The sequence below is a fragment of the Peromyscus maniculatus genome, chromosome 13 (assembly GCF_049852395.1).
Source record: "Peromyscus maniculatus bairdii isolate BWxNUB_F1_BW_parent chromosome 13, HU_Pman_BW_mat_3.1, whole genome shotgun sequence".
NCBI lineage: Eukaryota > Metazoa > Chordata > Mammalia > Rodentia > Cricetidae > Peromyscus > Peromyscus maniculatus.
The window spans coordinates 35,269,722-35,551,537 of NC_134864.1; the positions used below are offsets into that span (position 1 = coordinate 35,269,722).

The following is a 281,816-nucleotide window of genomic DNA, read 5'->3' on the forward strand; positions in this document are numbered from 1 at the left end:
CGTGTGGCAGGAATTCAGGAGCCCAGCAGGAGTTAGTTCTCTTTGCTTTCCTCTCTCTGGAAGGGGTCCCTCTCCTGCAGAAGGTTCAAAACAGCATCCTGGGAAGGAGTTCCCTTGACTCGTGGGTCTAAGAGCCATCCAGACAAAGACCAACCTTTCCAGGGTCGTTGCCTCTCTTTGAGTATAGGGCAAAGCCTGTCTATTCTCTCCAAATTAATCTGTGCTAAAAACTCTGCTCAGAACTCTGAGACTTGGAGATTCTTAATGGCAGCGATTAAAAACTCTCCTAATTGGTTATCCAATCCCAAGTGTTCGGCTCTGAAACAATATACATAAGAGTAACACTCTTCCAGGCCAGCCTGGTCTACAGAGCGAGATCCAGGACAGGTGCCAAAACTACATAGAGAAACCCTATCTCGAAAAACCAAAAAAAAAAAAAAAAAAAAAAAAAGGAACATTAAACAGACAGAGCATGTTGCATTTAGTTATTTAGGCATACATAAACAGTAACAACTAAAGGAAAAGAGGCGATTATTTCCAAAGAAAGCAAAGAGGAGGGGCACACACGGGGGAAGTTAAAGGGAGGAAAGGATATAATTATGGTGCGGAGAATCCCACAGAGCTACATCTGGTTTGACTCCATAGTGCTAATCCATCTTTTGTTTCCCGGTTATCGCTGTTTCTCTTGTTACCCTCTAGGTGAATCTTGCTGAGAGTTTCTAAGGGCACAAAGCCTATGCAGTCTTGGTTGAGGAACAATCTGGAAAACTGTGATATTCCTTAACTGAGAACCTGCATTTGGCATTGTCCCCTTGGGGAAGCTTAGATGAGAGGTGTGGGAGACGAAGATTAACTTGCTAAAAGGTGTAAATTGGAGAACAATGGAAGGACCCTATAGCTGGGAAAGGCTAATTAAAGATTCATCCTTGAGGTGCCTCTGTACTTCTTTCCATGGACGCATGTGAACTTACACCCACACCCAATACACAACAAATTATATTTTAATTTAAACAACACAAATAATCCAGGAGGAAAAAAAAACTGGAGGGAAAAAAAAACACGAGTTTTAAGACCATAATGTCTTAGAAAACTTTAAGTAGAGAGGGCTATGTATGTTCTTGGATTGCAACTTTGGTAAAAGCAAAAAATGCCTGTTTGTGTTTGTGTGAGTGTGAAAAATTTCCATCTATTTCTAGCTCTGAACTGCTCCCTCTCTGAGGTGTAGGGTCAGGCAAGCTTTCCACACTTTTCTCAGGTGTACCACCTCTGGCGGTCCGACGAACGTTTGTCCAGTGCAGGAAGTTCACATCTCGGTTGCAGGACAAGGAAAGCAGAAGCCCGGGAAGAAGCCAAGGCTGCAGGTGCGGCCGGTGCTGAAGGTGCGCGCGCAGGTGCAAGGACCGCCCTGGGCGGGGCTAGCGGTGATGAGGGGCGGGGCGAGCTGCGGGGTTCCTGCCAGTGCGGGGAAAACAAAGAGGGAGGGAAAGGTGAGTGTGAGGGACTGAGAAAGGGAAGAAGGAGGAGCTGGAACGGGAGGCCTGTGCAGAGGCAGAGGAGGAGTGATGCAGGCGGAGGAAGCCGGAGGAAGGTGTGCGGGAGGGGCGGAGGGGAGGAGCGGCCGGGCGCGGGGAGGAGTCTGCAAACTTTCAGTTCAAGGGCATTGTGGGAAGTAGCCATGGTCTGAGGCTGGTGCCTCACCTGTCAGCCTGCCCGGCTGCTGCTGCTACGCTCTCCTCTGGCTGCCGCATCCCTGGCGATCGCCGCTGTCGCGACCCTGGGCGGCTGCGGCCACCATGGTGAGTATGGCTGAGCATCTTGGTGGAGCTGGCCGGGGCGGTGCGCGCTCCGGGTGACACCTGAGGCTCCAGGGCCGGACATGCGGCAGGGAGGGGTGCGCGCCGAGCCTGGCCCCGGGTACCTCCGAGTCACACGCGCTGGCGGTCCGGCTACTCCGGACAGTGCAGGTCTCCCCCGCCTGCGAGTCCCACGGACACCAGGCACCGCGGCTTCATTCATTTCAATCTCCTTCGCTGATCGCTGGGTGCAAGCCAGGCACTGACTGGGGATGTCGCAGGGGACTAGGTGCTTACACTCTTGAGAGGATGCGGAGGGAAGGAGACTGTGATGGAATGGTGAAATAAAGATAACTTTCTAAGGTGAGGAGAAGCCTCAAGCAACCTGGCTGAAAGAAAACTTTTGAATCGGTGGTCCTTTTTGAGGAGGTGACATTTGAGCTATCTGAGGTCCTAGAAGGGTGCTGCAGTTGGAGGGATTAGCAAAGGTGAAGAAGAGAAATGAAACCCTGTTTTTGGCTGGAGAGGTGGGCGGGGTCCCATGTAGTATGGTCTATTTCATACGCTAGAGTTTTGGTTTTTGTTTCGCTCGAGTTTTGACAAGAAAGCCGACTTTATCCATTCAACGCTTTATGAACCTTTCGGCTGATGGCGTAGAGCGGACTGGTGTGTGTGTGTGTGTGTGTGTGTGTGTGTGTGTGTGTGTGTGTGTGTGTGTGTGTGTGTGTGTGTGTGTGTGTGTGTGTGTGAAGATGAAAGCCGGGAGACCTGCTACACTCAGAAGTGGATGTTCAGTTCTGTCTGGGTGGAAGCAATACCTGAGATTCCTTTCGCGCTGGCTTGTTTTCTGCTGGGACAGTTACTGGAAGAGCAGCTTGTACCACTTCCTCAACTGCGCACACTTCCCAAATTCTCAGAGAAGTGACCTCCTGCAGACGCGCCCTGGACTCACTGCAGAGAGCAGCACTGGGTGAATTTATAAAGGAGACCGAGGAGGACAGCAGTCCAGTGCTTAAACACCCGGACAGGGAGCCCAGGGGATGTCAGTGTGGTTCTCTGCCTGCCCGTTTTATTTGTTGAGGGTTCCTGGTAAAGACAGTATAGTGCAAAAAGGCAGCTCTAAATAATGGAGCAGTTCTCTTGGCTTGCTCAAGTTTCCCAAGGAACAAGGTGACAGAGTGCCCGGGCAGCCAGCTCATCTGCTTAATGGAGGTGGAATGCCCCCCCCCCCCCCCCGAGTTTCTATGGAGCCTAAAGCTGCTGACTTCTGTAGGCAGGAGCAGGGTCTGAGGGAAGGACCCCGTGTTCCAGGCAGCACCTGGTGGGAGTTTGTTTTTCTTGTCCACTGTCGAATGACCTTCAGAAGTCTGGGACGGATCCTCCAGCTTCTCTCCAGTCCCCATCTCCGTGCCCCTCCAAGCTCCCCAACATCCCCCACCCCTTGCACGCTTGCTAGTGGCAAATACTGTCGCCAGCTCTTTTGGTAAGCCAGCTCCTCCCCTCCATGACTCAGGTCACCCTTGCAACTTCCAAACCAGGTGGTCACACGGTGTCCTTTACCTGCCACTGTATGACCTCTCTGTGTCTGAGTTTCCTCATTTGTTTGGTGGGATAGTAACTGCTCCTAAGTGATGCGGCAGGCGTTCCTTTGTGGCCTGGATACCCAGAGGGGTTCCCAAGGCTTTCTTAGAGGTCTGCAAGATCGAACCCATTTTCGTAAGGATGCGAAGATGTTGTTGTACCCTTTTAATTCGCATTATTTCAAGACTGTGGTGAAACTGAGTCCAAGTGATCTGTTCAAGACTGTGGTGAAACTGAGTCCAAGTGATCTGAAATATTAATAACACAACAAATCAATTGCAGTAGTTGACAGGGGAGTCCAGCTGTCTTTTATTGGGCCAGCTTAGAGAATTTGCCAGACTCTTATATGATGCTCCTCCTTTCATGAATTTTCTTTCCTCTTCCTTCACCCCTCTCTTTATTCTTTTTAATGGAATGAGTAAATATCTGAAGTTACTTTTTCTGTTTTCTTTGTTTTTTGAATACAGTAACTATCGATGGGTATAACCCATGGAAACAAAAAGGTCTTTGGTGTTCTCGTTGCCATGGAGATGCCCCAGGACCATGAACAAGTGCACACACACAAGTGCTTTGAGAAACCCCACCCTTGTATGTTCTCAGCAGCACTTCACCTCCTGCTCTGCTGTCAGGAGAAGATATGTGACTGTTCTATTGCTCACCAGCCCCAGTGCTCAGCCAGCCAGTGACGACAGCCAGCGAAAGTCAGTGACTCCTTCCTCATTCCTAGATCCTATCTCTTGCTGCCTCCTTTAGAAGATTCTTTCCAAAAGTGGTCCATTCCACTCTAGGCTTCATGTCATGTGTGCAGGGGGGCTGGGTTTCATCTTGATCAAGCCAACTGAATCAACTGTACCTTAATTTTGCCTTTGTGTTAGAAATGCCTACTTTGGAAAACAATGCTAAGCCTATTGTGCTTAGGAATACCCCAACCCCTCTATGTTTTTAAGATATTATCAATAGGAATTTACTATCAAATGCTTGATGATGGAGGAGGATTTTTGGTTATTGTCTTATTTTTCCTTATAATAGCATGGGGACAGCTAGAGAGACAGTTGAGGCTTTAAGGACATGTTTAGTAGAAAATGCAGGGTTGGATTTACCTCAGTGGTAGAGCGCTTGCTAGGCAAGCCCTGGGTTTGGTCCTCAGCTCTGAAAAAAAAAAAATGCAAGTGGGCCTTGATTATGAAGTCCTTCTAGAAAGTTGCTCTTATTGAAGAAACCCAGAAGGAGGTCCCTTTGGAAATGTGAATAATTCTGTTGTAAACTCAGTTCTTGTAATGTTTGGTAAAGTATGGAGTGAGATAGATTGATATTAACCCAGTCAGAGGGTTTTTGTGTTTGTAATTTCTTTTCAACTTTTTTAGACAAGGTTTCACTATTTAATCTTGAGTAGCTTGAAACTGGGTATGTTGACCACAGGGCTGGCCTCATATTTGCAGTGATCCTCCTGCCTCTGCCTTCTGAGTTCTGGGATTCTAGGTGTGTGCCACAATGCCCAACTTGTGTTTGTGATTTTAAATATGAGAAGAACTTGCTGACTGGATTGTGAAGCCATTTCTCTCTCAGATAGGTATTCCTTTGAAGCAGCATAAGTGGACCCACCTCCCAAATCCAATTATTTAAAAACTTGCCCCTGGGGTCTGGAGAGATGGCTCAGAGGTTAAGAGCACTGGCTGCTCTTCCAGAGGTCCTGAGTTCAATTCCCAGCAACCACATGGTGGCTCACAACCATCTAGAATGAGATCTAGTGCCCTCTTCTGGCCGGCAGGGGTACATGCAGACAGAACACTGTGTACATGATAAATAAAATAAATCTTAAAAACAAAACAAAACAAAACAAACAAACCAAAAAAACAAAAACAAAAAACAAAAAACAAACTTGCCCCTGTTGGGGCAGGGCATGAAGACGGAGGAAGCAATCTCAAGTCTCCAGATCCCACCACACTCCCTCTCCTTGGTATAGCAACGTTACTGTTTGAGACTTAGATAAATTGAAATAAGCCTGGAGATATTTTGGCAGTTTTAAATTCCAGCTCAAGGGGAATGGAATCCATCAGAGTAATGAGTATTTTCATCCCTGAGGCTTGGTCTGGGCTGTTGGCCAGCTGTTAGTGTGGGATGGGGGCTTGGGAGGAGTTTGTGTGTGGGGTGACTTTTGGGATCCAGTTGTCCCAAGTGCTCACTTACGACAAGCTCTTCCCATATGTCTCCCAACACTAACTACCACTTAGGCTAGTATTGACCCCTGCGGATGATGAGGACTACTTCTTAGCTCCTGGCACTTTTTTCCCGTTTGTGCTAAATATTGCCATCTACTTGCAGATTTTTTGTGGGGTTTTACCAGCAGAACTGGCCAGAAGCAGTTGGTGCAGTGTGTATTTGTCAGCTTGGGTGGTCAGTGCCTGTTCTTTGGGGGCTCTATGAATTGTGCCATTATGAGCTAGAGTATAGTGGCAAAAACTACCTCCCTTTTACACACACACACACACACACTGAAATTCCTTTAAGAGTCCCTAGACACTCATACTTCTTGAGGTCCCCATGAATCACTTCTTCAGTTTTATCTTCTTGTCGCCATAACCAGAACTTCTTCCAGAGATCAGAGCTCTTCTCGGTTGCTTTCTACGTTGATCTGCTCCTTGTCTCTCTCATAGAGTTTTCCTTTCCTTTCTGTATATCTTATCCTCCCCTGATGCTTCTTTCTAGTGGAGTTCCCAGTTTGTGAAACATCCTAGCCATTACCCGGAAAACTCTCTTTAAGCAAAAGCTTTAAGATCCTGTGACTTAAAAGAATGGACATTGTGGATGACAGAAGGGCCCCTGAATCACGCTAGCGATCTCCCCAACTATCTGGAGAGATGTCTACACCTTCTAGTAGCTTGGTCAGGTAGGAATTCTAACAGTGTGTGGGAAATTCTGCCGATGGTTCCTGCTGGGAATGGAATGCCTTAGGAAGCTGGCCTGCAAAACATTGCCCCTAAAGTCCCCCAGTGTGGAAGCTTCCTGGACAGGTAGAGCTGGCTCTCCAAATTGCTCTCTCTAAATAGTTGCTAAGAACTGCCTGGGGGAAAAGGATGGTCACTCATTAGTCATTTGGTGTGATCAGGCATGGGCTTCAAGTACTTTCAGGCAAGAAGAAGGGCATAAGGAGGTCTATATGTTAATGACTTTGCTGGGTCTTCTCACACACGGTTTCTGCAGTGAAAATGACTGCCTTGTGTCCAAGTTCAGTAGACTCTTAAAGGCTGTGGGAGACTTCCAAACTGAGTGTATAAAAGAGGAACTAAGCCTGATTTGCAAACTGAGGTGCCTGCTTCCTTTGTGTGCTAGCCTTATAGAGCAGTGGTTCTCAACCTTCCTAATGCTGTGACCCTTTAATACAGTTCCTCATGTTGTGGTGACCCTCAACCATACAATTATTTTTGTTGCTACTTCGTAACTGTAATTTTGCCACTGTTATGAATGGCGATATAAACATCTGATATGCAGGCTATCTGATATGTGACCCCTATGAAAAGGTCATTCAACTCCTAAAGGGTCACGACCCAGAGTTAAGAACCACCATTATAGGAGGTGAACGCCAAGAGAAAACCATGAGTCATCTTTGGCACATTGCTTAGATTTGGAAGAAAGTATTTATATAAAAACACATGCCTGAATGAAAATGAGGCTATAACCACTCCTAGGTGTGGTCAGGAGGTTTTTGTTGTAGATGTGAGGGAGGATTCAGCCAGATCATCTGGAAGGGTCCAAAGCAGGGAGAGAAAGAAGTACACTAGATATGGTCAGCAGACTGAACCAGGCCATTTGAGGAGAGAGACTAGGAGAGAGCGGGGAGAGTTAGGAAGAGGAGCCAAGAGAACAAGGACCAAGAGAGGAGAAGAGTCGAGACAAGAACCAAAGGAGCACATGGCTGAAATAGCTGTGTTTATAGGAATCTGAGGGAAGGGGAAGGAAACTCAGAGGCTGGAGAGATTTAGGGGAGAGGGAGGGGGTCAGAAGTGCTGAGAGGAGTCAGGACTCTGTAACTTGCAATGCTGGGGGAGTCTGGCAGCCAACATCCACTTTGATATTTTAATAGGCACCCCAGTTAGTCATTTATCCTGAGTGTCTTTGGGACCTAACAATACATATTTAGGTTCAAGATACAAAATCCACACATACTTATAAAGTACCAAAACAAAGATTGTTTGTGGCTAGCTACTTCAGGCTAGACCTCCAGGTCTCACGAGGCTATTGGCTTTTCTGATTGTTTTTTAGATAGGAATATATGAGAGACTGTGTGGTAAGGCACTGTTCTAGGGTACCACACTTTTTTGGAAAGGCTGGCTGGTAATATTTCAGGTTTTGCAGACCCTGAAGTCTCTATTATTCAACTATTCTTTTTCGAATTAAGGCAGCCAATAAATGTATACAATAATAAGCTCGGGGTGGGTGCGGATTTTGCCTATAGGTTGTAGTTTCTTGACCTGTATTCATCTTGTAATCTATGTGTGCACATGTGTATGTATGCCTGCATGCATGTCCCTCTGTGTAGGTGTGGAGGTTAGAGATTGACACCAGCTATCTTCCTGCTTACCTTTCAGTCTTTTTTTTTTTGAGACAGTCTCTCACTGGAGCTTGCCATTTTGGCTAGACTGGCTGGCCATGAGCTCCTGGGAGCACTGGGGTTACAGGCCCATGCTATGGTACTTAGCATTTACATGGATGCTGGGGATCTGAACTCAGGTCCTCATGCTTGTATATACTTTACCTACCAAGCCATCATCACACCAGCCCCTTGATGCATTCTAAAACAACCTTTGCTAATCCACTCACTTGTATATTGGATAAATACATCGGGTATCAGCTCTATGACAGAGCAGGCTAGCTACTTAATGTATGGTACCCAGCACCAGACCCAAAACACAAGATTTCTTCTTCAAAACATTTTGAGAATTTGAAGACAGTGATAGGAGAGAATTAACCCATGTGCCATGTCCTTCTGAACGAAGGCCCCTGTGCAGTGACCCCATGTTCACAGAAGTCATCTGGATCAAGGCTTCAGAGACTGACTTGAAAAGACTAGAAACACCCTAGCCTCACGGAGCTCATACTCTTGGTGTGATGGTGTAAGTTCCGCTAAGATTTGGCTCAGTCATGCAGAAGAGCAGTCTATTATTGTGTGCCAGGCAATGACAGCATCCTCTAGCTGATCTTGATGTTGCATACAAGGGATGTTCTGATGTTTCTGAGGCATGTGGTGTGTGTGGAGACCCTGCTGTGGTACTTGAAAGGGAATAGCAATGGCTTTGCTGACCTAAAGGAGTGGGGCCATTCCTCCACCTGGCTTAGCTACCTCTGGACTTTTTCTTGAGCTAGTTCTGACTGCAACATGGTATCAGAAGCCAATTCGACTTCCTGGCATTTGATTTCGGACTGGTAAATCTCTGAGGAAGGACTGGCATGTCCCATCCTCTGGTGAACCCTGGGTGTGGGATGCCAGGGTTTTACCAGCCTTGCTGTGTTTGTTCTGCTGCCTGTAAATGACATAATTTGTTGGCTTGGGTACTCTTACATGTGTAAAATAAAGAGACTGTAGGGTGTGATTGTGCCCATCTCTCATCCCAGCACTCAGGAGGCAGAGTCAGATGGACCTCTGTGCATTCTAGGCCAGCCAGAGCTACATAGTAAGACCTCATCTCTTAAAAATAGAATAAAATATAAAAAAGAGACAAATACAACTGTATTGAAACTGAGCAGTTCTAGAAGGATATACAAGATGGTGCTTGTCTCTGACAATTGGCTCTAGGTGTCTGATGGTAAAAAAACAAAAGCAAAGCAAAACAAAAACCTTTATTTTTCAGTTTTTCGAGCCTATCTCTAAACATTTTCTCATATTTTTATCATCTTGATAATTTTTTAGGCTAGCACACGGTGTAGTAAGTTTCAGCATAGCATATGACATGTATGTCATTAGACCATGTTCTTATTCATTCTCTTCCCAGACTCTGCAGCTGGCTGGCTTCCTTCAGTTGGCCCCACTGCCTTCTCACTGTGTGGATTCTATTACCCTCTCTGTTCCTTCCTTCCTTTATGATTTCTTCTTCCACTCCTATGATCCCCTTTTAGTTTTGTGACCTACAAGCGTCTATATCTAAATACATACATAATGTTAAATCTAGGTTTTGAATGAGAGACAACATGGCAGTACTTATCTTTCTGAGTTTGACTTATTTTGTTTAATATAATAATGATTTTCAGATCCATTTTAGAATATTTATTTTTAAAATTATGCATTCTTTTATACACTTCCATTTTTGTTATATGCAAGTAATACATTTTAAATTATATAGGAATGAATTGAAAGTAATGTTATATTTTCAGAAAAACACTGTAATGTTTTTTTTCCCTTTCCTGGATCTGGGCATGTCTCGAGTTGAGATGTAAGCAGAAGAGGCCCCATAAAATACATATGCACACTTGTATGTATACATATGTGCATATGTACACGTGCATATACATGTATGTGGACACATACTTTCTATCCATTTGTTGATCTGTTTTGGTCTCTTGGCCAGATTTGCAGGACTTTTGCCTTCTATCTTTCTGTATAAGAAGAGAGAGAGAGATCAGAGGAGGAGAGTGAAAAAAACAATCTTATACCTCATTCCCTCTTACTGACTCTGAAGAGACTTGGTAACGACACATATGACATTTCTCATCTGCTCTTAGGAATGACAGAGATGTTTGTCACACCTTCTGGTATTGGCTTCTGTGTTCAGAAGACACCAAACATACCTACAAGATTAAGATAGTGTGGTATGTATGCTCATAAACACAGCGCTAGGGAGGATGAGGCAGGAGGATTGCCAGCTAGAGGCCAGCCTGACCTGAGCTACACAGAGAGACTGCACCTTGAAAGCAAGACAAAACAAAGATTAAATCATTCCATGAAGAAGTGAAAAAGAAGCTGTTGGGCTGGGAAGATGGCGTGGCAGGCAACGGAGTTATCCACGCGAGTTTGAAGACCTATGTTCTCATCCGCAGAATGCACGTGAGAAGCCAGTTCAGGGTGGGAGAGCTGTGCCTGTCGTCCACCAGCTGCAACACTCGGGAGAGCAGGCCCTGCACCTCTCCTGGGTAGCACAGTAGAGCCAATCCTGTTGACAGAGGTGTGGGTGAGCATGGGAGAGCTGTCCTCGTTACTCATCTGTCGTGATGCCCTGCCTTTGCCTCTCCCTGCCCCCAGGCCATGCCTGAGGCAGGTGGGAGAGCTGGCCCTGAGGCCATCAGAGCAGGAGAGCTGTTCCTGCTCTTCATCAGCTGCAGCACTGGGGAGCGGCCCCTACAACACATCTGGGCAGCACAGTAGAACAGGCCCTGAAGGTGTAGGTGTGGGAGAGCCAACCCTGAGGACATGAAAGCAGGAGAATTGGCCCTGCCCCTTACTCATCCCTACATGGAGTAAACTAGCCAGGACAATGCAGGAGAGCTCACCCTGGTGGTGAGGTCCAGGGAGAGCAATCCTGCAACTACCCAGGCCCAGAACCAGGCTTATGTGTTGGCCCACCCCGACATCCACCCCATCTGTGATCTGCTGGAGCATGTGAAGGGACCAGTCCTGCAGGCCCAAAGCTGCAGGATCTTCACAACACAGGGCAACAGCAGGACACCCAAGAGGAGTCCCAGTGAGGGCCCAGCATCGATAGTGTAGCAGAAACCAGAGGCCCTGAAACAGACCAAGGACTCTTTGCAATGAACACTTGCAAGTAAAGATGTATGGACAAAAGGATTTATTTATTGTCACACTACAGCTTCCATGACGAGACTGAATTTTCCCCCTGTCTCTTTTCTTTTTTTTTTCTCTTAAATTTTATTTTATTTTATTTTGGAGGAGAGGCTGCAAGGGCAGAGGGTGGATATGAAAGTATGGGATGGAGATGCATGATGTGAAAGAAACAAGGAATAAATTAAAAGAAAGTTAAAAAAAAATAGCCAGTGCATAACCAATGTAGTCTGTAGTCCCAGTGCTCTTATAAGAGATGTGAGAAGTGGAGACAGGAGAATCCCCAGAAGCTCACAGGCCAACTGGCCTGATGTACAACAGGAAAACAGCAAAGAGACCTCAGCATCCTCTGATCTTCACACATGCTCCATGGCACACAGGCTCACAACCATATACAAGCACACATGCATGCACACATACACACACACACACACATGTGCACACACGCACACGCACACGCATACACACACACAGATGAGGTCACAGATTCGAATTGTCACTGAATTGCCTTTCTTCAGGTTTCATGTCTGCTCCTTAGCCTCCCCACCTGTTCTCCCTTGCTCTTTCCCTCCACAATCCACACAGCAAATTTTATGTTACAGGTGAAGCTATGAAAGGGGAATGAAATGATTATGTTTCTAAAGAGTGTCACAATCCCGTCTGATGATAAAGCATGCTGTCGGAAAAGCTGCTTCTGTGTGTACATACTTGCCTGTGTGTTTCCTCTGGAAGTGACACTTTGGGCATCTTTCCTGGCCCTTCATGACACTCCTACCCGCTCACTTCTAAAGGAAGGTGTGGACATCATGTGGTAGAGAGAGAGGACAGGCAGGCAGCCCTGTCCCTGTGTGTGATCCCAGGTCTCACATTCCTTGTTCACTCTGCTCAAGGTTACCTGAGCATTGGGTGAGATTATCCAATTCAGTTAGTACAGTGCCTGGCACCAGGAACACATTCCAAAACTGTCAGATAGGGCTATCATGAAGAGAAATAGGGCAACATTTTAGAATGGCTTATAAAGAACTTAGTTGAATTAATAAAATAAATGAAATATCATAGGCTGCACAAATGGAGTGGTGTTGAAAGGTGTTATAAGAATATCATAGCTTAAAAGTGATTCAAAACTGTAGATAGAACTTATTCCTTCCTTCCTCTTTCTTTTCTCTTTCTTTTCTTCTCTTTCTTTCTTTCTTTCTTTCTTTCTTTCTTTCTTTCTTTCTTTCTTTCTTTCTTTCTTTCTTTCTTTCTTTCTCTTGCATCCTTCTGTCCCTCTGTTCCCTCCTTTCTTCTTTCCTTCTCTCTCTGCCTCCCTTCCCATGCTGGGGATTGAATCTAGGGTTTTTGTACCTGGCAGGCAAGTGCTTTGCCCCTGAGCTCTGTCCCCAGCCCTCATTTTACTTTGTATTTTGAGACACATCTCACAAAGTTGCCCAGACAGGCATTGAATGTTTGATCTAATCGCTTCTGCCTCCTGAGTTATTGGGATTACAGGCCCAGGTCACTTGTCCTGGCTCAGTTTCTTTACTATGCAGTCACATCCTCAGTTCCAAGGGCAGTGTGTGTAAACCCTGGCTTTCGAAACCCATTTGATCCCATGGTTTCAGTACTTTAAGAATGCAGCCAGGCATGGTGGCTCATACCTCTAATCCAAGCATTTGAGAGACCAAAGCTGGAGGATTGCCATGCATTCCAGGCCAGCCTGGGTTAAAAGGCCAGTGTGGAATATGGAGGGAGACCCTGTTTCTAAAACCAAAACAAAACATACAATGTTGTCCACACTGAAAAGCCTTTGTAAAAGATAAGGTGAACAGGTGTGGTCTGGGATGTCACTAATGAGGTTACAGCTTGAGTTTTGAGTGGAAGGATGGATACGCCACTGCCTACCTCATTATTATGTATTTTGTTTGCAACTGAAGAATCTTTGTCAAGGCATACATTTTTTCATGAGTGCCATGTAGGCTGAAGTAGGAATACAATTATTTGTTTTTCTTTCTTTGTACCCTGGCCATGCTGCATGAGTGCTCTCCTGAGCCACTTCCTAGCCCTGGGGATCAAAGCTCTTAATAAACATTTAAGTGGACATTACTCTAGAGCGGTGAGTTTAGCCTATTAAGTATGGTCTTTTGAACAAAGTTGAAAAAATTTCATATTAAGAATGATTAAATAAGAAATTAAGGAGAAAAATCAAACTGGGGGCTGGAGAGATGACTCCGCTCTTGCTGAGAGCCTGAGTTCAGTTCCAGGTACCCGTGTTGGATAGCTCACAGCCACCTGTAACTCTAGTTCTGTGGGGGAAATTTCATACCTCTAGCCTCTGCAAGAAAACATTCACATGCACATACTCCCCCTGGCCCCCCTACCACCTCTGCTAACACACATACAATTAAAAAGTGTATCTTTAAAAAAAGGAAAGAGCAAATAAGCATTTCTAAGAAATAGGAAAAGGGTCTCAAATTATTCATTTTTTTTTTTTCCAATTTAAGTTAGCTTGAAAATTGCCCAGAACTTCTGATTTGTATTTCTTTCTCTTTTCTTGAATGATTTGAAGCAGGACAGAATACAAAGAAGTCTGGCTTTTCACCAAGCTCCAGAGAACAATCTAATCAGGGCATAGGGGAAAAAAAATTAAACGAAAGATGTTGATATACTCAGAGTTGCTCATTTTATTCAAGAGGCATGATAAGTGGAGAATAACTGTGTTTATCACATGTCAGGGAATTTTCCACTGTCCATCTTCTGTTCTCAACTGCTTTTGTTGCTAGGATGAGCCCACAAGTTTAAGATTGTCTCTAGATTACCAGAAGCTCATCGTGGTGTTCAGGAGAAATGACTCACGTGTGTTGCTAGGCTAGACTAGTACAGAGGTGGGAAATTAACTAAAATGTTGGTTTAATCATTACCAACATTCAGGGAGGACATGGGAAATTCAGGCTTTGGGTTGACCCTTGCAGGGAGAGTTGATCCTACCTTCACTTTTTCAGAAAAGAATGCTTGTGAGTGTCTGCTCTGTGAGTGAGTAGGAACATAAAGCGAATGGAATATAAGGAAGAGGAATGCTTATTAAGGAAATGTAAATCCAGATGAACCTATATGTAGTTGGACATTGCCAGGTGGTGGTGGCGCACGCCTTTAATGCCAGCTCTTGGGAGGCAGAGCCAGGCGGATCTTCGTGAGTTCGAGGCCAGCCTGGACTACAGAGTGAGTTCCAGGAAAGGCGCAAAGCTACACAGAGAAACTCTGTCTCAAAAAACCAAAAAAAAAAAAAAAAAAAAAAAAAAAAAAAAAAAGAAGAAGAAGTCAGACATGTGCCATGAGCTTGCCGAATCCCAGCTCTTAAAGAGCAGGTGGGAGGTGGAGACAGACAAAGAATCTGATAAGCCAGCTAGTGTGTCATGGCCAGCAGGATAACCACAAGAAAACCTTACTTCACACAAACAAAGTGAGGACCAGTTCCCAAGGTTGTTGTCTGACCTTTACATACATGCTATAGCATGCATACTCACCATCACATAAACAAACATACACACACATATACCTAGTACATGTATATAGTGTGTGTCTCTTACATTGCAAAACTGCTATCAATAAAAATAAACGGAGTCTTCTTTTCCTATGCGGAGGAAAAGCATCCATGAATGGAGCAGCTTGGGTACCATCCTAAACTGTGGGTATCTTTAAATAATATAAAATAAAGGTATGGTTGAAAGATAAATGGCGCTGGTGGTGGCACTGGTTACCGGCAAAAAGGTCATGGTCATGACAGAACCCAATATTAATATTTAGAGCTTTAATAGAAGGAAGAGGGGTGGGGAAGGACCAGGCCTGGGAAAGAGCACGTGCAGAGGGGGGAGAGAGAAAGCAGAGAGAGGATGGGGTCTGCACCTGGCTTTTTAAGGGCTCCCAGTACGGAGCTATACCACACACGTGCTGATTTCATGACCATGCCCAAGTAATCACCAGCGCACACTGATAATGTAAGACGCAAGACCTTTTGCTTAACTCCTGAACTGGGCATGTGCGGTAGTGCAGCTGGAGTGAAGGCAGAATTCTAACAGTGGTCGAGGTCTAACAGTTGTTACAGGTTTGGACTGGCGAGGAATGCATTTCAGACATAAAGGGGCACAGCTGAGCTGGACAGTAAACTGGATTCTAACAAGACATGTCTTGGGGCCTGCAAGGAAGTTGGTATGGCTACACACAGAGCTGTGTTTGGTAAACACTGCTTTCTTTCCCCGAAAACAAAGCAACACACCCAAATCCCTAGAAGTTCAGAGCCTAAGAAAAAGTGCAGCCAGAACCTAGCAGTGGTGGCAAACACCTTTATCCCAGCACTTGGAGGCAGAGACAAGTGGATCTCTGTGAGTTTGAGGCCAGCCTGGTCCAAAGCTACAGAGAAACCCTGTCTCAAACAAACAAACAAACAAACAAACTACCAACCCCCCAAACCAACCAAACAAGCAAACAAACAAACAAACAAAAAAGGAAAAAGAAAAAGTACAGCTATTTGGTTGCTGACTAAGAGTAAAATTTCAGAAGATCTGGCTGCTATGTATTTTTAAATCTGAGAGTCCTCATTTTGTAGGTATGGGATATAAGCAATGTAATAATCCTGATGGTCCGCACCTACAGTTCCACTGTTTTTAATGGTTGAAATTATATAGGGAATTATATATGGATGCATAGCTATTACTGATGGGAGGCTCCAAAGGTGTGGTGTTTGCCTTCTGTTTTACTAGGTACATTGGACAACCACACCTGTAACTCAGACAAACTGGAATTTATCTTTGCCTACAGCCACTCTGAAAGAAAATTCAGGCAATAAATACTTACTGTGTGCCTTTATGTCAGTCCAGGCCTATTAAATTCCAAACCATTAAACCTATTAAGCATAATAATAAAATAAAGTGAGATGTTTTGAAGCATCATGGGCTCAATATGAAAACTTCAATTCTGGTGCCTTGTATAAATATTTGGAAAAGACATTTATGGCATATCAGTTGCCAAGATGTCTCTTAGGTCTGGGATAAAAACCTTTTTAAACCTTGAAATGATGGGGTAGCCTGATGTATTTGTAAATCGATATCACAAGTGCATTTTAAATCACAAGAGAAAGCAAATTACGGCACAATTAGATTAGCAAACATCACACAAGTAAAACTTAACAGTTGCAATCTCTTCTGCCATAAGTTAGTTCCAGGGTCAAAACTTTGGTCTATTAGAGACCATACGAAATCAGCCAAAGTTACATTGAGGCTTAAAAGTCCCCCAAGGTTTAAATTTCATTTTTTTCTGAGCTTAGTTAATTAATTAATTTACTCTGTATGTGTGTAAATATGTCCTCTGGCTTGGCAGAAAGTGTCTTTACCCAGTCAACCATTTTTCCAACTTCTGAGTTATTTTTATAACTTGTGAAAATGCTTGTATATTATTAATAAGAATTGAGAGACCAGAATAGACTAACTCTGCAGTAACCATTGTACTTGTAGCAAATGTATGTAATATGAGTGCTTCTATAACCCACTTAATAACTTAAGAGTTATGCTCTGTTCTGGAGTCCTGGATATAGAATAAAAAAGTTGAGGACTTTCGAGCAAAAGAGACCCAATCAGGGGAGGGAGAACTCAAAATTCTTTTCTGTTAACTGGGGAAAACTGATATATTTTTTAGCACTCTTGCATGATTGATAATTAAATGCCAGCTTTACTGCCAACTGCTAAAATTAATTTCTTGGGTGCCAACGATTTTATGGTTTATTCTGCAAGTGTGCATTGCTAAAATTAGGTTAGATTGCTGAATTTGAAAGTGGTTATTTAGAGTGTTTGGCAAGGGAGAGAAGTGAGAAAATACTTTCTATGGGATGGTGGAAGGAATGATCATTTCCAGTAAAAGGGTCTTGATAACATCTGTGGCTTTCTCCCAGAAAATACTTCATGAAATTCAAGGTTTTAACAGGTCTGATTAAAACACATACTGTGTATGATAAGGCCAAAACAAGACCCTGGAAAGAGTCAAACCATGGAGTCTCGGTGAGACCTGCTGCACTGTCAAATAATTGGTCCTGGGATGGTTTTAATGAAATTAAAATAGTATGAAAATACTTCTTCATGATGAAAGTTTGTACAAATGACCATTAGCTAATGTCATCTTCAAGGAACCATTAGTTCTCAAGGTTTTGTAAGATAAAACTTTGAAAATCCACAGGAGATGAGGTGGTGTACCGACCCCAGTCATACCAGTACTCAGGAAGCTGAGGCAGGGGATCACTAATTCTAAGACAACCTTGGTTATATAGTAAAACTTTAAGTCAATGAAAAAAAAAAAAAAGAAAGAAACCCTACTATCAAGGTCACTTTTCTACAGCAATGGTTATAATTATCCAAAATTTTACATGTGTTTTCAAGAAGTCTACAAACACCCCATTTCTTCTAGAGTGGTCTTAATTGTTGGGCATATTTTACCTAAAAGTTCAATCTTGGCTCAATGTAGCTGGAGAATTTCTCTCCGGGTCCCGCTGAGCCCCGGCAGTCCGGCACCCCACTTATAAAATAAACACACAGACGCTTATGTTATTTAAACTGTTTGGCAGTGGCAGGCTTCTTGCTAACTGTTCTTATATCTTAAATTAACCCATTTCTATAAATCTACACCTTGCCACGTGGCTCGTGGCTTACCGGCATGTTCACATGCTGCTTGTCATGGCGGCGGCTGGCAGTGTCTCCTTCTGCCTTCCTGTTCTCTCCATTCTCCTCTCTGTTAGTCCCGCCTACACTTCCTGCCTGGCCACTGGCCAATCAGTGTTTTATTTATTGACCAATCAGAGCAACACATTTGACATACAGACCATCCCACAGCAGCTCAATTACTAGCCCTCTATCCCCCCCCCTCCCCCGCCCAAAAAAAGAAAGCCTCTTAAATGACAGTCCATTTTTGCCCTCAATAATTAGCCTAGGCATGTGGATCTACTAATATAACACACTTCTTGGTGGATATAAACTGTCATGTGGAACATGATGTTCCCATCAGTTGTTCCACATGTTTGAGTCTCTGTGGGAAAGATCAGAACATTTTGGGGAGAAAGTAGAGTCAGAGCAGCAATAATGGGAGGTGGTTTCTTTTTTTTTTTTTTTTAACTTTTTTTTAAATTCTCTCTCTCTCTCTTTAAAGATTTATTTATTATGTATACAACATTCTGCCTCCAAGTATGCCTGCAGGCCAGAAGAGGGTGCCAGATCTCATTACAGATGGTTGGGAGCCACCATGTGGGTGCTGGGAATTGAACTCAGGACCTCTGGAAGAGCAGTCAGTGCCCTTAACCTCTGAGCCATCTCTCCAGCCCAGGAGGTGGTTTCTAACTCACTGGTTGCATCTATCTCCATTCTAGGCGAACCTGTCAACAGCAGCTAAATCTCATGGTCAGTGAGGACACATGTGGTGGTTTGAGTAATAATACCCCCCCCCCTCCATAGGCTCATGTATTTGAATGCTTATTTACCAGGGAGTGCAACTATTTGAAAGGATTATAAGGATTAGCAGGCGTGGCCTTGTTGGAGGAAGTGTGTCACTGGGGGTGGGCTTTTAGGTTGCAAAAGCTCATGCCCAGGACCAGTGTCTCTCTCACTCTCTTGGCCTACTTACTGATTAGGATGTAGCTCTGAGCTACTTCTCCAGCACCATGCCTGCATGCTGCCCTGCTCCCTGCCACTATTCTTCCTGCCATGACGGGCTGCCATCATAATGGACCAAGCCCCTGAAACTGAAAGCAACCCCCCAGTTAAATGCTTTTTTGTATAAAAGTTGCTGTGGTCATGGTATCTCTTCACAGAAATAAAACCCTAAGACACACTGCGATCACACCATGGTCCCGTTGATTGGAACATGTCTTGTACAGAAGGTTAATTTCACTACCTCTCAGCTTTTTAAAAATTCAATTGTGAAATTATGTGAGATCGCCCATAGTCTTTCGTGAATAGTCTGTGGTGTGCTGGATCTGGGGTTCTGTATCTATATGACTGACCATCACTCCAGGGCTCGTGTGAGTGATCAGCAGCCCCTTTCACACCACACAGATGTGAAGATGACACTAGACTGATGGCAAGTATGAGTACTGGGATGGTGGAAAGCCCCCAGGTCACAGTTAGGTGTGTGGTGTTGGAATCTGCCACTTCCTAGCCTTCATCTCAGTCATGACATGGGACTGTACCCACAGCCACCTGTCCATGCCCGCCGACTGTTCCTTGCAGTATTGGTTGTAATGATTGTAATGGCTGAGGCGAACCAACGACTCTTCTCAAGGCAATGTTTTATGTTCATGGACTGGAACCTGGTTTTATACAAAAAAAAAAAAGAATCTCCAGGCTGTTGGTTTATTTTTGAGAAATGTGAAAAGTAGTTTTTGTTGGTTTTTCAAGTGCACAGGGTTAGATGGAGCACCCAACCACTCTCTGTCATAGAGGCTTGTCATCAAGTGTGTTACATTCCATTCCTTGCATTCTTCACTAAACCAGTGGGCCCAAAGGTGATAAGGTTCATTCTGGTAGCATTGTGCTGCATGGAATGCAGAGTAGCGTGTGGAGAAGAGTGGTTCATAGACTTGAGTTTTTGCCTGTGGAGTTGAAAGTAGATTTTATAGACAATCAGGACCCACCAACTTCAGGTTTCTGATAGGATTCACATGTTGGGTTAGTTTTACAGGTCTGTGCATGCATTCATTATAGGATAGTGCACAGTCCTCAAGAATCTATAGACAGTTCGTAAAGTTAGAAGACGAACTGTTAGCTTGGGAATTGGGTCACACTTGAGAGAACCATTACTTCAGTCTGCCTGGAATTAACTCAGTTCTTCTGCTTTTCTTGGACTGTTTCCAAAGTCAACCACTGATGGCTTCTGGAATTAGCACTTCCAGGCTCTTTGTCTCAAAGTGGATGTGTTCCCAGTCTGTCAGAGTCTGGACTAAAACACACGAAGCAAGAACTAATGGATGTGTCCTTAGCATTATAGCTAATAATAATAAAAGAATTGTCAGTGTTTATTTAAAAAATGATTAGGTTTTTTACCTTTACTGTCAGCCTGAACTCTCCTATACAGCCCCAGGATGGATACATATGTGTGTTGTGTGTGTGTGTGTGTGTGTGTGTGTGTGTGTGTGTGTGTGTGTGTTTGTGTTTGTGTTTGTGAGGGCAGCATCAGGCATCCTGCTTTATCATTCTCCATCTGATTCCCTAGCAACAGGGTCTCTCACAGAGCCTGTAGCAAGGCTGGCAGGCAGCAAGCCCCAGCAACCCTCCTCCTGTCTATGCCCCTGCCCAAGTCCTTCACTTATAGATGCACCTGCTGCAGTCAACCCTGGCTTTTTATGGGGATACTGGGGATTTGAACTCAGGTCCTCCTGCTTGCGCACTAAGCACTCTCGTCTATTGAGCCATCTCCCTACCCCCTGTGATAATCTTTTAATTTGATATAAAAGCCTCTTCTTGATTAAAGACGACTAAGAGTTACTAGCTTTGGGAGAGGAGAGTGTTTGGTAAATAGTGTGTGTCCCCATGAACAGTGAAAGTCTAAACTTAGACACGGAGCCCCGCGAGATGGTTTACATTCTAAACTTCCAGGTATGGTTGCTCTCCAAGCTCGGTGATGTGCAAGGAGTAAGAAGGCCACCCTGTAGATGTAACCGTCTTATTAAATGAGAAACACAGAGCCAATTGCAGAGTTAAAGGCCCAAGAGGTCAGAGCAATAGCTAAGAGCTAAAAATCCTTTCTTACCCTACTGCCACTGCTGTCCTTCCTCTCCACAAGAGGCCTACTTCCTGTCTGTCTGTCCTTTTATTGACTTTCTGTTCTGCCTTCTCATTGGTTGTAAACCCAACCACATGACCTCCTCGTCACTGCCCGTCTGTACAGACCTCCAGGTTTTCTATGGTTGGTATTGAGATTAAAGGTGTGTGTCTCCATGCTGGCTGTATTCTTGAACTCACAAGAGATCCACCTAACTCTGCCTACCAAGTGCTTGCCACCAACGCCCAGTTTCTGCTATGGCTTGCTATTAGCTCTGACCCCCAGGCAACTTTATTTATTAACATACAAATAAAATCACATTTCAGTACAAATAAAATATCACCATACCAACCTTTACATTTTGCTTCCCTATTAAACTAGGGGCACTGTGAACTAGACAGGGCAGGGCAGAAAGAAAAGTGGAAAGCAGCCACCACCTATGATTGACACGGAAAACAAAGCTCAGGGCACACACCCAGAGATGGCTGCCGTGCACTGGAGCCTCTTCCTAGCCGTTTTTCTCATGGTGCTGAGTGACCTTACTCCTCTGTAACAGCAATCACTAAGTGGTCTTATAATAATAATAAAAAAAAAACTCCGTACCATTCGTGTTACACTCCTCAAGGTCAGATAAGGTCAAGACCTCTCTGACTTGGAGAGGCCAGGCCACTTCCATTTATTGAAGCCTCTAGTATGTGGCAAAATGAAGTGTTCAAGGAAGGCTGTACGTATCATAGCCTTATGCTTGGCAAGTTGAGACATGAATCCTGCACAAAATGCTGTGTAGTTTCCTTTTGGTTTTGCAAAAAAAATTTAAATGGATTTATAGAAACTTATAGAACCACTGTGCATGCCAGGAACTTGGGCTGGTGGTTAGGCACACACCTTTAGAGATGTGCAGGTGTACAGAGTGTCTCTGGGGTTTCAGCATCATTGGGACTTCTTCAGGAGACCGCTGATAATGCGTCGGTTCTAAACTCTGGACCTTTGTGATATGAGGACTGCCTCTTCCTTTTCACTCTTTTTTTTTTTTTTCCCCTAAAGCACCTACTTCTTACTCTGTGGATTTGTGGGCTGCCTCATATGTGGGTGCTCCTAGTGTCTGTATTTTGGAAAATGGTTTACAGAGGATTTGCGGGGTTGTATCACACTAGATTGAGCTCTATCCCCTAAACACCTACAGTTGATGAAGTGGTCAGAATTGGGGAATCTCCTGCCCTTCTGCCTGGCTTCAGTTTGCCTGTTTGTAGTTGGATAATCCTGACTGGGTTATTTCCTCTCTCTCAGCTTCAGTTACTGTTGTAGGGCATCCACCAGAGAAGCATGCTGGGACCATAGAAAGTCGTTATTCCGGAGACTACTGGGTGTTCGGGATCCCAGGGTCGCACTTGGCCTTCCTCAGGGTGAGCTTTTCAGCACAAAAAACCATGTTCTGCGTCGACACACTTTGGTCAGCAAGAACAGTTAGCCAGAAGCGGAGCTGCAGAAGCCAAATTGCAAAGTTAGAACACTCAGAGACTTTCCCAGAACTATGGGCTTTGAGGGATTAGGTCTTGGTTTTCATTTTGGCCGGTGGTACTGTGTACGTGCTGAGTTTTGTGGTCCAAATGGTACTTCCATCATGAGGTCAGTTGTGCTAAGGTCTGGGGCCCTGTTACGGTTAATTCATTTTTGTTTCAGCACCGGTGAAAGGAACCATGTAAAAACCTCCTGCTTTAAAGGAGGCGTACGCATGTGCAGATAAAGGGGTTAGCATTTGGTGAGCTCATGCCATAGTCATGCTAGCCTGTCCTACCTGGTTTCTGAGGGATGTGTAGCACATGGCTGGTGATGGCTGACCTGAGAATCCTCCTTGTTACCCCATTCTTTCTGAAGTTATGTATAGAGAGCATGGCCTCATGTGAGGCGGTTGGAAGGGACTACGGAATTATCTCAGATTTCCTCCAGAGATGTCAGGCAGCTTGTGTGCCTTCATAGAAATGATCTTTGATAAACGCTGAACAGTTATGCTATGATGCCTCATTGTTGACCGAGGCTGTATGGTATTATTATATTGACTCAATTAAAATGGGCAGAAAATAAATGTGTCACTACTTAAAGGATGTCATGCTTAGAGCTATGCCATCATATACTCCAACTTTCCTCATCTTATGTCCAAGAGGCCGTAAGACATAAGCCCAAGTCTACATCCCAAATAACAATTGACACTAAGAATGTCCCCAAATCTATAGTTGCATTTAGATGGAATATTAAAGTCTCCCCCAATTCTATCCCCCGAAGAAAAGTAAAGGGCTTAAGTAGCTGTTTCTCCGAAAACTATATACAAAGGAATGGAACTCATAAAAGATGTTCAGCATCACCTATCATTATGGAAGTGCAGTTGAAGCCACATTCAGATGGTGTACCACAGGCATTAAGACGGACCATCACATCTAAGCAGAAAATTAGAAATATCAATGAGAGTATGAAGGACTTAGAACCCTGTGCACTATCGGCAAGCAGGTAAAATAGTGAAGCCACATGTGAAAAACAGTATAGAAGGTCCTCAGAAATTAAAATATAGAATTACCTGTGATGTAGTGTTCCATTTCTGGGTTCATGCCCTGAGGAATTCAAAGAAGGGCCTGTAGAAGCAGTTACACACCCATGTTCATAGCGACGTTATGTACAATAACCAAAAGGTAGACGAAACTCAGTCGTCCATTGACTACTGAATGGATAAGCAAAATGTGGAATGAACATAGCTATGAGGGAGCAGTATTAAACCTCCAAAAGAAGGGAATCCTGATAAATGTTTTAGTATAGCTGGACCTCGAGATTGCACTGACTGAAACAAACCAGTCACAAAGGACCAGCAGCATATAATTCTACCTTTATGAAATGCCTAGAGTAGTCAAATCGAGAAAGGATGATAGTTGCCCGGGACGAGGTGAATGAAGCCAGAGGACTTGAGTGTGATTGTTCAATATCTGAAATGAATGGCGATAATAGGACCATACATCTTTGCATCTAAGTGAACAGACAGATTGTGTTTGCGGTATACGAAAGGGAGAAATACTGACTTTTTCAGGTCAGAGTTTCAGGCCAGCCTGAGTTACATACTGAGGGCCATCTCAAAACAAAAACAAAATCAAAACAGACTGGGAGGAAACATTAAAGAAGCCACACAGCCCTCCAGCAGGCACTTCTGCCAACATGAAAAGAAACCAGACAGGTTCCAGCTGAGAAGGGGTCACTGCCTCCAAAAGCTCTGAGCCCCAGCACCTCCTGGGATGCAACAGTCAATGCAAAATGCATGCTGTGGGTAAGCACTGGTCACACCCCATGTTCTTCTTCTTTTTCGTCTAAACAGTGCGTTACTTTATATCATTTTAGCTGTATAAAACTAGATTCTGCCCTGTACTACTTTTTGCTGGGAGGCTTGTTCTCTGAGACAGGGTCTCCTAGAGCACAGGCTGACCTAGAATATGCTATGTGGAGGATGACCTTAAACTCCTGATCCTCCTGCCTCCACCCCCTGAGTGGTGGATTATGAATGTGCACGCCCACATTCAGCTTCTGGTCCTCCTGAGTGCTAGGAGTGCAGGTGTGTACCCCCAAATGATGATTCCCCTATAGTTTCCACACTGAGAGAAGATGCCATTTTATTTTCAGCACTTAGAATGTGTATAGATTCTTATGTATGTATGCATGCATGTGTACATATGATTAAGGTTTTTTATTTTTATTTATATGTATGTGTCTATATGAATGTATGCTATGTGTGTAGGGGTGTTCCAAAAGGCCAGAAGACGGTTTTGGGTGCCCTAGAGCCTGAGTTATATGTGACCATGAGCCACCAAGTGGGTGTTGAGAACAGGACTTGGGTTCTCTGGCAGAGCAGCAAATGTTCTTAATCACTGAGCCATCTCTCTAGCCCCTGTGCGAATATTAAGATGGTAAAATTCCTTTGTGGGGCCCCAGGAATATAAGATATTGATTGTGTTTATAACATTTAAAAAATATTCTAAGTAACATTTCCCATAGTTCTCCCCAGGCATATTTCAGGTGGTTTTTATTTTCCTCTTTATACATTTCTATAGCTTTTTAAATACACTGCTAACAAATGATGATACAAAGGACTTGGAACCCGTGTGCACTATGGGCAGACATGTAAAATGGTAAAGCCACTTATGGGAAACAGTAGAGAAGGTCCTCAGAAATTAAATATAGAATAACCTACGGTGTAGTATTTCATTTCTCAGTACATGCCCCCGAAGATTTTAGAGAAGGGTCTGGCAGAGGCAATTAAAAGCCAATATTCATAGCAGCATTACTTACAGTAGCCAAAGGACAACTCAGCTGTTCATTGACGGCCGAATGAACAAGTAAAATGTGGTATGCACATGGCTTTGAGGGCACATTATTAAGCCTTAAAAGGGAGGGTCATTTTGATACATTTGTAATCCCAGCACTCAAAAGGTACAGGCAGAGAAACCAGGAAACTGGTGTGGGAACACACAAATATAATCCACCACTCAGGAGGACCAGAAGCTGAATGTGGGCGTGCACATTCATAATCCACCACTCAGGAGGTGGAGGCAGGAGGATCAGGAGTTCAAGGTCATCCTCCACATAGCATATTCTAGGTCAGCCTGTGCTCTAGGAGACCCTGTCTCAGAGAACAAGCCTCCCAGCAAAAAGTAGTACAGGGCAGAATCTAGTTTTATACAGCTAAAATGATATAAAGTAACGTGCTGTTTAGATGAAAAAGAAGAGGAACATGGGGTGTGACCAGTGCTTACCCACAGCATGCACTTTGCATTGACTGCTGCATCCCAGGAGGTGCTGGGGCTCAGAGCTTTTGGAGGCAGTGACCCCTTCTCAGCTGGAACCTGTCTGGTTTCTTTTCATGTTGGCAGAAGTGCCTGCTGGAGGGCTGTGTGGCTTCTTTAATGTTTCCTCCCAGTCTGTTTTGATTTTGTTTTTGTTTTGAGATGGCTCTCAGTATGTAGCCCAGCCTGGCCCGAAACTTATTATGTATCCAAATCTAGTCTTTTAAATTCTGTCCCTGCCCCACAGAGTCATGGAGTTAATTTTTTCTTTACTATTATTTTATTCTTTGAGAATCTCACACATGTCTACAATGTATCCACTCTTCATTTCTCACCCAAGCAGGCCTTCCTCCTTCCAATTTCATGCACTCCCCCCCCCACCTCCCTCCTTCTTCCATTGTGTCCAATTAGTGCTGTGTATGGGGTGGGATCATCCAATGGAATACCCTGCTGGTGGCCACGCCACTGAATAAAAATGCTATCCCTTCTCCGGACAGGGTTTGATACTCTAGATAGGGCTAGTCTGGACTTCACTGTGCATCCCTGGCTGGCCCTGGCTTTGTGACACTCTTCTTCCCTTAGACTCCCAAATGCTGGGATTATAAATGTGAGCCATCATGCCATGCTCTAATTTTCATTTTTCTAGACTTTACAGTTTGGATGTTCTTTCTGGCTGGCTTTCTTTATTTCTCTGTAATTTGGTGAAATCTCTGCTTGGTAAGCATGCCAGCTCTTTTGAACGGCTTTTGATGCTTTGCTAGGCCAACTGGCATTAGGAATGGAGGCTGCTCATATGCTCAGAGTACTGCAGGCACCAAGTGTTCAAATTCAACCTCAGCGTCACGATAATTTGCAAAATTCTGAGGAAGATAAATAAATTATATATACTACACAGTTAAATAAAAGCAAAGCCAAACCCCTGCTCCCACAAACTTAAAATTTATCATTTGAAACCAAACAGTTGGAGACCTTTGAGGAGTGCCAGCTATTTTCAAAATTCATTTAAAAAAATACAAGATGTTAGGTTTTATTCTGAACCGCAATGAAACATTAGCATATATTGGTTAGCATCGTTTAGAATGATGCTGGACAAACGTAGATTTACTGACAGATTATTTATCCAGAAGAATAAAATTGGAAACTAAATGTTTTTGTATTACCATCAGCAGCACAGCATTGAATACTATGAACATAAGGGTAAAAATATTCATTTTCAGAAGTACTGAAGTCAGGTAGTGGTGGTGACTTTAATCCCAGCACTTGGGAGGCAGAGGCAGAGGCAGGTGGATCTCTGTGAGTTTGAGACCAGCCTGGTCTACAGAATGAGTTCTGGGACAGCCAGAGCTGTTACACAGAGAAAACAGAGGCAGGGGGATCTCTGTGAGTTCGAGACCAGCCTGGTCTACAGAGTGAGTTCTGGGACAGCCAGAGCTGTTACACAGAGAAAACAGAGGCAGGTGGATCTCTGTGAGTTTGAGACCAGCCTGGTCTACAGAGTGAGTTCTGGGACAGCCAGAGCTGTTACACAGAGAAAACTTGTCTCAACATCAAAAAAAGGAAGAAAAAAAAAAAAAGGTACTGAAAAGAGGCTCAGTAGTTAAGATGCTTGCCATTCAAGCAAGAGAAAGAAAATCTGGGTCCTTGTAAATGTGGAATAGGCTTATACGTGGAGACCCAACTCTACTTCGAGATTTAGATGGTGAAGACAACAGAGCCCCAACACAAAATGACTAGGGAGATACATCTTGTCATGTGAGCTTTGGGGTTGACTGGAAGGCGCTGCCTCAGTGAATATGTGGTAGCAGAGTGACCACAGTGGTCCTCAACGCCAACCTCAGGTCTCCGTGGGCAGGTGCATGCACACGCATGCACGTATGCACTTTCTGCCGTGATTTACTTATGAATTCTTTCTCACCGGTGCTATCAACCAATATGTAAATTTATATCGATGGAAGCATGCTAATTTAATCACTGGTCAGTAGACTATAGTAACAGTGATGCCGTCTTACCTTGGCTCCTTAATATAATTGCTTATATAGCTAGAGATATAGATTTATTTCAGTTTCATAGGCAAAAAAAAGTTTGGTTATTCAGAGAATATTCCTGGACTATATTCTAGGATGATGTATCTTTTTTGTCCAGCTTGTTATTTTTTGTTGTTGTTGTTGTTGCTTGTTTTTTTTCTATTTTTGATACAGTGTCTCATTAGGTAGTAGCAGTGGCTGTCCTGGAACTCTGATCATGCTTACTTAACCTTCCATTCATCTTTGACTAAATAGCCTCATCTTTTAGGTCTATGGTGAAAAATCATGGCTTCTGCTGTAGTCTAGACTGGCCTTGAACTGGCCAACCTCCTGCCTCGGCCTTCTTATTAGCTGAGGTTACAGACCATCACCCCAGCCTGATTTTCACCTGCTGTGACCTCCCTGCTTCTGCCCTTTTGGTGCCGGCACTACTGATGTGCACCGTAGGGCCTGGATCAGATGCTTTTTCTTTTCTTTTTTCTTGAGAACTATGAATGGTGGAATGGAATAGAAATTTCGGAAGAATTGGATGCAATGGTGCACACTTACTATTCTAGCTCCGTGGAGGTAGCGGCAACCTGACCAGTGCATGAGAGGGACTGTCTTCAAAAACCCCAAGTAACAAAGCAAAAACTCAGAACAAATGCTCCTTCTGGAAATAATGAATGAACTGCTGATGAATAATTTCACACGGCGGGTGAACGTGTCTGAGAGGAGATGAAGGGCAAGTTCTATATAAAATCAGCCTCTGCTGCATTTGAGATGTGTGTGGCTTTGAACACTGAAGCACTGTTATTTCTCTGGTGCAGTGCCACATCCCACCTAATAATAGAAATTGCAACTATAATCATTATTTTTTTAAAGATAAAATTCATTTTTAAAAAAATTATTCTTGAGACACGGCTTCTCTGTGTAGCCCTAACTGCCTGGAACTCACAGAGATCCACCTGCCTCTGCTTCCTGAGTGCTGGGATTAAAGGCGTGCACTACCACTGCTCAGCTACTGTTGATAATTTTTTGCAGTATACCATATTAGAAAACATGTTTATGGGTGGTGGTGCCAAATGCGCACATCAACCCACATGACAGCTCACAAAACCTGAAGAACTAAAGCACAATGTCCAGTCTGTAGGCAGCTCAACAGGTTGGAATACGCCTGGCAAATACTGCTGATTTTCCCATGCAGTAGAAGGAACTAATTGGGGCCCTTCATTTAAACGCTTTTATGTAGGTTTCTTGGAAAAGAGTGAGATATCCTTAATCTAATACAAATCACCCCACCCTCACCCCCGCCCCCGGGAGGCAGATTTGCTCCAGCAAGGTGATAAGGAGAAATGAGAAGGTCCACTCCTGCTCTTGAGGGGTGGTATATGGCAGTGAACAGCACCTCGCCCCTCCATCTAGTTACTTATTTTCCCTTCCCTTCTATGTGCCTCGGTTCTCACATTTATAAAACATGGGCTTCAGAGTGGAGGATTTCAGAGGTCTTGTCAGCTCTCTGTTCTAAATCTTTTCTGGAAGACAATCTTCACATCCCAAAAGATTTTGAGATATTACCTGATTGGAGCTCTGAGCCTGTCACCATGGCTGTTCCTACAGTCATGTCTTTGGCTTGTCTTTCACTCTCCTCGTTTTCCCATGAGCCCCCATGCTTGGGACTCTTGGTACTTACTCTTGCCTTTTCTCTGCCTCTCTTACTCATGGCCAACCAACCAAGTCCCATTGTTTTGCTACTTGATAAGTATTTTTAAAATTCATCCCCAGTAGTGGGTGGCTCCGCCAATGCAATAAGTCAATTCAAGCCGAATTAAAAGTCCAAATTTGATGAGCAAAGCATCCGCGGGTGGTCTCAGGGGAAGAGAAGAAACCATGTGGAAAGTCTATGGACTGGACCTTAAATACCCTGTAGGCGTGGTCTTGAGGAGCTCTGGGGGAGGAGCCACTGCTTGGCGGGATTTCTGAGGGCGGGGTTCGGAATATGAGGAGCCGGCCGAGTTCCCAGCCGAACATCTGGGACATCTCTGCGGGGTTTGGAATGGTTTGGAATGGTTTGGAATAGGGCCTGAGCTGGAGATTCCCAACGCTACTAATGTAGCTTAGAATCCCCAAAGTGCTTTGCCTGCTGCTGTCCTCACTGGCTGCTGCTCGGCTATTCTTCTGCTACTTTGTTGCCATTCTGATTCAGCCTAAGTCCAAACCCCTTACTGACAAGACCCTTTTCTGGCTGTCTTCTCTTCTGCCTGCCATGTGCTCTGTCCCGTTCTTTGCAGCTGCCGTGTACTCTCTTTCCCCGTCTCTCTTATACACGGTTAACATTGATCATTCTTACTTGGCTTTTACACCCAACTCCTTTCCACTTGGCTAAAAAATCTTTTCATCTCTCAAGTCCCAGGCTGAGAGTCATTTATTTCTTGTGTATCCCAGGCTGTGTTTGATATCACCCCTTTCTCACCTAAGCTGGCATTACAGGACTTCATTACCAGGCCTGGCTGTCATATACTCCCTCATCCGTTACCTCATTCTTCAGACATGGTCACCTTCTCTTCCAATAGCTCCTTGCACTGCTGCTTTGACTTAGCATGCTTGGATGTGATTCAGAGCCTAGAAATGTTCACCTTTTTCCATTAGAATGTTTGCTGGGAGAAGAATCTTGTCCATCCTGTTTTTCGTAGTATTCTTATCTCATGGTCTAGTAGCCAGTGTATAGCAGGCATTCAGTAAATACTTGCTGAATAAATACATGAAAGAAAGAAGGAAAGATAAAAACTGAAAGCATTTTTTTTTTTTTTTACAAGAAAGGACTTTTTTTTTTCTTTTCTTTGCTGCTATTTCCCAGCCCCAGTTCCACTAGTGTATTAGTCAGGGTTCTCTAGAGTCACAGAACTTATGGAATAAATTTCTCTCTCTCAACACACACACACACACACACACACACACACACACACACACACACACGAATTTTATTGGAATGGCTTACAGACTGCGGTCCAACAACAGCTAGTTTTAAATGGAAAGTCCATTCTAGTAACTGCTCAGTCCCACGAGGCTGCTCTGCTGGGATTCTGAAGAGGGAATGGATGTACTGACTAGGAGAGAGCAAGCAGGTGAAGAACAAACCTTTTCATCTTCCACTGTCCTGATCTAGACTTCCAGTAGAAGGTGTGGCCCAGATTAAAGGTAGACTTTCCCGACTCAAAGTCTGGATTAAAGGCGTGTTGTCTTCTTGCTTCAAGATCCAGATCACAAGTGTTCTCTCCATTTCTGGGTTATAGTTCATTCCAGATACAGTCAAGTTGACAACTAAGAATAGCCATCACCATAGGTGACAGGGACTTCCCTACTGATAAAGCCTGCTTTGGTATCTTAGAATCTCAAAGGAAATGATGACTTCTCAATAACTTTATAGGACTTTGGTAGGGAGGGTCATGTGACTTTTTTCAAGTTCAGCCTCCCCTTCTCGTTTGTATGAGAAGAAATAAGGACTATGTGAGATGACTTCACACCTTTTTCTGCTAGCAGAAAGTTGGATGTTCGGACTGGAGAGATAGATGGTTCAGTGGTTAAGAGCCCTGGTTGTTCTTCCAGAGGTCCTGAGTTCAGTTCTCAGCAACCACATGGTGGCTCACAACCATCTGTCATGGGGTCTCATGCCCTGTTCTGGCCCGCAGGCACACATGCAGATAAGAATACTCATATATAAAACACATAAATAAAAAATAATTTGGATGTTTAAGCAATTTTATGTAGTTTCTCCTCACATCTCGTCTCTTCTGAGTTGTATGCAGTGACTGTGACTTGGGACAACCCGGTGCTAATGCCAGTGTGTCTTCAGTTGAAGGTTTCTGCCCATCTGTATAAGCATGGGTCATTTGGTCTCCCCTGCTCGCTTCCATGATCAACCTAGAAATCTCTGGTATTGAACCGAGTAGATGGAGACTTGAGAGCTGTCTTCATGTTGTAAAGACGGTTCGTGTTGACTTTAAAGATGGACAAGGTCAGTGTCATTGGTGCCAGTACATGCATTTTTGCTTGTGCCCCGAACACTGTATATAGCTGTTTAGAAAATGGACTCTATGCCGGGCGTTGGTGGCGCACGCCTTTAATCCCAGCACTCGGGAGGCAGAGCCAGGCGGATCTCTGTGAGTTCGAGGCCAGCCTGGGCTACCAAGTGAGCTCCAGGAAAGGCGCAAAGCTACACAGAGAAACCCTGTCTCGAAAAACCAAAAAAAAAAAAAAAAAAAAAAAAAAAAAAAAAAAAAAAAAAAAAAAAAAAAAAAAAAAAAAAAAAAAAAAAAAAAAAAAGAAAATGGACTCTAGGGCTGGGGAGATGGCTCAGAGGTTAAGAGCACTGACTGCCCTCCCAGAGGTCCCGAGTTCAATTCCCACCAACCACATGGGGGCTCACAACCATCTGTAATGAGATCTGGTGCTCTCTTCTGGCCTGCAGTCATATATGCTGTATATATAATAAATAAATAAATCTAAAAAAAAAAAAAGAAAAGAAAAGAAAATGGACTCTAGGGGTAAAGGCCGGCTTTTGAGTTTTATAGCTAATTAACTTGAAATAACATTGACACACTCAGCTTGGTGCTTCCAGATTTCTTTTCAATCAGATTGGGTAATAATACCTATGTCTTTCCATTTTGAGTCATATTAAAGATGATGATACGTGCGAAATGCTTAACATATACCCCAGACATGTATTGTATTGTAGGACACTGGTGTTAACAAAAGACTGACTTGGCTATAATTGTTTGCATACCTAAGAAATGAAGAATAGTAATAGTTCTACCTTTTTTGAACAAGAAATACTGATCTAAGGTACTGAGTACAAGAGCCTTGGGCTCAAGTACACATCATTCTACCTGTGCTGCTTGTTGCTATACCAACTAGGGCATGCTCATGAGTTCTCTGGCCTTTAACTTCTTTACTTTCCTTCTTTGCTAATATGTATTCCTGTAAATTCCCTTTCTTGTCTTATAGCGTTGGTTAGGCCTTTTAGCTAACACAATAAATAGTGTGAAGTACCAGTGTCAGAGGCATTCTTGCCATGCTCCCATATCAAGAGCAAACTGCTAGTTTATGACCATAGTATAAATGTTAGCAGTGGTTTTCCTGTACAGGGTCTTGACCAGATTGAGACTATGACCTTCCATTCTCAATGTGCTGGCATTTATTGGTGTGGGTGCTGGACTTTGCCAATTGCTTTTGCTGTGTCTATTCATATAATAATGCTTTTTTTTGGTTGTTATTCCATGGCCTAGTTATGTGATAGATGAATTGATTTAAAAATATTAAGCCAAGCTTTCATTCTTGGAGTAAATCTTACTTATTCATGGGCTATAGAACTCAACTTGTATTAGATTTGGTTTGCTAATATTTTGTTGACGATCTTTACCCTTATATTCATGAAAGAACTTCTTAAGCTTTAAGATGCAATGGTTTGTATACAATCTAATAAACGTTCTTTGCATTTTATAAGTCTAGGAAATGAGTGGTTATTCCATTTAAAAATATGTCATTCTAGTAGATAATAAATATTTAATAAGTTGGATGGAATCTGTTGATTTTTATCCCAGGAATGTGGCTGATTTTCTTTTATGATGTTGACTTATAACAAACTAGAAAATGGTAATTTTTATTAGTTTATTATTTCTTTCTTTATTTTATTTCTTTCTTTACTTATTTTTAAAGATTTATTTATTATGTATACAATGTTTTGCCTGCATGTATGTCTACAGGCCAAAAGAGGGCACCAGATCTCATTAGATGGTTGTGAGCCACCATGTGGTTGCTGGGAATTGAACTCACGACCTCTGGAAGAGTATTCAGTGCTCTTAACCTCTGAGCCATCTCTCTAGCCCCTATTTATCTTTTTTTTTTTTTTGAGACAGGATTTCTTTGTATAGCCCTGGCTGTTGTGAAACTCCCTCTGTAGATAGGCTGGCCTCGAACTCAGAGATTTGCCTGCCTCTGCCTCCTGGGTGCTGAGATTAAAGTCATGCATCACCACTGCCCAGTGATTATTTTTAAAACAGAAAAAAAGAATGTTGTAAAATTCGAAGTGAGAGGCAGAGTTTGATTAGTCTGATTGAGTGCAGTAGCCAAGAAGCATGAGCTAGGCAAGGCCAGCAACAGAAACACTGAGTCATGGTCTTGCAGGCTGGAAGGCCAAGCTAAGGCACGGTCAAGGCTGGCTCCTTCTGGAAATGGAGAGGAGCTGAGGTGCCCTTCTCCCAGGCCCTCATGGTTTGCTGACGGCCTTTTGCATCACCCAAATCTCTGCCTTTATCTTCACATGACAGTGTGCACGTGTGTTTCTAGGTCCAAACTATTAGGTTTTCTGAGTCCACCAGTCACTCTAGATGGTCGTCCACACTCCTATCAGCATGCCTTCATTTTAAGTAATTTTTCTCAGCTTCAAGTCTGCCCCCATATAACGTAAAATTCTGAGGTTCTAGAGTTTAGAACTTTAACATATGAATTTTTGGGTGACACGAGCCCATCCACTTGCAGGCTTGTCTTGTCTTTTGATATAACTAACCCTCCCTCCCATCCTCCCTCCCTCCCTCCCTCCTTTCCTCCCTCCTTCCATTTCTTTGGTGGCTGAAGATTCTTACTTTACTAATGCTATAAATATAGCTTTACTGAAGTAAAGAATTTTTATTGTTTTTGAGACAGTCTCATGTCACTCACATTGACCTTGAATTCCTGCCTCCACCTCTGAAGTATTAGGATTACAGGTGTCCACTACTGTGCCTGGCTAAATCTGTCTGTCTATCTGTCTATCTATCTATCTATCTATCTATCTATCTATCTATCTATCTATCTATCTATCTATCTATCTATCTATCTATCTCTTTCTCTTTTTTTGTTATTTTGAAGTTTCTCATTTGAGAAAGTGCCTAACTTACTTTCTTTTGTCTTTTGTTCTCCCCTTTCATAAATGTTATCGTGCCGTATAGGTGGATGATTCACGCTGTTATGAGAAATTTTCCTTGCAGAGAGAACTTTAAAGTTTCACACAAATGACCATCAGGTGATTCTTAGTGGCCAGCCTTTTAATTGGCATGTTACTCATAGCTGACACACACCTAACACATAGTAATATTCACCTCTGTGTCATTCTGCTCCCGCCCACCATGCCCTTTATTCTGTTTGCAGTCTTTCTTCCTCCTCAAGCTGAATTTGCCCCCTTCACTGAGCATTTCTATGTCATAAGCAGATAGCTCTGCCACCAGATGGTGTGCAAGGACTGGGAGAGCTTTGACTACGTTAGTCAGTGTGGTCGCCTTTCTACATCTTATTTCACGACAAAGGATAGAGACGAGATTCTGGGATTCAGTATATGCATGTACGTTTTTTCCTCTTTTCATTGAACCAGAACCTAATATTGGAATCTTGAGAGGAAAATAATCTATGACGTTTGTTGAATACATATTAATTGGAGAGCCTGGTCCCAGAATTGATTTGACAATAATACCGAGATGTGGAAGCAGAATTCTAGGGCTAGCAGAATACTTCTTCAAATGAGTAACTTTAAAATCACAAAAGCAAGGTCTTTTGATTCCAACAAAGCTATTGTTAGGGGAGGGAGAACCTTCAGCCATCATTAACAAAATGTTTATCTGTATGTGTATATGTGTGCATATGTTAGTGTGGGTGTCCATGTGCTATGTATGTGATCATAGTGACAGACCATAAGATCAGGTGACAACCTCTGATGTCAGTTCTCACTTTCCTCCTTGTTTGACACTATGTAGGTCAGGCAAGTTGGTTGGTAAACTTCTGGAGGCTTCTCCTGTCTCTGCCTCCAGTCTCATTAGGGGCACTACAGCATCCAACATTATATGGGCTATAGGGTTTTGAACTCAGGACCTCATGTTGGCACAAGTGCTTTACCCTCTGAGCTGTCTTGCCAGCCCTCAGCCATCATTCTATTCAACATCTTAAAGTGAGACCCATAGGAAAAAGCAGCTCAGAGATCATGTTCACACACAAGAGTTTTATTTAGCATGATTGGTGTCTTTTCATTTTGATTATAATTAGTCACCAACATTTAAAACAATTCTATCATCGCCCAGGTGTCAGGCTTCTCAAAGACTTGGCAATAGTACTTGGCACACTTTTCTTGGTAACACACAGCTGCGGCTCCTGGAGCGGCTGCCTCTTTTCTCTGGGTCTTGTGATTTAGAGCTGACCATTTGTCTTTTTCTCCTCCTGTTTTATGGCATTGAACCTTTGCTTACATTTGATATGGCCTTTGCCCAGCCCGTGGAAGGTATTTGAGCATGTGACTTGCCCTCCTACTTCATAGATGATGATTAGAGGTTGGTGTTGGGGGCTGGCCTTCCCCTGAGTGCCTCTCCTGTCTCGCAGTTCCTTCTAACCCACTGTTGGTGGGAGAGAGTAAATGATTCACCACAAACAAGGGGTATAGTTCCAGGAAAGAATCAGCAGGGAAAGCTCTGAGCTATAATCCAGAAACAACTGCTCTTGATTGTAGACGAAAGACATGAGAAGCAGAGAGACACACCTAAAGCAAACCAAAGGGAATGGTAAACACCTTTAGGGAACTGGGAGAAAATGAATTAATACATAGTCAGAAGGCCTTTGATCAACAGGCTGAAGGAAGAAGGAACTCGGAATGATGGATCTGCAGGCTTGTACTGTCTCAAAGGTGACTCATACGATGAGGTGACTGAGGAACATGGCAGCAGTTCAGCTACATAGTCAGTGGTTTGTTCTCGGCCAAAGAATCAGCATTATAGCTTCCGGGATACCCAAGTCATGGGTGCTGGAGTTTTTCTCTCTCTCCCTTTCAGTATAAACAAGGGAAGTTTATTTTTCACAGTTCTGCAGGCTAGAGGGTCAAGAACAAAGTGAGACAGGGTGGGCATCTACTTGCCTTGCAGATGATGCCTTATTTCAGCTTGCCCTCCCATGGCCTTTCCGCTGTACACATGTATTATTGGAGTGGGGGATTTAAGCCTAGGATCTCTCTGGTGTCTCTTCTTAGAAAGATACCAGTCATGTCATATCACAACACTATTGGCTTCATTTAAGTCACGCTGCGGGTTAAGGCTTCAGTTATATATTTTGTAGGGATACATTCGATCAGAACATGAAAACCTGTTAAGGGAAACAATGGGGTAGTGATGTAGACATCCCAAGGAGGGAAGAAGAGAATACTCTTGTTCACCTCAGTGAACATAAATGAGAGGAACCAACTCCCAGGTGAGTTATCAGATATGGCAAGCATGTATTGAACTTGCTCTGTGTGTGACTCTGAACTAAGCCGCTGACATGTACGGTATCATCTCACCCTCTCAATGTCACTGATTGTATAGTCCAGGAGACCAAGGGCCAGAAAAGTTGGGGAATTTTCCACATTTATTTAAAGTGAACATGACAGAGTCAAGATAGGATGCAAACTCTCAAGCTACTAATTACCAAAGTCTCATTGAGTAACCCACCCACCTCCGTGTTTTGTCTGCTACCCCACCCTGGTCAAGGATGTGGCTATGCCTGTTGATAAATGCCTAATGTGGCCTGACCCCAACTTAAAACTGGCCTTTTGATAAGTGCCCACGCCAACTCTAGTTTAGCCTGTTGATAAATACAGAGTATATTTGGACCAAACCAGGAAATGCAGTTGAGTCATGCAATTTTGCTTAGATGGCATGTAACAAATCTACAAGAACTAAAATACCAAATTGTGGGGTACAGTGTGCGTATTTCAAAAGCTAAATGAGTGAGAAGCCTGGCGGATTGCCAAGAAACTTCTACTTTAAGGGTGAACTCTGTAAGATCAGAGAAACAGAACCAGCCACAGCTAACCTCACCTTACCAACTTCTCAGCCGATCCTGTTTCCTCAGACTGGAAGCCTTTGAGTCCTCATCCAAATGGATCTCAGCTGAACTGCTGCTAAAAGCCTAAAAGCTTAATCAGGCTCTAGTTCCTGGTTTTCACACCTTATACACCTTTCTGCTTTCTGCCATCACTTTCTGGGATTAAAGGCGTGAGTCACCATGTCTGGCTGTTTCCAGTGTGGCTTTGAACTCACAGAGATCCGGATGGATCTCTGCCTCCCAAGTGATAGGATTAAAGGTGTGTGTGTCACCATTTTCTGGTCTCTATGTCTGTCTAGTGGCTGTTCTGTCCTCTGACCCCAGATAAGTTTATTAGGATGCACAATATATTGGGGGACATAATATATCACCACAGCCCACTAAAACTTGGGCTTTTACAGGAGAGTAGTCTCAGTAAAGAAAAGAAAACCAAAAACAAACAGAAAAACCACTACCACCACCACTAATCAAATCAAACCAAACTAAACCAAACCATAGTGTTCTCCAGTCCTTAGAGAAAACCCAAAGTAATTTTATTTTTAAAAAGTTTTACATTTATCATCACCACCACCATCATCATCATCTTTAATATGTGTGTGTGTGTGTGCGCGAGAGAGAGGGAGGTGTGCTTGTGAGTGTGGGTATGTGTGTGCCACTTCATGTGTGTGGAGGTCGGATGATAACTTCTGTCCTTCCACCCTGGTGAGGAGGTGTCTCACCTTCTGCCATGATGTGCACTTCGGGATAAGTGACATGCTCCCAGTGATGGTCTTGCCTCTACTTCCCACCTCATCATAGGACACTTCCTCGGTTCTGGAGATGGACTTTACCTGTCCAACCACTGGGCTGTACCATAAGGTAATTTTTAATGGTGACTATGTATACAGGCCTATTCGCCATTTTCTCATACCTGACAGTTTCTTCAGAAATTGAGCCCATTTTGAACTAGGAGTGGCGTTAGACATCATTCAAGAAGAAATGTGCAAAATGATAAATTTGTGATTGGAAAAGATACTAAGAGGTGAGATTACTTCAAGGTGAGGCATGTGGGAGGGTCCATAGCGACTTACTAAAATATACTGGGCAGGCTCAGCATTAACAAACCTCATGTCAATCTCTTCTCCTTAAAATTGTATATGGCCGGAGGGGGAAGGGGAGCTGTGGGGCAGAGGGTGTGAGGTTTCAGTGTGGATGGGTAGGTTCTGAGATCAAAGCACGGCATGGTTACTATATTTAATAACAATGTATTGTATGCTTGAGAATGGCCAAGCAGGTAGATCTCAAATGCTAGACACACACACACACACACACACACACACACACACACACACACACACACGCGCGCGCACTATTTTGGGTGACATTTTATGATATAATAATATCACATTTCGCACTTTTTTTTTTTGTGATATATATTTTTTATTTTACAATACCATTCAGTTCTACATATCAGCCATGGGTTCCCCTATTCTCCCCCCTCCCACGCCCTCCCCTTACCCCCAGCCCACCCTCCATTCCCATCTCCTCCAGGACAAGTCCTCCCCCGAGGACTGTGATCGACTTGGTAGACTCAGTCCAGGGAGGTCCAGTCCCTTCCTCCCAGACTGAGCCAAGTGTCCCTGCATAAGTTCCTGGTTTCAAACAGCCAACTCATGGAATGAGCACAGGACTTGGTCCCACTGCCTAAATGCCTCCCAAACTGATCAAGCCAATCAACTGTCTCACCTATTCAGAGGGCCTGATCCAGCTGGGAGCCCCTCAGTCTTTGGTTCATAGTTCATGTGTTTCCATTCATTTGGCTATTTTTTTTCAATAATTGAGTAAAACTGAAATTTATTATATGCCACAGTCGTCCTACGGACCTCCATGCTATATATATATAGCCTCTATGGTTCTATGGGTTGTGGTCTGATTGTTCATTTTATATCTAGAATCCACCTATGAGTGAGTACATACCATAACTGTCTTTCTGGGTTTGGGTTACCTCACTCAGGATGATATTTTCTAGTTCCATCCATTTGCCTGCAAATTTCATGCTTTCATTGTTTTTCTCTGCTGAGTAGTACTCCATTGTGTATATGTACCACATTTTTTTCATCCATTCTTCCGTTGATGGGCATCTAGGTTGTTTCCAGGTTCTGGCTATTACAAATAGTGCTGCTATGAACATAGCTGAGCATGTATCTTTATGGTATGTATCAGCATTCTTTGGGTATATGCCCAAGAGTGGGATGGCTGGGTCTTGAGGTAGTTCGATTCCTAATTTTCTGAGAAACCGCCATACTGATTTCCATAGTGGTTGTACAAGTTTACATTCCCACCAACAGTGGAGGAGTGTTCCCTTTGCTCCACATCCTCTCCAACATTGGTTGTCATTGGTGTTTTTGATCTTAGCCATTCTAACAGGTGTAAGGTGGTATCTCAGAGTCGTTTTGATTTGCATTTCTCTGATGATTAAGGATGTTGAGCATTTCTTTAAATGTCTTTCAGCCATTTGTAGTTCTTGTTTTGTGAATTTTCTGTTTAGCTCTTTAGCCCATTTTTTAATTGGACTGTTCAGTGCTTTGATGTCTAGTTTCTTGAGTTCTTTATATATTGTGGAGATCAATCCTCTGTCAGATGTGGGGTTGGTGAAGATCTTTTCCCAATCTGTTGGCTGTCTTTTTGTCTTATTGACTGTGTCTTTTGCCCTGCAAAAGCTTCTCAGTTTTGAGAGGTCCCATTTATTAATGGTTGTGCTCAGGGTCTGTGCTGTCGGTGTTTTATTTAGGAAATGGTCTCCAGTGCCAATGCGTTCAAGAGTGCTTCCTATCTTCTTTTCTATTAAGTTTAGTGTAACTGGATTTATGTTTAGGTCTTTGATCCACTTGGACTTGAGTTTTGTGCATGGTGACAGATATGGATCTATTTGTAATCTTTTACATATTGACATCCAGTTATGCCAGCACCATTTGTTGAAGATACTTTCTTTGTTCCATTGTATAGTTTTGGCTCCTTTGTCAAAAACCAGGTGTTCATATGTGCATGGATTAATGTCAGGGTCTTCAATTCGGTTCCATTGGTCCGTATGTCGGTTTTTATACCAGTACCAAGCTGTTTTTATTACTATAGCTCTATAGTAGAGTTTGAGGTCCGGGATGGTGATGCCTCCAAGGGTTGCTTTATCGTATAGGATTCTTTTAGCTATCCTGGCTCTTTTGTTTTTCCATATAAAGTTGAGTATTTTTCTTTCCAAGTCTGTGAAGAATTGTGTTGGGATTTTGATGGGGATTGCATTGAATCTGTAGATTGCTTTTGGTAAGATTGCCATTTTTACTATGTTAATCCTACCTATCCATGAGCATGGGAGATCCTTCCATTTTCTGATATCTTCTTCAATTTCTTTCTTTAGAGATTTAAAGTTCTTATCAAAAAGGTCTTTCACTTGTTTAGTTAGTGTTATCCCAAGGTATTTTATATTATTTGTGGCTATTGTAAAGGGTGATGTTTCTCTGACTTCTTTCTCAGCCCTTTTATCATTTGTGTATAGGAGGGCTACTGATTTTTTTGAGTTGATCTTGTATCCTGCCACTTTACTGAAGGAGTTTATCAGCTGTAGAAGTTCCCTGGTAGAGTTTTTGGGGTCACTTATGTATACTATCATATCATCTGCAAATAGTGAAAGTTTGACTTCTTCCTTGCCAATTTGTATCCCTTTGATCTCCTTTTGTTGTCTTATTGCTCTAGCTAGAACTTCTAGTACTATATTGAATAAATATGGGGAGAGTGGACAGCCTTGTCTTGTTCCTGAATTTAGTGGTATCGCTTTGAGTTTCTCTCTGTTTAATTTGATGTTTGCTGTTGGCTTGCTATAAATTGCTTTTATTATGTTTAGAAATGTTCCTTGTATTCCTATTCTTTCTAAGACCTTTATCATGAAGGGGTGTTGGATTTTGTCAAAGGCTTTTTCAGCATCTAGGGAGATGATCATGTGGTTTTTTTCTTTCAGTTTGTTTATATGGTGTATTACATTGACTGATTTCCGTATGTTGAACCATCCTTGCATCCCTGGGATGAATCCTACTTGGTCGTGATGGATGATTGTTTTGATGTATTCTTGGATTCAGTTTGCCAATATTTTGTTGAGTATTTTTGCATCAATGTTCATGAGGGAGATTGGTCTGTAGTTCTCTTTCTTTGTTGCATCTTTGTGTGGTTTGGGTATCAGGGTAATTGTAGCCTCATAAAAAGAGTTTGGTAGTGTTCCTTCTGTTTCTATTGTGTGGAACACTTTGAAGAGGATTGGTATTAGTTCTTCTTTGAAAGTCAGGTAGAATTCTGCACTGAAACCATCTGGTCCTGGGCTTTTTTTAGTTGGGAGACTTTTGATGACTGTTTCTATTTCTTTAGGGGTTATTGGTCTATTTAAATGGTTTATCTGGTCTTGATTTAATTTTGGTATTTGGTATTTATCCAGAAAATTGTCCATTTCTTCCTGGTTTTCCATTTTTGTGGAGTACAGGTTTTTGAAGTATGATCTGATGATTCTCTGGATTTCCTCATTGTCTGTTGTTATGTCTCCCTTTTCATTTCTGATTTTGTGAATTTGGGTGTTCTCTCTTTGCCTTTTGGTTAATTTGGCTAGTGGTTTGTCTATCTTGTTGATTTTTTCAAAGAACCAACTCTTTGTTTCATTGATTTTTTGTATTGTTCTCTTGTTTTCTATTTCGTTGATTTCAGCCCTCAATTTGATTATTTCCTGGCGTCTATTTCTCCTGGGTGAGTTTGTTTCTTTTTGTTCTAGAGCTTTCAGTTGTGCTGTTAATTCATTGGTATGGGATTGCTCCATCTTCTTTATGTGTGCATTTAGAGCTATGAATTTTCCTCTTAGCACTGCTTTCATAGTGTCCCATAAGTTTGGGTATGTTGTACTTTCATTTTCATTGAATTCTAGGAACTCTTTAATTTCTGTCTTTATTTCTTCCTTGACCCATTGATGTTTCAGGTGGGTATTATTCAGTTTCCATGAGTTTGTGGGTTTTCTATAATTTTTGTTGTTATTGAGTTCTAACTTTAAGGCTTGGTGGTCTGATAAAATACAGGAGGTTATTCCAATTTTTTTGTATCTGTTGAGATTTGTTTTGTGTCCAAGCATGTGGTCAATTTTTGAGAAGGTTCCATGGGGTGCTGAGAAGAAGGTATATTCTTTTGTGTTAGGATGGAATATTCTGTATATATCTATTAGGTCCATTTGAGTCATAACATCTGTTAGGTCCTTTATTTCTTTGTTAAGTTTCAGTCTGGTAGATCTATCTTTTGGTGAGAGTGGTGTGTTAAAATCTCCCACTACTAATGTGTGGGGTTTGATGTGCGTTTTAAACTTTAGTAGTGTTTCTTTTATGAATGTGGGTGCTTTTGTATTTGGAGCATAAATGTTTAGAATCGAGACTTCATCTTGGTGGATTTTTCCTGTGATGAATATGTAATGTCCATCCTGGTCTCTTTTGATTGATTTTAGTTTGAAGTCTATTTTATTAGATATTAGGATAGCTACACCAGCTTGTTTCTTAGGTCCATTTGCTTGGAAAACCTTTTCCCAGCCCTTTACTCGGAGGTAGTGTCTGTCTTTGGAGTTAAGGTGTGTTTCTTGTATGCAGCATATGGATGGGTCCTGTTTTCTAATCCATTCTGTTAGTCTGTGTCTTTTTATAGGTGAGTTGAGACCATTGATATTGATGGATATTAATGACCAGTGATTGTTAATTCCTGTTATTTTTTTGGTTGTGTTGTGTTGTCCTTCTGTGGTGTATGTTGGTGTGGGATTATCTATTGCTTGATTTTTCATGGATGTGTTTAGCTTCTTTGGGTTGAATTTTCCCTTCTAGTGCTTTCTGTAGGGCTGGGTTTGTGGACAGGTATTGATTAAATCTGGTTTTATCCTGGAATATTTTGTTTACTCCGCCTATGGTGATTAAGAGTTTTGCTGGGTATAATAGTCTGGGTTGGCATCCATGGTCTCTTAGTGTCTGCATGAGGTTTGTCCATGATCTTCTAGCTTTCATAGTCTCTATTGAGTAGTCTGGTGTTATTCTGATGGGTTTGCCTTTATATGTTACTTGGTCCTTTTCCTTTGCAGCTCTTAATATTTTTTCTTTATTCTGTGTGTTTAGTGTTTTGATTATTATGTGGCGAGGGGACTTTTTTTCTGGATCCAGCCTATTCGGTGTTCTGTAAGCTTCTTGTATCTTCATAGGTATTTCTTTCTTTAGGTTAGGAAAGTTTTCTTCTATGATTTTGTTGAATATATTTTCTGTGCCTTTGAGTTGGTATTCTTCTCCTTCTTCTATCCCTATTATTCTTAGGTTTGGTCTTTTCATGGTGTCCCAAATTTCCTGGACGTTTTGTGTTAGGACTTTTTTGTCTTTATTGTTTTCTTTGACTGACGAATCTATTTTCTCTATCGTGTCTTCAGTGTCAGAGATTCTCTGTTCCATCTCTTGCAATCGGTTGGTTATGCTTGTTTCTGTAGTTCCTGTTCGTTTTGTCAGGATTTCTATTTCCAGCATTCCCTCAGCATGTGTTTTCTTTATTGTCTCAAATTCATTTTTCAGATCTTGGAATGTTTCTTTCATCTGTTTAATTGCTTTTTCTTGGCTTTCTTTGATTTCTTCCCATTTTTTGTTCGTTTTTTCTTCCATTTCTTTAAGGGAGTTTTTTATTTCCTCTTTAATGGAGTTTTTCATTTCCTCTTTAAGGGAAGTTTTTATTTCCTCTTTAAGGGAGTTTTTTATTTCCTCTTTAAGGAAAGTTTTTATTTCCTCTTTAAGGTAGTTTTTCAATTCCTCTTTAAGGAAAGTTTTTATTTCCTCATTGAGGGAATGTTTTATTTCTTCTTTAAGGGCCTCTATCATCTTCTTAATGTCATTTTTAGGGTTGATTTCTTCTGTTTCTTCTGTCATGGTATGTTTAGGTCTTGCAGGTGTAGAATCACTAGGTTCTGATGTTGCCATATAGGTCTTTATGTTGTTGCCTGTATTTTTGCACTGGCGCCTACTCATCTCTTCCTCTGTGAGGTGCAGGTGGTGTCTGTGTCTGAGAGTGCCTCTCTTGTTCTAATTTTTAGTCTTGGTTTAGTAGGGGTTCTTGGTTAAATTGGTGCTTTTGGGCTATTTCTTCAGGGGCAGCTGATTTCGATCGGTGAATTATATACTTATGATTCTGGTGATCTGGTTTGGTGTCTGGGTAGCGCCTTCTTCTGTGTTCTCAGGTCACTTTTTGTTCATTTGTCAACTCCTCAGCTGATCTTGTTTCTTCAGACTTTAAACTGTAGGCATCTGAATCCTCTCCCAGATGGGTTTCAGCTGAGCAGGGTAGTCTCACCAACACCTCCAAGTTGTTGGGTTTCACAGGATCAGCAGCTGGGCCCTGGGTTGTCCTCAGACGGAGTGTTCAGATTCGTTCTGGTTCTGACCCACGGAGATAGCTTCTTCCCCAGATGTTGGGGTTAGGGGCGTCCCTGTTCCAAGCTGTGTCTGCTTGTCTCCGTCCCTGGGCCTGTTTACCTCTGCGGTCCGCCGCCGGGTCCCTGTCAGCTGCCGCTGGGTCTGTCTGCCTCTGGGGCCGCCACTGGGCCTGAATGTCCCTGTCGGCCACTGCACGTCTACCTCAGCGGGCTGCCGCTGGGCCCGTCTTCCTCTACAGGCCGCCGCCACAGGCCTACCTGCGTCTGCTTGTCTTCGCCGCCGGGCCTGTCTACCTCTGTGGACCGCCGCTGGGCCTGAATGTCTCTGCCGGCTGCCGCCGGGCCTGAATATCTCTGTCGGCTGCCGCCGCTGGGCCCGTCTACCTCAGCGGGCTGCTGCTGGACCCGTCTACCTCCGCGGGCCGCCGCCGCAGGTCTACCTGCGTCTGCTTGTCTCTGCCGCCGGGCCTGTCTACCTCTGTGGGCCGCCGCTGGGACTGAATGTCTCTGCCGGCTGCCTCCGGGCCTGAATATCCCTGTAGGCTGTCGCCGCTGGGCCCGTCTACCTCAGCGGGCTGCTGCTGGGCCCGTCTACCACATTTCGCACTTTTTAAACATATGAATAACGTGCACGCATGCACACACTCATGAATTTTCTCACATACACACAAAACATTTTTTGTCATTTATACTTTAATAAACTTGGAGAAAGTTGTATTAGGAGCTTTAAAATTCAGGTGGAAAATCTCATAAGCCTTGTAAAATCGGGACACATATCAGATGTTTCCCCCATCTGGAAGCTAGTAAAGTAAGGGTTTCCTTACTGTACAGACTGTCTGAAGATAAGAACTGCAGCAGATAAGTGAAGGACTAGTTAGTTCATAATGGGTAGTCTGAGAAGTATCAATGGACGTAAGGATGTTCCTTCTAAACGTCAGTGTTTAACATCCGAAAGGGATGGTAACATTCTAGCAGGTATGTTAGCTATGACTTTTCAAATGGCTTTTTTAAAATGTATTTATTTTGTTTGTCTTAAGATTTTGATTATTTATTCTATGTAAATGGGTATATTGCCTGCATGTATGTCTGTGTACCATGTATATGCCATATTTCCAGCTCTACTTTTCATTTATTTATTTATTTTGATCCAAGATAGATACAGACTGGCACACAGACATTTCCAAAGTCTACTACAGGAAAATAACCGCCCCCCCCTTTTCTGTGTGAGTGAAGAGTTCATATTTTAATTGAAAATTTTATATAAATTTTGATCAGCGGTAAAATAATTTCTAGTGAAGGCGGTGCCTCCTCTCATTTCCCTGGATTTTTCTCCAAGAGGGGATGACTTTCGATAATTCGAGCATCCTACGGTGCTGCTTTTCTCCATGTTTCTAAACAGTATACGGAGCTGATCACGTTCCATTCATCAGTTTTACATTTTCTCCCGGCTTCCTGCCGTGTTAGAAGCACCTCTGAGCATTTCTTTCTCCTCTGGTCACTTCCACCCCACTCCAGCACACTCACACATACACAAGCATGTGCACAAGCTTTGTCTGTCTCTCCTACCTTTTCTTCCCTCCCCTCCTTTTCTCTTTTCCTCCCTCCCCCCTTTCTCCTATCCTCAAAATACCTTTGGGACCATGATTATGATTTCTGTCTTATATTATATTTCCCCTTCCTCTAGTGTTTACAATTTTCCCCTGCCTGCTTAGTTTGGAATCTATCAGTAGTTTTTCTCCATTGTATCACCAGGCAGGTCTTCTAGATGTCAACCAATCATTTTCCCAACTTTATTAATAAATAAAATGACTTTATAAATCCCCCCAACACACACATACAATGCTTCCGTATTCAGCGGCCAGTGTGTCACGTCACGCTGGCCTTTCTCTCAATACCTTTTGACTCTGGTTCTGTGTTTTAGAAAACACAGCTGACTGCATTTGCTCCTCCATTTCCCGAGGGCCATCCTCCAGGGCATTCTAAGACATATTACAGGCGGCTTCATTTTTGGCTTTTGGATATGTATATATTATAGGTTGAGCACATTCTCCCTCACTCTTCTCCACCATCTTCTCTCCCCTCCCCCTCCCCTTTGGCTTCCTTTGTCTCCCTAGACAGCTTTATTTCTTTTCGTTTTCATTTCTGCTTTGTATGTTAAGTCTTCATCTCCACGCAAATGTCAAAAAATGAGTCTTCAGCTCTCCGCTTGACTGACTGATAGTTGTGTGTGTGTGTGTGTGTGTGTGTGTGTGTGTGTGTGTGTGTGTGTTGAGGGGGCTGAGTGATGGGGGATGCAGACTTCTAGTCTTCCAGCTTCTAGAGTTTGAGGCTGACTCGGATTTCTGATCTTTTTCACGGAAACCTCTTGGTCTTCCTGGAATTGTGAGGCTACTCACTTGGTCTTCGGTACTCTGGAGTTTCATGCTTTTGTACTTTTAAAATCTGTTGCATGGCACACTGGGTTATCTTTGCAAATCTGAAATCTCATCTGTTTCGTTCTAGGGAAAGCTGCAAACAGTTTCTTGATGTTCTTATCTCCTCTGTTGAAGTGTAGAGATCTGTTCTTGCTCTCTTAGTACAGGAACTCTATCTTCTTGTAACTCTGAGCATGATGTGTGTACAATAATTTATTGTCTGTACTATTACTGTTCCCAGTGCCCAGCATCTCCCTTTTTGTCTGTTTGATCTTTCATGTCTCTTTTATAGGAATTGATTTATTTTTATTTCATGTGGATGAGTGTTTACCTGCATGTGCACCCTGTGTGTGTCTGTTCCAAGCAGAGGCCAGAAGGCAGTGCTGGACCTCCTGGAACTAGAGTTACAGATGGCTGTGAACTGCCTGCCATGTGGGCACTGGGAATTGAACCTGGGTCATCTGGAAGAACAGCAAGTGCTCTTAACCGCTGAACCGTCTCTCCAGTCACCTTCGGTCTCTTTCTTGTTAGAGGCTTCTAAACTGTCTAATGACCACGAAGTGGAGTGTTGAGATGGTCATAGGCAGTTCAGAGGCAGGGGAGTGGAATCAGTATCACAACTGAGTGAAGAGACAGGCTCTTTCATAATGCAAAGATATGAGTGGAGGCTGGGAATACTCGCCACCATTACAGGATGATCCATGGATTTGCTGGCTCTGGCTTCTATTTAAGTTTCAGGAGAGTTAAGATCCAAGAGCCTCAAGGGTTTGTGCACGCCTCCCGAGTGGTACTATGACCCCTTAGTATGCTACATAACAGTGTTTCATTTAACAATGGACAGTGGTGCCCCGAGACTTTAATACAGCTAGAATCCTGCTGTTGCCTCATGATGTCATAGCTATGACTCCATATCATGGTAGAGTACATGACAAGTTTGTGGTAAAGCTGGGCTAAGAGCTACTCCAAAGGCATGGCCTTCGTTAAATTTCTGTATCTTGAAATAACATAGTGGGAATGTATGGTGGTGGTGGTGGTGGTGGTGGTAGTGGTGCTGGTGGTGGTGGTGGTGGTGGTGGTGGTAGTGTGTGTGTGTGTATACTTACATATGTGCGTGTATGTGTGTTCTCATTTGGCTGTAGTTCCTGGGAATTCTGCTTGTAGTAAATGCCAACCCTCCTACAGGGAAGACTTTCAGCCATTCTCCCTGTATTCAGAACCTTGCCTTACATCTGGCCTTCCCCATTCTGCTAAATATGCCCCACAGGTCACATTTCTGTCTCCTTCCCATGTTTCAGAGATTGGTTGGAACCTCTGAGCTCCTATTATTTCCCTATCTGTCTCTTACTCTTCGGGGTTTAGCAGAGTTTTGAAACTTCCGCTCCTGTCATTTTAATGGCGTACTGGGAGGAAGAAACAATAAAACTTGGTGCTTAATTCAATGTTTACCCTGAAGTTCCTTTGAATTTCTTATCGCCATTATAAGCTCCCCAGGTGCGGGCTACAATGTCCATCTGTGTGTTTAGTATCACACATCACAGGCACTGGTAAATACTAGCCAAATGAATTAATGGTCCGTGCTGACAGGTCTTTCAGAAATACAATTGCTTTCGTTATTGATGTGATTATTTCCCTGGAGACTGTGTCTGGTTAATCTTAGAATGAGGGAAGAGTGCTGACTGCCAGATAGAGGGTCTAAGCGGACTCCAGTGACAAAAGGGTGGATTTTTCTCCAGCTTGCTTATTTATTTGGTTTGTCGGCATTAGGAAAAAGAGTGGAGCATCTTTTCTCATTCAGAGGAAGGCCCTTGTATTTCACAAGGGATCTTGGCTATTTGTCCTTCTTGGCCTTCTCAAAGTGTGGTGATTCAACCTGCTGTGTCCCACCCAGACAATTGCTTCCAATACTTGGAGAAAAAATTCTATATGTGACCTTCCCAGGATTCTACAGTCTCCAAGAGTTAAATATTAACAGTAAATGGGGGGAAAAAACGCTTTTCTGTTAACACTTCCTTAGTGATCAGCCTTATGTTTAAACATTTGTTTTGCTTTTGTTCTGCATGGACGAGCGCACTGATGGACTTGGTGTTCTTGTCTACCTTCCCCTTCCGGTTCGCCAGCACTTCGTCATTCTTTGGCTCCTTTTTAAAGTCACAGCAACAGCAAGAGGTTCATTTATGTCACCACCCAGCACAAGTACATGCCGCTGGGACAAAGTTTTAATACTTCTCCTTACTGTGAGTGATTGCCGCGACACACTGTTCTGTTCGGCTGTTTCTCTAAAACACGGCGATGGGAACCCATCATTCTGTTTGTTTTGCAGCCTCCTACATGCACTGTTGCCTGTTCCTGCAAACCCACTGCTTTTGTGAAGGTCACACAGATTTCCTCACTCCCCCTCTGCTTCATTTTGTTGCTGGAATTACGTAACATTGCCTTGAAATGCAAAGGAATGATGATCAGGATTCTCTCCTGCAAATAAAGCAATAATGATGGATTTCGTGGACACCACCCGCCCACTAGCTGGTGTCTTCATCTTTATGCATGTCCACTTTACACCTCAGCCTGGTGAGACAATATTCTGCTTTGAAACATACACTATTTTACAGCCTTTTTAGGTTCGTAGCACAGGTGAGCGTATTGTACAAAGGCATCCAGTAGACACAGCCTCCTTCGTTATCAACATCCCGTGCCAAATGGCACATCTGGTACAATGGAATAACCTGTAGTGATTCTTTACTGCCGCCTAAATTCACAGTTTATGTTCAAGTCCACTTTGGTGTTAAGTATTGTATCAGTTTGCACAAATATATAATGACATCTTTCTCCCATAATAATACCATGCCAAGCATTTTCACTGCCCTACCAATCATGTCTGCTTTTCCTGTCCTCCATGTGCTGGCAGCCACTCAGTACTTCTACAGGCTGCCCTACATAGGGTGCCATGCTGTGGGGCAGAGAGAACATCAGCATTCACTCAGTGTTAGGCTTTGAATAGAATGCTGGCTGGTTTTTATTATACATTTTATAATTATAGCATGATACATGTGAATTTTAGAAAACTCAGTGAAGTATGAAGAAAAAAATAACATTGTCTGTGAAATGAAATTCTGCTATTCCAAGACAACCATTATTAATGGTTAGTGTGTTTCCTTCATATAATTTCCTTGCAAGTGTAATTCATTTTGGGTATAGTATCACATATCTGACTTTATGTTTTTGTAGTTTACCATCAGAATTATTATTTTATTGGAACTGATTAATAAGTATCACCCAAGACCTTATCTATTTTTAGATAGTAAGTCATTTTCCAGTTTTGAGTGTATTGGTAAAGTGAATATCTAATCCTGAACATTTATCACTTGCTTTTTGCTTTTTTGAGGCAGAGTCTCATTATGTAGCCCAGGCTAGCCTGAAGCTCTTGATCTTCCTGTATCTGCCTTTTTAGAGCTGGGATTACAGGCATACATCATACCCAATTTTATTTACTTTTATTTTAAGACACATTTTAAAGGTAGATCTTTTAAAAGGAGACTCTCTAGGTTCTTGACACTGCTGAGTCACTTTTATTGAAGGTCAGGGGTTTTTACAGATGACCACTATGTTTTTAAGGAAAAAGAAACTTATATTTACCCAGCATCTGCATGTCCAGAATTTCCAGAATATGTGGCATAGATAGGAAATGTAGAAACAATGAAGCACACTTTCTAGGAGGTAAGAAAAGGTTAAAAGTCAAGAATTAAGGGAGATGATGTATTCCTCAACAATGAAGGAAACACTGGATTAGGGGTGAGTGTAGGATGTGGGAAGAAGTGAGGAAGTCCTCAGATTGGCCTTTATCTTCTCTCCAGGTGTAGGGAGTCGGGATAGATACAGGGACTGTGAAGGATGATGGGATTGGTGATGAGTTGGAGTAACTGATACGGAAAGTAGAAGGGGGAGATGTTTGACAGTTTTTTTACGTTAAGAAGTAACTGGAAAGTTTCCAACTACTACTGGGGATTTATGAGTTGGCTTCTCAGACAGTCATGGTAGTACCAATCTGGGAAAGTCCTTTGTGCTTCTTCTCAAGGGTGTCTGGCACCAGTAAACAGAAGAAAGATAGGAATGGATGGGCTGATCTGGGCTGGGAATTTGCAGAATTGCTATAAAGATAGATCAGAGGAACATATCCTGAGCATCTCTTTTTGTGGTTCACATCCTGAAATAGGGATAGTCCTGAGAATGAGGTGCTCTGGGTGCAAAGGTACGGGGACAGGGGAAAGTCCTTGGTTGTATCTCATGCTGGAATCTGGCCATGGGTCCGTTTCATGATTGAAGTGAAGAGCTGGGAACTTTGCAAACATCGGGAACCAATGAGAAGCTATTAGAAGCCTTTTCTGTACATGTAAGAAAAGTAAGATGCCAACAGGGTTTAGAAGAATGGAACAGATGGATTGGCACTAGTTTGCTTCGTCTTTATCTCAAAGGCCTGGTGGCACCTTCTCCCTGGATGTCCTTCTTTAACAAGAAAACACCCCAAACGATCCAATTTGGGTTTTTCCAATGAGGTCAAGTTTTACATTAGTGGAAGGCTTGAGTCATCTGACAGTTCATCTTTGCATTTCAGAGACCATCTGTGCCCAAACTAGACCCCTCAAAATGGGGCCAATAAAGCGGCCCCTCCTGAGAAGAGGGTGACAGTTCTTGGTGGACCCATGGCACAGCCAGACTAAGCATTTGCTCAACACACTTTATTGGATTTTTTTGTTTTCTCTTGTTTTTCGAGACAGGGTTTCTCTGTGTAGCTTTGCGCCTTTCCTGTAACTCGCTCTGTAGCCCAGGTTGGCCTTGAACTCACAGAGATCCGCCTGCCTCTGCATCCCGAGTGCTGGGATTAAAGGCGTGCGCCGCCTCCGCCGCCGCCGCCGCCGCCGCCGCCGCCGCCGCCGCCGCCGCTGCCACCACCCGGCTATTGGATGTTATATAGAGCAGTGTTACTATCTCTCCTTTCTCTTTCCTCTCAGTGACATTATCCGTGGTGATGGTGGTGGGGTGTCAAGCATTGATTTTTGAAGTCACATGAAGTTTGTTTTGGGCATCAAGCCCAAGTAGACTCTACAAATACTGGGGAATAAAAATAACCCTTTCGTTGCCCCTCCCCTTTTTTTGGTACTCAAGATAATGCTAATACAATACAAGACTGTATTTGATTAACCTCTTGAAATAAATTAGTCAAATGTGCCCTGAATGACTGCACCAATAAATTAGATAAAATTAATTGTGGGAGGCAGTAAGCTTGTGAAATCACTGAAGTTCATGCTGATAGCTTGCCCAGCCTCTGAGGTTGAATCTGAGGGGGTAACTGATTCCTCAGCACCAATCACAGAACTGGCCAGGACTGAGTCTTCTCATCATGATTTAGGCATTGCAGCTATTGAATGTACGTGAGCCTATTCTGTTGTTTCATTTGAACAGGGAACATATTTTTGTATTTCACATGAGCTGTGTGTGTGTGTGTGTGTGTGTGTGTGTGTGTACACACGTTCTTCTTATCCTTTTATTTTAAATTCATTGCTGGGTTCTTTGTTCATTGTTCTAGATGATTGATCCATATGAGCATGGACGTCTCATTCTGAAATATTTTTGCAAAAAGGCAAAGGTGTAAGGGCAGCCACTCGTAGTTCCAGTCTCACAGAGAACTCAGAACTGATCTGGGATTGACATAACATTTAGTCTATAGAGACTTCCAAGGGACTCTCTAGAGGGAGAATTATGGGACCTGTAAATAGAGAAGGAGTGAACAGTCAATCCAGAGTACTTCCTCTGGGAGGCGATGGCTGAGAGAGGCTTGCAGCGCCGTCTTGACTATCTGAAGAGTTCGTTATTACTCTAAGGTTACTGAGGCAGTGAGTCTGTGTGCTCTGTAATAAAACCAGGAGAAACCAGAAGGTGTAGCAGAAGAGATTTAGGTCAGATGGGAAGAAAACGGTGTTTCTCATGGGACATGAACGCAAACACTCTCTGAATTTGTGGATATGATCTTTCTAGCAGAAATCTGGCCACTCTTGAGTCTTATCTGGTGACGATCCCAAACTGAGGCTTGTTTTTGAGATCCTGAGTTCTGTGCTGTTTCTTAATTTTTTTAAATTTGAAAGCCATTCAGTTTTTTTATTGTTAGAATGGTATTCTGGTTTGATCTCTGTCTCTGAGAAAACACTATGACCAAGACCACCTTGGAAGGAAAGAGTTTATTTCAGCTTACATTTCCAGGTCACAGTTCTTCATTGAGGGAAATCAGGGCAGGAAAACATGGCAGGTAGCGTAGAAGAATGCTGTTGACCAGTTCATTGGCTGGCTCTGCTCGATTTCTTAGACAGCCTAAGCCTTAGGGATGACGCTACCTACATCAGACTGAGGCCTTCACCATCAATCATCAATCCAGACAGTTTCTCACAGACATGGCTATAGGACAATTTGATTGTGGTGACTCTTCAGATGAGATTTCCTCTTCCAGTTGGCACTAGGTTGTGTCAAGTGGACAAATAAAAACTAACCAGGATGGAAGGCAAAGTTACCCATCCCAGTATGATTTCTAGGGAATGGTAATTGTTTTCCATTCCTGAATCCTTTAGACCTGTATTAACTAACAGGAAATAGTATTTAAGGCGATGCAGTGTTCTTTTCTTTTCCAGAGAATAACTCAGTTCTCCTTTTCTATCATGTGAGTCGTGGGGAAGGTTGGGGATAGTGGGAAGGTCAAAGTGCAGTGCTCTAAGAACATTCTGGGTTTAGAAAGATGTTCCTTCAAGCAGCTTATTGAGCAGGAGTTTTAAGTTGTTTTCTCACCCTGTGACATCTGCACTTCAGATTAGGAGCTCATTGTTACTTTTTAAAAAAATCTACATTTACTTTACTTAAAAAAATAAATAAATAAAAGGAAGGGTGATGGTGAAAGACTTGGCTCTGATGGCCACAGCCCAGGCTCTGTCCTTGGAATCCACTTAAAGGTAGAAAGACGGAATCAACTCCACTTGTCTGTCTTCCATAGCCACCCTCTCCCACAGTCACACACACACACACACACACACACACACACACACGGAGACACACACAGAGACAGAGATACAGAGACATCAAGACAGAGAGAATGAAGCACGTACACACTAATAACAAATAAAATTAACTACAGAAAGGCCCCCCAATTCTGTAAGTTAGAGGAGGTTCCAAGGGAAGGCCCTGGTGTCCCCAGCAACTCAGGTATTACCACTTACCGAGCTGTTAGTGTCTGTGCCATGGTATCAAGAGAGAAACTTCTTCGACAACAAGAACAGACTGTTTTTTTTTTTTGCTTTTGTCTTTATTTTAGACTGTAGTTTTCCTTGGCTTGCAGCCTGTATTGTTCCACTCACAATACAATGAACTGAAACAATGCATCTTATTTATAATTTGTTTTTAGATCTATTGATTTCGTTTCACATGTAGGTGTGTTTTGCCTGTGTGTGTGTGTATACACCACATGAATGAGTGTCTGGTGTATACACCACATGAATGAGTGTCTGGTGCCTTCAGAGTTCAGAAGAGGGCATTGGATCCCTGGGACCAGAGTTACAGATGCTCGAGAGCTGACATGTTGTTTCTGGGAACCGAACCTGGGTCCTTTGCAAGAGCAGCAAGTGCTCTTAATAACCGAGTCCTCTCTCCAGCTCCACATTTTCTGTTTTCTTTTCTTTTCTTTCTTTCTTTCTTTCTTTCTTTCTTTCTTTCTTTCTTTCTTTCTTTCTTTCTTTCTTTCTTTCTTTCTCTCTCTCTCTCTCTCTCTCTCTCTCTCTTTCTTTCTTTCTTTCTTTCTTTTTTTATTTTTGGTTTTTCGAGACAGGGTTTCTCTGTGTAGCTTTGTGCCTTTTTACTTGGTAGTCCAGGCTGGCCTTGAACTCACAGAGATCCGCCTGGCTCTGCCTCCCGAGTGCTGGGATTAAAGGCGTGCGCCACCACCGCCCGGCCTTTTTTCTTTTTTAATCAATAAAAAAACTCAACAAAATAAATCATAGACATAAATAAAGATAAGAATTTAAGTCTTCTAATATGATGGGATGAGAAAATGTAGACTTTATAAAGAGTGGGCCACCTAACTGTCTTTGTAAATAAACTCTATCCTATCTCTAAGGTATTGAACTTAAATTGTTGCCCCTCATTTAAAGTCCTTAAAAGTCACTAAAATATGAAATTTCATTTTGAATACACATAGTAAAGCCAATTTGTAAACAAAGTCAAGTTACTTACCGGTAGCGACAGTGACACCTTCCTGGTAACTTCCTTGGCTAACACACTCTGGAAACTGTTACCCATCTACCATACTGAGGAGGCTTGAGAGAGGTGATAGATGATGGGTGATAGGTGGTAGATAGGCGGTAAATAGGTAATAGATGATGGGTGATAGGTGGTAGATAGGTGATAGATAGACAGTACCAGGGGTCAGCCGAGGAGCCCGCACAGTGAGTGAAGCGTTCATACTTAGGTCTTGTCTTCTTTTTTACTAATTGTTTACTGCTCTTTCCCCTTGCTTTCTCTTTATTTTCTTTCGTTCTTTCAACATTTACAAAATCTTAAAATTAAAATATAATGACATCACCTCCTCCTTCCACTGTCCTCTCTCCATTCCTGTGTTTTTACAGTTATGAGATAGAGCATGGCAGGCTGTACCTCAACATCGTTCTGGTTTGTTTTGCTTGTTGTGGAGGAATTTGCTTCCAAGAGTACCACTACTTCCTTTAATATGTTTTGTGTCTTAATGTAGTTATAACCGTTCAAAGGAATTAAATTCTTTTAAACATGTTCTCCCAGAACAGAAGTAAGGTGTGTGTGTGTGTGTGTGTGTGTGTGTGTGTGTGTGTGTGTGTGTGTGTGTGTGATATTCCACGTTTGGCTCCTCTGGTGAGTAAATGTAATTTAGCAGATGGGATCATTCTCAGGCGGGTTCCAGCAGGCCCGGAACACTCTGATCTGTGCAGAGAGTGACTTGGCTGACCAAACCCTGGCCTTCTCTGGGTGTTTTTGTTCTAGATACATTTCATCTTGCTCTTTAGTCGACAAGGAAAATTGCGGCTGCAGAAATGGTACAACACACTCCCTGACAAGGAGCGGAAGAAGATCACCCGGGAGATCATCCAGACAGTTCTCTCTCGTGGGCACAGGACAAGCAGCTTCATTGACTGGAAGGAGCTGAAACTCGTTTATAAAAGGTGTGAGTAACTTCACGAGAATCGAACTGCTCATGCATTGTGGCTCTGACTCGTTTGTGTTCTGAATATGTTAGATTGCAATACCAATCTCAACACTTTCTGAAGTCTTTGATGAGGGGAGTCTAAATAGTTACAACATGAGAGAGCTCGTAAAGATACCCCCATTGATTAAAACAGCATCCACGTGTTAGGATGGATTCTAAGTACTTAAGCTGTACGCTGAATTCGCAGGCACATGCTCAGTAACATTTTGTCACATTCTCAGCATCATTTCAATGATGGTAGATACAATAGCAAATGAATGAGACAGATTATGTTTGTGTTTTCAGGAAGCCTATTTATTTATTAAGCAATCAACATATATTCAGTAACAAATGCTATGGGAAAGTGCAAGTGGATGTGACAGGGGAATGGGAACCATTTCCAATGGATTGCTCATATTCCAGTTGTCCATATTTGCAGATGGGTGAACTGAGGACACACAGTTTAAGTAATTACTTCCTAGTCACAGTAGTTGAATGGTAATCAGTAGATTCAGGACTCAAGTCCAGAATTTTCTTTCTTTAAAGCCTAAATTTCTTTTGATGCACCTGTTTGAAGTGGCAAGACCATACTAGCGAGGAATCCTAATTTATAAATGAAAAATCTGAGGCTTGAGAGGTAAAGGAAGCTTTTTAATGAAGATTCAGGCAATAGATTCAGGTAACAGGTTAGGACCTGAACATAGCCAGCCTGACCCCAGTTTTCTGACTACAGTTTCCAAAACGGAAAATTCACACTGGAAATGCACTCGAAGAGAGTATTTATAAAAACCAATGGAAAAAGAGAGGCAGCATGTACAGTCTGATATTTAATGGAGTCCGCTTCTGGGCAGTGCTTCGGCAAAGCAGCTTCTGTAGGTTCAGAGGGTGGCCTAGAGTGACCATGTGAAGCCAGATATAGAGCGTGTGCCCCTGAGAGCACTGTTGAGTGCTTGTATATTCAAGGAGACAATTTACAAACTGGATAAGGGCTCGAACAAACACCCTGATTACCATGAACCAACGGATTCCATCCCTCTGATTGTAGCTCTTCAAGGTAAAATTCTGTTGAGAGTCTCTCTGTGATTAACCGAAGTGATTTACCAAGGCATCATTTATATATATTCAGGTTTATATTTGAGGAGTGTACTGCATGCCATGAGCAATGATTTTTATCTTTGTATGGGGAGAATCTCTCAAGAGAGCAAAAGGTTGCACATCCATTGGGAAAACCTACTTAGGCTTGTTTATTGTCTCATTCAATTTTGCTTTTCCTTTATTTTTTTTTTCTTTTCAAGGTATGCTAGTTTATATTTTTGCTGTGCAATAGAAAATCAAGACAATGAGCTCTTGACACTAGAGATCGTACATCGGTATGTGGAGTTGCTGGACAAATACTTTGGAAATGTAAGTGTCTTCTGGCCCTTTAGAGTCTATCCATCTTGGTTCTTGCTTCTGCTCATCTCTTGTATTCCTTTTCTCTTTCTCAAGTTTAAACTATCCATCACATTGTGCCAAGGATGGTGCTGGCCCACCTTGGTTCAGAATTACAGCATTCCTCCCTACCTGTATGTCTTAGTAAATGAATCACTCAAAAGATGTGGATGTATCTTTGTCTTCAGATTGCAAACACATAGAAGACCTTGTTTCAGGGAGCTGAATTTAATTGTGAGAGGTCTCTGTCCCTTTTTCCTCATTGGCTTTGCTATTTCCTTTCTGTTTTGACCTTTTGTTCCTTCTTGGGCATTGTTTAAAGTTACAATATTATTAGTACCTGAGGAAAAACAACCACCACCAACAACCTAAACAGAAGTCCCCAGTCCTTTCACCTCACACTGCTATTCTACCATCTCATTTGCATTTATTTAAGTGACAGATGTGGTGATCTCTCACAGCTGCTCCCATCTCTGATCCCATTCACTCTGTGCCAGCTTGCTGCAGGGCCCCATCCTAGCCCTCCACGGATGTTGTACAGTTAATCAAGCCCTCTCTACACTGCTCCACACCATTGACCATTTCTCACATCTTGGCCTGCTTTGCCCTCTCTGCAGCACTGGATTCTTATTCATCCTTTAAGTTTCCTTCCTTTTTTGCCACGCCATTGCTTTCTCCTGGGTCTTGGGCTGTGTGTCTGGAGGCCCCTCCATGGTTTTTTCTTCTTCCCCTGAGCTCTCCCTCCTCTTCGGATCTCCTAAGTGCTGTGCCGCTCTCCCCACCTGCTTAAGTGTGCCTGTGGACTCTTTCTTCCAGGTGATTTCTCTTTTGCTTACCTTCTCCTGCTTTCTCTTCTTTGCTTACCTGGTGATGGTCTTCGCCGATCTTCCCGGGACCAAGTACTATGCCTGTCGTTGACAAACTATGCCTGCTCTTTCTGGTGGCTGGAATTTGCTATGTCTCAGAATCCTTCAGCGCAAAGAGACAGGGTTCCTTTGTCTTTCTTTGCCTGGGATGGAACCTACCCGACTCTTCAGTTTAAACTTAGAACTCATCTTCTTCGTTTCCCTCTCACTAGTATAGGGGATTTAACTTTCAGCTTCTTATTTGGCCATTTCTACCCTTAAACCTTATTTATTTATTTATTTATTTATTTATTTATTTATTTATTTATTTATTTATTTATTTATTTAGCTTTTCTGCTTGGCCTGTTGGTGAGCATCTTTTTTATAAAGCACAGACCTAGGTTGGGCATTACTCTCCATCCCTTTCCATCCATCTATCGTGAAGAGCGCCACACCGCCTAGGCTATACTTTAAGCTTTCAAACAGTGACAGCAGACCACGCCTCCACCCTCGCTGCGTCCTTTCCTCTGGGCACCTGTCACCACCAACATTCCGGGTTAAGCAATAGCTCAGAGCATCCCACATGGGGCGAAAGTTACCCGAGTGCAAGCCCAGCCCTTGCCTGAGGTCAAGACCTTTGACCTCCCCCACCCCCAGTGCTATAAATACCTCTGGGCCAGATTTTTAGCAAACGCTGTAGAGACACCCATAAAGTGCACTGTTGAAGGAAAGAAAATGATCAGATCTGGAAAAGGTTCCTCCAGCAATGTTCTCTGCTCATCCCCTGGTCAATGGAAGTTTGTCAAGTGATGCTGGGAGAATTTGCTGCCAGAAGAATTTTTTTTTTTTTTAGCATTTTTTTTTTCTGCAACTGAACAGGTGATAGTTTTCATCATTGGTTGAGTTGGGTCTTATCTACTCCCTTCCACCTTTCCTTCCTTCCTTCCTTCCTTCCTTCCTTCCTTCCTTCCTTCCTTCCTTCCTTCCTTCCTTCCTTCCTTCCTTCATTTTTTATTCCTTCCTTCCTTTTCTTCAACAGGCTTTACAATGACAAGTATTGGATAGGTTTCTAAATAAATTTTCTCCCCTTTTTTCTCTCTTCTTTCCCTTGTAAATGATTTTTATGAGAACTAACATGTTGCTTGGGAGATTTCAGTTATTGCCAATATTTAGGAATAATAAGAAAGTGACACCATGTTCTGTTTCTCCTCGTGCCTCATCAAGTTTATTTTTATTTTTTTCTAAGTAGTACGTATAAAGTAGCATGTTTTAAAACACAGGAATATTTAACTTCATGCTTTTTTTATTCTAATGAATTGTGACATTTTTGGTGCCTTCCTTTGAAATGAACAGCACATGTGGCCTTTTGTGAGGGCCGGGAGGAGTTTCTTGGAGTCAGCTTTCATACTTGCTTGCTCTTCCTCATTTCTGAACTCTGGTTTGACCTGTTCTGTTTCTGTGGATTAACCCAACTTTAATCATGTAATTTGAGGCAGAAATTTTGATCTCTCTGTGCTTAACTGAAATTTAACCAAATATTTCAGAGCACATCACTTCTTAAGAGAATTTGGATGATTTCCACCAAGATCTAGGTACAGGGAAAGAGGATCAGAATAACTCCTTGTGTCTCTGGCATTGGTTCTCCATCAAATTCTGGTACCTCTTTAGAAGCTCTATCTTCGTCATGAATCAAAATTTTAATTCACTAATATTTTCAATGAATCTTTCATTAAACTAAGAGCACTTCAGGGCTTCATGCCCAGTAGGTGTCCAATTCTCATTAATTAACAGTGATGACCAAAGGCTCCTAGGACTGATCCTCACTGACATCATCTCAGCAATGAGATATTGCTCTTTGGATTTGTTTTTCTCTCACGCTAATACCAAAGGTTTCTTTTAATTCTGTTCTTAGATTATGTAAGGGGAAACTTATAACTTGAAAATACCATATTTAAAGATAGATAAAAATCAGAATCTCTGGTTACTAATTTGAGTGATGTGTCTTATAGTAGTTTTCAATTCTAAGGAGATTATCAAGGACTGGGTAGCTAATCTTTCAATCTTCAGTAAGTAGCATTAACCCCAATTTACAGATGCTAAGAAGAAATGCTTTGGGGTCCCCCAGGAGATAAGGGATTTAGACACCTGCCATATTTTCACTCTGCATTGCAACATGAATTTTGATTAATGTATTCTGAGTGTGTGTGGATGCTACTGTCCTAGGAGGCTTTCGAACTTTGACCTTGGGAGTTTTTCTGTTGTAAGAGGAGCAGCATTCAGTGTCTTGATCCTGGTGTCTGCTCACATAGTAACCAGACCCAAGATTTCAGACCTGCCATCTCTCTCCATTTTATTGATGAGGATATGACACTAGAAAAGTTGATAAAAATATTTGCTTTGCTAAACTCATGGGCAACTGTGAGGGTCAAATACAATAAGTAGCAAAAATATATAAGCTATTGATTGTGACATATATTTTTTTCATGTAGTGCTACATAGTTCTTTTATCTGAAACATTTTTTTGTGTGTGTAACTTAAAACTTCTTGTATTTACTTTAAAGCAGAGTCCAAGGACAGAGGCTTCTAGATTCCACCCAAAAGGATTTAGTTGATGAAACACCAGAAACATTATCAGAGGAGGATGTACTTAGCTCTAAGAGGAGAGCTTTAAGCCACACTATAGTCACACACACAAAATTAGGACGTGGAAGAGAAAGTGAAATTGTCATATTTCTGTCGTGTGTAAGCTGTATGCCAGAATCTATATACATGGGCGGTGGGGGGCATCAAAGAAAGGTTTCGTGTTTAATAGCATGGACTGTGAAGGAAGATGCCACATAGATAACTCGATGGAACGGAGCGTCAAATGCATAGTCCTTCTCTGCTGGGACAGACCTTAAGGTGGAATTTATAAGTATGTAAGGAATAGCTGAAAGAGCTTGAATTGTGCCCCTGTCCTGCAGGTTGTCTTATGTTTAGATGGAGGTGGGTGGTAGAAGAGCACTCTGGAGCTGCCGTGTATGGAGCACTTGCTCACTCACGACATTTTCTGTGATTGTGTGTATCCTACGCGGTATACCTCCTTACCTTATACCCTGAAACTAGCTGCAGTAAATTGACTGCCCCAGGCCTGTTGAAGGAGCCCTCAGGTCTGGGGACAGGTGAGTGCTCAGAGCAGGCCATGGAATGTTCCTAGTGAATTTGTAGGAATGTTTCGAGGGTCTACTGGACAGGACTCGGTTGAGGCTTTTTCCTAACGAGGCTCCTGTGCATCTTGGATTCCTAGTCTGTACCAGCCTTGAATGCTGAGGTCTCTGCTGCCACTGCCATTGCGCCTGTCGCTCCTGACTTCTACCTCTCCTGACCTCTGGTAACTGATTCTTCTGGTCCTTTCTTTCTTGTGCATGGATGTCTAATTTACTGTAATTTCTCTCTGTTTATTTTTATTGTTCAAAATTATAAAAATGCATTTTTCATACCCTTTTAGACATACAGTCTTTTAGACAAATGGGTTGCAGTCTGCATATTCTTCTATAACTTTAGTATTCTCCTTACAAGGTCTTGAGAGATTTTCCCACATCTTTCCATGTAAAACTACCCTAATCTTTCCAAATTGTACATAGAATTCCTGTGCCATTGTAGAGAAATACATACATCATTGAAATAATTCCCTATGAGTAGACTTTGGATGGTTCCCAATTATTCTTATAAACCAGACCCTCATAATGATTGTTGCTTATATGTCTTATTGGGCATTTATTTTAGTATCATGGGGCTAAGCCCTTTATGGAACTGTTGAGACAGAAATTAAAAAAATTATTTATTGTTAGGTATTATATTATTATTAGTAGTAGTATTAGGTATGTGTATGTGCACGATGTGTGTGTGTGTGTGTGTGTGTGTACCAGTGCATGCAAGGTGCATTACACATGTAGAAGTCAGAAGACAATTTTGTGGAGTCCGTTTTGTCTTTGCATGGGCTCTGTGCATCCAGTCCAGGTTGTCGGTGTTGGGGGGTGTCCACCAGAGAAGATTGCCAATAGAAAGTGTTGGTTAACCAGCTGGTGACTACACTGGGTTTTCAGGATTCCATCGTAGCCTTTCTTGGGGTGAGCTTTTAAGCACACAAACCATGTCCTGGGTTGACACACGTCAACAAGAACAGTTAGCCAGAAGTGGAACTGCAGAAGCCAAGACTCAAGGTCAATACATCCAGGGACATTTCTAGAACTGGGGACTGTGACGACTTAGGTCTTCGTGGTACTGTCTATGTGCTAAGTTTTATGGCTGAATGGTGCTTCCATCATGGGGTAAGTTGTGCTAAGGCCGGGGGTCTAATAAGGTCCAAGGCCTGTTAAAGTCAGGCTTCTGTGATAAGTGCTTTTGCCAACTGACCTATCTTACGGGATGCGAGTGCCATCATTTTTACATTTAAAATTTGACCAGCCAACCAAAAATGGCATATAAGATTTATAAATTCCACTGACAGTGAGTGTATGTACTTATTCATACCATCACCAGCAATGGATACTTTCACTTAACTTCCTGGTAAATATGGATGCAGTTTACCTACCCTGACTCCTTGACATTATACTTACTACTAGACATCTATAACCAGCCCCTGTTTCTTGTTTTATCTATGAATTATTCATTATTTTGTTGTTGTTGGTTTACTCCTGGAACTCACTATGTAGACGAGGCTGGCCTCAAACTCATAGAGATCTGCCTGCCTCTGCCTCCCAGGTGCTGGCATTAAAGGTGTGTGCCACCATACCTGGCCTTATTATCTGTTTTTGTATTGTGTTTATCTTAGGTAGGGAATTTCAAGAATTCTTTCTGCATTGAGAATTTGTATGTTTTTGTCAGTAGGAGAATAAAAGAAAGAGGTTTGGAGGAGCAGTTCAGTTCTTGCTGGCATGTGCCAGGGTAAGGACATGAAAAAACATGGTGAGCTGGTAGCTTATGTAACTCTGGCAGGTGAAAAAGGCAGGCACAGGAAAACAGAGAGGTGCTGTTGAGATTGTGGTTGGAGTGGTGAAATCCTGTCACACTGGGGAATTAAAAATCTATTTTGAAACCTAGACCTCACACAAAGAAGAATGAGAATAGCATTTTAGCAAAAGTATGACTGTAGTCGGAATTGTTTCTCTGGTCCCACTAAGCCCCCACAGTCCCATGGCCCACTTATGAAATCACTCAGAAGCTTATATTAATTATAATTGCTTGGCCATTAACTCAGGCTTATTACTGACTAGCTCTTACACTTAAATTAGCTCTTAATTCTTATTTATGTTTAGCCGCATGGCTTGGTACCTTTTCTCAATTCTGCCTTGTCATCTTGCTTCCTCTGTGTCTGGCTGGTGACTCCTGACTCAGCCCTTCTTCTTCCCAGAATTCTTCTTGTCTGCTTACCCCACATATACTTTCTGCCTGGCTACTGGACAATCAGCATTTTATTTATCAACCAGTCAGAGCAACACATATTCACAGCATACAGAATGATATCCCACAGCACTTCCCCTTTTCTGTCTAATCAAAAAGGTTTTAACTTTAACATAGTAAGATTATATATAATAGAACAGTTATCAAGCAAGAATTACAGTTACAATATCTAGTCTATTTTTATTTGGCAAAATTAAAGAAAGTATTCTATCTATCCTATATTTGTGAGTCTAAAGTTTCCTATCTAATTTATCTGTTATCATAACCAAGGAAAATTATAACTATCTAGTCTTCAACTACATCAAAGACCTTAGAAGGATCTAATATTACCTAAGTAAACAGGAAGAGCATTGTATGCAGCTTCCAAAAATCTAGAATGACAGAGACAGCTGGCTACCTGGACAGTTACCCAAAGTTCTTCTGCAATGTTGGGGTACCCATCTTCAGCCTATAGGCCTAGAGTCTCTCAGTCACTTCTCTCTATGTCCTGTAGAATATATGGCAGTCTCCTCTGCAAAGCAGGAATCTGAAGGACCATCTCACCTTGCAAAATTCAGTGGTCACCTTCCTATGGGTCCTGCATATCCAGTTTATATAACATATTATCAGCAGTCCAGGCAAGAGCAGTTTCTTGCCCAAATGGCTATTTTTGCCAGGAAAAGATAAACTCCATATAGAGTGTCTTCAATGCCTATCTTCCTCTTTGAAGTAAATCAGTGCTGCCAGGAGCAGACATGTCTCACTATCCAGAAAGTCTAAGTTTTTAAAACATTTTAAATGCCATATTCTGTAGGTCTTTGTAGTGTTTGAATATTATCTATCTAACTGAAATATATCTATGTATAAAACTTAACTAACATGACTATAAGTTTGATTATCATAGATAACTAATTATTAATCTGTATTTCTCAACTATACACCACAATCTTAAATGAGTTGTATAAACAAAATACTTTAAAAAAGAGTAGAAATATACATACAGTATAACAAAATTAACTTTAAATTTGTATCAATAAACTAAAAGCTATAGCAGTTTAAAACAAGTTGCTCTTTAAAAGTAGTTTCACTAATCTACCCTTTCATCCTATCATATCTATATATGACTGACCATGGTCTTGAATGGGCAAAGAGATTACCTAAAAGATCATTGCTGTAAACCCAATGGGAGGAGTTACAGACTAGAGTAACTGTGAAGTGGAGGGATGGGAGACTGGTACTCTATTTAGATGATAGAGTCAATAGGATTGGCCACCAAGGCAACAATGGATCAGGACTGAGGGAAAAAGAGGTGTCTTAATTAGGATTACTATTACTGTGATGAAACACCATGACCAAAGAAACTTGGTGAGAAAAAGAGTTTATTCAGCTTATGCTTCCACATTACAGTTCATCATTAAAGGAAGTCAGGACAGGAACTCAAGCAGAGCAGGGACCTGGAGGCAGGAGCTGATGCAGAAGTCATGGAGGGGTGCTGCTTATTGGCTTGTTCCTTATGGCTTGCTCAGCTTGCTTTTTTATAGCACCCAGGAAGAGGAGCCCAGGATGCCACCACCCATAATGGGCTGCGTTCTTCCCAATCCATCACTAATTAAGAAAATGCAGCCGGGCGGTGGTGGCGCACGCCTTTAATCCCAGCACTCGGGAGGCAGAGGCAGGCGGATCTTTGTAAGTTCGAGGCCAGCCTGGTCTACAGAGCGAGATCCAGGAAAGGCGCAAAGCTACACAGAGAAACCCTGTCTCGAGAAAAAAAAAAACAAAAACAAAAAAAAAAAAAAAAAACAAAAAAAAAAAAACAAGCCGGGCGGTGGTGGCGCACGCCTTTAATCCCAGCACTCGGGAGGCAGAGGCAGGTGGATCTCTGTGAGTTCGAGGCCAGCCTGGTCTCCAAAGTGAGTTCCAGGAAAGGCGCAAAGCTACACAGAGAAACCCTGTCTCGAAAAACCCAAAAAAAAAAAAAAAAAAAAAAAGAAAAAAAAAGAAAATGCCCTATAGGCTTGCCTACAGCCCAATCTTATGGAGGCATTTTCTCATTTGAGGATCCTTTCTCTCTGATGACTGTGTCTAGTTAACATAAAACTAGTCAGTACAAGAAGAATGAGTTGGTGTGTGTGTGTGTGGTAAGTGAGCTCTCACATGAATTAGCTAAAATAATAAGAAAGAAGCTACTAAGCAAAATAGGGACTAAAGGAATAAAGAATATGTTTGAGATCATGCTTAAGAGCACTGACTGTTCTTCCAGAGGACCCAAGTTCAACTTCCATTATCCACATGGCAGCTAACAACTGTCTGTAACTCCAAGACCTGATACCCTCACACAGACATCCATGCAAGCAGAACACCAGTGCACATAAAATAAAAAATAAATAAATCATTTTTTAAAAAAAAGAATATATTTGAGATCAACTTGGGACATGGTGATATGGAACTAAGAATGCCCAGTAGACAGACATGTATAGTAAGCAGGTGATAATATTGGGCGGATGGGGATTGGTCTTTTTGCTGTACCATTTGCAGGCTAGAACAGCTATGCAGTGGAGGATGAGAAGGGTTGTATTTAGATGTCAGAATCAGTAGGGACTGGTAGCCACATCAAGAGGGCAGAACCAATGGGTGGAGGAGTGAGAAATTCTCACTCTGAGGGCTAGTGATGTCGTCTGGAAGACAGTGTATATTGCAAAGAGGAGGAGCTGTGCTGAAGAATGCTATTATTTAAGAAGATGGGTGGCCAGCATGAAAGCCACATGGGGTGGACACATGAATTGTTCTGCAAACTGATATGCCCCAAACCCTCCATAAATACTCCTTGAAATCATATGTATTCATTTATTTTGGTGGAGGACTGCATGTTTGCTGGGGCATGTATATAGAGGTCAGAGGACAGCTTGTAGGTTCTCTCTTTCCACCATGTAGGTCTTGGTGCTCGAACTTGAGTTCCGGGGCTTTTATCCCTTGAGCTTTCTTGCCAGATCTATCAGTACTTGCCCACCAAATACAAGTTAGTGGGCAGGAGTAAAACAAAGTCATCGAGAAGGTCTGAGAAGGAATCGTCGGAGTTAGATGAGGTCCACAGGCATCCAATGGCATCGCCAGGGTCAAGGGAGGAGAAATTTCCAAGAAACAGATTGACAAGGGTATCAGTGGCTACTTAGGTGAGCCTGAGAGAGGATGAGGAACTCTCAGCTAGATGGCTTAAAGAGAGCAACTTCTGTTTGGGCAGGGAGGGTCTGGATGCAAAAGTGAGCCTCGGAGTGAGCCTTGAGGAAGTCAGCAGAAGCAGCACACTGTGGTTGAGTTATCTAGACTTTGGGGATGGCTTTGCTACTGGTTTTACTTCTATACTAAGACCTGTCTGTCTCTCTGTTGATCTTTAACCCTGGTTAATGTGCTTTTCCATTAACTAGTGGCCTTATCAGCATCCTGTGGGAATCTGCTTAGCAGTACAGGTTTGGATTCAGAAGGTCCAGGCACCCAGTCTGTAGGAAGAGTTCTCAGAAAATTTAATGGGGGGAGTTTGATATACTCAAAAATTTGCAACTCACTGGCCAAACAGCCAAGATCTTTAAACCTGAGTGCAGGAGAATTGAGGTGCTGTCCTAATTAAAAAGAAACAGGGACCCAGCTTCCACTTGTGCATGTGAACACAGGAGCCCAGAAGCGTCACGCCCCCACTGAGTCTCGTATTTTCTGTTTCAACGTAAAACATTATATTAGTTACTTTCCGATGGCTGTGATGAAATACGATGACCAAAAGCAACTTATTGAGGAGAGTTTATTTGGCTTACAATTCCAGAGGAGGGGTCCATAATGGTAGGGAAGATGTGCTAGCAGGTGGTGGTGGGGGGGGGGGGGCATGGGACCAAGAAACTGAGAGGTCACATCTCAACTACACACAGGAAGCAGATATACAGAGTATGTGGACTGGAAGAGGGATGAGGCTTTAAACCCTCAAAACCTGTTCCCACTGACCTACTTCCTTTACCAAGGTTGGGCCCCCAAAAGATCCTTACCTCCCCAGGCACCATCAGCTAGTGACCAAGTGTTCAAATACTTGAGCCTATGAGGGACATTCCTCTTTCAAACCTCCATAAACCCTATTATCTAAGGGCATGCTCTGCTTTAATAGGATTTGGTTTTCCCTTACTAAAGGTCTAGGATTTTCTACTCCCATCTTTCTGTCCTTAAAATGCCATGTGGTGTTTTATGTTTGGCTGCCACTTGAATGGCAATGTTAGGAAAGCTGGAGATGGTGGCAGATGCTTTCCTGATTCTACTCCAAATTTATCAAGATGTTTATTTTTTTTTTCCTTACCAGGTCTGTGAGCTGGATATTATCTTTAATTTTGAAAAGGCGTATTTTATCCTTGATGAATTTATAATAGGTGGAGAAATTCAGGAAACATCCAAGAAAACAGCAGTCAAGGCCATTGAAGACTCTGATATGTTGCAGGAGGTCAGTATGGTCTTCTACGTCTGGGGGAGATGATGGTGATTCCAGCACTAATTATAATAGAGCTACCACTCTGAGTACTGCACCCACGCATTGTGCTGGTCATAGCTTCTACTTTAAGCAATTTACACGCATTAGCTTACTCAATTCTTTTAGCAGTTCTAACTAGGTGTTAGCCTGCTTTATAGTGAGTGAATGGAGACTCGCGAGGTGAAATGTCCTGCTCATTTTCATTGTTAATAAACATGAAATAGAGCTTTGGACCCTTGCGGTTTGGTCCTGAGTCTTTGCTTGTCCTGGGTGGCTGAGCTTTAGGGTTTGAAAATATCATACCCTCCTAGGGGTATCAAAAGCTTGGTGCTATTCTTTGCAACCGTAATCTTATGAGATGTATAAAAAGACTTTCATTAAAATATCTGCTCTGCCCTGGGAAGGAAGAACAGCAGTGCATAGTTATTTCATTTGCGAGGAATATTAGAGCTATGTTATCAAAGATGGCATTTTAATTGAAATTCCCTACCTCTCTTGGGAAGGCCTTAGGTCTGTGTGCTCTTGTTTGCATAAATAAACCGGAGCACTCGTGGCCGGAGTGCCAAGGTATAAATGGGTCCTGAAGCCTGTGCTTGGCACTGCTCCTGACCCTGTGATTGCTTCATATAATATCTTTTTAGAAGCATCCCAGATTTGAATCAGACCTACTAGGGGAACATAACCTGCATTAGCCCCTTCAAGGACCCTGAAAAAGAGCACTGCGTTCCACCAACCTTTGCCTTTCTAAAATCAGGCAGCTCTGACCAGTCCTAAACCAAGCGTGTTTCTGGGTGCTTAGATTCTGTCCCAGGTCTCCCAGAATGTCAGTGAGTCTTCCTTCCTTCCCTCTCTTTCCCCCTATCACCCCAACTCTCCTGTGTGTGTGTATTTGTCTGTTTTTTTAGACCGTCTTACTATATGTAACCCAGGCTGGCTTTAAACGCATGATTCTCCTGCCTCTACCTCCCAAGTACTGGGATGACAGGCGTATACCACACCTGGCCTCAGTGGGTCTTTCCATCTTCCTGTTTTCATAACAGCAGGTCAAGAGTCAAGAGGATTTCAAGAATTATAAAGTACCTTTTTAAAATTGGTACTAAAGCCATTCTTCCCGCTATTTGGAAATAAGAGACTGATTAAGTTAATAAGACATTAGGCATGATTTCCCAGCAACTATCTTGGCAGTACTTTGAGCTGATTACTTACTCCTGCCCATGGAGGGACTCCATCCTCAGGTGAGTGGACATGAAGAAAGACAGGGGTGGGTTTCCATAAGCAGCTCCATGTGCTGGTTAAGCCAATGCATTCATTGCTGGAGGTGTTATCCCCTCAAAGAAATGCATTAAACTTCTTTGAGTCTTACTTGACTTTTCCCAAATGTCACAAAAGGGGATCTTATGAGGTATTGAAGAAAACAGTGCTTGGAAATTCCATAAAAGAGAGTTTATTAAAATATGCTGGGGTGGAGAAGCAGGGAGTAGGAAGTGGGGGTCATTTCCAAGACTCTGCTCTTGGTCTTTAAGATGGAAGCTTCTGGAAGGAGAGGCAAACTTTTCACAGGGTCTTTGGCACTTCAGTAACTAAAGCTTTCTGAATGGAGGCCAAGACACACCGGTGTGATTTCGAAGTCCCTCCAGCTGTGGGAAATAGGCTTTTAAGAGCTTTCAGTGAATCTGTGTTCCTAGTTCCACTTAAATCTTGGAAGCAGGCATTTCAAGAAGTGAGCCCTTCCACAGTAAAGCACTAATTGGTTGGTTTGTGTCCCTGGTGACTGAGTGGACAGTGTCAGCTGGTACCATTAGGTGCCCTGGGTTAAACCCTGTACCCCAATGAGCAGGCAAGGTTGCGGCTGTCCTCAAATGGCACTTGTTGAATGAACAGAGCCTGCCAAATGAGAGTGTGTCGCTAGTGTCCTCATGGACTCTGGTACCCCTTCCAGTGAGTCAGTGAACATTTGGGAGAGCTTGTTGAGAAGATGACTTTGCATGTCTGGTGTGCTTCAGAAAGTACAGAATGTGTAGGGGAAAAAAATGTTCAAATTGCATAAAAGAGAAGGATTGACCCTTTATTTCCTGACCTTCAGCTCTAAATATATATTTGTAGTTACTAGAGGCCGAGGAAGGCCTTTATGACATTGTCTTCTTTTAAAATAACTAAAAATCATGAAATAGCTTTTACGACTTTCCCCTCAATGACACATAATAAAAGTTTCTTGGGACAGGGGAGAGAAACAAAAGTTATTTTTCACATATTTAATAAGAAGACCCATAGTCTCAAAGCTCTAGGTGCTCAGATCTTAATCTGAATGGATCCAGATTAGATGTTGATAATTCAGAAAGTCTAATTGGCTGGGGTTGACTTCTATGGGAAGGGAGTAACAGCAATGTGAGTGATGTCATAGTTAGAAGCACGGAGACTGAAGAGTAGAGGTTGTAATTCTCAAGATGACCAGATGGGGGCAGCCATTAGTGAATGGGCCTCACAGACAATAGCCTGTCAGGAAGGGAAGGTCTAGTGGAGTCAAGCCATAGGCCATGTCACACATACATGAGGGTACCTGAGCAACTGCTCGGTGCACCCCACCACTTTCAACCTTCAAAGCGTAAGCCAAAACCACAATGCAGTAGAAAGGGGCTGCCTGTGTATTAGATACAGAATGCATACTACCATGGTGTGAGAGTCTCCAGAAGGGTCCCAAGATACAACTCTAGCTCGACTCTTGTGAAGGCAAGGGAAGACAAGGATTTGAGACTGTGACCTATTTAAGTCAGTTCCAAGCCTTTTTAGTGGCAAGCGCATGAAAACAATCAATTTTTACATCGCTTTGTGCCCCTGGAGTGACAGCAGGACTTGACAGGGCAGGCAGGGCAGAGTTCAGCCTCTGAGTCATCTTTGGGCAGATAACCAGAGCCCAGTGCACCTTTGAGGCTGGGAGGCATCCACTTTATGCCCTTGATCGTCTCCTGCTTCTTAAAGGCTGCAGAAAGGGTTGGACAATGTGTCCATATAGTCAATTCATTTTAGTCAAACTTGCAAAAGTATAGGACATTTTAACGGCAAAGACTATATAGCCATAGTGCATATAAGAGTATCCAACAGATAGAATATGCTATTCTAGATTTTATTTTGTCATCTTTTTAATATTGATAATGTGCTGTCATCATCTCTTACTCTAAATAAATTTTAGACTTAATTTGTTTTGGATCTTCTTAAGTGGGGATAAACATCTACAGAACTCACATAGGCTGTGGGCCAATGTTGATACCCCAGTGAAGTTAAAAGATGAGGATGGAGGCCGGGCGGTGGTGGCGCACGCCTTTAATCCCAGCACTCGGGAGGCAGAGCCAGGCGGATCTCTGTGAGTTCGAGGCCAGCCTGGGCTACCAAGTGAGTTCCAGGAAAGGCGCAAAGCTACACAGAGAAACCCTGTCTCAAAAAACCAAAAAAAAAAAAAAAAAAAAGATGAGGATGGAATAGTCAAGAGGAGATTCAGGGCAGGGGTCTTGGGGTGTTAGTCTCTTTGGGCCAGTGCTCAGTTAGGAGGCTGACAAGCTTTAGAGGAAGTGTGGATGACTAAGCACAAATCACTTCAGCAGTGGCACCCTGCACTTCTAAAGAGACAGGTCAAGCAGTTAGAAACCATGATTTCTGACATGGGTACCCTCTAGACCGGTGGTCCTCAACCTTCCTAATGCTGTGACTCTTTAATACAGTTCCTCATGTGGTGGTGACCCCCAAACCATAAAATTATTCCACTGCTGCTTTATAACTTTAATTTTGCTATTGTTATGAATTGTAGTATAAATATCTGATATACAGGATATCTGATATGCGACCCCCAGGTTGAACTGCTCTAGACAGTCTTGTTGGCTACTAGCCTTGATCTCTTTGGCCCATACTTCCAGTCTTTCCTGGGATGTTGAATGGTGGCACACGAGTTGTGGTGCATAATTAAACATCAGTTGCTAAGCAAGTTGGTACTGACTCACAGTGACTTAAAGTATTGCCTAAGGATGTCTTGTTCCCCCCGCCCCCCATGAGCTCTCTTATTGATGTAACCTGGGTCATTGTTTTTCACAAATGTGTATCTGTTCAGTAGGAGGGGGTTTGCAATACCACTACAGAATTCTACCTGTCTTACCAAACACTTAAAAGAAAAGATGGAGACAGGAAACTAAAATTCTGGGGTTTAGTAGCAAACTTGGTAGCTGAAAGACCGTCTGGAGACTTTGGAGAAACGCTCTTCCAAAAGGCATGGCAGACATCTTTCAGAAATCCCTTCTGACTGGGCTGTAGGTTTAATGAAGAGATTCTGCACAGTATAGAAAATAGTGCATATGTTACACGTGTGTACTTGGCTTCTCTAGCACATGTGCCTGCGTGTGGTCCTCATAGCCATTTCTGACACGTGAGCTTTAAATCAACAGTGGCATCTCTACAGTTGTTGACTTAATATCTCTCTTTTCAAACATCCACTTCCTGATCAAAGCTTGGCCTTTTCTCAGTTGAAAGTGATGTATTTACAGCCATGTGGGCATGTGGATGAATGATATTCAAACTTGTAGTCACCTTCAGTAGAATGCAAAGACTTATGTCTGTATATGCTTTTGAATTTTTTTTTCAATATTACAAAAAAACCAAAAACCCCAACAGAACGAAAACCAAATCATAGTCTGTTAATGCATACAGTTTAAAGGGAAGATTGCTCTAAGTCATTGTTCTCTTTCAGACAATGGAAGAATACATGAACAAGCCCACATTTTAAGTGGACAGTCTACTTGAAGATTCTGAGTGCTTCGTGTTGCGAATCTACAAATAAGCAACTCTTTGCATCCAGTCTCCACACAGCTCTGGCACCATGCCAAAAATAACTTAAAGGGATTCTGTGTTAGCTAGCCAAACTTAAAAGTTGTTAGCATAATGTATTTATGGTTGCTGCATGTCTGTATTATACTGTCTGTGGGTACTCAGACAGTGGCTGTCGTTGCTTCAAATAATTGCTGCAGATTGAATAGTTGGCTTTCAGTGTTGAAAGTCCTCATGGTATTTTTAAGGCAATTTCAAATATTAGTTGCAATATAATAATTTTTGTTGCCATTTGATCTACCTGTAGACTGAAAACTGTTTTGTGATAACATACAATTTTGAATGTAAAGTATATTTTATATAACAAATGTCTTTCCTAAATGTTTTTAAAAGGTACATGAATTCAAATTTATGTTAATAGTTCATATTTCATACATGATGCAGACATTTTTTAAAACATGTTCAGTACTACCGTAGTTTCAGGTCAGGTACAATGTATCTGATTTTAATGTCTTGAATTCAACTTATTTTCTTCAGAATCGGGATAGAACTTCATAAGTGATTTTGATGTCTTAGAAGGTGCTAGATGGAGGTTTTTAACTTTACTTTCAATTGAATATAAGGGACATTTCAATAAGGTTATATTTTCTATAAACTATATATTTATTCAAGTGTCAGGAGATCTGGAGATAAAATGTCACAGCATCTCCTATTATTACCAAAGTACTAAGAAAGGAATAGCTGGAGCAATAATTGTGATCTCTACTACTATTTTACACCTCATGTTTTAATTAATCCTTGCGATTGAGAGACTTCTTTAGATATTTTTAATGTAAGCTGAATGTATTAGGTTTCCTTAGGACATGCATTTTCATTGTACCCTTTACGGGAGGTGAGTCTTTTCTCTTTCCTCCCTGCTTCCCAGGAAAATCTTTTCTGCTGACCATGATTCTTGTGACCATGTCACCTTCATGCTCCCCAAAGCAGAAGTTCTGTGTAGTCGGGTCCTGAGTGCACTTAGACATGAAGTAGGAACTCACTTGTAGTAGCATTTGTTCTCGGCGCCTGTGTCTGGAGTTCCGTGTGTGCATTTTCAGTGTCAGTGTCGAGGTCTGATGTCACTCATATCAGATTGCTTAGGACTCGTACGGTTTTCCTGAGACAGTCGTGCACTTGATATTCTATTCTGTGGGAGATCTCAAAAGGTGGACCCTTCGAGAATGTGATGGTTTGTCATCTTGGGTTTGTCTCATCAGGTGTATTTAAGGGATGGGGGCAAGACCAGAGCAGAAGAAAGTCAGACAAATGAACCCACTCCTCAATATAACCATTTATCTAAAGGCAATGATTCAGTTTGCAAATGAGCTAATAACTGGGCTTTTAATAGCTAATGTATCTTCAAATTAACAGTATGATTATGGTGGCTGGTTGATGTTTGTTTATTTTTTTAACAACTTTGTTTAAGCATTCTTCAGTTTTGTGCACTAATTTAAAAAAAATAGGATAAGAATCTTTGTTTTTCAAACATTTTGTAAAACTGAACTTTTTGTAATTTCAGAGGTTTTCTGTTTCCTTCTCATTGTTTTTGGATGAAGTATCTTTTGAGCCTCACTAAATGTACTGCTTATATTCTGGATAATAACATATTTGACACTGTCCAGCTTGTACAAGGATTCTTCCTGTCAATGTACACATAGAAAGTGATCATATTTATCTGCCATACTGGGGTAAATTCAAAGGATTTGAGGAACAGCTTACATGAGCTTTAGTGAAAAAAATCACTACATATATTTTCTTTATTATTATAAAATTCTAAGAGAAGTGTCAAGTAAAAGGAAAAATAATACTGAATTTGTATAAGACTTCCAAATAAAATGTTAAAAAAATGTTAATGATGAAATTGAGTATGCTTTCATGACTATATATGTAATATATATATATTTTAAATAACCTTTTAATTCTTGCAATTCTAGGTTTTGGTCATACACACACACACACACACACACACACACACACACACACACACACACATATATATTCATTTAGAATTTCTTTCTACACCAGATGGTGGTGGCATATGCCTTTAATCTCAGCATTTGGGAGGGAGAGGCATGTAGCTTAGAATTCAAGGTGAGCCTGGTCTACATAGTGAGTCACAGAACAGGCAGGCCTATACAGAGAAACCCTGTCTCAAAAAACAAACAAACAAAAAAATGAACACACACATAACAACACCACAAAAAAAAAGTTAAAAAAAAAAAGAAAAAAAGGATTTCTTGCTATTTAGTAATAAGTAGACACTCAGAAGGCTCAGGCTCCTGGGAGAAGAATATCTCTTTCTTTCCTCTTCCTGTAGTTTCAGCATTCCCTCACAGTGTGATAACAGGGTTTCTTTTCTGGCAGCTAAGGAAGCAATCAGTCTTTCAGTATTCCCATTAACAAATGTAAAAACTTTTTTTTTGTGATAAAGTAAGTGAATTTTCTCATCTGAATCTCTTAAGATAATAGGATGGCTTTCAGCAAATGCATTTTGCTTCGAAAACTGATAATTCTTCCAACATGTGTATTATTAGACCTATAAAGTATCACTTGATGGCCTGCATTGAATTTCACTTCTCAGAGGTTTCAGCAATAAACACGTTGATAAGTGCTAATGTATTTTTTCATACGGTCCCTGCCTTTTTTGATACAATACATTCAGATGTTCGGGCACACGGGAAAGCCAGCTAATGACAAGTTTCCAGCAAAGGTTGATGGAAGGCCATGACTTTGTTTCAACCCTTCTTATTGACTTGTTACAAAACAACCTGATAAAACTGCCCATAGACAATGTGCCCTGATACTGAACAGCAGCGATCTGTTTTGTTACAGGTAAAACCACAAACATCTAATAACATCTAGGGCTTTATTAAAGTCTCTTCTTTCTCCCCCTCCCCCATCCCTTCCCCTCTCCTCTCTCCCACTCTTCTTTCCTCCCTCCTCACATCTTTCCCCCTCCTTCCCCTCCCTCTCTTCCTTCCCTCCACTTAATGCCTTCTCCCCTCTCCTTCCTCCCCCCTTTCCTCCCTTTCTTCTTCCTTCCTCCCTGTCTTAGTTAGCATTTTATTGCTGTGATAAAACATGAGGACAAAAAGCACCTTGGGGAAGACAGGCTTTATTTCAGCTTATGATTGATTTATAGCCCATCATGAAGGGAAGTCAAGGCAGGAAACTGGAGGCAGGAACTGAAGCAGAGACCACGCAGGAATGCTGCTTACTGGCTTGCACCCTAATACTTCCTCATCTTGCTTGCTTATATCACCCAGAATCACCTGCCCAGGGTGGTACCCTCCTCGGTGGGCTAGGCCCTCCCACATAAATCACAGATCAAGAAAACACAGATTTATACACAGGCCAGTCTGATGGTGGCAATTTCTCAACTGATGTTGTCTTCAATATAGGCGACTTAAGTTTGTGTCAAGTTGACAAGACCAAAAAAAAAAAAAAAAAAACCTAACCAGCACACTTACTGTCATTTTTTTTCTGACATAGGACATTGTGTCACCCAAGCTAGCCTCTAGCTTGTGATCCTCCTGCCCCTGCCACCCAATTGCTGAGGTTAGAGCCATATGACACCACACCTCCCTTAGATTCACTTAGATTGGTATGTAATTCAAGCTCCAGATAGACTTTGGATAAGTTTTCCTTGAATGAATGCACCCACTTACTGAATCTTAGGGTCCTCTTGGGTATGGGTCATCAGTCCATGGCATGTGCACTTCCCATTATGACTTCAGTTCTAGGTGCTCGTTTACTGTTTGGCTTCCTAGTGTGTTTTGGAACTTGAACAGATAATGTTTAAACGTTCCTTTTGAGAGCATCTCTCTTGACTAAGAAAAGTCAATTAATTTGAGATACATTTATGACTCCATCATGTACTTCAATGGAGTGACACTGGGTATATCAAACACATGCCAGGGCAGGCCTCATGCTTTGGTCAAAATCAGACTCCATGGTTTTTAGTAGTCTCTCTCTCTCTCTCTCTCTCTCTCTCTCTGAGAGAAAGAACATGTAGTTGAGTGGGTAGGGAAGGGACAAAGATCTGGGAGGTGTTGGGACATGGAGAAGAATATGATAAATACACTATATGAAATTCTCAAATAAGTTCTTTAAAAAGAAAAAGTAAAGCAAAAGTTAGATCATTTGCATTCATTAAGAAAGAATCAAATAAACTGAGAAGTGAAGGTGTGATAAGTTTTCAATTAGTGCAGTTTCAATTTGAATGCTTAAAATATTAATTTTGGTTGAACAAAATGAACTTCCCATAAAGGTCTTAAACTATAAATATTAGTTTTAATTATACAGGATTAAATACATTTTGGGAGAATTTATCTTCTATAATGAATTGACTTAATGAAATTACATTTTCCCATTATTAGAAATGAGCATTTTGAGGAAAAAATGCTCAGCATTTTGTCTAGTCAAATTTTGAGTAATTATTATAAGATTAAAGGCTAAGGCTAAAATGATAGAGAAATGAATGAGCCAAAGTAACTTAATGAGAAAAATGGCTAAAATCAGCTACATGTTCTATTTGGAGCAGTAATCACACGTACTAATAATATCAACAAGGAAAACAATTTGAAATTATTAATTGAAAATTTACTAAAATTACAGAAGCATAGTTTGAAGAAAATGTAAATCTTAGAATGGACCTAAACACAATAATAAATAATGAAGTAAAAATCAGGTGAGTTGATGATGTCATGAGATGCTTCATGTGAGACAGTTTTATTCTAGCCTTCTCGATCTGTGTCCTGGCTGGCCTTTTGTCAGCTTAACACAAACTGGAATTATCTGGGAAGAGGAACCTCAACTGAGAAAATACCTCCATCAGATTGCCTGTAGGTAAAGTGTATGAGAGCATTTTCTGTCTTTTTTTAAAAAAAGATTTACTTATGTATCATGTACACAGGGTTCTGCCAGCATTCATGCCTACATATCAGAAGAGGGCACCCGATCTTGTTATAGATGGTTGTGAGCCACCACATGGTTGCTGGGAATTGAACTCAGGACCTCTGGAAGAGCAGCTAGTGTTCTTAACCTCTGAGCCACCTCTCCAGCTCTGAGAGCACTTTCTTGATTGCTAATTGATAGAGAAAGGCCCAGCCCACCGAGGGCAGAGCCACTCCTGGGCAGGTGGTTTTTGGTGCTTTGAGAACATGGGCTGAGCAAGCCATGAAGAGTGAGTCAGTGAGCAGCCTTCTTCCATGGCCTCTGCTTCAGCTCTTGCTTCAAAGTTCCTTCCTTGAACTTCTGCATAGATGCTGTTATGCTGCTCCCCGCCAAGCGGGTTTTGGTCACCGTGTTTTATTATAGCAATAGAAACTGGACAAAGACACGCTATTTCTGTAGTCTGGACTTAAAGTATTATGAGCAAGTACTGAGAGCCACTAGTAGCAAAAGACCCTGGGAGTATACAGCAGTGACAGCTAGAGTTCAGAAGGTCAACCTATCAGAACTAAGGGTTCTGTTAGAGGAAACCATCACTCAAGACATTATGGAATGGCTGCCTTTTGAATGAATTGGCTGTTTCTTGTTGTAAACTTCTTGTGCAATAACAGCTATGATTCTTCCCATTTACGGTGCATCTCCATGTTATTATGTGCATATGTAATCTCATGATTGCATCTCAATCTTGGGCACAATTTTCCCTATACATTTGAGCTAATTGGATAACTGTCCCCAGCTGCGTTTATTTTTTCATTAACATGTATCTGGCCAGGGCCATTCTCCAGAAAAAAAGTATTTCAGCAAAGATATCTTTTTCCAAGGACAAAACTGCACATAGATAAACATTAGCTCATCTCACCCACAGATAGAGAAAAGAACCACTAACAGTTAAATCCTCAACTCCTTACCTTCACCCCGGGTTCTTTACACAAGACCCTAATTTAAGAGATTTACTGCTCACTTTCTTGGGATGATGTTTTAGCCATTTGCTAGTTACTGAGTTAAGGCAGTTACTTCCCACTGATCTAAGGAGATTGCCTTCAAGGCCAGGCAGGTGATAGGTGCCAAGCTTCTTTCTTGTGCAAATTAAGTTTTAATTCCTCCTCAGCCAGGTGTTATTCCTAGATTCCCTAATAGATCTTAGCCTTTAGTTGACCCTGCCAGAGAACTCCCCTTTAGTCACCCCCCTTTTGGGTTGTAATTAGAAGCTGACATTTATTGCTTTATCACCTCTCTCTATGACCGTGAAAACTTCAAGCCTTGATCTGCTTTGCCAAAGAATTACTGCTTGTGTATATATACTGGTCCCCTCACAGCATGGCGAAGATGGATTTGAAAGAACAAAGATGAGGATGGAGATGGAAAGAATTAGATAGAGATGAGAGAAGAGCAGAAGGGACTGAGAGCAGGAGGGGCTGAGAGGAGCTAAGTGTGAGAACAGAAAAGAATTGGGTAGGTAGAATTGACTTAGAAGAATAAAGTGAATGGACTAAAGAACTCAGTGTGCTTAGATTCATTCCATATCCCTCAGATTAGTAACCTTAGCCACTTGTAGCATCTGTTCTGGACCCTGATAGAAATCTCAAGGCAGGCAATCGGGGGGAATTCAGTAAGCAAGAATATGTAAGTACTGAAGTTAAGAATTTTCATGAGGACACCATCCAAATACCACTAAGTATAATTTCAATTTTTATGAACTTTCAAACAACAGGAAATAGGGCATGAATTTTTATCTCTGCATACACACATGGTTCTTGGGACCGGTCTCTAAAAGGGAAGCGGTAAGTCATAGCACATAAGCTGGGATGTGTGATCAGTGAGACTGTGAAACCTGTTTGTGTTTAGCTAGAGCTTTACAATAGAGCTTGGGGACTTTGATGTTAGACCTGAGTGTTATAGACAGGACTCATGTACTTACTCATTGGAGAGGTGGATTATGGGAGGATGACAGACAGTATGACTGAGGTGAGCCAGACTGACTACTCGCTAGACACCAGGGGAAAGAAAATGAGAACACTCGTGCTCAGGCTTTGATGGGGTCATGGTGCTAATCATTTGTTTAATGAACCCTCCTTTAGATCAAAGGCATTACCATAAGAAGGTATTTGATGAGCCTCTTTTTTCAGTGTGTAATACAAGCTAATGGCTTTCAGGGCGTGATTTTCATTCTTTTAACTGATCCGAGTCAAGTATATTGAGCGCACTCTAAATGACTGACACCATTGCCGGAGTAGAGAAAAAGCTGCTCCTGGAATATGGACAAGAAGTGAACTGCCAAGTTTGTGTTTGTGAGTTTTGCGGGTAGAACTTCTCACCGTGTTGAGAAAGAAATATGGTTTTCCTGGCATTGGGTAACAGTCTGAAAAAGTAGAGCCCAATGACTACTCTGGACACTTAGCAATGGCATCCTTTTAACCTTGTTTCTAGCTAACTATGATTGAAAATGTCACATTTGGTTCTAAGCTGAGGAGGCGGTGCAGGATGCAAACAATGCCGCATGAAAAATGAAGCAGAAATGAATGTTCCTTTATGAGATCACTTCCTGGTGCTCTTGGGTGTTCTGTGAGAACTAATTTCCCAACCTCTTTTGCAGGTCAGGTTATTTATGGCATAATCATGATCAATGGACTGTGGGTCCAAGTAATGTTCTCATTGTAGGTCTGAGTCATATAATTGCTATGTGGTCCTTCATTCTCCATTTTCCCTGTTACATTTGAAGGAAAAGAATCCATGATTCAGAGAAAGCAGAGCCTTGTCAAAAGTTTAAAACTATGTTGTCAGAAAAGCCAACCAATTGACCTATCTCAAGCCATAGAAGGGGACTTCTACTGTCTGAAGCCACTGAATGCCAGCTGTTTGTTGTCACGCTGAGTCTGCCCTTAGCAATTCATGACCCAATGCTGGGCTGTTACCAGCAGAATCAAGACTAGGATGTAGTGTATTCTTAGGATGTAGACAACTGTAAGACCCTTTACAGTGAATCCACACAATTACTTATCTCATGATTGCAGAAACAAGCTACAGTTACGGTTGGAATATAAAATGTCCCTCACAGCCTTAGGTTTTCAACACCTGTTCCTCAACTGGTGGCACTGTTTCCGATACTGTGGATTCTTGAGGAGATGGGGCCAAGCTGGAGGATCCTACAGAATGGCCTTCGAAGCTTATTGCCTGGTTTTAAGTTCCGGTCCTGTTCTCTTGGCTTGGCAGATCATGCTTCTAAGGACCGTTTACAACATGCCCAACCACAGGGGCCCTTATAAGCTCTGCCGATCTTTTCCTGCCATGATGGACTGAAACCAGTGATAGGTTTGTTCCCCCCCACCCCATAAGCCTCTATGCCAACGGGGCAGTCCAAATCAAACCAAATCAGACCGAATTAGAAAAGCCCCAGTTTAATGGGTAAAGCATTCCTGGATGATTCTCTGCCCCTCCCTGCCTTAGAGAGGAGACAAGGATGAGATACTGGAAAACCACGTGTCTGTTTTCAAGGATGTAGCTTAAATAACTTATTTGAGTGGACTTGAGCCTCTCTGGAGGAGGAGTTGTGTTTGGCAGGTTTGAAGGGGTGGGCTTGGGGAAAGAGATGGAGGAGGGGAGTTGAGGTGGATCTTCCATCAGAGCATTCCAGACTCTTTGGGTATAAGGATGCCAGGGTGCCAGGGGTTGAGGTGGAGCTCCCCCTAAACAACCAGGAGTCCAATTCTTTCCTGTGTCAAGTTGTTCCTGTCAGGGATTTCAGCAGCAGCAATGCAGAAGCCAAGACAGCTCCTAAGATACAGGCATCAGCTCTATCAGCAAGAACCAGGGTGATGATGTCATTTGCATACTGCAGACGTTTTATTGAGATAAGAATTTGAGTCCCAGGGACACTCTGAGCCTGCATATAATTTTGTTCCTCATTATGTAAAGACTGTGTTGTTTCACATAAAAATTTGATATGATTAGATGTAATTTTTACAATGTTTGGAAAATTGCAAGGACTGGTGATACAGGGATTTCCAGAATGTGGAGTCGAGGGACCAACAGTGCTGTTTCCTGCATTCTCAGCGCCCTACCTGCCCACTTCAGTTTACATGCTGGCCTAGCTTGGGACCCCTATTGCTTGATCCTTCTTTTAGAGATTGCTGGTGAAGTCTCTTCCGGTGCCTTCTGAGAGCCTTCTTGTTCAGACTCCTTTTAAATACAACAAGTTAGACATCCTTCCCTCTTCTGCCTGGTGGGTGTATGTCATCGTTCTTGGCTTTTGCTTGTTCATTTTATTCCTCTTACCTGAAATATCACTTGGTCCATCTTCTAACCCTAGGTTTTTTTTAAGGAAACTGTTTTTTATTTATGCACTTGTGTGTGTGTCACCTTGTGTATGCCACAGCACTTGTGTGGAGATCAGAGGACAACTTGTGGAGTTGTTTCTCCCCTTCTACCATTTGCATTCCAGGGATTAAGTTTAGGTCACAGTGTTTAGCAGGAAGCACCCTTCTACACTGGAGCCATCTTGGCAGCCCCTTTATATCCAGATTCTTAAATATAACACCAACGTTGTCATGAATCTCCTTGAGCCCTTCTACTTGCCTCCTCCAAAAGTCCTTTCAACTCTATGTCTCCTTCAGTGTCTTTTGGGAGACACTTAAATATATATCTTATATATTAATGACATGAAAAAGTAAAGCATTCACAGTGATCAAGATGGGTGTGTGTGTGTGTGTGTGTGTGTGTAACAGAGAGGGGATGAGAAATAGAGAGACAGATATTTCTGACAAATGGTCTGTGAGTGTCAAGTAAGTTCTTTTCACTCATCAGCTTGAATATCTTTAAAGACACATGGCAGGTTCATGAAAATATCAAAGCAATGTCTTTATTCTCACAGCGTATTATCAGCATTGTTTACTTTTCGTCAAGAGGCTTTCTATTGGTCTCTTATCTTGAGACATAATTACATTTCCAAAGCATGATACAATCTTAAAACTTCAAGAGACTGGGTTTTACTCTATTGTTCAAGAATTTTTCTCTTCTGCTGATAGCATAAATACTCTACCATCCCTATCGGGCCCTGGGACAGTAAATATCAATGAGTACAGCGTGAAAGTCAAAGGTTGGTTGCTTCATGATGAAGTGATCAAAACTAAAACAGAACGCTGCTGTGGGATGTTCTGTATGTCCTGTGAGAGCCCGTTCTCGGGTTCCTCGTGGCTTTACCCAGCAGGTCCGCATAGAGGATGATTAGGACCACGGGCCTGAGTGCAGGTGTCTGAGATGGTCTGCACTTGGCTGTGCTGGGGGATGGTCTGTATGTCAAGTTGCTCTGATTGGTCAATAAATAAAACACTGACTGGCCAGTGACTAGGCGGGAAGTATAGGCGGGTGACAAAGATTTGTCCTGACTGTGGGCAAGGCAGGAAAACTCTAGCTACAGAACACAATGGTGATTCCTTAACAAGTTGTTTCTTATTATTTTATTATTTGTGTGTGTGTGTGTGTGTGTGTGTGTGTGTGTGTGTATGAAAGAAACAAGTTCATTGACATTAGAATCTAGGCGACCACATTTTCAGGTCAGCTTTAAATTCAATACTGTTTATGCAAAGCTATTCAGCCTGGTGGCAAATCCATGGTCAACTTTTGTTCTCAAGATGGATGAGCCCCTGGTGGCTTCTGGTTATATGTGGAAGAATAGACTCTTAAAAACATAAAATTCATGTCTACCCGGAGCAGAGTACTTTCTGTGTTTTTTAACTCTTCCTGTAGATAATGAGTTTAACACAACTGCTGTAGGGATAGCATTTTAAAAATGAGCCTCCCTTCCCTTGTATGATTTTTTTTTCTGATTCATGGAGTAGGCAGGGGTGGTGCACTAATTCCTCTTCCTCATCAACCTTCCTTTTGCCTTCTGCTACACTAATCCATTGACATTCTCTTTGCATACCCTGTGAGATCCATACAAATGCAAGTGGTAAGAAAATGAAGCTTGGGAAAGCACGCTTGTAAACAGAAAGAGGGAGATTCCTTTAAGGAAGCTTGAGTGTAGCTCGGAATGGCAGTTGCCATGGGAATGACTGATGGCTAGTTACTTTAGATGGAGCTAAGCCTTTGCTTTTAAAGGACAGGAAAGATATTATCTTTTTCTTCCTTTCCCCCTTTTCAAATTTATAGCAGTTGAGCAATTGAGGAAATATTGAAAGTAGTAAAAGAGATCAAGTTTCATATTGGCAAATGTAAAAATTCCCTGCTCGTTTGATTCTCCATTTCATCATCTTTTTTTTTTTTTTTTCTTCCAAGACAGGGTTTCTCTGTGTAGTTTTGGTGCCTGTCCTGGATCTCGCTCTGTAGATCAGGCTGGCCTCGAACTCACAGAGATCTGCCTGGCTCTGCTTCCCAAATGCTGGGATTAAAGGTGAGCCACCGCAGCCCAGCTTCAACATCTTTTTTGTTGATGGAAATGCAGCAAAATAAAAATTGAGAGTTAAAAATTGTAAAGGAGGTGTGAGTACTAAATCAGTCTTTGTTGGCTCTCAAAAACCTTTTTGTTTTGTTTTGATAATTTACTTTCAATGTCAAAGGCAAATTAACTATAAGCTATAGAAAATTAAGGTTAGTCTCATCACTGGTGTATTAAATACCCCCTCATAGGATGCTGTTGACAGTGGATGTTTAGAACCTCAGATCTGGTGTCCCTAGGGCTTTGTCCTCTGCTCTTTCTCTTTACTGATTCTGAGGTTCTTTCTTTTATTGACATAGTGTTTAGCTATGGCTTCCACAGCTTCAGTGTCTTCAGAGTCCCTTTAGTGAATTCCGGAGACTAAAGGTTGTTTTGGGCCCTCCTACACTCAACCCTATTCAGACACGGTTATTCAGTAACATGGTACATGAATGCAAATAACTAGGGAAACCAAGAGGGAAGGATTTGAGGGAGAGTCTAGGACAATGCTCTGAAGGGGAAACGCAAGAGCTTCACACTTTACCAGGATCATGTGGGAAGCTGGAATGGTATGACTGTGGTAAAGACATCAGCCAACAGTTGAGTTAGTGTATTTCAGGTTTTGTTTTCCTTTATTTTGACCCAAACGTTATCGCCATGTTTTCAATGGAAGGACATTTACATGAATGTTTGTTAGTATATCTGACTGACAGTTATACAGGCATATGTGAATATATATTTGTCATTGACAAAATTAAAATGGCAATTAGCTTAAAACTAAACATAATATTAACATAATATTAAAATATTAAAAACAAACATAAAACTAAACATTAGATGATGACAGTAAGCAACATATGTTGCTGAAGAAGAGCATACTGGTGTATGTGAAAACATTAAAATAATCATACATGCTGGCCCATGGATGCTGAGAATCTAACTCACATCCTCAAACTGGTCCAGGTGCCAAATTCTACCTGTGGACTGTTTTTACATGGCAACCTTCCAAGGCAAGAATCCTCAAGAGGAAGGAGAAGAATGGCGAACAGAAGTGGAGGAGGGAATTCCTATTCTCTGGCTCCTTGCACAGTGTACCTTCTGACTCATGATTTTACCTAAGAGGAAAAAGTCAGATGTGGAAGGTCCCCATGACATCATGATATAGAGTGCGCTTTCTAGCACATTAATAAAAAACTGAGAGTGAGCTAAATACCTAGGATACATAACTGATGGTGTGATGTTCGTCATGTAACAGGCTATTTCTCCACCAATAAGGTGAGGCCCAGTGAAGACAGTGGTCAAGTCCCCATAAGTCTCCATCTGTGTCTTACCCAGATTCTCAGGCACATTCCAACTCTTAAATGTCTGATGTGGAATGAACTACTCACTTCACTAATTCACTGACTCATTAATTCAAACTGGTACTCAAGAACATACAAGTTGTACATATTGGTAGTGTATCATGTTTGATATAAGCATATCTTATGTATTGCTTAAACTGGGCTTAACTACACTTGTATCTTAAAACATCCTATCAATTCTCTATAGTGAAAGCTTTAGAAAGCCTTTAACTTTTTGAAACACATGGTGCAGAATTTCTATTAAGAGCCACCATACTGTCTGTTACACTGCATGTTATAAAACATAATGATATTTTGCCTGGAACAAGATGACCTTTACTTAAAAGAGCCTGGCAATTCCTAAGGCCTGTGTGTAGCTAAAGTTTTCCTGGTTCAGCTCAGCACCCGTGGCCTTGCAGCTAGCCGCTTGGACCCAAGTAAACACACAGAGACTTATATTACTTATAAACTGTATGGCTGTGGCAGACTTCTTGCTATCTAGTCTTTATATCTTAAATTAACCCATTTCTGTTCATCTATATGTGGCCACATGTTCCGTGGCTTTACTTGTTGCCTTTACATGTTGCTTCCTGGATGACAGGATGGTGGCTCCTGACTCAGCCTTTTACTTCCCAGAATTCTCTTCTCTGCTTGTCCCACCTATCCTAGACTTCCTGCCTGGCTACTGGCCAATCAGCATTTTATTTATCAATCAATCAGAGCAACACATTCACAGCATCCCCAGCACCTGTGCTCTATCAGAGACATGACAGGGAAATCATAGTCCACAGTCCACCTGAAGGGCTGATCCATTCTATGGCACCCATTCCTCCTCTCTGAGGAAGAGGCTCTGTTTCTTGACCTGCAGGGTTCCTTCTTCCACATTCTACATAATGTGGTGTAGGTGGGGTTGATTCTTACTCCTATACTTGATTTGTAGGCCTTTTTGAAGCTATGCACTGTGAGGCATTTTTCCCTAGACATTACTGCATATCACTTGGTGATTTTTTTTTTGGGTGGGGGGGATTCGTTTCAGAGCATTGACCAAGAACGAAATCAGATATGCATTACATTTTATTGATAGGCATCAATAAAATTCAGTTTACATTGCCAACTCACTGCCTGTTGTAAGTCTTTCAAATGAAGAAGAATTTGAGAAGAATCTTTAAACCCAATAATTTCCCCAGGAGGGAACACAGCTAAGATAGAAGTTACAGCCATCTCCTCTGTGGCTCTGAACTCAGCAGTGGTTATCTGTCCCTTTTAAGATAACTCCTACAGTCCTTGGTGTGAAGGCAGTCTTTTTCATGATGTCTTCAGCCTAACTGTTGCTCATTTACCCATCCTCCAACACAGGATGTGCTTGGTTGCTTATGCATTTTTGCTTGTTTAAAATATTAATCTTATTTATCTGTCATCTCCACTCAAAGCCTTTGCTTGGTTGCTGAAGTGAAATGGCAGCCTGTTTCCCCATGGTTACTCTCTTGTTCACAGCCCTGTTTCATTTTCCTCATGACACTTACATCGTCTGAAATTATCCTATTGATTTGTTTGGCAGATTAAGCTATTTGACTACATCTGCACGCATTTATGTGTTCATTGTTTCCTCTTCCACATTTGTTTTTGAGGACAGAGATTCTGCATCTAGGACACTTCTTAAGAGCCTCTGGCCTTCAGTAGGCTCTCAAAGTGTCCTTGCATCATCATTCTCTTGAACTTTCCAGATAGAAGCAGATATGTCCTATGTTTTGTCTCTCCACATGGATCTTAAGTGGTTGTTGCTATCACTGGACATATTGTATACCGCTCTGTACAGCAAATAGTCTGAGAAAGCAAGGACTGGTCTTTCTGTATCCACAGCTCACACAGGCTGGCATGTCATAGAGGCTGTTTTTTGAATGCATGCATGAATAAATGAGTAAATCCATAGCTGTTCCCAACTAAAACTTACTATTCTGGCTGGATTTCCATCTACAATATTTTTGAATCCTTCCCTTAACTAGAAAGGGCAAGCATGAAAACCCTCCAGAAAGTATTTTTTTCTTCAAGTTCTAAAATTTGTGTTTATCAGACAAAATTTGTATTGATATAACCAATCCCCCTTCCTCCACTGTCTCCTCTTCTACTTTTTATTTTTGTCTCTTTCTTCTCCGTAGTCTTCTCTTTTAATAGAAAGATGAAACCTCTAGAAACCATATGGAGGGAAATATAGCACCTGACCATTGCAGTGCTGAACCCACCCATTCCCTTTTTATCTAGGGTACATAAAGTGGTACAGAAAATGGAGAAATTAAAACAGCTTCAAAGAGTTCATGATTAGAGAAGATGAGATCACATTCATGCCAGACACCTCACAGAGAGATAGGAGTTAATTAAAACCACAGCTGGATAGAGTTGATAGAAGTTAAAAGTCAAGTGGCAACTATGTTCAGATCAGAGTAGAAAGCAGGAAAGATGGAAAGACCACTCATTATCCATCCATCCATTCATCCATTTCTTTATTCATTCATATCTCCTTTAGTAGGTCCTCACTTGGTTGTGTAGGGACTGGGGATGGATTATACTGCCAGATAAGACCGTTCATCCATTTCTTTATTCATTCATGTCTCCTTTAGTAGGGCCTCACTTGCTTGTGTAGTGACTGGGGATGAATTATACTGCCAGATAAGACAATTCATCCATTTTTTTTATTCATTCATACCTCCTTTAGTAGGTCCTCACTTGGTTGTATTGGGACTGGGGATGGATTATACTGCCAGACAAAACTCAATGAGCATTTAACAGAGCAGCCATCTTCTAATGGGAGAGTTCAGACCAAAGTTAGCCCTCAAGAAATGACTCTAAGATCACTGCTCTATTCACTTCTTTCTGGCTAATGAGGCAGGGTCAGGAGAAGAAAGACACTAGATCATGGACAAGATGGAGCAGAGGAGGATTAAGCAGCCACTTGGTGCTACTACCATCTTCAAGGCTGAAATGCCAAAGCATAGACTCCAGATGAAGCATGGTCTTGTTTTGGAAAGATCTGGAGTTAATCTGGTACTGATACTGTTGCTCACCCACACGCCAAAATTCCTCTCTCAGACATACCTCAGTGAAACCGCACTATACAGCCATGTCAGGATTGGATGTCGTCTGAACTCCCATATGGGATACCCTCTCTATAGGAGACCTCACTCTATAACCTAATAATGGAGACCTGACAAATGTTTGTCTGGACTAAGATCCCACAGGCATGAAGAGAAAGAAATCAGAATTCTTCCAAAGCTTGCTGACCTCAGATCCCTGGTGAGCATCCAGGTATTTGGGAGTCTCCTTGTGGGAGCCCGTTCTGGGGTTCCTCGTGGCTTTACCCAGCAGGTCCGAATAGAGGATGATCAGGACCACGGGCCTGAGTGCAGGTGTCTGAGATGGCCTGCACTTGGCTGTGCTGGGGGAGGAGGTCTTTTGCTACACCCCTTGGTGTCTCTATAAAAACCCTGGACCAGAGACAGTCGGGGCCCGTTGGAATAGGTTCCAGGCCCTCTCGAGGCTATCCTTTATTTTCTATCTGTTTATCTCCGCAAGATTCTCCGCTATAAATCCTTCTATCTAATATTTCCTGCTGCTCGCACTCAAGAAAACTCTGGGAAGCTGTGGGGGTGGTGGGTAAACGCCCCACAGAATGGCGCCATGAACAGGGACTAAAGAAAAAAGAAAAAAAGGGACTAAAGAAAAAAAGGGACTAAAGAGAAAAGGGACTAAAGAAAAAAGAACAAAAAAGAGGGGACTAAAGACAAATGAACAGGGACTTAAGACAAAGTAATAGGGACTAAAGATAAAGGAAAATAATAGTTTTATTACGGAGTTTTTGGTGAAAGTGCTGAGTCAGCCCTGCCAGTGGAAAGGCATGCCGGTGTTATGGAATATATATATTTTTATATATATTTTTTGGTGAGGCAGGGGTTTTATCCTCGAGAGAAAAGGAAAGCGGACTGGAAGGATGTCCGATGCTGCAGCGAAATTCTCTTCTGTCAAAATTTTCTATCTTCTATCCCTTTCTCAAATTCTATCTGTGAAAAATAAGGTATAGGGTAGTAATATAGTTTAGGAAAAACTTAGAAGTGTAAGATTGTGTAGGAAAAAATAAGTAAGGCAACTAGACACAAAAACTCTCCAATTTTCTAACTTTGGGGGCTTTGGAAGCAAACTGGGGAAAAAAAATCTTTCTTTGGGCTTTTCGGGTAGTAAAAAAGCTCTTCTTTGAGCTTACAGGGAAGAAAAAGTTTCCTTTGGAAGCTTTTGACCTGGGGACAGCTGAAATGCCAAATCCAAGCGGCAGGAGAAAGTAATTTCTCCCTGAGGCAAAAATGGGGGTGTAAGAAGTCAAAGTTTAAAGTTGGGAAGTTTTGGGAAAAGTTGGTCTTTCTCCTGGGGGGGGAAAATCTTTCTCTTAAACGCTAAAGCTTTTCTTGGAAAATTTGGGGGAAAAAACTCTCTTAAAAAGCCTTAATCTATCTCTCTTAAGAAACTTAGAAACTAAAGCCTTTCAGAACTTTCTCCCTCAGAAGGACAAAAATTAGAATCACCTGAAGGTATTAGTATGAGGACCACCTGTGATTAGCTCTAAGGGAAAACAACAAACCTCTTAAGACAGCAAAACCTCTAAGTTCTTTCAAGCTTTAAAAATCATCCCTGCAATGCAGGAGGCAGGGACAAGTTTCTAAAAACCCCTTCTAAGCTCTGTCTCTTCAAGCTAGTAAAATACAGTGGGTCAGAGTACCCTGAGGGAAACGCTTGGGGAGAGTGTGGGTGACGAGCTACAGAGAGCCCAAAAAGGGCAGGAAACTTTACCTGAGAAAAGCAAAATAGTCAAGCTTCACAGTTACAGCTGAGCTGAGGCAGCAAAGGTTTTGAGTGAGCATTTCAGAATGAAAAGGTGCTCCTAATCGTCCTATGCAAAGATTCCCTGAAACTGTTAGCATTGTATCCTCGCTTCTGAGCAAAAACCCAGAGGCGACTGGCCAGCTTCTCTGAGTTGGAATGCATTTCAGGGATACTAGGGTTCCTGCAGTTGTAAACTTCCTGGAGCACAGAGCTGAGGCAGGAAGGTGCAGGACCCAGGGGAAGATTGCTAATGAACAAACCAAAGCTAAAGCCGGCACAGTTGCGTGCTTTCCTACAAGTCCCGGGTTGATAGGTCCACAACTGCAAAAAGAAATCTGAGAAAGCTTTCCTATCAGAGAAAGGACCTTTCTGGGAAAACAGTAAAGCTGAACTGTGTCTGAAGCAGTTGTGCTGCTGAGTCAGAACGCTGTCTGGGGAAAGAGCCCAGCCAGGGCAGAGCAGAACTATCCAGGAGTAAAGCTTTCTTTTCTGTCAGAGAAAGCATCTCTTTGAGAAAAGCTTTGTTTCAACTGACTCCCAATGAGATGAGGGAGTGTAGCCCTAAGGGGTGATGGCCTCTGGCATAAGCCTTGTCCTTGAGCACCCAGACAAGCAAACACAACCCACTGGGGGACTGGGCCAGGTGAAGGCCTGATGAGGCAAAGCACCTGTCCTAATGGGAGTTTAGAAATGGCAAAAACTTCCCTTGTTAGATTTTCAGTCTGTACGCAAACCACACAGACCCCGAAAACAGACAGAAAACCCCTACCTTCAGTAGCAGAGAAAGCCGCCACTGTAGTGTCGGAAACTGTTTCTGAGGTAGAGGGGATAAATTGAGACCAAACTGGATACTGTCTGGGAGAAAGACTCTGAAGAAACAGAGGGGACAGATTCCTCCCCAGAAAATGCATGACCTGACAAAGCTGCTAGAATTTGAGGCAGATTCGGGCGGAGAAAAAGAAGCCCCTACCTCCAAAGGCAGCTAGCAGAGGTACAGAGCAGCAGACAGATACCTGAAGCTCTGCATCTGGGGGGGAAGGAACAAGCAAAATGAGATAAATCAGTGGGAGAAAATCTCTGAAGGAGCTATGGAAAAGCTGTTGTAAATGATCTTGTTTTTCACTGACTGGCTAAAACAAACACAAGCCCCGAGGAAAGTTGCTATCAGAAATGCCAGCCTCAATGCGCGCTAACGAGGCAGGTGCGGTTCTGATTCGGGGCCAGTGTCTGATGAAGGAGAGACACCTGTTAGAGCCAGCTGAGGAGAGACGAGAAACCTCCCAATGTCCCATAGCTGAAAATGTAAAATGCTTGTTCAAATCTCCCGTTACAAAAGCAAAAAAACTTTGTTCAAACCTCCCGGGCAAGAATTTGTAAGCAAGTCTGGTAAAAGAGAACCAGCTGACTCTCAGACTCAAAAAGAACTATGGGAAATGATATAATGGACTGATATTATTATGGACTGATATAAGGGAAATGCATTCTGGGAAAGGTAGTTTTTCTGCTAAAGATGGCGACATTGCCCTGAAACACTTTTGTCAGCTCTAAAATTAAAATACAGCTTTTAAAAGAATAAGGGGAAAAGTCGTCTAAGGGTTTAAGTGTCAGTTCCAATGAAAAATTGAAAGGATACGGAACTAGGTGCTTCGTGGTTTGGGGCGCCGTTGGTAAAATGCCTTATTTACCCTAATAGCTGTGCAAAGTTTTTACGGTAGTTGGATGACAAAAAGCTACCTATAAGAGCAAACAAGTCACTTTAAAATCCTTAAAATATCACCTAATAGCTGTGCAGTATTGGCAAAGAGCTTTACAGAAGCTAAATACGGTAATTTCACCCTCAGCGTGAAGTGAAGTTTTTCAGTAGAGCAAACCAAAAGTACTGCTGTGATAGAAACGTTTGTATGAATTGAAGTACTTAGGGGAGCTATTAAGAATTTGGGTTAAGGGACAGCCTCTAGTTAAAAACCGTTTACCGCTGACAGTGCATCTCTGCTGGTTCAGAAAGGCCAAGAGAACTCTCAACTTTGGGGTGTGACTTTGTCCTGAGAATGTTACAATCCCCTAGCAACAAGTATCACAACTCTATAATGACAACACTCACTAAATCCCAGTGCTTTATAACAAAGCTGACTATAAACTGTAAACTTTAGAAATGATGTACGTACTTCCTGTCTAGTTAAGAGAATCTTTCTGATAGAGATGATGATAATAATTAAGAGTAAGAAGTAGAAAGACGAATATAAGATAGGTGAGTTTGTAAAAATTCTGTCTTGTTAGATCTGTTAAGAAATCTTTAGGTGTTTGCTAAGTTAGATATATGCTAATGGTAGCCTATATAAGTTTGTAAAATAGATCTATAGAGTTCCTTTAAGAATATAAGCTTGTAAGAAGTATCTAAGGTAGTCTTAAGACATGTAGTAATAAGCTTGTAAGATGCTAGTTGTAAATGTAAGTTTAAATATAAGTATATAAGAATTAATAGGAAATATATTTGCTAAAGTAGTTCTATAAAGTATAAATAAGTAGATGTTAATATGTTGTATGTGAGTTTATAAAAACGTGTAAATGTTGAATATGAGTCTAAATGCTTTGCAAGGCAAAAAATGTTATATGTGAGTTTGTGAAAAAGTGTAAATGTTAAGTGTGAGTCTATTAATGTATATGGTGAAAACACCTGAGACACAGGAGATAGTGTCCTAGTAGACTGCAAAGTAGGCAGTCTAAATGGTTTCAAAAGCTCCAGAAGCCGCTAAGAAGCTAAGAATGGCGGACGCCAAAACCAGCACAAGGCATCCGCAGCTGAGATCCGTGGAATATCAACGCAGCACAGAAAAACCTGAGCTAACAGCAAAAACGGTGCGGTTTAAAATATTACTATAACTAAAAAAGTCTGTCTGTGAGAACAAAAGTTGCAGAGACGCTTGTTTGAACAAAAATTATTAACTGCAAAAAGTTTTGGTTAAAGTCTCTTCATATTTGGAAGTAAAAGCCTGATACCAGAATTTATTTCTTATTTAAACTTTTTGAACTTAAAATGAGATAAAATTACAAAAACATTTTGGTTATGGATTTCTTCAAATTTGGAAGACTAGTACCAATATTTATCATTTGAATTTTGGTACTTAAATGAAATGAACAATAGAGATTTCATTGCAATCGGACAATTTTGAGCTTACTTATAGTAATGACCTAGGAACGGTTTTCTGGAATTGGGTTAAAAATGAAACTGTTTAAATGAAGAAATGTATTTCTACTTAGAATCAAGATGCAATTTTGTGTATGCGTATATGCTTTATTAACTGGTGATTTATGAGTTGTTTTGTGAAACTGTTTATGTAAAAATGAAATTACTTATGGAACTGGTTTTATGTTACAAATGGAACTGTTCAAACAGATAAGTTTGGGTTCCTCTAACTAGGTTTGAGACTTTGTTTAAAAAATTATAAAGAAAAGGAGAAGTTATGAGATTGAATTATGTTCGCAGAAACCTATTGATATTAATGCACCCTGGTTTTGTGGAGTTAAGAAAATATTTAAGTTTGATGTAAATACATCGAAGTTTTTCCTATGTTAACAAGAAAAATTCAAATGATTGAGTTAAGGTTGTAAGACGGAGAAAATTGTTAACTATATATAGCACCATATATGCTAATTCAAATGGTTCTGTTAAGAGTTTGCTTTGAGTTGTAAGATTGAGAGAATTGTGACTATGTATAGCAATATTTGTTAACCTTTTAATGGTAATGATGAAGCTAAGGGATTCTTGAAGTTTGTAGTCACCGAGTTTTGGTTTAGAAAGGGCTTGAGGCAGCTAAGACTGCTGTAGTCACCTTGGACCTAATTCAAAAGAGAAATGCCATCTTATATCATCCTCTACTCCCATACTGGGAGGTGTAACAGCTATGGAGATTGCTGTAAGCCATTAATAGTTATTTTTTTATATATTAAGAAGGGGGGACCTGTGGGAGCCCGTTCTGGGGTTCCTCGTGGCTTTACCCAGCAGGTCCGAATAGAGGATGATCAGGACCACGGGCCTGAGTGCAGGTGTCTGAGATGGCCTGCACTTGGCTGTGCTGGGGGAGGAGGTCTTTTGCTACACCCCTTGGTGTCTCTATAAAAACCCTGGACCAGAGACAGTCGGGGCCCGTTGGAATAGGTTCCAGGCCCTCTCGAGGCTATCCTTTATTTTCTATCTGTTTATCTCCACAAGATTCTCCGCTATAAATCCTTCTATCTAATATTTCCTGCTGCTCGCACTCAAGAAAACTCTGGGAAGCTGTGGGGGTGGTGGGTAAACGCCCCACATCTCCTGAAGTCAAATATAGTAGATGATTGGCTTGAGTGAAAGCCTTCAAAGTGAAAATGGTGTTAATTTCATGAGACTAGTTTTCATGTGTGATTTGGAAACTGAATTTGAGAGCAATTTCAAAGATTAGTTTTTCAGGTGAATAAATGAGAAAAATATTTTCTGACACCAAGAATATTTGGCATGTAGACATAAGCCAGATTAGTTATTATATAGGCTTATTGATTTTAAAGCACAAGTTTAATATAAGAAGGGAGGAAAAGAGGGAGGAGAGAGGGAAGAGAGGAGCTGCCCTGGTCAGCAGAGTGGACAGCAGACTTTTGTTGGATTGTAAAGATGTTTGGTAATTATTTGTTGATCATGGGCCTTGTTTCAGGAGGTGCTTTTCTTAACCTGCAAACATTCTGGCTTTGTACTTGGTGGGCTGATAGGAAGTCGCTGGACCCAGGAACTAATGACTTCTACCTGCTGGTGGCATTGTCAGCCTTATGAAAGGACTTCCGCTGCTTTTGTCAACAGACGTTGAACCCATCCTGTCACTGACTTACTATTGTATAAATGTCGTAGTCTTGGGGCTTGGCCTGGCCCTTATGACGTGACTGAAGGACTCTATGTGCTTGACATGCTGAGAAAGCATGGAGTATGGTAGCAGAAACATATACCAGCTCCAATAGGCAACAGGCCAAACTCACCTTCTGTTGTAGTCTCAGACAAAACATTTCCCAAGTGGAGAGCATGTCTTACATGCAATGCTTGACAGAGAGAAGCTCACGGGTTATAGCAGCAAAGGAAACAAATACCATCTGAAGATGGGGACAGCAACCCTTCCATGTCACTGTGGTCATCCAGTAGACTGCCAGCTGGAAGCCCTACAGTAGAGTCAGTACTTCCAGCAGAAACAGTCTTCAAGTTTATAGGAAGTGACCTGCACAGTTGTTAGAGCAACCTGAATATCAGCGGGGTTATCAAAACTATTAAGAAGCCAATAATGTAATTGACATTCAAATTCAGTAATTTTTAAGTAAAAGCAGGGCTTGGGGGCTTGTAAAAGTTCTTCTTCAGTAGCAATTCCCTTTTGTTTTTGCTTGTCATCTGTGTGGCCATCTTGAATCCTAGTATTTTTAGATTTCTTTAGTCATAAGAACCTTCTACTATGCAAACATCCTATCATTGTGGCCTCATCTGGCATTTCAAGACAAAGCTGTTGAGACTGTACAAGGATGGAGACAAGGGAGAACACATGTTATATCTTCAATGAACAAGACGTGAAGGACCCTAAACTTATTTGCCCTTTAGTACCTTATGTTGATCACTACCTATTTCAAAAGGACAGGAGAAGAGAGAAGAGAAAGAGAAAAAGGAAAGGGAAGGAAAGCAAAGCAAAGGAAGATAAGAAAATAAGCAGCCATTGTGCATACATGAGAACATTTATCACATTGACGAGAATTAAGAACACTAGCCTGGAAAGGGGTGGGAGCCAGGGCATTTCCAGAGTATCCACCAGCAAGATCACAGCTGAACTCACCCTACATGGACTGTTGGGCTGAAAGGTTGCAGCCTGTTCGGAGTTCTACAATCGTGGTTGCCGCTGCCCCAGAACTATGGCTGCCAGGTTGGCCAAGGCACTGTAGGATCTCATTTGAGGTCATCCCTAGGATCTTGTGTCATGAAGCTCTTGCTATTTGAAGGACTGGTGGGATCACATATCGTCCCTTGCCATTCCAAGGAGAAGGTAGTTGGAGGTTCCGCTCGGTGGATAGAGGTGCCAAGGTGAGACCCTGTACCCTGTACTCTGTGTAATTTGAAAGAAAAGGGATTGAACCTGGACCTGAAAACAAAGAAGAATCCAAAGAAACACCCACGGCTGCCCCAAAGGATAATTGTGGTGGTGGACTCCAAACCTTTCATTGTAAATATTCCTGAAAAGTGTGGTGAATGCCCCCTTTATCTGTGCACTGAGTTTAGGAAAACAAGCACAAAGATTGCAGACTATTTAATTTAAAAAGGCTTTAAGGAAGATCATGCAATAACCAAATATCTTAACTTTTATGTGTGCATATGGATATAAGCATGTGCACATGTGTATGTACATTCGGAAACTAGAGGACAAACTTGGGTGTCATCCTAAGATATACTGTCCCCCTCTTAAATGTCTTTCATTTGCCTGGTGCTCACCAATGATACTAGGCAGGCTGACCAGTGAAGCCTGGATCCTCCTGGTTCCATTGCTCCAGGGCTGAGATGATAAGAGTATGCCACCATATCTGGCATGATCCCGTGGGTGTGGGGGATGGAACTTGGGTCTTCATGCTGGCAAAGCAAGTACTATCCCCTCTCAGCTATCTCCCCAGCACCCATGTCTTCATTTTAAAGTAATACACACACACACACACACACACACACACACACACTCACACAACTAAACCAAACAACAAAAAACAAACAACAACAAAACCAGCCAGTGACTTTATGAATAGCTAGAAAATTACAAACTTGTAACTGGCACATACAACCTGATTCCCAGTTTAATGTTAGAATTAAACTTTGATTTCTCATTGTCATAAGAAAGCCCACAATGTGATCCCTGGCTTTGAATTTTCCTGTTTTAAAAAATGATTTTATTTTATGTACATTGATCTTTTGCCTGCACATATCTGTGTGAGGGTGTTGGACACCCTGGAACAGGAATTACAGACAGTTGTGAGCTGCCATGTGGGTGCTGGGAGTTGAACCTGTGTCTTCAGGAAGAGCAGTCAGTGCTCTTAACCATGGAGCCATCTCTCCAGCCTGGCTTTGAATTTTCTGTAGACCTTTGGATTTTGCCAATTTCTCAGTTTATATTTTATTTTTTTTTTATTTAATAAAACTGGGAAATAAGTCTCCTTTCTTCTATATTTTTTTAGGCAATTGAAATAAGGAAATCTTGTAAGAACTTGGTTCATGTGTGGCAATTAGAGAGTGCCCAATAAATGTCAGCCAAACTCATAAACTCATTTATTGGCCCTCAAGCGGTTGAGTCTGAGCTGATACATTGACAATACACTCTTTCTGAGACATACATGTGACAGAGGAGTCAATAGGTCCAGGAGAGCGGTGAGTAAGTTGATGATAAATGTGTTGGAGAGCTGGGCCAAAGAAACAGCTAAGTAAATGGCTGAATTCTTGGCTCCCAGTGTTTGTGAAAATGGACATGTGCACGGTCCTAGCCTAGCCAAGAATGTGCTTAGGATGGACGTTGAAACATGAGGAGGAGGACAGGAGAACACTGCTGTGGCATTCAGGAACTGCAAAGTCTCAACAGAGGGTCCTGTATAGGGCTGCTCTTGGGACATGAGGCTGAAATGGGAAAGTATGTTAGGATATAGCTTCCAGGTACTTAGGCTAAGCCAGTACAATCGTACGGAACACACCTGTCACCCTTGGCATCCTTGAACACCCCCTTAGGAGCATTTCTGCTTGGATTTACCTTCTCTTCTGCAAAGGGCCTGTTGCTGGAGGGCTTCTCTCCAGGTTCCCCAAGCCCCGCAGTCCCACAATCCATTTATAAAATAATCACTCAGACGCTTGTATCACTTATAAACTGTATGGCCGTGGCAGGCTTCTTGCTAACTGTTCTTTTATCTTAAATTAACCCATTTTTATAAATCTATACCTTGCCATGTGGCTGGTGGCTTACCGGCTTCTTTACATGCTCTTCTCCTGGCGGTCGCTGCAGTGTCTCTCCGTCAGCCTTCCACTTCCCAGAATTCTCCTCTCTCCTTGTCCCACCTACTTCCTGCCTGGCCACTTGCCAACCAGTGTTTTATTTATTGACCAATCAGAGCAATTTGACATACAGACCGTCCCACAGCAGGGCCTCTTCATGCTTGCTGCCCCAGAGATTCCCCTGTCTTGATGCAAAGCAACTTGTTTCTTATCTGGCAAATCCAGGCAAGCAACGCTGCTCTAGTCAGACCTTGCCTTTCTGTCTAGGCCCTTTCCACAGGCAAAAAAAACCAAAAACCAAAAAACAAAAACAAAAACAAAAAAAAAACAACAAAAAACCCCAACAACAACACAAAAAACCATGGGTATGGAGAGGTCCACAGATCTATAATCCCATGGTTCTGAGATTTTCTTGAGCCAACATTAAGCTTGCTTGTACCGCCTGCATTTAACCCCTGGCTGTATTTTCCCTCTTCTTCACTGTTTTTCTTGTTTAGGGCATCTAGTCCCTGAGTTCTAATCTTGCTTGCTTTCTCCTCATAGTTCCATGTCCCTCAAATACCTTCCTTAGGATTTGGCCTCTTGGATGTAGCCTCAGATTCCACTCTTCTGAACTCCACCCTGGAGACTGGATCTTGTCATACCCATTCACCTTCACGTCCCCCCAAGGAGGGCTAATGTGTTAATGGCTAATTCTGCTGATCATTTATACGGGGTCCTTCAGTTACAATGCTTTGAAACCCAACGATTTTGCAAGATATGAAGCATCAAGCCATTGCAGAAGGCATTTAAGGAAAGAAGAGTCCTGTGCCAAACAACCACAATAACAACCAAAAAAAAAATACCTGAGACGTATTTAAAAACTCAGCACCATACCTAATATCCTATTACTCCTTCTGGAAACCTCTATTGTGGAGACCTTTCTACTAAGTGTTGTCTACTGGTTCATCAGTTTTAATGAGCTACCCGAGGGCAGGAGTTTATTTTTATTTGTGTGTGTGTCTTTAGGAAGAATTTGATAATGAGAAGGCTAATGTTAAACCTTTTTGTCTCAATCCATGTCTCCAGGAGGCCTTCTTTGATCAGAGTCAGCACCGCCCAGTGGCTATACAGCCAGAGTGCCTCTTCACCAGCGACTGCTGCCTACAGCTCAGGGCTCACACCTGCCTAGGTTCATGTACTCCTCCTCGACTATACATTCCTTGAAATCAAGGGCTTTCTATTTTATCCCCACAGATTATAGTATAGATGTTAGTTCATGGTGACTAGACATTTTCTGAAGGTAAGAGTATTTATTCCGGAAACCTGGTCCATTCTGGAATGAATGACTTTTGCTACTACCAATGATGGAAAGACAGAGACAAATCCCCGAGTGGAGACTAAGATGCATGAATGCTCATTTGCTTTGTTTGTACAGGTTCTCTTTTATGAAAATCAAAATGTTTACATTTGGTAGCTAACTGTTCATAAAGGATTTCAAATTGTCCCGGGAGAGGGATTGATGCAGAGATGTGAGTGTGACTGATGTTGATGTGTGACTATGTGCCTTAGCAGCCTGCTCACAGTTGCTGTGTTGATGGTGTGAACATGAATCCAAAGGGCTAAATATAGTGTCAAGAGCCTCGGGCAGTTTATAGGAGCCAAGACCAGAAGTTTATCTCAGTCTTTCTATTAAGCTCTCAGGTCAGCCCATCCTGCTTATACTGGCTTCTTGGATCTCACTGTATCCAGAAGAACAGAAGCAAGGATTGTTTTATTAAAAACATCTTCTTTTGAAGTCACAAGGTGCCTCTATCCATGGCATCTGCGGCAGAGCATATCCCGAGGGGATTTTATTTGCACTTTTCTTCTTATTCCCTTTCTTCTTGTGTTCCTCCTTCTTCCTTCCTCTTTCTGCCTTTTTTCTTTTTTTAATAAGCTGCAGACTGACTCCCCAGTGAGGGAAGGTAAGAGCAGTAGGACCGTAATTTGATCACATGAGAATGTCATTGCCGTCTGGGTCAAACTGGAAGTCAGTCCCTGTTCCCGTAGGCAAAAATTCCAAGGAAGATGAGGGTGCCTGTGAGGGGTCTAAAGCTTTGTCTAGTTTCCACAAGAGACGGGGATCATGGTGTTATGACATAATCTGTGCTGTTGCTTTCTGGGTAGAAAGGTCTGAAATCACTGCAGGAATGAGTGACTAATGAGCTCATAAATTATTCATAACTGTCCACACTTGCCATTCTCCTGGTGCATGCCTGGGAATGAGTGTAATTAAAGGAATTGAAACTAGAACCCTACTCCCATGAGTAGCGTCTGGCGAGAGGAGGGGATGTCATTTACTGACGGGCTCAGTACAGTGTCTGGCCCACGACGCCACTCAGGAGATGCTAGTTGAGGCTGTGTTTTGCTGGTCAGCTATGATCACTATGGCTATGATTTATTAAACTCTTTCCATGCACTGGGCTCTATGGTAGCTGCTTTGTATCTCTTTAAAAATGTTTAGGGTTTATTTTTCTTCATGTGTATGTAGGAGTATATGAAGAACCCTGTGTGTTTGTATCCTTGGAGACCGAAAGAGGGCATTGGATCCACTGGAGCTGGAGTTAGAGAAAATTGTGAGCTGCCAGGTGTGGGTGCTGGGAACTGAACTCAGGTCCTCTGAAACAGTAGCAAGTGCTCTAAGCCACTGGGCCATCTTTCCAGCTTTGTGTTGTATTTCAAATGCATTGAATTTCCACAGTAATGTTGTTTCTTTCATTTTACATTTGAAGAAACTGACTTGGAAGGTTCAGAATGCATGGCCAGAAAGGGAGAAAGCCACGCTGGTCTCAGTAGAATCACCAATAGGTCACTTGGAGTTGGCTCTGGGAAATGTCTAAGAAGAAGAATTATTGAGGAACTATCAAGTGGGAAAGACATCTGTACAAAATGATTATTGGATAGAGTTGGAAATTGAAAAAGAAAAAACAAATAAAAAAGAACTTTCCTTAATTCCATTAATCCCACCATAATAAGGTTTGAGTTATAGTTTTAACAGTATCTCTAAGCTAATTCTAAAAATGCATATTGAGTTCCTTCTAAGAATGATAAGGCTGATTCTAGCGTACTGCATAGACACATGTATGAGTCTTTTAAGTTTTATTTTTTTTCTTCCCAAAAGAACCTCAAATGCTTAGAAGATTTGGATCATGGTGAAATTTGGTGTCCACATTTATCTTGCCCATTTGCCATTTAGAGAGGTAAAAATTCATGGTTGAGACTGCTTGTGAATTATCAGAAAAGTAATCAGATGGAGGCTCCTATAATAACGTCTATCCCGATGTGATATCTTTACTGAGGCAAACTTGTAGTTCTCAGCATTTAGCAGGAAGTAGTCGGCCTCACAAATGCAGGTTCTCTATTCTGATTGGCAAGCCTTGCCAGAGGCAGTTTGCTGTTTACCTGACAGGCCCAAGAGCATACCTTCAAGGTGTGGGCTCAGGGCTGTGTCAACTCTTCTACTTTCTGCCACAATGTAGTGGCAGAGCTCTTGATTATACTGTCATTCTGAAGAACAGCACATGAGCTCCCAGCTTTGATGACATTGTGCTGGATGAATGTGGCTGAGCAGGAAATGGCAAACACTTCCGATGTCTTCTATAAGCTAAGTGTGAGCCAGAGGTAGAGAGAATTTCAATTCCTGATTTCAGTTGCTATGCCAGCCAAGATCCTGTCATGAACATAGATGTCAGTCACACTAGCAGATGGAATTTCACAGAAAGGATGGCTAAGAGGAAGGAGACTGAGAAAAGTGAAGGGGCAATACAGGTGTGCCACAGAGGCAGTATTTGCAGGGAGCAAACAAAAGGAAGGAAGGAAGAAAGAAAGAAAGAAAGAAAGAAAGAAAGAAAGAAAGAAAGAAAGAAAGGGAGGAAGGGAGGGAGGAAGGAAGGAAGGAAGGAAGGAAGGAAGGAAGGAAGGAAGGAAGGCGGTTGGGATGGAGGCGGTTGGGATGGTTAGGCTTAAGAATATAGAATGGTGATCTTCTAGATGCTGGCCTGGGCCTCTGAGGATATTCATATTGTAGAATATTATTTTAAGATGTGTTACATTTGTTTATGCTGTGGAACATTTGTTTTAATGATGCAAAGATGTGTTGCATTCTTTTATGTTACATTTGTTTAACTCTGTGAAGCTATGTTGCTGTGCCTGTCTAAAACACCTGACTGATCTAATAAAGAGCTGAACAGCCAATAGCAAGACAGGAAAAAAGATAGGCGGGGTGTAGGGGACCTGCCCCCACCTTTCCCTGGGTACTATTAAGGAATGAGGGATAAGAGATTTAGATAGAAGGATAGAGGGGAGAGAAACAGATAGAAACACAGGATAGACTTGGGAGATCCTGGATCCTTATCCAGAACTTTATCCAACAGGGCTTTTTATAACAATGCCAAGGGGTGAGGCAAAAGACCTCCCCCTTGCTAGATAGAACCAAGTGTAGACCCTTCCAAACACCTGGTACCCAGGCCCGTGGTCCAATCATCCTCTTATGCAGCCCTGCTGGGTAAAGCAAGCTCAGATCTCACCAGGAAACCTCCATGGGCTCCCACAGCAGGGCTGGCAGACAGAGAGAATAAATAATAGAAATCTGGAAAGAACAGAAATCAAGGAGCAAGAACAAGGAGAGGAGGACTCCAGGGGCCAGTCACCTGACCACATAGCCAGCCATGGAGTCAGAGTGAAAGTAAGATACACAGAAGCAAGAAAAGGAAAAAGCTCAGAGGCAAAAGGTAGATGGAATAAAAACTGGTTAGAAATTAGCCAAGCTATGGCCGGACATTTATAAGAAAGAATAAATTTCCTTATGTATTTATGTGGGAATTGGGTGGTGCCCCCCCCCAAAAAAAAAGAGTAAAGAGTAAAAACAACCAACTATATATTCAGGACTTAGAGGAGAGTTGGTAGACCTCAAAAAGAGGAGACTGGGAGAAAACACAATGGGGTTAAGGGTGCTGGACAGATGCTAGGCCCAACAAAAGAAGGTTCATTCTAGGCTGGAGGGACATCAGTGAATTAACACTATTTTGAGAAATGCATTTGACTTGATTTATTTTAGGAATGGGATAGGGAAGTACATACAAGCAGTAGACTGGTAGAAACTCAGTTGCTGATTCCTGGAGTTGATAGGTCATGGCACTCAGGGTCCAATATGCACTGGAAAGTGGAAGGCAGCGTTTCAGCCAGGTAGAACATAGTTTAAACCTCAGTCTTCTCCCCAGTGGTTATTACCAGATCTCTCAAGTCAGAGAAAAACTATTACCAGAGTTGTTAGGGTCAGGGTGGAGCCCAGGAGCACCTGATCATGTTAACTCATTCCTTTGTCCTAGGAGAAAAGAGTGAAAAGCAAATGGATGAGATTTATTCAAAGTGGGCACATTGGGAAGAGAGAGAATGAGGTCAAGTGATGCTCCTCGTCCCTCTTTGGGATCCTGACATGAAGTTTAGGTGCAAATAGAAGCAAGAGTGATGTGCAAGTAAGCAGCCCCGGGTCAAGGTGTGGCCCTGCCCATTGCTGACCCACCATTGTTTCAGCTGTAGTGTCTTCGGCAAAGGGGTCTGATGAGTTGTTAGAATGGTGTGAAATCCCTTTAAGCTCTCCTGGCTGCACCAGGTTTCAACCTTTTCCTTCTCCCAGCATGAGATTTCTGGGGAAATCCCAATTACTTGGGGTCCATTGCTTCAGTAGCCAAAGGGAGGGCATGGGTCTCTAGAATATTTTCATTCCCTTCAGGACAGTTACACTGTGGTATTGAAAGACCCTAACCCTTCAGGTTTACACTCTCCCAAGCCCCAGGAGAATAAGGAACTAAAAAGAAAACTAGTTCCAAGGGCAACCTGACTCAGCCATTATTCAACCACCCCTGCCACAATGTAACAATGTAAAGAGATCTCTGTTAAGGGATGTGCTCAACTGTGACTGGGATAATTCCAAGTGTTCCAGGAAGGACCACTGTGACCTTTGTGTAAACTCCACTCCCGCCCTGATCCCCGCCCCCTTGAGGTTTCGGGGAAAAATGTGCATCCGGACGTGACTGTACCCACCCTGTGATCAGGCCATGATCTTATGAAATTAGCCTCTAGACATAAATCAATCGAAATGAAATTGTATGGGAATTGTAATCTTATGGCTTTTGTGGGTTTTTTCTTTAAAAGTATCCATGTGATTGCAATAGGCGCGATTCTTGCTCTCTGGAGCTGAGTTAGCCCGACCGTACAGCCGCAACAATAAACCTCTTGCTGTTGCATCAACTGGACCGGAGTCTGGGTTCTTGGGGCACCCACCTGAGAAGGTAGTAACCTGGGTCTGGGGCCTATCAGTATCACTCAAGTTTTTTAACCCTTTGTACCACAGTTTCCTTCTTATTGGGATTACCACCACCATCACATATTGAAGTGTATACAGTAAAAATTAAATTTTGCCCCAACATTAATCTGTGCTTCATTTGGCAATTTTCTATTCCCAAATAATAATTATTCATCACAGTAATCACGAACTGCTTCCTATTCCTGATGTGGAATAATTGTTGATGATTTTACTCCCACTTTTTGGTCCGGTAGCTGCCAGGAGCTTGAGTTTGTTTAGTGTAAACTCCAGAAACTGCCCTTCCAGCTGGGCAGTGGTGGCACCCAACATCTGAGAGGCAGAGGCCGGTGGATCTCTGTGAGTTCAAGGCCAGCCTGGGCTACAGAGTGAGTTCCAGGAAAGGCGGCAAAGCTACACAGTGAAACCCTGTCTTGAAAAACAATAACGACAACAACAAAAAGAACCAGATACCACCCTTCCACTGCTGTTGCTAAGTAAGTTCTCTACCATTGAGCAGTAGCCCTGACTCCTGTCTACTTTTCATTTTGATATAGAGTCTCACTTAGTTGCTCAGGTTGGCCTTGAACTCCTTAGCTCAAGAAAGCCTCTCAATCCTCTTTCCTCAGTCTTCTGAACAGATAGGATTACAGGCATTCACCACCAGGCCTGATCTGCTTCTTTCTCTCTCTCTCTCTCTCTCTCTCTCTCTCTCTCTCTCTCTCTCTCTCTCTCTCAGTGCACACTCAGATTTGAGAGATTCCAAGCTGAATAGTTAAGAGATTTGGAGGGAGAGCTATCAGGCAGATAATGGAGATCTTCTCCAAGATGAAAACAGGCAGTCTCCTTAAGAGGGAAAAGAAAAATGGACAAATAAACAAACAGGCAAAGACACCAAGGAATGCTCCTTAAAAACAGAAGATCAAGACAAGGGATTGAGAGGATAGATTTATATACCCCCTCTTCCCCGCCCCCTCCCCCCCAAAAAAAAGAAAGAGGAATTTATCATCATAGCATCATAGTCCCAGGTACTTTCTGAAGAACTGTAATTCTGATTCCTGTATTCAGAGTTGTATCCCTCTAGGGAAGGAAGGGTCCATTTCTCATTTCTAAAGCCCATCCGATAGATCTGCTTTACTCTACTCAGTATTTGTTGGGTATCTTCCCACCGACTCCTGTTCTAATTTGCTTTCCTTAGAAGAATTACATGCTAGGAAAGAAGTGCCCTTGGCTGCTGTGATGCTTCAGGGGTCAGGCCCTCTTCTCAGAACTAGGAAAACTGGGCTGTTTCCTGTTGGCCATTGGGCATGTGCCCTTGGATGGTAATGATACTTTGAGGTCTAATTTGGGCCAGGACTAACATTAAACTAATCATGCCTAATGAGGACACCAGTGGTAAGTATGTAGATATATGTTAAGAGCATCTAAAAGACATAAGCAGCTTATCTTACCCGTCTCAATATCTGAAATGATCCACGAAATTTATACAATTAGCAGGGACAATCATTGACATATGATGGTTCAATTTGTGCTTTTTTAAAAAAACTTGTTCCAAAGCAGGATACATTGAGCAGATGCTACATTTTTAAGTGTCTCTTCTATTAGGTTAGCAGCCTGTGGCACAGGAGACTCTGTTCCGATGTTGAACAGGGGGCACTGTGCCACAGCTCCCAGCTAGGTGATCAAGAGAGCCAGCAATCAGCACCCTGCAGAGTACAGCTGTTAGACATATTAATACACGTTCAACTCATGATCTTCTCAACCATGGGTTTCCTGAGATATAAACCCCCTCATAAACTGAGACACATCTGTGGTTCCAGAAACTACTGTAATGAAAGCCCAGCCATGCCAAGACACTCTTATGAGTCAACCTACCGAGCAGGGCATGAAGATGGGCTTCTGAATAACAGAAGATAAAGCAAAGATTAAAGGGCCAATAAAGTGTATTTCTCTCAAGAACCACAAAACAAATTATAAGTAGTTGTGCTAGCCAAGACTTTGTGTTCTTGTCACAAAATACCTGACGCCAGTTTCAAAGAGTAGAGTTTTATTTGACTCACAGTTTCAGCGCACGGTTGGTCATCTGGCTCCATCGTTTTGGCTGTGCTGAGGTAGAGGAGGATGTGAGTAGGCATGTGCTAATCTTGAGATTCATCGCTGGAGAAAATCCAATTCCGCCATTTTGAGCCATTTGAAGCACGCTTTATTAAAATATTAAATACCAACCAAGATGGACTTTGGTCAGGACCACTCCCTGGAACTTCCAGTTGAGTGGCCCAGAGACACCTGCTATAGAGCTATTTATGGACAAACACATACAGCCACTGTACTTTCCCAAGAGGCTTTGTTGTTATTTTCCAATAACTACAACTCCCAGCATTCCAGAAAGTTACCTGGTACTTGGGCATTTGGGATTTACAGGTTAACTTAGGGTATTACACATGGAGGAGAAAACTCATAGACCTTTGGCAGCTAGGAAGCCAGGGTAGGGAAAATAAGATGTACTTTCAAGGATCCACACTGACCTCTTTCCTCTAGGTAGGCATTATCTCCTGAAGTTTCTAGAAACTGGGACCAAACTTGGAATAATGAGACTGTGGAGGATATTTTAATTCAGAAGAGTTGTCATCAAATGTTTATATCACCTACCTATCATATGTCTGTCTGTCTATCTATCTATCTATCTATCTATCTATCTATCTTCATCATCATTATCTATCAATCATCTATCTATCTATATCTATCTATCTATCTATCTATCTATCTATCTATCTATCTATCTATCTATCTATCTATCTATCTATCCATCTATCTTTACTTATGAGTAAAAGAAGGAAAGCAAAAGATTAGAGACTGAAAAAGTTTATTGCTCTCAACATATATAATATATGTACATCTCTACACACATACACATACACACACACATGTGGGGGTTTATAATAAAGGGAACTTTTGGGATAGAAGATTCCATCTGGAGGTCAGTTCCCCTGGAGTCTCAAAGTGGTATATGCCAACAGGGGTTGGTGTTCTGATCCTCTTACCAAGCCTTCTGGGGCCTCAAGAGCCCACAGGTATGACTAGCCAACTCAGCTTTCCTGTCTGGACTTTCTCAGTCTTCCTGAGGCCTTTAGGTCATTAAGCTTCAGTTATGATTGAGGTGTGGAATAAATGTTGCTGTGCCCCAAATGTGTATGTTGAAACCCTGCCCCCTGAGTGTGATGGTATTTGGAGATGAGGACTTAAGGGATGGTTATGTCAGGTAGGTTATGAGCTTAGCTTCAATGGAATGAGATGCTCTGTGTCTTCAAAACCGACCAACCAACCAACCAACCAACCAACAAACAAAAAGAGGCCAGGTGTGGTGGCCTGTGCTATAATTCCAGCACTTGGGAGAAGGAGGCAATGGGCTCAAGAGGTTAAGGTCATTCTCTACTACATAGTTAGTTTGAGCCTAGCCTTGGCTACTAGAGACTCCTTCAAAAATCAGTAACAATGAAATGAATACAATAAGAGAGGAAAAGGGTTAAGAGACTAGAATGTTTGGTTGCTTCTCTTTCTCTCTCTAATGTGGAAGAAGGTAGCTATATGCCAACCAGAAAGAGGGCATTCACTGACACCTTGACACTGGATTTTCCCAGTCTCACAACTGCAGGATACAAGCAAGCATTATTGAGCCTACCCAGTGTATGATACTCATGGTACAACAGCTCAAAGAGACTATGACCTAAGTCATAAAACAACATGAGACACCCCAGGAAAGGAATGGAAAGCCTTCAACATTTTCCAGGGGAAAAGAATTCCTAACAAAGACATGATGTAACACTTGACAGGAAGAAAGACTTCTGTTTCTAGTTTTCCAGTTAACTCGACAGTGAAATCGAAGTTTCACAGCTGAAACTTTGAGTTGCAATCATCTTTGCCAGGCGGGGGAAGAGGAAGCAGTTCTGACCCACACAGGTCTCAGGAGGGCATTTGGGCCATTCTGCCGGCCTTCACCACTCTCTTCCTCCTCCTCCTCCTCAGAAAGGAAGGAGGCTTTGACGTCAGAAGCATGAGTCATCTCTCCTCCCTGCATCTCCAGCCTGGACTTGCAGGCTCTTGGTAACATTTTGTTAGTCATTCACACACACAAAAAAAGCATATTGCAGAAGCAGAAGGGAAATGCTCGGATGAGCAAGTGATTAAATTTCTATTTTCATGGCTGAGGACCTGCTGGCTTGCTCACAAAAGCAGCCTCATCCAGTATTAGGCACCCTAAGGGCACCCAGTAAATACTTACAGTCGGATGACAAAAGGATCTGCTGGGCTTTTGTAAATCTCGGGGCTGAAACTGAATTTTCCAAAATGATTATGTGGCCGGTAGAGACAGCTTTGTGCCTATTTACTCCTTCGTGCTGCCACGGAATGTCACCTCAGATCGATCTGATTTACATAAAGCGGTTAGTCACATCTCAGGGTCCCACTGTCAAGAACATTCTCAAAGGAAATACGTCAGGACCTTTATCTGCAGGGACTCATGTGAGAGTCAATGGAAGGAAAGTTGAACTATGATCTAAGAGTTATTATCCACGTTCCTTCAGGAGGACGTCAGCAAGTCAGTCAATCTCTGCAAAGAACTTGTTAGAAAAAAGAATAAAAATACCTCCCTACCTGTCAGCCATAGAGGCAAGCAAGCCAAGAGAAAGAGGAGTCCTAACTAGATTTTGATTCTTCCAGCAGAAGCAATCTCACTATGTTTTGTTACTACTGACTGACAGGGAATCTGAGATCTACCGCAGGCATGGACAGTTTATTAACCACCGAAGCCTGGTCCTATAGCCCAGTGTCTCATCTTTACTCTGTCTATCTTCCTGGCTCTGCAGCTCATCTACATGCAGATGACACTTATATTTACTGTCTTTAGCTCTGGGTACAACCTCACATAGACGAGCTTGTGCTTTATGTCTTTACTTGATGGTCTAATATAGTCAACCAAACCTCATCATCATCCCTGAAAAACAACAACAACAAAACAAAAACTAAAAAAATAAAAAAAGTCAAAACTCATTCCTCTTTTAGGAGGAATCACCACTGGCAGCTATACAAGCCCAAAAGTCTAGGAGTAACTCTGCATTCCTCCGTGCTTCTCATTTAATCAAATTCATCAGGAGGTTTTAAATTCTGGGTCTATTCCCTTTTCTAGGCCCACTGCAAACACCCTGCTCTAAACAAACCATGGCTGTTTCTCATGGAATCCAGCAGTGAGTCCAACCTGTCTTCTAACTTCAACTATGTGTGTTTCCAAACACAAATTCAGGTAAAATCCTGGAAATATGAATCAGATATTGCTTATAGAAGTTCCTTGCTGCCCAGTATCTCACTTTGATGTCATGCTCTTTACGAGTCCGGCCTATGCGATTTCACATTCCTGTTGTGATTGTTAGCTTCCTGTCATTTTAACATGCCCTGGAATCCACTGGGAAGAGTCTCAGTGAAGGATTGTCTACACTGGGTTGGTCTGTGGGCATGCTTGTGGGGGACTGTCCTAAGTTAATTGATGTGGAAAGACCCAGTCTACTCTGGGTGGCATCATTCCCTAAGCAAAGGTCCTGAACTGTGTTAAGAGTGAATTGAGCACAAGCAAGCAATGAAAATATATGCATTCATTTTCTGTGGCTGGTTGCTTCAGGCTCCTGCCACGGTGACTTTTTTGAAATGATAGACTATCACCTGGAATTGTGAGCTGAAATAAACCCTCTCTGCCCCAAATTGATTTTTTTTTAAATCAGGGAATTTTATCACAGCAATAGAAACAGAACTAGAACACTCATTCTTACTCAAGTTTCTCTCAGTTCCTCCACTATGCACACCTGTCTCATGCTACCCAATAACCCATCCAGCATGGCAGTTGCCGTTTTCTCTGCTGGAAGTCATTCCCCTTCCTCTTTTCTGTGGACTTGTCTTTTTTCCATCTTTAGACATCATCTCTAAGGTCGCTCCCCTGAGAAGCCATGTCTGGATACCCGCTAGAAAGCAGCAACCCTTCCGCCTCTCTCCCTTTCCTCATGTATCATACCACTATCTAATTCCTTTGTAAAATTAGCCACATGCTGAAATGATCCAGATTATGAATTTTCTTGTTTGTTACTTTTCTATCATCTCCCTGCCTTGCTCCAAGTAAGTTCTATGTGAGCAAGGGCTTTGTCTGTTTCCAAAGGAGTACCGAATCCTGAAGGCATAGGCTTAATTCAAAGCCCAACCCTGGAAATTTCTAGGTATGTGACCCTGGGGAGTTTTCTTAATCTCTCTGTTCTCTAAATGTTCACTGGTAAAATCATGGCAGTAAAAGTTCCTGCCAAAGTAAAAGTGGCTGTGAAAAGATCATTCTCCATGGGGCATCCCTAGCACAAAGACTGTCCTCAGGAAGCAGGGCTGGCTGTCATGCTGTTAACTGTTGACCCTGTTGAATAACTACTGTACCGGTTGTGTTTATTCAAGGATCACTTCCATTGTTTTAGAAGAGCTTTGGGAATGCACCTGGGAAGGGCCTCTCGCCTGGGGGCTGATGGAGCCAGGGTGACATCCTTGGAAATTGGCAGGGAAGACATGCAGCTGTGGAGAGAGATAGAGGACCATGGAATGGAAAGTTCTAACAACAGAAGCCATAGTTTATTTTGTATTTATTTTGTGCTATATACCCAGGCTCGTTTTTCTATTTTTTTTCTATCAAAATCACTGATTGATTTCATGGCAAGTTGTATCACAAAACACTCCTTATGGTCATTCCTTACACCAATCTTCCTTATACTACAGAGCTGCCTGAGGTCATCCCTAAAGTGGATGCTCTTTATCTTCCACTCATATGCCTTCTTGGTACCCATAGGTCCTCAGCTCTCCATGCAAATACCGTCCATTCCCTTGTCTGACTCTACAGAATATTTCAGATGTCCATGTCACTTGAGCCTAGCCTTTCCTTGATGCATCATTACATGATTATTTTATGAGTCTGCTTCCCCAGTCAGGTGGCAAGTTGGGTGGAACCAGGCTCTGCCTTGGTTTTCTCACTGTTGTATGGTGAGAGGCCACCAGAAAGCCTTCCCAGGGGGCAGCCAGCAAGAAACAAACGATTAAGTGGGTGTCAGTTCCTAAACAGAACAAAACTCCTAAACCAAACCTGACTGTCCTCCAGAAGTGGAGAAATGCAGAAGACATTTGATTTGAATCAAAAGCTTGTCCTTTTTTATACACGCTTTTTGCTTCCTTCCCATCTGAAATTAACTCAAGGTAATAACGCTAGATAAAATTTTTCTTTAGCTCTCAAAGAAAAGAGAAGTCAAATCAGGCATGGCATTGAGTGCAGTAGCACTAGTTTTCAAGAGGTTGAAGCAGGACTGTTATGAATTTGAGATCAGCTTGGACTACAGAGTGAGTCCTAGGGTGGCCTAAACTGAGTTAGAACTAGATTTTATTTTTTTTAAAGTTACATTTATATCAAAGAGAAATTGAAGTTTAAACTAGGAAATTGTTAAAGATAAAACCAAGATACTTAATTTTTTTTTATCATATTAAGAATATCTAGGGGGGAAAATGACTTTTATGTTTTGTAACTGAGCAGATGTAGGCCCATGGCTCCATGTGACCCCTGTAGAGACAACATCACTCAAAGGCAGACTTTATTCTCCTCAAAAATTTAAATTACAGTTCAAAGAATTTCTGCTGACACCATCAACCCTACAAAAGGAAAAAAAAAAGCCAGAGTAACTGGCATTATTTCTTAAGAGTCTGGCTCACCAACACAAAAATTCAAAACCATGAGAATTCAAAGTAAAAGGAACACTGAGAAGAAATATTTTCATGATCGCTTGATGACAAAGCTCATTCAGCACCTTCTCATTTTCATAAAAATAAACATGACTTCACTTCAGCATGATCCACACTCATGTTGACAGCTCTTGATTATTCATGGCCACTTTTCCCCCACCAGGGCTTATTAAGAAACTGGCTGGGAGCCTGATGCAATTCAGAGAGAAAGTAATCCTGCTCGGATGATAAAATCTTCAGATATGGCGAGAGAAAAATGAGTAGGAGGAGATATTGTTTTACCCACTGAACTGGTGGTCTCTGAGATGTGGGAATGCTTCCGGGGGGAGAGGTCAGAGCTTGGGATGGAAGCTATGGAAGTTCACAAGAGGAACCATGACAGCTTTGAAGTCTAAGACAAATCACAAGACATTTGCTAAGCGTACTATTTCAGGCATAATGTAATACCAAGTCTCTTGTCTGGAATTTGAGGATTTTTCCCTTGCTTTTGACAAATTAATATTTCAAGCAGGGATATGATTTTTTTCACAAGGGAATATGGAAGGTATATTGACCATTTGGGACTAGATGTCAGAGCCATAAACTGAAGTTACATTATTGATGAAGTTATGAGAAGGTCTCAGTATGAATTGGAGCATCAAAGAAAAACTTACCTAAAAAAATCTCTCTTCTGGATCAGCGTTCAACCTGAGAAATATGACTTATATGCAGGGAAGGAAGTGGAAGAGAATAATAATAATAATAAAAGTGAATATAAAGTGAGGATGTTCCAGACAGGAGAGGAATTGAATCACCTCGCCATCTTTTCTGTCTTATAAGTTCTCTTTGTCATTCTTTTTATTTAATTTAAATGTCAATTTGCACAGCAATTCAGGAGCTTGACTCATTCAACAGAAATTCATATCTGTTCTGAATCTACTTTGGTTAACTTTGCTAAAAGTTTTCCTAAAAGAAAATGTCCAATTTCTACCTGCTTTTTTAGAATAATATTCTGTAGAGGTCTATGGGGTAGTCTCGTTAAAAAAAATCATACACTTTAATGATTATTCCCCTCTTACCAATCCTTTATATTTGTTTTCTCTGCTTTTCCCCACTGATTAAATGAGGCAGTGGTTTTTATTATGTTGTTACTTGATAAAGTCCAACATCTTGTCTCAGTGCTTAAATCAAAATTCTTTTACTGTCTCCCTGATACACTTCTGCCTTTCTATTTGTTATTTCTCACCTTCTACTATATTTCAGCTTATTTTATTTTTGTTGTTTGGCTTTTGTAGTTGGGAGTTAAATCTTCTTCTGTTCTTATTCTTTCCTTTTTTTTTAAACTTTCGTTTTATTTATTCTTTGTGTCTTTCACATCATGCACCTTGATCCAATTCATTTCCTGTATCTGCCCTCTGCCCTTGCAGTGGCCCCGACACCAGATAAAATTTAAGAGAAAAAAGAAAAAAAAGTGGGGGGGGGGGCAAGGAGAATCTCATCATGGAAGCTGTAGTGTGACATGGTGAGTCACCCAGTAAGCCCTTTTGTCCACATATCTTTAGTTGCAAGCGTTAATTGCAGCGAGTCTTTGGTCTGGTTCGAGGCCTCTGGTCTCTGCTACACTATCATTGCTGGGCCCTCATTGGAACTCCTCTTGGATGTCCTGCTGTTGCCCTGTGTTGTGGAAATCCTGCAGCTTTGAGTCTTCAGGACCAGTCCCTTCACATGCTCCAGCAGATCACAGATGGGGTGGATGTTGGGGTGGGCCAACCCATAACCCTGGTTCTGGGCCTGGGTAATTGCAGGGTTGGTCATCCCACCAGCTCTTCCACCAGGGTGAGCTCTCCTGCATTGTCCTGGCGAGTTTACTCCGTGCAGTGATGAGCAAGGGGCTGGTTCAGGTCTCCCGCTTTCTGTCCTCAGGATCAGATCTCCTTCTTCTACACCTTCAGGGCCAGCTCTACTGTATTGCCCAGGGATGGCATAGGAACCACTCTCCTGAGTGCTGGGGGGGGGGGGGGAGAGGCATCTCTTTGCCCATGCTGCCACATGACAGATGAGTACCGGGGACAGCTCTTCATGCTCACAATATCAGGGATGACTCTATTGTGCTGTCCCTGTAAGGCGCTGGGTCTGCTCTCCCAAAAATGTTGCAGCTGGTAGTAGGTAGAGGTAGCTCTCCCATCTGTCCTTCTAACCCCAGGGTCAGTGCTCCCACCTGCCTCAGGCATTGAGAGGCAGCAGGGAGACAGGGGTCTTTCCTTTGTGTTAACAAACAATTTAAGACTATGAATTTCCCTCTGATAACAACTTTAAATATGTGCCAGAGACTAAAATGTGTTTTCATGCTCACTCACCCTTACAGATTCTGTTATTTCAGGTGCACATTTCCTTTTTTCTTAATAATTGTTTGTCCAATGTTATGGCCATGCCACACTCAGTGCACCTGATCTTGTCTGAACTTGGAAGCAATGCAGTGTCAGGCCTGGTTAGTGGTTGGGTGTGGGAAGTGCTTTTCCTTTTATATGGAATCAGCCCAGGAGTCAATTGACAGATGAACGAGGAAACAAAAGAAAACAAAAAACCCAAGGGAAAACAACCATGGTGCATGGTACAAAATTAAAATTTACAAAGAAGAATTGAATCATGTCATTTGCAGGAAAATGACTGGAGTTGGAGGTTATGTTAAGTGAAATTAGCTATACAAAGAGCAAAAAGTGTCATGGGAAAACTAAAAACTAAGGAGAACACCACCACCAAAACACAACAGGATGCCCTGAACACAGAGGATGCCTTCTAGGAAAATGGAAAATGATGGAGGTAGGGCAAGCTACAGATGGTATTTAGAGGAGTAGCTAGAGCCAAACATGACAAGTGCATATATGAAACCCATTATCTTATACAGTTAATATCACTGAGTAATAACAACAAATATTTAATTATGTTTCTTGATCTTAGCATTTTATACTTTTAGAGGTAGGGCATTTATTTAATATGTGCAATATGAGGTTTTGATGTAAGTATATTTAATATGATGTTTACAGCAATCAAACTATTAGCATATGTACCATTTGACATAGTTATCAATATTTACACTACATGGTGAGAAAAGCTGATATCCGCTCTAATAGATTTCAGTTCTAAAATATGTTACTCCTCTCATCATATTGTGTGCTGGCTAGTTTTATGTCAACTTGACACAAGCTAGAGTCATCTGAGAGGAGCGAGCCCCAACTGAGAAAATGCCTCCATAAGATTATGCTGTAGGCAAGCTTATAAGGCTTTTTCTTAATTAGTGATTGATGGGGGAAGGCCCAGCCCATTGTGCTTGGGGCCACCCCTGGGCTGATGGCCCTGGGTTTTATAAGAAAGCAAGCTAAACAAGCCATGAGGAGCAAGGCAGTAAGCAGCACTCCGCCATGCTCCCTGCATCAGCTCCTACCTCCATCCAGGTCCCTGCCCTGTTTGAGGTTCTGTTCTGACCTCCTTCAATGATAAACAGTTATCTGGAGCTGATAGCCAAATAAACTCTTTCTTCCCCTAAGTTCCTTTTGGTCATGGTGTTTCATCATAGCAATAATGACCTAAAACATGCTGTATGTTAGAGCTCAAGAGCTTATTCATAAAGGAGAGCTTTTATCCCTTGGCCAATGTGACTCCATTTATTTTGTACTGATTTTATATTTCCAGAAAAGCTATAGACACAGTACAGATAATCATCATATAGTTTTCAACTATTTTTGTCTACTGCTGATATCTTATGTTATCATGTTATATCAGTCAAAGGTAAGAAAAAATGTTGGTATATTAATTACTACGGGTTATTCTTCCTTTTTTATTTAGATTTCTTCAGCTGTCCCTATTCAAGTCCTTTTTCTGTACCAGAACCCAATCCAGGTCACCACATTGCATTTCATTGGCACATCTGTCCTCTGGTCTGCGACAGACAGTTATTGGTAAGTTTTTAAGATTTCAACAATCAGTAAAGAGCCTTATCCATAATTGGAGATTTGATTGGGTTGTCATTAGAGAGTGTTTGTTTTCTATTTTGTGTAACTTACTCTTTTTCCCCCTTTGGCCTAATATAGAATCACTGTTGCATGTGCTCTGTGAGCACCTGGGAAGGAAATGTGTTCCCTATTATTAGGGCATAACATTCATTAACAATGCATGAGTTCTGTCTTCTTGATTATGGCATTGGGTCTTCTATACTTTACTGTCTCCTTTTGAGAGTGACGTGTTAACATTGCATATTACAATATGGTTCCTGGCATTTCTCTCAGTGCATAGATGCTCATAACCATTTGATTTTCATTATGTATTGTTACTTTCAGCATTGAAAATCATCCTTCACTACATTTAATCACTCAAATTCCCTTTAGTCTGATATCAGATCACCAGATGTCATTTTATTACAATTTTCATTTTCTGTTTTACCTTCATTTTAAACTTTTCTGAATCATGTTCAATTTGGTAGTTCTTGTATACAGCAAAAAAACAAAAAACAAAAACAAAAAACAAAACAAAACAAAACAAAAACCCAGGTCTTTCTTTGAGAGATTGAGCTATTTTTTCCTTAAGAGGTAATAAACCTCATTTGTATTTATTGACACAGCTATCACATTTGGTTTAATACTTTAATATTATTTTATAGGCATTATGAGAGATATAATGTATATATTTCTTTATATGTTGTTTTCTTTGTTCTTAAAATATTTTTATTTTCATATTTTGGAACATGTGTATTTAATTTCTAGTTTCTTACTTAATTTTTTGCTATCTAGTTTTTGAGGTTTTTTGTTTTGTTTTGTTTTTTCAAGACAGGGTGTCTCTTGTGTTGTTTTGATACTTCATGCCATTTAAGAAAGTCTTGTTTTCTTTATTTTATTTAATTTTATTTATTTATTATGTATACAGTGTTCTGTCTGCATGTGTGCCTGCAGGCCAGAAGAGGGTACCAGACCTCACTGTGGATGGTTGTGAGCCACCATGTGGTTGCTGGAAATTGAACTCAGGACCTCTAGAAGAGCACCCAGTGATCTTAACCTCTGAGCCATCTCTCCAGCCCCGGAATCCTGTTTTCTTAAGTAGATTTCAGTGGTGGAGTAAGATGGACAATCCCATAATATCCTTCTTTAATGAGCTTTCTGCAATGGGAAGTCACAGAGTTTAATGGGATTAATTTGGTGGACATGTTTAAGTTTCTGCACCAGCTGGTGTGGAATACCACAGGCAGAAACTTGAATCCTGCAAGTTTTGTGCAGAAGTGTGACTTGGTCAGTGGTGGTTTTGGCTGAGAAGTAGCTCTCCAGGGTGCTGGTTACTGAGATGATAGATAGATGGGTTTAGCTGGATATTCTTGGACTCCCATGAGGAACAAAATTCTTGAGCTCTCTAGGATCTCCTAGGCCTGGCTGTGGGACCCACTTACAATATGTACTAAAAGTGCATTCTGACTTAGGAAATGTAGGCTTCCCTGGGACTTAGCAGAGCGGAAGAAGGTTAAGTTGAAAGGTCAAAGCTACAACTTCTTGTTGTGGATGCAGCCTTTTATCCTATAATTTTTCCCTTTTCCTTTCCCACCTTCACTTTCTATTTTATTTGGATTTAAGAACAATAGCTTTGCATTGGCGACACATTCTCTGGAGGAACCACGCACTAGCAGGCACTAGAGGGACCACGCTCAAATCACTAAAGACACAGCTTCAGACTCAGATGGACAACTGCTGTTGTCCTTTTTATACTCATGTGCTACTTGAGTTGGGAGGCTGAATCAATCTTCTCAAGAGTATCTACTGCATAGATGAGCACTGGGTGGAGTAATTTAAGTGTTCAATATGAGTTATTGTAGGTGGGCTTTTCCGTCTAGACCACTGATCCGCTCTGTCATGCCAGCTGCTCCCCAAATAACCATGCAGAGACTTAATATTAATTATAGATGCTTGACCAATCGCTTAAGCTTGTTTTTAGCTAACTCTTATAACTTAACCTATTTCTATTAATTTACGTGCTGCCCTGAGGCTTGTTTACCTCAAGTACATACTTCCCATCCTGCTGGCTCTGCATTTCATGGTGTCTCTTCAGACTCTGCCCTTCCTTTTCCCAGAGTCCTCTGTGTCCTCCTGTCCCACCCAAGCCTCCTGCTTAGCTAATGGCTTTTTAGCTTTTTATTAAACCAATCCAAGCGACACTTCTTCACAGCATAAAAAGTGATTATTCCACAGCAAGATGTCATTAAGACATAGATAACATCTTCTCTACCTCTCTTTCTCTTATCTAGGTTCCAGGCTTCTTGGCTTGGTAAACTAGTTTGATTGAAAGGAGGGGCAGAGGAGAGAGGAGGGGGTAGAGACTTTACAGGGAAAACAATAACAAGGGGTGTCTTTCTAAAACACAGGACTGGACTCAGATCACCTTCAGGTTTGGAAATCGAGACAAAGCAGATGGTAATGCTGTGGAATGGGTCGTAAGAAGAGCACCATGTTTGGAGACATGTGTGAAGAGGCTAATTGTACACTGGTAGACACTTAGGGCATCGATGGGACAGTCAGTACAGGTGTCAAGTCAGTGAACACAAGGGTCGGGAAAATAATCTTATTTATTGATAAAAATTATTAAAGAAATGACTATGGTATGATTTTGATTGTTTATTCTGGATACATATTCTCTTATTTTTTTTCCAAATAAAAGATTTACTTAATTTTACTTTATGTGTGTGAAGGTTTTGCTGGCATATATATCTGTGTACCATGTGTGTGCCTGGTGCCCATGGAGGCCAGAAGTGGACATGGAATTCCTTGTGACGGGAGTTAAGAGATGGTTGTGAGCTGCCATGTAGTGCTGGGAATAAAGCTCCAGTCCTCTGGAAAAGCAGACAGTGCTCGTCACCACTGAGCCATCTCTCTAGTACATGACTCTTACATTTTTTAAAAAAAATTTGAGATTATAATATACTTAAACATTTCTCCCATCCCTTTCCCCCTTCAAACCCTCCCAGGTACTCCTTCCTGCTCTCCTTCAAATCCATGGGCCTCTTTTTTTTTTTTTTTTTATTAATTGCTACTGTATGTGTACATCTTTTAGTAGCATATGATTTACTTATTTTTGATCACCAGTATTTGAGGCATTTTGAGCTAAATGTTTGAATTTATGCTTTTTTGCTTAGAGGATATTTTTGTTAAAATTTTGAAATCAATATTGTTGTTGGTAGGGGTTTTCCGAAGAATTTGACCCTGATCTGAACATGTGTTGAATTGTTTTTTACTTTAAACACTGGCAAAGTTATTAAAACTATACTTCCCTGGGATTTAGGATTTAGGATTTTGTGGTGCTGTGCTCCTATAATTGATAAGGAATTGAAAAGTTCCCTTTGAAAGAGCTTCACGGAGCTGGCCTGTGGTGGCACACACCCTTAATCTCAGCCTGGGGAGACAAAGGTAATCTGATCTCTGAGTTCGAGGTCAACTAGCCTGGTCTACAGAGTGAGTTCTAGGACAACCAGAACTGACCCAGACAGTTCTGTCTCGAAAAATCATAATAAATAAATAAAATTCTTTAAAAAAAATGCTGCATGGAGGGTACTTCTATTATCAACTCCAGATACATTTTTTTTCCAGGTCTGGAGAGAAAAAAAATCAAAAGAGAATGAATGACCAGCAAACACTGGTAGAAAATGTACATTTAACTTCAGAGAATAATAAAAATATTATAATGCAACTGTCAATTTCTGGCCAGGAAAAAAAAAATGGTGTCTGTTAAAGATTGAATCCTCACAACATTTGGGTGAAAAAAAAAATCAGTCTCTTCCAGTACTAGTGTCAGTTTGAGGCTTTAATTTGTCATGTGTACTTCTCAAAGTGAAGGAAAAAATGTTTTTTATACAGTTGTGTGGGTTTACCTGTTCTGATGTTCGTACTGTTTCCCTAATCTTTGTGTTCCCATGCCATCTCATTTTCCTTCACTCTCAGGGACTGTAGGTGGTGAAATCATTCAGTTCTATCTGACAATGTCTTTATTGACTTTTGATTTTTGAAGGGTGTTTTTGGTAGAGTTAAATAGTTTTGCGTTGACATAAAGAAAAAAAAAATCAATTTATTGCTTGGAAAGTATACTTTTCTCTCGGCCCTCTGCTGCTAGTGAGAATTCAATGGTCCTTTGATTTGGGGACTTTCTGCAACCATTTTGACCTTTTATTTTTTTATTTATTTATTTATTTTTTTTTTGAGACAATGTTTCTCTGTGTAGCTAGCCCTGGCTGTCCTGCAACTCACTCTGTAGACCAGGCTGGCCTTGCATTCAGAGATCTGCCTGCCTCTGCTTCCCAGGTGCTGTGATTAAAGGTGTGTGCCACCACCGCCTGGCAGTCTTTTTGCTTTTAAGGTTTAATCTTTAGGCTTGGTTTCCATAGGACTGACTGCGATGTGGTTGACTAAAGTTATTTCATCTACCACAGTTAGAAACAGTTCAGGCACCATTAATTCCGCTTCATACGTTCACCTTCTCTTTTCTGGGCTCCAATAAGCACTTAATATACCTTCTGATATTGTCCCACAGCTCTCAAAGCTGTAATTTTTATTTTTTCCAATTTTCTCTCTTATTTTCTTGCAATGAATAAGGTTCATTGGTCTCTCTCCCTCCCTCTTCCTCTCTCTCTCTCTCTCTCTCTCTCTCTCTCTCTCTCTCTCTCTATGTATGTGTGTGTGTGCATGTTCCTGTTTGTGCATATGTAGGCCAGAGGTCAATCTGGCATGTTGTTATTCAGGCGATGTTCACCTTTTTTGCTGTTGCTGTTTGACACTGAAATTCTCACTGACTAAGGATAACTGAGAAAATTCCTCCCAGAGCCCTAGGAAAGGCGCTACATATGGCGTGGGGTATCTGAAGGAAAGGAATCTATGTACACTACGCTCTTTTGTCCGTTAACTTTATTCCTCTATGACAAGATTCTATCTATGCAGCTTCAGCTCCATCCTCACATTCAGCTCCTCTCTGTGCCCAGTTTTCCTGTCCTCATAGTTTTAGGAAGCTCCTATGCTTTTGACTGCATCTATGTCCTCTGTTCCTTGGTCCTCCATCTATTCTTCCTGGCTCCTTATTCCTGGCCCTGATAAACTCTACAAGAGATATGCTTTACCCTCTACTGAATCAGTCTTCCTCTCTTCTCTCTAGTTACAAGGTTCTGTGTCTGCCTCTGGAATTCCACTCCAGTCCTTACTGCACCTGTTTATGCAAAAAGCCCTGTTGTCCTCAGTCAGTCTCTCTACCCTGCCCCAGTCCTGAGGGAAGGGGGTGATCTGAGCTTCATTTGCACAAGAAACAAAGCTATGCATCTACAGCCTGCTTGTCTCCTAGACTTGGGGGGCAGGCAGGCAGGCAGGGGGTGGAGGGGCAGTTAGTCACCTAGAAGTTCAGCAGGTCTGAAAAGCTGAACTGTTTGCCAAATGGTCTGGAAGTATTTGCGCATGCAAGAATTTCATAACAAAAGACAGCTGAAATATTAAGGCTGTATAACACCAAATATTTCATGATAAATGGCTTCCCATTTGATGGACCCTGGTTGGTCGAAGTATAGCTTTAATACACAGCTGAATCTCTATAATGTATTCTTGTGGCCCGCAAGAACTAACCTGTAGTTTACTGGGTTGGCTAAGCCAGCTGGCCAGTGAGTGAGTCTTCAGAATCCCCTATCTCTACTTCTGCCGTTCTGAGATTACAATCATGCCATCATGTCCAACTTTTATTATGCAGGTTCTGGGGAGCAAACTTGGGTCATGCCCGAGAGGCAAACACTTTGCCAAAGCAGTTGCCTCCCCATCCCTCTTGGACCAGTTTTCAACTTGGGTCACCTTCCTCTTTTATCTCTACTCTGATGCTAACTGTGTCTAGTAATGTTTAATTTTCAGATATAGAGGGCTGGGAATATAGCTGCATGCCTGAGCTTCTTGTTTTAATTTCTAGCACTGAAAAAAATGATACATATAAAACAAATATATATAAACTAATACAACTATATATTAATATATAAATGTGTATTGGTAGGGACCAAATGATTGACAGAAGCAACTTAAGAAGTAAGCGTTTATTTTGGTTTGCAGTTTGAGAGTGAGGTCCGTAACAGTGGGGAAAGTGTGACAGTGAGAAAGGTGCTCCCTGTAGAGGTAAGAACACAAGACTGATTGCCATATTGAGTCTGAGATGCATGCGGCTATTGTTTGCCTTCTTGTCTATATCTAGTCTGGGATTCTAGCCCATGGGTGCTTTTCTCAAGACACATCAGAGCATAAAGATCGTGAATATGAAATAGAATTCTGAGCCTCTATTTAATTTTCTACGTGTGATGGTTAATCTTGTCAACTTGATGAGCTCTAGAATTCCCTAGGAGAAAGATCTGGGGGGTTCTCCCTTCTTGATTACATCAGTTGAGATGGGAAGATCCTCTGTCACCATCCAGTATAGATAGTGTGGTTCCCTAGCTGGGATTCTAGCTCTATAAATGGAGAATGGAGATGGGAAGATGTCTGCATTTGTAGTTCTTGCAATGTCCTGCTGTAGGACTTCTCTACCATGATGAACTGGACCTTGAACTGTGAGCCAGAATCATTTTTCCCTGCCTTCAAGTTCCTGCTTGAATTCCCAAAGATTATTCTATCATAGCAACAGGAAAAGAAACCAAGATAATTCCTTCCAGAAGAATCTGTAAATTTTTGCCAATACCTAAAGAGATGACTGTTGGTAAAATGTGGCATGTAGTCAGAAGTTTTCCTGGGTCCCACTTGGCCTGTGGTCAGGACAAATCTCTCTCACCCGCTGGTCTCGCAGCTGCTCAGACCCAAATAAACACATTGAGGCTTACATTGTTTTAAACTATGGCCATGGCAGGCTTTTTCCTAGCTAGCTTTTATATCTTAAATTAACCCATTTCTATACATCTGTATTTTGCCACATGGCTTCTGGCTTATCGGTATCTTTACATCTTGCTTCTCCTGCTGGTGGCTACCAGCATCTTCTTTGCCTCTCTTTTCTCTTCCTGTCTATCTGTTTGGATTTCCTGCCTGCCTCTAAGCTGCCTTGCCATAGGCCAAACAGCTTTATTTATGACAATCAGAACAACATATATTCACAGCATACAGAAAGACATTTCCCCATCAGTGGCAAGTATGTATGAATGTGTGCAATGGTTGACCTGGTGTATTGAAGTACATGACCTTCTCATTTTTCTAGTTATGCATTTAACTCTGCACAGCATTGGCTTCTAGGAGAATACTTGTAGGACACGTACCAAAATATATTTGAAACAAGTTCAAGTATGACCTTTACTAACTGCATGACCTTGACCAATTTGCTTAAACTCCATATCTCAATTTTATCACTTAGATTCAGATTAAAAGTATCTAAGCATGGTATATTATTAGACTATGAGGAAGTGAGCATCTCTGTAAAATCTTACATTTTAGTAAGAAGAATTTTAAAATTTGGCCTAATTGTGTGGGTGAAATGGATGTCTGCAAAATGAATAAATAAAGACAGAGCCTTATCTCATATCACACATTTCAGATATATTAAACAACTCTATTAGCATGAAAATTATGAGAGAGAAGTTTTTTTGTACATCAGAATATTTTCTTAAAGGCCCAAATCTCGAAATGAGAAAAGGAAAATTACAAACTTGAGTATGTAATGTTTGAAAACTCTAGAGGAATAAAATGGACCACGAGCAAAATTGAAAGGCTGTGAGAATGCTTTTTCAACTGGAGAGGAAAAAAGCTGTGAAGTGCCAGAGACTATTATAAATCAGCAAAAAAGGGAAAAGAATCTGACACACACATAGACACAGACACACACATAGACACATACACACACATGCACACACACACACACACACACACATGCACGCACGCCCACACATGCACCAAAATGAAAATGAAGAAAGGATAGAGACTTTGTCCAACTGAATGTCCAACAATTATGACGAAAAGAAGTCGAGGCTAGAGAGGTGGCTCAGCACTTAAAAGCACTGGTTACTCTTTCAGGGGGCTTGGATTAGATTCCCAGCACTCATGTAGCTAGAGTTTTCTCCAGTCCTGCCTGGCCGGTGGTCAGGACAAATCTCTCTCACCCGCCAGTCCCGCAGCTGCTCAGACCCAAGCAAGTAAACATGCAGAGACTTATATTGCTTACAAACTGTATGGCTGTAGCAGGCTTCTTGTTATCTAGTCCTTATATCTTAAATTAACCCACATCTACTAGTCTATAAGTTGCCACGTGGCTCGCTTTTCATGGCGGTGGTACCTTACATCTTGCTTTTCATGGCGGCAGCTAGCAGCATCTCTCTGACTCTCAGCCTTCCTGTTCCCAGAATTCTCTTCTCTGCTTGTCCCGCCTATACTTCCTGCCTGGCTACTGGCCAATCAGTGTTTTATTTATTAACCAATCAGAGCAACACATTTAACATACAGAACATCCCACAGCACACTCACATGGTGTCTCATGAGTAACTCCAGCTCCATGAGATCTGACGCCTTCTTCTGGCCTTCTCGGGTATGGCACACACATGCTGCACAGACATCAAGCAAAACTCCCGTTATGAGACTAATGAAAACATAAGGGGATACATACCTGTAATCCCAATATTCTGGAGACTGGGGCAGGAGGATCACAAACTTGAAGCTAGCCTGGGCTACGTGATGAGATCATGACTAAGAAAAGCACAAACAAAACAAAAATGGTGGATATAGTGTTCTTACTTGTAATTCTAATACTCTGGAAGTGGAGGCAGGAAGACCAGGGGTTTAAGACCATCCTTAGACAATGAGCTCAAGGCTAGCCTGCAGTACTTAAGACTCTGCTCTAGTGAGCTTTGACTATCAGCTTTACACAGCTTAGAGTCATCTAAGACAGGAATTTCCTAACCAAACTGGTCTACAGGGGACTGTCTTGATTGCTCATTTATGTCAGAGGGTACAACCCACTGTGGGCTGTACATCCCTGGGCAGGTGGTCCTGAGCTGTGCATGGCCAGTCAAGGGAGCCAGATATGCATGAGACTGTGTTAGCCACCAGGCAGCATTCCCTCCATGTTTCCTTCTGTACTTCCTTGGCCGTGACTGAATTTCCTAGTTAGAAGATGCTGCATTCAAGTTACTGCTTGAGTTCATACCCATTGACTTCCATCCGTGATGATATGACCTGAAATCACAAGCCAAATAAATTCCTTCTCTCTTCAGTCACTTTTTTTAACTTTCATTGATTCCTTGTAGATTTCACATCATGCATTCCGATTCCACTTACCTCCCCATCCCCTCCCATCTGCCCTCTGCCCTTGCAACCTCCCTCCCTACCACATCAAAACCAAATTTAAAAGAAAAACCAAAAACCAAACAAAAAAGAAACAAAACAAACAACAACAATAATAATAACAATATAATCTTGTCATAGAAGCTGTAGTATGGCCCTTGAGTCACACAGTTTACCCTTTCGTCCTTTCATCTTTACTTGTAAGTATTCATAGCCATGAGTCATTTAGTCTGGCTCAAGGCCTCTGGTTTCTGCTATGCCACCCATAATGGGCTCTCTCTTGGGCTCCTCTTGGGTATTCCATTGTCCTGTGTCATGGAGATCCTGCTGTTTTGGATCTGTAGGTTCATTTCCTTCACATGCTCAGGCAGTTCATAGATTCAGTAGATGTTGGGGTGGGCCACCTCATAGTCCTGGTTCTGGGCCTGGGTCGCAGCCAGGTTGGTCAGTCCTCCAGCCTTCCCTCATCGTCACTACCTGGGTGAGCTCTCCAGCACTGCCTCGGGTAGCTCACCCAATGCAGCCTGCAGTAAGGAGCGGGGCCAGCTCTCCTGCTCTCAGGACCTCAGATCTGGGCTGCCCACACTCACACCACCAGGGCCAGCTCTACCGTTTTGCCCAGGCAAAGTTCAAAGCTCTCTCTCCCGATTGTTTTAGGAGGCATATGAGGAGAGTTGGCCTTGTACCCCACCTGGACAACATACTAGATCTGACCTTGTTGTTGGGGGAATAGGTGAGCCAGTCCTGAGGGTGTGAGGGCAGGAGAGCTGATCCCTCAGCTGCTTTTGTGTAGCGGTAACACACCGTTCACCATGTTCAAGTGAGGGGCTGTGGATCAAAAAACAGAGACAAGAGACAGTGGGTCATTTGTCTCAGCAGAATGCCAAATGCTGTTTATTGAAGGAAGGAGGAGGCCTTAAATACAGGCTTACAGCACAATGGGAGAACCCCGGAGGGCAGAAGTTCACTATGGATGTTCTACATCCTTCATCTAAGTTGTTAACACCCAATATGCAGGATACACAAACAAGGAACCTCCTGTAAGCATTTGGGAGGAAGGAAACCAGCAGGGAATCAGCATAGGGAGGACATCTGGTCAAGGTCAGCAAACAAGGCAACAGCTACCCAAAACGGGGGTGAGGAGGGGCCTACACTTTTGGTCACAGTGTTTTTCATCACAATAACAGAAAGCAAATGAGAAGAGACCTGGTTTCAAGAAGTCAAACAGAAATAAGCACTTGAATATAGGAAAGAGCATCCTTTTTATGGTGAAGGAGAATGAATAATATGGATTTTTTTTTCTTTTAAGGAAATTCAGCAGTTTCTGGTAAAATTTAAAACACACACACTCATAAGAAGTAAATTCACTTCTAGAAATACATATGTGTTTATAAATGGAGAAAAGAAAACCAGCAATCACTAATTCACTAGTTCACTGTAGCTTCCATACAGTGAACACTTCAGGCTAGATTCTTGTACTAAATACTTTGTATTATTATACCACTCAAACACTAGGGTGTTCTTCAAGAAGTTCTGAAAGGCAGGAAGAAGATAGTGTATATAACCCAAAGTATATACAGTGACATCAATTTCTACCATCAGTACATCCTGTTTTTATGATACTATCTGTTACATAAGAAAAAAAAGCCAGTATAAATAACACAAATCACCAACAACAAATGCATTAAAATCTGTTTGAAAGTGAACTGTGGATTGAATATAATAGCTCATACCTAAGGAAACACAGATTTAAATGTTAAATGACTTACTATTTCATAAGGATGAGAACAGGCAATATTTTGAGCAAACTGAGACATGTTATATCAATTGCTAAGTCATCTGGTGCGGATAACAGTTGCTATAGCAATCCAGAGAAGGAATCCCAGTACAATACACGCCAGCTTCTGTGTCAGGCAGCTTCTCTCCCTGGTTCCTGCTGCCCTGAATTTCTCCAATTTCTATATCTAATGTTGCCCATGTGTTTCAGTAATACAGCTTATGGCTTTACAATACATCTGCTCTACAGTTGAGGCATCCATTTCTTCTGGCTCAGGTTGAAGTCCTTAGTGTTCGTTTTAAATTATAACCAACACTGAAAGTAACTGCAGACTACAGACACTGGAGAGAAACACGGTGCTTTTGCCTGTAAGGTTTGCTGACCCTGTTTCTAGAAACACCTTTACCAATAAGAAGTCTCCTTTATAATCTAAACAGGGCACTTCAGCACACTGTTAAAAGCAGACTCCAACAAGCTAACACTTCTTAGGTGTGTGACATTGACAGTCGACTGCCACCATGTTTTCATCTCCTTCTCTCTAATATAAAGACAACAATACCTTCTCATGTACTTGCCATGAAGTCCAAAGGAGTGAATCTATACAAAGGATTTCGAGTAGTGACTGGCACAAATGAAAGCTGTATGCTAGAGCTGCTGAACAAGCTTTAGTTATGGGCTATTTCTGGGGGTTCCTTCCTCATCATGAAACTGTGTGTTTCCTCAGGGATGCTGGTTGTGGTTCATTCTGGACAACCCCAACAGATGATTGGGCAGATTAAATCCTCCGGCACTTCCTTATCAGCTTGACTCTTTGTTGCTGGCTTCAGGTACCAGTGTTCTCCTCACACTTGGTCAATGCAGCTGTGGTCTCATGCATTCAGCTGGACGAATGCAGAAGGTAAATGAAGTTAAACTGGGAGGAGCAAGAGAGACTCCACTAAGTTTTGATGGAAACAAGAAACAGACAACTAAGCACGTTTCTGAGACTATGTGAGCAGCTAGTAAGTGTAGCTTGATAATGATGAGCTTTGTTATAAATTAACTAATTAAACTTTTGTGTGTGTGATGGGATCTATCTGTGTAGCTTGAGATCAACTCAACTCCAAATTTGACATCCCCCTGGTTTATCTTCCCAAGAGCTGGAACTGCAGGCGTCTGCTACTAGGCCTAATTTTAAAAGGATACAATGAGGACTCAGAAATTGGGCATGCTTGCTTCACTTGGTTGCCATGGAGACAGATGAATAGAGCCACGAAAATCAAGATGATAATGAGAAGGCAAGTTTGATAGGAGCACAAGAGAGTTTCCTAATTGTCTCCATGGTTGATACCGTATGAATGTCCCCACAAGAACTCGTGTTGAAATTAAAACCTCATTGTGATTTATTAAAAAGATAAGGGCACAAGGACAGAGCCTTCATGGATGGGTTCATCCATTCATGGATTCATGGACAGGTAAGTTAGTTCACCATTTCAAAAGCGGCTCTGTGATAAGACTGAGTTTGACTCTATTCTTCACATGTGCCTACTTCACCTGAGGTGATGGCCTACTCTCTCCCTGGAGACCATGCAGAATATACCTGTCAATAAGAAGTTGGATACCAGATGTGGCCTCTCAGTCTTGGCCCTTCCCAGATGCCAACACTGTAAGAAAAAAACTCCTTTAATACATTGCCCTACCTCAGGCTTTCTGTTCTATCATCGATGCAGAAAATAAACAAGGAAAATGGACTCCCTTTGCCTTAAAAGAGATGTTTATTCATCACAACAGTGTTTAAAAGAATATGAAAGAACTGAATGTAAGAGAAATGAAGGCCATCTTCCCTCTAAATGACAATTTTGTATTTTATTGAGTAAAATTTGTAAATGTTTTCTAGACCTTGAGGTGGCACATTTTATGATGTTGCCTGTTACATAGTTACGGTGATGGCTGTTTTTAAATGGTTACTTTGGCTTCTTTTAAACATGAATTGATTTATATGTCCCTTAGAGAGAAAGCATAGATTATCTTTTTGGGTGTAGGTGTTTTCTATCATCTTCACAAGTGCCATGCTTAATACAGATGCTTCTCAGAAAAAAAAAACAAAACAACAACAAAAAAACCAAAAGACCATCAGGACTTCTGAAGTGAACTTCACTGTAAGACTGGGTTGGAAGTCATAGGCTTCAGAAATACATTTCATGTTGGAAAACAACCATCAGTTAACTTGAACATGTCTTCCCTAACTTTGCTTCTCAGTTTCTAACCAACGACACGTCAGGCTGGCTGGATGTGATGCCAAAGCTCAAACAGAGATGTACACCATCATCCGGTGACTCATTTCCTTCAGCTCCTGACTCATAATTCTTCTTTGTTTGCTCGGATCTACGCAAAAGGGCCCCAGAGAAACTTGAAGTGCCCTGGGTTCTTTTGTAAGGAGGCAAGCAAGCACCTCGTGACATTTCCATTGTCTTTCTGATATGGGTTGCTTTTGTGAGAGGCCACTGAATACCACCCACAGGGTTCAAGTCTTTTTCTTCCCACTTTCCATTCTTTCAAGCATACTCTCCTTCAAGGTCTTTCTGTCTCCAGAATGATGCAAATTAACTTTGTTTCTTGGAACCAATTGGAAGACCCTCTATGTGGGAAACTGGTAAAACTGAGTCAACTATCTCCTCCCTTTCAAGGTTCCCTTCCCCTTAACTACCTTCCAGCTAGCTCATCCACTTCCTAGATTCAGTTTGCAGTTCAAGAGTGACTTTTCTCTTTTCTCGCATCCTGATGTCCCTCTGCCAGCCAGATTAGGTGTTGAGGCAGGCTGATAGAACCATTCCTCAGGGAACATGACCACTGAAATGAAAACAAAGAGCAGATGTCTCAGAAGTAGCCAACTTGGACTCACTCTTGTGATCAGAATGTATAAAAGCCATTACCTTGATATATTTGAGCAATCTTTATTACCCCATCTCAACTCAACTTCATCTGTTTGAGAAAAAAACAAACAAACAAAACAAAACAAAACAAAAAAAACCCTTAGAGAAATCAGGTTGAAAGGCCAGGAAAAAATAAAAACTAGGAAAGAATTTTATGCAACTTGGGACCTTAAAAGAGGCCAGCTCTAGGTGCTGGGGAGAAGGCTCACTGAGTAAAGCCCGCTGCATAAGCTTGAGGATCTGAGTTTAGATCCTTAGCCCCTACATGAAAGTTGGTAAGGAAGTACACACTTGTCACCCCAATGGTGGCAGGTTGGTGTTGGTGGAGAGGATGTAGAGACAGGTGGATCCTGCTTGCTCAGTGGCCAGCCAATGTAGCCCAAATGTAAGCTAAAAAAAAAAAAACAAGTGTAGCTCAAAAACAAAAGGTATCTGAAGTTAACTTCTGATCTCCCACACATATGCACAGCTGAGACTCTACACAGATATGTTTAAGAAAGAAAAGGAAGCCAACTTTAAATTGAGATATTGTGGTGGTATTCTGTTCCCCAAAATATTGTGCACGCTAATAAACTGATCTGGGGTCAGAGAACAGGACAGCCACAATATTAACATAGAGGATAGGCAGTTGTAGCACACAGCTTTAATCCTAGCATTTCAGAGGCAGAAATCCATGTGTTCAAGGATACAGCTAAGCATGGTGACTCACGCCTTTAATCCCAGAAATCGAGCCTTTAATCCCAGGGAGTGATAGCAGAAAGCAGAAAGCAGAAAGATATATAAGGCGCGAGGACCAGAAACCAGAAGCATTTGGCTGGTTAAGTTTTTAGGCTTTGGAGCAGCAGTTCAGCTGAGATTCATTTGGATAAGGACTCAGAGGCTTCCAGTCTGAGGAAACAGAACCAGTTGAGGAATTGGCAAGGTGAGGTAGCTGTGGCTTGTTCTGCTTCTCTGATCTTCCAGCATTCACCCCAATAACTGGCCCCAGGTTTGGTTTTATTAATAAGAACTTTTAAGATTCCTGCCACAAGATATATTCTACAACAGTGATTGCACTAGTTTGTAATGAACAGTGTACCCTCCTGTAGCTGAAAGTTTTCCTGTGTCCCGGCCAGTCAGCCAGTGGTGAGGACAAATCTTTCCCACTCGAGTCCTCCAAGTAAACACACAGAGGCTTATATTAATTAAAACTGCTTGGCCATTAACTCAGGCTTACTACTGACTAGCTCTTACACTTAAACTCAGCCCATTTCTGTTAATCTATATGTTGCCACATTTTCCGTGGCTTTACCTGTGTGCCATTACATGCTGTTCCCTGGACGGCAGCCTGGCATCTCCTCATGTAGCCTTCCTCTTCCCAGAATTCTCCTTGTCTACTTATCCCGCTATACTTCCTGCCTGGCTACAGGCCAATCAGCATTTTACTAAACCAGTGTACAAAAGCATTATTCCACAGCACCCTCCTTAGCTAGAATGAATTGCAATTTTAAGAAGTAAGCCCAGAGAAAAGATAGAGCTTTAGGTTCAAGACAGTATCCATCTTAGTTTTTCCAAGAGTCTACACAAAATCAGTTTGAAGGCAAACTCCCATAGTTTCTCCTATAGAGGACTGACGGCTTTATTTTGTGAGCTCTTACAATCCCGGACTGACAATCAGAGGCACAGTAGGGGAAGATGAAGTTGCACAGTTGATATTGAGCATGTTCTGCTCACATAGTTGCTCTTGACAGCATTTTAATAAACAGTGATGTGTCAGTAGAAAGGCTGTGCTGAGAACATGCTAGAAAAAAAGATAAGACTACAAAACAAGGAAGACATTCATAGAGGTGAGAGACACATCCTACCAACACAGGAAATGGATCTCTACCTGGCCCCAAGCCTGTCTCAAGCGTTGCTCCCACAGAAACTTGTATTTAACTGTGTCTTAAATGATGATGTGGGTACAGAAGGTCATCTAATGCCAGTATCAGACAGTGGGGACACAGTGAAGGCAGTGAAAAAGTATGCTCTCTCTCTCTCTTTCTCTCTCTCTCTCTCTCTCTCTCTCTCTCTCTCTCTCTCTCTCTCTCTCTCTCTCTCTCTCTCAGAATTGCCCCCAGTAGATTCTCCATCAAAGAGAATGTCTTTTCTGGTCCAGGTATATGCTGTGTTATGACCTTGGCAGTGAATTCCTGTGTCTTGCTGTGACTATGTCCTTGCCTTTGTAAAATGAATGGTTTCCCCCCTTGTGATGACTCAAAGCAATCTTTCCTCTTCTCCTTAGTGATCTTAATCCTGGTGAGAACCTAGTTTGTTCTAAATCCCAGAGGTCAGATCACAGTGTTCTTTAAACTGAGTCATAAATGAAAGTTAAATGCATCACCTGGTCCTTAATGAACAAGTGGGTGTGAAATCTCTCTGTCATTCACATGACTCACAAGAAATAAATGAAAAGGGCTTGTGGAATAGCATCAATGTGATCAATTGTGCCTTCTCTTGGTAATTACAACACCCCAATCTTATTTGGGCTGGCGCGGTCAATGAAAGATCAGTTTCTATGGCAAACCATTTCAATTAAATGTATGAGCCAATAACTAGATCACATGAGCGTCATTCAGCTTCAGGAATTATGCTTTTCAGTTAGTAATATTTTTTGGAATATGTTACATTCTAAAAAGTACCTAGGGTCTTGAAGTACTGGTGGGGAGTTTTGACAGTTATGACTCCGATGTTAGCATTTGGGAACCTGAGAGAAGAAAATATTGGAAAATGTTAACAAGCCATGATATATCTCAGATAGATAGTGACAAAATGTTAGGTCTGTGGACTTATAATTAAAATCAACTGAGTCCTCTGAGATTTTGGGCAAATACATTCTTTCCTTTCGATACAATGCTGTTACCTCATGTTGCTATTCTCTAATAATTTCAGTTTGTACTTACAGACTAAGAATGGTTCCAAAAGGCAGTGGGATTTAACTTAACAATAAAAATCCAGAATAAGAAACGGACTAAGAATTTTATTTCTCTCCATGTAAGATTGTGAAGAAAAATTGTGTCAATGAGAGACACAGGATTTTTATGCACAGCCACAGTGCTTTTGCTTGTCATATTGTTCAGGAAATGTTTAATGGGTCTAAAATATTTCAGTTCCTTTAGGAACTGCTTGTTCTTTGTAGAAACTCAGTTTGCAGCCAGAAGCCATATGTGCATAAAATAGTGTGACTTCATACAGAAACACAGGACCACGAGGCCATTCCTGCTTTATGCCAAGGAAGCATTGGTGGGAAGTAGAAACCACTTCTGTTAAATGGAAATATGCTAGGAAAACTAAGGAAGGAACTCACAGTTCTTATTTAGCTGCAAATTCTTTTAAAATTAACTAGGAAAACTAAAAACTCACCAGAGAGAGGACTGGGGAATGACTTAGCCATTTGCTTGACTGGATTATAGAGAGTTGTTTCTAATTTTTTTTTTTTCTGATCTAGGGTTATGAACTGTGGGGGCTCACCAGACAGACATCTCTAAAGCTTTTAAAACATGCATTTGAGCCCTGCCCACCTCTATTGAATTTGTATTTCTGGAGCAGAGTATGGCATTTGCAACCTGTGAACTCCAGGAGCTATTCAGAAGGACAGGCTGGGTTAAGACTAGAAGCCCATAGCTGTGGTGATGGATGGAGGCTGAGCTCCATGACTCCTCTTTCCTGTCTTTCTTAGACTGTTGGGGGCTATGGTTTTAGTTATTGGGTTTCCTTGTGTGAAGGCGTGAGAATGGTTTGAAGGGGCTCATGATTTCCCCATTTCCTGTTCCCTGCTTCTCTCCTTATCTTGGAGACAACAGAGAGGGTGCATGTTCTCTGGAGAAAGGACAGAGCATCGTGGAGTGGCAAGGACTCAAGGGACCTCGATGGTGTGTCAGGATGACCTGGTGAGATCCTTCGTTTCAGGACGTTTAGGATGATATAGGAGTGGAGGAAGCAGAATCAAATATTCCAGATAGAAGATGAGGGCCCAAGTGTTGATGTGTTAGCTCTGTAGCGTGGTTCCTCTGAGGAATGCATGCGTTAGGGGAGGGGAGACATTTTATCGGTTGGGAATTCTAAAAGCCTCTGTGAGATTCTTAATGACTTCAGAGAGCTGGGCATCGCTCCACATCAGCTTTAGTGAGCTGGCCTTTTGTTATCATGCTTGCCCCTCGTGGTCACGAGATGGCAGCATACAGGACCAAAGCAGGGAGAAAAAAGGACAGGAGCCAGGGGCTCATGGAAGTCCTTTCTACAAAGAAGCTAAAGCCTTGTGGTTCTGCTTTTTGCTTGCCCCTGTGAATTACTGGACAAATTATATTAGATAGCCATCATTAATGGAAAGGAACCACCACTGTATACAGAGAGTTTCGTTTCCCACCAGAGCAGATGGTAGGAAAGGAGAAAAGGCAGCAGTTAGCTGTTGAGTAAGTGAACAGAGGCATGCAATGGCACATTACCTCTTCATGGGTCTTGCTCTTGAATGATCAAAAGCAATACTCAGAAAAATAAATCTGCCAACTATTGTTTTAGAAGTTCTCAGGCTCACAGTCTGACTTGATTTGGGGTAAAACTGGAGGCCTGTATTTTTAGGAATTCTCTCTGGTAGTTCTGATTCAGGAGATCTGTGGAACCCACCTTCAGAAAATGGTTTTGAGAAAGCTGAAAATTGGTTCAGTGGCTTTCAAACCAGCTGACTGTTAGAGGCCTTCAGAAATGTCAAAGCAATGCTTGCACATGGACCTTTTCCACAACCAAGTCAGTAAAACACCTAGGATTGGAGCATTAGCATCCTTTTGCATCCCTTGTGATAATTTTACCGTGGAGTAAGAGAGTTTTCCCAGGGACAGCTGCAGTGGTAGGAAGAAGGTACCAAATTCTCCACGTTGGCTCTTGGAAATCTTTAGAGGAATGGATTCAGTGGAGACAGAGTGAAACAGAAGAAACATTAGGTAAGATAAACACTGATTGATTTGCAAGAAATAATAGAAAAAGGCAATTATCTTAGTCAATGTTCTATTGCTATGAAGAGACACTATAACCATGGCAACTCTGATAAAGGAAAGCATTTAATTGGAGCTTGCTTGTAGTTCAGACATTTAGTTAATTGTCATCATGGCGAGAAGCATGGCGGCATGCAGGCAGACATGGTGCTGGAGAAGTAGCCTTAGAGTTCTACCTCAGGATCCGTGCTCAGGCAGCAGGCAGAGAGAGACACTGGGCCTAGCTTGAGCATTTGAAGCTCCAAAGTCCACCCCCAGTGACACACTTCCTCCAACAAGGCCACACTTCCTAATTCTGTCAAGTAGTACCACTCTCTAATAACCAAGCATTTAAATACATGAGCATCTGGGGGCTATTCCTAGTCAAACCACCACAGCAATACATCACAAAATAACTTACTCTTTCCTGGCTTTAACTACTGACTTTGAATTCAAGTCTTAGGCACAGATATCTAAATGCAGCTTTCAAGGTATTTTATCATTTGTTATATATATATTAGATTTATTTATTTATTTCTTAAGCATACAGTATTCTGTCTGCACATATTTCTGCAGGCCAGAAGAGGGCACCAGATCTCATTATAGATGGTTGTGAGGCACCATGTGGTTGCTGGGAATTGAACTCAGAACCTTTGCAAGAACAAGCAGTGCTCTTAACCTCTGAGCCATCTCTCCAGCCCTGTTATAATATATTTATGAGCACACCTGCATCAATACTTATGCATATATTATAATTAAACACGGAGTTTTTCAGGAATATTGAAATTTTATTAAATCAGTCATCATGTCTGGAATCTTCTATAATACATATTTCTAAAGCTAAACTTACCAGTTGATTCTTATATCTTAATGTAGCCCCAGTTCTGCTACACAGCAGTTGTGTGCTGGCTAGTTTAAAAAGTTAGTGTTGTTTCTCAATTAAGAAAACACATCAACCAGATTGACCCATGGGCAAGCCTGTGGGGGCATTTTCTTAATTAGTGATTGATGTGAGAGGACCGAACTTACTGTGGGGCCATCCTACCCCTGGGCTAGTGGTCTTGAATGCTTTATGAAAGCAGGCTGAGCCATGAGGAACAAGCCTGTAAGTAGCATTAAGCACTACTCCATGTTTTCTGCTGTAGTTCCTGTTCCCAGGTCATTCCTTGAGTTCCTGCCCCAGCTGCCTTTGATGATGATGATGATGATGATGATGATGATGATGGGCTGTGATATAGAAATATAAGCCAAATAAACTCTTTCCTCCCTTGCTCTTGGGTCATGGCATTTTATGACAGCAATAGAAACTCCAACTATAATAACAGGGTTCTGGGGACCTGAAAAGGCTTTTGTCATGAGTAACAGTTTAACACTTTAAATAACAACCATTTCAAATTCTTACAGTGAATCTAGTGCCACTGTGCTGATACAGCATTTATGTATGTGTAACTTTCTGTATGACACCAACCCAGCATCCTAAAATGAATGTCTTTGTGACTAATGTCTCTGTGTTTATGCTTCCAAAGAGCCAGGAAGGTCTTAGTTCAAGCAAAGTGTGCATTGTGCACACCAGTGACTCAGCTCCATGGGGTTGTACGGCACCAGGTACAGGCATGTTTTGGGTATTGCTAGTTGTACTTTCTTGTCAGGAAAATGATGACAAAGTGATGGCATGTAAAGAAACTAAAGGAAAGGATGGAAATCCTATCCCACAAACACTGATGAGACACCATCTGTGTACAAGAGCATGCTCATGCAGAAAGCACAAAGTTCAGAAAGAAAGAAAAATCAATCAACAAACAAAAAACAGTTCTACTTTCAGGGGAAAAAAACATGTGGTGAGTAAGTAAGAAACATGTTTTATAAGTCATGTGGTATTCAAAAGACACAACATTCAATGCAAACACACAGTGGGGAACTTATGTTATGTGGGGATGATTTTGAATAAAGCAGTGTTCTCAAATGTGAGGATAGAAGTATAGTATTACGGGGTCAATTGCACCCCCCCCAGTTCTTCAACTCACAATAAAGTACTAACCTCTGCGTCTTAGGATGTGAACATCATTGGGAGTAAGATACTTGATGATGTAATAGGTTAAGATAAAGTTAAACTGGGGTATGGGGGGCTCCTAATTTAATGTAAGCGGTACCCTATAAAAAGGGAAACTTTAGGGACATTGACAGGAAGCACTTTTTGTGAACAGCAGGACAGGGATTTTAGGTGTACTTTAAAGCCAAGGAATGAATGCCAAAGTTCCCAGCAAAGCCCTGGAATTTATTGAGTGACATTCGCACACTCTCTTGTCACAGCAGTGCTAGGGAGCCACATGCATGGGTATCATTTTGGCCACCAACAATTAGGAAAGAAGAAAGCTGTATGAGAGCAGCATGGATTTAAGTCATGGAGGGCAAAACATGTTCTGGCTGCAGGTACCAGGTTGCGGTGACCTGGGGGTAGGGGTGTGGGTAGAGAAGTTCAGCCAGAGAAGTATTTCATGGAAGATTCTGAAAACCCTTCAATACTATGTTAGGGGTTAGAGTACATCTTATTTTTTGAGTTAGGAAATATTGAGGAGCTAGGAAGAGCTTCCGCTGGAGGGTAAGATGTCTGACCCTACAGTCCCAACCTCCACAATGCCAGAGTTCAGTAGGCTAAGGCAAAAGGGTAGTAAGTTTGAGGGCAAAATGGGCCATGTAGTGAAATCGTGTCTCACTAAGCAATTGAAACCCAAGTTAGTTTTAGCTATACAAATCATTTTTGAAGGGAGTATCTGAGGAAATATTCCTGGAACCTGGTGTAAGAAAACGAACATACTTGCATCAGCCTATGGACGAGGGACCCAACGAACATACTTGCATTAGCCTATGGACGAGGGACCCTTGTTTTTTTCCCCAATTCTGTCAAACACCGCTGTCTCAAACCACAGCTTCAGCAAGGCTGCTGTACTGTTATGCAGAAGTACTATTTTTTTTTTCATTTTTCCTTTTACTGAAAACAGACTCTTTCTTATGCAATATACCCTGATTACAGTTTCCCCTCCCTTTACTCTTCCCAGCTCTTCTGCACCTCCCCTCCCCTCTGGATCCACTACCTTTCTGTCTCTCATTAGAAAAGAACAGGTTTCTAAGTGATGACAACCAAACATGACAAAATAAAACACAATGAGATGAAGCGAAAACTTTGCTATTGAAGTTGGGCAAGTGAACGCAACTGAAGGAAAGGAGTCCTAAGAGCAGGCACAAGAGTCAGAGACCCACTCGTTCTCACATTCAGGAAGTCCCACAAAACACTAAGCTGAAAGCTATGATATATATGCAGAGGACCTGGTGCAGGCCTGTGTAGGTTCTATGCATGCTGACACCGTCTTTGTGAGCTCATATGCACCTTGCTTAGTTGATTCAGCTGGACTTGTTCTCATGAATATTCTTTTTTTTTTCTTTTTGGTTTTTTTGAAATGAATGTTCTTAACAGGCACACTGGCCTTTGATTGCACCAGCAGTTAATCACACAGAATTTTCTGGCACCCAGCTTCTTGTATATGGTTGGTAGCTGAGCAGAAGAACTGACCATTACAGAAGTTTAAAAGGGGCATTATCATTTCAAGCACTGGGTGGAACATTTTTTGTTTTTGTATACCTCATTAGTTACTGGTTCCCTGGATGGATAAAACCAGAATAACAATACTGTAAGCTGGGTATGCCTTAGTCAGTCAAGAGGTTTGCCATGAGAAATTGGTTCATGTTATTAAGAAAACTATGCACTCTGTCATCTGAAATTGGGAAACCTAGGAAAACCAGCTCTGCAAAGTCTAGGCCAAACCCAAAGGTCAGAAGTCAGGCAACATTAATGGTGCTGAGGTTAAAATCCCCCTTTCTTTTGCTCTCCATTCTGTGTTCTTTCTGCCTTCTACTCTGCCTATGTAATTGGTGCTGGCCCACCATACTTAAGAAGCTTTGTTGTTGTTTTTTTAACCACACTTTTGCTTGTGTGTATGTGTTTCTCATTACTTATCTCTCCTGGCACATATTACAGCATCATATTTCCATGAGAACTCATCTGTGTCAGATATGACAAGACTCAAGCAAACTCCCCAAGCTGCAGGGAGGAGCTGTGGGAAATCACTGGTGTGGGAAGCAAGCATGGGCGAGCGGGACCTGCCTCTTATATAAAACGGCAGCACTGATGGATCTGAGATGAACAGACTGTTCTCCAGAGAGACTGGGGTCCCAGGGAAGCAGCAGGCTCCTGTACACAGTCAGCAAACTGCACACTGCTCTAGACAATATTGCTTTGAAATAGGCTGAGGAAGGCTTTCTTTTAGGGCCTCCCGAGATCTCATGCCCATGATCCCTAGTAACGAATTATGGTTGGAAAACACAAACAACAGGACATCTGGGTAAACGTGAAAGTTAACATCTGGCAAGAGGTGTGTTCCTTCCAGGAGCTCTTCCTGTTTACCTCTGCAAGTGGTATTTATAGCTGGAGGTGCTCTCTGTGCTTGGTATCCTTGCAGATGGCTAATTGCTGAGAGTGTGGCATTCATTGTGACCAAAGTTCACATGAAAGCTGTACTCAGTCATTCCCTGATTCATAAACAAAATCTATACCATCGACTGATACCTGTATCTGTCAGGAAAAGCAAGGGCACACTGCAGTTACAAGTATCCCCATAGTGTTAGTGGCTGTTACAACATCATTCTCTTTCTCTCTCTCTTTTTTTTTTAACATTTAATTTTTTTAAAAGTTTATTTAGTATATATACAGTGTTCTGCCTACATGTGTCCTTGCAGGTCAGAAGACGGCACCAGATTTCATTATGGGTGGTTGTGAGCCACCGTATGGTTGCTGGGAATTGAACTCAGGACCTCTGGAAGAGCAGTCAGTGCTCTTAACCACTAAGCCATCTCTCCAGCCCCATTGTGTCTCTTACTCTCACTTAGCACAAATGCAGTGAATTGATAGCTCCTGCTTTCTTTTGTAACGTCTGCTTTTGAGTATCAACAGTGTAGGAATATAAGACAAGTACTCTGCATATGGTATCTCCTTTAATATATATTGTACATATTATTTATGTTTTGCAGGTATGAAATTGAGATCACGTTCAGTAAGCAGTAGAACTATTTGTTTTCAGACCCAGATTTTCTGATACTAAACCTAGGCTCTGCTGCTCTCTTGAGGTCTCAGAATTTTATTATTATTATTATTATTATTATTATTATTATTATTATTTTATTATATTTTATGTGTATGGATGTTTTGCCTGCAAGTATGTCTGCTCACCAAGATAGTGGCCCGTGGAAGCCAAAAGATGACATCGGATCCCTTGCGACTGGAATTACAGATGGCTATAAGCTGCTGTGTGGGTGCTGGAACTTGAATTTTGGTCCCAGAAGAGCAGCTAGTATTCTTAACTGATCCATGTCTCCAGCCTCTTTTGGACTTTGTTTTGAAGTGTGTGTTCACTGAAGTTATCTCATTACTCTTTTCAGGGTAAAGGAACATAGAAATCTCATTATTTTACCAAGTAGACCATCAAACCAAGGCATGAAACAGTATGAGCTTTACCTGTTTGGCCATCACAACTAGAAACAAAATTTAAGGCCATCTTGACAGCACTCTCTAGGGTGAATGTCCTTGTGTAGCTCATGGAAATTCAGACTGCAGGGTTCCTTTGAGTGGGGCTAGGGTGATTCCCATTCTGCTGAGAAATAAGGACACCTTGGGGGACTAGCTAGCTGGGTCTTCAGCTCCTTTCCTGGGACTATTTTCGGTAGTCTATGCTGTCAGTTAGAAACCACTTGGAGGGCAAGGTTGACCCTCTAATGTTGTGAATGCCTCTGCCCAGAGAGAATGCCTGAACTTGAAGGTTGAATTTGAAAGGGTCATGGGACTTCTGATTAAAGTCCGTCTACTGTGTCAGCTGTGTGAGGATACAGTGTCACCGTCTATAGTGCATTCAAATCGACATTTCTGCAAAGGCAATTAGCTTAATTAGTGTAGTCATGAATAATGTTAACCTTCAAAATATCATTATAGAGTCTGAAATGCCAGCTTACTTCTGTCCCTTGATTTAATTTGTCATTTGGTATTGAGATGGAAGTGGGTAACTTTATAACTCAAACCACTGTTCAATTAGGTGGCACAGGGGACTGAAAATATGTCAAACTAATGGTGTGAAGACGAAAGTATCTGATGGATTATTTAAATGCTTCCCATTTTAATATGGCTGTTTCAGCACTGTGACAAGATTGCGGAAACTGAGCACAAAGGTTTTGATTTGGGGGCTGAAACACTCTTTGATGGTTGTAGGTTTGTTGGTCCAGAATGGGTTTATTGCCATTTTCTTAGTGTGTGTGCTGCCAAAATGAACACTCATTTTTATTTCTTCTCCAGGCAGTGTTTCCAAATTGGCTTTCCATCACTTTTTAAATGTAAGGATTGCCGGGATTGGATAGGCAGGCCTGTAATCCCAGCTGTCTAGGAGGCTGAGGAAGAAAGATAACAAGTTTAAGGTCTGTCCATATTACAGAGGAAGTTTGAAGCATCTCTGAGCACTTTGGTGAGATTCTATCTCAAATAAAAATTAAAAAGAAGACTGTATTTACAGCTCAGTACTGGAGGAGCACTTATATTCGTGTCTGAGGTTCTGGATTCAATCTCAACCACTGGAAACAACTATGTAACTTAAACAATGTTACAAGGTTCCTGATCCACCCTGGGATTCTAGCCAGCATTTTAATTCACTCCCTGAATCCATTTGTGTCTCTCAATGTAGCTGAAACTGGCCTGGAATTCATCCTGTAGCCTAGATTGACCTTGAACTGATAATCCCACTGTCTCAGATTCCTGAGTGTGTCAATTTCTCCCAAGATACCCTTTCTAATGGAAGTGACTTAGACTTTACCCACAGCCTACTACCTACCTCAAAGATAAGATGTCTTAGTTTTGGTTTCTATTGCTGTGCAGAAACACCATGACCACAACATCTCTTATAAGGCAAACATTTAATTGGGGTGGCTTGCTTACAGTTTCAAAAGTTCAGTCCATCATCATCAGGGAGCATGGTGGCATGCAGGCAGATGCTGTGCTGGCTACATCTTGACTTGCAGGGAGTTGGTGGTTGACTGAGACACTGGGCAGTATCCTGAGCATAGGATGCCTCTAAGCCTGCCTCCATAGTGACATACTTCCTCCAACGAGGCCATACCCACTCCAACAATAGTACCACTCCCTATGAGATTGTGGGGGACAATTACATTCGAACCACCACATAAAGGATCCCAAAGGGTTGCTGAAAACACCCTTTGAGGTCTTGGGATATTTTATACAGTTTGGATTAGCATCTCATTGGTCTACAACGAACTCCATCAAAGCAGAGGTTACAGTGTCTTAATTATGGATTTGGCATCTGTAAAACTCCAGCTTCGCTTTTCCGGTGTGGTAACCAATGCTGATCCAACATGTACCACTCAGTTCTTCCTCTAAACTGAAAAGAGTTAATGCACTTCTGTGTACAACAGACAGTTTAATGGAGGACAACTCTGGAAACTATCACCTGAAAGCTATGGACCTCACTGGGTGACATGAATAATGGAGTAGGCCTTCCAACAAGTGGATCTGCCCTGCCCATGACTGTAGCTTGCCCTTTTTATCCAAGGCTCGTTAGCAAATCTCTGGCGTCTGTCTTTCTGATAAGCTCCCATATTAGAGAGATGAAGCAAACGTAGTTCCTTATGGAGGAAATCAGAGGCAGTGCACACCTGTAATTTCTGACACCCTTGGAGGGAAACTGGAGAAGGCTCTGGAAACACTGGCTGAATATTTCAGAAGCATTGCCACTCACTTCCTGAGATGTAGTCTGTTTCCTAACTCCATGAACGCCGAGTCCCTGTAGATTTTGTAGACCTGCCAGATCATATATAGTATAGATATAGTTAATATAACACAGTAAAATGTATCAACATGTAACACATAAAATAATATAATTTATAATATGGCATCATTTTGTATTAGAAATATGTTTTAAGTCAGGCTTTTACTTGGAAGCCAGATATACATTTTATAGTAATCATCCTGTTTTTATTATAGTACATATTTTATATAACATTGATCTTATAATATAATACATGGCATATATAGAGAGTATGTAATAGCATATCATTTTATCATTGTTTCTGGTATTTCCATGGTAAATGCTCACAGCTGGAGACTGAGAATCTCTGCATGTTTCTGAAACAGTTTATACTTGACAATAATGTTTTTCTATTGTTATTCATGTCTATGTCCTGGTAGTACAGTCGTAGGATACAAGAAGATTATGCTTTTTTTGTTTTTGTTTTTGTCTTTTTGTTTTTCGAGACAGGGTTTCTCTGTGTAGCTTTTTCTGGAACTCACTCTGTAGCCCAGGCTGGCCTTGAACTCATAGAGCTCCACCTGCCCCTGCCTCCCGAGTGCTGGGATTAAAGGTGTGCCCCATCGCTGTCTGGCAGAAGATTATGTTTTACTACTTTTATTGAGACACACAATGATCATTTGTCATGAAGTCTTGGGAACAATTTCTTCTGGCCTCTAGGTCTTTGGTCCTATGGAGTCCCCTTTCATCTGGCATGACCCATATATGTTTGCATAGTTCAAGTCCTGCATGTACAATTAAGAAAGAATCCACCCTAATTCTACTAATATTTAGAACAATGATCAAGAAAGAGGAATGCCAGGCTAGGTGGTGGCATACAACTGAGACCCCAGAATTTTGAAGGCTGATGCAGAGGTTTATGATTTTGAGGTCACTCTGAACCACATAGTGAGACCATGCCTCAGAAAGTTACAAAACAAAGCAAAAGAGGAAAATGATATCTACTTGGAGTTTGGTGAGCACAGGAATTGTGTTGAGGACATACTTGCGTCCCTAATCCAGCTTTAGGGTAGGTGTCAGAGAAAGTGAGCCTTGGGGTATTTAAGAGACTTGCCCAAAGTCACTGGGCAAAAACCAGAACTTTATCCAGTCTGACTGCTTTTCCAGCTTTCTCTTTTACACTTCTGAACAAAAAGATATAGTTTATCTATATTTGTATAAAAACAGTAAATGAAATGATACAGGGAAAAACTCAACCTCTGACTTAGCATTTCATAACTACTCTTAATTTTTTTTATGTAGATCTTTTATGAATGCCCTTCACATACATACAAATACAGATGTGAAAAAATACAAGCAGTGATGTAATTATCAGAGCACACATATGATAGAAGTTATAAGACTATATTACATCATTTGTATTGATACATTTAAAATATGCATTTAATTTTAATAAAAGCATATAAAATAGGTATCAACTTCTGATCATAATTCAATATTCACCCTTTTTTTCTAATACTAGAGCTTATCTCTATATTTCAGCTTATCTCTCTATTACTCACAGTAATGGGTATATCTTTGTCCTAACTAAGGAGGCTAGAAATTCCAGTTTATGAGTAAAAAGACTCATTTCACCAGCTGCCAATTATTTAATATGTGTGCTCTCTCTCATACTTTTCAATCACAAAAGTTTCTTGAGGGACCCAAGAGATAGCTTAACAGTTAAAAGAACTGGCCACTTGCTCTTCTGGAGGACACAGGTTCCATTTCCAGCACCCATAAGGCAGCTCACAACCATCTGTAACTACAGTTCCAGAGGACCCAGTGCCATGAGCTGGCCTCTGAATGCAACACACACACACACACACACACACACACACACACACACACACTGCACAGACATACATGCAGAAAAAACACTCATATACATAAAATTAAAAAGTACTTTGAGAGACCATCTTATGCTTTTACCTTTGTTAATGTGCTCTACTGTCTCAGTATATACTCAAAGAACTAGAATTACAAACTCAGCATGTAAAACTCATTCTGCATACTGTTAAATAGACTTGCAAACAAAGGCAACTCCACTTGTGTAATTCCCAATGGTATTATGTAAGAGGGCTTTGTTTCTCCATCCCAGCTTACTGTATACTATTTTTTGTAATCTTAGCCTATTTAATAAGCAAAAAAGGGCACTTTACTTTTCACTTTTATTATGTGTTTATTATTGACTTATCTTCAGTTATGAACTTTATATTCATGTTTTGCCCATTGTCTTGTCAGTTTTTATATATATTAAAGACATTAGTACCTAATTGCACAGTTTGTTCCTCCATTTGCAAAACTATGCCTTACTTTTCAAATGTTGGCTTTTGCTTTTATGAAAACATGTTTCTCCATTTATAAACTTCAATATATTTTATTGTAGCTTTATTGAGATATAATTTGCATACCATTTCAGTGGATTTTTAGTGTATTCATGGAGTTGGACTACCATTGCCACCATTTAACTTCATAAGACTTTCATCATTCTAAAAGAAAAGTACTTCCCAACACCCATTTCCCATTTCTTCTCCCTGCTAGCCCCTGGGAATCATTGATCTATTCTCTACCTTCATAAATTTTTGTTTTTAGACACATCACATAGATGAAATCATAAACATTTGATCTTTTGTCTGCCTTTATTTTTGTCTCTTGGCTTTTTTGAGCTGGAGTCTTACTCTATAGCCCAAACCAGCCTTGAATTTATCATTGTCCTCTTCTCCAGTGATGAGTTTATGTGTGTGAGCTAGCACATCTCTCTGTCTTACTTCATTAATCATGCTTACCCAGTTATTTATGTTGCAAATAATTCTTCTAGATTGTCAAATGACATTTAAGTGTATAAATGTAGTATAGTTGTTTATGCATTTGGCAATTAATGGACATGTGAGTTGTTTGTACGTTGTATCTATTGTGAATAATGCTGCTGGAAGCATCTTATATAGGTTTTTGTTTGGGTATATGTTTTACTTCTCTTTAGGTATACATCTTGGAGAGGAATGACTGGGCCACATGGTAACTCTATATTTAATGTGTAGAATTAACATTGAGAATGGCCAGCCTATTTTCCAAGATGGTAGAACCAGTTTACACTCTACGAGTGTGGTGGTTGGAATGAGAATGGCTTTCATGCAATCATACATTTGAATGTTTAGTACCCAGTTTGGGAACAATTAGGAGGTGGGGTTTTGGAGGAAGTGTTTCACTGAGGGTAAGCTTTGAGCTTTTAAAAGCACAGACAATTGTCACTTGGCACTCTGTCTCTGTCTGTCTGTCTCTCTGACTCTATCTCTCTCTTCACTCTCTTTCTACCTGTAGGACAAATTGCTGAACGGTCTTATTAATAAAAACCCAGAACCAGATACTGGGGTGAAAGCCAAGAGATCAGGGAATAGGACAAGCCACAGCCAACTTCACCTCACCAACTCCTCAGCTTCCAAAGAGAGCTACTTCCTGTATACCCCACACCTATATGCCTATCTGTCCTTGCCATCTCACTTCCTCTCTCCACTCAGCTACATCACTTCCTCTTTCTGCCCAGCTCTGTCACTTCCTGTCTGTCTGTACAGACCTTCAGACCTTTATGGTTAACTAGTGTTGGAATTCAAGGCATGGGCCACCAGCCTGGCTCTTGTTCCCAGTGTGGCCTTGAACTCATAGATCTGGATGAATCTTTGCCTCCCAAATGCTAGGATTAAAGGTGTGTGCTATCATTGCCTGACTCCTATGTTTAATATAGTGGCTGGCTTTTTCCTCGGATCCTTAGGTAAGCTTTATTAGGGTGCACAATATATTGGGGGACACAATATCTTACCACATCTACCCCCACTCCTGACCCCCTCTGCTTCATGCTTGGGATATAAGGTTTCAGCTACTGCTCTATCACTATCCCTGCTGCCATGCTCCATCCCATAATGATCATGGGCTCACCCTTTGGAACCATAAGCCCTAGTAAACCTTTTCTTTTATTCGTTTCTTTCATCATGGTGTCTCTTCACAGCAATCAAAAAGTAACTAAGACATCCAGGATTGGTGGAGTTTCTAATTTCTCTGCATTCTTCCAACATAGTATCTGTCTTAAAAAAAAAAAACTAGCTATTCTAGTGGATGAGCAATGGTATTCACTGTGGTTTCGATTTGCATTTTCCTAATGACTAATGGTACTGAATATTTTTTTTATGAGCATTTTGAGCATCTGTGTATCTTTGGAGAAATCTATTTTCAAGTCTTTGCCCATTGAAGTATACAGTTTGTCCTTTCATTGTTTTTTTTTTTTTTTACATTCTGAACAGTGGACTTTTAAAAGATAAACAATTCAGTTTTTTCCTTGTCCTTTTTTGGTTGTCATTTTTACTTTCTTCTTGGTAGTCTTTGAAGCGAATGATAATTGAAATTAGATTTATCCTCATTCTCTTTTTTTCAGATATGCCTTTGGTGTCATCTGTACGAAAAACACGGTGTAACTGAAGTTTGCAAAGACTCACTGCTATTTTCTCCTAACAATTCAGCAGTTTTTGCTGTAACATTTAGGTCTCTGAACCATTTCAAGTTAACCTTCCAATATGCTATACGAGTACAAATTCATTATTTCATAAATAAAGATCCAGTTGTCCGAGCTTAATTTCTTATAAAGGCATTTATTTCCTTGCTGAACTGTATTGGCATGCTTGTCAAAATTAAATGAGCATAAATTGATTTCTAGAATCTGTATTCCATTAATCTTTGATATTTGGGGTCAGGGAAGGAGGTTTTGCTTTGTGCCCATCTTGCCCCAAACTCCCAACACTTACGCTTCCCTTGTGGTGCCCACCTAATCCACATCTGTGTCTGTTCTCACACCAGCTCTATACTGTTGTGGTGTTCACCTAATCCACGTCTGTGTCTGTTCTCACACCGGCTCTACGCTGTTGTGGTTGCCCACCTAATCTACATCTGTGTCTTTTCTCACACCAGCTCTGCACTGTCTTGGTCATGGTAATTTGTAGTAAGTTAAAGTCAAGGAAATGTGAATCCTCTGATTTTTTGTTCTTTTTCAAGATTATTTTAGCCTTCGTGTCTCCCTCAAATTTTCATATGCACTTTAGAGTTAGGTTGTTAATGTCTGTAAAAAGGCATTTGGAGTCTTTTCAGAAATTACACGGAATCCTTTGCTAATTTGAAGGAATAATAATACCAGGTAGGAGAGATGGTTTTAGGGTTAGGGTCACTTCCTGTTCTTCAGGAAGAAGGGAGTTTGGTTTCCAGCACCCATATCAGATGACTCACAGCCACGTGTAACTCCAGTTCCAAGGACTTTGATCCCTTTTTGTTCTCCACAGACATCTGCACACATGTGAACACACACACACATACACACACCATAAATAAAAAAGTAAATAATTGCTGGGTGGTGGTGGCACATGCCTTTAATCCCAGCACTCGGGAGGCAGAGCCAGGTGGGTCTCTGTGAGTTCAAGGCCAGCCTGGTCTACAGAGTGAGTTCCAGGAAAGGCACAATGCTACACAGAGAAATCCTGTCTTAAAAAGCCAAAAAAAAAAAAAAAAAAAAAAAAAAAAAAAAAGTAAACAACTAAATAATAAAAAAAAGGATGAGTACCATCTGAACAATATTATCTTCCAATTCATACGTGTCTTTCTTTTATTTAGTTTTTAAATATTTTTCAGTTTTTTCCTTTTAGTGATTTATTTTGATAAATTTATCCTTAAATAGTTATTTTAAAACATGGTTTCAGTACTTTTAGTTTTCCTTATCATCAAGTTGAAAAAGTATTTCTTTATCCTACAACTAAAATAAAATGTCTCCTGCATATTCTAACACTCTTAGTTGTTACTGTTTGTATTAATACTTTAATCTAGGTCAGGCTTATTTGGCTATGAGAAATGAGATAGGGAATTATTTTTCCATTTTATTCTTTTCAGAACACTGTCACGTGAGTTATGTTTTGCATACAAACATGTCATGTTAAGCTTTTTGTATGAACTGTCTTATTCAATCCACACCTGTATGCCCTCATACAGACCCACATAACAAGATCCTGTCACAGAACTAGGTAACACCAGCATAGTAGATAATATGTTTAGTACTTTTCATTATGTTTATTTGTGTGTGTGTGTGTGTGTGTGTGTGTGTGTGTGTGTGTGTGTGTGTACTGATGTGCAAATGCTATAGGCCACAGCACACATGTCAAGGTCAGAGGACAATCTGCCGGGGTTGGTTCTCTCCTTCCACCGCATGGATCTCCATGACTGAAGAACTCTGGTCATCAGGCTTGGCAGTAAGTAGCATTACCTGCTAAGCCATCTTGATGAACACAGCAATTCTTCTCAAATATGTGGCATTTGTACAGCTTACTGAGGATGCTGAAGAGTTTTTTACTTGTAGTTTGTACCTACCATAATTTGCCATATTAAATAGTAAAATAAAAAACATTTAATGCTCATTTGTCATTTTGTTTCTTCAAAAGAATGATAAGAAACCCATGATTTGTCACCATTATACTTTCAAATGAAATATAGACGAACTGGGGGCTGGAGAGATGACCCAGTAGTTCAGAGTGCTTGCTGCTCTTGTAAAAGATCAGAATTCAGTTCCCAGACCTAACATGGTGGCTCACAGCTGCCTGTAAGTCCACTTCCAGGGCATCTGAGATCCTCTCTGGTCTCCACCAGCACCGTTGGCACACCGTGCCCGTACACGTGTGCATGCAAACCATCATACGCATGAAATAAAAAGAAGTCTCAGAGAGTAGCCATATTTTCCCAGAGAGTGGCATTAATTTTCATTTTGGGGAGATGTGTATTTAATGACTTGCTTAATTTATGACTTCAGGAGGATTCTCATAGTTTATTCTACATTTAAATTGTGGTAATACATCACATCATATGATATATGGAAAATGTAGCACTCAAGAAGGAGCTAGTATAAAGGGAAGATCAAAGCCGGGCGGTGGTGGCGCACGCCTTTAATCCCAGCACTTGGGAGGCAGAGGCAGGCGGATCTCTGTGAGTTCGAGGCCAGCCTGGTCTCCAAAGCGAGTTCCAGGAAAGGCACAAAGCTACACAGAGAAACCCTGTCTCGGAAAAAAAAAAAAAAAAAAAAAAGGGAAGATCACATCTTAATGTGCTTATGAAAGTAGCTTTGGCAGGGGATGGTGCTTAGAGGCACTCAGAATGGTCCAGTGTTTGACATACCATCGTAGGCTTTCCTACAATACAGCCTCTAACAAAATTAGGCTGTCTCGGACCCCTGGCAACAGGATTGTTTACCTTTATACCAAGAAGGTTGGAAAAGCACCTAAATCCGCATGTGGTGTGTGCCCGAGGTTACAAGGGGTTCGTGCTGTGAGACCGAAAGTCCTTATGAGGTTGTCTAAGACCAAGAAGCATGTCAGCAGGGCCTATGGTGGGTCCATGTGTGCCAAGTGTGACAGGATGAAGCAGGCTTTCCTTATTGAGGAGCAGAAAATTGTTGTGAAGGTGTCGAAGGCACAAGCACAGAGTCAGAAAGTGAAATAAATATGCAGCTTTTTAAATAATAAAGGTCAAGGCTTGTTCTGTTAAAAAAAAAAAAAAAAGAAAGAAAGAAAGAAGCTTTGAGCCCCCAGTTGTCTGAACAGCTCTTGGGCTTTTCTGGTGAAATGTTGGTGTACAAGACATTTGCTGGGATGACATGACTGGTGTACAGGACGGTTGTTGGGATGACTAGTGGAGAAGCCAGATGTTTGGGTTTGAGTTTCACCTTATTTTACATTTTTGGCCCAAAGTATCCTTATTTGTAAAGTAGGAGATATGGAAGTGTGGATTAAAACCACAGGGATACCAAGATAGAGAAAACAGAGCCTTGGAAAATGTATGCACACAGTCTATAATAACCAACACTACTGTTATTATCATCTCCTTTCTATACTGAAAATGAGGCCCTACACTGAGAATTGAATTATATTTCTACATTTTAAGAACATTTTTAGTGTGTGTGTGTGTGTGTGTGTGTGTGTGTGTGTGTGTGTGTGTGATAGTCAGAAGTCATCTTGTGGGAATCTGTTCTCTCCTTCTGAAGTTCCCAGGGATTGAACACAGGTCCTCAGGCTTGGCAGCAGATGCTTTTTCCTGCTGATCCATCTCACAGGCTCTGCCACCCATTTTTAGCTACGAAATACTGGCACTTTCTTAGCCCTTGACAACTAGAATTCCCATTTGAAGGCAGAGAAGAACAGAAGTAGTTTCCAAAAGAGATGTAGTAAGGTGTTGAATGAGACACACATGTGGAATAGTATCATGTCTTCTAAAAGGCACAACTTTGGGTTTCTATTGGTATAATTATTACTACTATTTATACACAATTGTTCATATCTTATGTAACTTATGATTCTTAAGATTTGTGTCCCTCCAAAATCTGTAGTTGAAATGTAATTCCTGTGTAATAGCATTTGGAGGTGGGGGTGTTTGGAACGTGATTAAATTATGAAACTATGAAACTGAACTTTTGTGGATGGGATTAGCATCCTTATGAAAGGATCCCAAGAGAGCTCTTTTTCTCTCTCTACCATGTCAAGATATAAGATGTCAGCAGCCTGAAAACCTGAAGAGCATCCTCACTAGTGATGCTGGTACCCTGGTCTTAGAGTTCAGTCTCCACCACTGTGGGGAATAAATTTCATTTGTCTCAAAGCCATCCAGCACATAGCGCTTTGTTATAGCTACCCCAAATGATTAAAACACTTGCAATATTATCAATGGCCTCTGGGGACAAGCAGGTAAATCATGTCGTGGTCAAAATAGGCTGTTTGACTTAATTAGAAATCTGGCCAGCAGGTTGCTGTTTGCACTTCGAGTTTCTGAAATCAGTTGAGAGTTTCCTTTTATTAACATTCAGAGGCAGGAAGCTATGGATGTCAGTCAAACGCCAATCTCCTAATGTCAGTCACCTGGAGCTCTTCATGGACATTTGCCTTCATTCATTAGGAAATTCTAACCGCTGCCTCTTGACAATTAAACCTGAAGAGTCCTACTCTAACATAGTTAAATGGTTGGTTGGTCTTTTGAAATGACAATTTTAGATTAATTAGAAATTAAAGTAGCATGATATTTCACATGTAAAGCTGGGGGATTGTCCAAGCTTCCATTTCTGTTAACTAAATGTAATGTGTAATGATCTCAATTGACTGGGATTAATTTGTTTGTTTTGCAATAAATAATACTTTCAGGTAAGTTTTATTAATGTGCCTCTGGTACCACAAAAGCTGATCCTTAGAGAGGGGCTTTCAGGCCAGATCCATCTTGGATTCTCTGGATCCTGTGTCTGGAGTGTTTGGTGTCTACAGCAATAGGAACTTTCCTGAAACCCCTAGGTGGGTGTGGGGAAACCAAAGGCAACAGCAATAGACAATGTTCTGGGAGTCTCTTGGATAACCCTGACCAATATATCAAAGGAGGGCTTCTCATGCCTGGCATTTTTGTTACATAGTCTGTGACTCTGTGGGAAGCATTGCTGGCCATTTAAACTATGTATGTATATCGAATAGTAAATGGCTGTGGTTACATGTGCTCATGCTTAGGTTTGCAGTTTCGTTCCATTGGTCTACATATCTGTTTTTGTGTCAGTCCCAAATTGTTTTTTATTATTATGGTTCTGTAATATATCTTAAGATCTGGAATGGTAATCTCTCCAGCATTATTCTCTTTTGCTCAGAAGCTCAAAAGAAAAAAATTTAGATTCTCCCCGCCCCATATTTATGAAGAATGAGATAGGGGTTTTGATTGGGATTGCATTAAATCCATAAATAGATTTGCATAAAGTGGTCTTTTTCACAATATTAATTCTACTAACCCATGAGCATGAATATCTTTCCATTTTCTAGTGTCTATCTTTTTCTTTGGAGGATTAAAGTTTTCATTGTAGAGGTTCTTCACTTGCTTGGCTAGGTTATCCCTGGTTATTCTATTTTCTTTGAGGCTGTTGTAAATGGAAGCATGTCCATGAGCTCTTTCTTTGTATGTTTGTTGCTGTTGTACAGAAAAGCTATTGGTTTGCTCAAGTTGATTCTGTGTCCTGCCACGCACTGAATTTGTTAATCATTTGTAGGAATTTCCTGGTAGAATTTTTGGCATCTCTAATGTATAATATCATGTCATCAAATAGGGATAATTTGACTTTTTCTTTTCCTATTTTTATGCTTTTAATAACTTACTTTATTGCCCCAGCTAGTGTTTTGTGCACATTGTTGAAAAGGCGTGGGGATGGTAGACAGCCTTATTCTTGATTTCAGTGGGATTGCTTTAAGTTTTTCTCCACTTAGAATAACGTTGGCTGTGGGTTTTTCATATACAGCTTTTATTATGGTAGGTGAATTACTCAATTCCTACGTTCTCTAGGACTTTTATTATGATTGGGTTTTGTCAAAGGCTTGCCTTTTCTGTGTCTATTGAGATCATCATGTGATTTTTTTTGTCTTCATGTTCATTTATGTGGTTTATTACATTATTGATTTGCATATGTTGAACCGTCCTTGAATCTCTGGGATAAAGCCAACTCTGTCATGGTGGATAATCTTCTTGATGTATGTCTGTATTCTGTTTGTAAGTATTTTATTGAGCATCTTTGAGTCTGTGTTCATCAGAGAACTTGTCCTGTACATTTCTTTTTGTATTTTTCTATCAAAATGATACTGGCTTCATAGAAGGAGTTTGGGAATACCCTTTCTGCTTCTTTTGTGTTAAATAGTTTAAGAAAGCCTGGCTGTAGATTTTTAAAAGTCTGGTAAAATCCTGCTTGTGAATCCCTCTGGCTCTGGACTTTTTCAGTTGTAAGGCTTTTCATTACTATTTCACTCTCCTCATTTGTTATGAATCTGTTTAGGTTGTTGATCTCTTTTTGGTTAATTTTGGTGGTTTGGCAATATCTTAAAAAAAATCCATCGTATTTTTCCAAGTTAATGAACTACAGGTTTTTAAAGTATTCCATTGTAATATCTTAATTTCTTTGGTGTCTATTATGATGTAATAAATAGTTTCTGATACTGTTAATGTGGATCCTCCTTTGTTCAGTTGGGCCAAAGGTCAACCAATCTTGTTTATTTTCTCAAAGAACCAACTCGTAGATTCAGTGATTCTTTGTATTGTTTCTACTTCATAAATTTCTGCTCTTCATTAAGTCATTTACTTTTGCTCTTTCTAATTTTTTTTTTAAAGGTGTAGGCGTTGAGAGCTGTAAATTTCCCTCTATGATTCCTTTCACTGTGTCCTAGAGGTTTTGTTGTTTTTTTCATTGAATTCCGGGAAAATTAACAAGTTCTTTCTTGATTTCTTCATTATTAATCAAAGAATCCTTTAATGAAGTTGTGTTTACTAGATACTTGTTTGCTGTTGATTTTGTTTGTATATTTTAAGGAGAATTAATTGACTATAGATTCAAATACACCTTCTGTTTTCTTTCAAATTCCACTGCCATTGGACATAGAGACACATTTGCTTCCACAAATGCAGGCTTAACTCAATGAAACTGCAAATCTGATTATGTCTGAAGAATTCGGTATTTGGGAAAAGTCTATATCTGTGTGTGTGTGTTCATCTTAGATTGGAGAGTAAATTGTATTATTTGCAAAATGGGAAGAATGTAGACCCAGTTTCTCCCCTTTAAGGGAATAGGCCTACATTCCCACAAAACTAAAATGAGACTGAGACAGTGTCTCAGAGTGACACTCAGCCCAGAGTGAGAAGCCTGACCTGTAAGTAGAGGTAAGTCACAGTTACTGTTGTCAGGTCCAAAGGAAGCCCCAATTCTCCAAACTCCAAAAGGCAGTCCAAATAGCCAGAACTGAGTTCCACCTGAACTACAGGAAGATTTCTGACAGTTAGATAAGAGGCAGAATTCCTTAGGAACTTGTGAAACTTGTTCTCACCTGCCCAAAGGAGTCATTTCCCTTACTCTGGCGGAGGGACATATGATACTCCCTTGACAGACACCTGGGTTGCATATCAAAGTGCATGCTGGCCTCCAGGCTCCCTCAGTCATCCATACTTGTTATCCAGTTTACAGCCCCCATGCCAGTCTTCTGGCTCTCCTCTGTCCCCAGCGACTCATCCTTTTTTATAAGCCAGCTATTCCCACTATTCTCTCTCTTACTCAAACTTTCTCACTCTTATTCTCTTACTCTCTATCTCCTGCTGTCCTCTCATTCTTGATATGCTCTATTCCTTATCTCTTGCTCTCTCCCTCTCTCAACTATCCCACTTTCCCTGGCCCTGGCATGTCCAGCCTGCTGGCACATTCAGTCGGTTTCCTTTTCTCTCTACTCTCTTTCACATCTATAAGAAAAACCTTCCCCTCATCATTCCATGGAGTGGTCATGTTGGTAGTGTCTTTACTGTGCCCCTTTACATTCAGTGGTCAACTAAAGTCTCCGTCCACCCTTCAGTTTTTCATTTGGCGTTACATTTTCAAAACTCCAACTTGGATGCCTTTTGCTGGTCATTGAAAACATCAAGTGAATTTGACATGCCTGGCTTTCTTCTCTGTCTTGATCAAACACAGAGCAGCAATTAAGAGCGTTTTCAAACCCTGGGAAACAAAATAGGAGCATTTTAGCAATTAGCCTCACAAGATTGCTGCTTTGTAGACCCCCTGTCGCAAAGAGTTAATGCCGTAGCTACTTAAAAATCCAGTGGTGGTTCTGAACACTGTTTAAGGCTCTTTGTTATTTCATGATCACATCAGATTTTCCTTATAGATTTTTTTAAATATTCACAGTTTTTAAAGGAGTTGAATTTCTTGTTTCATTGCAGATTTTAGATGAATAATTTAGCAGTAACTCTTTTATTTTTTATTTTTTTCAATTATGCCATGGGATACTGCCATGCTTCTGGACTAAAATGATTGGAGTAGATATTCTAAACTATTATATCCTCTTTTTTGCTAATATAAACCAGTTCTCCCAGGTTCCCCAGCCTCTTCCGTGATCTTAACCTAGTAGTGAGGATAATGGGGCTCTTCATTGGCATTCTTTTAAGCTGTATAAAGTTGCCTTCATGATTCAAAAAGAATTTTTGAGGTTGAACTATGATGTTCACACTGGGAAGTTCCAGTGGCCAGTTGAGGCTCATTGTGTCCTAACACAAAACAAAATGGGAAAATAAAACCTCTATAAGGAGGATAAAACCAACCAACCAAAAAAAAAAAAAGACTTTGGTGTCTGCCCTTAACCTTGGAGGGGAACATTAGGGAAGGCAGGAAAATAAGTTCTGGATTGAATCTTGAAGAAGGTAAGTGAAGTTGTCAAGCAGCTTGACCCATGTGATGTGTCAATGACTTATACACATTGTCACTGTACCACCAAGCAATGACATACACACAGTGTCACCATGCCACTAAGCCGATGGCACAGTGTGTCTTCTTCCTTCCTCAGAAGACATGTCATGAGCTAAGGAACTCCACTGGGCACCCCATTTTACTTGTCTTTATCGGCTTATTTTCCATCTCTGTCTTTCCTTATAGTGGCAGATGATTTGCCTAAGTTCTTTACAATGCTTTACCCTGTCCGATTTTCTGGGTTTTTCATGTTCTAGCCCAGATAAATGTCTCCTGATGTGTGGCATAGACTAGAAAAAAGAGAGGCTGGGTAATGCTTTCTTGCAGCAGCCCCAGGACCAGCTTTCTCTTCTATTTATCTCCTTCTTCCTTGTGTCAAGCTTCCTTCTTGCATGACTGCATTCTTCTTGTCCTGCTTGTTTGGCCACCTCCCATGCCTGTCTTTGGAGCATGTCATGTCTCAGGAGCTTAAGGATCTACCAAAGCCCCTCACTGGCCATTGATGATGTTTTAAAATTAGTTTTTTTCTTCTTCCATAATTCTTTCGGAAAAATGTTCTTCCTCTTCTTGGAAGTTGTGCCGAACTCATTAATATTCACATTTATTCTATTGGTTTTTTTCTAATCCCTGACAATGTAGGGAAGCCTTCCTTAGCTAACTAGAGGTGGTCCTGTAGCATTGTCCCATTGACCAGCTTGCTCAAGGAGAGCTGCATATTGCATAGTGGTCGGGCTAGAGGGGTAACTAACTGTCCCAAAGCCCCTTTGATGGCAGCAAGCTCCTGAGAAGGAAAGAAAAAAATAGTTCTCAGCTCCTGTTTTCCGACTTGTTCTTTGTCCCTCACATCTCTGAATCACCTGTGCTTCCTTGAATGAGGAAGGAAAGGATGATGTTGAACTTTTTTCAGAAGATTCTACAAAATTTTCTTGGTTCTGTAGTCAGATAAGATTGCCATCTCTCTCTCCCTCCCTCCCCTCCTCCCTCCTTTCCTCCCTCCCCTCTTTCTCTTCCTTCCTTCCTTCCTTCCTTCCTTCCTTCCTTCCTTCCTTCCTTCCTTCCTTCCTCCCTCCCTTCCTTCCTCCCTTCCTCCCTTCCTCCCTTCCTCCCTTCCTCCCTTCCTCCCTTCCTCCCTTCCTTCCTTTCTATCTCTCTCTTTTCCATCCTTCCTTTCATGGCCAGGTCATATGTAATATAGCCCAGGCTGACTTCCAATACACTCTATAGCCTAGAATTTTGGATCTCACTGCCTCTACCTTCCACATGCTGAGATTATAGGCGTGAATAAACTCAGGGCAGTGTGAATGTTACATTATTACTGTACCAACTGAGGTACATTCCCAGTGTCCCATCAGAGTTTTTATAGCTGATACCCAGAAGGATGAGCTGAACAAAATGACTTGTTGCAAGTGTCATAGTTTGAATAAAATAAGCAAGCTGTGGGCACTGGAGATGTGGCTCAGTGGTTAAGGTCACACGCTCCTCTTGCACAGGACCCAAATTTGATTCCTAGCACTTACATCAGACAGATCATAAGTGCCTGTGGCTCCAGCTCCAGGTGATCTGATAGCCCTCTGACCTCCTCCTGTATACACTTCCACTCCCCACAAGTTATAAGTAAAATAATAAAAGAAAATAGTTAAGCTGGGTAGCAGTGAGGCAGAGCCAGGTAGATCTCTGGGAGTTCGTTGCCAGCCTCGTCTACAGAGTGAGATCTAGGACAGGCACCAAAACTACACAGAGAAACCTTGACTCAAAAAAAAAGTTAAAAAAAAATAAGCAAGTTGTGACCTTAAGAAATATGGCCCCCTTTTTTGGCTTCAGTTTTCCTGGCATTAATAATAGTGCTCACCTAATAGGATTGTTCAGCCTACAATAGCTCCATCTATCTAAAAAATTCTTTTCAGGACTTGTTAACATTTTCCTAAAGTATTAGGGAATTTCTCTTGCAAAGCCATCTCAGTAAATTATACTCCTTTTGCAGAAAGTGGTTACGGCACATTGGATTAACCTCTTTTCAAGCATTATACTCCCTTCCTAACCAGATCACTTGAAATAATGGTAATAGTAACAATGACAAAAATTAAATTAGATGAGTATTTGGAATAATATCAAGTCATGCATACTTTCTTTAGGAGAGTAGCTACACTATTTCCCCAATGTCAGATTGAGTTTTTTAATGAAGATGTTGGTACAGGGTGACTCTTGGCAGATGTATTGAGACGGAATGAGGTCTACCCAGAGAGCTACTAGCTTCAGAGCTCACTGGAGAGATTGTTGAATGAGAATCTAGCCTTCAGCTCTGTAACCATTACTTGCCCAACATGGGTTTATTAAAGGATGGATTTTGAGTAGGAGAGGAGAATTGTTCACATACTGAAAATAGCCACATAAAAGATTTTTACACACCTGCCTTTGCATTATGGCTCACATGTTTTATAACTGGGAATGAAGAAGTATGCTCAAGTCAAGTTATTCAAATTGACTATTCTCCATCTATTGCAGTTAAGAGATATTTATGACATAGTTAGGATCCAATTTGTTGGGATGATTTGGTTTGAAGTGATCAACATCTTTACTTAGATCTAACCTTTAAAAATGACCTTCATTTCATAGAATAATTGTTTGTGTGATATGTTTTACAACCTAGAAATTAGGGGCTATAATAAGGACAAATAGTCTGTCATTGTTAATTGCAAAAAAAGTCATCCAGTTAGTGTGAAACACAAGGCTGTCATAGCAGTTTTATTCACAGGCATCTTTGATAAAGATCCATAAGGGCAGCTTTGTGTTTGGCCGAAACAGGAAAATGTCCCAAGACGTCCAAAGACAAAGCCGATGTGTTCACTTCTGTCTTTTGTCAGTGTTCTGTCCCGCTGTGATAAAATATTGACCCCGAACCAACTTGGGGCAGAAAGGGTTTGTTTGGGTTCTACTTCCACATTACAATCCATCATCGAGGGCAGTCAGGGCAGCAACTCAAGAGCAACCTGAAGGCAGCAACTGAAGGCGATACCATGGAGGAAGGCTGCTCGCTGGTTCATTGTTTATGGCTTGCTTTCTTATGCAATTCAGGACCATCTGCCTAGGGTGGCATCATTCTCAGTGTGTTTGGTTCTCTCAGATTAATCACCACTCAGAAAATGCCCCACAGACATGTCCACAAGCCAGTTTGATGGATGTAATCCCTCAGCTGAGATTCTTTCTTCCTAGGTGACTCAAGCTGTGTCAACTTGACAAAAACTATCCCACACAACTGACCACTTATCAGCTCGACACAAACACTTTACTCTCAAATCATAGGCTTTCTTTTCTCATTTGCCCCCAAGATCTCATTTTAACATCACAATATAAAACTTTAAGTCTGCGGTCTTTAAAAAATTGAACACTTCAAAGGTTCAAACTCTCTTTAAAATGCCAAAGTATCTCAACTGTGGATTCCTGTAAAATAAAAATTAAGTTAATACTGCCTTATTATTCAAAGGGAAGAACCAGCGTATAAAAACAATCATATTAATATTAAATCTAGCAGTTTAGCTCTAAAATTTTATATCTCAATGTCTGCCATCTGGGACTCACAATCTTCTGTGCTCCAAAGGGCTTAGGCAGTCCCACTTCCCTGCCTACAGCACACACCCTTGTTAGTAGACTTAGGAGGGCTCTGTTCCACACCTACCAATGTCCTTGGTGGTTGTTTCATGGTCCTGGCATCTCCAATATCCTGGGATCTCTACTGCAACAAAGGCTGTACCTTCATCAGTGGCCTCTCACCGTGCCAAGCCTCAGTTGATCTCTACAACCCCATTAAATCTTCACAATCAGTACCAGGTGGGAGACTCTTAGACATGACCAAGTTCAGCTGCCACCCTGAGATGCAGCCTTGGCATGCTCTGGACTATGACTTCTGTTCATTGACCCTGAGGAAGGACTCCTAGAAGATTCTACCTCAGTGATACTGTTCTTCTTCTTTTTTTTTTTTTTTTTTTTTTTTTTAGATTTATTTATTTATTATGTATACAGAAGAGGGCGCCAGATCTCATTACAGATGGTTGTGAGCCACCATGCGGTTGCTGGGAATTGAACTCAGGACCTTGGGAAGAGCAGTCAGTGCTCTTAACCTCTGAGCCATCTCTCCAGCCCGATACTGTTCTTCTTAATCACAGGTGATTTCTCAGCCCCAGCTAACCATCATCAATTGTCCCAGTAAAGCAAATGTTTTACCTGAGAGGTACTGGTCTATTATTAATCAAAGTGGAGTCTTTAGCTCCCAGCTCACCACAGACCATAAATTCTCAATTCAAAATGTGACACAAATAGGCATAAGGGAGTCATTGCTTCCCCCAGAAACTTCACAAGCCAGGCTTGCATTGTGTGTACCTCTTTCAACATTACTATCATTGAAACTCTCATCAAAGCTCATGAGCACTCAACAATCTCCTTTAGCCCAAAGCTCTAAAATCCTCCCACAACCCCCCCTCTCCCCCCCAAAAAAAACCCCAAACCAACACGGTCAGGTCCATCATAGCAATATCCCACTCTCTGGTTTCAATTTCTATCCTAGTTTGGTTTTTTGAGTTGTGATAAAACACTAACAAAATCCAATGTGGGGCAGGAAAGGGTTTATTTCATCTTTGACTTATAGTTGATCATGAAGGAAAATCAAGGCAGACACTCAAGACAGAAACCTGGAAGCAGGAGCCGAAAGAGAGACCACAGAGCAAAGCTGCTCACAGACTTCTTCTTCATGGATGCCTTAGCTTGCTTTCTTATAGAACCCAGGACCTATTCAGAGTGGCATCACCCATATGGAGTTGGGCCCTCCCACATCAACCAATAACCAAGAAAATGCTCCATAGGCTGCTCTGATGAAGACAATTCTTCAACAGAAGTTCCCTCCTTCTAGGTAACTCTGCTTTTATCTCAGGCTGACAAAAGCTAGCTGGCTCAGTCAAAAAGTTGACTCATCTTTGGACTTTCTTACTATGTCTGTTACCACTTACAGTAAAAGTCCTCTCATCAACAGGTCATTAGTTTCGTCCTCTAACAGTCAATTTCACTAACTCTCTCAAAGAAACACTCATTGGCTTGGGTGGGTTCATTGTAAACTTCACTGAGAATTTTCAAGCCACAAATCTTTTATCTCATTTCCATGGCTGTCTTCCCAGTGCTACTTTAGACCTTAGCTTTCTAATTGATTAGTCTGTTACATAATTCTAATTTTCTCTCCTTCCAAATAAGAGTTGCCTGATAGGCTTTGAACACAGGTTCTTTGTCTTATTTACTACAATTTATGCAGTACCAATGAAAGTACTGTGCATATTTGATTGAGTGATAGGATATCAAATTAGGCTTGCCCCTTATTCACAAAACAAATAAAATTTAAACAATGCCGCCGCCGCCGTACTTTAATGGGTCCTTTTGGATTTGCATAGTTAAGTTCTTAATTCAGCACTCACAGCCCACTCTGATATCTCATCTCACTGTCCACTCTCATCTCTGTCACATTCTCTACTCTATCCTACTTCCACTACTTGTATAGTCTAGGTTGATCTGGAAGTTCCCTGTTGCTGAACACACTTTCTTGGAGTCTTGACCTTTGCTCTTCTTATTTCCTAAAATCCTATTACTAAAAAATTCACCTTTGAGTCTCAGCTCTGGTATCATTTCTACTACACGGCATGGCTTCTGTATATTTCTTTCAACCATTTTACCTTGTAATATACTGGTGGGACCTATTGGAAATTAGGTTAGGGGCTTGCCTTTGAGGAGAATGTTGGAACACAAGTCTCTTCTTCATCTCTCTCTCTCTCTCTCTTTCTCTCTCTCTCTCTCTCTCTCTCTCTCTCTCTCTCTCTCTCTCTCTCTGCTTTCTGGTTGCTAGGAAGTGAGCAGCATCCCCTCTTATGTGGTCTTGATGTCTTGTCCTGTCACAGAACCCAAGTCACATGGACAAGCCATTTGGACTAATATCTCTCAAACCATGAGCCAGACCTTTCCTCCTTCTTTGTTTGTCTTAGATATTTGTCCACAGTGATGGAAAGTTACCACATGTGCCTTCCACATATAGGAGATGTTCTTTCCATCAGGTAATGCATCCCACATGTTGTGGTAGGCCAGTCCAGAAACGACGGCACCACAGTTGCTTAGGTAGATGTTTTGCAGTAAAATGTCTCCCATCAATCTGCCCTAAAGCCTCTTCACTCAATCCAGATCCTATGAGGCTTTTGGAGACAGTGTTTTAATTAGACTCAGGCATCATGTTGTTTTCGATTCCCTGGGAGGGATGTCACAGTAATTCATTAGTGTAATGCTTGGGATGAGTAAGTCTGATTAGTAATTCTACATCCAGGCCTTCTCGGGATTATAGACAGCAGGGGTTCTCAGCACCAGTTGATTATCAGAGTCACCTGGGATCCACTTAAAATCTAACTTCCTGGAGGGTTGGATTTGAGTAAGTTATGAACACATCAGGAAAAGTGTATTTGCAAAAGGCTGCTCTGGTGAGTCTAGTGAGAAGCTGGGTTGGGGACTAACGTGTTGTAGAAGTTGATGTTAGGACAACTTCTGTATCTCCAGTTGCCTTCTCTAACTAAGAAAATTCTTTCATGTTTTATTTATTTATTTATTTTTAAGACAAGTTCTCATGACAAAGCTCAGGTCAGCTACATGATGCTTTCTAACACTTATACCATTAATTTAAAATTAATTTTAAGCAGTGAACAAACTGATGTGTTTCACTATAGCACTTGGATATGGATACATCATTGTACTTTGTCCACATTTATCCCCATTAATTACTCCCCATTTCCTCCCTCCTCCCTCCTGCTGGTTCCCTCCCTCCCTCATGTTTCTCCTTTTTCTTTCATGCCGTGTGTGTGTATACATTTGTAGGTGGATGTAAATTCTGCATATGAAACATCCAATATATATCTTTTTCTAGTTACTCTCAATTGTTCTCTCTTATCACCAATAAAAGCAATACTTCTAAGAAGTATATGAAAACACACAATAGAACTGAATATGATGTGTATAAGGGGATGGAAAAGAGACAAAGAATCAACAAAAGTGAGCCACTTTCTCACTGACAAGTGCTCTTCGTTGACCAGCCTAGGTTGTCATGGGGAACAGACTTGACTCTCACTGGCATTCTCCAGTGAGGAAGACTGGTAATTCAAGCATTAGAAAGAGAGGGATACAGGATAATTTGCATGTGTGCCTGTCCCGGGGAAGGGGGTGAGAGAAAACCCCAGGGGAAGATCTACAATTAGAATATACAGAAGACATGTGCTGAAGAGGAAAAATGTCACCCAAGAAGGACATTGTATACATGAAAAGAAATGATGAAAATAGAAAGGCATGAGAAACAAGGAAGGAGGAGGGTGTAAGAACTGCTCAGAGTGGTACCCTAAGATGAACATTTTGGCTGGAAAGTGGATGATGGACTAGAGATGGCTCTGCAGCTGTCATTTGAGTGAAGGGTGGTGGTCTGCATCAGAGCAGTGGCAGTGAGGATGGGAGGGTGGCAGTGTGCAGAGAGTTTGGAGCTAAACAAAAGTGGAAAGATTCAGGGATGCATCCATGACTCCAGTGTGTACAATCACATGGATGGGGTTGCTATTCTTAAAGGTAGATGTAGTTGGAATTTTCTTTGGACCGCGAACCAGGTCCCAAATAAAGACACAAAGACTTATTATTAGCTTAGGCTTATCCCACTAGCTCTTTTAACTTAATTTGACCTTTTTCTATTCATCTGTTTTGCCTCAGGAGTTTTTATCTCCCCCCTTTCTTTCTTTTTGTCTTCCCTGCTTCCTCTGTGTCTGGCTGGCCCTGGCATCTTCCTGGGGTCTCTTTTTCTTTCCTGCCTGAGCCTAAATTTCTCCTCCTGTGGTGATATTTTATTTGTACTGAAATGTTATTTTAATTTTATGTTAATAAATAAAGTTGCCCTGGGGTCAGAGCTATTAGAGCCATAGTGAGAGCGTGGTGGTTAGAAGAGCTAGGTAGATTTCTGTGTGTTCAGGGATACAGCCAGTATTGGAGACATACGCCTTTAAGACCTGGAGGGCGGTACTAACAGGCAGTGATGAGGCAGTCATGTGGTTGGGTTTACAACCAATGAGAAGGCAGAACAGAAAGATTATTTAAACAGGGACACAGGAAGTACCTCCCTCTCTCGGGGAAGCTAGGAGCACTGCAGGAGGTAAGATTTTATCTCTGAGCTCTGACCTCTCGGCTTTTCTCTTTTACCTTGGCTCTGTGTTTCTTATTTTAATAATACGATTGGTTACATCTACATCTGGCGCCCAACGTGACAAGAATCCATTAAAAACTGCTTGGGGCCGGCTCCCTAGCCGGAGCAGCCGGCTCCCTAGCCCCAGCCCAGGTCTGCTTGGGCTCAGGCCAGACTGTGAGCTGCTTGCTTAAAGCCAGTGCTACAAACAGCTCAGGCCTGCCCTGCTAAACAGGGCCCCTGGCTGTAAAGCCAAGCCTTGACTCGGCTCAGAGGGAACAAGTGGCTGGCTTTAAGCTTTAGCCGGCTACCCCTGCGCTTTCACTTTCACTTTCACTTTCACTTTCACTTTCGCTTTTGCTTTCTCTCTTGCTTTCTCTCTGTCTCTCTGTTTCTCTCTCTCTCTCTCTCTCTCTCTCTCTCTCTCTCTCTCTCTCTCTCTCTCTCTGGATTTACACCTAGGACTCTAGGTGGCTGTTTTGAAATTCGCTCGGATTTCTACTGTTCTACGCAGATTTGGTAAGTCATAAAGGAAACTATTTAAAAGACAAATTTTTTCCACATTTAAAAAAATGGGTTTCCTGTGTACATTGGAAGAAAATTGGGTTTTGTTTGAAATTTTAGGCAGTCTGACAATGGAACAACTATATGAAAAGATTAGTATTATGGGAATTATGCAGTTAATCACCATGCTTATTCTCATTTTACTATTTAAAAAGATAGTCGATTTAAGTGCCAGGATAACAGCTTTAGAAAAACCTGTTAATTTTAACAGTGAAGTTGGTTCAAGTTTGGATCATAAGGTTACAGAAAGAAAGCCTGTTTTCACACAATCATCCTTAATTTATCCTGTAACCGTACAGCAGATGCCTGATCAAATGGCTACACAAAATATCTGGGCTCCAATTGAACTGATGGATTTTAAAAGGTTTAAGGAGGCAATAGTATCTTATGGCATGCATTCCCCATATGTAAAGCAAATGTTAAACTCTTGGTCAACATATAATAGGATTATACCACAGGACTGGCGGGACCTTGCACAAGCTGTTCTGGAACCCAGCCAGAGAATTCAATTTCTGACTTGGTTTAAGGAGGAAGCTAGAAACGTAGAAACACAATGGAGGGATAAAGGAATACAAGTTTGTCAGGATCAGCTTATTGGAGAAGGCCAATATGCTTCAATACAAACACAATGTTTATATGATGTTCAAACCGTAATTTTATGTCGAATGGCAGCCTTGAATGCATGGGACAGAGTTGATGAACCAGGAAAAAAACATGAGTCATTCACAAAGGTTATGCAAGGCCCTAAAGAATCTTTCACAGATTTTTTAGAAAGACTGGCTTCAGCAGTAAACAGAATGGTCTCAGGATCAGAAGCTAGTAAGGCAATAATTGAAGCTTTGGCATTTGAGAATGCGAATGCAGCATGCAAAAGAATAATCAGGCCGTTAAGGGCAAGATCTGCACCTTTGGAAGATTGGATTAGAGAAACAATTAATGTTGAGGTTGATGAGCATGATACGTGGGTAGGAGAAGTAATTTCAAAAGGTTTGAGGAGTGTTAGATGTTTTGGGTGTGGAAAGCAAGGACATTTTAAAAGGGACTGTAAACAGGTCAATCCTAGAAGCAATGTTTCTTCAAGGAACAATGGCAACAGAATGCCCCTTCCTTCTGGAGTATGCAGAAGGTGTGGTAAGGGAAAACACTGGACCAACGAATGTAGATCAACAAAGGACAGACAGGGTAATCCTTTGCCTCAGTTTTCGGGAAACTCCCGGAGGGGCCTCATGCAGGCCCCCATAGCAAAACCAGTTCAAACCTTTCCTGCAGCTGTAGAGGAAATCCCTGCTCTGAGCGATTAAATAACCAAATGACTATTGGAATAAATCAGGCTGGTCAGGATGATGAAAAAGAGAGAATAGAAAATTCAGGAGAAAACAAAGAAAATTTTTTGGCAAACTTCTATTAATGAACAGAGACCAAAATTAACGATAAAAATAAATGGTGTTTTGTTGTCTGGTCTGGTAGACACAGGTGCGGACATTACCATAATTGCACCAGAATTTTGGCATCCAGTTTGGCCTCTTCAAGAGGTAAACGTTCAACTGTTAGGAATTGGGACATTATCTGGAGTGAAACAGAGTGCAAGATGGCTGGAATGTATAGGTCCAGAAGGACAGAGAGGAAAATTAAAACCATATGTCGCTAACATAGCTATGAACCTGTGGGGTCGAGACTTGTTGCAACAATGGAATACTCAGATTAAAATCCCTCCAATCTCAGAAACAAATCATAAACTAGCACATGTTTCTGAGAGAAATATTAGAAGGCATTATTTTGAGTGGTCACCAGCCATCCATATTATACAGGAACAGGGCACAACAACTGATAATCTTCCAAAAATACCAACAGCTCTACCTTTAAAATGGTTAACAGACAAGCCTGTATGGGTTCAGCAATGGCCTTTAACAACAGAGAAACTCCAGGCTTTAGAAGAGCTGGTAGAAGAACAGTTAAATGCTCAGCATATTGAACAGTCAACCAGCCCTTGGAATTCTCCTGTATTTGTTATTAAAAAGAAATCTGGTAAATGGAGAATGGTAACAGACCTTAGAGCAATTAACAAAGTAATTCAGCCGATGGGCTCTCTACAATCTGGAATTCCTTTGCCTACTCTGTTACCAAAAGGATGGCCTCTCATAGTTATTGATTTAAAAGACTGTTTCTTTTCAATACCCTTACAAGAAAAAGACAAAGAAAGATTTGCTTTCACAGTGCCTACTTATAATAATTCTCAACCGGTTAAAAGATTTCAATGGAGGGTCCTCCCACAGGGAATGTTAAATAGCCCAACTCTGTGCCAATATTTTGTACAACAGCCATTGGAAGTGATAAGTAAAAAATTTCCTAAATCTATAATTTATCATTATATGGATGATATTTTACTAGCTGACTCAAATGCAGATACTTTAGAAAGAATGTTTGAAGAAGTAAAGAAAATTTTGCCTTGCTGGGGATTACAAATTGCTCCTGAAAAAATACAAAGAGGAGATTCTATTAATTATTTAGGATATAAAATAGAGCTACAAAAAATTAGACCCCAAAAGGTGCAAATTAGGAGAGATAGACTACAGACTCTTAATGACTTTCAAAGATTATTTGGAGATATTTCTCATCTACGAACTATTGTTGGGGTAAAAAATGATGAACTGACTAATTTGTTCAAAACCTTAGAAGGTGACAAGGACTTAAATAGTCCAAGAGAATTATCACCTGAAGCTGAGAAAGAATTGGCCTTGGTAGAAAAGAAAGTACATGAAGGGCACGTGGATCGTATTGATCCAAAGCTGGATTGCATTTTGGTTATTTTACCTTCTAGGCATTCCCCTACTGGAATATTAATGCAGAGGGAAGATATTATATTGGAATGGATATTTTTACCAAATAAACCAAATAAAAAATTAAAAACTTATGGGGAAAAAATCTCTGACTTGATTTGGAAAGGAAAACTGAGACTTCGTCAATTAGCAGGAATAGACCCAGCAGAAATTGTCGTACCTTTAACTAAGGAGGACATTGAAAAATTATGGACAGAAAGTGAACCTTGGCAAAGAGCTTGCAGCAATTTTTTGGGAGAAATTAACAGCAAATATCCCAAAAGCAACAGAATTGATTTTATAAAGAGAGCTGATTGGATCTTGCCTCGAATTGTACGGCAAAAACCCATATCTGGAGTTCGTACATTTTATACAGATGCCAACAAACAAGGAAAGGCAGGTTACAAATCAGAAAATTTAAGTAAAGTGGTACAAAGTCCTTATAATTCAGTGCAAAAATCAGAATTGTATGCTATTCTGTTGGTATTAATGGATTTTTCAGAACCTCTCAACATAGTAACTGACTCTCAGTATGCTGAAAGAGTGGTATTACATATTGAGACTGCAGAATTTATCCCTGATGCTTCAGAATTAACTTCACTATTTATTCAATTACAAGATACAATCAGGAAAAGGAGTCATCCTTTATATATAACTCACATCCGATCTCATACTGGTCTGCCAGGCCCTCTAGCACAAGGCAATGATGAGATTGATAAATTATTGATAGGAAATGTGCTGGAGGCCTCAGAATTTCATAAAAAACATCATGTCAATAGTAAAGGTTTAAAAAAGGATTTTTCCATAACCTGGCAACAAGCCAAAGAAATAGTAAAGAAATGTCCTACTTGTTCCTTCTATAATCAAACGCCATTACCAGCAGGATGTAACCCAAAGGGTACTCAGAGAAATGAAATCTGGCAGATGGACGTGTTTCACTTTGCAGAATTTGGAAAACTGAAATATGTACACCACACTATCGATACTTATTCAGGATTTCAATGGGCAACTGCTTTGAGTTCTGAAAAAGCTGATTCTGTAATCACTCATTTGCTAGAAGTTATGGCCATTATGGGTATACCTGCACAAATCAAAACTGACAATGCTCCATCATATGTCTCTGTTAAAATGAAACAGTTTTTTGCTTATTACAATATAAAGCATATTACAGGTATACCACATAATCCTACAGGTCAAGCAGTTATAGAAAGGTCAAACAGAACTCTAAAGGATATGCTAAATAAACAGAAAGGAGTAACAAAAACCCCCAGAAATAGACTGCATAATGCTCTATTAACTTTGAATTTTCTGAATGCCAATGAGAAAGGAACAACAGCTGCAGAGAGACATTGGGTAATAGAAAAAACTACAGAATTAAATCAGCCTATATACTTTAAGGATGTGCTGACCTCAGAATGGAAGCCAGGGTATGTATTACGTTGGGGACGAGGTTTTGCTTTTGTTTCTATAGGAGAAGATAAGCTGTGGGTACCATCAAAATTGATAAAGGTTCGATTTGAACAAGAGAAACCTCTTAATTAGAGGAGGTGATAGTTCATCAACCAGCATGAACATCCAATTTAAACTAACTTGTACCTGTAACACATGTCTTTTCATTTAATCAGATAATAACTTGCCAAAAAGGAACATCCCCAAAATTAGTCTTGGGGGAAGGTTTTTGTTTTTGTCTTTTAGGAGAATGAAGGTTAAGGAATCTGAAGGACACAAGACAAATGAGACAACTGAAGAAAAGGGACAAATCATCTATCCCAGGAAACAGAGTATATTGGAGTATATGGCATATGGGTATATATTATCTAAAAAATTTTATGTCTTCTTAAATGTTTGTTTCTGCTTTTCTCTAAAGATTTAACACTATTGGTTTTCTAATAGTCCCAGTTCAATTAAAATTTAAAGCTGACTTTGGAGTTGGAGAATGGCTCTCTCCTTCTTTAAACTCAAGCATGTTGTTAAAATGAAAATACAAACTCCCTGTATCATGACAGAATAAAAGAGCCATTTTCTGCTATGGGACAGGACAAAAGCCAAATTAATTAAGGGACTATTCTGTTACTAATCTCAACTCTTTGATTCTATTCTGATTCTTTAAACTTTTCTTAAAGTATAAATTTTATATCAAAATTTACAAGATTAATATATATATACATTTTAAACTTTGTTAAGATATGAATAGTCATATAGAGTACTAACTAATTCTAGAAAAAAGGCTTCAGTTAGCTGCATATATATGTCTTTGTGTTCGAGTCTCTTATCAGTTTTCTGCAGGAAATCACGGCCAGGCCTAACATCAACTGAAGTCTCCGGAAAGAAGATGGGGCCCCACAACAACAACAACAACAACAACAATTCCACGTGGACAATAATAATATCACTAAGCTGACAAACATCATCTACAGATCAGCTTTGAACTACAAGGTGCTCAGAACAATTTTGAGATGACTAGCTGAGATGATCCAGTCTCAAAGACTACTTGAATAAGGACTTGAGATAAACCCTGAACTTTGGCTTTATACACAGACTGGATAATAATGAAGGATATAGTTACCTTTCCTAGAATTTGACAATTAACCTAAATTTTTCTTTCAGGATAAAGATAACTTCACCCATACCCAGCAGGAAGCAATTTTAAGAATATGACACCCACATTGCCAAAGAAGTGGTGTGGGGCAGGTGGTTTTTTGGTTCTTTTAATGGGTTTTGGGTCTGGGATCATTTTCAATTGTTTAGGGGGGTTGGTTACAAGTTGTTGTCAAGGGTTAGGAAAAAGGCTAAGCAAAGGAGATTAGATTTAAGGTTCTTGTTTAAAAAAAAAAAAAAAAAAAAAAAAAAAAAAAAAAAAAAAGAGAAAGAAAAGAAAAAGACAATTACTAGTTTTAAATACTTTACATTATTACCAACTATTAGGATATAAAGAAATGAAAGTTAGTAGTTAGACATTACAATAGAAATTGTAGTCATATTAGGTATGTTTTAAAAATTGAGCAGATATATTTTAGACAGGTCATCTTCAAACCCTTCAGAGATCTAACGAATATGGCATTTAAAATATTTTAATAACTTAGAAATTTTTCTTTTTTGAGACATGTCGGCTCCTGGCAGTACCAATCTACTTCAGAGAAAATATGGGCATTGAAGAAACTGCATATGGAGTTAATTTTCATTGTGGCAAAAGTTAGCCACTGGACAACAAAGTATCCTCGTATCAACAGGACAAAATGGACAGACAGAACACGAAACAAAGGACTACCGATTCCTGCCAAAACAAGTGTGGTTATGGCTTTATCAGAAGGCATCTTCTGAGGCCAGGACAATATGGCACCATCCCTGAAGTGGCCTTCACAATCTGGAAAAGGTACAGTGCCCTTTTCTTTGAAGGCAGCTGAACAGGCAGTGGGCCGATGGCTTCTGTTGTGCAATGGAACAGCAACTGAAAGCTCACGCCTCTCAATAGTAGACTGGCATTTAATAGAGGGATGTGGAGAAGGGGATGCTTAGATGAAGCCATATATACACAGCCAAGAAGAATGGACAGCTGAATTCAAAAACCATCAACAATTTCCAGAATTTAAAATCCTGAATCATGACATGACACTAGTGGAATTCAGGTGTTTCTGGTACATGGACTGCTCTCACCCAGTGTGAGGTTGAACTGTTGACCTTGTGTACAACCTACTTCACAAATGAGTCTGTCAGATACGCTAAGCCTATAGGCTGAAGATGATGCCCCAACACTGTGGAGAAACCTCAGGTGACTGTCCAGGCAGCTGGCTGTTTCTGTCAACTCACAAAATTTTTGGAAGTTGCTTTTGTGCACTTCCTGTTTTTATTTTTGTTAGCTAATATTATTTCCTTCTTGGGTCTCTGAGGGAGTTGAAGATTAGTTAGTTATAGTTGAAGATTAATTAGGATAGAAAGTGAATTAGATACATTTTGGACTTACTAAAATAGGATAGATAAGGGAATTATTTTCTCTGATTTGTCAAATACAAATGGACTAGACATCGTTTAGGTATTTGTTACTTGTATATATTGTATATAGTTATTGTACTTTTGTATATAGTTTTTCTTTTGTTAGTTATAACCATTTGCCTTTTTTCTTTTTATTAAAATAGAAAAGGGGAAATGTGGTGATATTTTATTTGTACTGAAATGTTATTTTAATTTTATGTTAATAAATAAAGTTGCCCTGGGGTCAGAGCTATTAGAGCCATAGTGAGAGCGTGGTGGTTAGAAGAGCTAGGTAGATTTCTGTGTGTTCAGGGATACAGCCAGTATTGGAGACATACGCCTTTAAGACCTGGAGGGCGGTACTAACAGGCAGTGATGAGGCAGTCATGTGGTTGGGTTTACAACCAATGAGAAGGCAGAACAGAAAGATTATTTAAACAGGGACACAGGAAGTACCTCCCTCTCTCGGGGAAGCTAGGAGCACTGCAGGAGGTAAGATTTTATCTCTGAGCTCTGACCTCTCGGCTTTTCTCTTTTACCTTGGCTCTGTGTTTCTTATTTTAATAATACGATTGGTTACATCTACATCCTCCTACTTACACTCCCTGCCTGGATGTCCTACCTATACCTCTTTCATCACTATTGGCCATTCAGCTTTTTATTAGACCAATTAGGCGTCTTGGGCAGGCAAAGTAAAACAGCAAAACATCCTTATACAATTAATCAAATGCAACACATCTTTACATAGTTAAACAAATGCCACTCATCTTTACATAGTTAAACAAATATTCTGCAACAGAGCACACAAAAAAATGGGAATATATTTGTCAAAGACAGGGGGAATGGTCATTTTGACTTATAATTTCTTGATTTTTGAATGGTCTTGAGGTATTGTTGATTTACTTAATTTTCAGTTGGATAAAGGGACCCACATTTCAGAAAAGATTCAGACCAGACAAACAGGTTTAAAAGTAGTAAGTTTAATAAAATTAATAATAAAAATGAGCTATATGCCCCCTCCCACCACCATGGTTTTGCCATCAGAATGCATGTGTGAAAACCACTAATTTTAAGCCAAAAATGGGAAAGGAAATGACTTATATCAACATTGTCATCATTAGGCACATAGATTCTTCCAAATCCATCATGACCAGCCATCTTAGCTACAAATGTGGTTAAATCGGCAAAGGAGCCATCAAGAAGTTGAAAGGGAGGCTACTAAGATGAACAAAGGCTTCTTCAAGCATGTCTGGGTCTTGAACAAACTGAAAGCTGAGTGTGAGTGTGGTTTAACTATTGACATCTCCCTATGGAAATTTGAGACCAGAAAATCTATGTGACTATCATTGATGCTCTAGGACACAGAGACTTCATGAAAAACATTATTACAGGCCCAGCTCAGACTGATGGTGCTGTTTGGGTTGTTGCTGCTGATGTTGGTGAACTTGAAGCTGGTATCTCCAAGATGGGCAGACCTGTGAGCATGCCCTTCTGGCTTACACTCTGGGTGTGAACCAGCAACTTATTGGTGCCAACAAACTGGATTCCAGCAAGCCACTGGATAGCCAGAAGAGATAGGAGGGATCTGTTAAGGAAGTCAGCACCTACATTAAGGACATTGGCTACAGCCCTGACACAGGTGCATTTGTGCCAATTCCTGATTGGAAAGGTGACAGCGTGCTGGAGTCAAGGGCTAATACACCATGGTTTAAGAGATGGGAAGTCACCTGAAAAGATGGCAGTGCTGGTGGAACCATACTGCCAGAAGCTCTGTGTTGTATGCTGCCAATAACTCATTCAACTAAAAAGGCCCTGTCACCGCGCCTCTAGGATGTCTATGAAATTGATGGTATTGGTACTGACCCTGTGAGTGGAGTGGACACTGGTGTTCTCAAACCTGGCATGGTGGTTATTTTTGCTCCAGTCAATGTCACCACAGAAGTAAAGACTGTTGAGATGCATCCTGAAGCTTTGGGTGAAGCTCTTCCTTGCTGTGGATATTGTTCTGTATAAATAAAACACTGATTGGCCAGTGGCCAGGCAGGAAGTAGGCTGGACAAGGAGAGGAGAATTCCGGCAAGTGGAAGGCTGAGTGAGGGAGACACTGCCAGCCACCATGATAAGTAGCATGTGAAGATGCCGGTAAGCCATGAGCTATGTGACAAGGTATAGATTTATAGAAATGGATTAATATAAGATATAAGAACAGTTAGCAAGAAGCCTGCCACGGCCACACAGTCTGTAAGCAATACAAGTCTCTGTGTTTACTGCTGCAGAACTGGCGGGTTAGAGAGATTTGTCCTGACTGTGGGCCAGGCAGGACCAGAAAAACTCTAGCTACACTTCCTGGGGATAATGTAGCCTTTGATGTGAAGAATGTGTCTGTCAAAGATGTTAGTCATGACAACATTGCTGGTTATAGCAAAAATGAACCGCTCCTCGAAGCAGCTGGCTTCACTGCTCAGGTGATTGTCCTAAGCCATCTAGGTCAAATTAACGCTGGTTATGCCATTGTACTGGACTGTCACACAGCTCATAGAGTTTGTAAGGCTGCTGAGCTTAAAAGAAAATATTGGACACATTCTGGTACGAAGCTGGAAGCTGTCTCTAAATCCTTGAAACCGGGGTGTGCGTGTGTGTGTGTGTGTGTGTGTGTGTGTGTGTGTGTGTGTGTGTCTGCTCATTACTGATATGGTCCCAGGCAAGCCTAGGTTTTGAGAATTCTTTAACTTTCCTCCACCGGGTCATTTTGCTGCTCATGATATGAGACAGACAGTGGCTGTGGGTGTCATCAAAGCTGTGGACAAGAAGGCTGCTGGAGTTGGCAAAGCTGCTAGGTCTGCCCAGAAAACATAGAAGGTTAAATGAATATACTAGCCCCTAACAACTGCCATCCCCAGTCTTCATCAGTGGTGGAAGAGTGGTCTTAGAACTGTTTGTCTCAACTGGCCATCTGAGTTTAATAGTAAAAGACTGGTTAATGATAACAGTTCATCATAACATCTTCAGGAGGAAAGGAGACTGTTTTGTGGACCATTTTGTGTATGTGTGGCAGTTTTAAGCTACTGGTTTTCAAAACCAGTACTTTTTAATTGAAACAACTTGACCAAAAATCTGTAACAGAATTTTGAGACACATTAAACAAGTTTAATGGAAAAAACAAAAACAAGGAAGTGGTGATGTATTCATTATCTCTTTCCTCATAGCTGTCCTAAGCGGCAGACATCCCTACTTGTGAATGTGAATGTTGAGGTTTAGTAGACTTAATGAATGGCTCAGCTCTACAGCCTGTTGTTTGCAGCAAAATCTAGGGTCGAGCTTAGATGGTCTTACTCCGCAGTGTACATGCCACCTAGAAGGTCATTGAAGGCATGAAAGTAGGGGATGTCTAAAAGTTTCTAGATTGTAAGGTGGTAAGAGGGCCAGGCACAAAGCCTGGAATCCCCTAATACTAAATGGCAGGCAAAGGATAAAAGAACTCAGGAAGGACATGAGAGTACATAGTCGTTTAAATAGAAATAGAATCTTTGTTAAAATAAAAGAACAAGTAAACAATAGTAAACCCAATTCTTCTTAGATGTATATCTTTGCCAATTTAAGCTGATAGAGAAAAATAATTTAGGTAATCTATGAGCATCAGAAATTCATTTATCACAATTCTGGGGCTAGAAAATCCAAGATCAAGGGCAAATTCATTATTTGAGAAGGCTCTGTTCTATGTACATGATTTCATTATCCCCCTCTGTCCCTCCCTCTTCCCCTCGTTCCTTCTTGCTCCCACCTCCGATGTGCTGGGATTATAAGCATCCATCACCATTCCTGGCTGCATCGTGACATCTTCTTGATCCTCCCACAGCAAAGGAACAAACAAGCCACTTTTCTAAGAGGCCTCTTTTATAAGGACTCAGCCAAACTAACTAGATTTATGAGGGCAGGGACCTCAAAACCTAATCATTTTCCCAAAGACCACATCTCTTAATGCTATCACATTGGAGATTAAGTTTCAACATACAGATATATCTCTCTCTCTCTTCTCTCTCTCTCTCTCTCTCTCTCTCTCTCTCTCTCTCTCTCTCTCTCTCTGTGTGTGTGAGTGAGTGTGTGTGTGTGTGTGTGTGTGTGTGTGTGTATGGCAGGAAGGAATGGTGGATACAAACATCCAGACCTCAGCAGGGGTCATGATGTCATTGGGAGCACAGTGGGTCTTTAATGGGATGGTAGAAATAGATGACAGATTTCAACACTTTGGGGGGTATGGCTGTGCAAGGAAGAAGAGACAGGAAGTAGAGATCACTCCTTTGAGAAGTTTCCTTCCAAGAAGAGACCAGGTACATGCATGGGAGTTGGCTGAGATATGAAATCAATCAGGGCTTTTCAATTTTTTTAAGGGTGGGTTTTTAAGTGATGAGTTCTATAATGATAGAACCACATATTATTAACATTAACTGGTCAGTAAAAGGGAAATTGAAAATAGAGTAGCGAGGTCATATTGTCATAAGAGTCCTGGAAAAGGGAGAAGGGATCTACAAAGGAGACTCAGCTATACTTAGGATAAAGAGCTGTGGTTGTTTTTATTTATTTGTTGGTTTGTTTTTTCATTGTCATAGGAAGGAAGAAGAAAATGGCAAGGGGAAAATTGAGTGAGGAAGCTCATTGAATTAGTTTAGAAAATCAATGGAGCTCTTGTCTGATTTCATTTTTTCTATGAGGTAGGAGGGGAAACAGTTTTCAGACTGTGAGGGGAAGATGCTTCCAGGGTAGAAACATCATAGAGGTGGAAAATATCCCTTCCATGGCATGGGATAGAAGGCGTGACTAAATAAAGTGTCTGTAGGTATTATGAGGTCCAAGATGTCAATGGTGGTTACCGAGCATCCTGCATCTGTGCTGTGTAGGTTTGCAAGCACAGCCCCATGCTCAGACTGTAGGAAAGGCAAATGGTTAGGTTGAATTGGAATTCCAGCATGATTGGTCACACCACACTCATCACTTTCATCATTTTAAATAGAATCCCAATTGTGATTAACATCTCTCTTTATATTAGATATGTCCCTTTGGAAGGGTGGCTCATTAGAGAAGATGATCCTGGTCAAGCTAAGTCAATCCCTTACCAATGATCGTGACATGCATAAGTACATGATGTAACTCCAGGAAACAAGAGGGTTTCCTTAGACATGGACATATTCCCTTGACACTGGCGTGATAGATGTTTGATTTCTATCTGGGAATGAGGTTCCGCTTGCTAGTGATGTTTATGAACTAGCCTAAAGTGAAGGAGACATATGAGGATACCATTATGAGAAAGACAGTAGTTACCGATTAATAATATAATTGTGCCAGAGCCCTACTTATTACATGGGATAACCACATTTCCTTACCGTTTATTGAGCAACAGAGGAAAAATGTGACACAAAAGCCATTGTGGGTACTAACTAAATCCTGTTTGAGGTGGTAGACTCTGCAATATAAGGTGGAAAGGAAAAGAAATAGCTGAAGTATGATGATAGGAGATAGACTATACATCAGAAGCTAATACACTCTTGGCTTGAAAGACCCAAAGAAGTCAAAGAAGCAATGTCTTGGGAACAACAGAGTTATGAAGATGGAGAAAAGAGAGGGGGATGGAAGTGGACTCGTTCAGATAATTCTAGAGTTTTGTAATGTTTTCCTTTGTGGGTCTAATCGACTCTCTCAGCAACTGAGTCCTCCCACAAAGAAATTATTAGAGGATCCTGTCAGTAGATGGGGGAGAGTCAGGAGCCCTATTGTCTCCCAGGTGTTTTTCAAATAAGAAAAAAGAATGGCATGTTCCTGAGAACATTTGTGAGGAGAGTTGCTTCATTAGGGAGCTGCAAATTGTATTTTTCAACCCAAAGTCCATGTCAGTTGGAGAAGATGGTAATTAGCAAGGAACACTTGGTTCATTTTTACACATGGAATAGCCTACATTTGATTAACAGACAGTGCAACACAGGGTAGTTTCTGTGAAATAGACCATTTTATGTGGGGCATTTACTTTTAATGGAAAAATTTGTGCTATGATATTCATAGTCTAACTGCCTGACTGCTCCTGCCTTCCCCATTCTTTTCATTGATGCCATTTTTATAACAGGTTATTCTTTCAGAAACAATGTCCAATGTTTTATTCATACTCCATGTGAAGTGATGAATATTGGGCTCAGAGGGAAGTTGTGCTGTATTTTTGAGTGGGCCCTTGGATTGTTCATTCTGACACACACATCAGACATGCCAATCCTCCTGTTCTAGAAATCTCCTTGTAATTGGCAGGTCTTACACCCCGCTTCTTAGTGAGTTTTTTTGAGTTGTAAGATTGATAAATAGGACAAGTAATTTACACAGACAAAAATCAGTCAGCACACTCTCATGACTCTCTGGCATTTCCCCAGATTAATGTTGCAAAGGCCTTCTTTCTTTTAAATTGTCTTTATTTATTTATTTATTTATTTATTTATTTATTTATTTATTTATTTATTTATTTATTTATTTATTTTTAAAAACTCCTGGATGATCTGTACCTTGACTATCTAAAACCCTCCCCGTGGTACGTAGTGTGCTCAATGCTTTTGGTCATCTCCTTCTTCAGCAAGTCAGTGACCTGGCAATCAAGAAACAAAGATGGTATTTTGGCTCATCTCCTCCAGGTGAAAATCTTCTTAGAGCTATCTTCCCTAGGGTGGGAACCCTTAGCAAGTGCATTTCTGGAGACAGGAATGCCTGAGCTCTAAGGGTTGCACTACCTGAAACCAAACACAAGGCAGTGTGATGAACACTTGGGTTTAGGGTGATAATCTGATGCTTTTTCCTTCCTTCCATAACCAACTTGACTTAATATGTTCTAAGCACAGATGGTTCTTTCCCAGAGCAGATGTTTTCTACTTTTAAAAGGCCCAATTTTGTGTGTACATGATTTAGAAGATACAAGTCAGAGTCAGCAAAGGTATGCTGCATTAACAGCTAACTTGAGAAAACACACAATTATTTCACAGTTAGTTGTTACTGTGCAGTGTGTCTCTAGACCCAAGTGATAGAAACTCTAATATTATACATAAACTCAGTATTACACATTGCTATGATCACCCAGCTGGGGAGGGAAATGAGATGAATCATAGGATTGCTCTTTTCACTGGCCAGACAAATACTCTTGGCCTCCCCCAAATTCAAAAACAGACAGGAAAGTGCAAGTCCTTATGTGCCTCAAAGGCAGCAAGTCCAAAACATGTACTAAGCAGAACGGATAACCTTTTTCAGAGACAACACAAATTAACCACTGAAGAAGATTTGAGAAAGTAGAAAGAGAGGAAAAACCAACTGTTTTAGTCTGCTTGGGATTCCACAATGAAAATCCATATTCTGTATGGTTTAAATAGTATGAATGTCTTTTGACACAATTCTGGAGGTTAGGGAGTCCAAGTTCAGTGTACCACCTATTCAATTCCTGGCTTGCGGATGACTATGTTTTCATTCTTCTGACTTGGCCTTTTATTGGTAATGCACACAGAGAAAGAAATGAAGCTATCTGTGTGTCCTTATATAGTGACACGAGCCTTCATACAGGGTCCCTACACTTATAAATACATTAAGATTTGATTTCCTCTTTAGGGCCCTACATTACTGTCCTCATCACTGTGACAAAAAAATCTCTGACAAAAGCCATTTACAGACGGAATTCATTTTGGCTCCTAATTTCATAGGTCATAGTCCATCATGGCGGCGAAGCTGTAGTGATGTGAGCAGCTCCATTACTGGCTGGAGTGTACATATTAGCAAAATGTAGAGAGGAGACCTTGGGTGAGAACCACGAGTAGATGTAGCTGTTGAAGGCATGCCCCTAGCGACCTATGTCTGTCCCTATCTCCAAATATAGCCATACTGAGAGTTAGAGTTTTTAGCCTATGTGTTTTGAGGGGTGCAAACATCCATTCTACAACATGAATATCAATTGTAGATGTAATTTCAGTAGCTTGGAGGATCGACTAACTGTAGAAATTATCGTCACAACAAATAGTTATGCAATATGGTTCACTTCCAATACTTATTTGAGCTTGAAAAAATTTAAAGGAATTCAAAGCCAGAGGGGAAAATTGACAAGAAACTGATTTCCCAGGGACCTCATAAGTCCTGATGTAGATGCTGGGGATTGGGGGTAGGTATTTTCTGCCCAGTAGGAAACAGAAGAAAAACCTTATGAATGGACCTGTGATCTAGTCCACTGTTGCAAGAGGACAGGAAATCTTTGCCCAGTTGATCAGAGAAGGATAAGGAAATGCAATGTTCATCTACGAGAGAAACAGATCCCTATGAAAAACTACGACTTCTATAATTCTGCCTTCCAGACTGGTACATGCAGCCACACAGTGCTGAGGAATTAGCACAAAAATTTGTCTAAGTCATAAGCATCCCCGGATTCTCAGCAGAATGAGGCACAAGTTACTCCTCAAGGAACTGGCATAATTCCATAGGAAATAGCTTGGCATCTCATCATCTAAGATGGAAATACCTTCACAGGTTAGTAACATTGCCTGTGGGGATTTTCTACATCTATTACATATCCACATCCGTACGTCTATGCTTGTATCCAGTTGTCGCCCTGACAGTTTTACTTGTGGCAAGCAACATTTTCTTCAGGGGAGATGTGGCTAGCAGCTGCTATCAAAAATAAAAGGGAGTAATTTGAAGCAAAGGAGGAATTTAGGGAAAGGTAAGCCATGAAAATGTGGCTCAATAAGAAGCAGTCCAAGGCTAGCCAAAGTGACATAGTGAGACTCTGTCTTAAGAACAAACAACAAAAGCCAAATGACATTGTTGTCCCTAGTGTGTTGTGACAAGTGTAAAGCTATTTCCATTTGATCGATTTGTGCAGGTGTTTCTCTTAGCAAAGAAGCTTCCAGATCTCCTCACCCCTTCACGTTAATGCCTCATGGTTATCTCCTTCAGGTCTGATTAAAGTCAAAGAGGGGTTATTTTCTCCAGAGCATCCTGTGGGAGTTTTTCAAAGGGATGATACATCTGCAGGCTGCTTGGATGAATTCAGTGTCAATATATCTCGCAGGATGAGCAGCAAAGATGCCGGTTTTCTGGAAAGTTCCTTTTCAGAATTCTGAGTAGTTACTTAGGAGATCTTCTAACCCTTTATCACACCACACAACCTTTCTTTGGACAGGTGGACAACTTTATGCCTCCAGAAACAGCTGGCTTTATTATTTTTGGAATGTTTTGGAGATAACTAGCAACTTGCTTCCCTTTCTGGCAGGTTCTATCTAGTTGAGGGCTTATCCAAAAGGAAAAGTGGGCAGGAAAATGTAAGATACAAGTTTTTTTTTTTTATGATAAAATTTTCAAGAATTTTGCAAGGCTTCTTTAGTATTGAACCCAGGCTTGCAGGATCATAGAACTGACTTCCTTGCTCAGTGGTAAAGTGAGGAATCAGAACAACAAACGCTGACTCTTGGCTGGATACTGAGCTTGTGGAAGATATTTTTATCCTGCATCAGTAGGAGACTTGTTCCTCACCTCTCTCCTGGAAGTTAGGTGGGCTGTTGCAGGAGCAGGGATGTGACTGTTCTGGGATAACAGTCTACATTCTAAGGAGTCCAACTCTAGGTCAAAATCCTATGTGTGTCCAATAGCTCAGAACCAACCACAGGCAAATACTAAAGCTGGCCTCCTCACCCTGGTCTTGGAACACACCAAGTTTTCATTCTTTGGAGGAAGCTGTGTTTAAGGAGCAGGCTCCCCTTTCCCTCCCAGGGCTGATGCCGATCTGTGTTCACAGATAGGCCATGCCTATCTGTGTTTTTAGTCTAAGCAGTTCTGGTGAAAGCATCCAAAAAAAGAGTAGATATTGAAGACCCTTAGAGCCTTTTCTTCATTCCGAATCAGTGCCTTCTCGCTCTTCAACTCCACCCACCCCTGTCTTCTAGTTTCCAGCTCTATACAATGCCAGGGGCCTTTGTAGGATCCTTCCCCACAGTCTGGCCCCATCAACTATGATGCACGTCACCTGATCCTTACCTGAAACTCATTCCTGCTAAAAAAAAAAAAATTAAATAAAGGAACACCTCGGGAACCAACATTTTCTGTTTAGGATCTTGCTTCTGTTCCCCTGGTGAGCAAACAAAGGGTCACTTCCTTTTTTAGTTTGATCTCTTGTCTTACCTGACATCCCCCATACATACTGCATCACTAATACTTTACTTTTGTGAAGATGCCTGTGGTCCCAAGCTAGGTGTGTGCCACAAGACTGAAACAACCATCCCATGGAAAATAGTAATCACAGTGATATTCCTCAGATCCAAAGCAGAACTTGGGGGCTGACTTTTACTGTTATGTTATCAAAGTTTACCATAAGGGAACTGTGCACCAAACTGGAAGGAATAACATTCACCACTTCAGGACTGTACATAGGTCTAAGGTGGCAAGAAGGTTAAAAAACAAATGTTTCAGTGAGTTTTGTCCAAGGCAGAAGTCATAAAGGACCCCTTGTTTAATAGGGATCAGTGGATGCCCAGCTCTCTCAGAACTTTCCAATTATATTTGTTACTCTTTACAATGGATGAGAGAATGGAGGGACATAACGAGAAGATGGGAGTAAGACGATGTTGGTCCCTTTGGAGAAGAAAGCAAAATTCCAGGAGTGAGCACTGTTCAGGCCCAATCCTGACATCATGTTCATTTCTGTTACTCCACCAGGCAGGCCACCCAGCTTGGTGGGGCTGGTAAGGTAGAAAAGAGGCAATGGGAGTTTTAGTTATGGCTTCAAGGTCAATGGCACCAGATGGAGTTTCTAATGTGCTTCTGTAACATTTAACAATCCTAAGGGGAAAAAAAATCAATCAGAGTCTTGGCAAAGCCATTCCCAGCTGGGTTAATTCTCCTATAAGACGAGTTTGAGTAATGGAAGGGGTAGACTGTAGAGAATACAGAGATCTTCCACTCCTAGGAGCTAATACATCTGTTAGGGAATAGAGCTGACAGGTCCATTCCTCAACTGCAGGGGGGGTCGGCTGTTTGCTGCTCGTGGCTCTGTCTCTCACTGGGATAGTCTCAGGGATAGAGATCTGTCTCCACTAACACACATTTTCCCAGTGGATGTTCCAGAGCCACTGGCAAGAGGAGGTGGAGATACAAAGTCCTGGGCCCTTGTCTCAAGTCACAGTAACTCTGAAAGGTGCTCCTGCTCGAGAGCCCCCATGGCATAGATTCAGGCCACCAGTGTAGACCAGCTTCTCTATCTGCCACACCCTGTCTTCTTCATTTCCACACATGTCTATCTTCGGTGACTATTTCCAAACAAACCTGCACACAATTTTCCATGCTAATGTTTGGTCCCAAGAAATCCACCCTAAGTCACTCTCCTTTTGGCTGTCCACTCTTCCTGCTTGGATCCTACGAAAGAGAGTAGACAGATACGATGCGTTCCTAGTATGTGACCTGTATTTTAAGTCACTGTTTTGTGTGACTTCTGATATGAAAAAGGAGCATAAAGAGTATGTGTGAAATTACCAGGGTTTTTCTATAACTGCCAGATACTGTTTGCAGCTCTCTCTCTCTCTCTCTCTCTCTCTCTCTCTCTCTCTCTCTCTCTCTCTCTCTCTCTCTCTCTCTCTCTCCAAGTTGGATAAAGGAAACCCAGACAAGTACTATCTGCCCCTGTAGACAACTGGCTCAAGTGCTCTCCGTAACCCTCCCTGGTGTTGTCCATTGTTGCAGTGAATGTGCAGATGCAGAGGACATGGAAAGCTGGCCTCCACTGGGCCCGTCTATGTCAAGGGAACTTAGGTCATCAGCTTCTTTGCGGTTAGTGCTCTGTCTGTCCTTTTTTCTGTTCTCTGCCCCAGACAACCACCAAGCATAGTGCCGTTGTCTTTACTATTCTGGTATAGTGTTGCTACTAGTGAAGTACCTTTCTCCCTAGTGGGAGTAACCTTAATTTTATTTTCTCTGATGGGAGAGGTCCTTCTGGAAGAAAATGTCTTGATACACAGTCCTGGGCCCTTTAAGAATCTTCTTGATACCACTGTGGGAAGGGTGAGTTACCCTGGCTCTCAAGTAGAGTCTTCCATTGAAAGCCCTCTGTTCGATGGACTTTGCAGGGCACAGAGTTTGACTGGTGACTCAACTTATTTCTTATCCATGTATTTCTAAGTACATGCAGATCAGAGTAGGGACCATCATTTCTACTGTAGTTTCAGCTTAGTGAAGTGGTTCTGTGGTGATATTTTGTTGTACTCTAATAAAGCTTGCCTGAAGATCAGAGGACAGAGCCAGCCACAGAGTTAAACATAGAGCTCAGGCAGTGGTGGCACACACCTTTAATCCTAGCACTTGGGAGGCAGAGATCCATCTGGAGCTCTGTGAGTCAAGGCCACACTGGGCTACATGAGATTGATCCAGTCTAGGAGAGAAACAGAGCGAGGCAGTGGTGGCACACACCTTTAACTCCAGTATTTGGGAAGCACACATGCCATTAATCACAGCGTTAGGAAGGCTGTGATAGGAAGTGAAATGCCAGGGGTGGGGGTGGGGGAATAAAGGCATATAAGGCATGAGGAGACAGGAACTAGAGCCTTTTGGCTGAGGACTCAGACATTCAGTCTGAGGATTCCTGAAGACAGGATCGGCTGAGGAGTTGGTGAGGTGAGAAGTGGCCGTGGCTTGTTTCCTCTGATCTTTCAGTATTTACCCCAATATCTGGCTCCTGGTTTTTATTCTAAGACCATTTAGAATTCATGCAACATGGTTCAAATGAATTTTTTCTCTCATAGTTTGGAACCTTGTCTCAAAGTTTTTTTTTCTTAGAACACTTCTTTTTTGTAGAACAGCCCTGTGAATGTAGAAGGCATACACAATTGAGGTCAATGTGTGATAACCACATGACAGTCCTAAAAATTTGCTTCATTGGAGTTTACAATAACATATTTAAACTTTTAGCTTTCTTTAAAAATAGTATGTGTGACATAAAGCTTGCTTGCCTAAAATAGCAGATTAGTTCCTCTAAAATCAGTATTAAGTATTGTGTGCATAGCTTGAAACATTTAGTCTATCTTACATACATTAAGTTAAATAAATAAATGCAAGTATTCTGAATTACCTAGCTTTGGATGACTTGGGATATAAAATGAAAAAAAAAAAATCTGAAATAGAAATTGACCAAGACCTTCATTTTGAACATGGGGAAATATATTATTTTCTTAATTGGGGGAACTTAGTGAGGTTTCTTCCACAGAATCACAACTTGGTAAAGATCTTTTCTTGCTGATCGTTGTGCTGGTTTTTCCTTTCTAATAGCCATCATGAGCTTCTTTGGTCACATGCAGATCCTGTCCAATCTCCAGACAGAAAGCATTAAGTTGTCCCTATGTCTGCTCCCACTGTTTGGGGTCAGGGCGTTTTTCTTTGGGGGTTGCCTGTGTAGCTTCCAGGAAGAAAGAATGGGTGCTGTGAAGATGATGGATGATAGTTATCCTCATCGAGGGGGGCTTTGATTCTATTAACATGCAGTGAATTGCAAAACGGTGCTAAGAGAAAGCTCACTTTGAGCTTCAAATCCTTTGCGTTTTTAAAAATCAAACAAACACAACTACAAAATGAGATTTCCCCTTTCCAACTGTGCTAAATACACAATGGATGTGAAGATGAAACAATACTGATGAAAGAGTTTTGATAGATTTTATTTTAAGGGATACCCTGTTTAAAAATAAAAAGAAACTTAAAGAGTAGCCAACTCTGAGTGCCTTCCTTTACAACTGCAAATGATTTGGTCCATTCCTCTTGATCTTCCCTTTGTAGATTCATTCTCATTTTATTTTAAGGGTTTATCCTGGGGTCATTTGGACCTCTTTGGTGGCATTTTCATTGACTCATTTCTCAGTCATGGCATAGGAGCTAAAAACTACTGGCTCTTCCTGTAACCCTCTGAACTATTTTGTTTGACCACTGTTGACATGTAAACACTTGGAAAGCCAATGTCCTAGGATAGAACACAAAACAAAATCCTCCTAAACACAAACACACTGTAACTGGACCATGGCTCTCCAAATTGTCTCATGTGTGAGAACCAGAGGAATTTGAATTTGAAGCTCTTGTTACTTGGCATGGGATTAGTTCTTCCTGGCATATATTAAAATATGGAATTGGCCGGGCGGTGGTGGCGCACGCCTTTAATCCCAGCACTCGGGAGGCAGAGCCAGGTGGATCTCTGTGAGTTCGAGGCCAGCCTGGGCTACCAAGTGAGTCCCAGGAAAGGCACAAAGCTACACAGAGAAACCCTGTCTCGAAAAACCAAAAAAAAAAAAAAAAAAAAAAAAAAGGAATTGGTAGAAGATTAAAAGTAAGAGATATCTTGTTAACATAACTGATTCTGTTGGGGTATCTGGAGGAATCAGGTATAAGGGAAAGGAAGCCCAGTTTGATCAATCACATTAACCACAGACCTCTTTATAACTTGTATTTCTAAAAGAAGACAATTGCTTTCCACCCTGAAGTTTTCATCTCCCAAGTATAGCCATGATCATAAATTCATGTGACAGCATCAAGCTGGATGCTCTTTCTGATCACCAAAGCAGTACACTGTGGTGTTTACATGTACAGATGCTTGAACAAGATTGCCTAGTCAAAATATGGCCCCATCATGTACTATGTGTGGAAGCTTCCTGGTCATAGAGGAATAAAAGCCCCATTGGTTCTACATGGTTTTTGGAAGGACTGGCAGAATAAACAGAAACCAAGACTTTAGGACAATTTTTGCAACTCAGTGCTGCTAACATCTGGCTATTACTATCAGCTTGTTAACGCATCAAACACAAATAAAACTTTATTTTCTAGGGATTGTGGTAGGACCTAAATAATCAGCCATAAGCAAAGTCTACGGTCACTTTCCAAGAAGGTAAGCATCTTGTGTCAGAGAATTTTCTGAGCCCACACTAACTTGAGACCATGAAGATCAATGGACCTTCTTGGGGCTGATCATCATTATAGAGCTGGAAGTCTGTGTCAGTTACCACTTTGCCTTGTTTTTGTAGTTTTACCACCCCTCATCCACACTCCTGAGTACAATTCTTTTTTTTTTTTTCTTATAGTGATTAGTCTGTCTCTACCACATAGAGACTGAATTGTGTTGAGCCTAAAATTATGACATTTTGTTTACTCACTTTGATTCAGTCCAGGACTGGTTTGGAAGGCCTCATAGGCAGATACACTTGAGACATGTACTTTCACACCCTCACTGTACACTAGAGCAAATGGGCCCAAGAACACAGATGAGTTCAAGATTGCACTGCCGGTCTCAGAGGACAAACTAGAAGAAGCTTCAGATGGGAAAGGGGGCCCAAGATTATCCCTCAGGACTCTTCCCACTACATCCCTGCTTCCACGCCGAATGACTCAAATAGGGTCATGCTTCGTCTATGGTCTTTTCCATAAAAGGCAGGGTTATTTGCCTGGGCATCATATGGGAAAAGAAAAATGCCAATGAGATTGACTCACATGTTATCTTTATGCCTGGCTTTGTTATTCTACCCATGCCAGAAGTGAGATATTCTCCCTTTAAAGCTATGCCTTTGAAACTGTACAGTGCTGGAAACAGAACTGGACCATGTGATATGGAGCTAAGGGCAAGGACCAGCATTTAACACAGGGAATGGAACTGTCTCTCTTCCTATCCAGGGTCATTCTTATACAAATATCATTGACAAACACTACTGTAAAGAAGACAACAAAATTTGGAAACGTGTTTGTTTTTATAATGAAATATTATTTTCTTTGTTGATAAGACAATTGAAATTGATGTTTAAAGATAACATTATATAACTCAGTTCACACATTGAATTGATAAAGCTGTTAACTCTAGGGATATGGCCTCATTTTACATGTACATCAAGTTCTTCTTAACATGAGATCTCTTCAGTTCTTTGATATAGGCACTTACTCTCAGGAACTTATGTTTTAGAATTGCCTTCACTGTGCCCCTTAGATTTGGGTATATTGTACTTTTATTTTCATCCAGTTCTCAAAAGTTTTAAATTGCCTTCTTGATTTCTATCTTGATCCAGTTTTCATTTAAGTAGTGAGTGGCTCAGTTTTCATAAGTTTGTACACTTCTTGTCATTTCTATGGTTGTTGATATCTAGCTTTAATCCATGATGGTCAGATAGAATGCAGGGTGCTATTTCAATTTTTGCATATCTGGTGACACTTGCTTTGTGTTCTAGTATAGTCAACCTTTTAGAAGGTTCCATTGGATGCTGAGAAGAAAGTACATTCTTCAGTGTTTGGGTGGAATGCTCTTTGATGTCTGTTAGGTCCATTTGATTTATGATGTTATTTCACCTCAGCATTTCTCGGCTTAGGTTTTGTCCATATAATGTCCATGGGTGAGGGTAGTGTATAGAAGTCTTCCACCATCACTGTGTTAGGATCAGTATGTGATTCTCCTGTAGCAGTATTTCTTTTATGAAATTGGTTGCTCCTGTGTTCAGTACAGAAATGCTTAGTCTTGCGATATCCTTTTGGATTTTTTCTTCAATGGCTATGTTGTGCCCTTTCCTATATCTTCTGATTAGTTACTTTGAATCTATTTTGTCTGATATTAATATATATGAGTCCACTTGCTTCTTGGTTCCATTTGCTTGATTTCAGTACCCTAACATGATGTCTGTCCTTGATGGTGAGTTGTATTTCTTGAATTCAGCAGAAAGATGGATCCTGTTTTCAAATCCAATATGGTTTTTATACTAAAAACCATTCATTCATTCATTCATTCATTCATTCATTTTTAGGCATTTAAAATTTATTTTTCTCTCATATAATATATCCTGACCACAGTTTCTCCTTCCTTTACTTTTCCTAGTTCCTTCCTTCCCTCCCCTCTCCCCCAATCCACCCCTCTTCCATTTTTTTTTTTTTCAGAAAAGAGCAGCCCTCCCAGGGCTATGAACCAAACAGGGCATAACAAAGATACAATAAGACTAGGCACAAACTCTCATATCAAGGCTGGGTGAATCAATCCAGTAGGAGGAAAAGGGTTCCAAGACTAGGTGAAACAGTCAGAGACATTCCCACTCCCACTGTTAGGAGTCCCACAGAACACCAAACTAAAAATCCTAACATAAATGCAGAGAACCTGGTGCAGATCCATGCAGGCTCCATGACTGGTGCTACAGTCTCTGAGAACCTCATGAGTCCTGCTTATTTGATTCTGGGGGCCTGGGTCCTATTATTATTCCTCCCCATCTTCATAAGGTTCTTGGGGCTCCAAGGGGAGGGACCTAATGGAGAGCTCCAATTTGGGCTCCCTTTCCACCTAATGTTTGGCTATGGGTCTCTGCATCTGCTCCCATCAGCTCCTGGAGGAAGCCTCTTTGATGACATTAATCCAATATGTTAGTCAGTGTGCTTTATTGGGTGTAATTGAGACCATATATTTTGAAAGTTAATGGTTCCTGCTATTTTGTTGTGGTGGTATTTCCCCCCCTCTTTTGGTTAAGAAAGATTCAAGGGCTCTATCAACTCACACCCTCTTATTTATGGAGTCTGGGATTTCTTTTGCAAAGCTATTCATTAGTAAGCCAAACAGAGGAAATCTCAGTTGAGGCCAGCCCTCTTTTCATTAGTCCTGGTTTACTTGGGCTTCATTTGGCTCAAAGGTATTAACAGATTCAGTACTCAAAGGATATTTGACAACATTTTGAATTTGTTTACAAACATTTTCTTAACCTTGGGGAAAGTATTTCTCTAAAACTCATGATTGGTCCTTATGGATGGTATTCATTCCCAAATGCAACTTTTTTTTGTTATTTATTATTAGTTGGAGGAGGTATGTGTTCTACACATACATGTGTAGCAGTCAGAGGACAACTATACATAGGTTTCAGGAGTTAGAGGACACTTTTACCCACTCACTGGCTCCCAAATGCACTTTCACATCAAATTCTGAAATTTTGATTTATTTTAAGATCTAACATTTAAGCTCACATACCCTTCTGCTTACTGGTGTCTCTTTTCTCTATTGCTGTCAAATTCTACTTTTTGTTTTTGTGTTTGAAACAGAATAAGGCACATGAGAAGCATGCAGAAGATATTTTTTAACAGTGTTATTTTGTTACTGTATTATGGTCAAAGTAAATAAGGTTTAGTAGGAACAGTAATTTTAAAACTCATCTAGTAAGATATAATTTGTGTTCATGCAACATACTGGTTTGAACTGCTTTTATGAAGTACACAGAAGTAAATGAATGTGTTTGTAATTAGCTTTTCACATTAGATTTTTAAAATCATACTTGCATTTAAAGAGTTATGCATTGTAAATTGAAAATATGTCAAGAAGAATGTAAAATGATACTATGATTTTGATGTTGACAAATTATTCAAAAGTGGAATTGATTATTTTAACTAAATCAGTCTAGTTTTAGCTTTCATTGGTTGCTTGAATTGACTCTCTCAATGTTCAATTTACCATTCTACTATGTATGGAAGACAAAAAGGGAGACATGCTGACTCCCTTGCAGCTAAGGCAATGTGCATTAGATTAGTAAACTGATGAACTTTCATGGTATCTGAAAAACAAAAGGACATTGGATTCATCTCTCGTTAGAGTATACATGGATAATTAGGTTCCAAAGAAGTGAATTTTCAACAGTGCCTAGATTTCACATGCCACTCTGGTCATTGTGACCACATTGGCTTTGTGGCTTGAAGCAGTTTTGAAAGTGACCATAGTGGTGATGGCTGTATTAACTGTTCAACCTTGTATTGCCTTTGCAGTGGAGGAAAGCTCCGCCAACCCTCAAATCAATTTTGTGGACATTCAATCTTCTCCCAATAAATACCCTTTTAACTGATTTAACTTTATTGACAAACAATAAACCATATTGTCAACACAACTACAATTCAGTGCTCTATCCTTCATTCACTGCTCCTACCCCATGATTTACATGGGCGGGACTTACCCAGCCATTGAAAATGCCATGAAGCATGGATAAAGCTGCTACTTATGGAATTCATTGGATATACTCTCCAATCTGCCTGTTTGGACTCATAAGACCCAGGCCCTTCACCTGGGATTTTTGCACAAACTTTGCACAAACTTAGTGCCTTATACCTTACTGGTGTTATTCAAAAGCTGATGATGAAGTGGTGAAAGATAACATCCTTTGGCTTCATACATCTTTTAATCTCATGGCAGAACATGGGGAGTGAATACTGCAAGTGACTGAGAATAAAAATAGGTGATAACAAGAACCCTCAGGAGATTCTGTTGCAGGTGGTTTATATAGTGCTTAACACATATAGAAGCTCTCAGGTAATTAATTAGCTCCATATGATCACCAATCTGCTGGCCATGGTGGATACAGAACAGGAAGACCCAGACAAGCCTCTTTCACATTGAGATCTGAAGTTGAGAAATAACATATGGCTGGGACCTTTGTTGGAGGTATAGGATTTTTTATTTTTTGAGACATGATTTCTCTATGTGATAGCCCTGGCTGTTTTGGAACTCGATTTGTAGACCAGGCCTTGACCTCACAGAGATCCACCTGCCTCTGCCTGTCTGAGTGCTGGGATTAAAGGCATGCATCACCATGCCTGGCAAGGATTTTTTTTTTTTAATTAAAACATTTTCGAGTATATGTTTCAAAATACTGTCCCCATAGACCCCTTGGTGCAAGTTTGTTGTAAGAGTTTTCAATAAATCATTTTACAATATTCTAAAAATGTTTTAACTTTAGTTTGAAGCATAGTTAAAAATAGTATGTTTCATTTCTGACAATTTTGACGTTTATATTTACTACCCACAGTCGATATGTAGGGTAATTAAAGTAAAATGTATACCTGATTCTCATACTAAATACTAACACAGGTTGGTATATTTCTCACTAATTACTTGTTACTTATTTGTTTTTGCCATTAAATATAATGTCTAAAGGTTGCTAAGCAAGTACTCTACCACTGAGCATAACTCTTCTTTCTACTTTTTTCTGAAGCAGGGTCTCACTAAGTTGTCAAGGTTGACCTTGATCTCATGTTATAATGTAGGCTTGTGGTGTCCCTACCTCAGGCTCCCGAGTAATTAGCATTACAAGCCTGTACCAAGAAGCTTGGCTGTATGTCTTATATCTTTTAATATAAACTATATAAATAGAGGCTCTGGGTTTTTAAACTTAAAATTGTCTCATGCACACCTTTAGCATTACCTATTTTTAGAAACCCATGACTTGAAGGAAGACATTGATAGCCTGTCATCTGACCCTGTACATAGTAATTTACAACTTTGGGCCACTCTGAATGTTCCAATTCGGTACTATATTATACTATTTCACATGTTTATTCATTTAATAAATAAATATTGATGACAGCAGTTCAAGGGTTCAGGACAAAAAGTGACAAAGCTAATTCAGGTCTTAGAGTTTGCACATTAGTCCATGGGGACTAGATGACAGATGAATGAACAAGCAAGATGCGGTGTCAGGTAAGTGCTACAAGGTGACAAGAAGTGCTGGGTGTGCTCTGGAGACAAACATGTGCCCCTCTTTCTGTCTGAACAAATGATGTCATATCGGTCACCCAGCAGCTTGAGAAGCCATAGTGAAGACCTTGATCATGCAGAAATGGATGAATGCCATAAACTGGAATGCATTTTATCCGGGAAAAGCCAATACTTAAACATCTACGAGCACGTAGCTGAGTGCACGTGAGAGGGTCTGTGTTAGGGGAGGCCTCATTTGGAGAACCACGAAAAAGGTAAAGGTGTGGACCACACGGATATCAAAGATCAGGAGCAGGATCCTTCGAAGGAAGAACAAGACTCTTGACAGTGTAATCAAAGAAAGGAGAGCGACATATCAGAAGCAGTGTGAAACAGAACTGTCGGGAGAAAGCGTGGATGATGGGTGGAGAGTATTGTAGGCAGCGGGGAGGAATCTGATGCTCTGTCTCAGCTGTGGTGAAGTCAAGTGGCAAGATCTGCTTCCAGAAGGGGACCATTTTGCAGCCATCTTCATAACGTCGCACTAAGCCCACCTCCTTCCGCTTCCAAGTTTCCCATTTGCCTCTTAGGGATCAGAGTGACCCTATTCAACAGCGATTTGCTTCAGCCTTGTGTGGTGGACACTGTCTCTGTCTCTGTCTCTCTTTGAATAAGTGCAGTCCATTTAACTAAGTTAAAGCAAAAATTACCTTTTAAAATGTCTCTTTGTTGGAGTCCACTTGGCAAATAAAAATTGTATCTATTTGAGGAGTACGGCACATACACATATTGTAAAATGATCACCACAATCAATCAGATCCGTAGTTGTTGAGGGTGGGCCTGGGATAGGAAGGCAGATAGATAGCTCCATGAGACTCAAAACAGCTGCTACCAAGCAAGCGGCACGGAAGCATTTCATTATTTTAAGACCTCGCATGACCATACCCCTGAGTACTGGGCCTGGCTGTTATTCTGATGATTATTCTGGCAGACAAGCTTTCTTTTGGAGGCAAGAATCTGCTTATCACATTAAATAACTTCTTTATGCTGATGATACATATTTATATCTGCGGGCCTCTTCTGCTCTACTGCTCTCTCAACATCTCCGCTTGCGTGTCTTATTGTCATACTGAGCTGAACACTTCCAAAGCAGAATTCCCGCTATCTTCCCCGAGGTCCTGTTCTTCTGGTCTTAGCGGTATCAGATGCGTATGGCATATTGCTTTCTCTCTGGATAATTGATAAGTGGTACCTTACCACAAATGTAGCATCAACAGATATAGCCTTAAAGGGACCCGTTGTCATTTGCTGGACATGGCCTTGAGTAAGTCATCAGACTTAATGGACATGTCACTTCCCTGTTTTGATGTGAATATTGCAGGATGACTGTGCACATTCAAAGTAGGATTCAGGAAGGGGTCAGCACACAGTAGGCACGCGGATGGGACGCTCACATTTGTTGGAACTATGTCGATGTTAGAGTCACTTAGATTAAAAAAAAAAAAGCCAGACAACTGTGGGGTGGGCCACGGAGCCGGAAGTGAGAACTCTGTGTTTTCTCCTTCAGAAACACATCATCTCTAGTGTGACTGGCTCACGTAGCCCTTAATTCTTCGTGCTCAGAGCATCCTTCCTCCTGTGCCCCCAAAATTATTTCCAGGGTTTTAATTTACTCACTTTCAGAGAGAAACAGATAATTTTTTTTTATTTACAAAGCTTAAATCTTTGGAGAGTTAAAGACTTGAAAATAGGCAAAAATAAATAAATAAATAAATAAAATAACAATAATACTGGACTGTTTTTATCTCCCTCAAATCTTTCTGTTAAATTTTAAGCCTCAATATGATGGTATTTGGAGATGGGGCCTTTGGGAGGCAATCAGGGCTGCATGAGGTAATAGATTCCTCCAGGCCTTTGTAACTTAGAAGGAAAGACTCCACAGAATTTATACAAAAGGCATCATATGAACACACAGGGAGATGGTGGCTGTCTATGGATTAAGAGAAGAGAACTCAGGATGATACAGATCTTGCTGTCACCTAGATCTCAGACTTATCACCATTCAGAACTAGGACTAATGAACTTTTACAATGTGAGCCACCCATTCTCTGTGTGTGGTAGCCCACATGGACTGCGACACAGTCCTAACTGTCATCTTATGTAGATGCAGTGTGACAAGCTTCCAGAGGCCCCTCCCTGCTGACAGTACCCCATCTTTCCGAGGGATAAATTCACTCCCTACTAACCAGTGATTTAAGAGTTTCACGACTCTGGAAAGGGAGGAGTCAGAATTTAAGAAAGGTCAGAGAGATAGCTCAGTGATGGCTAAGAGCTCCTGCCACACTACCTAATGACCTGAATTGGAGACCCAAGGGACTCCTATGAAAAAGAAACTGCTCTGGTGACGTATCTGTAAAACAGCACTCAGTGTCAAAATGGGAGGCAGAGAAGTTCCTGGACAAGTTATCCTGGAATATGCAGCAGAGCCCAAGAGAAACAAGAGAGACATCTTATCTCTGTGGGGTGTTTGGGGAGAGAGGTCTCCTGAAGGCTGTCTTGACTTCCACATGCACATAGCAGCATGTGCTCCATCTACACACACACACACACACACACACATTGATGATGATGATGATGATGGTGATGGTGGTGGTGGTGATATTGACAAAACAACATTTAAAAAGAAAGCTGCTAGCAATATGCTTTATATTTGTCCTTTTGGAAAGTACTTATCCATACAGGACAGATCATCCCCAGAGTCACAATCGCTGTCTAGGAGGGCAGTCACCAGTACCGTAGCTATTAATAAACGTAGTCCAGCCTCCTGTTGCCTGTCTACTTCAATTCTTCTTTGAACCAGTAACACTATTTTACTGGTTCCTACATTGACTAAGGAGAGAATTTGACTCTTTCCACGTGTTCACTTGGCATTTATCTAAGAATTGTGCTTTCAACTTTTTGGAAGTCCTGTTTTGATGGCAGTACTAATGAATGTTTGGAGAACAAGAAGTCCCTGTTTACAGTGTGGTACCCTGTTGCCTAGCGTTCAGAGAGTATTTGTCACTTTCAGGATGGGAGATGGAGATAGAAGAATTGCACAGAGGTCCCTGGGTCAGTTATCCTGGGGTGTGCCACGCATCCTTCTAATTAGTCTCTGCCTTTCAGGATGGACTCTGGTTGTCACTGACATTTCTAACCATTCTGGATGTGGATTTTGATTTTCAGTAGATCAAATGCAAATCTGGCTGATTGAGGCATATTTTCCAGTAGGCAATGATATGGATCATTGGTTCTGAACTTTTGTAAAGGAACTTTTTCTTCCATCCCATGAGCTGGTTAAGTTTGTGAGCACTGAACTGGGATGTGCTCTTCACCACAATCCACCCAAATGTTTAAAATAGATAAAATGTAGTCACCAGAGTAATCCGTGGCTGTGACATTTCTGATTTTTCTAGTCCCACAGATTAATGGAAACAAATCAGATGCCACTCACCTTCAAAGTACTTTATTCCAGCCTAGCTGAGCCATGGGTGAGAGCCATGGGATAAAATGCTGGGACTAACAGCTTGGTTCCATGATAAATTATGACAATTTTAGTGTTTTTTGTCCTCACTCTTGTTTTAACACTGGACTGACTTACCGATTTCTCCTAAGGGTCAAAGAAGAAACAAATTCACCAATTTAAGCTGAAACATCCCTATTCCCTAGTGCTGAGTTTTAGGTCAAGGTCACTAAAAGCCTGGAGCAGAACTATCAGCAGAGGGTAATTTATTAACCCTGTGTAAACAATCCTCTTTTGTTTGCAGAGGTCTGCCTGCATTGATTTTGGTGGTGAAGGATAATCCACCCCTTGCTTCTAGCAGATTCCACATTGGCTATAGAGTTTCCTGTGGGGCGTTTACCCACCACCCCCACAGCTTCCCAGAGTTTTCTTGAGTGCGAGCAGCAGGAAATATTAGAAGGATTTATAGCGGAGAATCTTGTGGAGATAAACAGATAGAAAATAAAGGATAGCCTCGAGAGGGCCTGGAACCTATTTCAACAGGCCCCGACTGTCTCTGGCCCAGGGTTTTTATAGAGACGCCAAGGGGTGGAGCAAAAGACCTCCTCCCCCAGCACAGCCAAGTGCAGACCATCTCAGACACCTGCACTCAGGCCCGTGGTCCTGATCATCCTCTATTTGGACCTGCTGGGTAAAGCCACGAGGAACCCCAGAACGGGCTCCCACAGGTCCCCCCTTCTTAATATATAAAAAAATAACTATTAATGGCTTACAGCAATCTCCATAGCTGTTACACCTCCCAGTATGGGAGTAGAGGATGATATAAGATGGCATTTCTCTTTTGAATTAGGTCCAAGGTGACCACAGCAGTCTTAGCTGCCTCAAGCCCTTTCTAAACCAAAACTCGTAAGGCGACTACAAACTTAAAGAATCCCTTAGCTTCATCATTACCATTAACAGGTTAACATAAATATTGCTATACATAGTCACAATTCTCTCAATCTTACAACTCAAAGCAAACTCTTAACAGAACCAGCATATATGGTGCTATATATAGTTAACAATTTTCTCTGTCTTACAACTTTTACTCAGTCATTTGAATTTTCTTGTTAACAGAACATAGGAAAAGCTTCGATGTATTCTCAAACTTAAACATTTCCTCAATTCCACAAAGCCAGGGTGCATTAATATCAATAGGTTTCTGCAAACATAATTCAATCTCATAGCTCCTCCTTTTCTTTATAATTTTTAAGCAAAATCTCAAGCCTAGTTAGAAAACCCAAACTTTTCTGTTTAAACAGTTCCATTTGTAACACAAAACCAGTTCCATAAGTAATTCCATTTTTACATAAACAGTTCCACAAAACAATTCATAAATCTCCAGTTAATAAAGCATATATGCATACACAAAATTGCATCTTGATTCTAAGTAGAAATACATTTCTTCATTTAAACAGTTCCATTTTTAACCCAATTCCAGAAAACCGTTCTTAGGTCATTACTATAAGGAAGCTCAAAATTGTCCCATTGCAATGAAATCTCTATTGTTCATTTCATTTAAGTACCAAAATTCAAATGATAAATATTGGTACTAGCCTTCCAAATTTGAAGAAATCCATAACCAAAATGTTTTTGTAATTTTATCTCATTTTAAGTTCAAAAAGTTCAAACAAATAAATTCTGGTATCCGGCTTTCACTTCCAAATATGAAGAGACGTTTCTCAACCAAAACTTTTTGCAGTTAATTTTTGTTCAAACAAGCGTCTCTGCAACTTTTGTTCTCACAGACAGACCTTTTTAGTTATAGTAATATTTTAAACTGCACCGTTTTTGCTGTTAGCTCAGGTTTTTCTGTGCTGCGTTGATATTCCACGGATCTCAGCTGCGGATGCCTTGTGCTGGTTCTGGTGTCCGCCATTCTTAGCTTCTTAGCGGCTTCTGGAGCTTTTGAAATCATTTAGACTGCCTACTTTGCAGTCTACTAGGACACTATCTCCTATGTCTCAGGTGTTTTCACCATTTACATTAATAGACTCACACTTAACATTTACACTTTTTCACAAACTCACATATAACATTTTTTTGCCTTGCAAAGCATTTTGACTCATATTCAACATTTACACATTTTTACAAACTCACATACAACATATTAACATCTACTTATTTATACTTTATAGAACTACTTTAGCAAATATATTTCCTATTAATTCTTATATACTTATCTTATTTCTTATTTAAACTTACATTTACAACTAGCATCTTACAAGCTTATTACTACATGTCTTAAGACTACCTTAGATACTTCTTACAAGCTTATATTCTTAAAGGAACTCTATTGATCTATTTTACAAACTTATATAGGCTACCATTAGCATATATCTAACTTAGCAAACACCTTAAGATTTCTTAACACAGATCTAACAAGACAGGATTTTACAAACTCACATATCTTATATTCGTCTCTCTACTTCTTACTCTTAATTATTATCACCATCTCTATCAGAAAAATTCTCTTAACTAGACAGGAAGTACGTACATCATTTCTCAAGTTTAGAGTTTATAGTCAGCTTTGTTATAAAGCACTGGGATTTAGTGAGTGTTGTCATTATAGAGTTGTGATACTTGTTGCTAGGGGATTGTAACATTCTCAGGACAAAGCCACACCCCAAAGTTGCCTAGTTCTCTTGGCCTTTCCGAACCGGCAGAGATGTACTGTCAGCGGTAGATGGTTTTTAACTAGAGGCTGTCCCTTCACCCAAATTCATAATGGCTCCCCTAAGAACTTCAATTCAAACAAACGTTTCTATTACAGCAGCACTTTTGGTTTGCTCTACTGAAAAACTTCACTTCATTAGCTTTAACTCCTGATGTTATTAGCAGCGGTGATATTTAGCATTGATTTCTTATAAGGAACTTTCAGGTAAAGCAACTCTTTTGTAAGACAGCTAGATTTTTCTGAAGTTTGTTTCTTATCTATAAAGCAGTCATTTCTTTTTTGAATGCCTGTTTCCTTGTCTCCTTATTAGATTTGCAAAGGAATTACTCATTGCAGGTAGTTTGTTCAATAAGGCAAAGAACTTTAATTTCAACATAAGTTTCTTCATATCTAAGACAACGTTCAGTGTATAAACTGCTTTCCCTTATTTTAAGGATTTTAAAGTGGCTTATTTGCTCTTATAGGTAGCTTTTTGTCATCCCACTACCGTAAAAACTTTTCACAGCTATTAGGGTAAATAAGGCATTTTACCAACAGAGCCCCAAACCGCGAAGCTCCTAGTTCCCTATCCTTTCAATTTTTCATTGGGACTGACACTTAAACCCTTAGACGATTTTCCTCCTTATTTTTAAAAGCTGTATTTTAATTTTACCATGAACGTATTTTCAAGCTGACAAAAGTGTTTCAGGGCAATGTCACCATCTTTAGCGGAAAAACTACCTTTCCCAGAATGCATTTCCCTTATATCAGTCCATAATAATATCAGTCCCTTATATCATTTCCCATATTTCTTATCGTGTTTGAGAGTCAACTGGTTCTCTTTTACCAGACTTGCTTACAAATTCTTGCCTGGGAGGTTTGAACAAAGTTTTTTGCTTTTGCAACGGGAGATTTGAACAAGCACTTTACATTTTCAGCTATGGCACATTGGGAGGTTTCTGGTCTCTCCTCAGCTGGCTTTAACAGGTGTCTCAACTTCATCAGACACTGGCCCTGGATCAGAACCGCACCTGCCTCATTAGCCAGCATTGAGGCTGGCATTTCTGATAGCAACTTTCCTCGGGGCTTGTGCTTGCCTTAGCCAGTCAGTGAAAAACAAGATCATTTACAACAGCTTTTCCATAGCTCCTTCAGAGAGATTTTCTCCCACTGATCTATCTCATTTTGCTTGCTCCTTCCTTCCCCAGATGCAGAGCTTCAGGTATCTGTCTGCGGCTCTGTACCTCTGCTAGCTGCCTTTGGAGGTAGGGGCTTTTTTTTTTCTCCCCCTTTATCTGCCTCAAACTTTAGCAGCTTTGTCAGGTCATGCATTTTCTGGGGAGGAATCTGTCCCCTCTTTCTTCAGAGTCTTTCTCCCAGACAGTATCCAGTTTGGTCTCAGTTTATCCCCTCTACCCCAAGAAACAGTTTCCAACACTACAGTGGCGGCTTTCTCTGCTACTGAAGGTAGGGGTTTTCTGTCTGTTTTCGGGGTCTGTGTGGTTTGCGTACAGACTGAAAATCTAACAAGGGAGGTTTTTGCCATTTCTAAACTCCCATTAGGACAGGTGCTTTGCCTCTTCAGGCCTTCACCTGGCCCAGTCCCCCAGTGGGTTGCATTTGCTTGTCTGGGTGCTCAAGGACAGAGCTTATACCAGAGGCAGTCACCCCTCACGGCTACACTCCCTCATCTCATCGGGAGTCAGTTGAAACAAAGCTTTTCTCAAAGAGATGCTTTCTCTGACAGAAAAGAAAGCTTTACTCATGGATAGTTCTGTTCTGCCCTGGCTGGACTCTTTCCCCAGACAGCGTTCTGACTCGGCAGCACGACTGCTTCAGACCCAGTTCAGCTTTACTGTTTTCCCAGAAAGGTCCTTTCTCTAATAGGAAAGCTTTTTCTCCGATTTTTTTTTTGTAGTTGTGGACCTTTCAACCCAGGACTTGTAGGAAAGTGGACAACTGTGCCGTTCCCACAGGCTTTAGCTTGCTTTGTTCATTAGCAATCTTCCCCTGGGTCCTGCACCTTCCTGCCTCATCTCTGTGCTCCAGGAAGTTTACAACTGCAGGAATCCTAGTATCCCCAAAATGCACTCCAACTCAGAGATGCTGGCCAGTCACCTCTGGGTTTTTGGTCCGAAGCGAGGATACAATGCTAACAGTTTGCATTGCTTCAGGGGATCTTTGCATTAGGAAGATTAGGAGCACCTTTTCATTCTGAAATGCTCACTCAGAAACAAAGCACTTGATGCCTCAGCTTGGCTGTAACTGAAAAGCTTGGCTTTTTTGCTTTTCTCAGGTAAAGTTTCCTGCCCTTTTGGGCTCTCTGTAGCTCTTCACCCACACTTTCCCAAGCGTTTCCCTCAGGGTACTCTGACCCACTGTCTTTTACTAGCTTAAAGAGAGAGCTTAGAAGAGGTTTTCGGGAACTTGCCCTTGCCTCCTGCATTGCAGGGAGGATTTTTAAAGCTTGAAAGAACTTAGAGAGGTTTTGCTGTCTTAAATTTGTTGTTTTCCCTTAGAGCTAATCACAGGTGGTCCCCATACTAATATCTTCAGGTGATTCTAATTTTTGTCCTTCTGAGGGAGAGTTTTGAAAGGCTTTAGTTTTTAAGTTTCTTAAGAGAGAAAGATTAAGGCTTTTTAGAGAGATTTTCCCCCCAAGTTTTCCAAGAAAAGCTTTATAGTTTAAGAGAAAGGTTTTTTTTTCCCCAGGAGAAAGACCAACTTTTCCCAAAATTTCCCAACTTTAAACTTTGACTTCTTACACCCCCATTTTTGCCTCAGGGAGAAATTACTTTCTCCTGCGGCTTGGATTTGGCATTTCAGCTGTCCCCAGGTCAAAAGCTTCCATAGGAAACTTTTCCTTCCCCATAAGCTCCAAGAAGAGCTTTTTTACTACCCGAAAAGCCCAAAGAAAGATTTTTCCCCAGTTTGCTTTCAAAGCCCCCAAAGTTAGAAAATTGAGTTTTTCTGTCTAGTTGCCTTACTTATTTTTTCCTACACAATCTTATACTTCTAAGTTTTTCCTAAACTATATTACTACCCTATATCTTATACTTATCACAGATAGAAATTGAGAAAGGGATAGAAGATAGAAAATTTTGACAGAAGAGAATTTCGCTGCAGCATCGGACATCCTTCCAGTCCACTTTCCTTTTCTCTCGAGGATAAAACGCCTGCCTTCCCAAAAAATATATATAAATATATATATATATTCCATAACACCGGCATGCCTTTCCACTGGCAGGGCTAACTCAGCACTTTCACCAAAAACTCTGTAATAAAACTATTATTTTCCTTTATATTTAGTCCCTATTACTTTGTCTTAAGTCCCTGTTCATTTGTCTTTAGTCCCCCCTTTTTTTTGTTCCCTTTTTTTTTAGTCCCCCTTTTTTTTCTTTTTTCTTTAGTCCCTGTTCAGGCGCCATTCTGTGGGGCGTTTACCCACCACCCCCACAGCTTCCCAGAGTTTTCTTGAGTGCGAGCAGCAGGAAATATTAGAAGGATTTATAGCGGAGAATCTTGTGGAGATAAACAGATAGAAAATAAAGGATAGCCTCGAGAGGGCCTGGAACCTATTTCAACAGGCCCCGACTGTCTCTGGCCCAGGGTTTTTATAGAGACGCCAAGGGGTGGAGCAAAAGACCTCCTCCCCCAGCACAGCCAAGTGCAGACCATCTCAGACACCTGCACTCAGGCCCGTGGTCCTGATCATCCTCTATTTGGACCTGCTGGGTAAAGCCACGAGGAACCCCAGAACGGGCTCCCACAGTTTCCCCGTTGTACAGTACAGATCTCTGAACTTACCTGTCCTATATACTGGTACACTCACGCAGCATCTCAGATGCTTATGGTTGGAAGCATGGAGTGAGAACTGTATGAACATCAGCTAAGACTGACGGGGCAGTGGGTACATGCTCCTTAAAACAGTTTCTCATGTAATTTGGTACACCACCCATACTTTATTGAGAGTATGTTCTAGAAGATAACAGAAAGATTAAAAAAAAAACCCTAAAACCATGAAAAATGCTCCAACAGGCAGTCCAGAGGGCTGAGGATGTGTCTATATATATAGGTTCAGCGCTTCTTATGTTCTTCTACCATATTAACCTTTTCATCTGCATTTGGCACATTACTCAGACTTTTTGCTATTCACTAGTGTCTGCTACATGCTTAGCACCAAGTGTTCAGGAATTATTGACACCCTGATCTTTGAAACTTAAAGCAGAAGTCCACTTAATATCCAGGCATGTCCATAGCTAGGGGGGTTTTCAAATAACTAGGAGGCAATAGGGAGATGTAGATCAAAGGGCATAAACTTGCAGTGATGTAATGATAAGTCTAGAGATATATATTGTACACCAGGGAAATGATAGTTCCTAATATTGTATATTGCAAACTTTCCTTGAGAGTAGAGCTGATGTGCTTTAGACACACACACACACACACACACACACACACACACACACACACACACATACACACACACACACACAAATATGGAAGATGGTAGTTAGGTTAATCCATCAGTATTAGGCCTTTAAACATGCCTATGTATATTGAACCAGTTTGTTGTATGCCTCAAGTTTATAAAATAATTAAACCTTTAAATAAGTAGAGGACCAAATACAGAGGCATATACCAACTAGAGAACTCAGTCAAGGCAGTGTGTTACTTATAACTTAGAAAGGGGAGGACCACTGTGTGCCGAAGGCAGGGCATGAGCCAGGCAGCAAAAGATGGAGAGAGGGAAGTTACCAGCAGCCATCCAGTGGTAGAGTTGCATGTAGTTAGCAAATACTTCTAGAATGCTTGTGATATAAAAGGAGCTGGTTTTGAGTGCCTTAGAAATGCAACTCTTTTTAATACTTACAACAATCCCATGAGGTAGGTACTAGCATCATTATGTTCATTTTTACAGAGGCACATAGGAAGCTGAGCAGTCTGCTGAGATCCCAAAGCATCAGGAAGCCGTGAGCCAGGACTTACCCTGGGTTGACACAGCTCCGTTTGTGCTTTCAACCACTTCCCAGGCTGCTGCCTCAGCATCATCGAAGGCCCTGCATTGGAAAAGGACCAGAGCCACAGGGACTCAGCTGGTGTGCATGGCACATCAGAGTGGCCAGCCAGGTAGGCAGTCAAGGATGCATGTGGACAGGCGCTTGTTTGGAGAGCTGAAGCTGGAGGTACAGATCTAGAAGGGAGTGATATGCTGGGCACAGATGAAGCCAGGGATATTTGCATAAAGAGCAAACCTGAACTGCTCCCAAATTGGGACACAATTATTAGAGAGGAAGGAATATTTTCATTGCCCCCCCCCCAGCATGTCCCAAAGTAAGAGGATGTAAAGCTGAGATGCGAACATGCAAACATATGTGCAACATGCTGGTCCTTGCTGTATCCCTGAGCCCAGAGCCACCAACAGGAACCCAGGCACTGTAAAAGGGGGGCAGGCTCTTTGAGGAACAGCAGAGCTTCGGGAAGTTGCTCGTTTTGTTTTGAGGGCAGAGACTGAAGTTATGTAAGGAACTCCTGTCAACTTTCACAGTATTTTTCTTTTCTAAATTTTTTTCAAACTCACTGCAAATCAAATCAAATGGCTAAAGAGTGCTTGAACTGCCATGATTCCTCTGATTAACAATTCAAAGCCAGAGTTTGAATTATTCATGGTATTTAAATAACTTATCAATGTGAGCAAAAGTGATGGGAAGCCGTTTGCAATTAGAAAAGCTTACTTAAAGCCTGTAGACAAATACCCCTAATTAAATAATATTGCCCACTGGAGACAGAGTTTCTGGGAACCAAGGAAGAATTGGAGGAACGGGAGTCCAGGAGTGACAGGAAAATGAAACCATACAAAAGCCTATGTTTGGCTGAGTCCTCTGTGTACACAGATGCTATGAGGTCCCCTGAGAAGTCATTACGCAGGGATCCGCAGAGGTCTGAGAAAAGTCTAGAAAATAATTTTTTTTACAGAAAAAAAAAGATAAATATTGGGAGGACTGGGAGAGTGGAGGGAGAGGAAATGGAGGTCGGGATGTAATGCATGAGAGAATGTAGCAGGAATCTTAAAAGGTCTTTTTAATAAAATCAAACCTGGGGCCAGGTATTGGGGTGAACGCTGGAAGATCAGAGAAGCAGAACAAGCCACAGCTACCTCACCTCGCCAATCCCTCAGCTGATCCTGTTTTCTCAGACTGGAAGCCTCAGTGTCCTCATCCAAATGGATCTCAGCTGAACTGCTGTTCCAAAGCCTGAAAGCTTAACCAGCCTAAAGCTTCTAGTTTCTGGTCTTCATGCCTTATATACCTTCCTGCTTTCTGCCATCACTCCCTGGGATTAAAGGCGTGTGTCACCATGCCTGGCTGTTTCCAATGTGGCCTTGAACTCACAGAGATCCAGAGGGATCTCTGCCTCTGGAATGCTAGGATTAAAGGTGTGAGTGCCACCATTTTCTAGCCTCTGTATCTAGTGGCTGTTCTGTTCTTTGACCCCAGATAAGTTTATTAGGGTGCACAATATTTTGAGGAACACAATACCACCACACAAGAAGAATAATAAAGAAAAGTAGATGAATGTGATAACATTCAACTTTCAATACCTTCTTGAAGAAAGGAAAGGTCCACATTAACACATAAGTAACCAGAGTAGTAGGAAAAAGTCACCTAGAGTCAGTCAAGGTCAGCAAGGAGTGGAGAGGAGTCCCAGGCCATGTTGAGGGTGTGGCCTCAGAGTACCCAGTAAATACTGATGGTCTTCCTCCCTGGTTTTCTTTGAGTACTGGCCCTTTTTCTCCAGACTATGAAGGTTAAAAAAACAAAAAACAAAACAAAAAAAAAAAAAGAAGAAGAAACAAAACATGTTATGGACAGATGTGGTACTGAAATTGGGTCTGAAACTAAGGGGAAAAAATTCCTGGTTTTTGTTTCTTAAGTGGAGGTGCAGTAGAGGCATTGCAGGGTACCTGGAAACACAACAGAGGACCCATGCCCTTGAAGGCTCAGAGAGATGAGTCCAAGTCTGAAGAGACTCAAGGTCACTAGGATTAGGGGCTCACGAGGTCCAAATGGATAACTCATCAAATTCTAGTACTGTTCTTGAGTTCCAACAGCAAATAAACCCCTGATGGATGTACATAGCAGTCAGTGGAAGGGGCGTTCGGATTATGGAGGACTAGAGAGGTGGGTTTCAAAAGGATGCAGAAGTAGAGGAGCTTGGAGGACAAGAGCAAGGCAGGGTCACCACATCATCTAATGACATGGATGGTAAGCATCAGCATCTTTCAGACACTTGTCACCATGCCACTGCTCTTTCACTCTTTCTGACAGTCTCTGCCTGTTGGTGTTACATTCAAAGCCTCTGCAAGATGTGGAGTTTGGTGTGTGAACATCTGATTGGCTGGGCCTCAGTCACATGCCACAAAGTCAAGTTCGAGAAAGGCTTTGTTTTTACAAAGTGTAGACAGTTGGCACATATCTCTGTACCCATAGATGAGTGCATTTCTCAGCCCTTGACTTGGGGGTTCTATTGACTCAGTGAAATGCCACAAATGAAAAGCAAGTTGGGGAGTAAAGGGCTTATTTGGCTTACAGTTCTATAACACTGTTTATGGAAGTTAGCAAAGGAAGCCAGGACAAGGAACTCAAACAGGACAGGAATCTAGAGGCAGGACCTGATGCAGAGGCCACGGAGGGGTGCTGCTTACTGGCTTACTCATGGCTTGCTCAGCTTGCTTTCTTATAGAAGCCAGGACCACTTGACCAGGAATGGCACTACCCACACTAGGCTGGGCCCTCCCCTATCAATCACTAATTAAGAAAATGCCTTACAGATCTGCCTATAGCCCAAACTTAGGAGGCATTTTCTTAATTGAAATGCTACCTTCTAGCAGATGATTTTAGCTCGTGTCAAGTTGACATAAAACCACCCAGCACAGCCCTCATCAGAGAAGCTCCCTTTTACAGTGGATAGTGACTAATTCAGAAACTCACAACTCATCAAAGTACAGAGAATAAGCATTTGTGGAGTGCTCAGCCACGAATGACACATCTAGATCACACCACTGCCCCAAGGCTTAGGGAACAATACAGAAAATGGGGCAAAAGGATTGTAAGAGCCAGATCTTGGGGAAGATGAACAAAACAGTGTCTTTTTTTTTTTTTTTTTTGGTTTTTTTCGAGACAGGGTTTCTCTGTGTAGCTTTGCGCCTTTCCTGGGACTCACTTGGTAGCCCAGGCTGGCCTCGAACTCACAGAGATCCGCCTGGCTCTGCCTCCCGAGTGCTGGGATTAAAGGCGTGCGCCACCACCGCCTGGCTCAAAACAGTGTCTTTTGAACATGACAAAAACCTTTGTACTTATGAACTCAGCAGCTGCAGTTGCCTGCACAAGACCGACGTAAGATCAAGCCAATCAGTATTCTAGCATGGAATGGAAAGGGGATTCACAAGCCTCCACCTTCTAACTGAGGATCTGTTGACAGTCAATGACTTCTGTAGGAGGTAGGATTCCTGGTAGGTCCACCATGCTCCAGTGGGTGGTCCCACACCCATGAATATATAACCAGTGTGAACTGGACTTGGTGGGTTATAAAAAATAAAGATGACTTGAAGTTGGAAAAGGTGTGAGGGGTGAATCCATGAGTCACAGGAATGAATGGGAGGCGAGTCTGATCAAAATATGCTGTATGGAAGTATGAAATTATCAAAGAATTAACAAAAATATTATATTAAGAAAACAAGCAAACAAAAAAATGTACCTTGTTTCCTAAATCTGCCTCTTACTTATGTGGAGATTTCCCAAAATAAGGATGGATGTTGGGTTGCTATGGTGTACATCTTCACTAGCTCCTATCTCTAGCCAAATGCCTCTTCCATGAGCTCATTTAGGGAGCTAGGCTCTCATGTACTTCAGGTTGACTTCAAACTCCCTGTGTAGGTGATAATGGTTTTATATTACTGATTCTGCTATCCCTGCATCAGGCAACTTGGATAAACTCACAGAGACATAATGAATGGATAAAACACAGGGAATGTCACACTGGGCAGAGTAGTACATGACTTTGATGCCAGCACTAGGAAGGTGGAGGTAGGAGGATCAGACGTTCAAGTTCATTCTACTCTACATGTCTACATAGCAAGTGCTGGACAATAAGCAGGTGTCACTACACATAGTGTAGTGTAAGAATGTAGAGATAATGAAGTTACCACTATTTTTAAATATTATAACTATCCACTTAAAACAATCCAACAAGTACATTATCTAAACTATTCAAATTAATCAAGGGTTCAGTGTTTAAGGGTTTAAGCTTGAACTCCAGTGACAGTAGAGTTTCTAGACAAGCACCAAGTATAATGAAATTAATATACCGTACATATTAGTAACAAAATCCATAAGGTAATTAAGAATTAACTTATGCAAAAAGCATGAATTATCAAGCTTTAATTAAGAACATTTAAAATTCTATAAATAAATGAAGAGGTATTTATGTTAATGTTGATGTTTGAATATTGTAAAGATATCAGTTCTCACAAAATTAATCTTTACATTCAATGGAATGCCATTCATCACCCTAGTGTGCTCTAAACACAACTTGCTAAGCCTCTGTAAGATTGGTTTACCAAGAAGACCCAAGAAGCCTAAATTTCTTAAAAATATTCAGTACACACTTCTCTTGATTGAGAGAATATTGAGCTATATTATAAAAACCACTATAATAAAAATTGGGACGTGTTCAAAGAACAGATTATCTAGAGTAGAATCCAACAATGGGGAGACTGGTGCCAACCCAGGAATGTACAGAACTCTGCATCAGGTGAATGCGGCACCAGAAGCAAACAGGAAGTTGGCAGCTTAGAGGTTGGGACAGGAGAACCTGATTAGTCTATGGATTTCTGCAACTGCTACTACTACTAAGTGGTGGGCGTGAAAGGGATTATTAAGAATTATAGACTCTCACTCTGGGTGGTGGTGATGCTTGCCTTTAATCTCAGCACTTGATAGGCAGAGGCAGGAGGATTTCTGAGTCTGAGGCCAGCCTGATCTACAGAGTTCTAGGATGGCAGCGCTACACAGAGAAACCCGGGGGTGGGGGAGTGGGGTGGGGGTGGGGGTGGGGAGAAGTAGATTCTCTTATTGACACAAGAATATGGGAAATCCTTTTACACAAAGCTTTCAATGAATACTTTAGTATAAAAAGGATAAATATGATAAATGAAGCATTTCTTGCAAAGATAGTATACATGAAGTTGATAGATGACATAATGAGATAAATAGGTTCAATATTTAGAACTTGACATGCTGTTCCCACCATATCAAGTAGCAAACTAAATAACCATAGCTGAAGAGTATAAATAGGAAAATCAGCAGTTCATTGAACCCATGGAAAGTGTCTGAGAATCATTAGCAATCAAATAGATGCAAACCCAAATAACAAAATATCACTTTACATGTATAAAGTTGACAAAAGGAGGAGGCTGGAAAATGCCACCAGTTGTCAAGAATGGAAAGAATGTGAGAAAGAAGAGCTCTTGAGAGCCTCTGGGGGAACAATTTGGCCCTTAGAAAAGCAGGGGTGCATGCAGATAGCATACATGCAGAGATGCTTCTGCAGCCCTGAGGAGACACAAGGCTGAAATCAGCTGTTGAGTCCATCACTGGACCAGTGGTCCAGCGAGGCCCTCCGTATTCACACTCCTCCATGCAAATCTGATCCACGTAGAGCAACCTGGACGAACCACAGGGACACAATGCTGAGTGGATACCGAACAGGAAATGTGACACTGAGCAAGGCAGCACGTATCTTTAGTGACAGCACTAGGGAGGGAAAGGAAGAAGGATCAGAAATTCCAGTTAATTCTTGTGAACCTGGGATGCATGAGACCCTGTCTTAAACAAAAACCAAAACAAAACATGGAAGGGAAATTTAACATAACAAGATTAGGCAAATTAAAAATGTGTATAGGGAACAGCCAAGTCCATCTTGCAAGACTACAAACAAAACACGCACATTAAATTAAGTATGCTTCCCTATTAGTGGTGGCTAAGTAGTAAAACAGGGCTACAAGGAGATTTTTATAAACTTGCCTTCCAGGAGAAGCAAGCTACTTAATTGGATTTGGGGGAAAGAATATTTGATATGATGCTCTCAGTCTGTCAATTAGAAAACACCAGGCGAGGTGTTTGGATGCGTCACCTCTTGGAGCTCAGCATCAGCATCCCTGAGGCTGGAAATAGAATCAGGAGCTCCAGAGACTGCCTCCCACTGATGGGGTCAGAGGTGCTGGATACTCGGTTTCTAATTGGATCTGTTGTGTCAGAGTGCAGGGCAGGGCTGCTTGCACAGCACAGGAAGTATGTTTAGCCTTTATGACGCATTTTAAAGGTTATAAGAAAAGAAACAAACGACACCCATGAATCTTGTGATTAAGCCTTGGAAGTAGCTAGGAGGTTGTTAACTTTACAACTTGGAGTATATCAACCATCAATGGGATTGTGCTCCTAACTGCCCTTGAGGTTTGGTGGACACATTTCCTGAAGCAGGAAAACGCTTAGGGTTTTTCTAAGAACACAGAAGTCTCCTTTCACACAAATATTTGAAGTCTTGGCTATTTGTGACTTCCTCTTTAGAAAGTAGCACTATACTTTCTTTGTTTCTTAAAGACTTATTTTCTTTGTGTGTGTGTGTGTGTGTGTGTGTGTGTGTGTGTGTGTGTGTGTGTGTGTGTAGGGGTCAGGTGTTGGGGGCAATATGTGCACCTGAGTGCAGGTACCCTTGAAGGCCAGAAGAGGGATCTCCTGGAACTGGAGTTGTGAGCTGTCTGATGTGGGTGATGGGAAACGAATTTGATCCTTTGGAAGAGCAGCAAATCATTTTAGCCACTGCGCCCTCTGTCTTCCTGCCCCATGAAACTCTCACTTTTTTCAGCTTCTTTCTGAATCAGGTATCATTGCAGCATTCCCATTTTACCCATGTTAGTAAAGACACACAGGTACAGTGTTTGTGACTGTTTGAGAAGTCTGTTGAAACTTCTTCAAAGTGAGACATACTAAAATACTTGTTCATTCATTGGCTGGAGCAGCCATATCTCCCCAAATCCCCCAGACCTTTTAACTATTCATGGATGCCCTTTACTAGTAAGTTAATGTGCCTGTCTGCAGTGGAATTGTACTGGTTTCTCCTGGGTGGCGGCGGTGGTATAGTCCAGAGCTGGATCAGCCAGCTAGCTGTAGCATGGATTGTAGTTGGTCTTATTAGAAACCCAGAGTCAGGTATCAGGGTAAATGCTGAAAGATCAGAAAGACAAAGGAACAAGCCACAGCCAACAACTCCTCAGTCGAAAGAGCTGAGATCCTGCCTCTACCTGACTTATAGTCCTGTCTCCACCTCCCTACTGCTGGGATTAAAGGTGTGAGCCACCACCTCTATGTTCTCTTTTAGATTCAATCTCATGTAGCCCAGGGTGGTCTTGAATGCCTAATTTTCCTGTTTCCTCCTCCTAAGCACTGGGATTAAAGGTGGGTACCACAACTGCCTGGCCTTTATGGTTAACTAGTGGCTGGCTCTGCCCTCTGATCTCCAGGCAAGATTTATTTGTTAGAGCACAAACTATCGTCACAGCTAGCCTTTCCCATTTTAGAGGCACACTGGACCCCTACCCACTTGGCAAGCCTTTACTCATACACATCCTGATCCACCAGAGTGGGGTTCCTGGCGTGATACATTTAGTCCTTCACATGGCACCAGGCATATTTGTTCTTTGGTAGAGCCTCTTAGAAGTGCTACATAATAGGGTAAGAAGGTCAGCACAGACAGACATGGGACCTTCTCCCAGGAAGCTTCCAGTCTACTTAAGGAGACACAGAAACAAGTCACGGGGATGACTAAGAGAAGTCTTATGAGATCAAAGGAGTGAAAATGTGCCTCACACTTATTTTAGTCAACATAGTAAGGGTGTGAAGAGCAAGAAATGGTAGATGTAAAGAAGTTTATACATGGGGCCCTCTATGTCTCTGAGTGTTTAATCTACAGGTTCCTCATGGATTCAACTAGACGCAGATGGACAGGCTTAGGGAAAGGATCCTATCTGAGTTGAGCATGTGCAAATTTAATCTCTGCTCATTATTCCATGAATAGTACTGTTGTTCGAATCTTAGACGGTCTTTTAATAAAAAACCCAGAACCAGATATCAGGGTGAAAGCTGAAAGATCAGAGAAGCAGAGCAGCCAGGCACTAGTTCTTACCTCTATGAAATTCTCAGCCTAAAGAGAGGGAATTCCTCTCTCCATCCGGCCTTATCACTTCCTCTCTCCGCCCAGCTCTATCACTTCCTGTCTGTACAGACCTCCAGACCTCTATAGTTAACTAGTGGCTAGCTCCTCCTGATTTTCAGGCAAGCTTTATTAATTAGAGCACAAATAAAATAGCACTACACAGTACAGGGTAAAGACTGTTTACATAACTTTTACATTGCATTTGGTAGGATAAATCACTAGAGATGGTTTTAATGTATGGGGGGGTTGTGTATGTTATATACAACATTAAACAATTTTGTTTTATTACATTTTTTTTTTTTTTTTTGGTTTTTTGAGACAGGGTTTCTCTGCGTAGTTTTGCGCCTTTCCTGGAGCTCACTTGGTAGCCCAGGCTGGCCTCGAACTCACAGCGATCCGCCTGGCTCTGCCTCCCGAGTACTGGGATTAAAGGCGTGCGCCACCACCGCCCGGCTCGTTTTATTACATTTTAATTAGCTAATTTGTAGGGGTGGGTGGCTTTGACAACTCTGGAAGTCAGTTCTCTCTTTCCACATGTGGGATTGAACCCAGGACATCAGGTTTGTTAGCTGGTACCTTTACCTTGGATCCGTCTCAACAGCTCTATGCTATTTCATATAAGGGACTCAAGCATCCTCAGATTTTGAACGACTTGCAATGTGTCCTGGAATCAATAACCCCAAAGGTACCAAGAGATGGTGTTTTTAGAGGTCTCTTGAAATGGGAGGCATAGCACAGCATGCAGAGTCACATAGGGAAGCCCCAGAATTGGCCAGGAGAGAGAGGGGAGGAGAGAGCAGGGTAGACCCAGAACTTTTATTGGGGTTATTAAAAGAAAGAATGGTCAAGACAGGGTAGATATAAGAAGTAAGCTTAGGATTGGGTAGTCAGTGTAATTCTGATGCTCTCTGGCCTATCAAAATGTCCTATAGTAGCCTGGAACTCGGCCCTTGGATAATTTAGATGGCGTGAATATGGGCTGATTCACAAATGTCTGATGAAAGAGAAAGAGATGTAGGCTCTGGATTTGTTGTTGGTTTGTACATTGAAGACATGGTTGCAGGCGAGCCATGTTTTTCTGTCTGTAAGAATTAGTTATCCCTGAGAGGACCGAGGCCCTATACTCTAGAGCATCAAGCACATCAAAAAAGAAAATATTATAAATTCAATAAGAAATTGGGTTGAGAGTCCATGAAAAAGGAGACTGCTTTCACCTGGGAAGTCAGGGATGGCTTCCTTTGGGAGTCCTTCAAGATGAGGACTAGGGGCTGTATATATAAGCTAAGGAGGAGTGTGTAGTCCTACTCCACATAGGCGACATAACATATGAAAAGTCCTAGAAGAGCAGGGAGCCTCAAACCTATGAGGAACATAAAGACTACGGTGGAAAGAGGTGAGGATTGAGAGGCCGGAAGGGCTGCCCGGCAGTGTGCAGGACTGGGGCGTTTGTCAGAGAGTAGGGTCCTCTCCTTGAAAAGCTTTAAGTTGGAGGTGCTCAGGACGCAGCAGGCTGGTTTTCCCATCTGACCTGGCTATGAGCAGAGCGCCTCTCTGGAGAGCTGTGTGCTGCTGCTATTCCTCTAGACACTAGACCACCAGCTGTTGGCCAAGTTCCCGAGGTCTCATGCCACTGGACACACAGCCTCTCAGCCATGCCTGCATTTGCTCCTTTGGCTGACTCTGTGGCACAGCCAGAGACAGGGCTTCCTCTGATCCTCTATCCTCTGGCTCTTGTCCTTCCATTTCAGCTCCTGTGGGGCTGTTGTCTCATCTAAGGGAGTGTGAACTGTGGTTCTTGAAGCCTCACCTACACTGAACTAACTTTCTCTCTCTCTCTCTCTCTCTCTCTCTCTCTCTCTCTCTCTCTCTCTCTCTCCCTTCCTTCCTTTCTCTCATTCCTTCTCCTTTTCTTCCTTCCTTCCCTCCCTCCCTCCCTCCCTCCCTCCCTCCCTCCCTCCCTCCCTCCCTCCCTTCCTTCCTTCCTTCCTTCCTTCCTTCCTTCCTTCCTTCCTTCCTACAGTCTGACAATTTCATACATGTGTATAATGAACCAGTTGTTTACATATCCCTTCTCTCTGTCTCTGTCTCAGTCTCTGTCTCTCTCTCTCCCCTGAAACTCTTCTTCCCATATGTCTTCGTTAGGATTTCTATTGCTGTGAAGAGACACCATGACCACTGCAACTCCTATAAAGGACAGCATTTAACTGTGGGTAGTTTACAGTTTCAGAGGTTCAGTCTATCATCATGGCGGGAAGCATGGCGGCATGCAAGCAGACATGGTGTTGAAGAAGGAGCTGAGAGTTCTACATCTTGACCCAAAGGCAACAAGAAGTGAACTGACATTGGACATAGCTTGAGCATAAGAGACCTCAAAAGCCCGCCCCCACAGTGACACACTTCCTCCAAAAAGGCTACACCTAGTCCAACAAAGCCACACTTCCTAATAGCGCCACTCCCTGTGAGCTCACGGGGCCAATTACATTCAAACAACCAGCCTTCCTGCTTTCATGTCTTCTTTTGGTGTGTTGCCCACTGAGTTTAGTTTTTCACCCAAGCATGGATGGGAGGTGATTTACTGCAAGAACAACTTATCAGTGGCTACACTACTAAAAAAAATTGACTCCCTCAACCGTTAAATGCCAATCATCCCTACACTGAACATTTTATAGAGGCTCATTTGTGGGAGCCCAGCTGGGAGACCAGGTACTCTTGAGGAGTGAGGGATAAGAGATATTAGATAGAATGATAGAGGGGAGAGAAACACATAGAAACACAGGACAGCCTCCGGAGGGCCTGGATCAATATCCACTGGTCCCTTCTGTCTCTTCTAAAGGACCTTTTCTAGGAATGCCAAGGGGTGCAAGAAGGGACCTCCCCCTAGTACAGCCAAGTTCAGACCCTTCCAATCACCTGGTAACCACATATGTGGTCAGGCAATCCTCTAATGCAGCCCTGGTAGGTAAAGCAAGCTCAGATTTCACTAGGAAACCTTTGTGGGCCTCCACACTCATTGACTTGATTAAAACTCAGGAATTGTGGGAAGCTTGGAATATTGCAGGTCTAGAGCCAAATATCTTAGCCTAACTTACCCCTGTCAATAGTCATTTATCACTCATTTCTTTGTGTGTCTTAATGTCTATGGCTATTAGATAAGTCCTTGGAATGTATAAATGGACTCCCAGCTTCCAAAACCGTAATAACTGAGGATGTATGTCATCAGCCAGCGTTGGAGGTCCATGGTAGAGATCTCCCCATGTTGTTACAACCCCTTTACTTGATGTTTCCACAAATGTGTTTGAAAAGTGTCTTGATTAACTTTCTTTTTTCTGTTACTGAAAAAACCTTTTTGAAACTGTTTCCACGTTGGAGTAGGATATTTGGGGTGATCTAAACCCAGGCCATGGTCACTCATATTTTCTCCAGAATTGAACTACCGTATTCCTTTTGAGGTCAGACCCGGGGTTCTCTCTTGACATCGACAGGCAGGAGATTCTCTTGGGATTTCTAAATGATCTGAACTTGCAGGAAGTTGCATGGCTTGCTGAGTGGTTGCTCTGTCGGGCAGGGAGGGCTCTTCCCCCCCCCCCCAGACGAGCCAGCTCAGAAATGAGCTGTTGCTATGCGAAGGAGCCCGACACTCAAACGAGGCAGACTTTCCCCCATTAAAAATGCATGGATAACAAGTTAGCAAGGCTTTAATGCAATTAGAGGCAAACCCTAATCTGGAACAATTAGGTATAAGGCAAATAGCTCCATGTGTCCAATTGTGAAGTTGGAGGAGCTGAAGTTTCATCCTCCTCCTCGGAGTCCTGTGCTTAAAGACACAGAAAGAATGTGACCTTCTGCCTGTGCTCCTGGGACCTCCCAACCTGAGCTGTTCCATTTAACTGCCTTCTGGGTAATTCAAGGTTCTTTACTTCAATTTGAGCTTTGAGTGAAAAGCAGAGAAAGAGGTTGTGGGAAAGGGAGATGCAGGAGGGTAAGGGTTGTGTCAGAGGCTCTTCTTGGTAGCCATGACAGCTGGAGCCTCCCCCCCCCCCACTATTTGTCCTCCCCTGGCCAGCGGTCTAGTCACAGATGGAAGTCAGCAGCCTGGAAATGCACTCCTGCTATGTTAAATATCAGACTAGAGGTGTAGCTCAATTGGCAGTGTGCTTGCCTACCATGTATGTTGCTCGGGGGTTGATTTCCAGCATTGTATAAACCAGACATGGGCCAAGGTTGGGGCCAGAGGGTTACACATATAATCCCATCATTAAAGAAGTAGGAGGATGAGAGAGAGAGAGAGAGAGAGAGAGAGAGAGAACACAAAATTGGGGAAACAATGAGGTTGAATTTGATAAAAATACAGTACATGTATACATGAAGCTCTAACTCAATAAATATTTTCTGGGACTAAAAAAAAAAAGAAGCAGCAAGATTAAAATTTCAAGGTCATCTTTGGGCTACTAAGGAGTTGGAGACTAGCTGGGAGCTAGAACAAGATCCTGTCTTCAAAAGACAACGGAAAAACACTCCCCATCAAAATGTCTCCTGAACTCTACAGGGGTAGGGATCCAGAATCGTATAGGGCACAGGGCACTGTGTCCCTCTTCTGTCGCATGCCAGCCTGAGATTTCAGGCCAAACAACTCCGACCGTCTTTTTCATTATGTGTAGAGATAAGAATCCCTTTGGTAGGGCTGGGCCAGATTCCTTTCCAGCAGTGAGCTATCTTCCCTAGGAGGGTGGTCTTGAAGCTGATGTCACCCCAGCCAACGTGATGGGATGTCTCTCATGTTTCAAGCTGCTTGAAAAGTCTGAACTTACAGCTTAGTTAAAAGTTCTGGCTTGAGGCATTCAATGTTCTCATTAAAATGCAAATTCATTCCGCACACAGCTGCCCCAGTTGTTTCCCCTCTTGTTATCATTTATTTTCCTTTCTCTCCTCAGAATGTTTGACAATAATGAAGCCCGGACGACTCCATGATGCGTCCTCATCCCGCTGGTGCGTACCAGCGCTCCAGCCTCCGTCCTTTTATCACCCACTGGATGCATCTGCCCAGGCCTAGCCCCCTCGGTAAGATCTAAGCACACAGGCAGGTAGCATGGTGTCTTCCTGAATAATTTAATCGGCAGGCAAATGAGTGAATGAGAGCATGCATGAGCGGAAGGTCACCTAAAATGGCACGTCTTGTCCCTCTCACAGCGTAGTTTCAATGTAGTTGTTACTGAAGGTAGCCGAAGTCTGAGGTCTAAGATGTAAGCATAGATGAACAGGCTTATATGGGTCAAGATTAGGTGTAGTCCTTCTCTCCCAAGACACACGCACACACGCGCATGCATGCATGCACGCACGCATATATGCACGCCCTTCTTCTTCCCTTCATAAAGAGGCCTGTAGCCTTGGTTGGAGTTGACTGCACAGTTAAAAAAAAAAAGGCGGTCACAAAAACAATGCAAATCTGAATGTAGCAAAGCCAATCACTGCTTTGCTGGATTTTGTAGCTACTATCAGTAATGGTTGTTGAGGGAGGGAAGTGTTTTTAGCCGAGATTCCCAGGGTATGTGAGAGACTTGGAGGAAGAATATTCATCAAGTAGGTTATGTGAAGCCCACAAGTGTGGTCCAGCAATCTCCAGTTAGATATAGATTTATTCCTGGGAGAATCGACTTATTTAAAACATGACTACCAAATCATCAAGGTTAAATTTACGTCACCAACCAACCACATTTTCAAGTTGAATAAAATAGTGGCATTGGATGCTAGAGACATAATATCAAGAGTGCTAAGGTTTCCTGTTGACATTCAGTACAAATAACATGATGCTCAGCTCTCTGCAGCTGGCCTGGGGCATTCAGGAAAAGACAGTACCAGCGCAATGTCTTGGAAAACAACCCAATCCCTATGCCTCCTGGGAAATGGCTGTCAGTGACATCACCCATGGGCTGCTCTTGACATTATTCTTTACTTGATGTTTTTCTTATGCTTTGCCCTGGCAGTTTTTGTCAACTTCTTAGTGGTCACTTTAAGCAAACCTGACAGGCTTACTCTAGATCTGTAGAAAGCCAACAAGGAGCCCCATGGGCCTGGTGGCGTATGCCTTTAATGCTTACTCAGGAGACAGAAGAATCTTGGGTTTGGCACCAGCATGGGCTGCATGGCAAGAATGGGGGTGAGGGGGAGAAAAGCAGCCATGGAGAGAAAAGCAACATCAAAGTAAATATCCTTGCCAGCTGCCCTGTCTTGTACCTCAGTGGCCCTTCCAGGTTCTGTTTCTCATGGACGCTGGATTTGCATAGTCTGCTCATTTACATTCTTGCTCAGCCTCTCCCTCCTGGCCACCTCCCTGAGCCATCATGATTGATTTAGGTTGACTTTCTTGGCTCCAATCTAGCCTTCTGCTGAACTGCTACTGAAAAAATGCCTCTTTCTTTCTTTCTTTCTTTCTTTCTTTCTTTCTTTCTTTCTTTCTTTCTTTCTTTCTTTCTCTCTTTCTTTCCTTCCTTCTTTCTTTCTTCCTTCCTTCCTTCCTTTCTTTCTTTCTTTCTTTCTTTCTTTCTTTCTTTCTTTCTTTCTTTCTTTCTTTCTTTCTTCCTTCCTTCCTTTCTTTCTTTCTTTCTTTCTTTCTTTCTTTCTTTCTTTCTTTCTTTCTTTCTTTCTTTCTTTCTAATTTCTGGAAAAGAGCCAGATCTGGTGTTCTGCCTGGGGTACCTGCCATGAGGCCCAGTTCCTGGTTCCCCAACCCCTTGATTACCTAGAAGTGGGATGGCCTGATTATACCTGGAAGGTGAAGGATGGTACCTTCCTTCCTTCACCTTTTGTTACAGACAAAAGGACACTGCAACCTGCCCAGGTGCCAGGTGCCTTACCTAGGACTCCATTTAAGCCCCCAGTACCCTTACAGGCATAGGAAGGGTCAAGAGATATTTCCAAAAACCAAAACTAGATAGTTTGACCACAGGTTGCCTCTGTCTATTCATGACCCACTTTGAGCCCCAATTTCCCATCAACAAGGTTATAATGGTATTTGCATGAACATAAGAAATCATCAATCTTTTTTTTTAAATCTCAAAATGGTAAGTTAATATAACTTATATATAATAATAATATTATATATAACAATAATATTATATATAACCTATAACCTATATATTCTCAATAGGTTATCTGTAAAGATATAGTAATTATAAAAGAGGTAGCACATATTAAAATTATTAAACATGTGCTGTAATTACAGACACATTTTACTTTTCCTCACCTAAGAATTTCTGAAAAGCAGTTAGTGTTCCATTATGGCTACTTGGTAAAAACGCTAGGAGAAAATTCTAAGGCCCAAACACTGGGATATATTGACAAAATACCATGACCTCTCTGTCAAAAGTCTGGACACTTTTTTAAAAACTTGGCTTGATATGTTTGGGCTCAGGGCAACAGCTAGCTCCTGCAATACGCAAGGTCAGCTGGGGGAGCAAAGGTGTAGACCCGAGAGAAGGCTTCAGAACTCATATGTACTGAGTGGGACTAGACCCGGACTGGCGAGGGAAGCTGAGATGAAACACACGTTTCTATCCTCCAGGCCAGCTTCTGGCTAGCTTTGATGGCCATATTCAAAGGTTCCCTGGTATCTCCCTCCCTTCTAGGCAACACCAGTCATGGTGTCCCTGTACATCACTGCTTCTGTTTGCACATTTGCCCCAGACCGCAGTGATTAACAGCCTTCCACTCTTCCCACCCTGTATCCTAATACGATGCATGTTAGGCACATTGGCACAAAGATAATCATCATTAACCGTGTTTCTGTAATAATCATGCTGTATTTACCGAATGCTTGCTGTGCTGTTGAAGCTGTACAAAACCCCACGAAGCTCCTATTCTGATGATTACTGTTTCATAGAAAAGGGAACAGAGGCACACAGAGAATCATGAAGCGGCTCAGGGCTCCTCACTGCTTAAAATACAGAGGCAGGGTTCTAACCCAGGCAGGCTGGCACCAAAGCCTGCCCGTTAACTGTTTCTCTCCTTCTAATAGATGAATGATTCTTGGCTTCTGGCAAAGATGGAAATTAATGAAGCAGAGTTTAAGGGGAAGAACTCCACCATTCCAATAGGAAAATAGGAATTTATCTCGCTTTGGGTTGCTATTTCGAAAAGACCTGTCTCCATCTTCAACAGATGGATGCTAGCCAGCCAGACACAGGTAATTTAGAGACTGTATTGCTAGGATCAGGAAACAGAAACCCAAAAAGGGACTCTGAAGAGATTCATTCACCCAGACTCCTCTAATTGGCTGAGCAGCGAACACGACTGGCAGTCTTCGATATGGCTATCATCCCCAGGGGGGTGTGCAAGGTCTCTTCCCCGTTACTCAGTGTGACTGCGTCATCAGCATCCTGTATCTCTTCCTTCAGAAGACGCAAAAGCGTCGTGACATTTAAGCCTTGCTCCGGAGCCTCATTAGGACAGAGCCAGGGGAGAAATGTAATGAATGGCTGTGTCTCTATGAATGTGTAATGAGCAAACTGCTTCCCCCAAGTCAGGCTATACAGAGACTGACGATTAAAGCCGTGAAGCCGGCCTTGGGCTGAGGGGTCTGAATGAGGGGCTCGCTCGCTTTCATTCATCTCTGCCTCGGATTCCTCGGCGCTGCGCACACAGCCCCAGAGGAGCGTGACTCACTTAGCTTTGCGTTTTCACTTAAAAATCCAACCTTCTGACGCCAAGCCTGGCTGAAGTCAAGGCCGATTGTACCCTCGGCAACCTCCCCAAGATGCACCACCTCCGCATGCCAGAGAGTGGAGCCTGCCTCCAGCCATCACGCAGACGTCTCTCCCTTTCCTGCTTGTAATTGAGGAGAAGTTGCCGGTGGCTAGCCTGAGTCCGGAAATCGATTCTAATCACATCAGTACCAAGGAAATTATTTTCTAGGTTGGTTACAGTTTTAACATTCAGGTACAGCAGGCCCTGTTTCAGTGAATTCTCTGGGAGTGGGAGATGAATGATGATTAGGTGTGCCTCTGCTGAATGCCTGGAACTTTCCAAAGCCTCCCTACCTTGCTTGCATAATTGAGTCCTTTAAGCCATCCTCTGAGGCCCTCAGTCTTGCTAATATGTCCTTCATTTGGCAAATGTAGAAACTGAGGCTCAGGGAGGTTGAGGAAGCAGCTTAAGGACACACCGCTAGACAGAAATCCAGAATTCTACCTTCAGTCCTAGAAAATCGCTACTGAATCACTAATGAATTTGTTCTCCAGGGCATTTTGCTGTGGAACAAAACTGTTCCTTTAAAGATTTATTTTGAAGCCCTAGAACATTTAATGTCTTGGATACAGGAAGAATAATGAAGGAAGAATAGATAATTGATAGATTTGAATTTTAAAAAAAAGGACTTTAAGCTGGATCCAAGGTTAAGCTACCATATAAAACAATATTTCCAGAAAAATCAGACACTTGAAGCATTACTTTGTCTGAGCATTACTTTACGTTCTGTCCTATTAATATTTTTTTCTGTGTCAAATGTCTTATGAAACCTAAATAAAAGGTTTATATCAGTGCCTTAACCTGAGAATTTTTATCGCCTATACCAGTTCAAACCATAAAGCCAACAAAATGTGAAAATGTTAGTAAATATCTGGTTAGATCCTGTAAGCTTCGGGAAAGGGCCAAGAAAGAGGATTTTCGAGCACTGAAAGATGGGGAAGATATACTAACCCCCAACTGAGTTTCTCTTTATACATCCAAGAGGATTGTATAAGGAATGAGCTGCACGTTCCAGAAAATGGTGTTACTTAATGCAATGTCTACACCAGGAGAAAAGTCATTTGCAATAGCCCTGTGGATGTGATGTCTATCCTCTGGGAGCCATTAAGGCACCCTAGAGGAGAAGAACCTCCATGAGAAAACAAGATAAGAGCCTGGTTTCTCTGTGCTGCTCTGAGTGAGATCGTGCCTGAAGGACAGAGACATAGATGTGTTACAGAGATGCTCCACAACAACTGAATTCAACATTTTTAACCACCAGGAAAGACTAGATTATATGCGGTGACAAACAACCCATGGAGATTAACGGCTTAAACAGCTGTATTTCTTGTTCACTCTTCATAGTTGTGAAAGATCTGGAAGGTATCTGTCCCTGGCAAAGTCCCAGGGACCAAGTCAGTGGACTAGTCAGCACCCCCAACCTTGCCTGCCTCTGTGGTGAAGGAAAGTGAGTGTTGTTGACATGTCATTCTGTGCTAAGCTCATTGGCTAGAACTTGTCAGGTGGTACCTCTTGATCCCAGAGTATAAGAAGTGAGAGCTGACTGAAGACCCCAAAGCAAAGAGAAACACAACTATCTGGCACCCAGTACTGAGAGCTGCACTGTCTTATAATCATGAGACTCACATAAGCATCCCTTTGTATCTCTCTGAAGCTGCTTGTGTGGGAGGTGTGTTGGGGGGAAGCAGATTATATTCTCATAAACATGGGGTATTATATGCTTAGTTTGGATACTAATTAAGAAAGATTTAATTAAGGAGATGAACCAAGAAAAACATTTTAAATGAATCAAAATGATAGAGACGAGGAGGTAGAATATGTTCTGGGCAAAAGATGAAGATGAATGTGAAACTGAGAAAATAGAGAGGATAAAGAGCCAGAAAGACATGGGAAACAAAAACAAACAACCCCAAACCAAAACCAAAATAAACACCGAATAAAATAGAAAACAAATAAACAACAACAAAACAGTGGAAGACTCTGAACTGTGGGAAGTTATCCCAGTAAACACCAGTAAATCAGCAGAGACTCATGATGGAAAAATATTAAATATAATTTGCTGTGATGTATTTAGGAATTGACTCTCTTTATTGTACTTAATAGTCAACTGACATAAACTACATTATTGATTTTTTTTTTTATTATTGTTGAACATCTCAGTCATCCAATCAATAGCGTTTAAGTCCTGATTCAGGTTAGAAATAGAAATTACTTCTCTTAAGGTGTCAACATCTAATTTCCTGGAGTAAAAAGACATGCATGAAAGGAGATAAGTGAGAGACACTAGCTGGAGAGGCAGGGAAGAAAATGTTGAATAGCTAAACATAAGGAAATATAAGAGAATGGATATATCAGAGAGGTGCAAGAATTAGCAAAAGTTGAGGACTAAGTCATGTGGGAGTGTTGTGCCCACGTTGAAAGACACCCCCCCCCCCAGCAAGACCACCACAGAGCCGATATCTGATGCAAAACACACAGGGGTTTATTGATTACAAGCAAGCTTGGGCTTGGTCTGTGTCCAACACTCTGGCACAGTGGGTGGAGGAGGACAGCCTTGAGCTCTCAGAATGAGGGGTTTTTAAAGGGAAAACCTGCAAGCAGGGTGGTACAAGCCTTTGTGTCATATGATTGGGTGAGGTTATGTAACCTTTGAATTTACTGGTTGAGGGGAACAGTTATGATTTTTGGGCAGGCTTGGACAAGTCCCAGGCTTTGTCCTTGAGCTGCCATAGAGGCTGACTGGCCTAGTACATACTGACTGGTGGAGCAAGGGCGGGGGGCTGACTTAGTGGCCCAGGCTCTGTCCTTGACTCATGCACATAGCTCTAAGTTGGTGAGGGGTCCCAGACAGTGAACAATTGGCTGAACCTTGAGCATCACAATACATGCAGAAAGGGAGCTACTGCAAGGACTATGTCTTTTGTTCATGGCCCTCCCAGAAACTGCTTGCTCACGTCTCAGGAAACTGAAATTGAGGCCCGATCTCTGAGGGAAGACTGAGCAGCTTGTTACTGTGTCTGCTTGGTCCTTTCATGAGAGAGTAGAAGGAATGGGAAGGGATACAGTAGTGAGCTGTAAGATAATGGTCTCATGGTTGAAACTGAGGGCCAGCTATTTTAATTAGTCATGTAAGGGCTGAGCCACTGATGGGTTTGCTTGTAAATGTTATTATTTTAAAGCTGGGTTTGGATATATCCTGTGTATAATGTACGAGAAACAAAACAAGGTCCCTGAGACAGGAGATACTAAACCAACTAAGCAAACAATAACAGAGGATACTTAACATTACAAGTGTAATAAGTACGTGTTGTGAGACAGACGCGTTTCCACAAAACCGGTGTCTTGGTTAGGGTTACTATTGCTGTGATAAAACACCATGACCAAAGCGACCTGGGGAGGAAAAGCTTTATTTGTCTAACACTTCCTCATCACTGATCATCGTTGAAGGAAGTCAGGAAAGGAACTTAAACAGGGCAGGAACCCAGAAACAGGAGCTAATGCAGCGGTCATGGAGAAATACTGTTTACTGGTTTACTCACTCTGGCTTGCTCATTTTGCTTTCTTATAAAACCAAAGACCACCAACCCAGAGGCATTCCCACCCACGATGGGCTGGGCCTCCTCCATCAATCATTAACTAAGAAAATGCCCTATGGGCTTACCTTACAGGATCTTGCAGAGGCATTTTTCTCAATTGAGGCTTCCTCCCCACAGGTGACTTAAGCTTGTTTCCAGGTGACATAAAACTAGGTGGCACCACTGGCTTAGTCAACAAAGATTCTATTGAGTAATGAGCTTCCTTTGGAACACAAGGTTGCTAAAGAAAAGCAGGCAGTGTGTATTCAAGGAGCAGAGAGACAGGAAGGAAGGATGTTCACTGGGAGTGAGAAGTAATTTTAGTCTTATATTGCATTAAATCAAAAAGAATGTACCTTTGGGTTAGGAATCAGCACTGTGACGCCTGAAGAAAATTTAACAGAACCATTTCACTTACAGAAAGCAAGCTATTAGGGGAGGGATATGAGCCTGATCTCAGAAAGCTAGGTTGAGTTCAGAACTGGAATCCATGGTGAGAGGGGGAAAGTACTCAGTACTTAACAATAATGTCTAAAATTGGTATAGGAAGCACTTGGAGGCGTTGGGTTACTGCCCATTGGGGGACTGTTGGCCCTCTTGCTCGTAGGTCCTCTTTCAGTAGACGCAATCACTAGTAGATTGTTAAAATACTTGAAAAACAATCATGTCCATGTTGGACATGCACAGACTTTCTCTAATTATCATCATGTCCTAGCAAGACATTATAACAATTCTTTACCAAAGTGCTTGTATATAGGAGGAGGGTGTGCAGAGGCAAAAAAAAAATATGCCTGTAACAACTCACAGTGGCCGGGTTTTGGGGAGAGAAAGCTTTGGGGCCAGGAACCTTTATGCATCCCCCACCTCGTTGTCCATATGCAAATGTGCCACATCTAGAAGTAATGTCGTCCTTTCTCTGAGGGAGTAAACATCTGCACTCGCAGCCAAGGTTGAGTGAACTGTGAAAAGTCGTCTGGAGAATCTGTGGGAGCCCTGGACACAGAATGCTGAATTTAACTCCGAAGACGCTGTGCTGTAATCTTGAGTACCCTTATGTCCCCCTGGGCTGCTGATTAAAAGGAGGGATGGGAGAGTGTAGGTAGGTGACTTCCTTTTTCAAGCAGAAAATATCCCTATTGAAGTGTTTGCATGTAAATGATGAAATCATTGATTCACAAAACAGTTATGCCAGGATAATTTGAAATACTGAAACATTCTCGGTCATTTTTAAGCAAAGTAATTAACTTCCAGGGCATAAACTTCCCTCCTGAAATCTACTGAGGGAGCAGATGCCCAAATATTCGTGGTATCAGACTGAGAGAATGATACTTTCGTTTCCTCCAAGCACCAGATGGCTCCAGAATCCAAAGTCAATGGAGAGGAAAGCCTGGCTTTGTTTGCCTTTCAAAGTTGTCATTGACGGTTTATGAGAAAGACACATTTTAATACCGATGTAGACAAATGCAAGGTCATTTTACAACAGATTCCTATTGCACAAAGAAAAACAGTCCAGAGGTAGAGGAAGCCGGAAATGATACTGACTTTTTCTAGAGCCAGCCAGAAGGTGGTAAATTGGCAAGCAAGTACCAAAATCACAAAAAATAACGCTAACAAAAGGAATTCATTTTACTTTATATGTTCAATTCCTAACTCAACTACTAGGAAAACATTTTGCCAAATAAGGGAAAGTATAGGAAAACATAGTTTAGCGAGAAAATTTTCCTTTCAAGAAAAAAATAGTCTAAATGTGATTTACCAGCATGCCTTGCAGCTGAGATGAGTAAAGACAGTTCATTTGCATAAAGACACTTTGAGAGCGTTAAAAACTTCCAAGAGGAACTGTGTGAAGCTTTGGCAGGAGAAATGAGAATCAACTAAACACACTCTACTTTTGGCCAGCGCTTATATCCAAGGTTCAGGGCTAGGCACAGGGGTATAATGACAGACAGAGGTCCCACTTCTCAGAAGCAATGGGATTTTATCTGTGGAATTATGGTATAGTATTAAATTAAATAAAAACATACCCTGTTTCTGTTTTTTTTTTCACTCTCTAAACAGAAATTTGATGGGCCATGGACTTACAAGGGAGGTAGAAAAATACTTCACTGCTACTTTTTAAAATTTTATTGTTAATTATGTGTATGTGTCTCCGTGTGGGTGTGTGCACATGAGCTCATAAGCCCACAGAGGCTGGAGGAGTGTGTCAGTTCCTCTGGAGTTGGAGTTACAGGCACTGGTGAACCATCTGATGTGGGTACTGAGAACCAAGCTTGGGTCTTCTTCAAGAACAGCACGCACTCTTAACTGCTGAGCCATCTCTCCAGCCCCTTATTCATGTAGAGTGAGGTTTTTTGTTTTTTTAAACTCTATCTTATGACGAGAACATTTGCTTAAAAAAGCAAACAGAATTCCTAAAAGAATTTCAGACATGGAAGCAAAACATCCGGGGAGTACAGAAGTGGCCCCAGAGATGGAAGAGCCAAGGAGTCAGCGGGAGACAGAGAGGTGAGAGTAAGCAATGAAAGCTAGCCGAGGTCTGGAAGGCTCAGCCACCCTTGCCACTCACAGCCTGGAGACCTTAGGAGGGCCTTAACTCATGGGTATCATCGAGGGAGCCCTAGTCCTAGAGGTGTCTCTCTTAAGAGATGGAAGGCCAAGGAAGGAAGCAGACTAGAGAAGAAGAGAGAATGGGGACTTCTAAGACACATTGGCTTTCAGGATCTTAATTGGTTTCCTATAAATTGAAATGAAATGAGAAATGCAATGAAGAGGAAGAAAGGTCCTATGTTAAATAATTACTAAGGTAGGAGACTGCTAGTAAAAATGATAGGAAAATTAAAATCTTGGTCTGGATGAATATGAAATTTAATATCACAATAAAGTGACCAAAATTTGAAGAAATTCTGAGGATGGAAATAAATTAGTCTAGTCTAATTACCTAAATTGTGAATGATTAGCTTGACCTTGGTGGCACCATGGTGAGGCTGCAAGCTAATTTAGTAAAAACCATTATCTTACATAGTGCATAATTATGTTGAAAATGTTCATGATACAGAGATTCATTTCTTGAAGGCTATGATACTTGGAAACTCAAACTGAACTGAAAATTAAATTTCTGTAAGAAATGTTTGGAATGTTCTTCTCTCAGGCTCAGCACTGTAAGATATGTCTAGGTTATTTTTAGTGCTTTGCACATGCTCAAATATTTCCCGTCCATAAAGAGGTTGCTTTCCACATAGTATTCCATTTTAGTTCCCTCTCTAAGGAGATTTCTCATGGGGAGTAGCTCCATTTAGAAACCAATAAGTACTGGGGAAAATTTCACGACTTAGAGAAGGTTAAATGTAACACACTGAAGAAACTATTAAAAAGAAACCAGGCTGGTGAACAGCGTTTTCCAAAATTCATATGTATCTCGTCGTTTAGGAGATAGTACATATTTTCACATCAAAGAGATAACCCACTGTTAATTGTTGCTTTGACTTTGGGCTGCTCTGGATAGCAGTCCAAACTATGTCACTTCAGCAGTGACCACATAGTCCTTGAGAATTTTCCTCCAAGTTTTAGTCTTGGGTCTTTAATGCCAGCCACTCCTCTGCTGATATCACCTAGCCAGTGCCTGAATCATAATCTTTATTGAGGACATACTTATGGAAAGATCTAGGTTTTAATGTTACTTTTATCAATTATGAGCTGGGAAATCATAGTTCCTTTATTTATTTATGAACCTTAGTTTCTTAATTTGTAAAATAGATACCAAAAATAGTTATCTCTTGTAGTTTTTAGGAAGACTAAACTAGGCTTAAAGTATGATGCATAGAATACAATAGATCTCAATTTAAAAATAGCTCAGTGGCTAACAGCACTGGTTGTTCTTCCATAGGACCCTAGTTCAATTTCCAGCACCTCCATGGCAGCTCACAACTGTCTGTGACTCTAGTTCCAGGGGAATCTCATGCCCTCTTCTGGATTCTTCAGGCACTGCATGGACTTACTGCACAGACACACATTCAGGCAAAACACCTATTCACATAAAACAAACAAACAAACAAACAAAATTAAAAAGAATCTATCATTAACATCATAAGGTAGGGGAGCTCAATTACCTATCCAGTGGCTCTCCCTGGATCTTAACCCTGGTGGAACTAGTCCATCTCAGTGGTCTACACTTGACAGCTCACTTCTTGAGCACTTGGATAAAAGTTTGTGTGCATGGTGGGCTGTTTTTCTATGTACACACGTGTACGTTCTTGTGATTGCATATGTGTTCATGTGTGTAGAAATCAGATGTTCACACTGGTTTTCTTCCTCAATTGTGCTCCACTTCTTTTTTTTTTCCCACCGAATCTGGAGCTTGATGACTTAGCAAGCTGGCTGGCCAATAAGTCCCAGGAATCTATTTGTCTCTGCTGTCTCAGTTCTGGGGATAGAAGTCACATGCCTTGCCCCTGGCTCTTACATGATTGCAAGGGACTGATCTCAGGTCCTTATGCTTGAGTAGCAAGCATTTTACTGAGCCGTCTCAACTGAACCTGTCTTTTCGATTATTAAAGACATTTGTAGGTAAGAGGCTGTCTTTCAGAACTTTAAAATACTATGGTTTTTGGTCTTTGCTCAATAAGTTCAGAAGCGTATGAGTGAATTAACCTGGACAAGAGTGACTTTCTGGATGGAGTTTTGGATCTATGCTGAATCAACTCATCCTTTAAGAATGTGGAATTAACCATGTGGAATTCTCTAAGGCTATGTTGATACTGGTGAGTTCAACTAAACATAGAGAACTGCTAGACAAAAAATTAGGTGGAATTCAGACTGACTATTCAGGTCTTTGTTAAGACTTGGAGAATATAATATGTGTATAAAGCTAAGACACAAGCGAATGATCTGGTATCACTAAGATTGTTGCCTTGATAAGCAAGCCCTGTATGCTCAAATCTCTCCAGCATAGGACTTGATCGTGCTATAAAAACTCATTGTGAAGCACAAATACATCAGTGCATTGGTCCTGTAACTCTAGAATGTACCAGTGAGTTCCATGTGAATCCATCCATACCTGATGGCAGCAAATAGGGATCAGTGAGGACAACCTTCTGGGAGATTCCTTGAACTTCATAAGTTTTTAACTATTTCAGTATTTATTTTAAATTCTTAAGATTTGGACAGTTCAACAGTGTTTTGATTTGTCTAGAAGTCTTACAAAACTGAGGCTGAGAGATCAGCTTAGGCCTATTTATCCAGAGGTCTTCCCCTCCACCAAATAGAGTCAACTAGTAAATGACAAAGCTTTCAGATCCTTCTGGCTAACCTACTCCTTGGTGCTTGCCAAAGTCCATTAAAACAATCTGTCTTTCATTCCCTCTGATTGACTAAAGTCTTCTTAAAGCCAGAAAGCTATATTCATTTTTCTGTCCCCAGAAGTTCACAATATATCTGGCACCTCATTAAGCATAAGTTAGTTGGTGGGTAGATAAAATCAGAATGTGATTGTTCAGCTAGCAGAGCCTTTTAAAGGCCCTCACACAACAAGATTCGTTCATGTTCTCAAAATAGATTTCAACATAGAGGATTGGAGGACCCACATCTTTAATAAAATGAAGTTAAAATTTGAGACCTATATAAATTATTAAAGTACATAATCAGGTTTTATGGCAAAGCTCAACCATGGTTATGAATTATAAATCCAAGAGCCTGTGAGTTAACTTCCATATTATTCCTTGGATTGGTCTCATTTGTTGAAGGTATTCAACTCAATTTATTCAACCAAAAAACAAAACTATTTTTGTAGTACTCTTGATGACAAGAGGATTCCAGTCATATGCATGTCCTTCTTCCCCCCTCTCACAGTGAAAAAAAAAAAATGCCTTTCTCCCCTTCCTGGTAAGCAGACATACTTTCTTGAGCACACAATTTCTTAGCCACCTCTTGCAAAACCAGATATTGTTAAAGATTTGAATGTTCTCATATGGAAGTATCAACTGCTGAACAGGAACATCTATGCACAAAACACGCATTTCAAACACTGTGCTGAAGGTGTTTGAGTTGATTTTCATATAAAAAGTAAGCATCTTACCTTTTTGTTGTTGTTATTCAAACAAACAAGAATTTTAAAAGAATGTTGCCTGGAGTCATGACATTGAAATATGGTCTTTCACAGTCTCAATGTTCTGTTCATTGTGGCTGCGCCAGGAAATGAGAATGCATTTCTTTATGGGTAAGAATAAAAAGATAGTCATTATCTGTAAAACTCTTATGACAAGGACATGGAAACAGTCACAAGAAACCTTTCTAAACAAGGCGTGAAAACACAAACGAAATGGCTTTGCAATTAGTCATGTCTAGCTGACAGATTTCTTCTAAGGGAATTTGTGCCGAACATTTTATTTTGAGCCTCGGAGATTCTGATAAAAGGAGAAGAAAAAAAAAAGAAAAAAAAAGTGTAGTTTTTGCTACATAAGACAGGTGGCGTAAGCATGCAACGCTGAGGAAAAAAAATATCTAAAGTGATTATTTTCTCTCAGATTCTTTGAAAAAGCTTGCCTGCGCTGGGGTTTGAGGCTGAGCCGGTGACGTCAGCGTGGAATGCGGAGTCAGGCGCCCAGACTCGCTATAAGCAGAGGAGCTGTCCGGTGCTGAAACTGCCCGAGACCTCACCCAGCGGCGGAGGAGCAGGCTTAGAGCCATCATCCAAGCCTTCTCAGACCGAGGTAAGAGGGCTTTCTCTTCGATTTACTGGAAAGTTCTCAATTGCGTATCCTTCTTTGGTTTCCCAAATGAGAGAAAAAAGACCGTTTGGCAAGCTTATATTGATAATATGACTGAAGGGCAACCTGCTGCTTTCCAGGCAAGGATACTCTATATGATTGCATAAATGAGAGAGAGTCTGTGATTTACAGGATTGCCGGAGAATATTCATTAACTATAATGTTATGGAGAAAAACTGTATGCAAGGAGAGTGGAAAAGTTAAGGATTTTAGTGTCAACGTGCCGATTAATGTAAAGTTAACCAAGCCTGGTGTTTTGATTCTTTAATGTGTTGTTTTTCTCCCAAGAGGCAGATACAGAACCAGGAATATAATTTATATGCTTAATATTCCTCACAGTTAGTTTACAGGGATTCAAATGTCATTAACCACATGAGTCACAGAGGCAAACAATTTGAATTTGTATTTTTTATTTGATGTTCACCTTATGGGAACTCTGAATTAACTATTAATTATTTTATGAACTGGTATATTCCAGAAGGGCTTCTGTTATTATGCACTATTTTTAGTTCCAAGAAAGTAGCTTAGAATGATTTTGAACATTTATTTCTTCCCTTTTCAAAGGTGAATTATTACCTTGGAGGAAAGGCTGTATGTATGTGACTATGAAGTACGGAGAAATGATAACTTTGAATCCAGGAAAGAAAACACAGAGAGCTGTATAGATTATGATTGTAATTACTATGCTTTGGTTGGAAAAGCTGATATGTTACTTTGCTGAAGAGGTTGACTGAAACACATTTATTTTTGTTTATCTTAACTAGTTGAGTTGTTTGGATTAGATACATTCGTATGTGTTAGTGCTACAGTGTCAATGTTCCCAGCTGACTTCATCGGAAAGACATTTTTACTCTAAGAGGATTCAATAACAGCTGTCCAGGGAGGAAACAATGTTCCTACCATTTGGATTTCAGAACATTGAAGTCTAAATCAAACAACACCAGATAAGATATTAGAATATTAAAAGCATCTTCACGTCTTGCAAGAAATGCTACAGGGGAAATGAAGTCATTTGAGTTTTAAAGGCAATAACAGTGTCATCCAAAGTAAACCTGAATTCAGGGATGAAATGGCCATGCTGGTCAGGCTCTGGTTCAAACTGCAATGAGCATTCTGTTTTAATCCAACAGAAAAACCTCCCTCCAAAGTAATGGTTTTACAAATAATCTTGTAACCTACATGATAAGGTGTGTTAAGAATGTTAAGATAATGGCTTCAAATCAAATACACTTAATATTGGTTTTATAGATTACATTTAAAATGACAGTGGTGAAAATTGATTGTCAAAGCTAAATCAATTCTGAAATAATATAAAGAATATATATATGTATAGATAGTACCTTCATTTAAAGTACATCATATTACCCAGAATTTTATGAATAAAATTACTTGAAGCAAGCATTTATTTATTTTGAAAGCATTCTCTGTATGCTTAAATAACCCACTTAGTGATCATTTTAATCGGTCTGTGTATCTATGCTAATGAAGTTTCTATATTTGCAACCATTTGACAGCTCTAAAAAATTTATAACATTCATTATCAGTAAAGATCTGCTAAGCAATATTTTGATGTCTAATCTAAGAGACAATTGTGTTCATATAACTTTGCTTATCTATCACAAAACCCTGATGAAGTTGAAGTCATGAATAAACTTGTAAACTTATTTACATGCATTTGTTTACAACAGAATTGGTAAGGATTGAAATAGCTTCTCCAGTATCAGCATTGCCAAACAGGAAATGTACAAGCGATTCCACTTGCTAATCCATCTGTGAGATTTTTAAAATATTGGAGAAAAAAATGAATGAAGATTTTTTTAAGTAGGAAGAATTCAACACATTGTCTGTGTTTATCTAAATTGGGAGTTACATAGTAGTTATTTTAAGATTTTTCTAACAGTGTGAGTCACTTAAGATTTCACAGGTCCTTACAAAAATAGACGCAGACATAAGACAAACTGGATCTGAGCACTCACAAGCTTAGAACTAGACTAGTTAAGTAAACTTATGTTCTCTCTGCAGCATCTGTTTATTTACTATACACTAGAGGGAAGATGAAAACTATAACCATAATTGCATTTTGCAAGTCAGTCATAATACAATTATTAGAAGATTGGAGCTTAGAAGATTTTAAAACAGTATAGGTTATTAATTTAGCAGGCTTCTACAAAAAGCTTCCTTGGTTTAGCATACTAGCTGAGACCAGGGAGGTCCCAGGTTCTAGGGGTTTTTAACTAACTGCTGGAGCTGTTGCTTGGTGAGTTGACCAGGACTCGTGTACTAGGTACTCAGTGTTATCGACACTAATATATTGTATTATATCATCATATAGAGCCACTGCATTTCTAAAACAAAATTGGATGGCTAATTCAGAGAATAAATTAAGTGGGCTATTATTTTGGCACAACTTTATGGGCATAATTGTATGTATACGTGCATGTATCATAAGAAATTATTTTGTGATAGCTTTTAATAAAATGCTGTTTGAAGTAATTACAACATTTTAGAAAGTCTTAGTTTCATTTAAAAGAAACACAATAAAAAAGTCAAACTACTAGTTTGTAAATGGAAGACACAAAATTTGAGAACCCCCCATGTCAGTGTTTTTTTCTTTTAAACCAAGAGAATACCAGACAAGCCTGATGCAAATGACTAATCGCTTTCCTATAGATATTCCTATGGTTAGCTTCTGAGGGTCATATAGGAGATATTCATGAATTTTACATAGTTTTCCTAGGCATGTTATGACATTATTTCTTTATTTCCCCCTTGTGACAGGTGTTTCTCTTTCCTTCCTATCATGCCTTCTAGCTTGTATCGTTTGTGCTAACTCATGTTTTCTGTGCTTTAAGGAAATCTTTAAGGCATGGCAGAAGCTAAGACACACCAATTTGGAGCAGTTCTGCTTCTTGTCCACTTAATTTTCCTCATTCCTGGAGCCGAAGTAGCTTCCTTCCAGCGAAACCAGCTGCTGCAGAGAGAACCAGACCTCAGATTGGAGAATGTCCAGAAGTTTCCTAGTCCTGAAATGATCAGGGCTTTGGAGTACATCGAAAAGCTCCGACAACAAGCTCACCGAGAAGAAAGCAGCCCAGACTACAACCCCTACCAAGGCATCTCTGTTCCTCTTCAACTCAAAGAAAACAGTGAAGAAAGTCACTTGGCCGAAAGCTCGAGGGATGCTCTGAGTGAAGACGAGTGGATGAGGATAATACTTGAGGCTTTGAGGCAGGCTGAAAATGAACCTCAGTCTGCCCCCAAAGAAAACAAGCCCTTTGCCTTGAATCTGGAGAAGAACTTCCCAGTGGACACGGCTGAAGACTATGAGACTCAACAGTGGCCCGAGAGGAAACTCAAGCACATGCGATTCCCTCTTATGTATGAAGAGAATTCCAGAGAAAACCCCTTCAAACGCACAAATGAAATAGTGGAAGAACAATACACACCCCAGAGTCTTGCCACCCTGGAGTCTGTGTTCCAAGAGCTGGGGAAACTGACGGGGTCAAACAACCAGAAGCGTGAGAGGGCTGAGGAGGAACAAAAACTCTACACGGATGATGAGGATGACGTGTACAAGACCAACAACATTGCCTATGAAGACGTGGTGGGGGGAGAAGACTGGAGTCCCATAGAGGAGAAAATTGAGACTCAAACCCAGGAAGAGGTGAGAGACAGCAAAGAGAACACAGAAAAAACTGAACAAATCAACGAAGAAATGAAACGTTCAGGGCAGTTGGGGCTCCAGGATGAAGATAACCAGAAAGAGAGTAAAGACCAACTCTCGGAGGATGCCTCCAAAGTCATCACCTACTTGAGAAGGTTAGTGAATGCTGTGGGCAGTGGGAGGTTACAGAATGGGCAAAATGGGGACAGGGCAGCCAGGCTTCTAGAGAAACCACTTGATTCTCAGTCTATTTATCAGCTGATTGAAATCTCCAGGAATTTGCAGATACCCCCTGAAGACTTAATTGAGATGCTCAAAGCTGGAGAGAAGCCAAATGGGTTGGTGGAGCCAGAGCAGGATCTGGAGCTTCCTGTTGACCTAGATGACATCCCAGAGGCTGACATAGACCGTCCCGACATGTTTCAGAGTAAGCTGCTCTCCAAGGGTGGGTATTCCAAGGCACCTGGTCGTGGTATGATAGAGGCCTTGCCTGAGGGGCTCAGTGTTGAGGACATTTTAAATCTTTTAGGGATGGAAAACGCAGCAAATCAGAAGGCCCCATATTTCCCCAATCAATATAGCCAAGACAAGGCTCTGCTGAGGCTCCCCTATGGTCCTGGGAAATCTAGAGCCAGCCAGATTCCCAAAGCAGCCTGGATGCCAGATGTTGAAAGCAGACAAGCACCCTATGAAAACCTGAATGACAAGGACCAAGAACTGGGAGAGTACTTGGCCAGGATGCTAGTTAAATACCCCGAGCTCCTGAATTCCAACCAACTGAAGAGAATGCCCAGCCCAGGCTCCCCGGAAGATGATCTTCAGGACGAAGAGCAACTCGAACAGGCCATCAAGGAACACCTGGGTCAAGGAAGCTCCCAGGAGACCGAGAAACTGGCCACAGTGAGCAAAAGGCTCCCTGTAGGATCCCTGAGGAATGATGACACCCTGAACAGGCAGTACTTGGATGAAGATATGCTCATGAAAGTGCTGGAGTACCTCACCCAAGAAAAGGCAGAGCAGGGGAGGGAGCATCTTGCCAAGCGGGCCATGGAAAACATGTAAACAGCTTCAACTACTGCCCGATTTTCCTTCTTTCCCCCGAGTGAACCCCTACATTTCTCTTCAGTGTGTTGACCTCTATCTTGTTAACACTGTAATATCTTTAAGTAACGTTCAGGCAGATGGCTCCAGGTAATTTTGGGGATCTGCCTCACTTACTCTGAGCTGTTACCTTGTGTATGGATATGTGTAAATGTTATGATTCCCAGATTAAAACTTTATGTCCTTTATTCAAGAAAGATATCTATGATAGTGTTGAATAGTGTATCTAATGGTCATGACATTGACGATGCTCACATATGATAGAGAGTGTCCTATAATTATCTTGGAAGCTTTTCCACATTTATTGAATTATTTTGTTACTGTCTGTAGTGTTTTGTGGAGTTCTGGAGAAAAACCAATAAAGCATTATAAATATATAGTTTTACTTATAAGGCCTTTTCTATTGTGTGCTTTATTGTTGATTAATAAATGTTATTTCTGGAAACCTTTGGACTCTTCATTCTGGAAAACCAGAGACAAGTACTATGGACCAAGCAGCCTGAAGCCAAAGAAGAAAATTATTACTGTTACAGGCACTCCAGGTAAGAAATTATGAATACCACATGTGATTGTACTTTCTTCCTGCAGGATGCTGTGAACACTCCCCAACAGCCTGAAGCTTCTTCATGGTTTCTTCATGTCCCTCATTAACAAAAATAAGTCCTTGGGTATAATCAATACACTTTAACTTAATTTACATCAATAAAAGAGATTAAACTTTCCACACCCATAAACAACATCAAAAGGAAAGAAAAGAGGGAAGAGAGGAAAAAAGAGAGGGAGGGAGATGGGACAGAAGAGAAGGGAAGAACAAAGACGGGGGTGGTGGTGGTGGTGGTGGTGGAGGGAGGGACAGAGGGAGGGGGGATGGAGAGGGGGGATGAAAGGAGGGAGAGGGAGAGAGGGAGGGAAGGAGGGAGAGAGGGACATGGAGAAAGTCAGAGAGAGGGGAGGAAGGGAGGGAGACAGGGTAGGAGGGAAAAAGAAAGGGAGAGAGGGAGGGAAGGAGGAAAGAAAATCAGTTGCTATGTACCCGACAATACATACTACAGATTTGGAAGCAAGCTGCACCTCCTCAGGTCACACTGCTTCCTGGAGACAAAGCTGGTTGCAGAAGAAGTAATATATTATCAGACCATTTGCCCTGTGTCTCCTGCTCTGGTGGATCAGGCCATGGCACACAACTGTCCCAATGAACATCACCACAGTGCATGACACCAGTGTGCTGATGGGTCAGTGAAGGATCATCAATAACAGCCAAATCAATAGCTGCAAGAAAATATGGTGGGAAATAAAATAATAGTGGTTATAAACAATTAGTCAATGACAGTTATGTGTCAAGTTCATGCTGTGTATCCGGCACTGTAGGAATACCTCACATACTTTAGCTCACTGCGTTCTCTCTACCTCACTGTCAAAGATGGATTTTAATCTCCTTTTAATCGTATCTGGAAAAACAAAACCAGAGACATTTAGTAATATTCCAAAAGTCAACCAGCATTATGAGTTGTGAAAAATCTATATTTTTAGCCCCTTTCTTATCCTGCCTTGAAATATCGGCTGAAGGGCAGGGCAAGGAATGATGATAGGCTCATGAAATTTTAATAAGGGTCATTTTCAAAGGATGGTATATGTGTATGTATGCACGTGTGTGTGTGTGTGTGTGTATGTGTGTGTGTGTGTGTGTGCGTGCGTGTGTGTGTGTGTGTGTGTGTGTGTGTGTGTGTGTGTGTAGTGGCATAAATGCATGTATGTGTGTGCTTATGTTTGTGTCTCAGTTCCCTGAGCTGCCAAAAGGTAGTGGGGGAGTTAGGAGAAAATACTGAATACAGCTTTGTTGCTATTTTTTCAGATTCTTGGTCCAATTATCTCTCAATTTCATGAACTTCTGAAATCTATAGGCAGAAGAAAACTTAGAGGTGATTTTTCAGCACAGACTATCTAACTCACGGTCTTTATTCCCAAGTATGTTCAAGATAGAAATGGTCTTTGTTAGAAAGCAGCCTTATGAATGGTGGAATGGGGCTTTAATACATTACTAACCATAATACTCATGCACATGCCCTTCTATGGTTCTGGGGATTTATGAAGTTTGGAGTCAGATGCTAACAGACATCCAGGAACATGAAGGCTACTTCAAGAGGAGGGATCCATGACATTTGTATGGCCTAAAACTAGACAACTCTATATGTCACAGACACTGCCTACACAGCATACACTCTCCAATTATACACATTGTGCATTAACTTACTTATTGGAAACTGAGTCAATTTCACGACTCTTTTCTTTTTTTGGGGGGAGGTGCAGTGAACTTTATTGATGGTGTTCTAGAGAGCGGGGCTCCCTAAGCCCCTCCTCTTACTCTGGGGGTCTGGGATGGAAACTGTGAGGGAGATGATCAGTATCGGGGGCTGAGTTGGGACAGGGACTGCTCAGCAGCCGAGGGCCTCTCTCTTGCTCTCATGTCCTTGCTGGAGTGGGTGATCCAGGGCCAACTTCTTACTCCTTGGAGGCCATGTAGGCCATGAGGTCCAACACCCTATTGCTGTAGCTGTATTCATTGTTATACCAGGAACTGAGCTTTACAATATTGTCATTGAGAGCAATGCCAGCCCCAGCATCAACAGTGGAAGAGTGGGCATCACCATTAAAGTCCCAGGAGAAAACCTGGTCCTCAGTGTAGACCAGTATGCTCTTTAGTGGATTCCCCACATGCCTGCTTCACCACCTTCTTGATGTCATCATACTTGTCAGATTTTTTTCAGATGGCATGTCAGATCCATGACAGACACATTGAGGGTAGGAACATGGAAGGCCACACCTGTGAGCTTCATGTTCAGCCCTGGGATGACCTTGCCCACAGCCTTGGCAGCACTAGTGGATGCAGGGATGATGTTCTGGGCAGCCCCATGGCCATCACGCCACAGCTTCCCAGAGGGTCCATCCACACAGTCTTCTGGGTGGCAGTGATGGCATGGCCTGTGGTCATGAGTCCTTCCACAATGCCAAGGTTGTCATGGATGACGTTGGTCAAAGGGGACTAAGCAGTTGGTGGTGCAGGAAGCATTGCTGGCAATCTTTAGTGGGTTGTCATACTTCTCATGGTCCACACCCTTTATAGACATGGAGCCATCAGCAGAAGAGATGATGACCCTTTTGGCCCTACTCTTTAAGTGAACCCCAGCCTTCTCCATGGTGGTGAAGACACCAGTAGACTCTACTATGTATTCAGCACCAGCATCATGGCATTTGATGTTGGTGGGATCTTGCTCCTGGAAGATGGTGATGGCCTTCCTGTTGATGAAGAGCTTCCCGTTCTCAGCCTTGACTGTGCCATTGAACTTGCCATGGGTGGAGTCATACTGTAATCATACTGGAGGCTGTAGCCCATGTAGTTGAGGTCAATGAAGGAGTCACTAATGGCAACAATGTTCACTTTGCCAGACATGAAGGCAGCCCTGGAAACCAGACATCCAATATGGCCAAATCTGTTCACTCTGACATTTCACCAGTGTGTCTCAGGAATAAGGCTGCCACTGAACGAAAAGATGCAGCAGCCTCTGGAAAAGGGAGGGGCCAAGAGCCACATAACTCTTTTCATACAAGTCCTGAGCAGAAACATAAATGTGACATCCTCATCTGACCTAGTAGATTTTTTGCTTTTACCATAATGTTAATGTTTCAACAGTCTGCCAAGATGTTGGACAGTGAGAACGAGCTGACAGGCATAGCCAGTTAGACTCCAGGATGGAGTAACACACATGTGGGTGGGGTGTGATGTCATACTTCTGCTGTACCATGCTGCATCTCTCTTAGTCTCAGCAAGGCTTGATGTTTCATGACTCTCTGATGGAGGCATTGTAGGTGTTAGGATTGGCATTTGGGGCGATACTTTAACTTGGAATATACATTCTTCGCCTGACCTCCCCCAGACATCAGTCAGCAAACATCTTTGCCTTTTTTTTTTTTGCAGTACTACCATATCCTCAGCTATTGACTCATCAGACTTACTTATTTCTGATTCATTTTCTTCATAAGTACTTCACTGTGTGCACTTTAGCATAGGAAATGAGGTTCCAAGTACCATTCAAGGATGTAGATGATAAATTAATTGGAATTAGGGCAATGTTGTCCCTCTCTCGGCCAGAAGCCCCCTTCATCAGAAATCAAGCTCTCTAAGTATATGCCCTCCAAAGGTTAACACTGGGAGGGGAAACTCACCCCACCCTTCAGAGAAGTCCATGTCTCTACCAGTGAAAATCAGATGGGGGCCTGGCATTCTGTCTGCTCTCAGTCTCTCAACAATCCAGATCTTCATTCCTTTCAGTGCCCACAGCCTATCCACTTAGCTGTTGTGGTGATTTGATTGAGAAATATTTTCCATGGGCTCAGGTATTCCCACACTTGGTTCCCAATGGGTGATGCTCTTTGGTGGAGGCTTAGGCATGTGGTATGGCCTTGCTGCCTGAGGTGTATTTCTGGGAGAAGGGCTTTGAGATTGCTAATACAGCCTTACCTTATTTCCAGTCCATTTTCTGTGCTTGTCTTGGAAGGTATGAGCTCTCCATGGTCTGTTCTTGCTGCCATGCGGCCATGACAGGCTCCTATCCTTCTAGATCCATAAGTCAAAATCAATTCTCACTTCCTTAAGATGCTTTCAGTCATGGTGGTTTATCATTGTGAGTGAAAAGTAGCTAAAACAAGCTGCCTTGGGGACAGTTAGCACCAATCTTATTTTTTGTGCTCTTCCTAACAAGACTTCAAGTCATCCTCATCTCTCACATCCCAACCTCCCTAAACTTGACTTTCACTTTTCGGAATCTCAACTCCTCATAGTCTACAACCTTCTACTCTGTTCTCTTTGATACTCAAGTCAATCATAAACAGAACAAACACCTCAGGACAGCTTATGTGAACACATCTCCTACTTCTTCCTCCAAGGGAACCTAGTTAACCCTTAAAGTCCCTGCTTCCTTCCAGTTCTCATCCTCATTTCCGTTCTACTGCCTGTCCTGCACCCCCCAACCCTTCACCCAACTGTGATTCTCGCATAAGCACACATTATGTCTTCCTGCTGTGGTCACTTGTTGCCCCAAGTTACTTCCCCTCACCTGTGACAGAGAGCAATTATGATGGCTAGTTTTAATTATTAACTTGACATACACTAGAATCACCTGGGGGAAAATTCTTGAGGGATTTTCTAGATCATCCTGGCCTGTGAGGGATTTTTTTTTTTCTTAATTGGGTAATGGGGAAAGATCCAGCCCATTACGGGTAACGCCATTCCTTAGGCTTGGGTCCAGAGTTATGTCAAAGCACAGAAAGCTGAGCAAGAAGGCATGTGTATTCATTTACCCCCTGTGCTTGCTTGTAGCTGGGCATAGCTACCTCAAATGCCTGTCCTGACTTTCGCACAATGAGGGACCTCCCAGGAAGTATAAGCCCAATAAGGCCCTTTCTCCTAAGTTGATTTTTGTCAGAGTGTTTTTCTTTTCAATCACAGCAATAGAAATGAAAGTAGGGCAGGTGTTTTGCTCAGGTTGTGGCTCTGCTTCTTTCTGAACACCTTTTGATTGCATCGTCCATGAAGACGACAGTTTCACCTGTCTGGACACCATAGTTTCAGCTGTCTAGTCTCCAGCCTTCCCTTGCCTTGGTAGGTCTACGATCTTGTCCTTATTAGTCATGAAACCTCTGTAGCTAGAGTTTTCCTACCTTGCCCACAATCAGGACAAATCTTTGTCACCCGCCAGTCCCACAGCCACTCAGACCCAACCAAGTAAACACAGAGACTTATATTGCATACAAACTGTATGGCCGTGGCAGGCTTCTTGCTAACTGTTCTTATAGCTTAAATTAATCCATTTCCATAAATCTATACCTTGCCATGTGGCTGGTGGCTTACCAGCATCTTCACATGCAGCTTGTCATGGTGGCGGCTAGCAGTTTCTCTCTGCCTCAGCCTTCTGCTTCCCAGAATTCTCCTCTCTCCTTGTCCCACCTACTTCCTGCCTGGCCACTGACCAATCAGTGTTTTATTTATTGACCAATCAGAGTAATTTGACATACAGACCATCCCACAGCAAACCTCTCCTAAATTAAAAGTTCCAACACATCGTTCAAACATTTCAGCTACAGATTTTCACTCTGTATCCCAATTCCAATAATCCTCCCAGCCGCCACTTTCCAATATAATCTACTTATCCTCTTTCTAGGCTCTCCTCCCTGTTGTTATTTCCCACTCACCTTGTCAAGCATACATCAAATGGTTAGTCATTATAACCATCCCTTTGCAAACATTTTTAACTGTCTTCTGTACATGTCTCATTGTAGTTTCTTTGATAAACAACAACTTTACTTAAATCCAAATCTCTACCCACTCATCTCTCTCCCCCTACAGCTGAACATAACAAGAGCCAGACATATAACCACACTGACATATTTAATTTTGCGTCCTTTCTCATAGTCCCCAAGTGACCCACAATGGTCTCCTGTAGTACTCATGTATCTCTAATCTGTTCAGTCTCCCACTCTTTACTCTAATATACTTTTCTTTCCGTAGAGAATAGTCAACACTGTCTCCACAGACCTTGGTGCCAGATGGTTGCCTGACTTCCCGATTCACTGAGAAAAGATGAATCAACATAAAAAGGAAGGTCAGGAGCTTCCTGCTTTCATCTCTGTTTTCTCATTTTTGATTTTGTGATTTAAAATGTCTGGTCTATTCTCTTGCCTTTAGAAACCTTCCAGCTCGTGGACTGGGTTTGTTCTCTTCTTTCCAAGGGAAATTGATCTAACAGTTCTCTCCATCTTTGATTGTGGTTGTCAGTAAGCAAATAGACTGCTTTTTAAAAATCCTTTCAAGGAGTTATGTGCACGTGTCAGTTTTTACACATTCTCAAATCCCCTTTAGTTAGACCTTAGCTATCATCTCTCCACAACAATGGTTTACTAAAACAGGCAGCGATCTCCACATTACAAAACTTGGTATCAATTCCGTGTCCTTGAAATATTTGAATTAATGGCTGTGATGGTTAATTCTGATTACCAACTTGATTTGGATATGGTAAGCACCTAGGGCATAATGAGATACATCTTTGAGTGTGTCTGTGAGGTCATTTCCTGGTTGAACCGAGGAGGTTAAGACTCATCCTGAATGTGGGTAGCAACATTCAGGCTGGGGTTCCAGACTGAATATAAGGTGAAAATGGAAAAAGCCACTTGCATACTTATACCCCATTTTACTGCTTCATGGTTGATACCACAGATCAAGCCGATCCTACCACCATGTCTTCTCATCACAATGCACTACAGCCCCTGAATCAGGAGCCAAATAATCTTTTTTTTTTTTTTTTTTTTTTTTTTTTAGTTTTTTGAGACAGGATTTCTCTGTGTAGTTTTGGTGCTCTGTAGACCAGGATGGCCTCGAACTCACAGAGATCTGCCTGGCTCTGCTTCCCAAGTGCTGGGATTAAAGGCAGGAGCCAAATAACCTTTATCCCTTAAGTTATTTATTGTCAAGTGCTTGCTCAATGCAGAAGATTGGTACTGAGATGTGGAACTGTTGTTGCAATAAACCTGACCACATGGTGCACAGGTTTTGGAAACTGGTTTTCAGGAAGGATATGGAAGTTTCTGGCAGCATGCATTAAGGAAGCTATAGAATTCTGTAGAGCAGAACACCAATAATGACTGCAATAAACCTGATCATGAGAGTCATATGTCTTTGGGACTGGTTTGTGAGAGGACTGTGGAAAAAATTTGAAGAAATGGGCAGGAAAAGCCCTGAAGTAATTTAAAAAGAGCTCAGCGGGCCACTCAGGTTGGTGTTTAGAGGACCAGAATGCCTATGTAACTGTGGATAATAGAGGCTGTGCTCAGGAGATTTCAAATAATAACAAGAATTCTATCAGGAATTCATATTATTTCTAAAAAACAAAAAAAAAACTGGCTATATTCTCCCCATGTCCTGAAAGTTGGAGTGAACCTGAATTCATAAGTAATAGGCTAAGTTTTTTTTAAAAAAGATTTATTTATTTATTTATTTATTTATTTATTTATTTATTTATTTATTTATTATGTATACAGTGTTCTGTCTGCATGTTTGACTGTGTGACAGAAGAGGGTATTAGATCTCATTTCAGATGGTTGTGAGCCACCATATGGTTGCTGGGAATTGAACTCAAGACCTCTGGAAGAACATCCAGTGCTCTTAACCTCTGAGCCATCTCTCCAGCCCTCTAGGCTAAGTTTTTTAGTGGTAGAAATTTAAAGACAGAATAGCACTCAGGCTGTGACATGGTTACCGCTTACCATGTAGAGTTGGGTTTATAGTAAGATTGCAGAGCACAGAGCAGAGAATAAAGGTGTTTTTTAATGTACATTTTGGCAAGGGAATGAGAAGTAGTTAAAGTTCCAGACAGGGCATACAAAGCAGATGTACATAAAGTGATTGTCACTGTTAAAAGGTTGACAATTTTAAAAAGAAAATTTTCATTCTGCATGGGGGCATTATCAATGGTGCCTTGAGGGCACGATTCCACTCATTAAAAGCTCCAGTTCATAAAAATATAAGTTCATTTGAAAGGATAGTGTCCCAAAAGAGAGTGTATGAGATGATAGAGTGTTTTGGGCACCCTGTTGCAGACGAGCCACCTAGAAACATATTAATCCAGATTGATAATCACAGGTGCCGTTGTGATCGCATATTTCTGCTTCCTGGTGTCAATTTTCTGTGTTAATTGTTTCTCGTTGCTGTGCTAAAATACCATAGCAGATTAAGGGAAGAAAGATTTATTTTGGATCACAGTTTGATGGTACAGATGGTTATCATGGGATGGGGGAAGCTTGGTGCGAGAGAGCCTTACTGCTGTGACTCCAGTAGCGTGCGACTGTTGCTCACATCTGAGTGGATCAGGAAGGAGAATGTGGGACAGGAAGCTGTGCCAGCCAATGCTCACTCCCAACAACCTACTTCCTCCCATGATGCTTCGCCTTCCAGAGGCCCCCTCACCTCCCAAACAGCACCCATCTTTGGATTTAATATTCAAACAGATGAGCCTGTGTGGAACAAGCCACACTATAGCACTATTACATCAATAGATAATCTTACTGTATCAAAAACAGATTTGGTAAAAACCTATTTTTAAATGTTCACAGAATGAAATAAATGGGAGAAGGGACAACTTTTGAATTAGACTCTAGTATGTCTGTAGTTTAACCGGAAGGGGCTAGACAAGACTCCAGCTCATGGAAACTATGTATACTTATATTTAGAGTATAACATCACAGTATCAAAAGAGTCCCTGTTATGATTAGGCAATTTGTTCAGATGTAAGAACTTTCTAGCATAACAAAATTATATCTACTTGTTTTTTTTAATCAATATAGGTAAAAATTATAGTTGTTTTTCCAATAGAAGAATAAAAGTTACTGTTATAATAATGGTATGGGCAATAGCCACATGCTGATGAATGTTATGTCAGTTAGACTGTATGGCTACTGAAGCTGATGCGTCTTATTCTGTAGCTGGTATTTCTGACTGTTGGAAGGCTAGGATGTCCTGGGGTCTTTGATCTTGGAACTTCTGATGGGTGAAAAGAACCAAGGAGGGAGAACCCCAGCTGGCTTTACTGCCTTTGATCTGGAAAGGAGATGGCAGCGTGTCTCCAAGTGTTCCCTAGTATTTACCCTCTAGATGGCTCATCATAGCAGCTATCAGTAATTATTTTTTTGTGGAAAGCCAAAACCACACATGTATTTGTATCTAATTTCTATATGCTTGCAACCACTGATTTTTATTCCCAGGACATTTTTCACATAAAAATGTATTGCTGATGCCTTGAGGTTTGTTATTTTATCAGACTCTCTCTTTCTTATTTTTCTTTCATGTATTACTGATGTGAATTCTGGATGGTCCAGAGATGCAATGGGTGGAGAGCAGGAGTATTAGTGAGTATCCCGCCAGGGTCTATGCAAAACATGACGATGGAGCAACTGTTGTGTTTCCTCCTGTTGCCATGGCACTCGGTTATATCCGGACATACTGGCTCCTCAGCCTGTTAGTCTCAGTCCCTTATGCTGTTCCTACTAAGAGAAAGTCTTTGGTTATGAAGCAAGACATTCCGATTCTAGCTGTCCTGGGGTCCGATTTCATTCATTCCGGCTCCTGAGAAATGTTGAGAGGTTTGTGGGTGGTAGGAACCAATAATTCAAGTTTATATTAGGTTTACAATCCCATTTTATTCTAAAATTTGCCCAAGTGGGCAAGGAAAACTGGTGACATGAAGTGTCCACATGATATGGTTATCTTTTCTACTATTATTGCCTAAATCCCTTCATTTTGTTAAAGAAAACTATATGAGACAATAAAGACTTAATTATCAGGTTTATTCGTGTCTCTGACCTGAAGGTGAGAAGCTGATGGGAAGATAATTTCTACAGACTCAAGGATACTTGATAACAAGGTTTTTGTTTGTTTGTGTGTGTTTTTAAATGCAATTTAGGAGCTACTAAGATGACTCAGCTTATAAGGGTGCTTGCTGCCAAGCTTGACAATCCCAGGACCCACAGGAGGAAAGAAGGAGGAAATCAAATCCTAAAAACTGTCCTCTGACCTTGACTTTGTGCCATGGGATGCATACACTTGCTTACACACACACACACACACACACACACACACACACACACACACACACACATTAAATAAAATATAATTTTAATTAAAAATAGCAAATCATTCTTCCTTGATTTTACCATCTGTGGGGATCACATTGAAATAACTAAGGAGCAAATAAAATAGATGCCTCTACCCTTCCTCCTTAGTGATAATCCCATAATTTAATTCATTCTGAGCCAACAGGTTGCTATGGTAGCAGGAGAGTCAGGGTTACAGCTTTGCCTGGTTCTGCGATGTGGAATCAGCCCTGTGCAGGATGAACTTCAGAATACACAAGACCAATGGAAGCAATTTCTGCCTTGACCTTGACTTCCTGCATCCTTAAGAAAACAAAACTAAGCTAGTGGCAGTACCAGGACAAGCCTCCTGAGTAGGTCAGCTGCCCTTCCACGGTGTGGAGTGGAGGAAGCCATGATCTCTGTCTCTTTATTTAGCTTAGGATTTGATCCTCAAAAGACTCATTATGTAAAGGCAAGTTACAATCAACAACAACAGAAACAACAACAACAATAACAACAACAACAAAAAAGAGTGAGAAGAATTTGTGTTTTTATGGTCTATGTTTCAGTTCACTTCCCCTCCAAGCTCAGTTTAAGGTTTAATTTCTAAAAACATGTGTGCTCATACACACTGAAACCATTTTAGAAGCACAGAATTTTACAGCACAGAATTCAGTATGAAATCTGCATTGTGAGATCTGCCCATTATGTGAAAACTGCCTTCCTAATACAAGATTATATATTACTCTATTTTATATATAATATTAATCACACATTAACATATGTGATATGTAATATGCATGGAAAATAAACATATGTACTTTACACATGTTAACTGTATATATATGAATATAATTTAATATACATGTCCAACTACTAAAATCAACAATTGTTATTGTCTTCTGATATACCCTCTCCACATTCTTTCCATGTAGATTTATTGTCTTCCCCTTGTCCAGAGGAAAGCCTAACTTTTCTCTGGATGCACTTGTGACATTAAAGAAGAATGTCCATAAAAGACAAGTACATGATGGATCAGATTTTGTAAATGCCATTTATTCTTAATTGCTGTGAAATGAAACTCTTTTGAGACTGGAGCACATTAGGGCTACAGATACATAGGGTCTGACCCAGTGGTTCTCAATCTTCTTAAAGCTGCGATCCCTTAATACAGTTCCTCAAGTTATGGTGATCCCCCAGCCATAAAATTATTTTATCATTATTAAAAAATTACTACTTTACTGGGCAGTGGCGGTGCAAGCCTTTAACCCCAGCACTCAGGAGGCAGAGGCAGGTAGATCTTTGTGTAGCCAACCTGGTCTACAGAGTGAGTTCCAGGACAGCCAGGGCTACACAGAGAAACCCTGCCTCAAAAAAAAAAAATTACTACTTCATATCTGTAATTTTGCTACTGTTATAAACAGTAATGTAAATATCTGTAATCATAATGTAAATATGCAGGATATCTGATATTCAACCCCCAAAGGGTAAAGGGTTGAGACCCACAGATTGAGAACTCCAACCTTTCTGAAATTAAGCACACCTTCATGCAGAGCATTTAGGGGAGGCCAAGTTTTCGTTTTGGGGAGTTTTAGGGGTCAGTGACTTGGCATATTCCATTTCTTCCCTTTACGTGGCATGCCACTGTCATCTTTCTGCTGGGGGTCTGTGGAGTCATCAAGAGCCAACTTGATCAACACCTTTTAGACATTGCTATCTCTTTCTTCCTGCCTTATGTCCTCTGCCTTCACCATCCTTCCAGGTTTAGTCTTTTCCTTCTTGGTGGTTATGTCTCCAACAGTACTTACAAAATTCTCCTGAAACAGAAGACAAAAGAAAAAAAAAAAGGAAGCAGGATTGAGGATGGAACAGTGGGAAAATGTGAGCGACAAAGACCCGGAAGTCACCGTGGGGACACTAATGGACCAGTGTCGGTCCCCCATTTCACCTTCCTCAGACTTCACACACAGTCGCTGAAAGAAGAACATAAGCAGGTGTGGACTCTTGCCTTCCCCACACATGGCTCAGAGCTACCCAACAGAGTGGGACTCCAGCTTGGAAGCTGAGGCAGCCCTCAAAGGAGCTAAAATGTTCAGGTTCTGGGCAAGCCCATGCACCTGCACTGAGAATTGTTTCTCGAACTGGGATACAAGAGAGCAGGGTGAGATTATGACATTACAGCAGAGGATCCCAATTCCTCTCTTCACCTCTCATTACATGTAACTCTTGTGTTTGCCATCTAGGATACAAAGCAGGTGCCATTATAAAGGAAGCAGAACATTAGAGAACTTCATGTGTTTAATAAATGGAAGGCTTTTTCCTAAGGAGAGGATATATTTCTCTACTTGGCATTGGGTTAATTTGTTTCTCTGATATCTGGTGGTTAGGGCTGAAGACAAAGGGTAGGCTAGCTACAAGGAAAATTAAGATAACCCAATTTTTCCCTCATCCATAAGAAGTAATTATGTTTGGACCCTGTGATGTATATTATTATTACTTTAAGATTCATAATGTGGAACCAACAAATAGCTGCAGAAAAGCTTTTTTTTTTTTTTTTTTTTTTTTTTTTTTTTTTTTTGGTTTTTCGAGACAGGGTTTCTCTGTGTAGCTTTGCGCCTCTCCTGGAACTCACTTGGTAGACCAGGCTGGCCTCGAACTCACAGAGATCCGCCTGGCTCTGCCTCCCGAGTGCTGGGATTAAAGGCGTGCGCCACCACCGCCCGGCGCAGAAAAGCTTTTTTAATTGTTTATTTGTTTTCTGCAAAGTTTGTGCAAAGCACTTCCAAGAAACAGTGATTTTTTAACACTTGTATGTATTTTACAACATTTTCCCTTTTACATGTTGGACAGTGGGGAAAAGAAAGCAATTCTCCTTCATCTCTATTGCCTCTGATAATGTTTCTTCCCTTGCATCTGTATCATCAGGGAAATATGTGTGAAGGCAGATTGGATGCTTGCTGTGAAAGTGTGTTGGATACCAAATCAAACCTGAGATGTGAATTATTGATTGCAAGTTACAGTCTACGATGCTCGTGCATTCTCACTGCATCCCAGGGTCCAGAAACAATCAGTCTGGCTGACTGTAATGGATGAAACAACTCAGAGTCCACTGTGTCATGTGACTAGGGCAGGCTTCAAGAGAAATAGCAGTAGTATATCAGAGCAGAAGCTGGAAGGAAACTTAGCTCTTTCCTAAATCCTTTCATCACTTGTAGCTAGAGTTTTCCTGCCTTGTCCACGGTCAGGACAAATCTCTATCACCCGCCAGTCCCACAGCCGCTCAGACCCAACCAAGTAAACACACAGAGATTTATATTACTTACAAACTGTATGGCCATGGCAGGCTTCTAGCTAGCTGTTCTTATATCTTAAATTAACCCATTTCTATTAATCTATAAGTTGCCACATGGCTCGTGGCTTACCGGTACCTTAACATCTTCTCATGGTGGCAGCTGGCAACGTCTCTCTGCCTCAGCCTTCCACTTCCCAGAAATCTCTTCTCTCCTTGTGGTGCCCAAAGAGGGGAAGGACGACATTGGCAGCTAAGGGTAAGAAAGGCGGTTTTAAGTCTCAGCTCTGAGCTACTGCTCTGACCTCTTGGGCTTTTAACTCTGCAATTGGCTCTGTGTTTCTTATTTAATAAGACTGTTCATCTACAATCACTCACTCATCTTCATCTTCATTTGGCTGTTTAAGTCATTCATGATTTCATTGCTCAATTACATTTAGGTGACCAATGGCTAACATGAGGAAAATAAACAAAAAAAAAATGGAATTTTACCTTCTAGTTGCTCACAGTCTAGTTAGAGAAATGGCTTTATCAATGTGTGCATTTGGAAAAAGCTATAAAATGAAGCTACACATAAGTCCAAAGGGTAGTGTGAACCCTGAAATATTTAGGGGTAACCTGTAGAAAGGCTTTGACTTTCCTGTTCTCCCTGCATATGAAGACAGATACCTGAGATGGACAGAGAAAACACACCACATCAAATAAGAAAAGAACAGAACCATGCATAGTAGAACTAGGCTGCAACCCACTGCAATCAAACTGTTCAGGCAGCGGATGCTCTCTCCCCTCTACCTCTTGTGCCATGTTTCCCTGTCTTCTTTAAGGAGGTGGAAATGATGGAAGAAGCCCTAGAACCAGAATGTGAAGTACTATGTATAGTATTGTGTCAGAAGAGATGCTGGCTGTCATTTCCATAGGCACCTACGGAAAGCAGAGAGTATCTGTGAGTAAGAGGTCGCATCTGGCTTCCATGAGCCTTACCTATGTTGCCCTGTGCTTCACATACTTAAGTGATCATAGGGGTCTTGTAAACTTTTTAAAATAAAAATTCTCTTTTCTTTTTGGTGCTTGGGATTGAACCCAGGGTCTTGTGCCTTCCAGAGAAGTGGTCTGCTACCGTCCTACATGGCAGTCCCAGGAATCCGTCAGAATGTAGACTGTGGTTAGGTAGGTGTTGGGTCTGAGATTCTTAGTGTAGGTGATGGGGCTGGACTGTGTTTGAGGAGCTAAGTTTCAGGACAGACTGGATGAAGGAAGCAGAGACAGGCCCTGTAACTCTATTTCTTCCCCCAGATATTGTAATTAGTTTGTGTGAAATTGAGATGAAAATGAAAAATTCGGGGCTTAACTGGTTCTTCTAATTAAAAAAAATTCCTCCCCCTGGGACCACTTTATGGCTCCCATTGGCCTCCAATTTCCCTACAATTTTCACCTTTATCTTCTTTCTCTAAAAATAAGAGGGATCAGAAGAGCCAGGTTCTTGTCACGATAACTATACATATCCAGTAATTTTCCTTTGTTCTATTTGCGCATTCTGTGTTTCCAGAGCCCACCCATATCAACACTAATCTTTATGAGCTAAAAACGCTTTATCCACGAAGCAATCAGTGTCATTTTAGACTGTGGCATCGATCCTTCACCAGGACGATTGCATTGGATTTGTACTTATCTTTCTCGGTGGAGGGAAAAGCTCAGATCTCTGATAATAGACTGACGCAAATAGCAAACAGGAAGTGCACAGGAAGGATATCCCTCCCAAGGTCCCAGCGCTTTTGGTGTAGAGGTGGCCTTTCCCTCCAAGGGTCCAACTTTTGTTCTAGGTGAGAATAATGACAGAAGTTAAGATTTCGCCATTTATTGAGAGGAACAGCATTACTGAGCCTTCTTTCACAGTAATGGGAAGGCCATGAGTGGGAAGGAGAGATGCTGACCACAGTCGTGCACCAACAGCCCTGTCCTGGCCTTGTAATCACATTCATTACTTGCAGAAGGAACACACAGGTGACTCAGGAGATCTTTCATAGGTCACTCGGTGGCAGGAAGCACAGTTTCTGCTCTGAAGCTAATGGAATTGATTTATCTAATCACACACACTGCAAGTTAAACATGCTCCCTGTCTCCAGTGTTCTGTTCATGCTTTTGATGAGCAACTTCCTTTGACTGCTGAGAACAAATCATTCTCCTAGAAATGAAAAAAGTGAGAAGAAACAGGGCCACCCAGTTCGAAGGGACATTAATATAAAAAGGAACTAGAACAAACATGTTATTCATTTCCTGCCTTGTGCATACACATTGCCTCTGTAACACTGGGGGTTACCTCTAGGACTATGACAGTGCTGTATACATATCTTTGGGCACCTTGCAGTCTTATTTTGTCTGGAAAGAAGAATTTATTGGCATATCTTGATGTCAAAGACTTATAACCCAGGTAACCAAGGTGCTAGACTTCAAAGAAAAGGTCACTGTAGCTTCTAGATGTGGAGCCCAGATCTGAATGCCAACAGCGATTCTTTTTTTTTTTTTTTTTTTTTTTTTTTCTTTTTTTTTCGAGACAGGGTTTCTCTGTGTAGCTTTGCGCCTTTCCTGGAACTCACTTGGTAGCCCAGGCTGGCCTCGAACTCACAAAGATCCACCTGCCTCTGCCTCCCGAGTGCTGGGATTAAAGGCGTGCGCCACCACCGCCCGGCTCCAACAGCGATTCTTTTCCTTAGTGTTTTGTGAATTAGTACCTGATTCGGTTTCCTACTCCCGAGGCCTGCATTCTTTGTCTATGGGTTGTGACCCACGGGTGGACCATAGGGAGCTACAAACAGAAGACCCTATATTTCAATTTGCCAAGAGCAAAACAGATCTGGTCCCATTGCTCTGGTGTTCCTTTCTTGGAGTTTTCCACGAGGTATGACAATTAGGAGGTACATATAGATAAATTAAGAAGGGCTTTTTGTAAACATTTCCTATGTGCTTCTGGCTTCTGTTGTGACCACAGAGTTTTTAGATCCCTGTGCAGAGGACAGTGTTGCCCCCCCCTCCCCCGGAGCTGAGGACCAAACCCAGGGCCTTGCACTTGCTAGGCAAGCTCTCTGCCACTGAGCTAAATCCTCAACCCCTGTTTGTTTGTTTTTAATACATGATTAAATCGGAAAGATTTTTAGCAGTGGTCCAGGTTCTTTCTCTAGCTCTCTTTGAGAGTCATAGCACAGACACTTTCCTTACAGAGACAGTATAGAGTATAAATGAAGTACACCCAAGCAGGAGATGTTGAGATGCTGAGTCTTCTAGAGTCCCAGTGGTGGTAGAGAAATAGAAGCTATCATTTTGCTAGCTTCAGTTGTAATGACATGTTCGGCCAAGACTTCCCATCTGATCTGGGAGACCCAGAAGCTCATCAAACTGCTAATTGGTGGAGGCTGAGACTGAGTAGGAAGCTTCAGAAATTACTGGCTAGGAGAATGTGAAATGCATGTGGCAATAATGACGAAGCCTTGCTTTTGGACAACGTTTAGCTACCGGGACTTCTTTCCTACAGTGGTTTTATAATTTACTGAGGGATGCAAATCAATAACTGGTTATTTTCTCTCTGGTAATTTTTAAAATTTCACAATAAGCCTTTCAACTGGAAATAAGCTCAGAATTAAGAACAGCACTTGATTAATAGTCGCTAAATTAAGGGCTAAACTCTTACTGGCCAAGTAAGCTGCTAACAAACTTTTAATTTGTTCAGAATTCTTCCCACATAATCATTGGTCATGGGCACTCTAGTGGTCAAACTGACCATAACAAAATTAGGATCTACAAGTCTCCTAAGGTGACACCAGCAACTCTATCAAAAGCCAGTAATAATATTGTGGAAACCACGCTCAAAGGCAAAGTCTTAATGTAGGTAACTGCAGAAGATTCAGTTTCATAGTATAACTTTTTACTTACATCAAATCACCACATTTCCAAGGCAATTTGACTTGATTTCAATTTCCAGCGATAGCTGTTAATAGTGTGTTGCCTTCATGAGCAAATGGACTTTGCAAATTAAGTGTGCCAGCTAATTATCATCATTCCAGATATTTTGATAGAAGATCAGTTAATTTAATTCCAATATTTTGACACTTCTGATGCCCTCCTCCAGAGTCCTGGGTATTTAAACCCACTTATACCATTTCTCGCTGCTGCTTTAGTGGATTTTCAGAGGGTAACAGAGCAGAACACATTAGCCTCTTAATAGAGGAGGCCAAGATTTGGAAGTGACTGCCCTATCTACCTCATTCTCTTTGCCAAATAAGGTATGGAACCAGCTGGATTGAAGGGGAGGTAAGAGGCTTCATATTTCATGGAAGGAGCTATGGAGTCATATTAAAGTCTCTTAGCTGTAGACCAGTGATGCTCAGCCTTTCTAATGCTGTGACCCTTCAATACAGTTCCTCATGTTGTGATGACCCCCAACCATTAAATTATTTCATTGCTACTTCATAACTTTAATTTTACTACTGTTATGAATCATAATGTAAGTATCTGATAAGCTGGATGTCTGAGATGTGACCTCCAAAGGGCTCATGAACCGCTGGTTGAAAATCACTGCTCTAGATAGCTAGGTAACCTTGGGTAACCTTGGACATATTAACAAGTTGCTGTAAAAACTTTCTCTTAAAATTTGTGTCCACATTGTTAAACATTTCGTGTCCTAAGTAAGCCATTAATACAACCTTTCTCCACTACCACAGAATTTGGTAGATTACAGGAGTCTCAACATCTCTTAATCTAGCAGATTCCTAGTGTTGGCCTTGCCACCCATTTGAACTCTCCCCAGGATGGTCTCCTTATGTCATGCTTGATCTGAGCATGTCACCAGGGCTTAAGAGTTGTCATAGTTCCTTCCAATCTGGTAGACTCTAGAATCATGACCTTGCATTGCAAGGTGCTTTATAGTCATACAGCTTTCAAATTTACCTCCTGCCACTCTGCAAAATATATCTTTGGGGCCATGGTAAGTTTTCTTCCCTGTGGCTCTCCATATATGGTCTGATTTCTTACTCTGTCTGAGACTTTATACATACTGTTCCTTTGTCTGAAAAAGAATCCCTCATTACCTACTACCTTCTTCACTTCACTAGTTTTTCTGTTTGGCAAGCAATTCTACTTTGAGGTAGATAGTTCATGCCATTTCTCCCAGGAGGCCTTCCTTGAAGAATGGGAAGACCCTTCTCTATGTGTTGATTACCTTCCTCAAGACATTCAGTGAGTGATTTTCTTCACTAGCATGCCTGCTACCCTGGAGGGCAGAAACTATGTTTTAGACTCCTGACTATTCAGCTTTAGAAATAGGGGCTAGAGGATAGGGAGGCAGCTCAGTAAGTAAAGTGCCTGCTGAATTGTAGTGGAATATTATTTTAAGGTGTGTTACTTTTTTTTAATGTTGCATTTGTTTAATTCTGTGAAGCTGTGTTACTATGCCCGTCTAAAACACCTGATGGTCTAATAAAGAACTGAACGGCCAATAGCAAGGCAGAAGAAAGGATAGGTGGGCCTGTCAGGCAAAGAGAATATATAGATGGAGAAATCTGGGAGGAGGAGAAGAAGAGGTAGCCAGAGAAGGAGGAGGACTCCAGGAGCCAGCTACCCAGTGACACAGCAAGCCATGGACTAAGAAACAAAGCAAGGTATAAATGAATAGAGAAAGATAAAAGCCCAGAGGCAAAAGGTAGATGGGATAAGTTAAGAAAAGCTGGCTAGAAACTAAGCCAAGCTAAGGGCCAGACATTCATAATTAAGACTAAGCCTCTGTGTATGGATTTATTTGGGAGCTGTGTGGCCGACCCCTCAAAAGAGTTAAAACTCCCAACAATACTGAATAATCATGAGGACAAGAGCATGGATCTCTAGGATCCAAGTAAAAGCCAGGTACGGTAGCATACATCATAATCCAGTGTTGGAGAGGCAGAGACAGGTTGGTCAATGGAACTCAATGGCCAGCCAGTCTAGCCAATCAGTGATCTCCAGGTTGGAAGAGGAGCACTAGTCTCAAAAAATAAGGTGGAGATTGATTGAGGAAGACATCTGATACTGACCTCTGGCATCTAGATGCACACACACACACACACACACTACATATACACACACACACAATGTCTAAATTGTAGTATATTTTTGTGTTTCCCTCTACAAGGAAATGAAATCAAAACAAATGCAATTACAGAAAGAGCAGGCAGGTTAAATGAAGTCTGCTCAGAAGTATACCTGTTCTCCTGCATAATTGATAACAACTCCTATAAATTCATTTAAAATGTATCAAATAAAGTGACAATGCAATTTTAAAGTAAGAAGTTATTATTTGTGGAACAAGAATTAGCTGCTCAGCTGTTCAAGATTTATTATATAATATTTAAAATTCAGATCAGTTTCTTGAGTTGTATACTGTACACATTTTCCAATAGAATTAAAATGGATTCTCTAAAGAGGTTTTTATATTAATGGGAACAAGTCGAGTGGTGACTCCTTTACATCTAATGTAAGAGAGCTATGACAAACATATTCAGATATCTAATTTAAAATCATGTAATATTAAAGAAACCTAGCCGGGCGGTGGTGGCGCACGCCTTTAATCCCAGCACTCGGGAGGCAGAGGCAGGCGGATCTCTGTGAGTTCGAGGCCAGCCTGGTCTCCAAAGTGAGTTCCAGGAAAGGCGCAAAGCTACACAGAGAAACTCTGTCTCGAAAAACCAAAAAAAAAAAAAAAAAAAAAGAAACCTAATAAAACCTATTACCTAGACAATATCATTTTATTATGTGTGAATCATAATTACTACATAAAGACATGCTGCAGATGTACCTAAAAGCCCCATTCTGTTCTCATTCTGGTCTTCCATGTAATCATTCACTCATTTACTTGATGCTTTAAAAAGAACTGAGTACTTGGTATTTTGCAGATGCTATATAGGTAGTGGAAGTATCTATAAATATGTCCTTACCTCATAAAATATACAGTAATTTCTTATTATAAGCCACATTTCCCAATTGTTGTTTATCATACTAAAGTATGATTTTACACACCTATAGCCTATATGTATTAATAAAAGATACTGTTATATATTACATGAATTAAAAGTTGTTGACAGGACTACTGTATTCGTGAACTCACAGTAGCCATGGCTGCCTACACAAGACCTGTGCAAGATCGAGCCAGTCAGCGTTTGGTGCTGTTTATTGCCCTCCTGTATTGCCCTCTCTTTCCCAGCTCAGCAGCTTCCAGACCCTGCTTTTCCCGTTTACTTCTTCATAGCACCACTGCCCTTGAAGAAAAACGAAATCATGGCTTTATTTTAAAGCTATGTAGCCAGATAGGGGCCTAATATCTTTCACATGTAGACAGCTCTTTATCTCATCTTCCTCCTCCTCCTTTCATTTTTTTTCCAATGCCACCTTGAAGTTCTAAGGTTCTCTTTCCCTGACAGAGACTCGGTCTTGATAGTTCAATACATAGGTCGTTACATTTGTATGTGTGTTCACACGGTTCTATTTTTGCTCGTGAAGACCTACTTGACTAGAATTGTCAATGTCTTAACTTGAGTAAGACTTTTGTCCTTTTGATTTCTTCTATTTATATAGATCATTTATGTACTTCTCTTACATCATCTTTGTACAAAATTTCACTCCCAAGTTCTTCCCCTTGTCTTAGTACTTTTACTACTGGGTTGAAATGTTTGCACAGCACCCTGTTTCCATGGGGTGAGCCCACTCCTGGATGGACTCACACGTCATCTGATAGCCTCTGCACTGGACTTGGAACACACACCTATGAGATCTGGGGGTCAGGGTTCTTCTACTTGCTGTCTGCTCGGTGGCCTCCCTTTGAATTCTGAAAAAACCTGATTTTTTTTCCCTAAAAAAATCTCATTACATGTATAAAATAACCAGACAGAATGTGTTTTTTTAAAGTTACTAATTTGTATCTCTAAGAATTGTTTTAATTCAAATGACTAGCTTGTTTTTTAGATACACCTGTTTGAATGGAATAATTAATATTTAATGATTTTTTTTAATTTTATTCTTTTGCATAACCAACTATTACACATTGAATGGATTATGGCAGCTCCAGTAATTCCATCATCCCTTCCAGGGTGAGTATTCTAGCATGGCCTAGCTGGCTTGCTTGCCCAGGGTCTCACAGGCAGTTCCGAAGGCATCAGCAAGACCATCATTTCATGTGCAGCCCAAGGTGCTCTTCCCAGATGTCTCAGGTCATTGACAGAAAATCATTTCAATGTAGCTAAAGTATTGAGGGTAGGGAGTTGGCTTGTTTGGTAGGTTGCTTGCTCTGCATGCTTGTGACCCCAGGTTTGGATCGCCAGCATCGCAATGAAGTCCCTGTCTCACTACTGACTATGACCTTGGGGTTCCTTTCAGATCCTACACAATGACCTTGAGGTCATTGATGCACATCATTGTATTGATCACAGCACTGATACAGATCAGCCTGCAGGCCAGCATTGGCACATTCCTCCAGAATTTCATCATCCTTTAAAAAAATTCGTCTGCTTTTGTTTTTATGTTATTTTTAAAATTAGTGTTTGTTTACAAAGTGAAAACACTTTCTTTCGGTTCCCTCAAGCCAACTTAGTAGTAACCTAACCACAGGCACCTGTCGGGTTCTCTACAGTCACCCCCTTCTCAAAGGGAGAGACTGTACTTGGAGGGCTATCCAAAGGCTGCTGACTTGTGGAGCATCCCCAATGGGCTCCTGTTCCAGCTACCTATCATTTTTGACATTTGAGCAAAGCCTACTTTCCCATATGCTATCCCTACGAAAAGTACGCCACGTTTAGAAATGAGGAAGTAAACACAGAAGCCAGTGCATACAGAAACAAAGCATCATCTTTGCTATTGACCAAGCCAGTGACAAGGAATGTCACTAGGTGACAGAGCCAGGTGGGCGGAGAACCTCCTCTGCTCACCTCATTAAGAGTTCGAGGCTCTGCCAGCGCAAGTTTAAACTTGTCAAGAAGCTAATGCTTCCCACTGGTCCAGAGAGGAGGAGGAGAAAGGCCAAAAGCCACAGCTGGCCCTTGGGTAGGTTAACCCCATCTGTCCTAGGTTTTATCATCTTGACACAAAACTAGACATGCCTGGAAAGAAGGAATCTCAGCTGAGAAACTGCCTCATCTGGTTGGCTTGTGGGCATGTCTGTGGAGCATTTTCTTAACCGCGGATTGAGAGGGGAAGAGGAGGGCTCAGCCCACTGTGGGTGGTACCATTCTTGAGCAGATGGGTCTGGACTGTAAAAGAAAGGGAGCTGAGCCAGCCAGGGAAGCAAGGCAGTAAGCATAAGTGGGGTCCCCCGCCCCCTCTCTGCTTCAGTTCTGCCTCCGGTTTCCCACCCCACCCCCACTCCATGATGTGGAAGTGTAAGTAAAAAACAAACAAACAAACAAACAAACAAACAAACAAAACAAAACAAAAACCCCTTTCATCCCCAAGGTGGTTTGGTCTGTGTTTTGTCACAGCAACCGAAGGCAAACTAGAAGAGAATTTGGTACCAAAGAGTGGGATATTGCCATGATAGATTTGAACATACTGGTTTGGGGAGGATTGTGGAAAGAATTTTGGAGCTTTGGGCTATAAAATAATAATAATAATAATAATAATAATAATAATAATAATAATAATAATAATAACTTTCCCCTCCCCCACTTCCCAATTGAGTATGAAGAAGAAACAGTTTGATGCTTCAGGCAAAGCTTCCAGAACAATATTTAAATCAGAGGACATGTGAGTCCCACAAGAGTGATTGATTGCCTAATGTGGTGACATCTGCCTAGGACATACTGCTGCATGGTAGGATCTCGGAAGCAGGGCTCACGCATGGGTCCTGTGTGGCTGCAATTCAGTGTGGGGGATCTGAGATAGAACCATCCATCACTTCATTCTCGTTATTCTCCCATCTCTGAGCAAAAGAAATAATTTTATCACCATCAAAATCCAGTCCCCACAGAAAATGACTTCAGTTTGACACTAAACTGAATTAAGATGATGTTGGGAAATGTGGTGTGTATTGTTCTCTACCACACTGCTAAACAGAAGGAGAATATGGGGGGGGGGGACATTTGCATGGTCTCGGTCTACCCATGTTATCCTTCTTTACCCATGACTTGGAAAAAACAATTTATATTCTTCCTCATGTTCATTGTAGTGGTGGAGTTCATATAAAAAAAAAAACCCTCTGATTAAAAGATCACACAATTAGCGTTTATCATTCACGATTCCTTATGTAAGAGAAATTGTCATATTCTTTCATAAGGCATTGATAATTGAAGCACACATCAATCCTATAAAACTTTGTTTTAGATAATTTTTAACCTCCACTTGACAGAGTGTAAGTCTCCCCCCCCCCAGCTTTTCAAAGGATTGAAAACGGTGTGTGTGTGTGTGTGTGTGTGTGTGTGTGTGTGTGTGTGTGTGTGCAGGCAGGCACATGTATATGTGTGTGTACTCTAACCACACCACCATGAGTATTTCCTTATCGCTTTCTTCCTTTAGTTTTAGTAATAAATGCTACAGTTGCCTGCCTGCCACAGTCTTCTAAATCTAAGAGATTTTAAATGTTTTCATTTTCAGCCTGAGGTTTCAGGTAATGGAGCAGTAAAGGCAACATGGACCTGAGAGATCCCAGAGGACTCATGTTTTTGAGTAAGCAAGGAAATCTGTTTGCAGTGCTCACATTGATGTTAATGCCTGTGCCTTCTTTGTAGTTTAGGTGAAGTGGTTATTTCTCTACTCCTCTGTCGAATTTAAAAAAAATATCAGATGCAGATTCCTTAAAGGACAATTTTCTGGGATGACTGACCATCTTCACTTTGCTGTCCTTTGAACTCTGGAGTCATGATTCTGGGGATTTCCGGTGTGTCAACAGAGTTCAATAATCTTTGATTAGATTAATATTGCCTGAGCATTTCAGAAAAACCAAGGGCAGGCCAAAAATATTATTTACACAGTAAACACTCTGAGGCATTTACAGAAGAGCCTCACAAAGAGAGACAGACAAAATGGCATCCAGGGATTCAGGTTTCCCTTTAGCCTTTGAAAGGCCAACAGAAATAAAGAAGCATCCATCTGTCTCGTCAGTCTAGATGAGACCAGAGGTCTGTGTGCGGTTGCCCACACTACTGCAAAGCAGAGGTCTGTCTGTGCTACCTGCTCCACGTGACTGCAAAGCAGCTGGACGGGGCAAAACAACTGAGAAGTGTAATTAAGACCCCGTACATTTCCTTATAACACATGCAAAAGCATAGAAATAATTTTAGAAAACTTCACTACGACAGATTGGATGCTCGGTTCAATGAAGCGTGTGGGTCAAATCTAAGAGTATTTGCTTGATCATTTCCGAGGTAAGGGTTGAAGTTTACCTCCCCTTGCTCAGTTTCCCTTTGGGTTTCATAGAAGAAATGCACCAAATGATTGAAGAGCAACTGTCAGAAGTAACCTGAACAGTGGTTCCAATACCAGGAGAGCCTTCTGGATAAAGTGAATGTGGAGGTCACGGGGACTGCACAGGGACAATTGTATGTAGAGAGGTGCCCCCAGTTCACCTCCCCATTAGTTCTGTTGACTGTTCTTCAAACCAGTCTGGGATTAAGTGGCCTCCACAGTTTCCAGTCTGTGTAATAACTAAAAATAGAACATATAAGTTCTGACCTACCCTGGTTGGAATAGTTGCTTACCCCAAATTTAATCTAACCTCCTTAGACAACATGAAGTTACAAAATATTCCCTTCTGAATTTTTTTATGGCCTCTTATTTCCTTTTCACAGAGGGGTGCCCAGATTAGAGCGCTGAGAAAGAATTGATCTGGGTTGAGTTATTATCCCAGGGGTCAAGGCAAAGGACGAGGACTTTGGAAGAGGCCACATGGAGAAATCAGATGCAGAGAGCCTGCTTACCACCATCTCCTTCCCTTGCCACGGCGTCGCCCCAGTTCAATACTGTTTTCAAACCTTTGCTTCTTCAGAGGCTATTTTTTTTCTGATAAAATTAGTCCCCATTCCTCACTGTGTGACTACCTAATAAAATAGAACACAGAGAAGGTGATTAATCAAAGCCGCAGCAGGCACCTGGAATGTCTCAGCTGTGGTAGCAAAGCAGAGGGAGTCCTTCCAGGAAGGTTTGTGTGGGCTGTGTGTGCTCTTACATTCTTAGATTATTCTGTGTGTGTGTGTGTGTGTGTGTGTGTGTTTTAGCAAAATAATCACCAAATTCCTTTCTTTGCAGTTGCTCTTCAAAATTTCCTTGATTACAAGATATCCCTCTCGCTTTATTCAGCCGTGCAGTTTCTTTCCAATTATTTTTGAGAAGGACCTGAGGTGTGAATGAACTTCTTTCAAAAACCTCTCCAAGGTTTTCATGTGACCTCAAGGGTTGCCCCAGTTTCATCTATGCAAGTACTTAACATCTATGTATATGTTAATATACACACATATATACATTAATGCATATACACATATGCACACATATGTATACATACAAACACACACACACACACACACACACACACACACACACACACACACGTATTTACGTATTTGTTCCCTAAGGAGCATCAGTATATAATCTAATACTAAGAAAACAGTTTATTTTCACATGTGTTAGCAAATGGTCCACAATTACCAGAATCACTAACTCTATTGGCATCTGGAGTTCAGAAAGTGGCCATTCCAGGAAAAGCTTTTATGGTGAACTCCCTTATTAATTCATTTTTTCAACATTTCAAGTTAAATGTTTATATATTGGAGAAAAAAATAGCCAGTACAAATTGTTAATACTTAAAATGAAGGCCAGAGTGTACAGATTAGAGGCACTGGGATTCTAGATTTATCATTTTGCTTTACAGTTGGTCATGGGGTATTGAACATCCCTTTATCATTGGCAGCAAGTCACTTTTAACCTCCAAATTTCAGAGCTGTATTTAAAAAAAAAATGGAGGGGCTTCCTGCTGTCCTTTTCTCCAAATTAAAGCCAGATAAGAAGAGCAGGGACACGCTGTCTTTAGATTGCAGATGGGAAGTTGTTGAGCCTGCTCCTTTGTGCTGGATCTTCTGGTTCTTGGAACTAACAGATGAGTCATTCCTCTTCCCACACAGGGGGAGCAAAGAGTCAAGGATAAACACGGATTACAGACTGCTCCATCCAACATGCCTCCTGCAGGGAGGAGAGAAGAGGCTCCTGCATCAATGGTCCAGAAGTCCAGCTTCTTGTGGCCTGCAGTAAGAGAGTAAAGACATTAACCTTTCCCTTTGAGAAGATACAGGGTTCTATTTCTCCGTCTTGATGAACAAAGACACCATTCCCACCTCCTCTCACGGAGTCAGGAGGCAGATTACTGTTAACTAAAAGTGTACACAGCAAACCCATGGCAGCCACGTGCCCAAGGTAGTTTTAGCAAGCTGCGTGTTGAGCTCTGCTTGAATAGGATGTATTTCTTTATTGCCCAATGTGCCAAATCCCAATGGGATGTCCCAGAATTCTCCAATTTTGTCTCTCTGATAGTTGTGACTTGAGAAGGGTATACATGTGGAAATCCCCTAATAGAAGAATTAATAATAACAATATAATTAATCACATCCCATTATTAATAGTAGTTAATAATTAGGCAAAGTTGTGGTAGCATGAGATGAAGAGAAAGGTTGAATTAAGAGCTAAGATTGCACTCAACCATGCAGGCAGAATTGGAGCTGTCTGGAAACATGATTTTACAGCTTTTCAAAAAGATTCCCTGTGCCCTAAATTCTATCTCCATCAGTCCACTGACATTGTGTTAGCAACAAAAGGAACATCCGGCACTCACAATGCTTGCTTTTGAAAGGCCTTATCCTAACAGCACACATACATATGTAACTAGATCCAGTCAATGATCCTACCTGACCTTGGGCACAGTTATTGTTATTCTCATTCTGTGTGAGATGACCGGGGTACTAATGGGGTGTCACCTATGAGTGTTCACACGAGTAGGAAGAATTAACATTTAAAACTGTTAGATTGGTGCATGTGTAGACGCCCCTTGCTACCTTGCCATATTGGAATGGAAATGTCCCTAACAAGCTCACTGTTGCAGTTACAATAGGAAATGACTAACTGTCACAGGCTTTTTCTCTAGATTAAGGAGGCATGGATGCAGGTTAAGTAGGGCCTGGGAACTATACCAGTGAGAGCTCCAGTATCTAATTGCATTCTGATTTCTTCACAAGCCACAAATCATATAGAAATGAGTTTTGTAGTGTCTCTATAATATAAACATTTAAGAGGCTGAGAAAATGTCTTGGGGGTAAAACACTTTGCTGCACAATTATGAGAACTGTGGTTTAGATAACCAGTAGTTACACAAATGTCTGTTGGGCATGGAGGTCCACCTATACTCCCAGCGCAAGACGTGGACAGGGGATTCCCAAAGCGATGCTAGCTAGTCAGACTAGTTGAGTTGGTGGACTCTTAGTTCATGTGAAAGACCCTGGCTTAATTTATACAGTGGACAGTGATTAAGAACCACATCAAGCATCATCCTCAGCTCTTCACATGCAGAGGCCATGCCCATGTGCGTCTGAGTATACTTGTGCATATGTACACATGTGCTCATGCATGCGCACACATGTATCAATGCCACATGTGCACACACACTCAAACCTTCATTTGACATTGATTTTGGAGATATATTTCAGACTTTATTGTCTGAGAGGATGTGCTCTAGCCTTTATTGGCACTTGCGTTATCACCTAAATCTGAATACATTTTATTCTCAACTTGTTTGGGGCAGGGTTCTGTGGTGATATATTGTGTACCCTAACAAAATTTGCCTAAAGATCAGAGAACAGAACAAGCCACTAGATTAGACATAGATACCAGGCAGTGGTGGCACACACCTTTAATCCTAGGACTTGGGAGGCAGAGTCTGTCTGGATCTCTGTGAGTTCAAAGTCACCCTGGACTACATGAGGTTGACTCAGTTTAGGAGAGAAAACAGAGCCAGGCAATGGTGTCACACACCTTTAATCCCAGTACTGGGAAGCACACATGTCTTTAATCCCAGGAAGTGATGGCTGGGCAGAGAAAGGTCCCTAAGATGTGAGGAAACAGGAATTAAAGGCTTTTCAGCAGAAATGCCCCTTTGAGCTAGAGGCTTTTTCAGGCTGAGGAGTTGTTGAGGTAAGAGGTGGTGGCCGTGGCTTGCTCTGCTTCTCTAATCTTTTAGTATTTACCCAATCTTTTAGTATTTTACCAATATCTGGCTCTGGGTTCTTTATTAAAAGACCAAATTAGATTTCGCATTACAGGACTCCATGCATTTCTGTTAGATCAAGCTTGCTGGTTGTGTTATGTTAATTAGCTGTTACAGACAAAGCATACATATTAATGCTAATCATTTTGGAAGGTATGCAACAGTTGCTTTTGTCTGCTACTCAAATCTGTAGAGTGATTATCTGAAAAGACTACACACGAATGATTTTGTCACGTCAATTATTTTTATCTTTGTTCTGACTAGGTATACTGGGAATTGGAGCATTCATTTTCCTACAATTCCATCCAAGTCTTGAGATCTGTGGAAGTCAGCACCAAGTAAGAAACATCTTCCTGAGTATACATTTTGAATGAAGATCTAGGAAAATATGTTTTTAACCTATTTATTTTGATCTGTGTGTCTCTATGTGTATGTGCAGTCTGTGATGGATGCATGCATATATTTGCACATATGTGTGCAGGTGCTTGTGTCCATGTGGAGGCTAGTGGCAGAAACTAATGCCAACAATTTCCTCTATCACTCTCCATTTTGTTTTTGAGAAAACATCTCTTGCTGGTCCCAGGGCTTACCATTTCAGCTAATTTGGCTGGCTTGGAAACTCCAGAGATCCACCTCTCAGTGCATTGCCTCACTAGGATGAAAGAAAACTAAATCTTTGTTCTTTGACAATTTCATACACGTACGTAGTGTGCTGTTGTTCTTTCCTCCCAGTCCTGTTCTTTTCTTCCCACCCTTTCCAGTCCCACTTCTTCCTTGCAAATCTCTTTACCATAGTCATGCCTTTTGTTTCGTTTTCTATCCCACAGGGTTTAACTAGGGTCATCTACATGGTCTTGGATTTTGCACTATCCCCTAGAGCCTGGTAGACTCACAACTGGATGCTATGCCTCCCTCTCCAAGAACTCATTAATTACTCAATAGTGCAGCACTAAGTTGTAGAGCCTCGTGTATCCTTTCCCTGCTCAGAGCTGAGGGTGGGGCAGACTGGACTTGTGTGGTCCCCAGTACCCTTAGGTGCAGGTGCCATGAGTTTATGATTGTCATGCTTGTGACATGCTTAGAACATGGCATTTCACAGTGCATCTCCCTATTTTCCTGTGGTAACGTTCTTTCTACACCCTCTGCTCACATTTTGTATTAGCTTTAAGGAGATAGTTTTCTTGTCTAGTGATGAGCCCTGAGCTGCCCATTATTCTCATGATCTTGTACAGCCATGGATCTCTGCTCACTGTGAAGTAAAGTGTCTCTGATTAAGGTTGAGAATAGCCTTTGTCTGTGAGTATAGAAATAAACAAGTAGATGGAGATTTTATAGTATGTCAATTTAGCTGAGAAGCAATAGTGGCTCCTGAGGATCCAAAGTGAGGTCTTGAAATTTGGGTGGCAATACTTTATGCAATAACCCCTTGTCTTATGTTGTGTAATAGTTTCCTAAGAGATTGAAACATTCTGTTCTGTAGTAAACAATTCAAAATAGCTTCAGGAAGTTCCTGAAACTGACCAGATTCACTAGGCCCCTCCCTGCCAGAGTAAACAATAAAAGCTTCCCTCTCAGAAGAGGGGAGCTGAGCTTCAAAGAAGACTCTTGAGACCAGCAAAGCTGCAAAGAGGACTCTAAGATCAGACCAGCTACATGGAAGAAGCAGAAACCACCTGAGCTGCCTGGAAGAGGTTTAGACCAACTGAGACACCTGGAAAAGGACACCCTCCAACCTACTGAGCTGCCTGCAGGTGGAGCAGTGTGTTCCAGGTCCCTAGCTCTGTGAGCTGTCGCTCATGCTGGGGTGATACAACTGTCTTTGAGTCATTTATGCTTCTGTAAGTAACCTTTTATCCACACTCCTGTGTGTAACCAGGAACCAATAATACTTGGTTCACCATCTTGAACTTTGGTCTGTTATGGGGTCCTCATCTGGGGTGAGCAGACATGTATGTAAGTGTCTACCCAGGAAAATATAGCTTCAAAAAGTACTAAAACCAATACAGAAACTGGGTACTAAGACAGGAGGATCATAAACTCAGGATCTGCTTGGGGATCTTAGATAGCCTGCCTCAAAATCAAAAATAAAAAGGGGCTTGGGGCATCAGCTGGTAAATTTCTTATCCAGCATGTGTGAGACCTCAGATTCAGTCCTCAGCATGACCAAACAAAAACAACCACAGATATACAAGGAAGGGGAACATACAATCAAAAGATGTTCAAGGAATGTCATTATTTCCTGATTTTCTCATTGTGCAGGGATGTCTCTCTCTCTCTCTCTCTCTCTCTCTCTCTCTCTCTCTCTCTCTCTCTCTCTCTCTCTCTCTCTCTCTCAGGGCTTGTGTTGTCTCTGAAGTTCTCCTCTGTTCCACGGTCTGTCCTCATGACCTGGATTAACTTTCATAGAGAAAAACCGGCATCCCTGTGGCCCAGGAGTTGTTTTCTTTATGACCAAGCTCCAACTGATTTACAGAAATCCAGTGAAAGCCATTGCCGCGCGCAACTCTGCAATCCCTGATCTCCATGCCATTAATACAGCCTTGTCTTCTGTGAGGCTTTGGCCATGCCTCATTGAAACTTCTTGTCATGCCATTTCAATTAACGGAACCGCTGATCTTCTTCCTTTGGCAACTCGGGGCCAGCTTTAAACCAAACAACCCACATGGGCAGTCTAGTGTGACAGCTACCCTAGGGAGAAGGCTCTCTTGTGGATGTTGTATAACACTGAGCAAATGAGGAGTGGGGAAAATGAACTGAAATGCTTCTAGGATTCACTATTGTTTAGGACTCTGCAGAGGGCTGAGTGGGAGGTGATGTGGTAGAGTAGGAAAAAGCTGGAGCAGAGGAGTCAAGAGTTTGAATCTCGCTCTTTCCTTAAGTGGTGTCAGTTCCCAGGGACATTGATTATGTAATTGAACCACACCTAACTTCTTTGCTGTGAAATGCAAATGTCACACAGTCTCTTGAAATGGAGAATGAATAACAAAATACAGAGGAAAGGACCTGGATTTTATCGGGGTCTTAAGTGAGTTAGACACTTAAAATTTCAAAACTTTAAAAAATTAACTAATTCTGTTTGTATGTGTTATGTATGTGTGGTACATGAACGTGTGTGTGTGTGTGTGTGTGTGTGTGTGTATGGGTGAGAGTGTGTGCACCTTGGTGAGTGTAGACATCATGTTCTTGTGTTTGCAAGAGGTGCATGTTGGGTGTCTATCATTCTTTGCCTTAACACCTAAGGACTCTCTGAACCTGGAACTAGGTTGACAGCCAGTGAGCCCTAGTAATTTCCTACTCCCTACAATTCTGGGATTAAAGATTACAGATGTTCATATGACCACACTCAGTTCCCTCCCTCAACACCCCCAACAGGTCTTACTATGTAGCCCAATGGCCTGAAACTATGTAGCCCAGGCCGGCCTTGAACTCACAGAAATCTGCCTATTTCTGCCTCCTGAGTGTAAATATTATTTGAAGGTAGGCTCACACTCAGCTTCATACATGAGTGTGGGTGTGTCTGATGATGGCTCGTTCATGCTGTTTCATGTAGTCTCTGTTTCCTTTTTAGATTTCCTTGGGTCTTCCGTTTTGTCTAAAACAATGAGCTGGTTTCATTTGTTTCCAAAATGCATACCTTTACCGTAGCATCTTTATTCATCCTCTAATTTTCATCACATTTCATTTTTTTCCTGAGTTTGCTATTGTGAATGGAGGGAGTGTGTATGCGTGCACAGACCCATGTTTCCATGTGTGGAGGCTAGGCGTTGATGTCGGCAAGTCTCCCTCTCTTTCTTCCTCCTTTCTTTTCAATGCACAGTCTCTTCACTGAACCTGAGGCTCTGTGTTGTGGCTAGGCTGGCTTGCTGGCCACATATCTCTGATCCTGCAGCCCCCGGGAGGGCAGCTATCCAAGGCCATGTCCAGCTTTTATGTGGGTCTTGGGATCTGAACTCACGGACTCTTGTTTGCACAGGAAGCTCTCTACCTACTGAGCATCTCTGCAGCTCTGGTTTCTGATAGTTCAGGTAAAACACCTGCTCATTTTCTATTAGGCAACATTTACAAATTAGGAATAAGCTTGTCATTCTGTATTGGCTAATGCCTTCAAAAGAAAAAAAACAAAGAGAAATTAAATTTTATCAAAGGTTAACTCGTCTTTTAAAGGATATATTAAAAGTTATACTTTAATATACTAAACATGTCCTAGACTTTACTAATGAATGTGATGTGATTGACTGCTTGTAGATTTCTTCCTCGTTTTTCCTATTCCTCCATGGTTTTTGTTCTATAATGTTTTTAATCATAGTGGGACAGAGTGTAGAAATGTACATAATATAGGCATTGTTTTCTATGAAGGATTTGAAAAATATCTACCTATGGAATGATTAATCCAATTCCTTATAGATTTTTAGTAGTCATTTGAGCAACTTTTTGTGTCCTGTATCATATATACATATATCCACATTTTCTAACACATTGAGCTAAATTACATTGTAAAGCTTTTAAGAGAAGCATTGTTTTCATAGTTTTTCAAATGGCTTGGCTTCTGTATTTTCTTATAATTTAAGACAAGTTACCTGTGTTTGCAACATAGGTCCTTAAGACTTCAGAGTCTGTGAATTTGTTGGGAAAAATTCCTTTTCCTTCCTCCCTCTATCCCCCCATTCCTCTCTCCCTCACTCCCTTCTTCCTTTTTTCTTTTCCTTCCTTCCTTCCTTCCTTCCTTCCTTCCTTCTTTCCTTTCTCTCTCTCTCTCTCTCTCTCTCTCTCTCTCTCTCTCTCTCATGCACAGAATTCCTTTAAAGATTATCTACTCCATTAATATGGGAACTTTCTCAATAATTCAAAATCACTGAGGGTAGGGAATTCCGCCCACCTGGCATGGAGCATGCTGTCATTAATATCTATTTGTTACTTAAGAATTCAAATGATTTTTTCCAACTCAATCCCACCTTCTGACACTTCTCTACATGTTTGGATCGGCAGGATCTGTGCTTTTGCAGTTGTCTGGTGATTGGGATGGGATTTAGGACAGAGGCCTGGGTGCCTGGGAAGCTGTCTCGGAAGGGGCATTCTAAGAGCACCAAGGATTCATGTGTGGTGGGGCTGCGTGGCATCAACGCCACAACAATGGCATGTTCGCTGGGGTGGTATTTGTCTCTTTCATTTATTCTTTCACCTTACAAGTCTCGGTCAAGTATATAATGCTAACTGAAAGATTGAATACTCCCTGCATATGTAATACCTTTGCCTGGATATTACTTTCTATCCTACTACAATGATCCTAGTCATTTTAGCCTCTTGTGATAACCCAACTTTCACTTCTTCGCAGTAGAGCTCTGCCATTCTTAATGTTATCCATGGGGTTTTATTTCTCTTTTTCTTTCCAAGCTTCTCACATCGTCTCACACCCATTTCTTTGCATGCCATGCCCTGTTGACAGTATGATCAGATCTGGACTCCCAACTGAAAAGTGTGTGCTCTTGGCTGGCTGGGTCTCCTTTCAGTGCTGGGCTAATTGTGATAAAAGTGAAAATTCCCAAGTTAGGTGATGAGGGTAGCTGTATGAGTCAGGTTCACATCATCATGACAAAATTCCCAACAGAGGCCACTGAGGAAATAGTATGAAGTCAATCAGTTTATTTGGGCTCACGGTTCTTAAGACTCAAGCCTCAGTTCACATCTGGTAATACTACTGGGCAGATGGAGCACACAGGGCAGGTTCTCACAGCAGAGTAAACTGCCCACACTGTGGACCATGAAGCAGAGAAAATGGGGGAAGGAAAGAGAGAGAGAGAGAGCAAGGTGGAACATATGAAAAGTGAGAGAGGAGAGAGAGAGAACAAGGAAGGGGGAGAATATCTAAGGCACGCTTTCAACCCAAGATCCGTCTACCAGACGCTACCCTACCCTTTAAAAACAGACAACACTTCCCATTATTGCCCATCTGGGAACCAAACCTTTTCATATTGACCTTTGGGGAACACAACCTACACTCAAACCACAGCAGCAGCCATGGGATACATTAGAAAAGGAAAAGAAAAAGTATCGCCAACCAAGCGCATAATCCGAGCCAGCGCAAATTAACAAAAACATAAATGGTTAATGACCTCAGGTAAAGCATATTCAGGTAGTCTTCCTGTTATTCATACAAGGTGTCTGTTCATTTGAAATTAAATCAAAATACAAAATTATTTAGGAACAAACACACAAAACTGGAGGAGAGTAGACAGGGAATGTGAATGCATGTCAGCTGTGCAGGAAGCACTGGACCCCTGCCCATACTAGCTCATCTTCCTGGCATTTGTAACCATCTGTCACATGGGAAAGTAGAGGCTAGTCCCAGGCTTCAGAGATGTAGAGAGTTAAGTGTCACTAGAGAAGATATCAGGTAAACATAGAAAATGTTCCTAAGAAAAGCATTGACCTCACAAACCCCTCTCTTCACAATGAGAATCCTCTGAAATGAGAAATTTAGCCTTTTGTCTTGCATATGTTTGCTATTTATTTTCATATCCCTGAGTATCAGAATAAATTCCCAACTCTTAATCTCCCAATATTTAAAGCTTCCAGTGAAGTCGTGGAGCCAGCGGCCACTGCTTCGGATCAGAAACGCTGGCAGAGGACTGGTGTGAACTCAGCTTCATCAAGAATGTCTCAGGACGTTCAGAATTTGCTGCCTGTGTCTACCCTGAGCCAGCAAAGATGTATGAATATAAAAGAATAATCTCACAAAAGACAAAGGAAAGGGGTGGGATCAGCTACTGGCTGTGGGGTGGCTTTACCTGCTATGACTGTCCCACATCCAGTCACTAGGAGGGACATCAGACATAAGCATACCTCCTTAGGGGTCCAGCACAACAGAGAAATTAAAGAAAATAGCTACAACTACTGCACCAAAATGAACAATGCAATCTCCTTGCAGCTTGAGAGACGGGCAGTCAAAGGAAAAATGAAATGGGGCCAAGGTCACAGGGGTCTGAAGAAAAACCCAGGGAAGGGGAGGCAGAGAGAAGCTGGGTGCTTGCAGGAACAATGTGAAGGAAGCTAGGTGCTTGCAGGAACAATGTGAAGGAAACCGGGTCAGCCCGACACCATCAGCAGCAGATGCTTTCTTCTGAACAAAAGAAGCAGTGGGTTGTGGTTCAGGGGGTCACCTCAGCAGAGGTCTAGAGTGGAGGAGAGAAAAATAGGGAAGTGAACTGGCAGCGATACTCAGGGAGTCCAGTGTTCCCACCACGCTGAATGAATCTGCTGTTTAAAATCCATCACAGGAGCTGCACTGACATGGGGGTCAGTGGTAAACGTCACAAGCTGGGCTCCCTTCTCCCGGAGATGCTCAGCTTTCACAGACACCTCTGGGTGGGAATGTGAAGCCAGGCTAGATTCAAGGAGGTGTGCAGAAATTAATAGAGAGAGAGGAGACCTGAGTAGCGCCGATCCCTAAACACATAGGCTGAAACAGATGTTCCCCTGACCCTGAGAAGAAGACAGGTGGTGGCCTCCTCCAAGGCTGAGCTGAACCACCTGGTCCCTCCTGTCATCCACACCAAGGCCTGAGGGTTATTCTGGGGGACAACAAAAGAAACAGAGCCGTGTTCATCTCTGTACATCTGGAATTTTTACCTGCTAATGCCTTCTACGTTCCCTAAGTACCAACTGTGGGGCACAGGCTGTCTTTCAGGTAGATTGCTTTCTGGTGAAAGTCAGGTTCCAGACAGATGCACCGCACCAAATGCTAATGTGCTATTGAAAGTTTTATTTCTCCCCTTTCAGAAAGACTATCTGTCAGCATCCATGAACTTTCTTCTTTGCAGCAAGGGCAATCTGGTAACCAGGACTTGAAAAAAAAAATAGATCCATTGTGTGAACTTCACGTGAGGAAACAAAACAAAACCCCAGCAGACAGAAACCTTTCTTTTTTGCAGGTTATTTTTGGAATCTGGTTGCTGCAGGGGAAGAAATGTTATATTCCTCACCTAGGTAGACTTTCCACGGTTCACCTCAAATGCCCCATAAACCTAATCTTCACGAATGTTCAACACAAGGAAGTAAATAGCTAAGCAGACAGCCACAGTGTTCTAATGCATTCATGGGCTCTACAATGGTGACATCCCAACACACCTTGTTCACTGCTGGGCTCTGTGTCCAGTAGGGATGTGTAGAGTAGGCACCTAGGAAATAGATGTGAAATGAGCAGACATGGAAGGGTACCTTTCATGCTGGGGTTAGATGCAGGCTGTGATGATCCTTGTCTTAGTTACTTTTCTATTGCTGTGATCAAAGCCACGACCAAGGCAACTTATAAGGAAAGTGTTTAATTTCTGGCTTGCTGTTTCAGAGGGTTAGAGTTCATGATGCTGGAACAAAGGAAGACCTGAGAGCCCATATCTTGATCCATAACCATGAGGCAGAGAGAGAAAGGGAGGGAGGGAGGGAGGAGGGAGAGAGAGAGAGAGAGAGAGAGAGAGAGAGAGAGAGAGAGAGAGAGAGAGAGAGAGGAATGGCAATGAACCTTTTGAAATGTCGAAGCAGTGACACATCACCTCCAGCAAGGCCACACTTCCTAATTCCCCTCAAAGAGTCTCACAAACTGGGGACCAAGTATTCAAGCATATGAACATATGGAGGCCATTCTAACTGAAACCACCATATCCACTAACAACAGGGGGACATATTCAGTGCTCTGAGTTGAAACTCTTCTAGAACCAAGATGACATCCTGGGATCTCCTTAGGATTCTCACAGAAGAGGAACCGGGAAAGCAGTATTTTCAAAACACTTCCCCAGAGACCCCTCTCTACTCCCCCAACTGTTTTCCTTATTATAAATGAAAAGTATAAAAGTTGGGTATCTTTGATTTTAGGAATTATACCATTGTGGTCTCCTCGGAATTGAATATCTTCACCCAACATCTGAGACTAACATAGCAATAGCATCATGGAACCCTGCTAACATGGCATTTTAGGAATTTGATTTGCAATTTTCTGATATGAGTAGATTGAACATTTTAAATTGTTGATCACCTTTGTGTGTTTGCATGCATGTGTGTATAATAACAATCTTTTCATATCTGTGGTTAAATTTCATGTTGACTTCCACTTACTGATTTGTAAAAGTTTTTTGTATATGAAAGAATAAGCTCTTTGTTTTATGCCTGGAAGGGAGAAGGACTATATTTTATTCATGCATCTCCAAGCACATAATAAGTGCTACATAAGTAAATGAACAAATTAATTTGTATTGCAAATAATTTTGACAGGAAGATTTTCATGTATAATTTTCTCTGTTACTGACATCTTGAAACCAGGATAACAGGGCTTCTGGCGATATGAAAATAGAGATAAAGCTTGTGTGTACACTTGAGTAAATAACCATTTCCAATAAACATTAGGCAAACACAGACCTTCTGCTTATAGACAGCGTCAATAAGAGAAATTCAATTGGCCTATAAATATTGAGGTTTGTGCTCATCTGGCCCAGTGTGAAGAGCTTGGAGAATGAGCTGTTTTCTTTGAATAAGTATGGGCGCTAGCTATTGGAAGTAGCTGGCATGAATTACGACTATGCTGTGTGCCAAGAATAATGCTCAACACTTTCCACAAATACCAAATACACTCTACTGTAGAGTTTCCCTGAATAGTAAGTCTTTTCTTCTTGTCTCCAGTCAGCTTCCTGCTCCAAAGACGTAGGTAAACTGGTGACCAGTAGGAGGACCCAACAATGTAACACATCTCCCAGGCCAAGAAAACAAGCTGATGAATGTTTTGATGTTTATGGACCAAAGTTCTAGAGCAGGCAGAGTGAGGACAGTATTACACAGGGTGACACGTGAAACAATGGCTTTGCTCTTCTTCCACCGACACATTGAAGGGAGACAGTGACAGCAACTGGCTCCAATATTCAAGACAGTGATCCCATAACAAAGGAATAAAGTTCCTGTAGATATGCTTGCTCTTGATGGACACAGCACCAGTCAGGCACATGGGGACCCAGAAGTTTCTATACATCGTTACTGGTGGCTGAATAAAGGGATGCTTACAGTTCTCCAAGAGCAGAGTTTCTAGGGACATGGGAGAGTGACAGTCATAGCAAACTTCCAAACTGAAGCAGCGCCCTGTGATCAGGACAAAACTTGATTGAGCCAAATAAGTAGATCCTAGATGTGTTACTGTGGAATAAGAGTAGGCAGTATAGGATGGCCATTCCTACTAGGTCTACCCTCTCTCTTGTACCTCCGTGACCGGACCAGCCACTTGTCAGGAGAGATCAGTGAGGATCCGAGAAGACATCTGCTGTTGGACCTTCTTTCGGTCACCCTCTGTCTCGCTAGGAATCTAGCTTGTGGAAGAGGGTGAGAGGGGGAAGATTTGACAACGTGGATGTTTTTGTAAGCATACCATGTCACCCCAAAGAGACCCTCAGACAGAAAGAACTGGGAGATTTTAAGTATCACGATTCAGTGGTTTGTTTTATGTAATTGTTCCTTTTCCTGCTCATTCATGTTGTGTGAAAATAAGTTTCTTAGGGAGATGTTTATCAGTTGTAAAATAAGAGCTAACTTTTCTCCTTTGCATGTGTGTGTGTGTGTGTGTGTGTGTGTGTGTGTGTGTGTATGTGTGTGTGTGTATGTGTGTGTGTGTGTGTGTGTGTATGTGTGTGTGTATGTGTGTGTGTGTGTATGTGTGTGTGTGTATGTGTGTGTGTGTGTGTGTGTGTGTGTGTGTGTACACGCGCATCTCTCACTGACCGTGGAGCTTGCCATTTGAGCTCTTCTGCCTGGCAGACAAGCTCCAAGGATCCTCCTGCCTCTGCTGGAATTACACCATTTCTGGACTTTCCACATGGGCAACAGAGAAAGAACTCCACTCCCTGTGCTCATGTAACAAGCATTTTACTACCTGAGTCATGCCCCCAGCCCCAAGAGCTAACGTTTCTCAGCAGATTGAACGACAAGGCTGGGAATGCATACCTGCAATTTGAGTACATTTCACTTTTTACCAAACTATGGTAGAATGCTTCTCTAGCATGCACAAGGTCCTTCATTTGATTCCCAGCATCAAAACAATAAAATAAAATAAAACAAAACACTACTAAATGTCTCTCACTTAGGTATTTTACAAATGTAAACATGAAAACATAGAATAAATGACTTGGTTATGGTTTCCCAGGAAGCTAAATGGCAAAAGCTACTTTCAAACAAAAATTGGTATTTAGACTATTTTTCTTTAGGATTTTTGTTTGTGTAGATGAGGCATTGCAGCTACAGAGAAGCTCTGTATTTGGACATGGGATGCTCTCGGGGTTAGATGGATGAGGGCAGAGAACCCAGGGATGGTCTGCTCAGCTTAAAGAGAGCTTTGATCTTAAGCCCTGTTGCTGGTGCAGCACTCTCTATGAGGCTGTGATCGCTTCTTTTTGGGGGCATCCAGAGCAGCAATACAAGGAGGATTGGCTGGGGTCCCGCCTCTGCAAATTCATTGCAGATGATCCTATTGAGGATGAAGCTCCCAGGTGAGAGATGTTTGAGAAGTTAATAGTGCATGTTCTCTGGTGAGTCAGCCTGTAATTTGCTGCAGCAGCCTCAGGGGCTTGACATTTGAGTCAGGTGATGGAACTGAGGATAACGTTGGCCCTGTTTCCTGAAATCTTAGAAATTGAATAATAAGTTTTTGAACTTAGTTGGTGACTAAAATCACTTTGGGAGAAAGTAAATAAAATAAAATGAACAATGCCTCATGACTTTTGTCTCTTATGACTAGTATCTCCATGTGCATCATGAAGGTAACTGGATCAAATGGCTGGTAATCATGTAACTGGTTATGAGTTTCTAGTTATGTGAATATAATCAGCTTAATTTAATTTTAAAGCTCAGCCTATGTTTTAATGAAATAGAAAATTACTGTGGTCTTCAAATTTGTGGGTAACTGTGTATGTTAGAGGGTATAGAATGGTGCCTGTATTGGGGCAGAGAGTGAATTATGCTTCTTTAAATCCTGGTTGATGTGAATGTTTTCATTCATGTTAATTTAGTTTTATTTTTTAATGTAAATCACAAACATGGTTCAAAGGCTGTATGGAAAGATGTATTCTTAGAAGTCCTATTTCCAACCCTGTCCCCTTCCCACTCATTTTTGCAGATAATCATTTCCATTTGTTTTATCTGTGTTTAAAACAAACACCTTAAAGTAGTGTTTTAGCCATCATACACTATTTTGTATTTTGCTCCTTTAACTTTACAATATACATTGTCATTCATGACATCCTCATTCATAAAGCTGCCCCTTGCCTTTTCCATAGTTCCAAAGTACCCCCATGGCATGGGTGAATTGAAATTTATTGAACGGTACCTCAGTGGTTTAATATTTGGATCATATTAGCAGTCTGCCACTGTACCAAAACACAGGAGGCAGTAAACATAAAAGGGGAAAAGATTCATTTGGCTCACTTTCCAAGGTTTGAATGAATTATGAACTGGCTTCATTGCCTTTGAGCTGATGCTGAGGCAACATCTCATTGGCTTAAGTACGTGGTAGAGAAAACCAGCTCAAATCACAGCCAGAACACCAAAGAGAATGTTTGTGTCAGGGAGTGGGGAGGGGTCTGCCTCTCATAGCACCCTTCATAAGCACATACTCAATGATGTGAAGACCCTTCTCTATTGGAGCCTCTACCCCTTCCAAAACAGCAGGAGGCCAAATGGTGACTGAGCTTTTATCAAATAGGCTTCTTTGAGAAAGCTAAGATCCAAATTATTGCTAATTGTTTTTCTCCTTTTTAGCTACATGGCAACTGATTTTATTTTATCAACAAAATTCATTTAAACAAGTGCATTAAAAACATAAAATTGTACATATTAATGAGGTAATAAAAGATTTTCAATGTATGCATATACTATGTAACATTCAAATTAGGCTAAGGCCAAATATACCCACGTCTGAAAATAGTTATTTCTTTAGGGTAAAAAGTTTCAAAATTCCCTTTAGCATTCAAAACAGACTTACTAAGAAACAGTCAACATATGAATAGATGCTTATGTTTAATGTACAATGAGTTTGGATGTATTAAACACCTGTGGAGTCTACCATCACCGCAACTAACAACATGAATCACATCTTGCCCCAAGTTTCCTTATTCCCCATTGTTTTAGTTTACTTTTACCCTGTCCTGTGGTGTGAGAATACTCCACACAAGATCTCAGCATTCTAACCGTGTCGGCCAACTCTGAAGCACAAGGGGCTGGTACCTCTTTGATGCAGTGATCAGATTTCCTTCAGATCCATTCCCAGAAATGAGAGGCTGGGCCACATGGCAGTTCTGTTTTTAACTTTTGGAGAATCCAGAAACACTACACACTGTTGGCAAGAATCGAGAATGCCACAGCAGCTATGAGAAGAGGTGTCAGGGTGTCTTGCTATGTCTGTTTTTTCGTATCATGATTTTTGATGTTTTTTTCTTCTTATTATTTTAAAGGATTTATTAATGACTTCAGCAAGTTTGTGTTTATGTTTCTTCTTTTTCTGATATTTTTTCTATGCAAAATTTTGTTCTACTTTAAATTTCTGTAGCTGAATTGATCTAATAGTCTTTATATATTTAGACTATTTCATTCCACCAGGCCCCAGAACTGTGTTCTAAGCATGCTGTGCATGTGCTGTTGCCTGTGTTTTGGTCTGGCAGAATTTGTCTGCTTTCATGTTCTGTTTTAGTGTTCTCTGGATGTTCTTGAATAGGGAACTTCATGCAACCTTAGGATCAATTTGTTTAGCTATAGAAAAAAGTCAATTCCCTGGATTTCAATCAAGACCTCATTAAATTTATACATTATGTTGGGGCAACCTGATGGGTTTGTAACATTAAATTATTTTGGTAAAGCGCTGGAACCCTTTGTTGTGATCTGATTTTGCTTTGTGGGGTGGGGGGTGGTGTTGGGCGTATCTCATAGCCTTTGGTTTTTCTAATTTCTTGTTCAGTTTTTTTTTTTAAATGAAATTGTAGATGAAGTGAAATGGATGAAACAGAAATGGGCTGTTCTTTGATTATATGTCTGAGTAGCTTATTGTTTATGCATGAGAAGTTTAGTTTTTATATGCTAATTCTATACATTTCTAACTATGCCATTCTTTATTGCTTTAAAAAAATTAGTTTGCTATCTAGTTCCTTGGCTTCATTGAGGGCACTATTTTATTTCCTGCAAGAGAAGATACAGTATTACTTTTACTTCCCAATGTCTGGGCCTCTGACAGTCACAGAGTTGACGGTTTTTAAAATACATTTCTGGGACATGGTGTGTGCTCTTAGCCTTCCTCAGGCTCTCCACTTCCTGCTGCTGCTCCTGCACAGCTTCATTCATGGAAGTTGCTGGTCAGGTTCCTGCAGACATTGCAATTCAGGGTCCAGCCAAAGGCTGAAGACCTGGACACAACCTGAGCAGCCTTTGCTGCCCTCCCATGATTGGGCAGATCCTACTCCTCATGGAGGACTCCACAGTTCAGGATGGTGTGAGGGGGTCACTACTGTACATCCAATTAAGGCTGAAGAGAAAAAAAAAAAACGAATTAGTCACTGTGCCCTTTTGGAGACAAATGTCCAGAAAAGCAGAGAAGATATCCCAAAAGGAAAGTCTAGAGGTCAAGTGCAAATGTTAAAACCAAAGAAGCAAGAACAAGACCATAAGTGATGGAGTCAAGGATAAGATGAAAACAAGCATGGATCGATAGCTCCAACAGGCACAGTGCGTAAGACAATTTCATTATTCATAGGCAAGTGGCTGTGGTTTACTTTTATGAGCCATTGAGGTACGACCAGTGCGGGCTTATGAATCTGATTATGAGCCTCAGGATCAAACAGGTCCTACACTGCAAGTTTTTAATTCCGAGTAACATAAGGCCTCTAGAAAACTGGTCTGGATTATTTGTGGAGAAGATCCAAGAGCTAGCTAGCACTTGCCCTTCTAATCATCACCTTCTACAACATTCTATGATGAAGAAAATGTTCTCAAATCTGTGTTGTCCAGGTTAAGTGGCCACTAGCCACAGTGCTAACTGAGATAAAGTTAATTTATCATTTATTAAGGTTCTTATCTAGCCATTAATTATTATTTTGTTAATTGTATAGGTGGGGCATAGGAAGATAATTCATTAATTTAATTTTAATTAATTTAAACAGTTAAAGTGGTTAGTGGTTTGCACTATTGGACAGTGTATCTCTAGGACTTTGCATTTTACAATTACGAAGAGTTGAAGTGCCTGGCTGAGGTCATGCTTGAGTTCAGATCTGTGAATTCCAATGACACATATACCATCACATCAATAGACCTCACTTACAATAGACCTATAAACAAATATGATATTATAATGGTTTCTAATGAAACGTGATCATTTACATTTTGGAAAGCCTTCCCAAAGTTTATGATCTAGTGATGTATGAACAGTAATCCACATTAATTAGTAAAGGAAAGGAAATGAAAAATAGTGAAATACCTTATCCAAAGTCATGAGCGTCTTTAGTTCCAAATGTATTGATACTGACACTCTGTACAAGCTTATTAAGGGAGAATAGAATCTGCTGCAGATCTTGGCTAAAGAGAAGTCTGATTCCAGGCTCTGACCTGGCTCATTCACTACAGCATCCTCAGCCCCCAGCTAAAAG

At 41.5% G+C, this 281,816-nt stretch overlaps 2 protein-coding genes and 3 pseudogenes across 9 annotated transcripts; 4 read left to right on the forward strand and 1 right to left on the reverse strand.

The window, feature by feature from the left end:
* The first annotated feature begins 1,572 nt into the window (after positions 1–1,572).
* Positions 1,573–120,127, forward strand: Ap1s3 (adaptor related protein complex 1 subunit sigma 3). Of its 7 annotated transcripts, none has more exons than XR_001580256.3 (6): positions 1,636–1,796; positions 56,498–56,676; positions 57,995–58,103; positions 68,730–68,867; positions 69,935–70,129; positions 73,624–75,592. XR_001580256.3 is itself a non-coding variant. In XM_076549979.1 (6 exons), the coding sequence occupies exons 1-6, from the start codon at positions 1,794–1,796 to the stop codon at positions 119,890–119,892; spliced, it is 615 nt and encodes a 204-aa protein (XP_076406094.1). In that variant the 5' UTR covers positions 1,636–1,793; the 3' UTR covers positions 119,893–120,127. The 7 variants fall into 7 exon arrangements, 4 of the variants coding, with proteins under 4 accessions (XP_006972179.1, XP_076406094.1, XP_076406093.1 ...); XM_076549979.1 differs by lacking the exons at positions 69,935–70,129; positions 73,624–75,592 and adding exons at positions 117,266–117,378; positions 119,820–120,127; XM_076549978.1 differs by lacking the exons at positions 1,636–1,796; positions 69,935–70,129; positions 73,624–75,592 and adding exons at positions 49,713–50,023; positions 117,266–117,378; positions 119,820–120,127.
* A 31,321-nt stretch (positions 120,128–151,448) lies between these two features.
* On the forward strand, positions 151,449–151,822 carry LOC102918120 (large ribosomal subunit protein eL34 pseudogene; annotated as a pseudogene).
* Positions 151,823–174,242: 22,420 nt separating this feature from the next.
* Positions 174,243–176,018, forward strand: LOC102917813 (elongation factor 1-alpha 1 pseudogene; annotated as a pseudogene).
* Positions 176,019–204,760: 28,742 nt separating this feature from the next.
* Positions 204,761–237,345, forward strand: Scg2 (secretogranin II). 2 transcript variants are annotated; one of them, XM_076549982.1, is made up of 4 exons: positions 204,761–204,971; positions 218,045–218,171; positions 231,946–232,131; positions 235,041–237,345. In XM_076549982.1, the coding sequence occupies exon 4, from the start codon at positions 235,055–235,057 to the stop codon at positions 236,912–236,914; it is 1,860 nt and encodes a 619-aa protein (XP_076406097.1). In that variant the 5' UTR covers positions 204,761–204,971; positions 218,045–218,171; positions 231,946–232,131; positions 235,041–235,054; the 3' UTR covers positions 236,915–237,345. The 2 variants fall into 2 exon arrangements, with proteins under 2 accessions (XP_076406097.1, XP_042115984.1); XM_042260050.2 differs by lacking the exons at positions 204,761–204,971; positions 218,045–218,171 and having other exon boundaries at positions 231,985–232,131; positions 235,041–236,007; positions 236,128–237,345.
* Positions 237,346–239,253: 1,908 nt separating this feature from the next.
* Positions 239,254–240,458, reverse strand: LOC121822145 (glyceraldehyde-3-phosphate dehydrogenase pseudogene; annotated as a pseudogene).
* Positions 240,459–281,816: the final 41,358 nt, after the last annotated feature.

Coding starts and splice junctions, on each gene's coding strand:
- Ap1s3 (XM_076549978.1), top strand. CDS start 50,000: ATGTCCACTTTACACCTCAGCCTG. Junction 50,024..56,497: donor CCACTTTACACCTCAGCCTG/GTGAGACAATAT, acceptor TTTTTGTTCTAG/ATACATTTCATCTTGCTCTT. Junction 68,868..117,265: donor ACTCTGATATGTTGCAGGAG/GTCAGTATGGTC, acceptor TTTTTTATTTAG/ATTTCTTCAGCTGTCCCTAT.
- Scg2 (XM_076549982.1), top strand. CDS start 235,055: ATGGCAGAAGCTAAGACACACCAATTTGGAGCAGTTCTGCTTCTTGTC.